Source organism: Acomys minous (assembly GCF_964271855.1).
Source record: "Acomys minous genome assembly, chromosome: 4".
In the NCBI taxonomy this organism is placed as follows: Eukaryota; Metazoa; Chordata; class Mammalia; order Rodentia; family Muridae; genus Acomys; species Acomys minous.
This window is the reverse complement of record NC_140486.1, coordinates 112177350-112414028: the sequence shown is the minus strand read 5'-3', so window position 1 is coordinate 112414028 and position 236679 is coordinate 112177350. Positions and strand designations below refer to the sequence as shown.

General features: G+C 44.5%; 6 protein-coding genes, 1 long non-coding RNA gene and 1 pseudogene across 27 annotated transcripts in view; 4 read left to right on the top strand and 4 right to left on the bottom strand.

Moving 5' to 3' along the window:
- Positions 1–2718: 2718 nt before the first annotated feature.
- On the bottom strand, positions 2719–36778 carry MROH2A (maestro heat like repeat family member 2A). 9 transcript variants are annotated; one of them, XM_084779679.1, is made up of 42 exons: positions 36595–36778; positions 35666–35758; positions 35405–35586; positions 33099–33230; positions 32784–32946; positions 30852–30950; positions 29567–29718; positions 28883–29026; positions 28071–28163; positions 27818–27896; positions 27612–27725; positions 26692–26768; positions 25789–25908; positions 25403–25513; positions 24234–24381; positions 23102–23142; positions 22447–22588; positions 22134–22186; positions 21585–21692; positions 20720–20839; positions 20451–20573; positions 19372–19524; positions 18321–18443; positions 17325–17404; positions 16514–16622; positions 15878–15973; positions 15009–15113; positions 13844–13967; positions 13280–13398; positions 12208–12360; positions 11283–11437; positions 8828–8987; positions 8560–8753; positions 8142–8279; positions 7623–7737; positions 6821–6919; positions 6475–6657; positions 5497–5652; positions 4696–4827; positions 3792–3894; positions 3407–3472; positions 2719–3020 (listed from the first exon to the last, which is right to left on the bottom strand). In XM_084779679.1, exons 2-42 carry the CDS (start codon positions 35742–35744, stop codon positions 2899–2901), a joined length of 4965 nt encoding a protein of 1654 aa, XP_084635805.1. In that variant the 5' UTR covers positions 35745–35758; positions 36595–36778; the 3' UTR covers positions 2719–2898. The 9 variants fall into 9 exon arrangements, with proteins under 9 accessions (XP_084635805.1, XP_084635803.1, XP_084635806.1 ...); XM_084779677.1 differs by having other exon boundaries at positions 6770–6919; positions 8560–8720; XM_084779680.1 differs by having other exon boundaries at positions 6770–6919; positions 8560–8657.
- Positions 36779–43839: 7061 nt separating this feature from the next.
- On the bottom strand, positions 43840–154896 carry LOC311596360 (UDP-glucuronosyltransferase 1A6). Of its 8 annotated transcripts, none has more exons than XM_084779693.1 (6): positions 108090–108244; positions 103367–104225; positions 48749–48880; positions 48051–48138; positions 47586–47805; positions 43840–44311 (listed from the first exon to the last, which is right to left on the bottom strand). In XM_084779693.1, exons 2-6 carry the CDS (start codon positions 104222–104224, stop codon positions 44014–44016), a joined length of 1596 nt encoding a protein of 531 aa, XP_084635819.1. In that variant the 5' UTR covers position 104225; positions 108090–108244; the 3' UTR covers positions 43840–44013. The 8 variants fall into 8 exon arrangements, with proteins under 8 accessions (XP_084635819.1, XP_084635817.1, XP_084635821.1 ...); XM_084779691.1 differs by lacking the exons at positions 103367–104225; positions 108090–108244 and adding exons at positions 80796–81580; positions 88477–88564; XM_084779695.1 differs by lacking the exons at positions 103367–104225; positions 108090–108244 and adding an exon at positions 153954–154896.
- LOC311595656 (dnaJ homolog subfamily B member 3) lies at positions 57833–58872 on the top strand. The gene has a single exon (XM_084778584.1). It carries the CDS (start codon positions 57917–57919, stop codon positions 58640–58642), a length of 726 nt encoding a protein of 241 aa, XP_084634710.1. The 5' UTR covers positions 57833–57916; the 3' UTR covers positions 58643–58872.
- Positions 62163–66352, top strand: LOC311595655 (uncharacterized protein). 3 transcript variants are annotated; one of them, XR_014778524.1, is made up of 2 exons: positions 62163–64533; positions 64985–66352. XR_014778524.1 is itself a non-coding variant. In XM_084778583.1 (2 exons), the coding sequence occupies exons 1-2, from the start codon at positions 63355–63357 to the stop codon at positions 64177–64179; spliced, it is 576 nt and encodes a 191-aa protein (XP_084634709.1). In that variant the 5' UTR covers positions 62163–63354; the 3' UTR covers positions 64180–64492. The 3 variants fall into 3 exon arrangements, 1 of the variants encoding a protein (XP_084634709.1); XR_014778525.1 differs by having other exon boundaries at positions 62163–64676; XM_084778583.1 differs by lacking the exon at positions 64985–66352 and having other exon boundaries at positions 62163–63756; positions 64006–64492.
- A 4574-nt stretch (positions 154897–159470) lies between the features above and the next one.
- On the bottom strand, positions 159471–159708 carry LOC311596364. Its single transcript, XR_014778807.1, has 2 exons — positions 159553–159708; positions 159471–159520 (listed from the first exon to the last, which is right to left on the bottom strand). It is a non-coding gene; the product is annotated as an uncharacterized lncRNA (long non-coding RNA).
- A 39-nt stretch (positions 159709–159747) lies between these two features.
- Positions 159748–160768, bottom strand: LOC311596361 (UDP-glucuronosyltransferase 1A9-like). Its single transcript, XM_084779697.1, has one exon. The coding sequence runs from the start codon at positions 160666–160668 to the stop codon at positions 159763–159765; it is 906 nt and encodes a 301-aa protein (XP_084635823.1). The 5' UTR covers positions 160669–160768; the 3' UTR covers positions 159748–159762.
- Positions 160769–163461: 2693 nt separating this feature from the next.
- The window catches only part of USP40 (ubiquitin specific peptidase 40), an 83855-nt gene continuing 10637 nt past the window's right edge, over positions 163462–236679 (top strand). Inside the window, exons 1-26 of one of the 3 annotated variants that reach the window (XM_084780460.1) lie at positions 163462–163563; positions 164512–164729; positions 167908–167975; positions 169468–169581; positions 172217–172381; positions 175186–175332; positions 178341–178484; positions 185174–185302; positions 193817–193912; positions 195022–195129; positions 199797–200097; positions 203497–203578; positions 205360–205531; positions 206429–206513; positions 207956–208026; positions 209478–209800; positions 212961–213084; positions 214640–214697; positions 220609–220662; positions 221332–221420; positions 222935–223021; positions 224933–224969; positions 227581–227645; positions 229722–229796; positions 232646–232769; positions 235157–235251. In XM_084780460.1, the coding sequence (XP_084636586.1) occupies positions 164531–164729; positions 167908–167975; positions 169468–169581; positions 172217–172381; positions 175186–175332; positions 178341–178484; positions 185174–185302; positions 193817–193912; positions 195022–195129; positions 199797–200097; positions 203497–203578; positions 205360–205531; positions 206429–206513; positions 207956–208026; positions 209478–209800; positions 212961–213084; positions 214640–214697; positions 220609–220662; positions 221332–221420; positions 222935–223021; positions 224933–224969; positions 227581–227645; positions 229722–229796; positions 232646–232769; positions 235157–235251 (3012 nt within the window). In that variant the 5' untranslated portion in view covers positions 163462–163563; positions 164512–164530. Of the gene's footprint in view, positions 163564–164511; positions 164730–167907; positions 167976–169467; positions 169582–172216; positions 172382–175185; positions 175333–178340; positions 178485–185173; positions 185303–193816; positions 193913–195021; positions 195130–199796; positions 200098–203496; positions 203579–205359; positions 205532–206428; positions 206514–207955; positions 208027–209477; positions 209801–212960; positions 213085–214639; positions 214698–220608; positions 220663–221331; positions 221421–222934; positions 223022–224932; positions 224970–227580; positions 227646–229721; positions 229797–232645; positions 232770–235156; positions 235252–236679 lie in introns of those variants that run through there. The other 2 variants (XR_014778948.1, XM_084780461.1) reach the window with 2 other exon arrangements.
- On the top strand, positions 186654–188168 carry LOC311595771 (small ribosomal subunit protein uS10-like; annotated as a pseudogene). The gene is made up of 2 exons: positions 186654–186669; positions 186947–188168. The product of its transcript is annotated as a small ribosomal subunit protein uS10-like (transcript).

Sequence of the window (236679 nt, the reverse complement as noted above, 5' to 3'; positions counted from 1 at the left end):
CCTTAAATTAAATAGGACTGTTCATTCTTTAAAAGAGACAGCCAGCTAAAACTATCTGAGATTCACCCACAGGAAGTAATTCCAAGGTCTTGGTGTTTTTAGAATAAACATTTGAAACAATTCTGAATTATTTCCAAATGCTCTTGCAGCCATGCAGCATCCATGAGGTGGTTTCCAGTTGCCTGTAGCTGTTAGGAATGAACAGTTTCAAATAATCCACGTATGGTCAGAGAACCCATGTGCCAACCATCTAGTGACAGTGGTTGGTACACTGCCATCTTGTGATGTTTTTCTATGTAAGATTGAAGGACATGCTATCTTTCTGTCCTTTCCTTAGACTGTTTTCCTGCTGTCTCCCTTTCTTGTGTCCCCTGCTGGAGCCACATGCACAGCCCCTGTGAGTCACCCCTAACACGACCATGGACTGTGGCTTCAACAGCCTGAGGTAAAGTGCATGCTTGGCCAGTTCTGCTGAGGTCTTTCTTCCTGGCTGTGGACAGACCTGGAGATGGAGCAAGATCCCATGAGGACACAGTTCCTGCCGGATGTGCTGGCTCAGAAAGCTAGCACTAGAGAGGCTAAAGCAAGAGGATCGCTAAGTTAAAGGCTAGCCTGGGCTACAGGGTAAAAGCCTGTCTCAAAAGAGGGAGCCATCATGTAACCTTCTGCCCTACATCCCCCACCCCCAGATAGCATTACACTGGGCTCAAGACTTCATCTGGATTTGAAGGATTCAAGTTGGTATAGCAATAAACCAGCTGAGGTCATGGCAGCTTGTGGGAGGTCTGTTACTCCCTCAGCATTTCAGCAATGTGTTCAGACATAGGCACTTACAGGACAGGCAGGCCTCCTAGCCTCTGGACTCTTGTTTGGGCCTGATGTTTCCTGGGCACTCAGGGGTCTGGTGTCACCTAGTGGAAGAAGGTGAGCTGGAACTGGACAAGGGTGGAGGTCCAATGTATAAAATCTGCTAAAGGAGCAGTGCCCTAGTAACTTCTCTGGTTTAAACTCATAAACGGTACTGTATATTTTGCAGTTTTGCTTCAAGGGGGTTCACGCTTGACAGGAGCTTGCATATGTGAGTGCTGTGGTTTAAGTGTCTCCCAAAGGTTCATATGTTGGAAGTGTGTCCCCAGATGGTAACACTAGTGGGGTGCACCTGTGGGGTGGTGGGATGAGTTTCTCAAACTCATTAGGGACTTTTCTCCTGGAACCTCGTAAGTGGAGCCTGCTCCTCCCCCATGTGTTCTCATATCTGCCACCAGAGTGAGTTAAACCTTTATATATAGAGTGTCCAGCCTCAAGTATTTTGTGATAGTAGTAGGAAACTGACTGGTGTAGTTTGTACTCACATCTGGGGTAGCTTGTTCCATTGTCCTGGTTGGGGTGCACATGGGCTGTAAGTGATCCTTGCATGTGCACAACACTGTGGCACACTCTTAGAAACCTTCCAGGTAGTGGATACAGTCTGCCTTCAAATTGCCAAATAGCCTTCCCAAATGGCTACCCAGCCCAGCAATGTAAGACCTACCACTCACACCCACTGGCACTCTCTGCTGATGGTGACAAACATCTTCATTGGTGACTTTTTTCGAGGCACTAAGGACAAAACCCAAGCTTCATGCTTGCTTGCACTCACACAGACCCACACCCCAGTCTGCTCTCTGACTTGAGGTCCGGCATGCTGTCCTGGGTACCCTGCCTTTCATGGGGCTCCCGGGTCACTTGCTGTTCTGTTCACTTGTGTTAGAGCTGGGTTTGCTCTGGATCCACATGAACGCTTCTAGTGTTAGACAAATCACAAATAACCTCTGGTTAGTTTCCTGCAGAGTTACACTTTAAGGAAGTTAGAGTGCTTAAACCCTTCACTCCTTCTGAATTCTGTTCCTTTTAAAAAGAAAATCCACACCAGGAACAGGACATTGCCCTCAGCTCTGCTGCTCACCTCTCAGCCTGTAAGTGTTCTGCACAGCTGGGAGGGGAGCCCCAAGCACAGATGTGTGCGGATCTGTTACATGACACGTCTTGGGCCCGTGTGTAAGAGCATCTAGAGTAGTTAATCTCAGCACTTCATGTTTACTCTATGGGAGCCAAAAAACAAACAAAAAAACAAAACAAAACAAAACCCTGCTAAACCACCCTTGGTGAGAGGCCTCAGCAAGCACATTGCTTCTGACTGGGTGAACGTCTCTTGGAGGTGCTGCCTTCAGTATGTTTGCCTGCCCTGGCCTCAGCCTAGGCCATTCTGTTGTCAGCCCAAGAATGAGAAAGTCTGTCTTTGCTCTCTCCTCCCCTTCTAGACTTCTAGACATGGCGCTAGTTACCCTTTTGTCGTCCCCCCCGCCCACACACACACACACACACAAAGTGGTGTTCTAGACCCCACTGGACTCCTGTTCCAGCAGCCCAAATGTTCTTTGGTAACCTCAGGTCTCTGCAATGGGTGAGCGTAGGCTTGCATGAACACGGCCTCCCAGGTGAAGCTCCCCAGGGTGCTGTGATCAGCTAAGGCTGCATCTGCCTTTTGCTTTAAGAATGAGGTCCCTGGGGACAGGCTGGACAGCAGTGTCCCTTCCCCTTGCTGCCTGGCACCAATTCCTCTCTGTAGGTGCACATCAGCACACGTGGGGGAGCACTGCGTGTCCACACCCACAAAGGCTCAGCTGAGGATGAAGAGGCCTTGAAAACCTGCCCATCACCCCATGGCCGCCTCTGGGATGTGGTGTCCCTATAGCCAGGAGCCTGCAGTCCGGAGAGCAATGGAGTTATATTTCAGTGGGAGAGGAGGGATGGATACTCATTCTTTTAAAACAGTTTTTCTACAAATGAAAAATGATCTGCCTTGCTATGGGCAGGTGTGGCACAGTTGAAGCCGTTGACATCTCACATCGGGGCCACTTAGGGAAGTCCTCTAGGGGAAGCCAAGAGCCAATGCTGATTGCAGCTGTCCAGGACTTTGAGGGTCTCCAGGGCCGCCCTCCTGACTGCAGCATCCGGGTCTAGCTGTAGGTCCTGGAGAGCTGAGTGGGGACAGAAGGGACAGGCCTTTTAGTCAGGACTACATGCGCTCAGCCCACTGCAGACTGAGGCCGGCTGACTTGTGTCCCCACACTCTCCATAGACCTGTCAGGCCTCCCAACACCACCAGCAGGGATAGGCCTTAGCTGTGGAACTGGGCCAGACGGAACTGAGGTAGCTGAGAATCGTGTCCATGTGGACTCCACCTACCAAACGGTCTTCCTGGAAACCCTCCCTACCTTCAGCCGTCCCTCTAGGTCCAGCTTGCCCCCTCTTCCCCGAGTAGCTCACAGCCAAAGGTCACCAGCCAGCCCCTCCATCCCTCAGCGGGGTATCAAAGCGGCAGTGAGCCGTAGACTGCGCTACAGCTGAGTCTGCACTACTTAACAATTCCTCAGTCCCACAAGGTCCATCTTCTTCAGATAATGGGCAGATAGCTGCTTCATGATGACCCCTGAAACGACAGTTGTGCAGTGACCTCTTATACCCGGCTCAGTCGGCAGGCCCACAGTGCTGCCCCCCTGCAAGAGGCGCAAGGTTGACTATGCAGCTATCAGTCAGGTGTTTTCTTCAGGCTCAAGTTGGTAGTGAGCCCCCCCCTCATTCAAGATCAGGCAGGCAAGAAACCCCCATGGGCTAGCAGGCCTGGGGTTGCCAGGGAGACCAGAGCTCTTCTCCCAGCTCAGCCACTTGTCTCCCCATCCAGACCTAGGGGTTGACTAAGCAAGTGGCTTCCAGGTCCACTCTAAATCTGAACACCTCTGTCCACTCACCTGCCAAGCCGCAGGCAGCGATTCTGATCTTTGACAAGCTACTTTTCATGTACGTCGTTGTTTCCAACAGGAAGCCGCAGAGAACAGCAGGCTTTTTCTGGGCCTGCAGAGACAAGTGCCACATGGGTATGGAGGATCACATGGTTGCGGAGGATGAGATGGGGACCCGCTGATCACAGAAAGCATTCCCATCGCGCCTGGGAGGCTTGGCCAGAGAGAGCAAGGCCCCTGCCAGCGCCACACAGCAGATTAGCTGGGCCCACTAATGTTTCACTATCTGACTCTAGAGCAGCCATTAAATGTGTTTCTGAACCCGTGCTGTCCGAAACACTAGCCACTGGCCATACATGGCCCCTGAGCAGAGGAGCATGGCTAATAGCAGTGTCAGGAACCTTCCTGGACTCTGAAGATTGTACCAAACAAATGCAAAGATACCACATAACAGTTTTTGTTGTTGTTGTTTGGTTGGTTGGGTTTTTGTTTGGTTTGGTTTGTTTGGTGGTGGTGGTGGTGGTGGTGGTGTTTTCGAGACAGGGTTCCTCTGTGTAGTGTTGACTGCCCTTTGTAACTCAGGCTGGCCTCCAACCCACAGAGATCTGCCTGCCTCTGCCTCCCTGAGTGCTGGGATTACAGGCGCCACCACACCCTGCTCACATAACAATTTTTACCTTGATCACATATTGAAATAGTCATAATCTGGTTACCTGGAGCTAAGTAACTTCTATTGTCAAAATTGACTTATGTCTCTTTTGTCTCTGATTGTGGCAGCTAGAAAAGTTAACGTGGGTACCCTTGCATTGTCCCGTTGGGTGTTTCATGGTAAAAGGTGAACATGGGGTCATAAGCCCAACCGTGCCGGTCCTCTACCCTCCCAAGACACACACCCCCCCCCCAGCCTCCTCACCAGGATGGAGCACATGTTTGTCTGAAGCACTATCATCTGCTCATTGATGCTGTCATTGCTGTGACCAAAGGAAATCTCCAGGGACTTCCAGCCCCAGAAATATACACACTGAAACATGGTAGCCACGCATGCCTGAAGGGATGCAGGGCACAAGACAGCAGGAGAAACATCAGCAAAGAGAGCCGCTGGGTGGCATCTCACCTGAGGAGTGAGAAGGCAGCCCCAGAAAAGGCTCCAGAGAGCTCACTCATGCATCTGTGATAAGCCCCTGGGGGACAGGTGCCCTCACATGCCCCTTCAGCCAACACCTTTGCCCGTGTAGCAACCCTGTAGGAAATCGAGCCAGGAGCCTTGTTGGGATGGGCAGGTCCACTCTACCTTCTCCCTCCCTGTTCCTCCCACTTTCAGGATTTGGAGCCTTAAAGAGCTGTGACAAACCAAGCCTGATCCTCTCCGTGACTGCTAGCTGTGAGGGGGAGGTTTAAGACCAATCTTAAATGGGACTATGTCCAGGTACCTCAAATTGGTAATATTCTAGAAGGAAAAGGAAATAGACAGACACTAACTGTAGGCAGTGACTAGAGCAAAAGGGAGCCGTGGCATGCTTCCTCACAGAGCTGGCTCTCCTAAGCCAGCTTTAGGAGTCAGTGGGATGGTCCCTGTCCCAGCCTGCATAAGGGTGGGGCAGGTGCAGTGAGAGTAGAAAAGCCAGTAACTCACTGAGCCAGCAAAACCAAGGCAACCTTTTCCCTTTGGCACTGCAGCCCCAGATCACAGGACACAGGTGAGGGTGTGCGTTACCTGGGCTGCGCTGGAGCAGGGGTCCTGGCAGTGCAGCAGAAGGGAGACCCAGCTTCTCTTCACCTCCCCTTTGAAGAAATGCTTCTTGGAAATCCCAACCACCTTTGCGAGCTTCCCGAAGAGGATGAAGGCCTTTAAACGCAATAGCTCACTCTCCTGATACCAAGAGATACAAGTGGGCTGACATCAGGAAGCCCATCAAAACCCCAGCCTTTCTCCAAGGACCATTCTAATGCCTTGGTTTTCACAGAACTTCCTGGATCCTTCCATCAGGACAGTCTTTCCTTCCTTAGGGTTCATGCCACACTCAAGAAACCGGGCATGACTCTAGCTTGGCGGGGCGTAGCATCCCACCCCAAAAGCATGCATAAAGGTTTGTGTGGAATCTGAACACACCCCATTGCCTGGCCAGCTCCACAGATGCAAAGAGAGTGGGTGTCAGCTGCAAAAAGACACTGGGAACTCTTCCCTCCTTGCGGGGACATGGTGTGGGGAAGACCTTAAGCCCTCAAATTATAAGGTGCTGGTTCTATGGCTCTTAGCACAGTACAGGGTTATTACAGGGTACCGCGATTGGCTGAAGAGCATTACCACACCAAGTAGGACCAGCCCGTTCTGCTCTGGGATACATCTTTCCTTCATGCTCTGAGCAACCTAGATTCCATGCCAAATCATATATATGTATATATGAGGAGGTAATCATTATTATATATGGCTCTGAGGATGGCATTCTCACAGCGCCCTTGGTGTCTTTATAATAAGAAAAGGATCCAAGGTAGCTCACTCACTTCATCTCGCCTCACTGTCCCCTGCTGCAGAAGGCCCTCACCAAAAGCAAGCACCAGGCTCTCGGATATCACAGGCTCCGGAACCAGAAGCTAAGCCAAATCGCCAAGCTTCCTAAATCACCCAGTCTCGGATGTTTTCTTAAAGCGACATGACACACGGATATGAAGGAAAGCTCTCATCTGGACTCACGTTGTCGAAGAAAGCCCTGCACTGCTCAGATATGGCTTCAAAAGAAGATCCTATGTCGCCCTCGCGGAGCTCAGCCAGGACCTTGGTCAGGGCTTCCATGCCTTCGGCCACCACGCTGCTGTTCACCTGTCCCCGCAGGGAGTCCAGGCACTTCTCCAGCAGGAGTTTGCGATACTGCTTCACCTAGAGGAATTCAGGCCATTCAGCTTTCACCCCCCCAAGCTTCCCTGAGGAGTACACCTGCCTGCATAGCACTCAACCCCCGGGGGACCTTAGACCTAGCCCGGTTTGGTACCTTCCGGGGAGCACCGAGAGCCATGTTGCCCAAGGCACGCAGGGAGAGCACCTGCAGGGTCTCATCCTTGTCCTGTCCTGCGCCCTTCTCTAGCATCAGCACCACGGGCCTCAGCAGCTTCTCCTGGTGCAGAACCGGGTCACTCATGAACTAGAAAAGGGAGCGAGGCAGTCACCCACAGCAGAGGCTCGCACCTCAGCAGCGAGGCCAAGGAAACAAGTGTGTGACATGCAAGTGCTGCCTGTGATGGAGACGCACATACATTATAACTCGTTTCTTCAGGACAACAGGGCAGCGGCCGGGCGTCAAAAAGCCTCGCCTACCAGTGTCTGAACAGAAGTATGCAAGAAGCATGCATTAAAGTCGGACGACAGAATCTTTCTTTACTGGGCTCGCACTCAAGAGTGTCAAGACTTCAGGCCAGTGGGGAACCTGTGGGATGTGTGTGTATGCACATCCTCAAGGACACCTGAGTGTGTATGTGGGTGGGGCATGTGTATGTACATGCTCAAGAACACCTGGGTGGTTTTTTTTAATTATGTGTGTGCACCGGTAGAGGCCAGAGGCTAAAGCTATTCTCATCTTACTTTTCTGTTCTGTTTTGAAACAGGCTTTCACTATGAAGACCAGGTCAGCCTCCAACACAGAGATTATAGAGATTAACACCTGCCTCTGACTCCCTGAGTGCTGGGATTGATTAAAAGCATAAGCCATCACACCTGACTCTCAGTGCCTCTTCACTGAACCTGGAGGGACCCAGTATGTCCCCTGGAGACGTGCCAGCCAAGGGATCTCATAAACAACTGCCCACTGCCCACTCTCGTCCCCTCCCTCCCAGGGCTGGGTGCCTCACTTCCACACAGATGGCCGTGCTGCTGATGCAGCAGCTCAGGACCTCAGAGCCCATGCCGGTGAGCACCAGCTCTGCCAGCCTCTGCATGTAGCTCTCCATGTACTGCATGCACAGCCTGAGGGGGGAAAGAAAGACAGCACGGAGGGGGGGGGGGCTACTGTTGTTGCTCCTGCCTTCTGCTCTCGAGCCCAAGGTCAGCCTGAAGGGGGACTGAGGACAGACTTCTTAGACTCTCTGGGCCTCTCCCTGATCCCTGGGTGGTTGATGGTAGGAGCAGGAATACCAGTTGACGGGTCAGGGCTGTGACGATCAGGACCAGAATGCTCAGAGACCTCCCGTGGCCTTTGGGGGCCCCTCCTCTCTCTGGCCTCTCATTTCCCAGTTCCCTCTGACATTCTAGAGTCCAGGATGCCCACCAGCGTGTAAGTGACCCCAGAAATGAGACATCATCTAGCTGTGACATTCACAGGGGTAAGCCTCTGCGGAGCCCCCTTGAACCCCTGTGAGACCTGGCCCCACCTGGCCATCAGGCTCACTCCCTCGAGAAAGGTGCCTCCGTTATCCAGCAGGGACCACACAGACTGTTCCTCCAGGGCCTGCTCCAGGGGCTCTCTGTTGATCCTCTTGATCAAAAGCTGCATGGACTTGATTGTGACCCTGGAGAGAGGCGAGCAAAGACGAGGCTACTGAGAAGGACTCGGGGGGGGGGGCGTGGGGGGATGGTCACAGGAGACAGAGCTCTCCACACTCTGAAACCTACACCATGCTGGATGCTCGTGGGGAAGGGTTGCGAGTAAAATCACTTGCACCCACTCACAGGAGGACTTCCGGAGCCCAGTAGCTTCTAAGGAAAAGCTGGAGGTCAGCTCCAGCCCAAGCGTGTTGCCTAGCACCTTGTCCCACACCCACCTCCTCCTGCCCCTCTGCCCTTGAGCACCTCTGCAAGGTCATCTCCTGGGGCAGTGGTCCTGTGTGGACCAGCCTCCAGGTTTTCAAGACAGGAGAGGCGGCCTCTGGCCCATGGCTGCTGCCAAGCTGCAGCAGGAAGGTGTACAGCAGGTCAGGGAACAGGTCTGGGAATTTGTCATCCTGGTCCATCTTTTCCATGAGGAGTTGGATGGTGCACAGCGTCTGCAGGGAGAAGGGCTGGTGGATTCCACCCTGACTCCCCCCCAGGGAGTCCAGCACCTGCCTCTGCCACTCACCATCAGTGGGTCCACAGCTGCCAGGCGCCAGATGTCAGCCTTGGAGGTGGCGTTTATCCTGGCAGTGAACCTTGACTGCAGCCGGCCCAGCAAGCCATGGAGCATGGTCCGTGCAAAGGGCACATTCTCAGCCACAGCCAGCCACACCTCTGTCAGGTGGCTAGCCAAAGAAGGGACAAGGATAGTGGGCTTCTAGCAGCCTGCTCTGGCTGGTTAGCATCCCCTCACGACGCCCCGTTAGGGACCACCCCCCCCATAAGGAAAGAGTTGAATTCCAGGAGGTCACTAGAGCCACACTTAAGGTTATGTAATCAGGCCAGGTCCCTTCACCAGGCCTCCCATTTGATGAGTTCCTGGGAACAGCCAATGATGCATCTGAGAGCCTAGAGAAGCTTGATCATCTTGCAGTGACTTTTTTTTTTTTAAATCAGATAATCCTCCCAAAATATCTTCCAAGAATTTGGGACAGAGAACAGTCACAGGAGACAGGTGTAGTGGAACGGAGAATGAACATTCACACAGGGGTCCCAGTTAAATACTCAGGGCTGAGATTCCAGGAAGACACTTTTTTCTCTCCATATGCCACAGGAGAGGAGACTAAGGCCCCAAAGGACAAGAGGCCTGCCAAACGACCTTTGAACATGGTCTCCTTGACATAGGCACGGTGGCGTAGACCCAAAATCCCTCACCTGGGAAGTAGAGGTAAGGAGGATCAGGAGTTCAAGGCCAGCTTCAGCTATACAAGGAGTTTGGGGCCAGGCTGGGCTACATATCTCAAGTCAAAACAAAAACAAAGACAACAATAATATGAAATTAGAAAAAAATAGCCTCCTTGGCCCCAAAGCCAAGGCCATGGACCTGGTGGAAGGGGAAGTGGTGGTAGACTGAGACGTAGCATGCTGGGTACCGAGAAGTGCAGAGATCTAGGAATCTGGAAAAGTCTAAAGAGCTAAAGCAAGCATGTCTAGCAGGCTAATAGACAAGGAAACAAGGAAACTGTGTGCTCAAACCCACAAAGCCAGTGCAGGAGAATTCAGGGTGGGGAGAGATGTAGATAGACACTAGCGATAGGATGCTGATGAAGAGGTGGGTGCACACTGCCCCTTAACACCAAATCCAAAGGAGCGAGCTAAGGTGTCCAAAGCAAAATCTTATAGCACCAATCTGAGCTCTACCAACACTATGTGCCCCCCTGGCAAGACCTAGGGCTCTGAAACCCAGCCAGGTGTCACGTCAGTGGCAGTCTGTCTGGTGTGACCCTGAATGAAGGTACCGGCTAAATCACTTCCAGGCTTCTGATGCATGGAAAGGGTGCTAACGGCCCCATTCTTCCAAAGTTTCAGCATCACTGTCTTTCAGCATTGACAGCCAGCCAAGACAGATTTGAGGGAAGTGAAAGCTAGCATGTGGCGTTGTCATCAGGAAAGCCATGAAGGCCTGTGTATCACAGGCTGGTAGGTGTGCACCATATGTGACCCTGACCACCCAGCTCTGATCCTTCAACCGCCACCTTCAGGAGGTCTCCAAATATGAACAGCCTCACACCTTGCATCCTTCAGGCCCCCCCTAGCAGACATCACTCCTCAGTGGTACCACACCTGGCCTTCATACATGCCAGCCCCTTTGTCTATAGGCCTGTCAGAAAATGTTCTCTCTCTTTTTTTTTTCTACTCAAGTTGGCCTCATCTCACTGACCAACCCAGGCTCAGCTGCTCTGAGATTATGACTGTGGCCCAAGTGAGTTCTGGTGTCTTCCCAAACTTGCTTCCTGTATTTGGCATGATCCTGCCTATGCCTTGGAGTTGGCAGTGTTTTTTAAAGATACGGTGGGAGAGAGGGAAGTTGGCACTGGAGAGATGGTTCAGCACTCAAGAGCTGGTACTGCTCTCGCAGAGGACCTGGGCCAGTTTGCAATGCCCACAGTCATCTGTAACTTGCTCCAGAGAGTCTGACACTCTCTTCTGGCCTCTGCGGGTGCAGGCACACACATGGCATATATATGTACCCAGATACAAGGATACAAACGACTACAAAAAGTGAGAAAGAGGAGGCTGCTTTCCTTTGGACACATAGACTAGTCTCTTTTGGGACATGTTCTGAAAGGCACAGTGAGGTTTAAATGTAGTCTCAGAGGCTCAGAGGCACAGGCCCCAGGAGCCATGCCTGTTTTGTCCATGCCCGTGTTCCCCGCAGGTGAAAGGCTGTCATGAGAGAATGTCCTGGGCTCTTTGGATGTTGTTGCAGAAGGGACAACCAGGACATGAAACGAGCTGTGAGAATCAGATTCAAGCTCAACCTGATGAAATGGTAAGTCTGGGATCTGAGTCAGTGGCTAGGCAGACACAGGTGTATCCTATGTAAGACACAAGTCTGGGGCCTTGCCTGGCCTTGGGTGCAAGGCACTGCCCCAGAGCTTAGGTTCTTCCTAGCCTTGTCTGCTTCCCATGGCACTCACCTCTCCATGGGCAATGGCTGCCTCAAGAGCGATGTGAGGACCGTCTCCTGGTGGTAGTGCGCCAGCAGGAGGATGCCCTCGATGAGGTGTCGCCTCACCTCTGGGTGGTCCACTACTGGCAGGTGGACCAGGATGGCACCCAGTATCTCAGCCACCTGAGGAAGAGGATGGGCATCTTTTCAGGGGGGTGTCATTTGGGACTGGTGCTGCCTATTTTTAACTGTCAACCCAACTTAGAATCACCTAGAGAGAGGATCTTAATAAGGAATTGTGTTGGCCCATTCTCAGGTCTGTTAGGGGTTGTTTTCATTGATAATTGAGGCTGGGAAGACTCAGCCCACCACGAGCAGCAGCTTTCCCTAAACTATGGAAGGAAGCTGGAAGCAAACAAGCAAGGATGCATGTGCTGCTTTCTGCTCTTCACTGTGGATATAATGTCACTAGCTGCTTGACGTTCTCTCAGTGATGGAATGTACACTGGTTCGACCACTGTCTTTCCTAAGTTGTGTTTGGTCAGTGTGTTTTTTATCACAGCAACAGTGATAAAACTAGTTCAGGGCTCCTGTTGGACATCTCTCCTTCAGGGAGCATGGTGGATGAGTTAGACTGTCCCATCCCCCCCCACCCCCACCCCTCCCTGCCCAATGCCTTCCCCAGGAGCCTTATGGGTCTTTTCCTCCTACACTTCCACTGTGTCTTCAGTGGGGGCAGTGTGTGCCCCACTGAAAAGAGCCTGATTCCTTTGGCCAACCTTATCTACTCACCAGCCAATTACAATTCAGCAGCTTTCTCATTCTAGAACTCTATTTTATCTCCATGGTTTGGGTGGAAGTGGTCAATCTCAGTGTGTGCTACACAGCCCATACTTGTGTACACCAGTCAGTCCCAGCACCAACCCCAAGTGGCCCCTGGTGGCTACGGCTACCTTGTCCTCCAGCTCCTTGACTCGCATCTGGAGGAAGATGCCAATCCAGGTGACAGCGGCCCTGTCATGCTGCAGGTCCATGGCCCCGATGTTCTCACAGAGCTTCTGGATTAGGGAGACAACCTCATCACAGTTAAACTCCGGGCAGACCACCTAGGACCGGGACAAGACGGAATTCCAGGCTCCCTCCACTCCCTGCCGCAGCGGCTGACTGACCCCTGCAGGTGTAGCTGGCTTCCCAAGGCCTCCTGAGTATACCCGGCCTCTCCCACTCCTCACCACTGCCTCTCCCTCTGCCTGTATCTCACACAAGACATGTCCTTCTTCACAGCAAAGACACCCTCTGACCTCAGCCTGCAGCTCTACAATCCCCGGCGGGCACCAGGAAGGCAGAAATGACTTTATGCCCCGCCCCTTTGAAAGTCAAGGCCTGTTTTCATGGTTATATACATCAATGTGCCACTAGATCAGGAACTAGTGCCAGTGTCGTGGCTCTGCATAAGAATGGCCCCACAGGCTCATATATTTGAATTCTTAGTTGCCAAGTAGTGGATTAGAAGGATTAGGGGGCATGGCCTTATTGGAGGGAGTGTATCATTGGCGTGGGCTTTAGTGTTTCAAAAGCCCATGCCAGGTCCAGTCTCTTTCTCTGCATGTGGATCAGCATTTAGCTCTGGCCTACTTCTCCAGCACCACACTTGCCTGTCGCTGTGCTCCCACCATGCTGATGAAGGACTAAGCCTCTAAAGCTGTAATCAAGCTCCCAATTAAATGTTTCCTTTCATAAGAGTTGCCTTAGCCATGGTGTCTCTTCACAGCACTAGGAAACTGACTAAGGCAGCCAGTGCACAGTATGGTCCCTTCCCATGGCCCTCCACATTCCCTAGGGGCTTGGAGGGGTCAGCCAGGAGATGTCAGAGTTCTTCCCTTTATGTCCCAACTGCTACAAGTCATATCAATACAGATGCATCGGGTGTACCAAAGGCTGCCGAGAAGTGATCCCCAGGGTGGCAACACTGGCTATCCAGCCAGCAGAGCAAAGTGAGGCACCCCAGGCACAGCCCAGTGTCACCTTGGCGATTCTGGAGGAAGCACTGGAAATTTTGTCCATGTCTGTGTCCTGGAGGTCCTCCTTACATTTCTCCAGTTCCTGCTCCTTGGAAGCTCCCCATAGCGAGCATGTCTGGCTTACTGTTAGGAGTATAGTCAGACACGGTCAGTAGGAGAGAGTGGGTGGCCTGACCTGCCCCCGCACCCCCCCACCATCTGCCTGTCCCTTCCCTGCTAGCCTCCATTCACTGTTCCTTCAACATGATGATTTTCTGCACACACCACCCCCACACACAGCTCACGTATCTCCTTTTCCTGCAGCTCAGTTCTAGCTTGCTCTGCTGCCCCCCTTGGTATCTTCAAGCTGGGTAAGTCCAACACTGTGCCCTCAGTGAGCCTACTTCATCCAATGAGCCTCTTCTGGAAGCTTCCGTGACCCTCTTGGTTAACTCTCTCCCCTCTGTTATGTTGGCCACCTGCTTGTCTTCTTGCCTGCCTGCACACGGGCCATACTTCCCTCTGGGGCAGGCTGTACCAGTACCCTAAGACTAGCTAGCCCTCATCCCAACTCGTATCTCCTCCCTACCGTGAAGATCTAGCAGGCTGGACAGGACATTAGTCGAGGCCAAGCGAGTTTTTCTGTGGACATCACAGGTGCATGGAGCAATGAGTCCAACCAGTATGCCAAACTGTCCCAGCTTCAGGGGGATCTGCGAGACAAAGACATCCAGGCTCAGACCTCCACACGCAAATGCACAGCCAGGGCTGCCTAGGGACAGCATACAGAGCAACTACAATGTATGAGCCCTGGCTACTGCGTGCCTTCCACACATGCTCGTATCTCCTCAGCCACATAGCTGGGCTCTTAGAAGTCAATCAACTAGTATCAGAGAAATCCTGGCTCAGGACTCACCCTGCCCCTGCCCCCGCCCCCACCCCCACCCCACCCTGTCAGCTCTGTTCTGCATCACTTTTGACTTCCAGGCATCTGCCACATTCCTCCAACTAAATTCCAGGTTCCAACATGAAACCCACTCACCGGATGAGTGACCCCGGCAGGGGCTTCAGCAGTCCCTCATGTTCCCTGACTGTATGGTTGAGTTAATAACTCCAGCTCCCCTACCAGAGAATGTGACCAAACCTGGCAACACACTGTGTGTACCATCTGAACTTGAACATCCTTTAGCATAGGGCTTAACTCTTTTTTAGGCCAAGACTTCCTCCCACTTCCATTCAGGCATTTTTGTGGCTTACCACACACCACCTCAAAACCTGAGGCCATCCTCACCCTGTAGCCCTGGCAAACCACTACCCTGTCCACAGCCATGTCTAAAAATAAGATGGGCAGAGCGCAGAGCCAACACAGCTGTGGGTGCTGATTGATCAATAAAACACCGCTTTGTTTTCGGCTTCCCGGTGCTGGTGATACCTGCTAAGCCTGCTTTATGACTGCAGTGACTTATTTTACTATTCTGGGGAACTGCCGCCTTTCCTGCATGGTATTCAGGGTTGTATATGCTACTGCGTGAGCCTCAGGCACCACACAGCCTGGATCCATGTCAAGCCATGGTCCCATCCTCTCCTCCCTTACCCACCCCAAAGCCTAGGCTTGCGCACTGCTGCTTCTTCCCAAGGGACTCCTAGAATGGGGCTTGATCTGAGAGGCACCCCCTCCTCTGGACAGAATGAGAAAAATTTCTGTGGCTGCATCCCAGAGTGGCCGGCAGTGGGATGGGTGTACCCAGACTCACGCAGACACCAATGCTTTGAACGTAGATATGCATGAGATGGAGATGGAGGGTCATGGCTTTCTCTCGTTCCCACTCTTTCTCTGACAGGATCCACTTCTCCAGGAGCTATGTAGAGGGCCCAGAAGCAGTGTTAGCATCCTGGGGACAGCCAGCTCCACCCTGGCCGGATTTCTCCTCATGGTCCCTCCCACTCAAGAATTTGAATTTCAGTGCTTCTGGCATGCTTCAAGACACCTTCTTCCCAGACCCTAGTGTGAAGGGAACTTGGCCAGTGGGAGGTCTCCAGCATCCTCACAGGAATAGAACTTGAAAGTTGTGCTTGTTCCCCAAACATAGACCAACTCTCAGCGCAGGTGTTGCCAAAGGACATTCTAGCATCAAAGATTTTTTCTTTTTCTATGACGGTGGCTTATAATGAAATCCCTCTCTCTCTCTCTCTCTCTCTCTCTCTCTCTCTCTCTCTCTCTCACACACACACACACACACACACACACACACACACACACGCTATGGGTTAAAGCCTGGCCACCAGCCTGTGGTACTTCTGGGAGGTGATGGGATCTTTAGGAAATGGGTTTCGTGAAGGGAAGTGAGGTCATCGGACGTGTCCTTGCAGGGGATATTGCCATCCTGCCCTCCCTTTTCATCTCAGTAAAGCCATGAGGTGAACAGACTTCTTCTACCGTGCCCTTTGCTCATGATGCCTTATCTTGCCACAAACCCAGAGCAATGAAACTAGACAACCACAGCCTAAGATTTCTGAAAGCAGAGGCCACAATAAGCCACTCCGCACAGCCTGGCTCTCAGGTCACTCTCCAGGAAGGGTGGTGGCCAGCTTTGGCTCTGGACTCCTCTGCCAGCTGACTCACATGCACAGTCTCCTGCAACCCCTTGGGGTCCAGCTGCCTCTGCAGGAGACTCTCCATCAGCTGCTTCAGGGAACTCAGGGCATTTCCATAGAGGGTCTGAGAGAAAAAGAGGGAGGGAGAAAAGAGAGAGAGAGAGAGAGGACATTGTGGAATGAAAGGCACACTAAGCCACTTACTAGGACTCTGTGGCTGTCCCTGTGCTTGGATCGGGAGATAAGATGCATCAAAATGGGACTGTGGGAATGCATCATTGCTCATGAGGGGAAGGCAAAGTGGTTCGTGAATATTCTTCACATGTTCTTATCCCTCATATCCAGGGACTTTTGAAACCATTTGCTGATGATACTGAGGCCTCTATCAGACTGGATTCCTGACAGCCCCAGGATCTATCTTCATGCATACACACCCCACTCACCACGTGGGCTCACCACTGATGAGAAATAAACTTGAATCTAGTTAAACTCCTGAGGTTCCAGGGTTTCCCTGTTATAGCAGCTAGCATTAGCTCATACTTGCTGAAAGAGCTGCTCCAAACTGCTGCGCTGTAGGTGGTTTGGGAAAGTGGGGCCTGGCCGTGCCAATGTAAACTTTCAGGTTCTGACCCAGAAGACAAGGAGGCCTCCGTGAGGAACCTACCTTAACAGACTCATTGTCTTCCCCTGGGGGTTGGAGAGAAATAACAGTGTGAATACTGATATCCATCAGCTCGATGCTTTCCTCTGAAGAGTAGAAAGGCTTCAGTGTGCTGAGGAAAAAAGTGTTAGCAGCAGCAGGAGTGGTCACTAGGAGCTAAGCCCATTCTGCCCACTACCTACTCTGGGAGAGGTCACAGAATGAGAAAAGGACACAGGACCTTGGCTGGGGACTCAGGCATGCTTCCCGGACTAGGAACCCTGGTCTGCCTGACCACCAGCATTCAGTACTGTCTGTATCTGTGATGGAAGCAGGATTTGAGAGTGCAGGAGGGCTCACTCTTTCACTTCTGGTTGTCTGCTCTGAGCCTAGGCAGATCACTTCCTCCCAGATCACTACCACAACATTGGCCCTCCCTGCACCTGGTCCAGGTGCAGGGTTTTCAGTATCTTGACTGGAGCAGCAGCAGCAGCAGCAGCAGCAGCAGGAAGAGCAAAGGCCTGGAGTTGATTATCAATGTAAACTCTAAGATCCTCACATGGAGAGAGGCTACTGAATCAAAGCCCACACAGCTGCCAATCACCTCCTCAGCCCAGGAGAAGCACCCAACTTGAAAAACTGCTGAGGAGTCTGGAGAGGGATGGACCCCACCTACTGGGCTAGTCCACTGCCTCAAGGAGTTACTGCCCAACACCACTGCCACTGAGATGGAAAGAGGAGGCAGAAGGCCTGAAGGAACACTGAGGGGTGATCACAGGCTTTGTCTCATCATCAGGAGACAGTAGGAGCTCTGACAGGCCCTGGCCCAGCTCACCTCAGCTGTGAGAGAGCATTCATCGCCATCGACCTCACTGGAGAAACCAGGTGGTCAGGTGGTTCTGCTTTGATGATCGCCTGTGCGGCACAAAAAAAAGTTTGTCAATCGTTGGTCACCCAGGGCTGAGTAAGACAAGGGGAAGTCACATGATCTGGGTGCCAGGAGAAGGAGGGTCTGGGCCTTTGTTAAGAGTGCTAAGGTTCATATCCCCACATTCTTCAAGGCTCATTTGGCTGCAAAACACAAGGGGAGGAGGAACACACACAATGGGCCTCAACCTCTATCCCGGGGCCACAATGACTTGCTATGTATCCTTGGTCATACACTGCACTTTCCCAAGCAGATCCCTTGCCCCACAAGCCTTGATGCTTAAACAGCTTGTGCCAGGCTTTTGTAAAGTGACTTGGGAAAGGAGCCAATGAGCGCCCATTTCCCTGTTCCTTCTGCATCTCACTTTCCCCAAGGACTGCTTCTGGTACAGTACAGGTGGTCTTCAAGGACCCCATCCTCTGTCAGCCATGAGAGAGTGGAGACATTTGGGGACCAGGGGTTGGATGGTGCCCGCATTCCATCAGCCTGTAGAGAGTTGAATCTTTTTAAACTTCACTCTAAGTCCTGCTTCTAAATGGCCTCGGTCTGCAAAGTCTCTTCCTGTGGAAAAGCACTGGGGTAATGTCTCTCACCATCTCATGCCTACCCATCCCCAGTGGGCCTGTCTGCCGGTCTCTGAACCATCTTCTCCTGGGCACCATTGTTCCAAGTCAAACAAAGTCCTGTCCTGGTTTTCACACTCTTTTGTGACAGGAAACCCATTGTGTTATACCAAAGTTGTTCTCTGAGCCTATAGCTCGGCAGATCAGAGCAAGAGTAGGGCAGGAAGGGTTTACAGGCCCCATATGTATCTCGCAGATACCCACAAGGAACTTCAACCAGGGAAAAATCAGAAAGCTAGATCCCAGGCCACCCAGGACTGGGAGGCCCTCTCCCACTCACAACTATGAGGCCAGTAAGAGCAGACTTGTGGACAAAATGGAAGTCCTCCAGATCTTTGATGCTTTTGATGGCGTTGGCAACCTCCACAACACTCTTCATGAAGGCCATTTTGAGGCTGATGTCCTATGCCCAGAGGAAGGTTGTGATGGAGAAACTGTTTGTAAAGGACTCACAAGGGCCCCAAGCCATGTCCCTCACCCCTGAATCCTTCCCTTTCTCTGAAGAAGGTTCCACATCAGGGAGTCACAGCCCCCTCACCTGTCTGTTCGTCAACCACAGAGAACTGGGTTTTGGAAATGGCCACCGTGGTCGTTTTTATGTTCTGTGTATCCCTTCATGGTGCATGTTCATGCGCATGTGCATGTGTGGTACATGTGTATGTGTGTGTAGTTTGTGCATGTGGAAGCCAGAGGTCAATGTTGAGTACCCTCCCCAATCCCTCTATATTCTTTGAGGCAGGAGCTGACAATTGGGCCAGACAGGATGGATCCTCCTATCTCCACCCACCCAGTACTAAGATTACACGTGTTTGCCGCTATGGTTAGCTTTTATATGGTTGCTGGGGATTCGAACTTAGGCCCTTACACTTGTGCAGCAAGCACTCTTAGTGATGGAGTCATTTTCCCACCTCCCACTATATGTATTTTACCACAGTTAAAAAAATATATAAGTTCCTTCACTTTCATCTACCTTGCCATTCCAAGAAAGTGCCCCAAGCCTTTGTGTCTTTTTGAAGACAACCCACTTTCCTCCTATATGTAAATGAGTAGGCCAGAGGTGAAGGTGAAAGAGTCGGAGAGGATGCGAAGACTTGGGGCTCACTTTGTACTTCTGGGGGACCACGGTCACCTGCAACACTCGAGGAGGAGTGCTCCATCCTCCCAAGCATGACCCCAAAGCTCAGGTGTGAGCAGTGGATTTCCCCCAGAGGATCATCAGGCAGGAAGCCCCCCCCCCATGTCTCCTGAGTGGAGTGTCCAGTGCACAATGCAGGCTGACTTCCCCACCACAGATGGTTTAAGAGGGAAGCCCAGGACCACACGTGGGCTACCTGGCAGCTGCTGGAGTAATGGTGGATGATCTTAGCGGTGATGGGGCTGTCCACGTGGGTGAGGAGCAACTGGGGGTGGCAGTAAGAAGACACGCAGCTGTACATCACCATCAGGGCGCTCTTCACAGTCTCCCGCCTCCAGGGGTGGTCCTTCTGCACGAGAGAGAGAAAGGATAAGGGGACCACCGGGGAGATGGCTCAGTGATTAGAACTCTCGTCACACAAGTGTGAGGACGGGCGTTCAGATTCTCAGGACTCATATATATATACATTGGGTCAGTATGACTGCCCAATTGCAATTCTGTCCACAGAAGGTAGGGGCTAGGGGATTCCCCAGAGCAAGCTGCCCATGTCGGGGCGTCGAATCAGTCTCTGATTGAAGAAGCTGTTATGTCAGTATAACGGGGCTTCAGTGGACTGTTCTTTGGGTGTTAAAGCTCACATTTGTTTCCTCAGGCACTTATACATTAACAGTCTTCTCGGGCACCAGATGCCTACTGCACATACCAGATGCTGGGCAGCAAGGAATGAACCAGACAGACCAGGATGTACCCACCCTGGGAAGCTTCAGCCTGGTGATACATGAAGGACCCACCCATTAGCTGTGAGAGGAGGCTGGTATGGACATCGCTAAACAGAGACTATCTGCGCACGCCATACTTAGGTAGGAGAGCAGGAACCATCTCACCCTGGAGGGCAGGCTAAGCGTTACATAAGCAGTATTAAGATCAGTTAAAACCACCATTGCGACAATGATGAGTTCATTAGGCTCTTGTGGTACATGCTCCTCCTGATGTCCATAAAGAAAGGACGACTCAGGGATGGGCAATTTAACTCCCTAGCTGGCAGCTGTTGGACTCAACCTTGGTCCTTTGGCTGCCCTGAGCAATAGGGCTGCCAGCCGTGACTGACCATTGTGGGTGCCCTGGGAAAGCTGCACGACCACCACACGTGCTTCTGCCCCCACAGCTGTGGCCCCAGCCATGAATGACTCAGGCAGGCAGCTTGCTCCAGGTGTTCCCGCAAGACCTTCGCTGCCTTCGAGGCCTGAGACCAAGCCGTGCAGTGCGGAGCCTTACCCTCCAGGCACCGATCTGCCAGGACTGCTCTGACTCCTGGATCCTCTCCTCAAAGTCATGAAGCACACTCAGCACTGTCTTCACCTGGCCCCGGGCACACAGGCCAAAGCACAGGATGACGCCCTGTAGGGGAGCCCAGCGAGGGTGAGGGCAGGGCCACAGAGAGATGTGTAAGCACACACACGTGAGAACATAGACCCAAATGCCCCACCTCTCTGCCCCCCAGATCACAGAAGATCATAGAGAAGAGGGGCCCAGGGTACCCTCACCTCGCGGTCAAAGTCGTTGCTATAGTCCGTCTTGTACAGCAACTCTAGCAACAGCACCTCCACCCTGTCGGCCTCCAGGCCCATGCCTAAGGTGAAACCCAGGGCCCTGTACAGAAAGCCCTGGAGGGGAGGAGGGAGAAGGACCTCAGGCCTTTCTACTCCCAGACCCCAGGTGGCACTTTTGGGGAGCACTTGAAACATAGTCTGATTTTTAAAAACACACACACAAACAAGGATTTATATGCATTTTCAACATCCTTTAAAATAAGCATTCAGTTTGTCCTGGGAAGTCAGATTGCATAAGGGCAGGCGTATTATGCATTTTACCAGAGGAGGCAAAATCCTTTCCTATACGAATATGTTCAATCAAATATGTTGCCACCCACAAACCTAGGAGCATCTTTCCCCAGCTACTTCCTGACCTAGGATAAAACCAGCAAGAGGAGGAACATCCTTGTGATGCGTCACTATGAGGGGATGAGAGCTTGGGGTTGTGGAGGAGGTGATGCTGAGTCTGCAGGGGAAATCGCCATCCTAACTCTATCCACGGGCACGGGATGCTGTGCAATTACAGAGATCCTCTCTGGTTTCTTTCAATCATTCTTATGGTTTTACAATGAAAGAATAAGAAAAAAATATTTTACAAAAAAATATGTATGTGTGACCATGGACTAGAGTGTGGAAGAGAAACAAAAGAGCATTTTTAAGGGCTTAAAAATCCCCAGGCTAGACTAAATTATTTCCTTTCCTTCTAGGATATTAAGTAACCATGAGGCCACCTGCTCTGATGGAAATACATCATTAGCTTCTCCCATCCCTGGAGGCCCCTCCCTGCCTCAATGATGAAGTCCCTGTGAGGACAAACCTTTTCCAAAGAGGGGCTATCGAAAGTCTCGATCTGGTTGTTCAGCTCTTTGCTGAGGCGCAGGCTCCAGCTGGTGCCCCGGGTCTTCTTGAGGGAGTTTCTCAGAAACTGGGAAATCAGAAGACTAGTGGGCAGAGGCAAGCAAGCCCAGGGGATGCAACGTGGCCCTGAATGTGGGCTTGTTCTTCCGAAGCCACCTTCTCTAAATCTCTTGAAACATGGAGTCGATGGATCGCCAACCGAGGGCTAACATTCTGTGGGTCTCTGGAGAGCGGCTGTGACTTTAGGGGCTGCTGGAAGGTCGGGCCTATCCTGGAAAAGCAGGCTGTCCCTGCTGCTGCTTTTCCAGGTACTTGGCTCGCTCAGTTCTCCCTTACTGATACACAGAGACATAGGCCCCATCCTTGCTAAGTCTGCTCTGACAGATGAAGACGTGCCCTTCACACGACCCTAATCTTGTCCACATGGCAACCCCATCAAATGCCCTCCCATATGTTCCTTCTCTTCTCCTTTACTGCGGGCTCAGGAGACTGTTCGCCCCTCTTCTACCTGAATCAGCTTATCCTCCCAGGCCTTCTGGTTCCAGGTAAACTCAGTGTGCTCTGCAGAAGAACATGCATAGTCTCATGGGCTGCCCTCTTCCTCTGCTCCCCCTGGGTGAGCCTCCTCCGCCCAGCACCAGAGGCCCTCTGTGAGCGAGCTCATGACACTTATTATTTCCCCTCTGGCCTCCCCAAGATATGCATCCAGCTTTTAAGACCAAAGGAGGTCTGTTCAGGCCCACCAGACCCGAGGTTCCTGTTATTCAATCCACGTGACTAGTGAGTGTTCCTGGCATGCACACAGCGTGGGCCCCTCTCACCTTCCAGGTACTGGACCAGCAGTGGGATCTCCTGCTCCCACATGTCAGCCATGGAAGGTGCAATGCTCTGGCTTAGGGTCCTCAGGAGGTTGAGCATGGCAATCCCACGACCTTCTCCTTTGTAAGGTGATGACATCAGCACCTGGAGGGCCCCAGCGAGTCAGTGGAGCAGGGCTCGGGCATCTACTCCCTACCTTGGAGTTCATCGTCTTTAGAAAGTCGGAATTGAGCAGGGTCTATGGATTTCAAACAGAGCCCAAGGATTTCCAGCATAGAAAGGCCCCTGGAGAGGACACTGCAGGAAGGAAGGGGATGAGAGGCCGGACCTGGGTTCCTTCCTGACTCTGAGACTCAACGGAGCACTGATTAGTGTCCACATAACTGGACCTACCTGTGGGCACACAGGCCATGGGTGGCACTCTGGTGATGTTTTGGCATAAGAATCTGAGAGCAGATCCCAGCCAGGCTCCCAGACATCTGAGCACAATGCCTGTGGTATATCTTCCCAAGGAGGACAACATAGACCCTGGGACACCGTTCTACCCAATGTACAGCTTCCTCGTTGTACCCCAGATCCCCCTCCTCCCTCGGGAGCACTTTGAGTGAGGAGTCACTGCAGATGGATGCACCAGGCCAGAGCATGTCAGCCACTCACCAGGAGACGGGCCAGCAGCTTCTGGGGTGCAGGCAGGTCCACTGAGGAAGGGAAAGAAAGCCCAGATGAGGATGCCTGGCCCAGAGCAAGATGTATCCTATAACCACGTCCCCCAAAGGAGGTGCTGTTGAAGGTAATTTCCCAGGATTATTACTATTACCCTCACCCCAGATGAAAACTGAGTGTCCCCAGGGACTTTTCTCATGAACATCACCGGCTCCTTCCAGAAAGAAGGTAGAGTTTTGCTCATGGGCAGGGCCTAGATGATAGGTTTTCAGGTTGTGGGTGTTTATTTTTGAATGGGCCTGCCAAGGCGAAGTCCTGCCTCCTGCTAGTAATCTCATCCTTTCTTCAACTAGCAGTAATTTGATTCACCACCTTGACTCGCTCCTGTCCAGTCTCTATAAGCTTAGGGAACTGGTCAGCCATGAAAGGCAACTGCGCAACTGCACTCAGCTGGGTGGGCAAGGGAGGGGACCATGGCTGCTGAGGTGCTCTGGGAGACTCAGGAGAGGACTTAACCTTACACCCAGGGTTGAAAGGTCACAGTGAAGTAGCTCACTTAAGCTTCTTAGCTTGAAGTCAGACAGCAGGGCCTGCCCTTTGACATCCATGAATAGGAACGACCCTTCTATTCTAAATCACCCTACCCCCTGGTCATGCCTGACGCTTGAACTCAGTCCCGCGAGCTGCCCCTTTGGGACCAGAGAAGAGCAGTGACAACGATGTGGACAGACTTGGTCACTTGAGAGCTCGTGTCGACAGTGCCTGCCCCGAGTGAGCCACAGTAGGGTCAGTTGACAGAAGAATTGATTGGGATGCTACAGGTCCTCTAGATGACGCAGAGAAGCTGGGTAGGGCGAAGACCCATAACGGCCACAACTAGAGCTAGGTTCCACCCCCTCCATGCCCCCTCCCACGGTGAGAGCTGGGGAGATGGGGATGTGATGAATAAACTACCAGGAGGGAGTCTGCCGGGTTTGAACCCCTCTCCAGCCATGGCAGACAAGGGGAGGATTCTAGACGTTTCCTGGAGAAGGGGAAATTTGGCTGGTCAGGATGCTGTGAGAAAGGTGACAAGGAGCCATTCCAGCTGCCCATTTTCACCAGGGGACACAGGGACGACACCTACCATGCTTGCTCTTTCCAGCTATTCCAGCCTCAGTGTCTTTGCCGTGGATTTGGTTCTCTGCCAGGTTCGTGAGGCTGATACAGATGGGGGTCAGTGCTTCTGTGTAGTCTGTCTCCATGATGTAGCACAGGAGCCTCACCCAGAACTCCTGGGGCAGGCACAGAGGGGGGGGGCAGGGAGGAGGGCCCAGGGTTAGCCAGGAGTATCCTATTGCCCATGCCCAAGTATTGGCCAGGCTCCACCCACAGCGTAGACTCTGCCTGCCATCCGAAAAGCCGTCCCAAAGACTCACAAGACTCAGCCCTCAGCTAACTCTTCTGCCCACCCTGGATTTTTTTTCCACACAGCCTCATATCCACTCTACAGCCAGTGCATCCTTTAACCAGGGCCTTCCTCTGTGTCCCAGATATCTTTGAGTTACAAACTAGTCCAGGAAGCTAGCAGTGCTTGCCAGATGTGATACTCAGGTAGTTTTGTCCATGTGGCTGGGCAGGTGTACCCACTTATTAAGCCAAATGCTAGTCTAGTCCCGCATTACTGTGCACATAGCTCACAATCCACAGAGAAGACTGCCCTTGAATGCAGGCAGTTGAAAGGCCCAGAGAGGAGAATACTTCAGAAGAAGAAATTTTGCCACAAAAATGGCAGCTTTCTCTACTGCTTACAACTTAGGCTTGCACCCTCCAGCCTGCAGCCTGCAGCCTGTAGCCTGTAGCCTCCAGCCTACTCCCTCCAGCCTGTAGCCTCCCACCTGTAGCCTCCCACCTGTAGCCTCCCACCTGTAGCCTCCCACCTGCAGCCTCCCACCTGTAGCCTCCCACCTGCAACCTCCCACCTGTAGCCTCCCACCTGCACCCTCTAGCCCTCATCTCCAGGTGCCACTAGATAGGAAACACCCAACCTATGGCTTTGCTTCATGGACAATCAATCATTCCTTCCTCGATGTTGTCAAGATGTATTTCCCCCCACCTTTGTCGCTGTTGTCTCACCTGTTGCAGTTAAAATCTGGGACACTTATTTCTCTTATAACCTGAGATCTGGCTGCTACATAGTGAGACCTACTGGTGGTTCTGAGATGGAGAGTGTCTAGATTCCTCTGCCCCCTTCAAAATGCAGCCAGGAGCCATCACCGTGGCTATGGTGGCCCACTGGATGGGGAGTGAACTCACGTTGGTCATGCCACTGATAGAAGAAGTTATGATCTTCACGGTATCCATTGTCACTTTGTGGACCATCTTCTCTTCCAGATCCCTCTGATAAAAGCATTCCCGGCGATTTGTCTAGAAGAGAGATCCAAAGTGTTCCTGTAGACCGAGGCTTGCCCTGGCCTCAGGAGTGGTCTCCTTCCTCCCCAGGGGGCTCCTAGCCCAGATACTGTGTCCTAAGGATGCTGCAGGATGTTCCTGAGCCTCATGCCTGGTAGACTGCGCAAGTCTGCTCCATAGCTGCAGGGTAACCATGAGCCTATACAGGTCCAAACAGGTATTCAGTGAGGCATTCTTTGCCCAGCACTAAAGTGCGGCCATCCCAAGGGGTGAGTGTTGGGGTCACTCACCAGCTTGTAGGTAGACAAGGTAAGCTGGACAGACACATATTTCAGACCCCAGCCTTTGATCTTTTCCTGGAAGCCTGACAGAACCAGCTGGCCAATGATTCGTAGAATTGCCATCCGTACCTGTGGGGACCGGATAAGGGACAGCTGGGGAGAGCCAGGCTCCAGCACGGATATCTACATCTAACAATCTTGTGACATGAGACACCTGGCACCTGTGGGTGCTCTTGGCTAGAAGGGATTTCAGGGGATACCTGGCTACTGGCCATTCTGTCCATCACCCCTTTTCTCTGTTGGGCCCTTCATAGTCCTCTTGATCCCACTCTAACATTGGTTACATGTTCTTAGAAGCCTTGGTGGGGAAACCCGTATTTAAAAAAAAAAACTCTGATCTCCCTTAGGTACACAGTAAAACACACTATGGTGGGGGTAGGGCACAAAACTAGTAACTTTTCTTGTGCCTATGTGGCTTCCAGATTTTGAAGACAACTCTATCCAAATCTCTAGTCCTAACACACATGTCCTGCCCCGTGTTCCTCAGAGCTTCCCTGACCATCCCTCCCTGACCCTGCTTTCCCAGCTAGAGCAGCTTCCCAAGCTAGCTGTGGCTGCTATGTAGCCAAGGACTGTGCTATTAGCTAGCCAAGGGTATATTGGGGAGTGTGTCCCCCCAGTTACTTTTCTCACTGTGTGGCCAGTGATCTTTCCTCTCTGTAAGGTTGAGTCCAGGCGTGCTGCTTTGAAAATCCCTGGTCGTAGACAAGGAGTGTCTCAATGACAGACCTGCAGCTCTCACTGGCTCGACTTTGCCCTGTCCCCACCCAAGACTAGGCTAAGGTCAGCTGTTCCATCTGAGGCCTCCACGCCTCAGCTCTATTTACCCTGGCAAGATCTCTTTCCTGTTACCTTGGACCGAGTGTCAGACAGAGTGTTCTTGACGACCCGGATGGCCAGATAGATGGTCTTGATATTCATTTTTGGGTCTGAAAGAGAAAGACCAGCCTGGGGAACTATAGCTCAAGAAGACACTGGGTGGCTTGTCCCTGACACACTCCATTCCGTTCCCTTCCACGGATCACAGGTTCAAAGCCACTTCCTTGGGACCCTCACTGGTAGGCTCCCCCTGGGCACAAAAGCCTCTTCCCAGAGCCACAGTCACACCCATGCATGGGCCTGTGGAGGCCATGGGCGTCTTAACACAGGTGGTCATGCCCAGATGGCAAGCACTTTATCCATTCCGTCAACTCCCGCGCCTCCACCCAGACTAGTCTAATGTTTTGTTCCTATCCAACTAACCACCCAGGACTGTTTAGCAATTTGAACCCATCAGTGATGTGTGAGAAACTGATTTCTTGTGACCCCTGGCTAGGAATAAGCCAGAAAATAGCTCATAGGCTAAATCCAAACAATTTGTGCAATAATTAATGGTTTGTTTGGTTATTTATTTATTATTTTTATTTTCTGTGCATGAGTGGTTTGCCTGAATGGATGTCTGTACAAGGCATGGACCTGATGCCTGCAGAGGTTGGAAGAGGGTGTTGAGGGTAAATGTTTAGTCTGTTGACTTAGGGCTGTATGTCTGCAAGGCTGTGGCTAGCCTCACAACCAGCCTTCGACAGAGTCAGAGGTCAGCAGCCAGACTCAGTAGCCTGTGAAAGTCAATCCCAGAGGGCAGAGGTGTGGAGGGGGCCACAGTGCTGGTTCACCTCATGGCTGAGAAATATGAAGCAATCAAAAGACTCAGCCCACTCAACAGTGACCACAAAAACAGGACAGGAGCCAGATGGGAATGACACCACAGTGCCTGTCCACTCCAGCTGGCTCACCGTCTGCGCTCACCACTGCCCTGATCAGGGCCAGAGTCCCCACACGGATAGCCTCCTTGCTCATCTCCACCTGGCTGAAGAAGAACTTCATCAGTTCCTTGGGGTAGGAGCGGGCTGCAGGGCAGAAGAAACAAGGTTGACAAGCTCTGCCTCAATCTCTGCGTTCAGCATGGGGCTGGGCCTCCCCGGGTCCCTGCAGACCTCACCCAGGGCTATGAAGCAGTGCACAATCTCCATCAGGTTCTGACTGCTGAACTGGTGCTGGGCTGGGGCCTTGGTGCACACCTAGGGAGCAGTGTGCAGGGAGGGTGAGGAGCTCCCTGTGAGGGTGCTGGCCATGTGGGCAGTCCAGCCCTATGTGCCTGCATGCCGGCGGGATGCAGAAGGGAGGGGGTGGGGATACCATGTCCAGTGGCAGTTTCCTGCTCATTGCCTTGGGGATGCCCTCCCTGGCCTTACCTGGACGTGCAGCTCTGTAAAAATGGGGTGTAGTAGCATTGGGGGGATGGGGGTGTTGGTGACAACAGATGCTTCCAGAATCTGCCTCAAGACCTGCAAAAGGGATGGGCAGAGGCTGCAGGTGACTGATCCACTCTGGTTTCTTGTTATTCAGTAGGCCACTGGGTTACAGTACAGGCTCCCTGCCCCTACCCTCAACCCTACACCAGCTGGCTGGATATAGAGGCTCAGTTTCCCACAAGATGGCCTGGATCTGACCCTACATCCCCTGCATGGTTCTGATGCCCAAGAAACTCGGAGCATGCACTCTGAGCCGCTGAGAAGTCATTCAAGCCCCTTTCACCTCTCTTGTTCACTGGGGTTGGAGGTGAATCTAAGCTTTTCTTCCCCTATATTGATAGTTACAGGGGGTCCCCCTATGTCTGTCCTGTTCATTTCTGCTCCTTGCTTTTACAGTAAAGACACCCATGTCCTGCACGTTTGTTCCATGGCAGTGTGCATCAGCCCAGGCCAGGCCTCCACTCAGAACCTGCAACACCTCCACCTCACACCTTAGAGGGTAGGGAGGCCCCAAAACCCATTCCACTGGGAGCTCCAGACTGTGTCCTTTCAGTTAAAAGTAAAAGTCTCTTTGGGTGTAACTGCTTAAGGGTCTAAAGCCCAAGGTTCCTAGCTATAGTAATTCTAAAAATATAAAGCAAAGCTTATTTCCCATAATGCCCAGGCTCCCCAGGGCCACGTAGGGTACAGATGTTGGGCCTGATGGACCTGTTGGGTCTTGAGGATCAGGGTTTCTTGAATCTGGCCCTCACCTGTGTGACGAAAAGGGCCTCCAGGCCCCCCTGGAACTCGGCCAGCAGCAAGGGGATGTAGTCGTAGACCTGTTCCCTCAGGTCGTCATTGGGCAGGAGAAGGCTCAGCATGGGCCTGAGAGACTTGATGACCCCCAGTTTCACCTGTGTGGGGAGTGAGGTTCCCAGAGGCCCAGCAAAGCCAGGATCTTAGCCACCCAAACGCTCTCCAGCCTGCTACAGATGGGGTATGACAGGCAGTCTCTAGGCCTCGACCTAAAGCCCCCACCACGGTTAGTGCAGTGGGGCCAGACAGTCTGATGTGATTTCTGCCTGTAAGCCAAGAGACACTGGGCAAGTGCTAAACCCTTCTGTGCCTCAGTTTCCTTGTTTCTAGAGTGGTCCTGCCTCATAGAGTTGGCATGAAGACAGTGTTCATAGGCAAAATATCCAGAGGTTACCTAGAGTGGAGAAAGTGCCTTTAAGTCTCAAGACCTCATCTGAAAGCTCCCTGTGGGCCTTTGCCAAGCTCTAGCCCTTGAGGCAAGCCTCCCGGGCCCACTCCATCTTGCATTCACAGAGACCGGGGTCTCTGGGGGCTCCAGGAATGATGCTAAAACCAGAAGCCCTGCAGTATCTTCTGGGGGGTATAATCCAGGGAACGCAGTGGGGGTGGGGTGGGCCTCTGAGCACAGCAAGGCTCACCTCGAGGTCCTGGTGGCGCAGCCACACTGTCACGAAGTATCGGTACATCGGGAAGAGCTTCACAGCAAACTGGTCCTCGGTCATCACGGGGTACAGGCTGTCCTCCAGGTGCCTCAGGTAGAACTGCACTGTCTCACAGAATGTCTCCATGGCTGTCAGCGGCAGGAAGGCAGGTGGGGCCAGAGGAGGCAGGGTTGGCGCCACCTCTTCCGTGTATTCTTTGAGTTACTGGGTCCCCTTCCCTCTGCTCTGCTGGCCCTTCACAGGCCCCTGATTCTGTATGTCATGGTGAGCGTTGAGCACACAGGTATTGTCTAACCCCTCCTCCTGGGAATTCCGGATCCCAAAGTGGGGCCACAACCTGGGGATTCCAGAAAGGACAGTAGCAAGCACAAAGGACCCTTTTTCTTGGGCATCAGGGTTGTTATTGTTTTTTGTTTGTTTGTTTGTTTGCCCAAATTAGTATGAAATAGCCAAATCACAGGGCCAGATGATCAGATGTAAATAGCTACCAAGGACATCCTCTGAGTCAAGCCCAACAGGGAGTATACTCCCTGCCTTTCCCTTCCTACAACCATCTGTTACCCTTCTCTGAAATGCTTAACCACAGAGCAAGCTACAAAGAGTCACAGATATGACCACAGCCTCTTAAAATGTACCTATGTGCCTCCAAGAGAGCAGATCACAGGCTTTACTGGTTAGTTCTTAAACATAAGCTAGAGTCTTCTGGGAAGAGGGAACCTCAATTAATAAACCACCGCCATCAGGTTGGCCTGTAGGCAAGTGTGTGAGGGACTTTCCTCAATTAACAACTGACTTGGGAGGACACAGCCCACTGTGGAAGGTGTCACCCCCGGGGTAGATGGTCCTCAGTTGTGTTAGAAAGTAGGCTGAACAATTCATGAGGAACAGTAAGCAGCCTTCCTCCACCGCCTCTACTTTAATCCTGCCCTGACTTCCCTTCACGGCCTATGGACAAGCAGTAAGCTGAAATAAACCCTTTCCTTCCCAGGGTGCTTTCAGCCACAATGCTTATGACAGCAATGGAAACCCTTACTAGGGTGTGAACCAAACAAAGTAAGAGAATGAGCCACTGCTGGGGCGGAAAGCAATGAACCACTCATTCAACAAATCTTTACCTTACTCCTTACCCCCTCCCTCCCTCTGGCACCTCCCTCTGGTTAAAGCCTCACCTCATAGGCCCAACCCTCTGGTTAAAGCCTCACCCCACAGGCCCAACCCTCTGGTTAAAGCCTCACCCCACAGGCCCAAGTGAGACACGCACCACTACAGATCACCTGGCGCATCTTGGCTTCGTTGGCAAGTCTCAGCATCGTGAATATGGTAGCCAGGGTGATGCCCATGTATGGCATGAACTCAAACACTGTAGGACATTGAGAGGCCACAAGAAATAAGGGAAGGGGTGAAAGGGAAGAAAACAGAGAGGGTGACTCTACCACATACCACCTTAAGGCTCGACAGTTCACCAGAAAACCCTCTGCCATAGCTGATATGTCAGGAAATGGGGTAATATCAGACATACTTAGAAAGTGTGAGTAAAACCAAGAGAAGGGGAAAGGCATGAGGAAGGGAAAGAGGAATCAGAGATGTTACAGAGAAGCAGTGGATACAGAGAGCCACAGGACAAGGAGAAAACAGATGTGGAAAGAAAGGGATGGTCCTGGGTAGGGAGCATGTCTGTCTCAAGGACGTATGTCTGACACTTGAAGAAGTCCCAGTGTTTTCTCTTCCTGGATGGATGGTGGCAGATGTGGTGAAGTCTCACAGAGAAAGATAGCAGACAGGACTCACAGACACGGAGAGAATCCATGGCAGACTCCAGAATCCAGGCCCATCCTTCCCTCCAAACCTGGCCCCTCCCTCAAGCTGAGAGCACCTGTCCTCACTTGCTCAGATTCTATACTAAAATTCTGTTTCTCCACTCACCTCCCTAGCAGGGCCCCTCTTTCAGGTCTTTGGTATTAGTATCTGTAGGCCTAGGGCCCTCCTGTGCCCTAGGCCATCCAATTGCTACCTCCTTTTCTCCTCAGCGCCCAGCCAGGTTTCAGTCCCCATGCCAGGCAATGCTCCCCCCTCCCCTCCAACTGTCCCTTCTACAGAAATGAACATGGAAGTGTGCCTTGGTCTTCTCTGGATTTCAGGTGGCTCTAGCTTGTCAGTGATTCAAGAGCTATCTGCTCTCTATAGAGGCCCTGCTCCCAGCTTTAAGGTTGGACCTTTTTCTATGGGATGCAAACACTCATCTTTCACAGCTCCAAGCAGCCCACCCCTACAGACAAAGACTAATCTCAGTCAACTATGTGGCTAAGCCAGGATAGTGACTCATCAAATGGGCTCAGTGCATCTTACCTAAGGATATTTTAATTTTCTATGGATCCATCCGAATGCAGTCCCGTTGTAAATTAAGCAGAACCTGTACTGTCCTTCTTCCTGGGCCCTGATACCACCCTGCTGTGCTCTTGGGATGCCTCCTGCTATATTGGGGTTTCTCCAGACTGGGTCCCTCTTATTCCCTGAGTGACAATAACTTTGCACATGGTGTTCTCACAGTTGGGGTATTTTCATCCATCATGTTTTACACATGCACGCATGCGCACACACACACACACACACATACACACACACACACACACACACACACACACACACACCTTTCTCCTGTCCTTCAGTCTCAGCTGGACTATGGCTGTCTCACTAAGAGCCCTCCCCTCAGCTGGTTTCAAACAGCCATCTTGGCTGGCATCTTCAGAACTGTCATCTCATAAGCATTTGTGGTCCTGTTTTCTTGTTTATGGTCCCTTTCTGAAGCCAGGAAACACATGTGTTTTCCTCATCACTGGAACCCAGCACCCACTACAGGCTCATCAGAGGCAGGAGCTGAGCTATTTTTGTAGGTGGAAAGGAGGAGGGGGAAACAAACAGAGAAATGGAGGTGGAGAGATGAAACAGGGTATGGTTGTGGGGGGACATAAAGAGGGAGAGAGAGAAGATAGAGAAAGAAGGAGGGGGAGGAGGGGAGGGAGAGGGGGATGGCGAGGGGGAGGGAGATGGAAATGGAGAGACAGGCAGACACAGAAATGGAATCTTAGTGGTGAGGACTAGGCATAGAGAGGATGCCACAGAGAAAGAAAGAGACACAGAAGGGGCGGAGCCAACCCACACCAGCCAGGAACTTGGGTAGGTTATCAGATCTTACCATTGCCATTGGCCAGCTTGGCCAAGGTGACAATGACAAACTCATCAGTGAGGTTGAGGGGCTTGAGATGATGCTGCAGTTCATACATGACCAAGCTGAAGTGGTTGCGGGATAAAGCTACCAGTGTCTCACTGGCCACCTCAGCTGTCTCGAAGCCCTCCATCTGCAGGGGACAAGAGAGGCACCGCTACCACCCTCCTGGCTCCATTGGGCTCAGTCTGCCTCCATTCCATGAGACAGCCTGGGCCAGGCTCAGCTACAGTCCAGCTCCCGGGCCTGCAGAAGAAAGGCATGGTAGTATCCAGGGCCCGCTACCTCTGTGATATCCCTCATCTGCTTGGAGGCGATGGCTACCAGCTTTTGTATGCAGTGCTCCTCCATCTCCCCTTCCTGCTGGATGATCTCCTGCAGGATGTTGTAGATGTTCATCTTGCGCTGGGTAGAAATCTGGGGACAAGTATGGCGGACGGCAGTAGGGGCAGGCTGGGCTTTCTCCCAGCACCACCAGCCACCTCCGTTCCCAGACTATCCTCCCTTCTTCACCTGGAAAAGGGAACTGCCACTCTTGTGCCATCCTGCCTCAGATCTTCACTTCTCCATCACCAGGCCCTCCCAGTTCTGTCCACTCACCCAACACTCCCTGTCCCTAGGACATGCAAGTCATTTCTCTTGGCTCAGTCAGTATTAAGGCAGGAAGGTGTCTTATGGTCAACACACAAGGACCTTCACATACTAAATACTATTAGGCTTGAGAGCCCAAGAGGCAGACTCACCCTGCCCTTTGCCCTGTGGCCAAGGACTCTCTCCTGCAGCCTCTATGTGGGCAGCACTTAGCACCAAATAAGGTGTCCTGATTTAGGATGGAGTTGGGCAGATGCCTTGTGTACCCAAACCTGTATCTGGATAGCTACTATTGAGAATGACTCGGTATGTGCATGTAGGGGAAAACCATGTGTACATATGTGCATATGTGTGTGCATGCAAATGGAGGCCAGAGGACAGCCTTAGGTGGTGTTCCTAAAATGCTTTTCACCTTGGGTTTGTTTGTTTGATTTTTTGTTATTTTAAACATGGTCTCTCACTGGTCTGGAGCTTGCCTGGGAGGCTAGGCTGGCTCGGCCATCCAGAGGCAGGCATCTTCCTCTCTCTGCCTCCTGGTCGCTGGAATTATAACTGCATACCACCATGGCCAACTTTTTTATGTAGGTTCTGAGGATTAAACTTGAGTCCTTGTGTTTGCAAGGCAAGCGCATCACTGACTGAGCTATCTGTCCAGCCTGATGGCTCATATTTAATCAAGTATGGCGAGCCACTCCTTAGCAGTGAGGGTGATTTAACATGGAGCACCATGAGTCTAGGAACTGAAATCTGAACATAAAGCAAGGGCAAGACCATAGTAACTGCTCAGCAAGTACTTCATGGCTCTTGACCAAGTTCTTAGACTTTATTATCATTGCCCCTGAAGCAGCCTTTTCAGGCATTTTCCTAAGTGTCCCTGCCCCATGAATCTTTGTTAAGCCAGGTATAATGGGTATGCGCCATATGCAATCTGCGCTTTGCACAGAAAGAACAATTAGAGACCAGTAATTAATCAAGTTATTTTTTTCTGTGTTTTCTGATGCCTCAAGGTCTGGGTGTGAGTGATGCTGTACAGCCTGTCCCTCCCAGCAGTAGCCAGCTCCTAGAGATAGTTCACCAGTTAGTTGCCTGTGTGCATGCCTTTTGAGGTAGAAAACGAACTCTATTATAGAAGGACTTGGATTTCCTCAAAGTCTATAAGTTGATGCAATACCCCTAAGTTAAATGGCATTTGGAGGGGGAGCCTTTGGGAACTAATTGGGACTTAATGAGGTCAGGAGAGTGAGGCCCTAATTCAAAGGGACTGACGTCTGTTTGGAGAAACTGGAGCTCCCTACCCTCTCACCCCCACCTCCATAGAACAGTGGTTCTCAACCTTTCTAATGCTGCAGCCCTTTAATATAGTTCCTCATGTTGTGGTGACCCCAGCCATAAAATTATTTCTTTGCTACCTCATAACTGTAGTCTTGCTACTGCTATGAATTGTAATATAAATATCTGGTATGCAGGATAGTTGATACACAAGCCCCCAAAGGGTCACAGCCCACAGGTTGAAAACCATTCCCACAGAAGAAAAGCCATGAAGATGGTGTCAGGGTGGCTGTCAGTAAGCCAGGAAGAACTTCAGCAGAAATCTAATCTGTGGGCATCCTGACTATGGCCTTCTAGGATGCAGACCTGAGAGGAAATATATAGCTGCTGGTGTTTCAGCCACACAGTTTATGGTCCTTTGTTAAGACAACCTGAGCAGACCTCAACATCAGTCAATCCAGAGACTAGTCCCCACCAGCCTGGTGGCTCCCAATTCTGCTACATCAGACTCTGAGATGCCTCCCAAACAGGAAATCCCTTTCCAACTAGCCCTAAGGCATAAATGCTTCTGGTGTCACCTATCTCTGCACCACAACCTGTAACACTATGCCTGTGGGGATTGATAACTCTGTGTCCATGGCAATTGAAAAGGTGTGCAGACAGGTAGGTAAACTCCAGGCATCTACATGTATTTGATCACAGAGGAGGTGTAGAGGGTAGGGTGTCCCTACCTCTGGCTCCTGCAGGCAGCGGATGAGAGCGTTCATTACCACACAGGGATCAGTGGTAGCCTTCTCTGTGATTATTACCGAAGCCAGGGTCTTCCGCATGTCCAGGCCTGGCCCTGTGGTGTCTGTCTTTGCTGACTCACTGTCCATGATGTTCAGAAGGTTGGTGACTTGAAGGAATGTACCTGATACAAAGATGGTGTAGGTGCGGCGTTGAGTGGCCAAGAGGGGCCAGTGAGATGGTGTCATGGTTGACTTTCTTACCATCATCCTCTGGCTCTAGAGGTCCCAGATGCTCTATTTCTTCCATGTCTTCATTCAACTCAGTGGCATCTTTTTCCATGTCTCCTCGAGCTCCTTCAAGATGGATGAGATTACTTAATACTTGTCATGGCAACACTCCCTAAGATGACCTCCCAGGAGTTCCGAGGCCTTTTGAAACTCTCCCTTCTGTGTGGGCGGTGCCTGAGGCACCATTTGAACTAGTAGAACCAGGCAAAGGGAACAACAAGCTGCCCCATCTTGACTGGGCTATGTTAGAAGACTTCCTACTTGCTTGTAGGAAGTCCCTCCCTTGAGTTGGTTGTGCGGTTGGCAAAAGTGATGGGAATTGACTTCCAGAGTCACATTATTCACAAGAGACTCTTCATAGACTAGAAAAAGACACTGCCATCATTGAAAGGACAGAGCTGTGATGTCTGCATCCTATGGAGGGACCACGTATGTTTCTGAGGCTCTCAATCGTACAACTACAGGAACTGAATTCTGCCAACAACTCCATGCACTGGGAAGAGGCTGTTGAGCTCCAAAGGAAAGAGGAAAGCATCACTGACAACAGCTTGGCTGCAACCTCTAAGACCATGAGCAGTGGACCCAGACGAGCCACACCCAGATTCCTACCCACATAGACAGAGAGAGTATTTGTTTAATCCACTAGTTATACTTTGTTACACAACAATAAATTAACCTATATCCTTGGTAGAGAAGGTCCCTACCTTTGGGGGCTATGGAATTAAGTAGGTTCACTAACTTCAAGGGTTATTCAACACCCACAGTTTCTTAATGAGTGACAAGCCAGCACAAATGTCCACAAAGAGGACTAAAGTTCTCAGATCCTTCCTCCTCCAGGCCCAGTTCCTCAACCCTCAACCCAGAATATCTCTTTAGAGGATTCCTGGGACCTAAACACTGGCCTTGTCTCGAAGTCCTCTTCTGGGTAGAACGAAAATGTTGGCTGAGGAAGAACTCCACTCTTGGCTAATATGCACCAATGAAAATATGAACAATGGCAGGATCTGATGTCCACCACAGACAGTCAGGCTCCTCCATGGCAGTCCTCAGGGGGAACAGGACTCCTGGCAGGGCTGGAGGTTTCATTAGAACCATCACCGTTATATCCCAGACCCTTGGAACTTTGAGATCCAACTGCCTCCCTGAGGCACTATCAACCAGAGCTTTGAGTACACTGGGAGCAAATGAAAGATCCACATCAAGTTTCCACTAAATGTTTCTGTAGCTAGAGGTGTGTGCTGGTATATGGTGATCTGCTTGGAAAAGGAAAATTAACAGTGAGGGTTACAAGTGAGTATCAAAGGGGTGGAGGTGGAGCCCACAATATAGAAAGGTGCAGTCAAGGCAGCTGGAAGGGAGAGAAAAGGATGATGGTGTATGGCTGCAGGGAAAGAACTCCTCCTTCATCACTAGGACAGCCAGGTGAGGAGGTGTGTTCTCATGACTGGACCAGATGCCAGGTGAGGAGGTGTGTTCTCATGACTGGACCAGATGCCAGGTGAGGAGGTGTGTTCTCACCAGGAGAATCTCGGAAAACAAGAAACTCTAAAGACAGAGCAGAATAACTATTTTTTCTTAAACCAAAAGTGGACCTCAAAATAGTTCCCTGTCACCTGTTGCTGAGAGCTGGTCAAGCAGTGGTTTGTACAGTGAGAAGCATTGGTTTGGGGACATCCTTTATGTTTTACAGGTCAACAGAATAAGTCTCAGAGACATACTGACGCAAGGTTCCTTCATTATAAATCCATTTTTAGTCTGCCCATCTTGCCAGGTGGGAGTTTGTACTGGTTAGAGATTAGAGGTTTTTTTTCTGTTTGTTTTTGTCAATTTGACACAAGCTAGCATCATCGAGGAAATGAGAACCTCAGTTGAGAAAATGCCTTCTTCAGTTAGCCCTATAGGTAAGTCTATAGGACATTATCTTTTTTCAATGTTTAAAATTTGTCTTATGTTTATGGGTTTTTTTTTACCTGCATATAATATCTGTGCAATATATGAGAGCCTAGTACCCATGGAGCTCAGAAGAGGGCAATGGATGACCTGGAACTGTAGTTAAAGATGTTTGTGAGCCACCATGTGGGTACTGCAAATTGAACCCGGGTACACTGTAAGAGCCACCAGCACTCTTAACATTCAAGCTGTCTCCCCAGCACTGGGATAATTTCTTGATTAATGAATGATGATAGAGGGTCTAGGCCACTGTGGGCAGTGCCGCTCCTAGAAAGGTGGTTCTGGGCTATATTTTTTAAAAAAGTGTATTGAGAAAGGCATGAGAACAAGTCTGTGAGCAGCATTCCTCCGTGGCCTCTGCTTTAGCTCCTGTGTCAGCGTTCCTCCTGCCTTGCCTTCCTTTAATTGACTGTGATTGGGATGTACAAGCAAAATAAAGTCTTTTCTCCCCAAGTTGCTTTTGTTCATGGTGATCATCACAACATTAGAAAGCAAACCAGGACAGAGTTCCTCCTGCCCTGCTTGCTCACTTCTGACGTCAGGAAGCACCATCCCATTTCTACTCCATGGTATTCAGAGGGTTAAAAAAAAAAAACCAAACGAGTTCCAGGCTGGAGATATGGCTCTGTGAGTAGCAGTACACACTGCATAAGGACAAGAGCCCTTGTTTGAATCCCTAGCACCCACATAAAATGCCAGTTGTGACTGTATGCATGTTTGTAACTTCAGCTTTGGGGAGGGGAGATGGTGACTCTGGGGAGATCAGTGGCTGGCCAGCTCGCCAAAACAGGAAACTTCAGGTTCAGTGAAAGACTCTGCCTTGAGGAAAGAAGATAAAAAGTGTCATAGCAGGATACCCAGCATCCTTTTATGGCCTCCTCACACATGTGCACAGTCATGTACACCTGCTCACACATGTACACACACACACACACACACACACACACACACACACACATTGAATGAATTCCCTGCACTCCACAACAAACACATCTTTCCCATAAAAGCCCTGCACTGTTCTTCATCCTGGCCTTTGGAGACATATTAGTCAACATAAAACAAATAGAAAGACAGCTGTTCCATACCTCCTCCATCTCCCCACTGGGCCTTCTCATCACCTCCAGTGATCTCTCAAGTCACATGTTTCAGGCCCCTCAAAAAATCATATATGTTGCCTACATGCCTACCAGGTTCAGCTAAGCGTGTTTTCTATCGCCCATGTTGGATGCATCACTAGAGCATGCCTTTGCCCTCTGGGATCTTCAGACACGATACACAAACAAGTCATGGATTAGAACTAGAAGTATATGTGTCCGCAATTGCTGTGTAACAAATATTTTCAAAATTCAATGTCTGTAACAACAAACTATTGCCATCTACAGGTCACCTAGCTGGGTTGGGTCACGTCTAGCTATGTACAAGTGGAGTCATTTACGCTAAGGGCGTTGTCAGTGAAGACGCAGGTGGTGAGGGGCCATGCAGCAGGGCTCACACAGGCAGTGCTCATGGCAATGCAGCAGGATCCAAGAGAATGAGGAGAAATGAGAGGGTCTGGGGGGCTCAACTGGGAACTGGCACCGATTCCTTCTGTCCGTGGAGGCAAGTCAGGGCTCCAAGGACAAGCATATGCCTTGCCTTAAAGGGAAGGAAGCATTTGAAAGTCATACTGAAAGGACATAACTATCAGGTGGATGGAGATCAGGGCTTTTAAAATGACGTACAGCATGGGTGTGCAAAACATGGCAAGAAGTGAAAGGCCTAAGCTGGAGAGGTGGCTCAGCGGTTAAAAGCACTTACTGCTTTTGCAGCGGACCTGAGTTTGATTCTCAGTACCTTCATGAAGGCTCACAAGCAGTTGAGCTCCTGTTCTAGAGGATCTGACGCCCTCTTCTGGCCTCCACAGGCACCTGCACACACATGGTGCACACACATGTGCTGGTACTCACACACATAAAAATACTTTCTAAAAGCAAAACGTCCTTTAATCAATTTTCTATAAAAAACACTAGGACAATTAGGCTGGTGAGGAATTAGTAGGATATGTTGGTTTTCCAAGCCCCCCCCAAAATCCTTTTTTCCTTTTTTTAATTATGGTAATGATTTTAGATTCACATGTAATCCATTCTTTTGTGTTGCTACTCCATTAAGCTTTCCACCTTTGCCTTTTTGGGTAGTAAATTAGGAGCTAAGAAATGAACCTAAATGTATAGGTCATATAAATCTCCTACTTATCAGTTAATTGCTTCCTCTACTTCCTTACAGTAACATGAGGATAATGTAGAGCGAAAACTGGCACCAAGAGTGAAATCATTACTCTCCAAAGGCTGGAAGAACTGTTGGAATTGATTAATGGGAAAAGTTGGAAAAGAATGCTAGAGGAAGCTTACAATGCTGTAAGATTGAGCATTATGGGTAATCTGGAGGAAGACTCAGAAGAATTTGGTTATTCTATGATTATGAACTGAGCCCTTGAAGAAAGATGGCCTTAGAGATACCAGGCTAATAAGGCCTTATGTTGATCCATCTGGAGATGAATTTTGTGCTGGGTGGGACATAAAGATCCAGTTTCACTCTTCTACCTACAGGTGTCCAGTTTTACCAGCATCATTTGTAGACAGTGCTGTCTTTCCTCCAATATGTATTGTTGGTTTCTTTTCGTGTGGATGTACATCTGTCCCATCGTTCAAGGTGTCATAATGCCAGGACCACGCTGCTCTTGTTTCTATAGCTCTGTACTATTAACTAAATCTGGAAGGGTTATTCTTTCCACAGTATGTTTATTGTTCAAGTTGTTTCAGCTATCCTGGATCTTTGGGTTTCCCTATAAAATTTAAGATTAGTTTTTTTAATTTCTGTAAAGAACTGCATTGGAAATTTGATGGATTGCAACAAATCTGTAGATGGCTTTTAGTGAAATGGCTATGTTCTCAATATTAATCCTGCCAATCTGTAACCATAAGGAGTCCTCCCATCTCCCATTCTCTTTTCAGGATATTAAGTGTTCGTTATATGAGTCTTATGCTCCCTTGGTTAGATTTATTCCAAGATATTTTTGAGACTATTGTGAACGGAACTATTTTCCTGATTTCGTTCTTCCTTGGTATGTTTTTCACTTGTATATTTGGAGCTGTTGGCCACTGAGATTCTTCTGGACCCCCAAATATTACTGGCTGTTGCCAATGCTCTTAATTATGTTCCAGAACTTGATGGTAAGGCACTATTGTTGACAGCACCACATACTTGAGTCACAGAACACAAAGAACTCAGGCTGGAACTCTTCCAGGAGCTTCATTCCTTCTGGCTAGTTTTCATAGTGATGGAAGGTTCTATCCACATCACCAGAGCAAATGATTACCAATTCTACCTGAATTATGGACACTGTGAACTACAGTGATGACTGGTCAGGCAAAGCATGCTCACTGGCACAATAGTGGCATGTGTGTTATGGGAGTAACCCAGCACTCTCTGAATGAAATTAAGGCCTACTCCATAAGCCGAAACTTATACCTGGCATTAATTCTGGGTCCAAGATCCTGTGTCCAGACAGGTCACAGTTCTAAGAAAAAACCTGCTACTGTTGTTCCGGTAAATGGGCACAGCATTAAACTTGTTCCTAACGATGTACTGCTCTGCTCTGCTCATAGATTAGTGGATCTCTCAACCCTCACCAGAGAAGCTTCCTTTCGTGGTAGATGATAATAACACAATGACACACAGCTGGTCAAGATGCAGTGACTAAGAGACTTTAGAAGGCTCAGCCACACAGAGGACATCTATATCGTACAGCCTCCTTCCAGGGCTTGGGGGCTACTTTAGAAGGGGGTAACAAAGATTGTAGGAGTCAGAGGTGATGGCTGACTACAAGAAAACGGTGTTTCCTGGACACAGCAGGACAGTTTCACACTCGAGTTCAAAGCAGTCAAGAGAGCATGCACGAGACCTGTGCAAGCTCAAGCCAGACAAGGTCTGTTTCGAAGCTTTTCTAGCACAGAATGGTTCCAGGAAAGAGATCCAGGGTACTTTATGTTCCCATAGTTACTCAGGTTTCATTTCTCTGCATGCTGCCACCAGCCTTCATTCCATATTTGCTGGCAAAAGACTGAAATGCCATCCATGGGATGCTGTTTTTGCAGTTATGCAGATTGCAAGTTATGGGGGTCATGGAGACTCCCACCAGATCTCAAAACTTGGGGAACCAGGCAGAGCTGTCCAGCCAGATCTGAACACCCAGTGCAGTGATAAGTAATGGAGCTGAGGGAGAGAAGCCAAAGCCATAATGAAGACCCAAGGAAGGAAGAGATGCCACCAACCTGCCACAGCTGTAAGGGAAAGATCCAGGAAGTGTGAAAAACCGTTTGATATGGAAGACACAGGGGATGCAACCTCTGGAAATGACCATGCCCTTTGGGAGGCTACATGCCATCACAGTGTTCCCCCGATACCAGACAAAGATCTTTGGTGTTAGATGCTTCCCCTTTTCTTGTTTTGGGGATGTGCTTTTTTTTATTTCTCCATGACTCCATTTCCAAATAGGGAATATTTACTTTATGCCTGACTTTCACTGATTTTGTATGTGATTTGATTTTTGTTTTGTTTTAGGTTTTGTTTGGTTTTGTCTTGATGAGAATGTGGACTTGGGCTTCCTATGCTACAACAGCAGACTTTGGTACTGATTAGACATAGAAGTAATCCATTATTCTCACTATTATTTTGTTTGTTTTGTTTTTTTCAAAATCGGGTTTCTCTGTGTAGCCCTGGCTGTCTTGGAACTTCCTCTGTGGACCAGGCTGGCCTCCAACTCAGAGACCTGCCTGACTCTGCCTCTTGGTATTGAGGCCTGACATTAACCCGTATTTTAACTGTGAAGTGGACATGAACTTTTGGGGTCAGGTAGGGCCTATTGGGGAGACCTTAGGTAACTGGGGATTTTCCTCAAAGAATATTGTGATGCTGCAGACTCCACCCTCTGTTCCTGGTTCAAGAAATAATTCCTGGTTTGCTCATGCATGTACTCCTGCTATGACATGCCACGTCCGGCTACATTCACAGAGCCGAGGCAGGATAACCTTTAAACCGCTATGCTTATAAGCTAAACAACCCTTTTCTCTCTGTAAGTTACTTTCCTCGGGTATTTCATTACACCACTGCACAACTGACCAGTGCAGAATGCCACAAAACCCTCAGGCATATCTGGCATATCTACAATGCTTTAGGTATATTTTTCAAAACAATAGCCATGTTGCTAAGCTTTCTGTTACTGTAACAAGTACCTGAGATGTAGCAACTCATGAGCAAAGGCTTATTTTGGGCTAGCTATAGAAGTTCCCATCCCTGTTCATGTGGCCATGTTGCCTTGGGACCTGTGCGAGATAGAAGAACACTCAGGGAGAGTGTCCCTGTAGCTTCCTGTTTTGTGATATCAAAGGGACAAAAAGAAAGTGTCTGCAACCCAACATCCCCTTCAAAGAAACTCCTGCGCCCAAGACCTAACTTCTTCCCCCTGGAACCCCCTCTTAATGGTTGCACAACATCAGCAAATGCACTTTTGGAAGATTCAAAAGCAAAACTGTGGAAACAACTGTAGTTATTAACGAGCAATGTAGTTACAGGTGATTCTTTTCTTGAGCATGTATGTACACGCGTGTAACTCTCTTCTGGTTTTCGAGCTCTGTGTCATGGTCATGTACTACATTTACAATGAAAGGATACACTTTGACAACAAATAAATATAACATCAATGAAGAGGAAAACAACAAATACAATTTATATGAATTTATTAAGATCTTTGTTTGGGAAACATTACAGAAGTCATACTTGCCTAAGAATATGCTTTGGTTTTCATCAAATTCAGACTTGCTTCACATGAGCAACAATTATCATCCCAAACAGAGCACCAGCAGTGTCATAGCCTCACCTTCCCCCCACTCCCCATGGCTACAAAGGCCGTGCCACCCACAATGCTTGTTGAGAATGACAAAGAATGCCAGGGAGTCGGGAAAGCCATGGCAGTCTGAGAACCCAGGTGAGCAAGCCATCAGCCAGAGTGAGAGTGGAAAGTGTGGGGCTGTCGATGAAGGCAGAGTGCCAAACTTTCGGTAAGTTACCAACAGACAGCAAGCCTTGTCCACACTGAAGATACTGGAGAAGCAGGTCACATATTCCAGTACCTTCCCTGACTGGTGTGGCCAGCAGTTAGATTGTTTTTGGTTTTTTTTTTTTAATGGTTTGGGTGTGTAACGTACGCCAAATTATTTCCCTAATAAAAACAAAATGAACTTAACACTGATTCTGTTTTCAAGTTTCAAACTGATTGGATAATGGACCAATACTTTCCACCCACTTATCAATGAATGGGTCTTAGCACCCATTTATCAATGGGTCTTAGATTTGTGTGATTTCCTAACTTGCTTCTTCCCCCCAAAGCATTTCCGGCAGCCATAGGCACAACATTTAAAGACAATGAAGACCACTGTCAACACGATGGCCAGGAGGAAGCCAATCACATCCAAGGAGTGGTACTGGTACCAGGTAAGGTCATGGGCAGCAGGACGCAGGTGTGGAGCCCCCTTGTGCCTCATCACGAACTCCACCCAGAACACAGCCAGATCCAGAGGCTCTATAGGACGGTCCTTGTGAAGGCTGGAGAGGCGCATGATGTTCTCCTTATAGCTGGACACAAAGCAGGTGTTAGTGCCTGGGAACACCCATGTCACAGACAGCATCCCCCTTAGCCTTGACTCCAGTTAAGCAGAGAAGCATGTTTCCATTGTAGCCAGAAAAGAACACCACACACACACACACACACACACACACACACACACACACACACACACACACACACATTCAATATTCTTTACCTCTAAAGAGGAGGAGAGAGAGATGGTGGAAGGAAGGAAGAGGGGGAGGAAAAGAAAGGAAAGCAAAACTGGGGGGGAAACCCCATTATTTTGTAAATATTTAAACATCATTCCTGCTTTTTGCCTTTTAATGATTTCTTTATATTCTACTTTCTTAATGGTGAAAAGAAGTTGAAGAATAACCAACTACAGATGAAAGAGTAGTGTGGTTTGAATGTCATGCCCACAAGCTCGTGTGTGTGTGTGTGTGTGTGTGTGTGTGTGTGTGTGTGTGTGTGTGTGAACTTTGATCCTCAATGTGAAGGTACAGAGAGGTGGTGGAAACTTGAGGAGGTAAATAGCCACTGAGAGGGATGGTGGCCTTTGTCCCCGAGCTGGAATCTGTCACTGTGAGAACAGGCTGTGATCAAGCAGTGATGTCACTTGGGTTCTGTCTCTTGCACACACACACATCCTTTGAACCTCCAGGTTTCTACCATGTGGAGAGGCAGCAGGTGAACATTAACAGATGCAGCTGCCCCCTGTAGGGTTCCCAACAACTTCTAGAACTGTGAGCCAAATAAACTTTAGCCCTTCATAAATCATGCAATTCTGGGTATTCTGTTATTGCAACAGAAAACAGACTAAGGCAATGTGCCTAAAACTTTTTCTTTGTCGCTGCTTTTTATTTATTTTTATTAGCTCTCTGAGAATTTCATTCAGTGCGTTTTGATCGTCTTCACACTCCTTCCCCCAGTTCCTACCAGATAAATCTCCCCTATCCACTCAACTTTGTATCTCGTTTTATTGTTTTTAGTTTTTTAAAAATGAGTTGGTATGTTTTTACTTTAATGGTTGCAATTTCGAGATCACAAACTTTTAGCTCCATATCCCTTCCCAGATCGACTTCTTAAACCACGGGCTACAGCAGTGGTTCTCAAGCTGTGGGTCACAACCTCCTTGGGGGTTGAATAACCATTTTATAGGAGTCACTTAAGACCAATGGGAAACACAGATATCTATATTACAATTCATAACATTAGCAAAATGACAGTTATGAAGAAACAACAAAAACAATTTTATGGTTGGAAGTCGCTACAACAGGAGGAGCTGCCTTAAAGGGTCGCAGCATTAGGAGGGTTGAGAGCCACTGGCCTACAGGGACACAGGCAAAAGCCACATCTGGAGAGTGATGGAAGAGACTACCCTGTCCTGAGGAGGACCTGAGTGTTATTGATTCAAGAGTGCTGTGTACAAAATCAGCAGGCTGGCTGAGAACAAATAAGTGCTGTTGCCCCAGTTCTAAAAACTAGGACTTGATGGAATTGCCAAGCTGTAATCGCAGCGTAAAAGTAGAGTACATCAAGCAGTTTGCTCTTTCTTGACAACTGACCAAAACATAAACACAGCTTTGAGATGCCAAGTAGCTTTTAGATGTTTCAGAAAACAAGCAAAGGCCCACAGCAGTTCCCAGCACAAAGCCAAGGCCAAGCAGGATGCCCTCAAGAAGCAGATTAACAGGAACACCCACTTGTGTCCCACAGCCTGTCCCCTACAGCTCACATCAGACTGTTCTTGGCAGTCTTTGGAGTCTGTTATAAAAAAAATCACAGCTGCCCAGTGAAGGTTGGTTCATGCACCTAACGTACCCTAAGGGCTGCTGTTTCTGTCTTTGCGGTGACCCCTGAGAGTGAGGGATTCTCCCAACAGTCAACAGTTCCACAGTGCCTAAAACTTTTTTATGTTCATAAGTATGCCACACTCTATTGTTGGGTTAAATCTACCACTGGCCATCTTTTCTTCTTATAAAATTTTGTGGTATTGCCTTTAAGGTTTTTTTGTTTTTGTTTTTGTTTTTGTTTTTCCCTTAGTTTTTTGAGACAAGGTCTCTCTGCGTAGCCTTGGCTGTCCTAGACTCGCTCTGTAGACCAGGCTGGCCTCGAACTCACAGCAATCTGCCTGCCTCTGCCTCCCAAGTGCTGGGATTAAAGGCGCGTGCCACCACGCCCGGCTCTTATTTTTATTTTTTATTGTGTTAGTGTGTGTGTGTGTGTTAGTGTGTGTGTGTGTGTGTGTGTGTGTGTGTGTACACATGAGTTCAGTGCCCATGGAGGCCAGAAGGGAGCATTGGATTCCCCCAGAGCTGGGAAACAAACTAAAGTTCTATGGAACAGCACCAAGTGCTCTTAACTGCTGAGCCCCAGCTCCACCTCCCCACCTTATAAATTGTTGTCTGGGGGTTTTTATTGGTTTTTTTTTGTTTGTGTGTGTTTGGTTGGTTTTGTCTTAAGACAGATTCTTGCTATGTAGCTCCCACTAGCCTGGATATAGCTTTGAACCCTTCTTGAACTTGGAGCAATCCACTTGTCTGTTACCAAAGTGCTGGGATTACAAGTATCTGTCACAGTACTGGTCTTTCGCATAGTTTTTGAGCAAAATAGTTCCAGTAACCTTGACAACAATGCACTAAATTTCAAGTAGAGACAAAGTGATCTCATAGGGAGTGTGTGTGTGTGCGTGTGTGTGTGTGTGTGTGTGTGTGTGTGTGTGTGTGTGTGTACATTTATACATTCATTCAAAGGCCACAAGACAATGTTTTGCCCTGTCACTCTACATGTTTTTTCTTTGAGACAGTCTCTCACTGGATCCGGATCTAGGCTGGTAGCTAGCAAGTCCCATGGATTCTCCTGCCTCTACCTTCCACTGTGCTACAGCCTGGCTTTTCACATAAGCCCTGGGGGGCTGAACTCAGTCCTCAGGCTTTCTTGCACAGCAAGTGCTCTTACCCACAAAGCCATCTCTCCAGCACCGCCTCCACACATCTCTCCTTTCAGGCTCTTAGAGGTGAGGTGCCTACTATGGCGACATTATTTTTATTTGAAGATATAAAATCTAAGGAAGCTAAACATTTTAACGAATTCTACGACAAACTATAAAGCCATTTTGCAAGTAGTAATAACCCCCACATTATCTTGTGTACAAATCTAGATTTTCATAAATTTGTTGTTGTGCTGTTGTGTTGGTTGTAAATTCTGTAGACACAAATACAAGTAATTTTTTGTTGGTTTTTTGTTTGTTTGTTTTTGTTTTCCTCTTCTGTCACTTACCTCTTGTCATTGATGACAGTTTTCAGGGCATTTTCTAAATCATCAGCAGTCATTTCAAGGACATTCAGGGTCACCCCGGCTCCTCGAGTCTCCATGCGCTTGGCATTGTCCATCTGATCACCAAACAAGGGCATCATCACCATTGGGACTCCATTGCATATTCCTTCATAAATACCATGGGAGCCGGAGTGTGTGATGAACGCGCGAGTCTTTGGGTGACCTGCGAAGGACAACAGAGAGGGACACTGGGTTCTCCAGCCTGACAACGTCTGGATTCTGAAAATACCCCAAGGACTTTTATCTACATGTGACCATTGTAGAAGGCTCAGACCTTCTGTGTGTGTGTGTGTGTGTGTGTGTGTGTGTGTGTGTGTGTGTGTGTGTGTGAGATATGCATGTTATGTGTCTGTTGTTTCCTTCATTTAACCCTGGCTTGACTCTACATACCAGATGCTGCCAACCTACCAAGCAGATCATTCTGGGGTAGCCACTTGACAAGGATCGTGTTCTTCGCAAGATTCGATGGTCTAGTTCCAGTGTAGCGCCACAGGACCTTGCAGGGACAAAAAGCACACCATTTAATACAAGAACACAATGTGATTTTTTTTTTAAATCGCTATACTGAAAAGGCCAGTCCTTTGGGTGAGAACAACTATTGCCTCTGCATGGTGAGAGGTTTGGTGCATAGTCGGTCCCTGGAGCTCAGGTGCAATATTGTATCTTGATGCTGACTTGAGTGTGAAAATCCACCAAGCCAGGCACTCACGATTTCTTCCCTTTTCTGAACTACAAAGGGAAACTTTCTTACCAAGGCAAGTGGATGCAGAACTATCCAAGCTGGAACAAACAAAACAAAATTCTTTTGGAGAAACAGTCTTCATTGATACGGAAAAAAAAAAAAACAATAATATGCTTATTTTTAACCAAATTCTCCCTAACACTTTGGAGTTTCCTAGAGAAAATGAGAAATCTGAATGAGGCAGCCCATGGTGTGGGAATACCTGAATGAAATTGCAAATATCATCATCATCATAATAATGAATAACAACCTTGTGGAATGGCAGAGGATTTCCAGGCCCCAGATTTCTACATTTAGACCCCTATGTCTGGAGTTAGAGCTCTCATGAAAACAGATACGAAGGAGTCGTACAGAACCATCTTACCGTCTGAGGAATTCTGCCCAAAGCCTCAGCGATTTCCATGGCTTTCTTCTCTGGAATCTCGGAGACCATGGAGCCCAAAGAGAAAACCACGATGCCATGCTCTCCAGAGGCATTGACATAGGCTTCAAACTCCTAGAGCAAGGAGAAGAAATTTCCAAGTCATCTCTTGCTTCTCGCAGTTAGTGGTAACTGAACACAATAGGTTACAAAGTTAGATACTTTCCTCCTGTGGAAGTCAGTGAAGCCGTGTGCGCAATAGACAAAAGTCACCACGGCAACTCTGTCTCCACCTCCCCTGTCAATTCAGGAGGATGTCTTGCTTACAGATTTATCTGTAGGGTTCCCTGGAGATGCAGAATCCAGGCAATGTGCTGATTTCCCATAATAGCAGAGGCACATACATGAGTGTTCATACACATGAACATGCACCCATGAACACAACACACATCTGTATATGTATTCCCACCTGGAGCTCCATACAGGAAACAGACACTAAGTGGCATGGCAGTCCTCTCCACACTGAACATTATTAATAAGCTAAACAACCTCCACGAGTCTCTCAGATGGATTCAGATGTTTCCAAAAAACACGGAAGCATTAACATGATGGTGTGATGTAACAGGTCAAGGAACACAAAGAGTATTAATGTGATGTGTAATGTGACAGGTTGCCCACAGTACTTTAATTACCAAAATCTAAATATCCTTGGGCAAACCACGCCCTGATCCCCCTACATGTAAGATAGAGAGAGACTTCTACCAAGCTCTGTCCTGAACACATCAGGATCCTGTACCTTGGGCAGCCTTCCCGGAGGAACACACCTCTCCAAGCCACCTGAGGGCCAGGCTCCGGCAGTTCCCTGCATCATCAGAGCAGCACCACCTTGATCTCACACACTGGGCTCATCTAAAGAGTCAGAGAGGCCAGAGCAGGCTTGTCTGCCACTGCCCAAGAGCATCCTGGAGTTGGTTGCTCTGAAGCCTTTCTTCCCTAGGATCACATCGCAGTTTTCTTCCCTCCCCATGACCTTCTTTCTTGGTGACAGCTCACATCCTAGCATCCTTTGCTTTCCTTCTGCCTCCAGTTAGCACATAGCCCACCTACATTCTAGAACCTTTGCTCCTTCAAGATGCACGGAATCCTAATGGAAAGAGTATCATCTGTTTTCCCCTTCTGCATGCCCTCCCACGCCTACACTGCAGCAGGTAGTATTTGATTAGTACAAAATCAGATCCGTAGGGTAATAAACATCCACTGTCAGATAGCAGAATTTAACTAAGGCTTAACTGACATGCAAGTTTGTGTACAGAGGCCAAGAGAGTAAGCAAGCCACAGAGGCAGGAAGGACAATGACTCTGTATCAACTTTTGTGGATTCAACAAAGGCCAATGCTCTCTACTTGGCACAGTATGCCCTAAACTTTGCCACAACACCACAGTCCTCGGGGCAGCCAAACAGTGAGGCAACATGTTAACTGCAAATAACCTTTGATCACTGACTTATTTCTTTATAAACATGATAAATACTTCAAAAGAAAGGTCTTCTCTCTGGGACACACTTCCCCTTCTCCGCCCCCACCCCCCAGCTGATGAGACCTTTAGATATCTCCTATATTCTACCGAAAGCTGCGTGGTGAGTTCGATGCTCCGAACAAAACATCTTTTGCTTTCCCAGAATCGATTTGTCGGAAGCCTTTCACTTGAGCCAGGCACAAGTACTTGGAGCCCGTCTTCCTCTATGCTCGGTCTCCCCCCTCAGTGTCTTTATATAGCTGGCCTCCCTGATCTTCTATCGGCTATTTCCTTTAGACCCAATCTCTGAATTGTTCTCTTTCACCAAGATTGTCTTGTTCAGAGAGATGACACCTTGCTGTACTGGAAGCAGGATCGTGGGATCGACCTTCCTGTTAAGAGTATCTAGACATTAGAACTTTACCCAGGACCATCAAGGCAGTGTCTCCTGTCAGGATCTATAAAAAACCAATTGCATCAGACTGGAGCTACCAACGCCTAAATCAAGAGCACTAGTTCCAATTGAGGGCAAGCTTCATAGCACACAGCTCCCTTTCTCTGAGAAGTATCCCAAACATGGCAGGTCTTCTGACAGTTAATGTTGGTTGCATTAAATTGAATTCCACAGGGGAAAAATGCCCAAGATATGTTCTCCCAGAATACTGTACACAAAGAGGTAAGTCAGAGAGGATGCCAAAGACAGACAAATTCAAGACTGGGAGACACAGGGGTTAGAAGTAAACAGAGAGCACTTGAAATAATCCCAGCATGCTCACTGGGCTCAGCATGTTACCTATGGGAAGCTTCTTTACCCCCAAATAACACAGGCATGGAAAGACTCCCCTCAAATACACACCTGGGATATGGGCTTTTTAGGAAGGCAGTTTATCCCACCAATAAAAACCATATTGGGCATGATGGGCCTGGGGTATTCTTTCACAAAGTCATTTCTCATCAGCCAGATAGATGCAGGGCTCAGAAGATCCTTGACAGTCACCTCTTTCTGCAAGATTTGTGAGGCAAGTGACGCATAGGGCAAATAAACCACGTTGCACAGAGAGTTCTGTGACAATGCAATGAGCATGTTTTTCACTCGCTCCAGGAAATTCATGTGGTCCGAGTTTAAAGACATACTCAAGGGCACATAGGATAGTGGAACAGGGCATTGGGTAGCTGCCAAATCCAGGCCGCATGGCAATCCATTTAAGAAGTATACAGCAGGCAGAGCCAGGTACTGGGCCACAATGGAGCCACAAGGAAGGAAAGGGTCAGTCAGCAGAGCATCAAAGTGGCTTTCCTCCAGAGAGGCCATGAACTCAGCATTGTGCAGTAGGTGGGAACAGCCGGACAGGAGCATAGCGGAGTCTCTTTTTACTTTCTTGTATGTTTTGACCACACGCAGCAGAAAAGGATCTTGCTCAAAGACATTCCGCCCAAGTTCCACAAAAGAAGTTTCCATGTCTTCCTTTTGGAATGGCACTGGGTACTTCTTCAAAGTGTAAAACGCTTCTTCTTTTATAAGTATCGAGGCTTCGGGCGCTATGACCACTATCTCGTGCCCCTTCTGCTGGAGCTGCTGAGTAACCCCAAGCATGCTCAGCCAGTGGCTGCCATCCATCGGAAACACTAACAGCTTCCCAGCGTGGGACACAGAGGGACCGAACACACACAACAGAAGGCACGGGAGGAGCAGAAGGCAACAGGAGCTCCAGCACAGTACAGTCATGGCACCTCTCCCACTGCTGCTGCCAGATCTACTCAAGCCAGCTGCTCATGGCTCAGGTTAATGTTTGATTTGGGCCCCGTGACTAAAGCTGTAAGTCAACTGACAGAGACCACAGAACATTTGCCTTCCAGGACAAGGAGGGCGGAGCTTTACTGAGTTCCTTAATAAGTTAACTGCAAGTTGAACTGCCGTTGAGCTGACTGCAAGTCCTTCCTTGAATCACATTTTTTTTTGAGTGAATATATTGAGCCAACAATCTCTGGACATTTTGGACTCATTAAGTTAGCATTTGTATGGGTTCCAAAAGGATTTGCAGAGAGGAAAAAGGGCTACGACATGCCAAAGAATAACATCTTTCCAAGAAAAAGTTCCAATTAACTGAAAGTTACTCAGGAAGTCTTTTAGGAAAAAAAAAGAGGATTGTGCTGAAATCCACTTTTGTCCATGGGAGTGCCCCCTCCATTCACTCAAGGTTCCTCTTAACCACTTCCATTGTTTTAAAAAGTGTGTGTGTGTGTGTGTGTGTGTGTGTGGTATAGGCCAGAAGGTAACCTTGGGTGTTGTTTCTTAGAGGCTATATATGTGGTGTTTGAGGCAGGCTCTTTCATTGGAGTGGAGCCCACAGTTAAGCTTAACAAGGAGGCCACCGAGCTAAGAAATGTCCCTTTCTCTAGTTCCCCAGTGTTGGGATTACAAGCATGCCCAACTGTTTCCAGCATTTTCATGTGGCTTCTGGGGCTTGAACTCAGGTCCTTATGCTTGGTGAGCACTTTAATAACTGAGCTGTCTTCTCATCCCCTGTCACTGTTTTTCACTTCATCTCTAGTGAATCTAATATGGTGTTGGGTCTCAAGACTACAGCTAAGACAAGCATAGAAGAATGTCCTGCCTTTCCAGGACTTAAGCTTTATCAAGAGGGACAGACCCATGGCTCAAGCTGATAAATCAAGCCTTTTGAGAGTACTAATGAATGAAACCAGCCTGGTTTAGAGAAAGATTAAAAAGGCAATTTCACATGAGTCTGTGGGCAAAAGTCCTCTCCAAGAGTTCCCTCAGAAAGACAGTGAGAAAAAAATATATTTCCATTGGGGTTTGGCTGGTGCTATGTATTCTAATGCTAATTATAGACCCCCATGATCTGGTTGCCGCCCAGCCTGGCACAGTCTCATTCTACACTTGTCCTTCTTGTGTAAACCTTGCTCCACCTAATTTAAAGTGACTGGTTAATACAAAATGATCAATCTTGGGGTTTGGTAGAAGAAAAGGAGGTGGAGTTTGGGGTTTGAAGGGTGGGATTGAGGGACCAGAAGGTGAGGGAGATGGAGGGAAGGAAGCAAGATAGGATTGGAGGAAAAAGAAAAAAAAGATAAGCACCTTGGGTTAGCATGGGAAGAGAACACATGGCTGCATCAGTGTGGACGGAGGAGATGGAAACCTTTAGCAAGTATGTATGGGTTACGGTTGGGTGGTGGCCCAAGTAGAAATTATTAGAAGCAGATGGCATGGGATGGGGGCTGGTAGGTATGGAAGGTAGTTTAAGAAATTAATATCTGCCCTGGTCCCGGTGAATCAAGGCTATTCTAAAATACAATAGGTGTCTGTGTCTTTATTGATTAATTGTGGATTAGAAAATACCCCCGTAATTACTATAGCCTAATAATAAATACTTATCAGGCCATATTTTTAAATTAATCACAACATATTCCAAACAGAAAATCAAAATAGATAAGCACCAGCTAGTATAATTGTGCTCATCACACTGTCCTGAGATAAAGGGGAAATTCTGATGATTAAATTGAAGGTAACAACGTCAGATGTGTACTATGTGCCAAGTGTTGTCACTCTGAACACTCAGCAACACATCATATCCCATAGAACTGTCCCATAAAAGCAGATGGCATTTCCCTCATTTTACAAACATACTGAGGCTGACAGAAGCAAAGTCATTTGCCAGCATCCTTGGCAGAGCTAAGATACAGGCCCTGGATGTTGGTACCCAAAGCTTGCACTCTTAACAACTTTCATTCTCCAGTTGTACCCAGGCATATCCCCAGCAGAAATTTCCACCTAGTTAGAAGTTGAACGGGAAGTTGTGATCCTCAGGTTATGACCCCACCATGATAAATGACGAAAAGACAGAAAGGAGGGCTTTGAGTCTAAGGAGGTGTTCAAACAGCACTGTCTAGGGCCCTTGGAAACTAAGGGAAGAACTGTTGAACAGAAATGCCTCCCAAAGTGGGCAACCAGAGGCTGGCAGAACTCAGCCTTGGATTCTTTCTGGGGATCCACTGATGTCTTATACAGTCCCAGGAAGAAAGCCCCGATCCCAGTATTTGGCCACGGTACTGGTCCTGCCTGCATGGACTACGCTGGGAAGACCAAAGAGCAACTTCACTTTAAAGCTTTGGTGCTCTAGGGAGCACTGTTCCTGTTCTGGCACTTAAAGTCCCTTTTTCCTGTGCCTTCACTTTTTCTCAACAGAATTCCAGTTTTGCTTGCGTTTTTGCAAGAATGCCTCTCTCTCTCTCTCTCTCTCTCTCTCTCTCTCTCTCTCTCTCTCTCTCTCTCTCTCTCACACACACACACACACACACACACACACACACACACGCACATATGCACACACACCATGCATACATGCACTCTGAACTAGCTTTGTAGACCAGGCTGGCCTCAAACTCACAGCAATCTGCCTGCCTCTGCCTCCCAAGGGCTAGGATTAAAGGCATGTGCCATCACTGCCCGGTGCACTCTGAACTCTGAAGTCCTCCCCCACACTCAATCACCCTTAAGTCTCCATAAGCAGTAAAGGTGTAGCAATGCCTTTGTTTTTGCTGTGCTTTTTACTGCAATTCCAAAGCTCACAGTCCAAGTTAAACTTTAGGATCAGTAATCCTTAGTAGAACCCTTTGTAAGAACTCACCTGCCGCTTATATGGAGCAGAGATCCTATAAACACTATAATAATTTTATGACTCTGTGTTCCTGTCATCACTCAGAACCTTGAGTTTTGCTTTTATTTATTTATTTATTTTTTTGTTTTCAATTTTCATGGTGCTGGAGATAGAACCCGGGGCCATATGTAAAGCAGGCAGTGTGCTGAGTCATGGCCAGCGAACACTGCTCACTGATCTAAATGCAAGGAAACCTATATTTTCTTATGGCCAATGAGGAGAACAATTTCAAAGATATGACAGGCCTGCCCTGGGGCAAGGCTAATCCCTTCCTTCACCAGTATGAATGGAACATGTGGATTCTGCTGTGTTGGGTGCTATGTTAAATGCTGGAGCCAAAACCCAAATGACCAATGGCCACTGCCAAACAATTACAGAGCACATCAAGATGTGCCCTGATGGCTGAGAAAACACAGGGCAGAGCAGTAATGAGGTCTTGCTGTGGAGTCCCTTGAAGAATGCAGTGTCTTTGAAAAGTCCCATGGAGCCGAGCGGTGGTAGTGCATGCCTTTAATTCTAGCACTCAGGAAGCAGAGGCAGTGGATCCCTGTGAGTTCAAGGCCAGCCTGGTCTACAATTTGAGTCCAGGACAGCCAAGGCAACACAGAGAAACTCTGTCTCAAAAAACCAAGAGAGAGAGGCGGGGGGGGGGGGGAGGGAGAGAGAGAGAGAAAGAGAGAAAGTCCCATGGGAGGGGTTTCTTTTTAAGTTGGAGCTAAAAGTTAATATACCCCTCTATGGGACCCCTAGCCCCTTTGGTAAGGATGGAGGTTGATACTAAACAAAGTACATTAGCTCACCATCCTCCTGTGGATCAGGCCTCTAGAGGAAAAAGCAGTTTTCTGTAAATATGTGCGGCCTTTTTCTCTGACCTGCCTTTCAGCATATAGAAGTTCACACACACAGATGTCCATGTGCTAGACCAATCATAAACAGATGGATTCCTCATGGCAGGCTTTCAGTTTTAGAAGCACCATCTCAAGCCGGGGACCAGTGCATAGTTATACATTCCCTAACCGGCTTTCTACAAATGCCATCTACTTTTACTATGAGCCCAAATACTTAAGCCAAGTGCTCAGCCTCTCAGACCCAGTTCCCACGGTCCTATTTCAGAACTGCAGCCCCTATGCTGTCCCTCCATCTCATTATATCAGTTTGCCCATTGTATTATCCCACACCATCACTGCCTCTGGTGCTTTGGTCAACAGCTCCATAGGACCTACAAGAAAACCTCAAATCCTTTAGCTTTGCTCCTTCTTAGACCCTGGGTCATGTTTTGAATATTATTCTTTCTTTCTAGTTCCTCTGATTAGACAAATCCATCTGCCTTTCATCCTAATCAGGATTTTATTACTGCTTACTTCATGTTTACTAAGTGCCAGGCCTATAGAGGTTCAAGTTCAGTCACTGGGTGTAACATAAACTCATATGACTGTTCTGGGCACTAGTACTTCTGGTTAGACCTAGTATCCTTCATGATAGAGTCCTTCAAAGTTCACTGGTTAACCATTTCCCTTTGGAACTAAGTAACCTTGATAGATGCATGTTGCCTCACAACTGATAAAATAAGGTAACACCATGTTTTTTTAAAGGGGGGGGGCAAGGGAAAGGAGATAATACACGTATCAAGGTTACCATGTATCAAGGTTAGAAGGAAAGCCTTAGTCATGATACAACAGTATTAGTGGAAACAAGATCATTTCGCCTGCAGTACTACCAAAACCAGCCCAAAGTTCCAATTATTTTTGTTCAGAACAACGATGGCTCTCCAACTGTTGCCTAAGGAGCCCTGAGGATCTGCCAGGGGAATTTTACAAAGTTAAAAATCATTCTATCAACAGGGATACTGACTCTTTAAGATCTCACTTTCTCATAAGCATACGGTGGAGTTTTTCTGGAATCACAGTAGATGGGATGCAGAAGACGCCAGCTCACTTAAGTCCAATGCTAGAGTGGTTTGAAGGATATAAATATTCACCACCTTTCTGAGTTTTTGCTTTGAAAAAGTTTTCTCATAAGAACACAACATATGGCCGGGAGTAGTGGCGCTCGCCTTTAATCCCAGCACTCGGGAGGCAGAGGCAGACGGATCGCTGTGAGTTTGAGGCCTGGCTAGTCTACAAAGAGAGTCTAGGACAGCCAAGGCTACACAAAGAAACCCTGTCTCGGGGGGAAAAAAAACCACGATGTACGTTAATGTGCAGCTAAGAGATATGCTTTTTTTTTCATTGCTCTGCTTTCTCGTGTGACCTGAATGGAACGCAGGACCCAATATAAATGAAAACAAAGGGGCCTGCAGCCAGAATGTTTAAGAAAGTCAGTCCTTCACAAACCACTGTCCTTCAGATCAGGGTCGGATAAAACCCACTCCCGTCAACCTTCTGTCTTCTTGCCTGGCTGATGGGAAGCTGATTTGGGACAGGGCACAGAAACTCATTTTTAAAAGCCAGCTATGTGAAGCACACTTGTAAACCCGCAATGGGCATCACTGCAAGTTCAAGGCCAGCCTGAACTGCGAAGAGAAGGGCAGGCAGCAGCGGGAGCAAGGGAGAGGAGAGAAAGGAAAGGTAGGGAGGAAGAAGAAGAGAGGGAGAAAATAAGAGAAGAGAGGATGGAAAGGAAGAGTAAGGGGAAAGGAATGGGAAAAGAAGGAAAGGAGAGAAGTTTTGGGGGAGAGAAGAAGAAAGGATGTAGTACTTTTCTATGGCGGCCATAGTCACCGCCCTTTCTCCCCTAAATTGTGCTCTGATCTTCAGACCAGACCGATAAACCAATCACCAAGGTAAGGCTGCATCACTAAGCACCATTGGGAGTAGAACCAACAGCTGGTGCCCTCCATTCTGATAGGCTGAGGCGTCTGCCGCCTCCACCAATGAGAGGCGCCTTCGTCACAAGAGCTTGCGGCGCCGGCTGGTTAGCGGGCATTCAGCAGCTGCCAGCCGCGCTGCAGCGCCGAGGCCGCGGGCCGGCCAGCCGCCATGGTGGACTACTACGAGGTGCTGGGCGTGCCACGGCAGGCCTCGGCTGAGGCCATCCGCAAGGCGTACCGCAAGCTGGCGCTCAAGTGGCACCCGGACAAGAACCCCGAGCACAAGGAGGAGGCCGAGAGGCGCTTCAAGCAGGTGGCGCAAGCCTACGAGGTCCTATCGGACGCCCGCAGGCGCGATGTGTACGACCGCTGCGGCGAAGCAGGCGAGGTGGGCGGCGGCGGCGCGGCCGGCAGCCCGTTCCAGGACGCCTTCCAGTACGTCTTCTCCTTCCGAGACCCAGCCGAGGTCTTCAGGGAGTTCTTCGGGGGGCGCGACCCCTTCTCCTTCAGCTTCTTCGGAGACCCTCTTGAGAACTTCTTTGAGGATCGGCGGAGCTCCCGGGGAAACAGAAACCGAGGGGCAGTCCCCTTCTCTGCCTCCTTCACAGACTTCCCAGGGTTTGGGGGTAGCTTCGCTTCCTTAGATACGGGATTCACATCCTTCGGTTCTCCTGGAAACTCGGGCCTTTCTTCTTTCTCCATGTCCTGTGGCGGTGGGGCGGCAGGCAACTACAAGTCGGTGTCAACCTCCACCGAAATAATCAATGGCAAAAAGATCACCACCAAAAGAATCGTCGAGAATGGCCAAGAAAGGGTGGAAGTGGAAGAAGATGGAGAGTTAAAGTCCTTGATAATTAATGGCAAAGAACAGTTGCTTCGCATCGATACTCAGTAAAGACATAAAGTGTGTTTTAAGGACTATCAGGACTTTTTTTTTTTTTTCTCTAAAACCGTTTTCAAGGGAACTCTACTTTCAGAACAGCTGTATTTAAGACACTATATGCAATTCGTGCTGTTGCCTCTTCTTATTGTTGGGACCACAGGGATAGGAGCTCTCTTGGTCTTTATGCCTGTTGTAAATATCTGTATGCTGTAGGCACTTATTAAACTTAATCCTGAGGCAGACGGCTGTTATCTCCTAGTGCTAGGAAATACTGTTCACAGCATCTAAAACCACACAATGTCCATTTTGTTGAAAGTTCAGCCTGGAGAGCTATCTGTGAGACATTTAGCTCCACTTCCCCATGTGGACACTGCGGTGAAAGATACACGAATATTGAATCTTTCGTTCAAATTGGGGGGGGAAAAAGGCTTTCAGTTTACCTAAAATCATGTGGTATAGGAACTGTAAGACCCCCTCCCCTGTGCACCCGACATAGCAAGCATAGCAGCAGTAACGCTATCTTGCAAGGCAAGACTAGAATAATAGGTTCCCGGGGTAAGATAAGGCCTGGGGCTCAGATGAAAGCGTGCTTGTCCTTGTCAAACAAGATATTTATAGTCGGCCATCTGGCCCAGGGAGTGGGCAAACTCCCCTGTTCCCATCCGATGACCGGGCTATAACCTCGCCTCATTTAAATTTACCAATCAGAGCCCTGTAACTATGCTTTTTCGCTTCTGTAACCGAGCTTCCCGCCAAAATCCCTATAAAAGGACCCCCTAAAAACTCGCTGGGCGCGCCAGCCTCTCCGGAGACTGAAACGCCCGGGTACCCGTCCCCTTAATAATAAAGCCTCTTGCTTGTTGCAGCCGAAGCCTTGGTCTCGTTGGTTCTTGGTGGGGGTCTCCACGTTAAGACCGCCGTGTCGGGGGTCTTACATTTGGAGGTTCCACCGAGATCGAGACCCCCGCCCGGGGACCATCGACCCAAATTCGGGAGGTAAGCCTTTGTCTTTGTGCCGGCCGGCTTTGTCGTTGTTGTCTTGTTGTCATTTCGTCTTTGTTCATCGTTACGTGTCTCGGTGTTTGCGCAGACTCTCTGAATCTGGCAAGGAGAGGAGGAGCTGACGGGCTCTCAGACTCCTCCCTTGTGCCCGTGGGAGACGGTCCCATCGGGATTCCGTAGGGACTTTCCGTCCCATCCGAATCTGGGGCCCCCGGCCCATCTGAGAGGCTATTCGCCTCATCTGGGAGACAGGGAAAAGTCCGGACCCCCTGCGTCTCCAACCTCCGTTTTGGCGCAAGCGTCCCGCGCAAGCTGTTTTTTGGTCTTTTGCGTCTAGATTTCCTCTGTTGTGTTTCGTTTTGTGTTTTTGGTACCATGGGTCAGACTCTTGTCACCCCGCTAACCCTTACTTTGCAGCATTTCAAAGAAGTCCGTGCCATTGCGCACAAAGTGTCAGTAGAAGTCCGCAAGGGCAGATGGAAAAGTCTTTGTTCTGCTAAATGGCCTACGCTTTATACCGGGTGGCCACAAGATGGCACTTTTAACCTTTCTCTCATTCTACAGATCAAGTCCAAAATTATAGATCCTGGACCACACGGTCATCCGGACCAGGTCCCCTACATAATGACTTGGGAATCTCTCGTTCGTGACCCTCCTCCATGGGTCAGACCTTTCCTCGTTCAGCCCTCTCCTTTTCCCCACCTCTCTTACCACGCCCGCCTTAGAACAGCTCAACCCTGGGCGCATGCTCCTCTCGCCGCGGCGGGGCGGGCACCGCCAATCCGGGCTTTTAGGGAGGTGCGAGAATTTAGCGACGGTCCCTGGGATTTCCCCGAGGCTAAGGCGAGCCCTCCTTTTGTATGAATTACTCTCTGCTCCGGCCCGGGGGTGGGGCGGCGAGGAGCTGGCCAGGAGGGCGTCCGAAATCTATCCTTTTCCTTCCTGACTCCGCTGCCAAGACTGTATCGAGATCCGGGTGTCCCTTCCCACGGAGGCTACCTCCCGACGTCAGTCCCACTATCCCCCTGCTCGCCTCCCGCCTCCCTTGCTCCTCTAACCGGGAGGAGCACAATGCTGGGGACCCTTCACGGCCTCAGAACCCAAGGGCTCTGCAGCGGCTTCCCCTGGGGCTGGTCTCTATATTGCGCCGCCGCCACCTGATTGCTCCAGACCTGCGCCCACCCTGACGCTCCCGCCGCAGCGACCGAGGCCTCACCAATGGCCGGCCGACTCCGCAGCCGGCGCGAGGTTCCACCCCAGACCTCTCAGGCCTTCCCCCTTCGGGCTGGCACGGGTGGCCAGGTACAATATTGGCCGTTTTCCGCCTCAGATCTTTATAACTGGAAAAATAATAACCCTTCTTTTTCTAAGGACCCCTCCCGGCTAACCTCCCTTATTGAGTCCATTCTAGTCACCCATCAACCCACTTGGGATGATTGTCAACAGCTTCTACAGACGCTCCTTACCTCTGAGAAAAAGCAGCGCGTCCTTCTGGAGGCACGCAAAAGCGTCCCAGGAGCTAATGGGCGGCCTACCCAGCTGCCAAATGAGATAGCCAGTGCCTTCCCCTTGGAACGACCCGACTGGGACTTCAATACTGAGGAAGGTAGGGCCCACCTACGCCTTTATCGTCAGCTGCTTATAGCGGGTCTCCAAAAAGCCGCCAGGCGGCCCACCAATTTGGCCCAGGTTAAGATGGTTACTCAAAAAGCAGATGAGACGCCGTCAGCTTTCCTTGAGCGTCTAAAAGAAGCTTATAGGGTCTATACTCCATATGACCCTGAAGACCCTCTCCAGGCCACCACCCTAGCCATGTCCTTGTCTGACAATCTGCCCCAGATATCAGATGCAAATTAGAGAGATTGAAAAAAGAAGCGGAAGAGAGGGAAAATGCTAGAGATAAAAAGAGACATAGAGAAATGAGTAGACTTTTGGCCACCGTAGTTTCAGGACGCCAGGATAGTCAGGGCCAGGGAGAACGGAGAAAAACCCCTGTGGATAAGGACCAATGTGCCTATTGTAAGGAGAGAGGTCACTGGGTACGGGACTGTCCCAGGCGTCCCAAAGGGCCCCGTAGAACCCCCCCCTCCGCGGCTCTCCTCAACCTGGAAGACTGAAGAAGTCAGGGTCAGGAGCCTCCCCCTGAACCCCGGCTAACTCTAAATGTGGGGGGGCAACCCGTCACCTTCTTGGTGGATACGGGAGCTCAGCACTCCGTCCTTACCACCGCACCGGGGCCCCTGACAACAAAGACTGCCTGGGTGCAAGGAGCGACTGGCGGGAAGCCTTACCGCTGGACCACCGAGAGAAAAGTACATCTTGCCACCGGTAAGGTCTCACATTCCTTTCTTCACGTCCCGGACTGCCCATATCCCCTCCTGGGAAGAGACTTATTAACCAAACTCAAGGCCCAAATTCACTTCGAAGAAGGGCACACTCGTGTGACAGGACCACAAGGGCGGCCTATTCAGACTTTGGTATTAAATTTAGAGGATAAATACAGATTGTATGAGACTGACCCCCCCCTGGGAGCGATACCCCTAGCCCAGACTGACAAGCCCTGTATCCATCATCATGGGCCGAAACTGGGAAAATGGGCCTAGCTCACCAACAGCCCCCCATATTAGTACACCTTAAGGCTTCTGCCACCCCAGTCTCTATCCGGCAGTACCCTATGTCACAGGCAGCCTACCTGGGAATACGGCCTCATATTCGGAGACTCCTGGACCAAGGCATACTGACTCCTTGTCAGTCTCCCTGGAACACCCCCTTGCTTCCTGTTAAAAAGCCCGGAACGGGAGATTATCGGCCGGTCCAAGACTTAAGAGAAGTCAACAAACGAGTTGAGGACATACATCCTACTGTCCCCAACCCTTACAACCTATTGACAGGGCTATCCCCAGACCATGTCTGGTACACTGTGCTGGACTTAAAGGATGCTTTCTTCTGCCTAAGACTGCATCCCTCCAGCCAGCCTCTCTTTGCATTCGAATAAAGGGACCCCGACTTGGGGATTTCGGGGCAACTAACATGGACACGGCTGCCCCAGGGATTTAAAAATAGTCCCACCCTGTTCGATGGGGCCTTACACCGTGATTTGGCCGACTTCAGGGTACGATACCCAGACCTCATATTGCTCCAATATGTGGACGATCTCCTCCTGGCAGCCCCCTCTAAGGAGAGCTGCCAACGGGAAACCCACGCCCTCCTACAAGTCCTAGGACGGCTGGGGTATCGAGCCTCTTTCAAGAAGGCACAAATTTGCCAGACTGAAGTAACCTACCTAGGTTACTCCATCAAGGATGGACAGAGGTGGCTCACTCCGGCTAAGAAACAAACTGTCCTCCAAATCCCGCCACTGCGGTCCCCCGTCAGCTCAGAGAATTTTTAAGAACAGCGGGCTTTTGCCGCCTCTGGATCCCTGGGTTCGCGGAACTGGCAGCTCCCCTGTACCCCCTTACCAAGCCAGGAACAATGTTTGCCTGGGGGCCCACCCATCAACAGGCCTTCGAGGCTATTAAGACTGCCTTAATCTCAGCCCCTGCACTGGGGCTGCCCGATTTAACCAAGCCCTTTGAGCTGTTCATTGACGAGAAACAAGGCTACGCCAAGGAAATTCTAATCCAGAGACTGGGGCCCTGAAAAAGGCCTATAGCCTACCTCTCTAAAAAAAAAAAAAAAAACTGGACTCCGTGGCAGCAGGCTGGCCCCCTTGCCTACGGATGGTTACTACAGCCGCCTTACTCCTTAAAGACTCTAATAAACTCACCATGGGGCAGCCAATTACTATCTTAGTCCCCCATGCCATGGAATCCCTGGTCCGGCAGCCCCCAGACAGATGGCTCTCCAACGCCCGGGTTACCCATTACCAGGCCATGCTTTTAGACTCGGACAGAGTCACCTTTGGGCCAATAACCAATCTCAACCCTGCCACGCTGCTCCCTCTCCCAGACGGGCCCGAGGATCATGACTGTCAGCAAGTCCTGGCGGAAATCCACGGAACCCGCCCTGACCTCACTGACCAGCCCCTCCCTCACCCAGACTTCGTTTGGTATACGGATGGGAGCAGCTTCCTGGATAACGGGACACGACGGGCCGGAGCGGCTATCACCACCACCGACCAGGTAATATGGGCCAGCCCTCTGCCCCCAGGGACCTCCGCCCAGCGTGCTGAACTGATCGCCCTGACCAAGGCCCTGAAACTGGCAAAAGAAAAAAGGCTAACAGTCTATACAGACAGCCGGTATGCCTTCGCCACAGCCCACGTACATGGAAAAATTTATCGGCGCCGAGGACTCCTCACCTCAGAAGGTAAAAAAATTAAAAATAAGACTGAAATCCTGGCCCTCCTGAAGGCCCTCTTTTTACCCCAGCAGCTCAGCATCATCCATTGCCCGGGCCACCAGAAAGGGGACTCTCCGGAGGCTCGAGGTAATCGGCTGGCTGACGAGACAGCCCGCCAAGCCGCTACAAGACCCCTCGACACTCTCGAGGCGCTCTCCTTACAAGGAGACACCGGAGCGCCAAGACAGCAGGACCGGAATTAAAAATTCACCGACGACGACATACAAAGACTTCAAAAGATGGGCGCGCTTCCTGAAGGCCCTGACCATTGGCGATACCAGGACAAGGTAGTCGTCCCCTCAAAAAAACTGACTATTTGATTGACTACTTCCACAAGCTCACTCATTTAAGCGCCCAGAAGATGAAGACCCTCCTTGAAAAAGAAAAAACGGACTTTTACCTATTGGAAAAAAAGGAGGCCCTCCAGAAAGCCATTGACAATTGCCGGCCCTGCACGCTGGTCAATACCAACAAGTCCTTAAATTTGTCAGGAACTAGGGTCCGAGGACACCGGCCAGGGACCCATTGGAAAATTGACTTCACGGAGATCAAACCAGGTATATACGGATACCGGTACCTGCTGGTCTTCGTAGATACTTTTTCAGGATAGACTGAAGCCTTCCCCACCAAACATGAGACGGCCAAGGTGGTTTCCAAAAAGCTTTTAGATGATATTTTCCCTCGCTACGGGATGCCACAGGTAATTGGGTCCGACAACGGACCAGCCTTCGTCTCCCAGGTAAGCCAGCAGGTGGCCAAACTACTGGGGATTAATTGGAAATTACATTGTTCTTATAGACCCCAGAGTTCAGGACAGGTAGAGCGCATAAATAGATCTATTAAGAAGACTTTGACTAAATTAACGCTTGCAGCTGGCACTAAGGACTGGGTGGCCCTGCTACCCCTGGCCCTAATACAGGGTTAAGAACACCCCTGGCCCACATGGGCTTACTCCCTTTAAGATTGTCTATGGTTCACATGTTCCTATTGTTTACTTCCCTGACCCAGATATCGGCTCCTTTGCTACCAGGCCTTCCCTCCAGGCACACCTAAGAGCCCTCCAAGAGGTGCAAAATAAGGTTGGAGACTACGTCTGGGTCCAACGTCACCGGACCAAGAACCTCGAACCCCGCTAAAAAGGACCTTACGCCGTTCTCCTGACTACCCCGACGGCTCTCAAGGTAGACAGAATTGCCACCTGGATTCATGCTGCTCACGTCAAGGCGGCCAAGGACACAGACGGGAACACATAAAAAGCACATCAGACCGACAACCCTTTAAAGATAAGACTTTCCCGAACCTAATTCGCCCCATGACCCCTCCGACCTATACCACCACTTTAAGGGGATCAATCACTACCCCCGAGAGCCAATATCCATCACTCTGACACTGCTATTAAAAAGATTAACAGTCGGGGGGGGGGGTGTTTGTGGCAGGGATCGGAACCGGGACTACTGCTCTCACTCAGGTTGCTCATTTTCAGCAGTTACAGCAGGCCATGAGAACAGTCCCTGACCTCCCTTTCCGAGGTAGTGCTCCAAAATCGTAAAGGGTTAGATATCTTGTTCCTGAAAGAGGGTGGGCTCTGTGCAGCCCTCAAGAAAAAATGTTGTTTTTATGCTGACCATACAGGAGTAGTCAGAGATAGTATGTCTAAGCTGCGAAAAAGACTAAAACAGCGACAGTTACAATTTAAATCAGGACGAACTTGGTATAAAAACTGGTTTAATAAGGCTCCTTGGTTCATCACTTTAATATCTACCATTACGGGCCCTTTGTTATTTATTGTCCTGCTCCTACTTTTTGGGCCCTGCGTTCTTAACAGACTGATGCAATTCATCCGAAACCGAGACCACCTATCGGTTGTACAGGCCTTGGTTCTAACCCAACAATACCAACAGCTCCAACAGGCACAACCAGAGGTCATTGAATGAAAGATTTCATTCAGTTTACAACAAGAGGGGGGAATGTAAGACCCCCTCCCCTGTGCACCCGACATAGCAAGCATAGCAGCAGTAACGCTATCTTGCAAGGCAAGACTAGAATAATAGGTTCCCGGGGTAAGATAAGGCCTGGGGCTCAGATGAAAGCGTGCTTGTCCTTGTCAAACAAGATATTTATAGTCGGCCATCTGGCCCAGGGAGTGGGCAAACTCCCCTGTTCCCATCCGATGACCGGGCTATAACCTCGCCTCATTTAAATTTACCAATCAGAGCCCTGTAACTATGCTTTTTCGCTTCTGTAACCGAGCTTCCCGCCAAAATCCCTATAAAAGGACCCCCTAAAAACTCGCTGGGCGCGCCAGCCTCTCCGGAGACTGAAACGCCCGGGTACCCGTCCCCTTAATAATAAAGCCTCTTGCTTGTTGCAGCCGAAGCCTTGGTCTCGTTGGTTCTTGGTGGGGGTCTCCACGTTAAGACCGCCGTGTCGGGGGTCTTACAGAACAATTGACCACTGTTTAAATGAAAGCTTTTAAAAGCAGTTAAGTTGAATAGACTAAGTAGATTCTGGTTACTGCTGCAACGAATTGCCGTGAACGTAGTGGTATCTATCACGTTCTTCCAAAGTTTTGTAGGCTAAAAATACGAAACCCGTTTCAATTGGGGGGGAAAAAAGGAGGGTTGCCAAGAATCGTGCTCTCTGAAGGTTCAGGGTTGCATTTATCAGTCAAGGTCTCAGCATGTGGCTGGTTAGTGCTTTACAATAGCAGAAGATGCTGGAAGTGAAAAGTGCTCTTTAAGGATATACCAGCTTCCTGGTTGCCCTATATACTATATATGGAAATATGTATATAAGCAGTAGAGTCCCTTCTCTGAGTACAGTTGATTGTTTCATAACGGCCTTACAGAAGACGATTCCCTTTAGAGAGTACAGTATAGAATATTTTACCTCACTCCAGCATCATCTGTGAAGACCTCATAAGACATAGAAGCAAAAGGGGTCTGAATAGGTTTAAGATGCCACACTTTGTAATTCTCTGTCAAGAGGTCAAGGGGCCTAAGCATATTACCATAAACTAAGACTATGTGAAAATATGTTGGATACTCTTATTACCTCGAAAGCATAACCTCATATGCACAGGGACATATGTATACCACACAGCAGAAACACAAGGTTAAATACTGTCCTCCAGGGCACACAGGGTCTTTAGAAATCATGGCAATAAAATAGTCGCTGCAGTACTGGGGTAGCTGCTTTCTAGACAATAACAAGTTCCCAAATCAGACCAACTACCAGAAACTTTGAAACAAGAAATGTTTTCTCCAGCCTAGAGAGATAATGAAGACAGTCACTGAGGGCTGGAGACATGGCCCTGGAGGTTCAGCGCTTACTAATTAGCAAGCATCCCCAGAAACCCACACAAAGGTCTGGTGTGTGTGACAGTCCTCAGAAGGCAGAGATATGGGATCCCCAGATCAAGCTGGCTAGCAAGATCCATATTGGCAAACTCTGGGTTTTTCTGTTTTCTGAGAGACCCTGGATAAGGTGGAAGAGTAATTGATGATTCCTCACATCAGCCCTGGACCTCCATGTGTATATGCACATGCATATGCATGGACACAAAAACATGCACACATGCACATGTATGTGAACACACAAAATAAAAATGGAAAAGTCACTGAGTAGCTTGTTGACGTCCATTTGTAGCTGAACTGGTAGAAGGAATCAATGATTTGGGGATAACAAGGAACATGCACAGTTCTGTGATAGTTACATGTGGAAGTCATCATGCTGGGTGGGACAGAATGAGTGGTCTGAAACCACCCAGTGGATAAAAGATCATCAGCAGAGAGTCCATGGTAGGCAAAGCACCTGGCAGGGCAAGGTCACTCAGAAGTCATGGATCGTCGTCTCGGGCTACTTGTAACATATGAGAGCAAACAGAAGAGTTAACGTTCATCTATCCTGGATTAGTGCTGCTGTAAACGGAAAGTTCTTGAACTCACTGTGTAAGCCAGGCTGGCTTTGAACTAATAGAATTCTACTGTTTCCCAAGTGTAGCGATTCATGGCATGTGCCACTAGGCCCAACTATAAAAAGCCTTTTTTAAAAAAATGAATTGTCAAGCTTGAAAATCTCTTTAAAGTTGCTCTGTCTCAAAATACTTCTGAAGATACACCTGTGGAAGATCATCTTATAGAGAAAGTTTGTCATAGTGGTCAAAAGGCATTTCCTGTGCCAAGAGGAGCCTCTTGACTTCACCAGTGGATCTGTACATAAGAGCACATTTCTGCACAAGCCTTACAACTTGACCTTGATCCCTGGAACCTATGGTGAGAGAATTAGCATCCAGAAGTTAAAGTTGTTCTTGACTTCCACATGAGCACCTTTACACACACACACACACACACACACACACACACACACACACACACACACACACACACACACTCAAATCCACTGCAGGGGATTCCTCTCATGGAGTCACTGGGAGCATTTTCCAGAATGCTCCAGGCAAAGAAGAGCAACACACTGTAAGACCCAGAAGACTAGAAGGCCCTGTTCCATCTAAAAAAAAGATCAAGAATTCAAAAAGACAGTCATACTGGTGAGGGGCTCACGCACAGCTATTTTGGGTTTAGCTTAGTCAACATGGCTGAAAGCATTTGGAAGAAACTACACTGTTGTCAAGTAAACCCCCATCCTTTGATTTTATGAGACAGCCTCTAAACTGGAAGAAACGTACCTTCTCCATTCTAGAAAGCTGTTCATTCATCTGGGTCAGCTTCTGTTTCTAGAATTTTACATTCCACATTCTCATCAGTTCCCTCTCCTCTCTCCCCAACTCACCCTCCTCTTCCTCATCCCTTCTTTCTCCTATGCTCTCTCCTCTGTCCCTCCCTCTTCTTCCCTCTTCCCTCTTCCCCTCTCGTGGTCTCACTGTGTACCCCAGCACCGGCACTCATTATGCAGCCAAGGATGGCCTTGGACTCACAATCCTGCCTCATCTTTTGAAGTGCTAGAGTTATTGACCTGTATCCCGAAACCCAGTTTTCTCCAGATTCACTCAACTTCCTTAGCTCTTCATTAAACCATTTTAGTGCAGTTTCAATTACTACCTGACATGCTGACTGGACGGGGAAGTAGCCAGTGGCCCTGGACTAAATGTACAACTTATTCTCCACCTCCACCTTATGACCGAGTAAAAGGGTTTGTTAGGGTAGGTTTCACGAGACTATTTTTCTTTTAGTTTTCTACAGACAAAATTTAAAATACACAATTCTGTTATATCATGAAAGATCTACGATTCTACAGTAGCTGCTGGGTTACACATTGACTAGGGAGCATTTGATATGTGGCTGGCCCAATAGATCCTATAAACTACTCATTAGCTTGCTTCCAGATCTGTTGAGTGCTTGTGTCCTGTGAATACACGCTTATTTCACCCCCTGAGAACAATAGTAAAAACTACTGCATCAACAACTGCAATTTGCTAATTCTTTAAACCTTCAAAACAAAGTCTGAAAGCAACACACCCTTTTGTCGGTCAGGCCACAGCTCAATTTCTCAGCTCCTGCACAGAATTAGGATACACACCAATAGAAAAATCATGTCTGGATACACTGGCAGTTCCAACAGAGTCCCACTACAGCTCCTAAGTCTTGTTCCCCTCCCCTTAGCCTTTAGTCCTGACAGTGGCCTCTGAAAACCAGAGTATAGCACCGTGGACACCTTAATAGGTCAATTTAACCAAAGCCTCTTTGGACAAATAAGTAGATAAGAATTTGAAAATTTAAAAAAATTTCCTGGAAAATTATTGAAATAAAGGCATAATACAGACCTGAGAGAGGGGCTTCCTGTTGACACAGTTTATGCCCCCAATGAAGATCATGTTGGGCATGATGGGCCTTGGGTAGTCGAGCACAAAGTCCCCTCGGAACAGCCACACAGATGCATAGCTGAGAACCTCCACCAAGGATACATCTTTCTGAAAAAGCTCCGAGGCAAAGGTTTTATAGGGACTGAGTGAGATATGACAAATGTACTTCAAGGTCAGAGGGTACAGCATGTTCTTGACCCTTTGCAGGAAGCTCATATGATCAGAGTGCCCTGTGAGTAGCCTCGGAATATACGAGGAAGGGTTTGGACACTGTGTGGCCTCGTAGTCTATGTCACAGGGAATGGAGCGCAGAAAAAACACAGCAGGAATCTGTAGGTACTTGGCCAGCACTGCCCCACAGGGAAAAACTGGATCTGTTAAGACCACATCAAAGGAACTGGAGTTCAGTTGCTGGATCAGGGTCTTATTGTACAATAGAGCTGCACAAGAATTTGCGTAGAGTTCGGAAAACTTTTTTATACCTTCTAGAGTTTGAAAAAAAAACTTCACAAAGTGCTGTGTTTCAAAGGCCTTCTTAATGTTCCGCCGTAGGTTTTGCTGATAGTCTTCCTTATTGCGTGGAAAAGGATAGGTTTTGAAGGTGAAGAAGTCTTCTCCTTTGATGTGCATAGTCACTTCTGGAGCCAGAACCACAGTCTGGTGGCCTCGGGCATGAAGCTCCCTAGTGACATCCCTCATGCTCAGCCAGTGGCTGCCCTCCATGGGAAATACCAGCACCTTCTCACCTTCAGCCCAGGGAAGGGCACACAGCAGGAGCAACAGCCCTGAGAGTCCTCGAAGGGGCACACATAGCCCTGCGTCCATCTCTCCAGAAGCCTACAGCAGTGGACTGTCCAGACACTGTGCCTCCTACGTAAATCTATTCATTTTCTATCACCAGGCCACCTGTCACTGCATGCATGCCATTGGGTGATACAGCACCCTTAAGTTAATCATTATAAATCTCCTCCTGCCTTTTACTAATGCCCTACCCTTTTGCCTGTCTTCGCCCACAGAAACTTGAGCTTTGCTTTTCTTGCCTAATAAAAACTCCCATGACATGCTTCTCCTTCCCTATGCATACTAGTTCACCTCTTGTTTGCCTACAATTCCCCAAACAAGGTGCTGGACACCCATTTTTTTTTCACCACATAGACTGTCAGTTGGTTGCCATTGAGTGCTGAGCGGGGGAGCCTTATGCCCTGGTCTCCCGCATAACCTGTGCCATCTAAGGTCTTATTCAGTAGCTCACCAAAGTCTCTCCTCCAATTCACAAGTAGCAACCGATGCATCACAGTACAGAGAGCAATGCAAAGCAAGCTTGACCAAACCAAAAAAGAATATCCTCTTGCCATGACTCATGGTGCCGGGAATATAAGAATCGAGGAATACTATTTGAAGTAGCTGATTGTTGACAGTGAAGGGAAAGCTGGAAAGATCTAAATCAAGATCTGAGGGTCTGATTCTGCTGTAAGGTCTCTTGAGAATCTTGTGAGCACCTGGCAGAAGGAGGTTGATGCTCCATGAAGCACCTTGGGACAGCACCATCCTAGGCACCGACATGGAGTGGGTTCTGAAAGCATCCCATTCTCCCCCGTAAGCTGGCCTCCTTAAAAGGGACCAATGACTGCTCAGGAATGTGGCTCCATCTCAATGTCTGTTCTCCTGAATGCTGAGGACTGCAGGGCCCTGCACTCTGTTAAGGGACCTAAGTGAGCACTAATTTGGGTCGTCACTGCATTCCAAGGTTTGTGATCAGGTCTCCTACAATCCATGCCAGACCAGAATCCTGTTACAGATGGAACTCCCCAATAAAACATGGACTACAGATTTCTGGGGGCACTGTGCTCAAATTCAAGAAAAAGTGAACTTGAGGCCCAGGTAAGGGCAGGATACCATCTGTAGGCACTATAGACATGATCATGAGTCTGGCCCTGCCAGAATTCCTCCCACATGAGATGAACGATTGCTGCCACCTCCTTCCTTTACATGTCCTGGGACTCCACTCAGTACTGGGCCAGCCCTTCGGGGTGTCCTACATTCTATCTCTGTATCTGTGTCATTCTGCCATGCTGGCCAGGCTGAGGCTTCCCTCTGGAAAGAAGTCACCCTCTTAGGATCTGGACTGGGAACAGACTCAACAGATATTTATCTGCAAAACTCCTCTCATGTGCCACCGCTGCACTGTCCAGTCAGCCTTTGCATTTCACCCTTTCATGGAGGGTGGGAATTCAGAAAAACGTTCTGCTGCTTCTCTTCCAAAGGCAACTTTTCTGGGTTGTTTTTTTTTTTGTTTTGGTTTTGTTTGGTTTTGGTTTTGTTTGCCCTGCACCTGCTACTTCTCTGCATGTTTTCTCTCAAGTAAAACTCCACCATTCCCCGCTCTACGGCTGCCTATGTAGAATTACCCAAGTGTAGGCTGTAGCCACACCTGTCCATGCCATGCCCATAAAAGGAAAGGAATAGATGAAGCAAGTGGTTGAGAAGTCAGAACCTGAAAATGTATGGTTGCTGCTTTTAGCTGTGACTGTCAGCCTGAACAGGGACACTCCCAACACCACACCTAGTAGAGGAGGCAGCCAGTTCCTGGAGGCAGGACCCACTTCTGTCCAGACTCAGCATGCAGCTCTTGTGCACCTGTGCTGCTGAAAAGCAAACCAAGGGCAACACTGATTGTTCCCCTCAACGTGAAGGTCTGCAGTGGGCTCACATATCTAAACCATATAAGACCCAGATACCAGGTCTGAACAAAGGGTCTGTGTATAAACTAGATTAAAGGGAGACTGTTAGTCCTGCTCACTAAGGGCCATGAATGGGGACTAGATTCACAAAGTGGCATGTGGCAAAGACGGGCCTTCACAACTTTTGTATTCCCTTTTTTAATTTTAAAATGTGAATATGTGTGTGCTGTTTTGAGCATTTATTATAATTAATTGCCTAGGCAAACCGTATTATTTCTTGAAGCTGGGAAATGATGTTTAGCACAGCACTTTGATCCTTGCATTTGCCCTGGGCTGGAAATGTGCAGATCCAGGTAGTTGGCTTTGGATATTTCATCCATCCTGGTGAAACACATAAGTATTTTAATATCATTCTTAAGGAATTTTGAGGTAATTCCATTGTACATGGATGCTGCCAATAGTTGACCATCACTGGGCTAAAAGTAAATCTTGCCTTTTTAAAAGTAGCAAAGCCCGACAATATGGGGTTGTTTGTTTGTTTGTTTGTTTGTTTTTAGCACTCTTGCGTCAAATCATCACATGCTGTATGGCTTAAATTCCCATGTAACCTCTGCATGGTTTGGAGGCCACACGGCTGTGTTACCTGGACACAGCCCCTCTGAAGGCCAAGGGCAAAGTATGTAAGTTCACATCCTGAGCTTTCCAGGTTGGTTGGTGGGATGTCAGGAGTGGTTACTTCCATATTTATGGCAGGATGGTTTCACTAAGGCTATGTAAACCTCTCTCACTTCCACAATGGGGTAACCAAGTAAAGCCTGACAAAAGGCAGCTTTCACCCTAAAACAAGCCGATTTAGTAGCACAGTTCATGCCCCATATAAAGGGCTTTTATGACATGATGGCCTTGGAGAACCCAGCACAAAACACTGCTCCTCCATGGTTATTTTTATGGGCTGAGTAAGACGTGATTGTAGCCAGGCAGATGGAATGGGCCAAAACACAGGAACCCTAATACCTTGGCAGAGAATTCACAAACTGGGTTATAAAAATGGGTTTGGACACTGTTCAGTGCCCTTAAAGTTTGAAATAAATGCAATTACTAACACACACACACACACACACACACACACACACACACACACACACACACACCCTTTGCATTTCACCCTTCAGTGGAGGATAGGTGTCCTGATAAATGCTCTGCAACTTCTCCTCCAAAATTAGTTCCCTGCTTTCTTTCTCTGCACTTGTACGGTTTACCTCATGTCAGATTCACTGTTTCCCTTCTATGGCTATCTGTGCAGAATTATCTGAGTCTAGGCAGTGGCCACTCCGGTCCATGCCATGCCCATAAAAGGAAGGGAATGGATGGGGCAGGTCTGCCGAGAGGTCAGCACATGAAATCTGTGCTTGCTGCTTCAGATGCTGCTCTCAGCATTAGCAAGAACACTCCCAACAGCACAGGGAGTGGAAGAGGAGGCCAGTTCCTGGAGGGGGGACCCTACTCTCCTGCCCAGGCTCCGGATGTAGCTCCAGAGCACATGTGACTGTGGAGGATGCCTATGGAAGAGCACAGCAGGGCAGTGTGGATGGCTCCCCTCACTGTGAGGGTCTGCCCTATGCTCAAAACCCTAAGGCACACACGAGTCACATGCCAAGTTTTAAGAAAGTGTTTATATGCAAACTCGCTCTAGTGGGTACCCTCACCTCTGCTCACCAGAGACACAGAAGTATCCAGAATCACAAAGAAACATGCAGCACAGAGTGGACTTAGAAATACTCTTTAAAACAGCACCTCTTCTTGCTGAGCCATCTCACTGGCCCAGATTTAACATTCCTCTTGATTGCACTAGTGCTTGAAGATGGTTTTGAAGATGCATAAGCTCTTCGTGTCTGTGAAAACCAGCAGCCACTCGAGGCCTACATGGGCATCCAGTGTTCTGGAACTCTCTCTCCAGAAGTCCATAGTAGTGGACCTACCTTACCAGGCTCTAACCCCTGCACTAGATTAATCATCTCCTTATCTCCACGCTAACATTCAGCATGTCATTGTGTGGCACAGTGCCCTCCTCCAGTTAATCATTACACAATAAATCCATGCTGGGCATCAACTATGGTTCTACCTTTCTGTCTCTTTGTAATCAGAAATCGCTCTTATCATCTCTCCAGGGACCTGTCAGTGTTCTCTAGTGAGTATCAGAGGTCACCTCACTTGCTCTCTCACATTCAAAACAAGGTTCTGCGCACTCACTTGATTTTAACCATTTCTTTCTTTGTCTGCTATTGAGCTTTGAGAAGAACCTGACGGCTGGTGCCGTGGTCTAAATGAGATTGGCCCTTGTAGGGTCATATATTTGAATGTTTGGTCCCTAGTTGCTAGAACTGTTTTTTGGGGAAGGATTAGTGAGTAGCCTTGTTGGAGGAAGTGTATCACTGGGAGGGAGATTTGGGGTTTCAAAAGCCCATGCCAATCTCTCTCTCACTCTGTGTCTCTGTGTCTCTGGGTCTCTGTCTCTGTCTCTGTCTCTGTCTCTGTCTCTGTCTCTGTCTCTGTCTCTGTCTCTGTGTCTCTGTGTCTCTGTGTCTGTCTCTGTCTCTCTGTCTCTCTGTCTGTCTCTGTCTGTCTCTGTCTCTCTCTCTGTCTCTGTCTCTCTGTCTCTGTCTCTCTCTGTCTCTCTCTCTCTGTCTCTCTGTCTCTCTCTCTCTCTGTCTCTCTCTCTGTCTCTCTCTCTCTCTCTCTCTCTCTCTCTCTCTCTCTCTCTCTCTGTGTCGCTCTCTCTGTCTCCTCTGTCTCCCTCCCTCTGCCTCCAACTTTTGGCTAAGATATAAGCTTTCAGCTACTGCCCCAGCACCATGCCTGCCTGCCTGCTGCCATGCCCCGTGCCATGATGGTCATGTTTTCACATTTTGAACTGTAAGCAAGCCCACACCTGAGTGCTTTTTAAAAAATAAGTTGCCTTGGTCATGATGTCTCTTCACAGAAACAGAAAAGGAACTAAAGCAGTCGGTGCCTGTGGTACACTCTTGTTAGACGCGATGTACTCAGAAACGCTTTGGGGAGTCTTCTCACTGCAAGTAGCTTCAGTACATTGCAGACCACTAAGTCAGCTTTGAAAGACAAGGGGGTTGCTGGAGTTCCAGATTGGTGCACTTCCTGTAGTGGAATGATCAGGGATAGTGTGCTGCAAATGTCTGGCCGATGTCAAATTTCTGTTCTCCTAGATGCTGAGGGCTGCATGTGTCTGCTCTCCATTAAAGGCCCTGGGTGGACACTAATCTGGGTCTTCATTGCTTCCTGTGCTTTGTCATTAAGCTCCCTTCTATGGTTCTTGCCAGCCCAAAGTTCTTACAAGGCTGGATTCTCCAGACTACCGTGGGTCATGATCCTGAGGGACACTGTGCTCAAATAGTAATATGGCAAAGCAAATTTGAGATGCAGCTGAGGGCAAGACTCCAGCTGTGGGGACTGTGCACATGACCAGGAATCTGACCCCGCCTCAAGGGAACTGCTCTCACCTACTGCTAGACAGCTGCTACCACTTCCTTCATCTACATGCCCTAGGGCTCCACTCTCCACCAAGGGTGGCCTGCACACCACCTCATTGCCTGTTTGTCTTTCTGCGAGTGCTTGTCCAAGGTGAGAGTTCTTTGTGCACCAAAGCCAAGTCCTTAGTACCTAACTGGCAGCAGCCGCAGCCGCAGCTGCTGGGCTGATGTGTACATGAAAACACCTCCCATGGGAAGCCACCACCACACTGTACAAGAAGTCTGCGCATTTCGCCCTTCGTGGACAGTAGGAGTCTAGATAAATTGTTCTGCAATTTCTCCTCCAAAGTTAGTTCCTTGCTTTCTATGCTTGCCACTTCTCTGTGTGGTTTATCTCGTGCCAGATTCATTGTTTCCCTTCTACGGCTATCTATGCCATGGACTCATGATTACCTGAGTCTAGGCAGTGGCCACTCCGGTCCATGCCATGCCCATAAAAGGAAGGGAATGGATGGGGCAGGTCTGCCGAGAGGTCAGCACATGAAATCTGTGCTTGCTGCTTCAGATGCTGCTCTCAGCATTAGCAAGAACACTCCCAACAGCACAGGGAGTGGAAGAGGAGGCCAGTTCCTGGAGGGGGGACCCCACTTTCCTGCCCAGGCTCCGGATACAGCTCCAGAGCACATGTGATTGTGGAGGACACCTATGGAAGAGCACGGCGGGGCAGTGTTGATGGCTCCCCTCACTGTGAGGGTCTGGCCTGTGATCAGAACCCCAAGCCGCAGGTGAGCCAGATCCTATGCATGAACAAATAGTCTAGGTGGCAACTACACCATGGGTAAAATGTTGAATCTGCATGGTCAGAAACCTACATCTCAACTAGACTCATGAAGAGACCTACCTATAACATGGACTGGACTTGATAACAGTCTTGACTTTGTCTTTTTAAATTTTTGTGACTACCTGCATGCTCTTTGTTATTAAACTATTTTGAGACAAACTATATTATTTCCTGGGACACTGATTATCCCTTAAGACTGGGTTTCCCCAGTTTGTTTGTTTGTTTTTGAAATCTGTGCCAGGCATCTTCCTTGGAAGAAGCTATAGTTTATTCTTTAACATTGCAGTAAAAAGGAAAAGGAAACTGAAATGGCCTCCTAATTTCAGCAGTACTTATAATAAAGTAAATTAAAAGCGGCTCTCATTTAATACATAATTATTAAATATATTATTTCAATAAATATAGTTTTAGTGGGACATGGTGGTACCTGCTTGTAATTCCAGGAGGCAGGAGCGTATAGAACAGAATTATCAGTTGCATAGCCTGTTCCAAGTCAACCCAAACTGTAATAAGACTGACTTAAACACATAACCATAAACCACATTTATTTTCTCCAATAAAAGAATATTAATGCCACCAAGACTATCTTCTATCTGAAAGTTTGGGTCCAATATATAAGTGAATACCTCAAATTTTCAGGATTAGCTAGCCCCACGTTAGGTCTGTATTCAGCCTTAACTTGGTTTCACAATTAACACATGGGGCTAGAATGGTCAAAAGGATTTATTTAATGGTACACCAGCTCATTGTAGGGACACAGATCAAAGCAACCTGACAAAAACACTGGCTTTCCCTTGAGTGATGAGGCACCCTACACACATCAGATAAAGTCCATTTGCCGTCAGGCTGTGACCATACAATGGGGGGAGGAGGTCGCCCTCAGTCACAGATGTAGGGGAGAGGAATAGGGTGAAAGTAGGAGAGAGGAATGGGAGGATACAAGAGATGGGATAACAATTTAAATGTAATATGAATAAATTAATTTTAAAAAATAAGAAAAAAAAAGAAATCAAGAGGGGTGAGTTTTAGAGCACTATTTAAACATTTAGCCAAAATTTTAATGAAAATATTTAATTAGGAGTAAAGGTAAAGGTATATGAAAATAACATGTCAGTGATATTGGGACCTGATAGGTGGGATATAAGAGAACAAAATTATATCACCGTGACACAATTGCCTTCAGGTACCAATCAAGTTTCCAGAGCTAGCTCCAGGGTGACAATATTAAAACATCAGTAAAACTTCTGCAAATTTTGGTGAGTATAAGGTGAGAAATGGAGAGTCGAAGACACTTCCTTGGGAACTGAGGAATCTCAGGGAATTCCCTAGGCATACAAAACATAAAAACCTGACAATTTGGATACATCCACAGAACTTTTAAAAACATTGATCATGCAGCAATCACATGACTCTGGAACCCCTGAAAGGTGGCTAGTTAAAAACTAAGACAAGATGTAAACAAAGCTACATGCTCCACGGCTTCCATTTCCACTCTCAGGTCCCATGGAAATACACACCCAGTACCTCCTAGAGAGGATCGTTAAGGACTATTGGGTAAAAAGTTCCTGTATCTTGCCACTGAAAATATGAAAGCAATATTTGTCTACTTGAGTCAAGACACAGCTGATATCGTACGACATTCCATACACCAAGGAATAAGACAGATATCACGTCTAGGTTAATTGCTGTCTTTCTTTGAAATGCAGTTTTTCTGTGAGGATGCCTTTAAAAGTAGTGACAAGTATGAAACAGTGTATCAACACTCTCTGTGAGAGAGTGTATGGGGTCGGCTGCACAAGGAGACTCTGCTCCCAGCCTGAACTACAGCTCTTTTGATTTGATGTAAACAAACCCTGGTCGATTTTGTTTGTTTGTTTGTTTTTCTGTCAATGTAAACATATACAATACTAGACTATTCTCTGCCATTATTCCTCTCAAAATTAAGTTTGGCCAAGATAGAAGTCATGAAAGTAGCCTCCTCCTTTTGTTTAGAGGGTAGAATAATAGCCCATGGAAAAAACGAGAATATTTACACAAAGCCTGAGCTGGTGTGTCATTCGAAGTGTTCAATGTATATAACTCAGAAGAATTCATGACCTTGGAATCTACTAAAGCAAAATGGCTTACTGAGAATGACGGCAGTTGTGACCAGACTAAAGGAGACAAGGGAGCAAAGAATCTACGAAATTCACTTTCAAAACCAATCTGGAAAACTGACCATGGAGAATACAGACTTAGTAGCTAAAACATGCTCTTTCAGGTCTGCTTTTCTGAGGACACAGCACAAAACAGAGGTGATATGGGGAAAGAGAGGTGACTGAAATTGAAGAACAGAAAACCAGGGAGGGCGGGTGATCTTTAGAAATCGTGGGTGCCAACTGCTTGGTGCCTTTGTAGAAAACCCCCTAGCATTGTGTAGGATCTGGATTGTGAACCTGCTGTATGAAAAGCAAGAGTCTCAAGCACGCGCGCACGCACACACACACACACACACACACACACACACACACACAGACTCACACACAATCATCACCCCAACTCTGTGGAACTTAGACCCACGTTATTTACATTGGGAGGTCAATGCTGATGAAACATGTACAGGTGATAGGGAGACGGCTCCTTGCACTTGCAGAACCCAAAGTCATCAAAGGGTTCTCAGTAGTTAGAGAAACATGAGAGTCAGAGCTTTGAACTTAACACGCTGCATCTCCACGGAAGTCACCGAATTCCACAATTAAAACGAAAAGAGAAAATGATCAAGGAAGTAGCAATGTAAAAACCTGAGGTTGAATAAAGTAGGAGAAAGAAAGTAAGAAACAAAGTAACATATACTACCAGATTGAAGGTTTTTTTTTAATTGAAAAATTTTTTTTCAAGACAGGGTTTCTATTTGTAGCCCTGGATGTCTGCAACTTGTTTTGTAGACCAGGCTGTGCTTGAACCCACAGAGATTCCTCTGCTTGTGTCTCCCAAGTTCTGGGATTAAAGGCATGCTCCACTAGCTCCCAGTGGCTTCTTTTATTTTTCTATTGGTGTTTTTGTTTCTTTTTAAAATCATGATTTTTTCCTTTCATATTCTAACAAAATATTTAATTAGAGGCAAAGGGTTGAATAATATAATAACAAAAGATAACAGTATTGGTTCAAGTAGGAAGGTAATAAGCATGTCATTTAATGATAAGATAAAAGTTATATTATCAAAATACTGTTAGCCTTCGCCCACTGATCTAACTGCCACATGTACAGGGCAAAATCATGAAAATGCAAATACATCTTAAATATAACTTAAGCAAATACCCATACTAGACATTTACTTGGGAACTGGGCCGATTCAGACACGAGCTTTCATACAAAACAAAACACAAAAACATGACAATGTGCAATTTGAGTGTGTCCCGGATCATTCACAAACAGTGATCATGCAACAATCACAAGACAACGGAGTGCTTGAAACATGGCTTGTCCAAAGGGAGACATGCTAGAAAAGGAAAAGGACCCTGAGGTTGCTTCCACTTTGAGTGACAAGTCTCCTGTGAGCACACACACCCCCTTCCCACAATGCACCACTTAAGATCATTCCGTCAACAACTGCAAATGGCCAGGTCCTCTGTCCTGCTACGGACAGTCTTGTGATAGGTCAGCTCACAGCTCGGCTTCTCTGGTCCTCCCCAAATTCAGGAAGTCTCATCTCTAGGGCGATACCATCCTAGCTAGTGGGCAGACTCAGTGGACTCCCACCATCCTTCTAAGTCCTATTAGACACCTTGAGCATTGCTTCCCGGTTCTCAATGACCACTAAACGCCTGAAGCAGCAACTCTGAACGCCTTAGGGATGTGAGTCATCAAAGACAATGAGAAGAATTACCAAGAGAGAAAGCCCTATAAAAAGTGAGTAGGTAACCGAGCAACCCAGAGTGACTTTAGTTCGGTTTGGTTTTGTTTATAACACACTCTTGCTGGAAACTCGTTTGAACAAAAGCTGAGTACAGACCTGAGAGAGGGGCTTCCTGTTGGCACAGTTTATGCCCCCAATGAAGACCATGTTAGGCATGATGGGCCTGGGGTAGTAGAGCACAAAGTCCTTTCTCAATAGCCACACAGACGCATAGCTGAGAACCTCCACCAAGGACACCTCCCTCTGCAAAACCTCGGTTGCAAGTCTCTCCAAAGGACTATAAAGAACATGGCAAAGAGGCTTCAACGGCAAAGGGTACAGCATGTTCTTCAGTCTTTCTAGGAAGCTCATGTGGTCAGAATTCATTGTGAGTAGCCTGGGAACGTAGGAAGAAGGGCTTGGACAGTGTGTTGCCTCAACATCTAGATCGCAGAGAATGGATTGCAGGAAAAACACAGCAGGAACACGCAGGTGCGCGGCCAGCACTGCCCCGCAAGGGTAAAAGGGATCTGTTAAAACCACATCGAAGGAACTGGAGTTCAGATGCTGGATCAGGGCCTCATCATGCAGCAGACCCCGGCAAGACCTCAGGAAGAACGTCGACATGTTTTTGGCACCTTCCACATTCTGCAACAATAACCTCAGAGAAAATTCCGTCTCAAAAAAATTCTGAAGGTGGGCCAGCAAATGGTGTTTGTACTCTTCCTTGGTGTATGGAACGGCATACGTTTTGCGGGTGAAGAAGTCTTCTTCTTTGATGTGCACAGTCACCTCTGGAGCCAGAACCACAGTCTGGTGGCCCCGGGCCTGAAGCTCCCTCACAACATTCCTCATGCTCAGCCAGTGGCTGCCCTCCACGGGAAATACCAGCACCTTCCCACCTTGAGTCAAGGGCAGAGCACACAGCAGGAGCAGCAGTCCTGAGAGTTTTTGCAGGCACACCTGACTTCCCATAGCTAACGCCAGAGAAGTCCACAGTGGTTGAACTTGCTTACAATGCCTATGCCGCTTATAATATTTCTTCATTTTCTTATTACCACGTCCATATGTAAGAAGTCATTGGGTGGCGCAGTACCCTCCTTAAGTTAATCATTGCAGAATAAACTCACCCCGTTTTATTACTGTCCTTACCTTTCGCCTTGTTATCAAGGTACAATTTCTCTAATCACCTCTCTACCAACGAAACCTCAGTGATCTGCTACTGCTCCCTGGGGACCATCAGAGTTCATTTCATAGGGCAAACAAAGACAAGATGTAAAGATAGAGATTAATCCCAGCACAAGAGTGGGTGACTTCAGTAGCCCACACTCACCAACACACCAGGTCATCCTAGCCAGGTGAAAATACAGGGAGCTATCACCTAAACAGCATCACAGGTCAAATGGATGAAATAGACATTTACAAGACATTGTAGCCAGACACTGCACAGCACACAATGTTCTCAGCAGCCCCTGGAACCTCCTCTAAAATAAATCACAGGACACCAAGCAAGTGCTAATTCATGCAGGAAAGCTAAAGTAATCTTCGGTATTCTACCTGACCACAATGAATAAAGCTGGACATCAACAGCAAGAGACATAACAGAACACACGCAGAATCGTCAGGACCAAACAACACACCAGTAAGTGATGACTAGGTTACTGAAAAAAAATCAATAAAAAAAAATTTAAACTTGCAGAATTTAAGAAAAAGAAAACACACTTGACCAAAAACCCATGGGATACATGAAAGCAGTCCTAAAACTGGTGACTTATACCTACAAGTTTATAGTTACCTTTAAAAAAATTTTTTTAATTCTCAATTAAATAACTGTACACCTTGTTTCCTAGAAAACAGAAACAAGCCGGAACCCAAATTAGTGCATGGTAAGAAATAATTAAGAGTGGAGTAGAAATAGCCTGGTGTTGGTGGCGCATGCCTTTAATCCCAGCATGTGGGAGACAGAGGCAGGCGGATCGCTGTGAGTTCGAGGCCAGCCTGGTCTATAAAGCAAGTCCAGGACAGCCAAGGCTACATAGAGAAACCCTGTCTTAGAAAAAAAAAAAAAACAAAGAGTGGAGCAGAAATAAATAAAATATAATTTAAAAAACTATCAATGAAACAAAAAAACTTGGTTCTTTGGAAAGCCATGACAGCTTGTAACAAATTCAGAAAATTATCAGGGGTCAACTGAGAAGCTTAGGCTGTACTAAGTTGGGAAATGTAAAGAAATGGAAGAATCTCTGGAGGCTGATGACCCATCAGTATTAACCCAAGATGACACAAACAACTCAAAGAGATCTACAATAAACAACAAGACTGAAGTGGAATTTAAAAAAATCTTCCAACAAGAAATAAAACAGGACTCAGCTGATTTCTACCAGCCTTTCAAAGAAAAAGGAACACCACGCAGAAGGGGGGTTGTGCTACCAAAGTCTTCTCACCAAATCAATGTTACACTGATACAAAAGCCAGATAAAGATATAATGACAGCAACAACAAGGACAAACTCCCCTGTTAACGTTGATGCGAATGTTTTCTATAAAACACTTGCAACATGAAGTCAAGAATACATCAAAAAGATCATTTACCATCTTCAAGTCAGCTTCAGTCCAGTGTGCAAATTTGGTTCAACCTAGGGCAATTGATAAAATCAATACAATACATCATATAAATGAACCCAAGGCCCGGAAAAAAAAATCACACACACACACACACACACACACACACACACACACACACACACACAAACGCCTCAACAGATGCTGGAAATGGCTGGGGCAACTGTAGCATCCTTTCACAGCAATGTCCCCAAAGAAACTAGCAATGGAAGGAACCAATCTCAACACAATAAAGGCTGTGTACCACAAAACTATAGTTAACATTTTACCAAATGGGGGGGGGGTGGGAAGCTCAAAGCACTTCCAGTAAAACCAGGAACAAAACAAAGATGCCCTCTTTTTCCATTCCCATTCAATATAGTATTCAAAGTCTAGCTAGAGCATCAAGACAGGAGAAAAGAATAGAATAAATGCAACAGGGAAAGGAAGAAGCCAACATATCATTTATTTGTACATGATATTGTTCTATATATGAATGAGGAACAATAAAGGCTCCCCCAGAAAACTGTTAAACAGAATAAATACTTCCATGAAAATGGTAGGATAGAAAATTAACATACAAAATCAGGGTTTTTTTTCATATATGTCAATAACAAACATTCTGAGAAAGAAATAAAGGAAACAATCCCATTAACAATTACCCCCCCCCAAAAAATCTCAGTTAAACTTAATGCAGGCGAAGGCCCCACAAAGAACATCTTAAAGTATTGAGAGAAAGTTAAAAAAAAAAAAAGACAGTAGGAAATGGAAAGATCTCTCATGCTCATAAATTAAAGAAGTTAATATTGTTAAAATGGCTATTTCAACAAAAGCTATATTCGATACAAATCCCATCAATTTTACAGTGTCTTTATTTTTTTTTTAACAAAAATGGAAAAAATTCTCAAAACTCACATAGAAGTGCAAAGGATTTTGAAGAGTTAAAGCTATTCTGAGTGAAGTAACAATGCTGGTTTTAAATTATACTAAAGGACCACAGTAATAAAAACAACTTGGCACCAGCACAAAGTCAGATGCACAGATTAATGAAACAGATCAGAGGACCCAGAATGAACACACACATATCTACAGATACCTACATCTTAACAAAGTTGTCTCCAGCAAACACTGGAGAAAATAGGGCCTTTTTTTTTTTAACCTAATAAGTCTGGGGAAAAAAAAAAAAACCTATTTGGACACCTAGAAAAATGAAGCTAGATCCATATCTCTCACCCTGCACAAAAATAAATTCAAATGGATCAAAGCTCTTAACATTACCAAGAACTTTGAAATCGCTACAGGGTTCCAAGATGCCAAGAAATAACCCCAAGAACTGACAAATGGGATCTTATGGAACTAAAGCTTCTGAACAGAAATAGAAATAATCAGCAGAGAAAGAGACAGCCAAAAAAAAAAAAAGAAAAATAGTCTGAGCCAATGGCGCATTGGTCAGGAGATGGTATCCAGGATATATAAAGGACTGCACAGAGTAAACACCAGAAAATGTAAATCAGTCAATCAATAGGTTGATGAACTGAATGAAAAGTTCCTCATAGCATCTCAATCAGAAGGGCGACCATCAAGAAAACAAAAGACAAAGAAAATGCCAGAGAGGATGTAGGGACCAAGGAAGTCTGTTTGCTGCTGATGGGGTGTAGCCATTTCAGAAACCAGGATGAAGGTTCCTCAAAAATGTGGAAATTGGCCAGGTGTACGCCTGAAGCAGCAGCACTCAAGCTGCAAAGACAAGGGCTTCCTCTGTAAGTTCAAAGCCAACGGGTCTGCATATTAGAATGCTGTCTAAAAGCAAAGCAAAACAAAGCAACAGAAATAGAGTTACCATATGGCCCACCTACATTGCTCTGACTATGCAGCCAAAGGGCTCTAAGGCAACTCATCACAGGTGACCTTGCAGGTATATGCTTACTGCTTCTGCAGTTACCCTTGAAAGGAGTCTGACAGCATGCCTATCAACACATAAAGAGCTGAAGTAGAATGTGTGACATACACACAAAGGACTTTTATGCATATATTTTTTTAAAAAAAGGTGAATCGTGCCATTTGCAGGAAAATTGATGCCATCATAAATCAGTATGCTAAGGAAGATAAGCCAAACTCAGCACAGAAATACCTGTTTTTATGCTGGTAATGGGAAAACTACTTGATTTTAGAACCTCCCCCCCCCCTGTGTGTGTGTGTGTGTGTGTGTGTGTGTGTGTGTGTGTTTAAGATAAAAAACCAGACTGGGGATTATGAGACAGGAAAGAGAGCTCTTAAAGCAGGTGGAAGATGGAGTGAGTAATCAAATGTGTCCAATACAACAGCAGAAACGAAGAACTAACTTGGGGCAGAAAGAAGACCAGCCGGAGCCGGGAGGCGGCACGTAGGAAGGATTTGGGGAAGGGAAACAAGAAAGAACAAAATGTAACGTATATTAGAAGATGCCAGCTGTGGGGGTTTGAATGAGAATGATCCCATAGCCTCACATGTTTGAATACTTGGTCCCTACTTGGTGGAACTGTTTGAAAGGATTAGGAGGCGTGGCCTTATTAGAGGGGGAGTATCACTAGGAGTGGATTTCAAAAGTCCAGACCACTCCCAGGCTCTCTTTCTGCCTCATGGTTGCTGTCTCATGTAAGCAGCTCTCAACTATGGCTTCAGCACCAGGCCTGCCTACCTGCTAGCATGCACCGTATCAGCACGCTTGTAACTCAAATCCTCTGGACTCTCACTCAGATTAACTGCTTTCTCTTTATAAGCTTCCTTGGTCATGGTGTTTTGTCATGGCAATGAGATGGTAACTAAGACACACGGTGAAAGAGATTTGTGTGTTGATCTAAAAATTAATTTCAATATATAAACAGAAATTAGAAATGAAAAGATAAATTCTTGAGAATTATGCAGGTTTATAACTCTGTTTTTATTTACTAAGAATGTTCAAAAAGAACTATATGGTTCTGTCCACGGAACATTTACACACATGAACCCGGAAGTGACCACTTGACTAGGAAGCATGTTCCATGCAGCTGATATGACTTGAGACACGCTGGAAAATGGAGATGCTCTCCTTGCATTCCCTTCATTTCCCTTGAGTGTTCAGGTCTCCTGTGAGCTGACAGCGCTTTCCCAAACAGTACCATATATACACACACACACACACACATCAACAACAACTGCAATTGGTCAGATACTTCATCCTACTCCTGAAAGGCTAAAAAAAAAAAAAAAAACAAAACACCACTCCTTGTAATGGGTCTGCTCACAGCTCAGTGACTCTCACCCTCAGGAAGACATGTCACTCTTCTGTCCTCAAACTTGCAATCACCTTCCACATCTGAGTTGACAATCAATGTATCTAACTCTGCTTAGTTTTCTAGGAATTTGTAATTCCACTTTCTTCCCAAATGCTCTCAATACACGCAGGTCCATTTTCCCTCTTCTCTCATCTCCCTTAAAAACACTTGTGGTGTGTCATCAATCTCCACCAGTTTGTATGACCATGTACCAGGAAGTTGTTGAAGTCAATGTGACCAAATACAGGAGCCCTATCCTGTGCCTGTGTTCCTTTACTTAGGAAAAGAGATGGTTTACATAAAGCTTGGGAGATTATTTCATGAGAAGGGTTATATATATATATATAAATTATATGTGATATATATAATTTAGGGAAGTTGATTACTTTGGGAATCTATGGAACCAAAATACTTAAGGAGAGTGGTGGTTTAAGAGTGAATGAAGAAAATAAATAAATAAATAAATAAAAAAGAGTGAATAAAGAAGGAAGACATGAGCTACCCGTTCAAACAAACACTGCAGCATGATGCGGAGGAACATGAGATGAACAAAGGAAACCTGCCTTATGTCGCTTCTTTTCCCAGACACAAGGCAGAGTGGAGGAGATGGGAATTGGTGAAGAGCTGGTAACACAGACTTGAGAAAAGGAATCCAGGGAAGACACGTGCCCTTAAGGGCCATAAGATCAAACTGCTTGGAACCTTAGCAGAAAATCATCCCAACTTTGTATGAGATCCTGGTTCACTTCCGGCTTACTGCCTGATGTAGACAAAGGAACAGCTCCACACTGGAGTCCCAGAACCTACTACCAAACGTCTGAGAGCAAGCTCAGCTTCTCTGGTCCTCCCAGGGCTCAAGAAAGCTATAACCAGAAGACACTGTCTGGCTGGTGGACACAGTCAATAGAGTCCCCACCTCTTCTCCTCAGTTCTCTCAGAACCTCACTACTGCCTCCCAGTCACTAACATCTTGGTATACCAACTGTTGATGCCTTAAGGATTTAAATCAGCAGAGTTCCTTAAAAAAAAAAAAAATAGCAGGCAAGTGAGCAACTCAGAATGAGGGTACTTAGAAACCAATATTGGTGGGACAGTCTTTGGATGGAGGCACAATACAGACCTGAGAGAGTGGTTTCCTGCTGACACAGTTCATTCCCCCAACAAAAAACGTATTGGGCATGATGGGCCTGGGGAAATCAAACACAAAGTCAAACCTGAAGAGCCATATGGATGCGTGGCTGAGGATCTCCAGGAAGGACACCTCTCGCTGGAACAGCTCAGAGGCCAGGCTCTCATAAGGAGCGGAAGCAAAGTGGCAAATAAACTGGAATGGCAGAGGGTAGAGAATGTTCTTGACTCTCTCCAGAAAGCTCATGTGGTCTGAATTCCTTGTGAGTGTCTTTGGAACATATGAAGGAGGGCTTGGACACTGGGCAGCTTCAAAGTCAACACCACAAGGAAGGAATCTCAGAAGAAACACCTCGGGAATGTGCAAATACTTGGCCAGCAGTGCCCCACAGGGATACATAGGGTCTGTTAATATCACATCAAAGGTACTGGAGTTCAGGTGCTGGATAAGGCCTTCGTTGTGCAGGAGACTCATGCAAGAGCTCACGTAGAACGTCAGTAGGTTCTTCATAAGTTCCATGTTGCTTAAAATCATTGTCAGAGAATATTCGGTTTCAAGGAACATTTGAAAGGAGCTCAGCAAGTTATGTTCATATTCTTCTTTGGAGTATGGGACAGCATAGGTTTTCAGAGTGAAGAAGTCCTCTTCTTTGACGTACACGGACACATCTGGAGCCACAACCACCGTCTCGTGGCCTCGGGCACGGAGCTCCCTCACCATGGTCCTCATGCTCAGCCAGTGGCTGCCCTCTGTGGGAACCACCAGTACCTTCCCACCCTGAGCCCAGGGCAGGGCATGGAGCAAGAGCAGCAGCCCTGAGAGTCCTCCCAGAGACACCTGGATCCCCATGGCCATGGGCAGGGAAACTTATAGAGGTGAACCTTCCTTACCTATCTGTGGCCCAAACATGAGGTTCTTCATCTTATATTCCTCAAGTCACGTTATACAGTGGCATGTCATTGGCAGGCACAATACCCACCTTCAGTTAATCATTACATAATAAATCCATGCCTGGCCTTCACTACTGTCCTAACCTTCTGCCTCGACACAGAGAAAAACACAAAGTGACCTTATCTTCTCTTAACTGGGAAGATTTCTGTCATCTGTGGCTGTTCTTGAACCATCAGAGTTCACCTCTCCCTGTGGCCCCCAATTGTACAACAATGTTGAGTTCTCTCGTTTCATCATTTCCTTCTCTGTTAGCCATCGAGCTCTGAGCAGTGGCTGAAGGCTGGATACCCAACACTGCCTCAGAGAATTACTCTGATAATGACAATATCCCATTTCTGGGTAGATGTGTGTTTGTAAAATGCTTCCTGTTAACCGCCAGGTGTCGCTGTGCAGCAATCCTTGGTACCTCTTCAGGAGGATGAGTCCAGAGTCTCACTTCCTTTCTAAAAGAGATTTCTTTGCTCTTTTTTCGTGGCTGCCCTCCACCAGCCCCTCCCCTTCTCGTCCCTTCTACACATACATCAAATCCATTCATTTTCCTCCTCCCAACAACCATGCAAAATGCCCTGGGACTAGGCTGAGGCCCTTTCTGTTTGTTGAGATGGTCAAAGAAACTCCCGAGTGGATGGTGCTGGTGACTGATCAGTCTTTGGTCTTTGCTTTAGCTACCGCCGCCATTGTTTGCTGAAAAGCCACCTACTCCACATCTGATGGGAGAGACAGCCAGTTCCTGGAGGTAGCACCCGCCAAAATGCAACTGAATAAAACCCGGAGAGTTGGAAAAGAGCTATCAGAAGCATTTGGTGATGTTCTTTCCTCCATGAGAGGGATGCTGGGAGTTATGGCTCAAGGCAAAGTGACTGAGAAAGTCTGTGTTGCACTTCCAATGTCAGAAGTTTGAAATAGCAAGAAAGAAGAGAGGAGAGAGACAAATAGAAAGAAGGGATTCCTGCAAAAAGCCCTCTCTAGATGGACTAGAAAAGTATGAAGTAATGGTTGTTGAAAGGACCCCTGATGAGTGGGCAGCTTGGCCATCATAGACCTTTCATTTAACATACATTCTAGAACAAGTATTGTGAATGGGAATTCCTGGGGGAGCTGTGTCTGCAAAGGCTAATTGATGGATTAGAACTTGTGACATGGAGAGAGAAGTTTATAGGCCCAAAACCTACTTACAATTTATCTTGGACAATCTTCAACCTACTAAATAGCCATTTTTTTGCCTCCTCCTGTGTCAAACCCATAGCATAGGACCTATTGGACAAACATCCTAACAAACAGATTACAAAAAAAATCTTTTGGAATATTTTAATAAGACCTTAGTTTCACACCAATCAAAAGGCTAAGAAGAGTATTGTCTGGTAGCATCTAAGGCCTATAGCAGAGCTCTCCCAATCTTACTGTAACCTGCCTACCTGATGTGCCCCACCAATATGTTTGAAAACTGTCTTGACTTGTGGCTTTTTGTTATGTTTTGTTTCTATAAAATTTTTATAAGAAGCCGGGCACAATGGCTCACATGTATAATCCCAGCACTCAGAGGCAAAGGCAGGTAGATCTCTGTGAGTTTGAGGCCAGTCTCGTCTACAAAGTGAGTCCAGGACAGGCAACAGTACATACAGAAACCCTATCTCAAAAAGTTTTTTTCATGAAAGTGCTACCTCATTGGAACATGGTATTTGAGGTGACCTAAATCTGTATTTTCAGGCCATGGACACTCATACTTGACACTAGAATAAACCACACCTCTTATTCCATAGAGGTGAGAACTGTTTCTTTCGCCAACAGTATCTCAAGACTAATATACTGAAGCTTAGCCCACAAAACAGCTCTAGATATAAGGAATTAAATTTCGAATCAGAGCCATGAAATATTCAGCTAGGTTGAAAACTACTCAGGACCAGGATGTGTAGTGGACCTCTGACACAGATTCCAAAAGAATGCTGGGTACCAGTAAGAACTGCCTAGGGCTGTCGTGCATTTATAATCAGACCCGTGAGTGGCCTTTCCCTGACAGGTTCAGCATCTGTAGCCCAACCTTACAAAGGACTGCCTAGAGGTGTAACCAGCATCCTTAAACGGACCAGTGAAAGATGACCTAGAAACAGGAACCGCATCTAAGACCTGACCTGTGAAAGACTGCCCAGGGTGTGACCTGAGTCAGGGAGCCTAGAAAGAGATGTCTAGTGCAGACCAGAATCAGCAGAACCCAGGTCAGACACCAAGTTCAGTCGTTTGCTCCCACTCTTTCTTTACTTTTAGTTGCTTGGTGCCTCATGTCAATTTAACAATTCTAGTCCTGTTCTGTTTGTTCTCGTTGTTTTTCTTCTCATTTCCTTTGTCCTTTCTTCATTCTAGTCTTTTTAACTTGTCTCAGTCTCTGTCTCAGTCTTCCCTGAGTTAGGATTGTTTGGGGGTGTTTGATTGTATTTCTTTACCCATTCCTCTTTTCATTCTACATTTCTAGAGCTGCCTCCCTCTCCTATACATCCCCGTTGTTCCCCTCTTCTATTTATTTTCCCTCTATGTATCTTTATCATCACAATACTAATCACTAGTCTTATTGGACTTTTAAATTTTAAATTTTCGATTCACACATTAAGTGACTAAATATCGTAGGGCATTTACTGTTATTACTGCTGTTCAGTTACTTCAAGTATTGGAGTTCAAGGATCGATTGCATTTTAATCGACTGTTAGTGTATTTCTGTGGCAGAACTACCATTTAGATATAGGTGTGAGAGTGTACTATTAGAATCAAGGCCTCTGCTTAGGCCTCCTCTCACAAGTACTGACACGTGTCCTCTGGGTCCCTGTTTGTGAGCACTGAGCTGGCACATTTACTAGAGCCACGGTGTCTCACCCAGCATGCTAGTTTATACCAAGAGGACTTCTCCATTCTCAAAAAGCTATAATAAAAGTCAGGCATGATGGCACACACCTTTAATTCCAGCACTTAGGGAGGCAGAGGCAAGAAGATCTCTGTGAGTTCAAGGGCAGCCTGGTCTACAAAGCGACCCCAGGACAGCCAAGGCTACACAGAGAAACCCTGTCTTGAAAAACCAAAGCAAAACAAACAAATGACAACAACAAAAAGACAAGGGAGGGAATTAGGACATAAAAAGAAAAGGAAGATATCAAAGCATTGGTGTCCTCATTTGAATATAAGATGTGACCCTCAAGACTTTGCATGGAATTATTAGAGATGAGAAACACTTTCTTTAGAGTGGTAGAATATGAAGTGAACAGTTGTCTGCCTAATCACCAATGGCGAACACATTGTGAACGTTATCAAGAACACAACCCCAGTAACAATTGCCTCAAAAAGAAATACCTTAGAATAAAGAGAACTGAGGCAGTAGAAGAACTCTACGATGAAGACTTTCATTTGGTTGGTTTGGTTTGTTTTTCAAGACAGAGTTTCTCTGTGTAGCCTTGGCTGTCCTGGACTCTCTCTGTAGAGCAGACGGGCCTCAAATTCACAGAGATATGCCTGCCTCTGCATGCCCAAGTTCTGGGATTACAGGTGTATGCCACCTTGCCCAGCTCAATGAAGACTGTTTTAAGACCGATAAAGACATTGGAGGTGACACTAGGAAATGTACTCATAGAACCTCATGTACTCATAGAACCAACAACTACAATTTGATATTCCTTTTCTCTCTCCTAGAAATATACAAGTAGCACTCCTCATAATAGGTCAGGTCACAGCTCAGTGTCTCTGTTCCCGCCCCAGAATCAGGAAATCTCATTCTCAGGAAAGCAGTGTACAGACACATGGACATCTCAGTAGGAAGATTAGCATCAGAAAATATCTCTGCACAGAATACTGATTGGTTAATGGCTTCAATACAGACCTGAGAGAGGGGCTTCCTGTTGGCACAGTTTATGCCCCCAATGAAGATCATGTTGGGCATGATGGGCCTGGGGTAGTTGAACACAAAGTCGTCCCGGAACAGCCACACAGATGCATAGCTGAGAACTTCCAGAAAGGACACGTCTCTCTGCAAAAGCTCAGAGGCAAGGCTCCCATAGTGTCTGAAAGTTACATGACACATGTACTTCAAGGCCATACAGTACAGCATGTTCTTGACCCTTTGCAGGAAGCTCATGTGATCAGAGTGCCTTGTGAGTAGCCTCGGAATATACGAGGAAGGGTTTGGACACTTTGTGGCCTCGTAGTCTATGTCACCGGGAAGGAAGTGCAGAAAAAACACAGCAGGAATCTGTAGGTACTTGGCCAGCACTGCCCCACAGGGGAAAACTGGATCTGTTAAGACCACATCAAAGGAACTGGAGTTCAGTTGCTGAATCAGGGTCTTATTGTGCAACAGATTTGTGCAAGACTTTACAAAACTTGTTGATATGTTTTTTATAAGCTCAGATAGTTCAAATAATGCCTTCACATAGTTTTCTGTTTCCAGAACCAGTTCAACGCCTCGCATCACTTGTTGCTTATATTCCTTATTTGTGAACGGAATGGCATAGGTTTTTAGGGTGAAGATCTCCTCTTCTTTGATGTGCACAGTCACCTCTGGAGCCAGGACCACAAGCTGGTGGCCGCGGGCATGAAGCTCCATCACAACGTCCCTCATGCTCAGCCAGTGGCTGCCATCCAAGGGAAACACCAGCACCTTCGCTCCTTCAGCCCAGGGAAGGGCACACAGCAGGAGCAGCCCCATTAATCCTCTCAGGGGCACATGGAACTCCATAACCATCTCAAAAGAAGCCCAGGAGGGCAGATCGTCCTCACTATGCTAGGGCCCTTGCATCTCCTCCTTTATCTTCTTATATCCCGCCCAACTTTGCCATGTCATTGGGTGACACTGGTTCCCAGACATTAATTATTGCAGGATAAATATATCCTTGGCACCTGCTCAGTCCTGTTTCTAAGCAACACAATATTGATCTTGTCATTTCTTCCTTAGAAAACTACAACGACAGGATACTCCGTCTCGAGAGAGAGAGAGAGAGAGAGCATCCTAGTTCATATCTTTTTTTTCCCCTCCAATTTTAAAAAACAAGGCTGTGTATTCCCATTTCATTTCACCACCTCATTTTTCACTGGCCACATTTTAATAGACTGGCCCTGAGCTAGGGAGGAGTGCCTTGTGTTTTGATCTACGATGTAGCATTTCTTTTCTTTCTTTCTTTTTCTTTTTCTTTTTGTTTTGTTTTGTTTTTTTGTTTTTCAAGACAGGGTTTCTCTGTGTAGTCTTGACTGTCCTGGACTAACTTTGTAGACCAGGCTGGCCTCGAACTCACATTGATCCACCTGCCTCTGCCTCCCAAGTGCTGGGATTAAAGGTGTGTGCCACCACCACCCGGCCTATGATGTAGCATTTCTGGCTGTAACCCTATTAGCTAACTCTTTGAAGTCTCCTTTTCTACTCAAAAAGGAGCACTCAGTACACTATAAGAAACACTGATAAATTAGCTTGCCCAGATAAAGAGGAAGTGGCTCTCTGCTGGGTTATTTACCTAAATATCTCTGTAAATGATCTAGAACCAGTTTTTGAAGCTGCTGGTTGTTGTTAAGTGTGGGAACAGAGGAAGGTATTCCACATTCAAAATTAGATGACTCAATTGAAAGCAAGGTCAGTTGTACATTCTGTGTACACCCACGGTTAAGAGTCAACAAAACCTGATTATGCTTAGGCCAGGCCAGTGGAAGCAATGACATAAAGTGGGCTTAATGAGCTCTGTTTCCCATGAGTTCCTCCCTTTGTACTGGCTCTGGAGATGGCTCAGGCTAAAAGCCTATTCTCCTGAAGGCTGGGAGTTTCGGGTCTCTGTCTTCCCAGTGGGCACTGCAGACCCAAAACATGCAGCTACAGACACCTCAATACTTTAACTCACTAAAGACTATTAGAAGAAAGAGAAAGCAATGAACTTACACATTTTGCAGCTGCGATGAGTGCCTAAGAGAACTAGGTTAAAGCGGGAAAGGCTTATTTTGACTTGTGGTTTCAGAAGTAGCAGCTCACAATAGGCTGGTTCTGTGCTCTTTAGGCCTTCGGCAAGGCAGAAACATCATGACAGGCTGCCAGAGAGCAGATGTTCCTTAAAGAACATCTGGGCCGAGCACACAGCAAGAACAGAGCCTTATGAGGCCTCACATGGGGACCTGGAGTCCTATGGCCATCTCTCCAGAAGCCCCAGCAGGTTGTATGCCTCCTACATTAGTTACTTCACCATCTTCTCACCAGGGCACCTGACAAAGTGGGTTGACACAGGACAGCATGTCATTGCCCTGAAGTTAATCATTACAGAATAAATCCATCCTGCCCTTCACCCCTGCCCTATCTTACAGCCTCTTCTCCAAAGACTCTGACCACCTCAATTCCTTTCTAGAACAACTTCTAGGACCCACCGCTCCCACTAAGGGCACCCCAGTTCACCTCTTTTCTTCCAGCTCCTGAGATAGGCTACGGGAAGCCATTTCATTTCATTCCATTGCTTTTACCCTATTAGCCATATCTAAGTTGCAGCTGAACTCCGAATGGGGTCCGATGCCTTGGCTTCCAGTGTAATCACTGGGTGTAACTCTAGAGTTTTGATTCGAAGTGTCTCACAAAAAAAAAAAAAAAAAAAAATTCTCATGGTTAAAAGCTTGGGCCCCGCCTGGTAGCACTATTGAGTCAGAAGATGATGAGAGTGCTGGCTCTCTATATGCACATTTATACTTGGCTGTCCTTTAAGGTACATCTGCTCCCTGGCAGCCTCTCTGTCTTGATGTTTCTGCCTTGACGAAGGCCCAAAGAGCACGGAACCAGCCTACTGTGAGCTGCTGCTTCTGAAACCACAAGTCAAAATAAACCTTTCCTGCTTTAACCTATTTCTCTTAGGCACTTTTTGCAGCTGCGAAACGTCTATTTGATGACTTTTAGGTCTCTCCTCCCATTCTCAAGAGGCACCTGGTTGCACTATAAAGCATAGACGTTGGCCAAAGACAACTTAAACAAAACAAAGAGGCACCATTGGTTTTCTGGCTTGGTCCATACGCTGTACCAAGAGATAGATCTGTAAATGACTGGAAACACTATTGGCAGGAGCTAACTGCTGTCACAGATGAGGTCAGCTAGAAGGGACACAAACTCAAGATCCCATGATATGAATCCACTGAGGGGACCTCTCAGAATTCTATATCTACATAGTGAAATAAGAGCCGTGGCTATCTAAAGCACCCTTGGGCAAGACCAGCCCAGGCAGTTACACACTGTGGGTTGACACAGCATACTACTAGCATGGTTCACCTTGGGACCAAAGGGAGACAAACAAGTGCCTGAGGTGGTGGTGGTGGTGGTGTCTCCCTAAATGTTCAGTCTGTCTTCCTAAATGCTGAGGGCTGTGCTCTATTTATTATTAACTAGGTTCACTGGGTGGACATTAATCAGGGTCCCTACTGGGGTTTGTATTTAAGCTTCTATAAGATTACTGCCAGCCCCACGTGCTAATAGGATGGAGTCTCCAAGAACAACATGGACCATATAATTTGTGAGCTCTTTGTTCAAATTCCAAGATGAAGAAAGCCGCTGTGTGACCAGGTAGGTCAAAGCCCCGGAGGCTGGTCCTGCCCCCACAGTGTTACCCTCACAAGTGCCAAGTAGATTATTGTCACCCAGTATTGTGTGACCAGGCTCCCTGACTTGTCTATCTTCCCACTGCACTACAGCTCGGCCTTTCTGCCTAACCTGGTCGTGAGAAATTGCCTAACAGACATTTACACTGAAAACAGAGTTGACCACTGAGCAAACATGCATACAGATCACTTCCAACTCACACAGTGCAAAAGCTCCTCTGTGCGTTATACTTTCCAGAAGCCTAGGGTCTTAGTTCTCCTGCTTTTCCTTTTCCAAAAGCAACTTTAGTGCTCTCTGTAGCTCGTCCCTCTGCCCCAACCACTTCCGCACATGTTGTCCAAAAGGCTCCATTTTTGCCCTTCAACACACAAGTCAGATCGCATCAAGTGCCTTCTAATGAGGCTGGCCTAATTCTAGGTTGTCACCACTCGTGTCCTTTGCAATGGCCACAATAGCAAGAAAGGGGATGAGGCGGTTAACTGGGAAATCAGACCTTAGCACCTATGCTCTCTTCTCTAGAGTGCTACTGTTGGCATTAAAAAGATGCTGCCCCCACTCCCATCCCCCAAGCCCCCCCCCCTCGCAACATTCACTATGCGAGGTAGCCACTTCCTGGAGGTGGGATGCGACTCCTCTACCTAGATTTGGGTGACAATCTCACAACTGCACTGAACACCTGTGAGAGAGCATACCAGGACAGGGCTGGCGATCTCCTTTGTCCCTCTGTGGGTCTGTCGTGAATTCACTTTCACGTGCCAAAAAAGCAGTGTTACAGGCAGTGCGCTCTCTCTGAGGGCTGAAATCAAACTATTTAAGTCGATGCTTGAGGTTCCGTGGTTGGTTAGTGGCTCCTTAGGACTGAACTCAGCCTAAGCTTTTCCCCAAATCCACACAAACCAGCCCATTGCCGTGCAGGGGGCGTAACAGAAGGAACTTGACAAAAGTCAGCTTTCAACCTGAGGTCTGACTGGGTGAGGCAATTGTACACATCCAGTGCTGTTCGGACCAGAGGATTTGCTTCTGGAAGCGTTATTGAACTCCAAATCACCGAGCAATAGTTCAACTCAGGGCACCTGGCTAGCACTTCCCTTGGTCTGGAGGAGGAGCTGCTGTGACTGATGCTAAACAAGGTTATGATTGGTCTGTAGAACAGCTGAAGAGGTGAGGCGGGCTAAGATTGGTCCAAACACCTTTCGGGGGAGCTGCTCAGGCCCGCTTAGGGGAGTTGTCCCAGCAACACCCTCCTGTGAATGTCTTTTCTATATGTGGCCTTTTCTGCCCCCCCCCTTTCAATAATATAGGCCGAGAGGGGAATCCAACGCCTTCTTCTGGCCTCTGAGGGCATCTTCACCATTGTCTCACTGTCTATCTCTGTCTCTCTGTCTGTCTCTGTCTCTCTCTCTGTCTCTCTCTCTGTCTCTCTCTCTGTCTCTGTCTCTGTCTCTCTCTCTGTCTCTCTCTCTGTCTCTCTCTGTCTCTCTCTCTCTCTCTCTCTCTCTCTCTGTCTCTCTCTCTTTCTCTCTCTCTGTCACTGAAACATTTTCCCCTAGAAAATTCTCATTTCTAAAAGTGGGTGAGGGGCCCCCTAAGAAAATGGCAACATGTATCTGGCAAAAGATAGTATTTAAAATATACAAAGAGACTTCACAATTTAAAAATAAGTTAAACAATAAAAGTGAACTGAGATTTGATAAGGCACCCATCTGAATATGTGCTCGGTAACACCCAGAGAGCTGTGCAAGGAGCACACCGTTGCCAGTTATGAAAAAGAGGCAAACAATAACTGGGGTGAGTGTCTAGCACACAAATTCAAATGGCTAATACAGACAAGGCTGCTAATAACATACATTAGCAAGGACCAGAGCAACTGAAACTCAGATAAACTACTGTGAGGTATATAAAATAATGCAACTGTTTTGAAAAGTAGCTTGGTAATTTATTATGGAAAGTTGGGATTTAATAGTCCCACTTATAAGTATTTACCCAGGAAAATGGATATTGTATGGTCTGTGGAAAACCAAAAAGAGGTATTAGGACAAAGCAACCACAACTTGCTTGGGACCAGTAGTGGGGGGGAGGGGCCTATGACAACAGAGCATAGTGAGGGGTGGCAGTAAATATGAGCAAAGTCCAGGGAGCATGCGCATGGCACATTGTTTGCTACCATGAACATATGTTCACCTTCAGTAGCCAAAAAACAACCACAAATGCTGAATTAGTGATTTTTTAAAAATGTACCACAAAGGAGTCCAGGGCCAAGTGGCTTCTTCATACAGAAATCAAAAGTCCTACATCTGTACACGGTCAGCTCCAATCCTTCACAGCAGTGGGGGAGGAGAAAACATTTCCAACTCATCCCACAAAGCCAGTGATATCCTTACATCTTATAAAGATCAGATTGTTTTATTGGGATAAAACTCAGCATAAAAGTGCTTGCCATCAAGACTGACTGCTGCAGTTCAGTCATGGACCAGGCATGATGACAGAGAGAATTAACTCCTGCAAGTTGTCCTCTGGTGTCCACACGCACGTCCATAGTATGTGCACCCTTACCCTACACTAAACAAATAATTTTAAAATGTATAAACCTTTCAGCATCTTTCATGAATATGTACACAGAAATCCTCACCAAAATGATGTCAAACCAAGCCTAGTAACACATAAGAAAGAGTTACGATAGGGTAAGTGGTAGTCTCCCTGAAAGACAGAGTTGACTTAAGATTAACTGCTGTACTCCACTTTGTCATGGAATAAAGAAGAAGCCACACATTGATCTTAACAGACATAAGAAATCCATTTGACGAAATGCACCAGACCCTGTATAGTAAGAATACAAAACAAACTAGTGGCAGTTGGAAACTGTCTCAATGTTTTAATCTGAGAATCTACCCAAATATCTCTAGTTATTAGCAATTAATAAGGAAAGGCTTAATGCTTTCCTTCTAAGATTGGGACCAAAAAAAAAAAAATGTCTTCCTTTCTCACACATTCTAGCAAGGCAACTAAGCAGTAAATATAGATAGATAATAGATAATTTATAGTTAGATGATAATTAGATAGATAAGTAGATGATTGATAGATAGATAGACAGACAGACAGACAGATGATAAGTAGATGACAGACAGACAGACGGACAGGCTTCCTAGGATGGAAAGGAAGAAATGGAGCTCTCTTCTTGTAGTTACAGGATACATAATCACTATTTAAAAATTGATCATATTGCTAATAATATAAAATTCAAAATTAAACTGAAACAATCCCATTTAAAATTACACCAAAAACTAAAATGTGCCAGAGAGACAGTACAACAGTTAAGAGCACTTATTATTCTTCCAGATGACCAGATTTTGGGATCCTGCAACTATATTAGGTGGCTAAAAATTGCCTGTTACTTCAGCTCCAACTTCTGTCCTCTGCTGGCACCCACACATGCATACATAAACCTCCACACCGACAAATGTACAAATGCTCATAAAAATATTTTAGTAATAGGTTTAAAGTGTAAGCCTCAAATAAGAAGTAGAAAACAGGGTTGGAAAAAAATACTAAAGAGGACCACAACACAGAGAAGAGTACCCCACAATCACGGCACAGAGCTTTTAGTGTTGTTAGGATGGCAAGGATGGCATGGAGGAAGTAAAAGAAAGCAAGGGGGAAATGTCCCACTGGGCGGGGTGCTTACAGGAGCAAGCCTGAGGACTGGAGTTCAGATCCTTAGAATGCGTATGGAAACAGATGTGGGTGCGTGCCTCTGTAACCCTGGCAACACCCTCAGGACCAGAGAATCCACAGAGCTTGGGCCATCCAGCCTGACTCCACAGCCCTGAACAACAGTAGACCCTGCCTCAAACAAGGTAGAAAGGTTCTCCTCTGACCACCACAGGTATACCATTGTACCTGCACAAACACATATGCACAGACAGACAGACAGACAGATACACACACACACACACACACACACACACACACACACACACACACACACACACACCTTTTACACACATACAAAGAAAAATAATCTGGTGAGAGATTGATATGTAGGTGTACACATTCTACATTCATTACAATTCAACCACAAGTACAGAAACAGTTTAGAGACATGCATTGGGCTTCATGTTTTCCTCCCCCAAAAAGACACGGAAATGGCTAATAAGCAGTTGAAAAGATGCTGACTATCAAGCCATTATAGAAATGAAAATTAAAACTGTGAGATAGCATTCATACCTACTAGGATGGCCACAGTTTTTAATGGAAAATAACAAGTTTTGGTAAAGATGTTGAGATACTGGAACCTTCCATTTATTACTAACGGGAGTGTAAAACGGTGAAGCAACTGTGAAAAAAAACCCTCAGGTTCTCAATAATTTAAACATAAAATTGTAATATGGTCACACAAATACACATCTGAACATATATTTAAAAGAACCAAAAATGTGTTCAAAGACTTGTTCCAAAATGGTCATAATAGGACTTTGTTGTTGTTGTTGTTGTTGTTTTTGTTTTTTTTGTTTTTTGAGACAGGGCTTCTCTGTGTAGCCTTGGCTGTCCTGACTTGCTTTGTAGACTAGGCTGGCCTCGAACTCACAGCGATCTACCTGCCTCTGCCTCCTGAGTGCTGGGATTAAAGGAGTGTGCCACCACCACCCTATGCAGGACTTTTCTTAATAATGGAAGCTATTCAAATTGTAGAAGCTCAAATGTCAATAAACTGATAAAATGTGAGCTATTCCTACCCATAATATTATTCAGATACAAAAGTGAAGTACATCATGATACATACTACAACACAGACTAAAAAAGCTGACAGCTGACACAAATGATCATCAATTTTATTTGAAATTTCCAGAATAGACAAGTCCATGGGGACAGGAGGGTAAAGGTTGTCTAAGGTTAGAGCTAAGGGATGTTTTTTTGGGATGACTGGAAATGGTATTAAATGACTTTTGTGATTGTTGAAAAATCTGAACGATATATATATATATATATATCCTAGTTTGCTTTAACTATCAACTTGACACAACCTAAAGTCACCTGAGAAGGGAATCTCAGCTGAGGGACTGCCCTGGTCAGACTTGTCTGTGGAGTTGTCTACAGAACATTAGTTGATTAGGAGTGCCTAGCTCACTGTGAGCAGCAGTGTGCCCTGAACAGGTGGCACATGAGGTAACAGGTGAGTTACGCAAAAAGCTGAGCGAGGCGGCAAGCCGCCTCTTCCTTGGAAGGTTTCTGCCTTTAGGTTCCGGCTTAAGTTCTTGCCCTGACTTCCCTCAAGGATGGGCTGTACCCTATAAGTGTAAGCCAAAGAAATCCTCTCCCCAATACTGCTTTTGGTCAGTGTGGTTTATCACAGCAACAGAGGAAACTAGGACACACACACACACACACACACACACACACACACACACACACACACACAAAATCATTGAACTGAACAAACTACATCTAAGGTTTGTTTTTAAAATTCACTTATAAGAGAAAGATAAAAAGATACGCAAAACATTTTTTTTATTTCAAGTCATTCATCTGATCCAATATTACCAAAATTATTAGCTAAATCTCTAGCTGTTTAGACACTAATGTGGAATACCACGTGGGAGCCTGGACTCATCCCAGCCTTTATAACTGGTTGACAGAAACTGGTAGCCAAAATGTTTTGCAATCTCCAAGGAAAAAAGCCAAACACTGAAGGTAGCCACACATCACAGGCCCTGTGTGCACTGGATTAAATAACGTGCATTAAAAAGAGCATGCTAAGGATGAATCAGCATTGGAGGGCGGTGGGGAGAAGGGCACAATGAACAGTGTGTTTTTATGCTAAAACCCAAGGTTTTGTTTTATTCTCTGATATAGCCTCTCTCTCTCTCTCTCTCTCTCTCTCTCTCTCTCTCTCTCTCTCTCTCTCTCTCTCCTTTCCCTATTTCTTTATCATTTCTCCTTCTCCCTCTCTCTTTCCTTTCTTCCCTTCTTTCCTTCAGTCCTTCACCCTCTTCCTCATTCTCCCAATTTCTTTTTTTTTTTTTTCCTCCCTCTCAGGCTGTCTTTGAATTCATCATCCACCCACCGAAGCTTTCCAGAGTGTCCTGCTCACGCAGATTACAGTTTTGTGCCCCTATGCTAGACCTGTGTCTTCTTTTAACCAAACAAACTCACGGAGCTAACCTACCTTTTCTTCCATCTTCCTTCCTTCCTTCCTTCCTTCCTTCCTTCCTTCCTTTGCGTTTCTCTCCCTATATCTTTTTTCCTTTTTTGGGGGGGGGGGCAATTGAGCTCAGAACCTGACACGTGCTAGGCGAACACAAGTGTGTCCCCATTTAGCTACATCCCAAAACCCAGGTCAGCCATTCAGAACGTTTACAGCACTGCGCAAACCACTAGTCCACCTGGCCCCATGCGTTCCCACCACAGCAGCTGTGAAGGTATCAGGGAGCCTCTTGGGGTCTGCTTGAGGCTTTCCTTTCAAATGGAAATCCTGTATAAAAGGCAGGAGTGGCCTGAAGCTCTTGAGCTGTTTTGAATTAAAAACTCACATTATTATTTTCCAAAGTAACTATATATCCTAATTCATAAAGACTTGCTTGTTTCTTTCTTTCTGATAAAGGCCGGAGAGCACATGGAAGCCACATACATTCTGCCGCATATATTCTTCCACTGTTGTCGTCAACGTCCCCTTTAAAACTATACTGTCTGTGCTTTATTAGCTGTGGAGCATGAGAAAGCCACGACTCGGGGAGCTAGGACCCCTGACTTCCATTGGCTGACCCTCTGGCTTAGGGCCCAAGGACGACGTATGTGACAGAACTGGTTGAGAGGTTTTAGATTGGGACCCGTCCCCTGACTCGAACCTTCACCTCTGTGGACTAAACATTTCTAACGCTCCGTCAAGGGCTCTGTGACTGTCACCGAACCAAGCACACTTTCTCCTGAAGCCGGGCGAGAATCTGTATTCATCCAGCTTCAAGGACCCACCCCTTGCTACTCTGAGCCTGACACCCCTTTGCCTACCACCGTGTCATGTGACCATCTTTTCCCAGGAAGAGGCCCAAACACAGGAGAGGGAGCAGCCAGCCAGCCGACAAGAGGCATGCGCACCTGCTGGGGAAGAGACACGGAAGAGGAAGACTCGAGTCACCCACCTGAGACAGCTTCCTTTCCTTCTTGCAGTTAGTCCCTCCAATGAAAATCATGTTGGGCATGACTGGCCGGGGGTGCTCGAACACAAAGTCATACCGTAACAGCCACACCGAGTTCTGGTGTAAGGCGGATAGGGACACGTCTCTCTCGAGGAGCTCGGAGGCAAGGACTTCGTACTTTGAATACAGACAATAAAATAGGTAGTTCTCTAAGATGTTAACGATGAAGTTGGCCACCCGTTGGGGAAATGTCATGCGGTCTGAGAATTTGGTGTAGAATCTGGGGACGTAGGACACGGGGCTTGGACTTTGACCGTGCATGTGCTCCAGAGAGCATGGAAAACCTCTGAAGAGATAGACGGAGGGCAGCCTGAGATACTCAGCCAGGATCACACCGCAGGGCATGGCGGGATCTGTGAACAGAGCATCGAACTTGCTCTCCCTGAGGAAGCTGAGGGTGGCAGTGTCCTTCAGGAGGCTCCGGCAGCTGAAAAAGCACAAGTCGATGACAATCATGTTGTTCCTGTACTCTTTTAGAGGAGCCATCAGCTGTGACCTGGGAGCAAAGTGGTTGTTTCCAAAGGAGCGGAAACGGGTCTGCAGCTCTTCTAGGTCATAGGGCACCGGGAAGGTTTTCCTTATGTAGTATTTGGATTCTCCCAAAAGCAAGTTGACTTCCGGCACAAGCACCACAATGTCATGCCCTCTTTGACTGAGATTCTCCACTATATCCTTCATGCTAAGCCAGTGGCTTCCATCCTGGGGGACCACCAACAGCTTGTCACCTAGAGCTGAGCCCCAAAGCACTAAGAAGAGAAACCCTGCTGCAACTCTCTGACCGGCGGGAAGGAGGCAAGCCATCCTAGGAGAAGTTAAAGCAACAACAGTGAATACTCCTGAAGCCACAGGGCCCTGAGCTGCTCCCTCTAACACACCCAGTGATTAATACTCCCCGCCTTCCTATCCTTTGCTCTAAATGCCCTCAAATCGAAGAAAGATAAATTAATATTTAACACACACCCAGTGGTTTTAATACTGCCCGCCTTCCTATCTTTTGTTCTAAATGCCCTGAAATTGAAGAGAGCTAAATAAATATTTAACCACATTTAAGCACACAGTTGCCTTCAGTCAGCTTCATCTCCACTAATGGGTCTCTCTTTCTCCAGGGGGCAACCTGGAGGGAGCTCGGGGGACTCCAGCTGTGCCTTGTGAGGTTAGTAGAATAGCTCTTTCTCAATGTTTTGACACTTTCTTGCCAACTTTGTTCCCAACAAGGGAAATACTAACATGACAGAGGACATATTTGACAGTCAAAGCAACACACAGCCCTGCCTGTCTCCCTCACAATTCTTTTTTTTTTTTTTTAATTTATTAAGTATACAGTGCTCTGCGTGCATGTTCACCTGCAGGCCAGAAGAGGGCATTAGATCACATTATAGATGGTTGTGAACCACCATGTGGTTGTCGAGATTTGAACTCTGGACCTCTGGAAGAACAGTCAGTGCTCTTAACCTCTGAGCCATCTCTCCAGCCCTCCCTCACAATTCCTAAGCATCAACTTCTTCTATGTGCCTCTTTGGGTCTATGTGACCCTATCTTTATGGGGATGCCAGTCTTATAGGGTGGGACCCATCCTAAGGACCTCATCTTCACTAACTCCATCTGCAATGACTGTGCATCCAAGGTCAACTTCAAAGATGCTGGGCACTGACTTCAGTGTGTTCTCTTCGGAGACACAAGTAGGACTTAACCTGTCCCATCTTCTTACATCGTACAAAGCCCAGAATGCAGTTATGTGCAGCCTTCTCTGTGCAGGAAACTGAGGCTGCTACCTAAGCAAAGGACATTGTTACCCTTGTAGCTTTGGAAAGAAACCTAGAGTTAGCTACTGCTGGCTCAACTATTCACACACTCTTGGACTTAGAATTCCTTCACAGTCATCAGTTGGTGGAAAATGATGACAAGTTTAGTTCTAAAACTTAATTGAGGGCTAGGGATGAAATTCCGTTGGTAGAATGTTTGCCAGCCAGTAATCTCTTTATCAGGGAGTAGAGGCAGAAGGGTCAGAAGTTCAAGGTCATCCTAGCTCCATAGTGAGTTTGAGGACAGCCTGGAGTACATGAGCATTTGCCTAAAACACAGGAGGGTGCCTGAAGATATGGCTCAGCAGTTAAGAGTACTGGCTGCTCTTCCAGAGGACCCAAGTTCGATTCCCAGCACCCACACAGCAGCTAACAACCATCTGTAAACCAGTGCAAGCTCATGGTGCACAAATTTACATATAGGCATACACATATATTTAAAGTAAATGAAATCTCAAAATGAATTTTTAAAAAATAAACTTAAGTGGCTTTTATTTGCAGTTCTAGAATCAGGCAGTGCCTCAAATGGAGTGAGTGCTGTAGTGAGCCAGCCTGGGTCTGCCATAAGTGGCCCTCAGAACCTTCTACGTCACACTTTTCACAATGTTCCCATGGACTAAAGTAGCCGAAGATGTCATATACACACAAACACCTCCTGGTTAACATACACAAACAAGAATAAACCCATTTTTGTTAACACACCTTGGGATGGGAGGATAGAAAACTGTCAAAGGGTGGCTTTGTTTGATGTTTTCTCAAGTCCATTTCATGTCTGACCTCCTAGGTCACAGGTGCAACCTGTAATTTCCTTCTTCATTTGTCTGTTGCAATGTCACATGCCCTGAAGCTTCCAGAAAATTTCACAGTGCCCTTAGAAGAAGATGCACTTGGGAAAAGCAAACAGCCATTTTGGTACTGCTATGAGAACAGCGTAGATTTCATGGGTCCTAAAATGGGCTCAAAAAGCAACAGGGCTCCTAAAATGTATTTTGAAACCCCTTGTTTGATATTAGAGGTAGGTAACATTCCCACCTGTGGCCCAAGCCCTTCTTATTGATTGGTGCCATTGATGACTGTGAAAGGACATTGAATAAATATGATGAGCTTGTTTCTGTAACAGCAGAGCTCTGGGCAGATGTGACCAGAGGGCTGTAGCTTTCTAGCCCTCCCTTTGGTGGGCTAGAAAATGTCCTCAGAAGGCTCATAGGGAGTGGCATTCCTTAAAAGGATTAGGAGATACAGCCTTGTTGGAGGAAGCAGTGTCACTGGGGGTGGGCTTTGAGGTTTCAGATGTTCAAGCCAGGCCCAGTGTCTCTTTCTCCCTGCTGCCTGCCAACCCAGATGTAGAATTCTTGGCTTATTTTCTAGCACCGTGTCTACCTGCATGTCGCCATGGTCCCTGCCATGACGATAAGGCACCAAACCTCCGAAAGTGTAAGCCAGCCCCAATTACATGTTTTCCTTTGTAAGAGTTGCTGCGGCAGGGCTGGAGAGATGGCTCAGAGGTTAAGAGCACTGCCTGCTGATGTCAATCTCCAGCAACCACACACGGTGGCTCACAACCATCTACAATGTGATCTAATGCCCTCTTCTGGCATGCAGGTGTACATGCAGGCAGAGCACTGTATATGTAATAAATAAATAAATCTTTTTTTTTTTTTTTTAAAGAGTTGCTGTGGTCATGGTGTCTCTTCACAGCAATAAAACCCTGAGACACTCCTCCTGGATGATAGGCATGATGATCAAGAGGTCAGCTCTGGTCACTCCCTTCCTTTGAGGTTCTGCGACACCTTCCCCAGTAAACCCGTGGACAAACAGCCCAGCCTGTCACTCTGGAACGCCTCCCCTTCTTTGCCATCTTTATCTCGCCTATTATGTGTTTACTGCCTCTCTCCCAACTACCAGTAGTACAGGCAGGGCAGGGTCAATCAACGTCCCCTTTACTCTCTATTTTATCTGCATGCAGACCAGCGGTTGGCATACAGGAGGCCCTCAGCGCGAGTTTGTGGGTGAGAGGACTAGCTTTAGGGCTGCCTATCCATTTTATCCTGGGGCTTCATTTTCATCCAAGTAGTAAAGGTCCACTCAAGGAAATGGCAATCACTGACTCTTTAACATGTTTATAAGGACAAAAAAAAAAAAAAAAACCCACAACTTTTTTCTGATGCATTACTTTCACTCACACAGTATTTGTGTTACCAGGCTGAGGGATGGGGTCCTCTCCCACCCAGCTGGCATGTCACGTGAAGGGCTCAGTTCTACAAGACTGCCTCCATTTCAGACCCCCACAGCCCCTGTACAGCTTGGCTGCAAACCAGAGTCTCCTTCACTGGGCTTTGTACGCCCTGTTAGAACGGCTCACGGAACGAAATTACTCAAGGGTTCACTGCAGTAGATATTACCAACAGTGCGGTAAGACACAGGTGGAGAAGTGCAAAGGGCGTTGGGGCAGGGGCATGAAAGTCCCCTGTGCTCCGAAACATCATCTCCACACCTGCAGTAGCCTGGCACCTCCCCAACCCCACTCCCTCTGCGCTTTCACACTGGCCTTGTTATGCAATATAGGGCATTGATTAAGTTATTGCCGATCAGTAATCACCCCCCTCTGCCCCTTCCCTCTAATCTCAAACTTGGTCTCCCAGTCCCCATCCTTACAAACTTTCCAAAAAGTCACCCCTTTAAGCATAAGCTTTTAAAAAGGTAAAGCGGCTTGTCACAATGAGCAAAGCGGTACCGGGTTTGCAGTCCCAGCCCTCAGAAAAGCACAGGCATTCGTGAAGGTCTGGGCAGGAAGTGAGGACAAAGATCCAACTATGTCAAATCCTGAACTGTACTCTCGAGACACTTAATCTGTTGTTACTTGCCTTTAAATTAGTAAGATTAGAAAACCGTGCGTCTGAGTAGCACGTGATGAGGACTCTTGAGGAGGATTTAGAAATCTGGACGTCTGCTTTCAGTCAGCCACCATCAGCCAGTGAAGCGATTTCTCCCCCCAAATTCCTGGTTTCCCAACCACCACCAAGGAGGGAGGGTCATGTTTGTTCTGTTTCTTAATCACTCTTTTGAGGGCGGGGCAGGGAGTGATGGATGTGGAAATCAGGCTGCCCAGGGAGAGGGTGGGTTTTTTTTTTTTTTTTTTTGCATCCAAAAACTGGCTCGCCCAGACCTTGTCACGCACATGCATATTCCAAGCAGCATGCCAGAGCTTGCCTTAACCTTGGCACCCTAGAGTTCTGGGCTCAGAAAATCAGCATTGAAAGGCCATGCCAAGGGCAAACCCGGCCCCAGGAACACAGCCAAGATGACAGTGCAGAGGTGTTGAAGGCCATGCAGGGACTCCACTCAGTCCAAGCTGGGTAGACGTATCATCAGGGTGAGGTGTTGTTTGTTTGTTTTTCGGTTGGTTGGTTTTGGTTTGTTTGTTTGTTTGTTTGTTTACTTTTAATTGATTATTTGTGAATTTCACATCATGCACCCCAGTCCCTGCTCACGCCCCATCCCCTCATATCTGCCCTTCGCCTTTGCAACATCCTCCCCCACGCACACACATTTAAAAAAAAAAAAAACCACACACACACACAAACAAGCAAACCCAACAACAACAAAAAACAAAGCATAGAAACCATCTCATCGTGGAGCTGTAGTATGTCACAGTATGTCCCACTGCATGTCCCTCCAGCCACACATGTTCACTTGCAAATGTTCACTGTAATAAGTCAGTGGTCTGCTTTCAGATCTCTGGCTTCTGTTACATTATCAGGGGTTTTTTGTTTGTTTGTTTGTTTGTTTGTTTGTTTTAACTCAGAATGAAGAGACACAGGAGGATGCTAGCAAACATCCTCGCTCAGAGCGATGAGAAATTCCTCCCTCCCTAGAGACTCACAAAGGAAGTGCATTGCAGTCCTGCCCTTCCTGAGCAGCGGAGAAAGGTTCTTTCCACAACAGCAAGCACTCTGGAGAAAGAAGGGCTTTAAGCAAGCTGGCATGGACTCAGGGAAGCAAGAGGAACTGTAGGTTCAGATTCTTTATGAGGGGCACACATCTTACTGAGGCTCTCAGCCTAGACCCTTCCTAGCAGGGTCTGGGTAGGAAAATCATCAGGCCCATCTGGGTATTGGATGGGGAAGTCTTCTTATTCTCAGCAGGCCCAAAGGGTCATAGGTTGAAGGCAGGAGAACAGGAAAGGAAGGCAAGTGTGTGTGTGTGTGTGTGTGTGTGTGTGTGTGAGAGAGAGAGAGAGAGAGAGAGAGAGACAGACAGACAGACAGACAGAGAGACAGAGAGAGACAGAGACAGAGACTGAGAGAGAGAGACAGAGACTGAGAGACAGAGAGAGAGAGAGAGAGAGAGAGAGAGAGAATGCACACACAAAGGCACAGGGGTGTGCAGATGTGGAGAGTGTTTCTGTACTGAGCACCAGAAAAGGGAATTTGATTTCTAGAGAATCGCATTGCTGGCCTAGAGGCTTCGTCATGCTGTGGGAGATGTTACAGATTCACGCACGCTGCCTTGCATCACCACCATTTCTCCTGAGTGTACAGGGAAAAGGTAGCTTTCACCCAGGGATTTCTGAAGAGCCACTTAGGCCTGGGCACACATCAGTGGGAACGAAGCGATAAATCCGGGGATGGAACCACTCTGTGTGGGTAATAAGTGGATGCCCCCCCCTCCAAGTAAGTGAGGTACACCTTGCATTTGGAGTAGAGAGGAGGGCTAAAGATTTTCCCGAGACAGTTTCATGCCAGGAGCTGTGAGGGCTGTAGAAGAATTTCCTTCTCGGGTACTCACCCTTCTAAATCCTTTAGATACCTACAGCTCATGGATAAGGGGCCCAGGATGTCAGAGGACCTACAGAACAGTTTAAGACTTGAAAAATCTGACTCCAGAACACACACACACACACACACACACACACACACACACATACAAAAATCAAATGGATGAATAACCCTTGTTTTATTTCTACCGCTGTGATAAAGACCCCAACAAAAAGGAGCATAGGAGAGAAAGGCTTCTTTTCCCTTGCAAGTCCAGGCCATCATTCCTGAGAAGTTAAGATGGCTGGAACTTGAAGCAGCCAGGCACGGCAGGCAGATCCACAATCGAGGGCAGAGGCCAATGAACACACACACACACACACACACACACACACACACACACACACACACACATGCTTAGGACTCAGCCAGCTTCTCCCTGCTTCTACACAGTCCAGGGCCCCAAACCAGGGAATAGAGATTCTCGATTTCAGGTTAGATCTCCCCACATCCGTTCTGGCAATCAAAACAATAAGCTATAAACATGCCCCACAGGCCAACCCAATCAAGTGACCCTGGGTTGTTATCAAATTGGTGATTAAACTAACAGTCATGTTAATGTTCCAGCACATAATATCTCTATCGCTATTGCCACATAACAATCTACTCAATCCACCAAGTTACATAAACAGTCCATGCAATGTTAGAACCTGAGTTCGGGCCCCCAACAGCTACATAAAAAACTCAGATGGAGGGAGTAGAGGAAACCGTGAGTGAGTGTAGTCTCTGGCGAATGTGGATTTCGACAGGAGCATGGCCTGTTAAGGACTCGGAGAGCAACTGGCCCATAATGAATTGGCAAAGCCATTATTCACATGGGCCAGCTAAGAAGCAGAGAAACCTCACGTAATCCCAGCTTTGTTGTATGTGTGTCTGCCCGGTTTTCATTCTCTCACTGCCACCTCTAGGTAAAGGTTCTGGTACCCAAGCCTTTCAGGAAGCAGCATCCAAGCACCATGGCATGTCCGTGTAATCCCAGTGCTGGGGAGGCAGAGACAGGAGGAGTCCTGGCACTTGTTGGCACTCAGCCAGTCTAGCTGAGTCAGTGAGGCACGGAGTTCAGTGAGAGGCAGTAATTCCAGAAAATAGAGGAAGGCATTTGCTGTTGACTTCCACTCTTTACACACACACACACACACACACACACACACACGAGAGAGAGAGAGAGAGAGAGAGAGAGAGAGAGAGAGAGAGAGAGAGAGAGAAGGAAGAGATGTTAACTAGAACTCTGCCCCACCCCCATCCGCCTGTTACTGGAACTTGAGACAGGAGATGCACTTGCCACCATCTTGTGGCTCCTCTACTAAGGCCCCTTGCTATTGGTTCTCTCTGTGCCTCACACTTCTGTTTCTTCATTAGTCAGCACATTTCTGTCGGGCTAAGGCTACCTCCATTTGTTGATGGCCACATCCTCAGCGCTGAGCCAGGAACACAAGGAGAGGCTTTCACTAGATGGTGGCCAACGGTTAGGCTCTCTGAAAAAGGAACCCGGTGTCCTGTCATTCTGCAACATCATCAAACCTGATTCACAACAGCCGAGGGATCACACTCGGAGGAGCTAGGTCAAAATGTTTCCCATGCTGGGAAAATTTCACTGTGGGGAACGCTCCACAAAGGTCAGAGGCAAGATGCTTTCTCCAGTGTGCTTCCTGGATTTTAGCTTTTCTGTTGCTGTGCCTGTAACCACTGGCCTCACAACCCCAGAGCCACTAAGGCCCCAAGTTGCCCACAGTAACCTGAATTACCGCCTGCTGGGCTGAGTAATAAATTCTACTAAAACTCACTAAAAAAAAAAAAAAAGAAAGAAAGAAAGAAAGAAAAACATTGGGAGTGGCTCTTTCCTACTAAATCTATCTTAATATATTTTATTAATATCCTGCTATCCTTTTACTAAAGTATATAATTATATCTGTGGATACAATTAGCTTGCATATACTCACGAGGGTTTTGTTAAAGGAGGTGCTCAGGAAAATTATCTTCAAAAAGGGCCAGAGATACAACACTCCACGCACACGCGCGCACGCGCACACACACACAAGTGTGCACACACACACATGACCATACACATACTCTCTCCCCGGGCAGTGTTTCCTTCTTAACAGACACAAGATCCAAGCTAGAACTCCTGTTCTCCAACACCACAGCGCCTCTGTGGTTCTACAAGCAATAGCCCTTCTCACCTAAAACAGGCATGAAGGAATACATAGACCTAGTGGACACACTTGCTGAAAGTTTACCTTAGTACAGATTACTATGCCCGTGGTACAAGTCAAAGGGCTGCCTCTCTCTCTCTGAGATCTGAATATCTCTTTGTGAAATTGCCTGGCTTCATATTTATCTACACATAACCTTCCACATACAGAAGACTTTTCCCACACATAAATCCCTTAGCAGATACATAAAACCATATATACATATAAAACCATACTAATCTATGAAACTATGGCTCAATAATTCATATTTTATAGGTACACAGGAATAAAATCCATATACAGCATTTATATCTGCAAGCCCTGGAGTGGTGCAATAAGCCACTCTAATATTACTATTGTTGGGAGAGTTTCAGGTCCCACCCTGGGAAGGAGGGCAAGGGTGCAGGCATGGCCTGGGTAGTGCTTGGCACTTTATCGATGGGGAGTAAAGGGGAGAGAAAAAAAAATATTTTAGCTGATTCATTCTCCTAAGGTCTTGCCACCTGCAACTCCCTTGCCTGACCTTCCCAGGGTCAGAAAGCCTCGCTCCATGGTTTAAATTTTTACTTATGTGTGTGGGCGTCTGCCTCCCTCTACCTCTGTGCACTCCTTGTGTGTCTATTGCCCTTAGAGGCTGGGAGAGGGGCGCCGGATCCCCTAGGACTGGAGTTGCAGAAGGGGAGCAGCTTTGTGGGTGCTGCAGGGAATTGTAGCAGGCCCTCTAGAACAGCACTCAACCCCTGAGCCATCCCACCCGCCCGGACTCCTCATTTGAATGCATCTAAATCTGTAGTCCTCTCACCCTGTAGAAGGAACATGAGGGAACAAAGCACAACCCGTCCCTAACCAAACTACACTGAGCTAAGACACCGGAGATTAGGTCCGGTGTACTAGCCAAGAATGTTAAGCTCATATTTATCAAGACGTTTTTTACTCGCAAGTGATTGGACCACAATTTAAACGATCCTGAACCAACAGTATTATTTCACCATGGTTTAGAGGTCTGTATTCTAGCAAGAGGAAATCAGTGGTATAGATTTCAGGAGAGGAAACTGTGCATACGTCACTGTATACCCAATACCTTTCTAAAACTAATCAGAGATCAGGAACGTGGCTATCTAGAAGATACACATGCAAAAAGCAAAGCTGTACTTTGTTAATGGCCACCTCAAAATAGAAAAGAAAAACTACCCATTTGTATCACAGTTTCTACCAGGCAAATAAAATACCTAGGAACAAATTATGATAAAAAGATAAGACATATAACACAAATTGTTATGAACAGCTATAAAATAATATCTGCAGCAGGAAAAAAAAAAAACCACCAGGCTAATTCTAAATAGGAAGATACCAAGGAAAATCCCTGTTAATGTTTCTCAAATTAGACAAAAACACATTTAATATGATATTAACAAGGCCTTAGTGGTGTGCTGGTTTGTCTGGTTGGTTGGTTGGTTGGTTGTTTTTTAGAATCAAACAAGACCGTTTTAAATTTTAGGAAGGAAAATGCATGCTGGAGCTCAACAAGGAAACTCAGAGGAAAAAAAAAAATAGAAGCTTGGCCACGGAGTGCCTCTCCCAGACACTAACTCACTATAGAGCTGCTTAGTCAGGAGAGGGTCTGAGCCCAGGTGGGTAAGTCAGTCAGTGAGACAAGAGTGAGAACTGAGCAGCAGACACAAGGAATTCAGAAAATTAAATATGACAAATAAGCATTTTAGGTTAGTGGCCGAATAATGGAAGTAACAGTAAGGGACATTGAGGCTGTCCTTTGAGGAGTCTCATACAATGTATCCTTTATGGTACATCCTTTAAAAACCTCTTACCAAACAAGGTGTGGTGGCTCACGACTGTAGTTTCAGCACTTAGGGAGGCAGAGGCAAGCGCATCTCTGTGAGTTCGAGGCCAGCCTGGTCTACAAAGAGAGTCCAGGACAGCCAAGGCTACACAGAGAAATCCTGTATCAAAAAACCAAAAAGAAAAGAAAAGGAAAAAAAAATCTTACCAAAAAGTAAAATAAAGTTGGTTAACAGTGGAAGAATTGAGTACTTTAACCTTAGCCTGGAGAAGATATGCGTGTGTGTTTATCTGATTTTTAAAAATTAACAAGTTGAAGTATATTAGCAAAGATAAATTTAAATAATTCCCACAAAGCGAAAATTCCAAATGGGGAGAGATGAAGAGCCAGCCGGCAGCAGAGACATACCTGCAGCGTATCCAAAACAACGCCAAGCGTTGGTGTGCCTGGTCCTCAAGGAGCTTAAGGGAGCTCATCACTCACTACCCCTGTCTTGCCGTAGAACGTGAGTACGAGACTGACTAAAGAAGACATGACAATGACCTACGTTGCCCATGAAAACAGACAATGCAAACTGAAGCCACTGCGCAGAATGTTTTCCAGAAAAAAAAAAAAATCAAAAGGCTACCGGGCATGGTGGCGCACGCCTTTAATCCCAGCACTCGGGAGGCAGGGGCAGGCGGGTCGCTGTGAGTTCGAGGCCAGCCTAATCTACAAAGTGAGTCTAGGATGGCCAAGGCTACACAGAGAAACCCTGTCTCGAAAAAAACCAAAAAGCAAACAAACAAACAAAAGGCTTTAAAAGATGGACAATACCCAAGATTTGGCAAAGCTATGACAAGACCCAAACTCCCATGCTCTACTTTTGTGTAAAGATTTGAAATTAATTTCTCAAACACTTTAAAATAGAAGAGGTTCGTAAACCACTTAACCCGCCCACCTTACTGGCTTATGGGGCTTAGGCGAGTGTGTGGAGACACTGAATGTAAGGAGAGCGTCTAAGAGTACTTAGGAGAGTGTGGCTCCTATCTACCCACACGTGCTGGTTAAACAGAACTGTAATGTCACAAAAATAGAAATGCTTACGCAACCATTTAAATGGGAAGTGTCAGGAAGTGCCTGGATATCTAGGGCTTACTGGAAAATCAAAAAGGAAAAACAAAGAACATTATGCCAGGCCTGACACTGGATCCTATGTTACTTTCAGGTGCAGTGACTGACATTAGAATGTGCATGCATGCGACACTGCTAAAACTGTGCTCCCACATGGAATAACTTGGATTTGCAGCAAGGTAATTTTCATCGCTCATTGTGGTTTTTCACTGTTATTTTTTTTTCCTTCAGAACAGTAATAAGAAAGGCAGCTAAGAAAGGATAGAGGACTGTGCATTATCATCAGTAAGGGCAGATTTATAAAAAATGTCCAGCCCCACAATAAAAGAATTCGCACAAAGTAATTCAGTGAACCAGAAATCCTAATGGCAATGAAGGTAAATAAGAAGAGCAGTTGAACACAAAATTTCTTCCTTCCAAATGTCCAGAGCCTGATTCATGGGTGTCTTAATTTTCTACTGCTGTATGAAAACACTATGACAAAAACGCAACTTTGAGAGGAAAGGGTTCGTTTTGTCTGGCAGCTTATAGTCCCTTACCTAGGGAAGCCGGATCAGGAACGTGAAGTCAGGAACTGAAGCAGAGGCCATGGAGGAATGTTGCTTACTGTTGCTCCTCACGCCTTGCTCAGCCTGATTCTTATACACACCAGGACCACCCATCCAGAGATGGCACCCACAAGGAACTGAGCCCTCCTCAATCAATGACTAATTAAGAAAACGCACCACAGATTGCCTGCAAACAAATCTTACAAAGGAATTTTCTCAAATGACAACCCCTTTTCCTAACTGATCTTAGCTTATATCAGCTTGACATGAAACCAGCCAGCACGGGTCTAGAGAGATGGCTCAGAGGTGAAGAGCACTGGCTGTTCTTCCAGAGATCCCGAGTTCAAGTCTCAGCAAACACATGGCGGCTCATAACCATCTATAATGAAATCTGGTGTCCTCTTCTGGTGTGCGGGCACACATGTAGTCAGAATACTGTGTACAGAGTAAGTAAATAAGGCTTTAAAAAGACAGCATAGTAACTGGAGATTAAACACACATACTAGGCAAGTACCGTATTTTTCGGACTGTAAGATGCACTTTTTGTCCCCAAAAGGGGGGGGGGGGGAAACTAGGTGTGACTTATGGTCCAATTGCTGTTTTTACTGTTTTTCTTGTTTAGCTGCTCTAAAAACTGGGTGCATCTTATGGTCTGGTGCGCCTTATAGTCCAAAAAATACAGTAGTCATGATGGAGCCCCATGCACCCAGCTCACTCCTCTGTGAGAAGAGACAATATAGCTTGGGCAGTGGTTTTCCCTGTTGGCAGTTGACAGCCACCAGTGAAGACTAAGCTGAGCATCACAGGTCTGGGGGAACTGCAACACTAAACCAGTGTGTGACAAATGAACGGGCACTTGGCTGGAGAGGTCATGCACTGTGTGACAGGTATCTGAGACCTCAGAGGCAATTTCTAGGACAGTTTTGAAAAACCAAAGCCACACTACATGCTCCCCCATGTAGTAAAAATGGCTTCCCCACTCATTGTTGATAGTCAGGGTGTCTGTGAATCTCAAAAGAGCTCTGTGAATGCAACAAACAGGACTGGGTCACTGGGCACTCACTTTAAGATGGTGGCAAAACAGTCCCCTGTTGGAGACTGTGGGAGATCAGGGTAAAGCCACACATATCAAAAGGAACCAGAAACACAGCAGCAAATAAACTCTGTTTTAAGTACTCACAAAAACTTTTGTCATTTAAACAGATTCCTTCAGTGTGGGGGGAAAAAATCAAAACCACCATTCAATGGACTCATTAATAGAGAAACTGTACCATCTTCTTGTGTCTTTACTCATTGATAAAAATTTTGAATTTGTGGTCCAGATCCTTCAGAGTGTGAGAAGTTGAATAAGACTTTATCATAAAATTCAGCGATTGTGAGGTCTCCAACTCACCTCTGGCACCACTGCCACCACCTCATGCCCTCTGTGGAGGAATCTCTCCACAACCATCTGGGTGGTAAACCAGTGGCTCCCATCCACGGGCACCACCAGCAGCCTGCCTGCCTGGGCAAAGCCAGAGTTCAGCAGCAGACACACACACAGAGAGAGGAAGGGAGGCTGGAGACACTGCAGGAGCCATGGGAGAAGCACAGCCCAGGGCAGTCCAGCTTCTGGGTCTTTCCTGCTCTGATTCATCAGGGATAAAGTACAGGATCAAAGTTCCCTTGTGGAAGCATGCACGCACACGTCCATCACGGCACTCTCTTTGCTCTGAAAAGACATGCTGCTTCTGCTTCCAAGGCATGAGGGGAGGCTCATTAGCACCCCACCCACACCTTCACCCCCCAACCGCACCTTTACCTGCACACCCAAGCCACAGACAGCGAAAAAAAACTCTCCCCCAAATCTACATCACAGCTCCCTGCACACTGTGAAGGAGGGGCCACAAAGACTGTTAAAAAGAGTCAGAAAACCAGGAAGTCTGCCTTGAAACGGTCTGCAGAAATGAAACAGGAACAATAGCAATATCAGTGCACATGCTAATGTGGGAAGGGGCAATTTCACAGGGTCCCACCCCTCGGAAAAGAACTACAGGCTCCTAGAAGAGGGAGAGTTAGCCCCTGCCGGGCATGAGTCCTTTATTGGTTGTCCACTACAAAGTGGTCACCCCATACCATAAACGCACACGCATACACACACACACACACACACACACACACACACACACACACACACATGCACACACACACACACACACACACACACACACACACACACACGTAACATTAACGATCAAAGAAGAAGAAGCTATCAATTTTAGAGTGGGGAAGTACAGGTGGAGTTGGAGGAAGGAAATGATATAATTCTATTTTGTTTTAAAATGTTTTTTAAAAGTTGATTAAAAAAATATTATCACTGCTATAGAGATTTTTTAAAAATATATATAAGTGGTGAAAACATTCAGATATTTGATATTCAGGAAAAAAAAACATGTGGATATCTAGAAAATTTTGAGGAAAAAAATTATCATTTAAAGCTGAGTGTTAATACTCCTGAACTGGAGCCAGGGTAATTGATAACTTTGGTTAAAGATGTGAGTGCGTACTTCACTGAGGAGGAAGTGGGACTAGCCCAGCTTGCCCACGGAAACAGGTGTCCATGCCCAAGGTGGAAATAACTACACTGAAATTTTCACATTCAAGATAATGGATGGGCTCCTGAGGCTCTGTGCTCCCGGGGAAGAGCACAATTAGGAAATGCTCTGTGACAAAGAGACCCCAACTTATGTCCAGACCGATTCTAGATCTTATGTTAAGAAAGCAGTTCTAAATTTTTACAACTACACATACTATTTGTGAATTCCTCAAAACTGAGAAGCACACCAAATTCTTAGGAGGATTTTTTTTAAAAAAGAGGTTCAGTACAGGAATGAACAAGATGAAGTTTCATTTCTTATGATTCGCACTCTGTTGTCAAAAACAATGCAGGGATTACATATAAGAATGTTTGTCAGCTGGGCAGTGGTACTGCACGCCTTGAATCCCACCCCTTGGGAGGCAGAGGCAGGCAGATCTCAGTGAATTCAAGGCCAACCCAGTCTACAACACTAGTTCAGGACAGCCAGGGCTACACAGAGAAACTCTGTCTCAAAAAACTAAAAAAAAAAAAAAAAAGTTTGTGGTGCACACACATCAACAAGCAAGATTTACAAGTTCCACTACTGCACAATTATCTGTAAATGGTCAAAAGTATTAATTAGAACAAAAAACTAAAATGACAGCCCTGTTATGGAATAACTGCATTGCCCAAAGCCAGGGCTCTCTTCATTGCTAAAGGAGAGATAGCATACCTTGGAAAGCGGCTTTCCCTGGTGGCAGTTGATGCCGCCAACAAAGATCACGTTGGGCATCATAGGTCTGGGGAACTCCAGAACAAAGTCAGTTCGTAAGAGCCAGATGGACACGGGGCTGAAGAGGTCAGACATAGTCACTGGGGTCTGGAGAACTTCAGAGGCAATTTCTGAAGCAGTTTTGAAGAAATTATGACAAAATGCATACTCCGACATGTAGGAGAGATGGTTCCACACTCTCTCCTTGAAAGTCATGGTGTCTGTGAATTTTGAGAGAACTCTGGGAACATACGAAGGAGGACTGGGGCACTGGGCGCCCTCTTCGAGATAGTGGCAAAATATACCTCTTGCAAAGACCACTGATGGAAGTGACAAATATTTGGCAACAGTTAAGCCGCACACATCGAAAGGATCCAGCAACACAGCATCAAAAGCGCTCTGCTTCAAGTACTCCACTAACATCTTGTCGTTAAACAAACTCCTACAGTGTGAAAACAGCAAATCAAAGAAACCTTTGGCTGGAGTTGTTAGTAGAGGGAGCAGCCCATCTTCTTGAGCTTTCCACTGAGCGTCAATAAAAAACTTGAACTCGCGGTTGAAATCCTCCAGAGTGTGAGAAATTGAATACGTTTTCACGGTTAGGTTCAGAGACTTTCCCAGTTGCCAACTCACCTCTGGAACAACTACCACCACCTCATGCCCTCTGTGCAGGAGTTCCTCCACAACCGTCTGCATGGTGAACCAGTGGCTCCCATCCATGGGCACCACCAGCAGCCTGCCTGCCTGGGCAAGGCCAGAGGCCAGCAGCAGACACACGCACAGAGGAAGGGAGGCTGGAGACGCTGCAGGAGCCATGGCAGAAGCACAGCCTGAGGCAATCCAGCTGCTGAGAATCTGAGCTCTTCTAGCACAGCAAGGGGAAGTGTGAGTGAGAGAGCAATCTACCCTCGCAGGAGGGTGTGTTCTTACACAATAATCCCGGAAAATGAATGATTTACTTAGAGAACAGTAATAAATGAGCAAGCGTTATTAAGAGACATATGTGTTTGTTTTCCTAGGAGAAAGGGCTTGCGATCTTTCTCTTGGGCAGAATCACGCAAGATGAGTTTAGAAATAGTTATGAAGAAATTTACTTGACCCTAAGGACTCCAAAGGTGCAAAAGGAAGCAACAGTTAAAGAATTTTAACATTTCTAGAACTGGTCTCAAAGCAAAACCTGGACACTTTCTTTCAGGCACTAGACTGTGTCCCAAAAATATTTACTGTCTCTTTTTCCAAAGCAGAGGGTGGCAGGGGGACCAGAGTCTGGGCCCACTGACAGAGTAGAACAGTTCTGCCAGATGAGCAGTGCTGCTGGTCTTGGTGCCCCTGCTGTAGGAATCTTGTTCCACTTCCAAACACTGTGTGCCCTCTGCATTGCTGACATAAGATTGGCAAGCATCTGCACAGACCCCTCCAGGGACTTAAAGGAAGATGACTGTCACCACTCTTACAACCTCCCCCTTGATGTGCCCAAGGCCATAGACAGTCATGTATTCTATGTGCAGAGAGCTCAGTTACCCAGAAACCTTCTCCACAGATCTTTGGATTTGTCTCTCCTGTCATTGCTGCATCTGTGGGGTTGTTTCCACCTTGTGGCTACTGTGAATAGTGCTGCTACAGCACCACACACAGGTTCTTCTTAGGAACTGATTCCAAGCCCTCCACATAGGATTAAGGCTGCTACCTCATTAGGAAATTCTATCACTGACTGCTGAGAATCATCAGACTGCTCTTCACAGGCCTTTATCATTTTAATTTCCCATCAGGCCTGCATTATTATTATCTGGTCTGCAAGTACACTCTAAAGCTTTTTTTTTTTTTTTAAAGAACTCTTCATGGTCTTGTGGATGGCATCTTATAGTTTCTGGTTACATTTTTATGATCACTCCCATATCCTGCACACGGCCCTAATGTTTGCCTTGACTTGTGGGGCTCAACAAAACAATCTTTGAGGATTTCTTTCTGTGTGTTTGTATGGGTGTGTGTGCAGGTGTGTGAGGTATGGGGATCAGGAACCAGGAGGAAGAGGGGGTGAATAGAGACAGAACCCACACAGAATCCCGGGAACCAGACTCCAGAGACCAGACTCAAAGGTGCAGAGCTAACTTTATTGTCTAGTGTAAAGGCCTTTAAAAGGCTGAAGGGCCAATCAGTCCATCCCATACTGGCCTCAAGTACCAATAGCAATCGGTCAGGTTGCTGTAGCTTTGATGAAATGTGGGGGATTGGGGGTGCAGCAAGGTCACCTCAGGAGACTTCTGTAAAGAAGGGGCCAGCAGTCCCCGCCCTAGCCTCAGGTCCATTTGGAGACTTCACTGGTGTGCTAGGAGTCCTAGTGGATCAACACTGTGAGCTGCGCATCAGGACCATTCCAGGAGTCTTAGGGGCCACTGAGGCATCACTTGCCATTCTCTGTGAGCCTCCAAAAGCCTTATCTCGACACTCCCCACTCTGAGGCTTCCCACAGAGGCCAGAATCAGATGTTAGAAGCCAGGAGCTGAAGTTAGAGGTGGTTGTGAGTAGCCTGACATGGGAGCTGGGAGCCAAACCTGAGCCCTCTGCAAAGGCAGCAACACCTCCCAGCTGCTGAGCGAGCTCTCTCTCTCCAGCCTCAACAAAACCATTTTTAAACTTTAAGGGAGATTATATTATGGGATTCACCAACACACTTTGGAAATCAGTAAGCGTGGGTCTCCTACTACTAAAACATACTTAAAAACCTACCACAGAAGCAATAGTTGAAAATATGGTGCTGCATATGGGTGTGGCCAAACTGAGAGGCTGGAAGCAGACAGAAGTAAATGTGGAAAATTAGGGCCTGATAAAGACGCACTGCAAGTCCATCAGAGAAGTGTGAGCTGCTCCTCAAATGACGTTTGTGAACTGTAGCTGTCACACTGCAACCCCAAAAAGAGACCACCAGGACTTGATACTGAGGCAATATACATGAGGACCTTTAATCGACTCGAATCTGGCTCTGACCGATCACCAACACAGATCTCTGGGCTGAGAGTAAATTTATAGGTTCCTATCCCTCCCTGTGCCCCAAAGCAGGGAAGTTCCAACCTGGCAAGCATCTATTGCTTGAGTAACATAAAGAGGTCTAATGTCTATAAAAGTGACAAGCTACAGAAAAAGGCTCCAAGGCCGCCCATAGCTTAGTTTTCTTTGTTCACCACCTGGTTTCTTATTAACCCTATGTCCGGTGGGCAGGAAGGAATGTGGCCATTAAATTGGGTCTCTTATCAACTCTATCTCAGGTGACCCTTCAGGTCAGTCCCTAGGCAGTGCTATCTCTAATGGGGCTGCACTTTGCTTCTGGCCAGATTATCTCCTGTAGGCCTATTTCTTAACCTTTACGCCAGTAACCCTGAAATCCAATTTTAGTTCTTCTGGTATCTCACATTTAGACACCTACTCTGAGTAGGGTCAAATTCCCAGAAAAATATTGTCAGCCTGAAAAGGCATTAAAGCCACTCACATATGAAATGGCATAAATATTTCTATGATCTGCTTTTGGAAACAATAGTATATGTCGATGTTTACAAAGTTGTAAGAAAAAGTTAACATGTAAAACACAGGAAAAGTTAACCAATTTGGATGACCCAAAATAAAAACCAAGTCAATTAAAATATGAAAAGCTACAGAGGCACCGAGGTGGCTCGGGGGTTAAGAGAAATGGCGGCTTTTCCAGAGGACCCAGGTTCAATGCACAGCACCCACATGGGGGCTCATAGCCATCCGCAACTACGGTTCCAGCAGATCCAGTGTTTTCTTCTGGCTTCTCTGTGTACTATATGCATGCGCTATGCATATATACATGAAGGCAAAACACTTTACATATAAAAATAAATTAAAATTGAAAGACAAAAGATAAGGAAGAGTTCAACACTCAGTTGAAGGGCCAAATGTTAATATTCCTGAACCTGAGAGGCTGCTATCAATTGTGGACATTGGTAAAAGGATGTCACTGTGTAATTTGCCAAAGCGGAAAGATGCAAACAGCCGAACTCTTTACTGAAACAGCTAGTGAACACTGAAGCATCTACACAGAATTTTTCATCACCAAAGTCAACAAAACTTTAAAATGTGGGCAATATCCAGAGTAGAAGAGGCCACAGAAAATGAGAACTCTCACAAATGGTGAAGCTGCTCAGAGTTTTGAGAGCAGTTAACCAATGCCGGGAAATGTGGTGTGTGCATACTAGACCCAGCCACTCTGCTCCCTGGGCTCTGTGCTGCTGAGACAATAGCAGGCTCAGGAAATACTCTGTTTGAGAAAGAACTAAGGAGCCAGGCAGTGGTGGTACACACCTTTAGTTCCAGCACTCAGGAGACAGAGGCAGGAGGATTTCTGAGTTTGAAGCCAGCCTGGTCTACAGAGTGAGTCCAAGGACAGTCAGGGCTGCACAGAGAAACCCTGTATGAGAGTGTATGAGAGAGAGAGAGAGAGAGAGAGAGAGAGAGAGAGAGAGAAGTCTAAGGATGAATAGTCTAGTTTGGAATTAAATATCTATCAATATTTGTGGGTTAGAAAGACAAAGCCACATTTAAAACAATGCACTTTTCATGCTAGGATACGGGAAGAATTTGAGCGGATGTAATAGAGCAGATTTGGTAAAAACAAATTGTTTACAAGTATGAGATTCAAATAAAAAATGGAACACTAATTTTGAAAGGACTAGGATGTGATGCCTACCACTTTCTAGAAGGTGAAAACTGAAGGTGAAGAAGCTTGTGTTTGGGGCTGGAGAGATGGCTCAGTGGTTAAGAGCGCTGACTGCTCTTTCAGAGTCATAAGTTCCAATCCCAGCAACCACATGGTGGTTTACAACCATCTATAATGTGATCTGATGCCCTCTGCTGGCCTGCAGGTGTACATGCAGGCAGAGCACTGTATACATAATCAGTCAATAAATATTTTTTAAAAAAAGAAACATGTCTAGGCTGCCGCTAGAGCTTACCTTAAGAAAATACTTCTGAATGTTTATAACTACACATACCATTTGTGAAGGAATTCCCTGAAACTGGGAAGCACACCAAACTCCTCAGGGCTTTTTTTTTTTTTTTAGAAGGACTAGAGTACAGGAATGAGCAAAATGAAGTTTCATTTCTGTGTTTCTCAATCTCTTTTTTAAAAAAATAATACATGCATACTGGTGACTATAAGAATGTAAGTGGTACACACACATATTAGCAAGCAAGATTTACAAGTTGCACTACTGCACAATTATCTGTAAATGGTCAAAAGAATTAGTTAGGGCAAAAGAACTGAAAATGACAAACCATAGACCTCTCCCTTCTGCCCTCTGCCTCTGAGCTCTAGGCTCTGGGCTCTGGGCTCTGGGCTCTGGGCTCTGGGCTCTGGGCTCTGGGCTCTGGGCTCTGCCTCTGCCTCTGCCTCTGCCTCTGCCTCTGCCTCTGCCTCTGCCTCTGCATCCTGAGTACTGAGATGAAAGGCATGTACCACCCTGCTAGGCTCGGATTTGTTCATTTAACATAGTAAAAATGGTCATCTTACCAGAAGCAATCAACAGATACAATGTAATCCCCATCAAAATTCCAACCCAATTCTTCACAGACCTTAACAGGACACACACAAATACATACACACACACACACACACACACACACACACACACACACACACACACACACCAAAAACACCAAACAAACCAAAGGTAGCTAAAACAATCTTGAACAAAACTAGAACCTCAGGAAGTTTCACCATTCCTGATCACAAGTTATATTACAGGGCTATAGTCACAAAAGCAGCATGTTACTGACAGAAAAACAGACACATTGGTCAATGGGATCAAATTGAAGACCAAGGCATAAACTCACAAACCTATAGATATCTGATTTTTTATCAGGAAGTCAAAATTTCACACTGATAAAAAAACAAAACAAAACAAAACAAAAAGCAGCACTTCCAACAAATAGTGTTGGTAAAAGTGGATGGCTGTATGCAGAAGAATGCAAATAGATCAATATCTAGTACCCTGCACTAAACTCCACCCCAAATGGATCAAAGACCTCAACATAAAACCACATATACTGAACCTGGTAGGAGAGAAAGTGGGAACTAGCCTTGAGCACGTTGGCCCAGGACACAACTTCTTGAAGAGAACAGAGACAGCTCAGACACTAAGATCAACAACTAACAAATGGGACCTCACAACACGGTGAAGCTTCTGGAAGGCAAAGGATACCATCAATCTAACCTACAGAATGGGAAAAGATTTTTACCAATTCCTCATTCAAAAGAGGACTAAAATACAAAATAAAGAACTTGGGAATATATAAAACAAGTAATCCAAGGGGTACAGTAGGCCACTGCAGAACAGAGGTCCTGAGGGCACTCCTCTCCAGAAATCTGGTTTACCTGGACACAGAGAAGGGAAATGACTCCCTGCTGTTCCCATTGAGCTGCAAAAGATCATTTGGTGAAAAGTTTCACAGACCTGGGTCCACTTCCAAAAGACACTTCTAAAGAGACCATGGAAATGAAGACATTGGAGAGCCAATGTATCAAAACTGTGAAAACTTTGTAGAAGAGTTTGTCAACAAAATACTCCAGCTGATTTCCGTCCCTCTGGAAGTCACTTGGGCTTCTCCTGCTAGAACTCCTCCTGTCAGACCTGCATGCAGGTGTTCTGTCACTGAGGCAAGCACTGCCTTTGTTTGCTCACTTTTCTCCTGCTCTTAAAGTGGGAAAGGGTCTGCTATTTCACCTGAAATCTTTTATTTGTGTGCCTACCACTGAGGTTAGGAACGTGATCTCTTCTTTCAGATGTTGCCTTTTCATTTCTAAGACTTTATTAGATAACTTCTATTTCTCTGCCTAAACCCTCTTTAGTAATAAAACCTCAAATTTCAACAGGCCAAAGAGATGATACTTTCTTACCCCCATTCACACTATTAGTAGCTTGATGAGGACTGCTTGGATTCAGGAAAGATGCTCACGGCTTGTGCCATCTCCTAGTTATGTCCTTGACAGGCCGTGATTGTGTCCTTCTGTTTTCATTCTCTCCCACTGAAATGAGCAACTTGAATTAAAGACAATGTCCTTCTAGGTGGAGAAAAGGTGAAAGGTAAAAGCCAAGTGGGTCTGAACCACAGAAGAATTGATGTGAAGACTGAAGTCACTGAGAAAAAAACAGGTAGAGAAAAAAACACCTGAGTTACCACCAGGCAGAACGTTGTTAGAAAACCTAAGCAGAGTTATAACTAGAAACACCCCATCACACTCTCTGGCAACTTGTGTCACTCTAGTTTGCTTTATTATCCTTAGAGCACCAATAACATATTTCCCTACTACTTAGTTTCTTATGTAAGACCTTGATTTTCCCAAGAGTGTATTTATGAGTTACTTTAAACTATTAGGGGGGACAATAAAAAAGAAAGACACTTCTAAGCTTCTAAGCTGCCCCTGAATTAACAAGGGCCCTGTTCCTGAGACAGGCTCTCAGGAAGTTACTGCAAACTAAAGTGACACCCTGGGATCTTTCTTCCATTTTACAATCTTTTTGTCTTTTTCTTTTGTCCTCTAGGCCCCTTCCTCTTGTCCTTTCTTCCCTTCTCCCCTTCCCTGTTGGTCCCTTTCATCTTTTGCCTTAGCTCTGACTCTATTCTACATTGAATGTATGGAACTTAGGATGCACATTAAAGCTTAGGGTTTTTTATGGGGGGTCCTCCTTTGGGCTCATGATTTAGGCCACCCCTGCATTCTCCTTCAGGGCTTCCTCCTGAGCTTGAGAGGCACAAGAACCTGGATTCTCTCTGCCCAAGAGTGCAAGGATCTGCATGTTCCCTCTCCAGGGAGCAGCCTCTGCAGATGCTTGATGAGAGCTTTGAGGCATAAAGGCATCCTGCTCCTCCCTGCAGCACACCCCATCCTGCTAGCTTCCCCAGGACCTCAGAGCGTCCAAGAAAAAAGACACTATCTGACAGGGTACAGCTTTAAGCGGAGAATTCTCAGTAAAGGAATCTCAAATGGCAGAGAAAACCCTTAAAGAAACGTTGAACATTCTTAACCATCAGGGAAATGCAAATCCAAACTACTTTGAGACTCCGTCTTGCACCAGACAGAATAACTAAGATCAATAGCACAAGACATAGCTCATTTTGGAGAGGATGTGGAGTAAGAGGAACGCTTTGTCCATTGCTGATGAGAGTGCACACTTGTACAGCGACTATGGAAATCAGGATGGTATCGCCTCAGAAAGGTGGGACTAGATCTACCACCTGTAAAGATCCATTTAGACCATTCTTTCTTTTAAGATTTATTTAGCAGGTACACCGTGTTCTACCTGCATGTATATGTGCATGCCAGAAGAAGGCACCAGATCTCAATTTAGATGGTCATGAGCCACTATGTGGTTGCTAGGAATTAAACTCTGGAAGAACAACTAGTGCTCTAAACCCCTGAGTCATCTCTCCTGCCCTGCATTTAGACCACTCTTGGGCATATAACCAAAGGATGCCTCCTCCTTCCACAGGGACACTTACTTGCATGTTAATTACTGCTCTATTTATAACAACCTAGATGTCTCTCAACAGAATGAATTTTTATTTTTTTATTTTTTATTTTATTTTTTATTGTTTTGGCTTTTCGAGACAGGGTCTCTCTGTGTTAGCCTTGGCTGTCCTGGACTCACTTTGTAGACCAGGCTGGCCTCGAACTCACAGCGATCCGCCCACCTCTGCCTCCCGAGTGCTGGGATTAAAGGCATGGGCCACCACGTCCGGCTTCAGAATGAATTTTTAAAATGTGACACATTTACAGAATAGAGTATTAGCGCCTCTCTCTCTCTCTCTCTCTCTCTCTCTCTCTCTCTCTCTCTCTCTCTCTCTCTCTTCCTCCCTTGCTCCCTCCCTCCCTCTCTTGGTCAGTATGAAATCTGTAGGCAAATCTGTGGCACTAGGAAAAATCATCCTGGGTGAGGTAACACAAATCCAGAAAGATAAATATTGCATATATTTGCTTATATTTGGATAGTAGCCATTAAACAAATGATAGCCAAGCTAGAATCCATAGACCCAGTGAGGTTAGGCATAGAGAAAGGGACCAGGACAGGATACAAGAGTTTCCCTGGGAGGAGGAAACTGAATGGATGTTACGGGTGGACTGGAGCTGGAAGAGAAAACAAGAAGAGGAGAATCAGATGGGAGGGAAGAGGGGAAATGGGAGTGAGGAGAAATTGAGGGGAGAGAAGCTGGAATGGAAGAGCACTGAGTGGCAGTGTGGACACCCAGCACAGTGGCAACTTCCCATACCATATGGAAGCATTCCTAGCGAAGTCTCCACAGACTGAGGAAGACAGGACCCCTACTGGCTGTATCTTGCCGCCAAAGTTTCCAGTGCTGAGACTTGATTTCTTCCAACTGACTTACTGGTCAAAAGCGAACCATTGGAAATACCCAAACAACCCCTGATGTTGACAAGGCAACAGACTGCTCTCCACATACTGACATCAAGGCCCCATTGCTGAAGACAGCACCCACACAACTCACTGAACATGGAGAGGGTGAGCTGGTACCTACAGAGAGCCTTCAACCCCATGTTCTAGTGTCCAGGACATAGAAAGGGGTGCAGCTGACTGCCAAAAGAGAAGAGTGAACACCAAGCCAGTCACAACGCCTTTGAGCAACAATCTGTCTTGCCTGTAATATAGCAATGGAGCAATGGAGGCACAGACCTTGTAGGAGTAACTACCCAATGTCTGATTTGACCTAAGGCCCACTCCATGAGATCGAACTCACACCTGACACTGCTTGGGTGTCCAAGAAGGCAACTCTAGATAACTCAGAGAGCCAGGGTAAAGCAGAATATGAAAATTAACAACAAATGACTCCTAATGGTGATCGGTGTCTTACTCAGCCATCGTTGGAGCCATTTCTGCCAACATGGGTCAACACGGGTCTGTACCAGGTCCTCTGCTGGAGAGATGGCTCCGTAGTTTAGAACAGTGGTTGCTCTTCTGGGGACCCTTGTTTAATTCCCAGCACCCACATGGCAGCTCACAACTGTAGGTAACTGGTGTTCCAAGGGATCCGATACCCTCATAGAGACATATATTCAGGCAAAACACCAAGGTATATTAAAAAAATTAATTAATTAATTTAAAAAACAACAGATGCACCTACCTCCCCTCCTATATATTACATCAATAACTTCTGAAATATGGAGAAACTGCATGTGTACTCCTAAATAATACAGCCTAAAATTAATGAGAGCTGCTCTATGGCTTAATGTGTTTTTCTTTTTTTTTAATTTAATTTAAAATTTTTTTAATTTTTTATTAATTTATTCTTGTTACATCTCAATGGTTATCCCATCCCTTGTATCCTCCCATTCTTCCCTCCCTCCCATTTCCCCCTTATTCCCCTCCCCTATGACTGTTCCTGAGGGGGATTTCCTCCCCTCCTTTTTTTTTTTTTAATTTATTTACTGTATATGAGGGCTTTATCTGCAGAAGAGGGCATCAGATCACATTATAGATGGTTGTGAGCCACCATGTGGCTGCTGGGAATTGAACTCAGGACCTCTGGAAGAGCAGGCAGATCTCTTAACCACTGAGCCATCTCTCCAGCCCCTCCTCCCCCTTTATATGCTCATAGGGTATCAAGTCTCTTCTTGGTATTAATGTGTTTTTCACTGTCTCCAGAAACATTAAAATTTATCTTAATAGGGTTTATTTTTGTCTTTTTAAATTATTTTTCTAGTTTTCTTTGTTCCCTCCTCTTTCTAATTTCATGACCTACACACACACACACACACACACACACACACACACACACACGAAGGCATACATTTATATTTAAAATTAGATTGTAGTTTGTAATTTACATTCACTGATGCCACAGGTGTTCACGTCCATAAGCCACCTATATAGAATTTTTTTTTTCCTAACTGGTGAATTGGCACAAAAGAATTCTCTAACCCAGGAAGATAAATAATAAATCACAATTCAGTAAAGACTTTCTTTTTCACTGTCCAAAGCCAGAGCTCTCTTCACTGCTAAAGGAGAGATAGCATACCTTGGAAAGCGGCTTTCCCTGGTGGCAGTTGATGCCACCAACGAAGATCATGTTGGGCATCACAGGTCTGGGGAAGTCCAGGACAAAGTCAGTGCTTAACAGCCAAATGGACACGGGGCTAAAGAGGTCAGACACAGTCACTGTGGTCTGCAGAACTTCAGAGGCAATTTCTACAGCAGTTTTGTAAAAATAGGGGCAAAATGCGCGTTCTTCTATGTAGGAGAGATGGTTCCACGCTCTCTCCTTGAAAGTCATGGTGTCAGTCAATTGTGAGAAAAGTTGAGGAACATAAGAGAGAGGACTGGGGCACTGGGCACCCTCTTCAAGATAGTGGCAAAATATAACTTTTGTAAAGACCACTGATGGAAGCGACAGGTATTTGGCAACAGTTAAGCCGCACACATCGAAAGGATCCAGAAACACAGCATCAAAAGCGCTCTGCTTCAAGTACTCCACTAACTTCTTGTCGTTAAACAAACTCCTACAGCGTGAAAAAATTAATTCAAAGTAACCTTTGGCTGAGCCTGTTGTTAAAAAACGCGTACTTTGTTCTGGAGTTTTCAACTGAGTGTCCAAGAAAAACGTAAACTCACGGTCCAGATCCTCCAGAGTGTGAGAAGTTGAGTATGTCTTCACTGTAAAGTTCAGGGATCCTCCGGGTTGCCAAACTACCTCTGGCGTGACTACCACCACCTCATGCCCTCTGTGCAGGAGTTCCTCCACAACCGTCTGCATGGTGAACCAGTGGCTCCCATCCATGGGCACCACCAGCAGCCTGCCTGCCTGGGCAAAGCCAGAGGCCAGCAGCAGACACACGCACAGAGGAAGGGAGGCTGGAGACGCTGCAGGCGCCATGGGAGAGGGCAGTCTGGGGCAGCTGCAGAGAATCTGAGCTCTTCTAACACAGGAAGAGGAAGTGTGAGTGAGAGAACAATCTACCCTCTCAGGGGGCGTGTACTTACACCGCGATCGCGGAAAATGAACGATTAACTTGGAGAACAGTAATAGATGGACAAGCGTTATTAAGAGACATAGGTGTTTGTTTTCCTAGGAAGAAGGCTGCAAGCCTTTGTCTGTAGGTGGAGGAGACGCCCCCCTCCCAGGAGGCTTTGTGTTCGGAAATGCGCGGGTGTTCCCCCTGCTGGCAACAGTCCCTAAGACCAAAGCGCGCTAAATGGCTAGTTCCTTGCAGGGACACTTCCCAAGCAAACTGCACAGACTTTAGGTCAAAAGCTGGGTCTTTGAAGAAACACTAATCAAAGCTGCCCTGGAGACAAGCCCCAGGAGGTGTCCTGGATGTGGCTCCTGCAATTTCAGATAGCCTTGGTTTAAAAACCCAGAGGTCTGGGGTGGGGATGCTCACTATCCAATTTCTCCCTCCTTATCTCCCTATCTTTGCCTTTCTTTTATCAGTAAGCTTAGTGAATTAAAATCTAGCTCTTTGGCTCTCGGACTGTCTTTATTTTAACCAAGCATGCTCCCTTATCTGGCCTTTTTACAAGTCTGAGGCTCCCTTCCCCCATTGGAAGGGTCACTGGACTAACTGCACAGCCACCCAGTGCTCCCTTGAGCTAGGAGATCTGACTGGAAAGTTCCTTCACTGCCTAGGAGGCTTTCCTAGTGACCAGTTTTCAGGACAGAGTCTTCCTCAGCTAGCCTCCAGAAGGCTAAAGAAAACTCTGTGACCAGATTCTCAGCCCAGCCTCCTGAAGAAAGGAACCCACAGAAGGGCTTGTGATCTTTCTCTTGGGCAGAATCACTCAAGATGAGTTTAGAAATAGTTATGAAGAAATTTACTTGACCCTAAGGACTCCAAAGGTATTTACAAAAGGAAGCAACGATTAAAGAATTTTAACATTTCTAGAACTGGTCTCAAAGCAAAATCTGGACACTTTTTTCAGGCACTAGACTGTGTCCCAAAAATATTCACTGTCTCTGTTTCCAAAGCAGAGGGTGGCAGGGGGACCAGAGTCTGGGCCCACTGACAGAGTAGAACAGTTCTGCCAGATGAGCAGTGCTGCTGGTCTTGGTGCCCCTGCTGTAGGAATCTTGTTCCACTTCCAAACACCGTGTGCCCTCTGCATTGCTGACATAAGATTGGCAAGCATCTGCACAGACCGCTCCAGGGACTTAAAGGAAGATGACTGTCACCACTCTTACAACCTCCCCCTTGATGTGCCCAAGGCCATAGACAGTCATGTATTCTATGTGCAGAGAGCTCAGTTACCCAGAAACCTTCTCCACAGATCTTTGGATTTGTCTCTCCTGTCATTGCTGCATCTATGGGGTTGTTTCCACCTTGTGGCTACTGTGAATAGTGCTGCTACAGCACCACACACAGGTTCTTCTTAGGAGCTGATTCCAAGCCTTCCACATAGGATTAAGGCTGCTACCTCATTAGGAAATTCTATCACTGACTGCTGAGACTCATCAGAGAGCTCTACACAGACCTGTATCGTTTTAATTTCCCATCAGGCCTGCAATTTTATTGTCTGGTCTCCAAGTTGTTGCTGCTGTTGTTGTTGTTGTTTTTAAGAACTCTTCATGGTGTTGTGGATGGCATCTTGTAGTTTCTGCTTACATTTTTATGACCACTCCCATATCCTGCCTGATCTTGCCAGGATAAGAAAGCAACACTTAATTTTGAAAGTCCTTGCACTGGAGCCTCTAATCTTCGGAAACAACATCATCTCCCTTTCCCATGAATTAGTTGAAAGTCTCTCATTCACTAAATATAGCCAGTATGTGAGAACAATACTAACCCATTCTCAAGCCTTTGACTTTCTGCATGGCATCTACACAAGTTCCTTGAGCTGTATAGACTTTGAGTTTGGTTAATTTAGGTATGTGATATTTCTATTTATTTGCATGAGTTTGTGGTTGTTTTTGGTTTTGTTTCCGTTTTGTTCCATTTTTTGAGACAGGGTTTCTCTGGCTTTCTGGAACTCGAACTACAGACCAGGTTGGCCTTAAACTCATAGAGATCTGCCTGCCTCTCCTTCCTGAGTGCTTGGATTAAAGGCATGTGCCATCACTGCCTGGCATATTTGCAAGTATTTTTAAATAATAAAATCTATTTAAATTTTTTAAATAGATCTCTATTTAAGGCAGGCAGATCTCTATGAGTTTAAGGCCAACCTGGTCTGTAGTTCGAGTTCCAGAAAGCCAGAGAAACCCTGTCTCAAAAAAATTTTTTAAACTCTAGTATATCACAGACTATGTTGTGTATTTTTTGTAAACTATTATTTATTATTTATGTGTATGTATATTTTGCCTCCATGTATGTATGTGCACCACCACATGTGTGCTGTGCCCATGGAGATCAGAAAACTCTGTGGGCCTGGAGTTACTTTATAAGCTTTGATGTGGCTGCTGGGAATTAAACCTGGGTCTTCTGAAAAGCAGGTGATATTCCCAACTTCTGAGTCATATCTTCAGCGCCATGAATTATGTAAAATGATCTTGAGGATGAGAAAGTTTGTTATTATTTTGATTATTTTTATGTTAAGCATATTTTAAATCCTGACGACAATTTGAGAACTATGTTGCTTAATGCATGTGTGTATTTTACTTGATAAAGTGCTATATACATTTTGCACAGATAAATTGAAGTGTACATCTTTATATTCTGTCCTGTTATCATTTTAAAGATAAGCAAATGAGTCTTTTGAAAGGCTGAATAAGCTAGAATAAGAATTCAAACACACAGGTCTCGAGATATATATATATATATATATATATATATATATATAGAGAGAGAGAGAGAGAGAGAGAGAGAGAGAGAGAGAGAGAGAGAAATAGAGGGTTCAACCTGAATTCACTTGAATCCTAAATTAAACAGTTTAGAACAATAGCACATTCCAAAGTCTTAATGGCTGTCCTTCTTAGGGTCTCTGTTGCCATGATAAAAGGCCATGAGGAAAACCAACGTGGGAAGGAAAGGGTTGATGTCATCTTTCCACTCTACCTCTCTGAGAGAAGGCAGGATAGCAACTCCAGGCAAGAACCTGGATGCAGGAGCTAATGCAGAGGCTATGCATGAGTGCTGCTCACTGGATTGTTCCTCTTGGCTTTCTCAGCCTGCTTTATACAACCCAGAACCACCTACCCAGGGATGGCACCACCTCCCATGGCCTGAGCCCTCCCAGATTCATTAATAATTAAGAAAATGCAGCACAGGCTTGCCAACAGGCCAGTCTTTGGGAAGTAGTTTCTCAATTGTGGGTCCCTTTTCTCAAATAACTCCAACTGGTCTCAAGTTCATACAACCAACAAGGACAGGGGTACATAATCTGAAAAAATGGTATAATACTAGCAGGATCTTTTGCATGTTATATGTGTACCTGATAAATCTAATAAATTAAAAAGAAATGTAATGTCATGGTCAGTTAGAACATAAAAGAACTAAGGTGTTGGGTAGGGTTGGGGGTCGGTTATTCAACATGGCTGCACCGAACACATGGTATCTGATCAGCAGGACAGCAGTGACTGCACTGCGACCTAAGGACCAAACTAAGAACTACCAAACACCATTGCTGGTGATTCTCAGATGAGAGAGGTCCACACTGTGTGGAGCACAGGTGGTGGGTCTGAGCTTGAGCCATCCAGATAATCCACAGAAAAGTCCCTGGTTCCCTGCAGGGACGGGCATGGGCTCCAAGGACTAGCCGCAGGCCTGGCGGGGTGCCCAGCATCTGAGCTCTATGTCTCAGATGGAGCTGTGAACTACAAAAACATCAACAACTGGGTCTTCTAGCCCAGAGGAGACCCCACAGTCTAGAACACAAGTAGATCTGACCTCAAATCACCCAGAAAATCCACAGAAAGTCCCTGGGTCCACACAGGCAGGGGTGCTGGCTCCAGGAACTCGCCACACACCTGGCAGAGCACACAGCAGCTGCGCTCTGTGTCTCAGAAGGAACTATGGGCTACAAAACACCAGTCTAAGTCTCCCTGCCAAGAAGAGATACCACAGTGCGGAACATGTTGCATCTGACCTCAGTACACCCAGGTGGTACATGGAAAGTTCCCGTCTCTGATCTCAGATCACCTGCCTGATCCACCTGAAGAGTTCTCTGATCCCAGCAGGTGAGGGGTCTCAACCTATAGCCACTCACTTATGAGCTGCTCTCAATGGCCATGAAGGAGACCAGAAACTGCCACCCAATGCCAGAAACAGAAGGATGGCTAAAGTCCAGCATAAAAACAAAAACAACAAAAGCCAAAATATTATGGCATCTCCAGAACCCAGTTATCCCAAGGCAATCAGCCCTGTAAAATCTAACATATCTGAAACACAGGAAAATGACCTCAAATCTTTCCTAGTGAGGATGATAATGGAAGAAATTAATAAAATCCATTTAAAAAATATAGGAAGATATAGCCAAACAGATAGATGCCCTTAGAGAGGCCATGACAGAGGCCTATAGAGAGGAAATGAAGAAATCATTGGAAGAAACTCAGGAAAATGCGAATAATCAGGTGAAGGAAATCAAAACACTTCAAGATCTGCAGATGAAAATGGAAACAATAATAAAAGCACAGATAGAGGAAAGCCTAGAAAGAGAGAACCTACAGAAGAAAACAGGAATTGGATAGGTAAGCATCATCAATAGAACACAAGAGATGGAGGAAAGAATCTCAGGTGTAAAAGATACAATAGAAGAAATTGATGCAACTATCAAAGTAAGGGTTAAATCTAAAAATTTCCTGACACAAAACATCCAAGAAATAAAGGGCACCATGAAAATATAAAAATCTAAGGTTTAATAGGAATTGTGGAAGGAAAAGATGCCTGCCTCCAAGGCCCAGAAAATCTTTTCAACAAAATCCTAGAAGTAAATTTCCCCAATTTAAAGAAAGAAAAGCCTGTAAAGGCCTACAGAACACCAAATAAAGTAGACCAGAAAGGGAAAACGTCCTGCCACATAGTAATTAAAACACTAAATGCACAGAACAAAAAATTTATGTGTGTGTGTGTGTGTGTGTGTGTGTGTATACGTTAGCAAGGGGAAAAGGGCCAAGTAACATACAATGGCAAACCTATAAGAATCACACTTGACTTTTCAGTAGAGACTATAAAAGCCAGAGAGCCTGGGAAGGTGTCTTGCAAACCCTAAGAGACCACAGATGCCAGTCCAGACTACCATACCCAGCAAAAATTTCAATAACCATAGATATAGTAAACAAGATATGTCACAACAAAAACAAATTTAAGCAGTACCTATCACAAATGCAGCCCTACAGAAGATAATAGAAGGAAAACCCCAACCCAAGGAGGCTAACTACACCCAGGAAAACACAGGAAATTGACAACTTCACTTTAGCAAAACAAAAATTAGACAAGCACATAAACACACTAACATAACCCACATCAAAGTAAAAGGGCCTTACACTCACTGGTCACTAATCTCCCTGAACACCAATGGTTGCAACTCTCCAATAAAGAGACAGACTAACAGAATAGATGCATAAACAGGACTCAACATTCTGCTATATAAAGAAAACACACCTCAGCCATAAACATTGACATTACCTGAGAGTAAAGGACTAGAGGTCATCCAAGCAAATGGACATAAGAAACAAGCTGGAGTAGCCAGTCTAATATCTATAAAATAGAATTTCAACTAGAATTAATCAAAAGAGATGAGGAAGGATACTTCATACTTATCAAAGGAAAACGCAATCAAGATGACATCACAATTCCAAACACATATGCCCCAAATACAAGGGCACCCACATTTGTAAAGGAAACATTAATAAAGCTTAAATCATGCATTTATCCCACACACATAAATAGTGGGAGACTTCAACATACCCCTCTCACCAAAAGATAGGTCAATGAATCAGAAGCTAAGCTGAGAAATAATGACACTAACAGATGTGCTGAATCAAACGGACCTAGCAGATATCTACTGAACTTTTCACTCAAACACAAAAGTTTATACTTTCTCAGCACCTCACTGAACCTTCTCCAAAACTGACCATATAGTAGGTCACAAAGCAAGCCTCAACAGATACAAGAAGATGGAAATAACACCTCTTATCCTATCAGACCACCATGGACTAAAGCTGGCCTTCAGTCACAACAGAAACAATTAAAAAGCCTACACACACTTGGAAACTGAACAGCTCTCTACTCAGTGACAACTGGGTCAGAGAAGAAATAAAGAAAGAAATAAGAGACTTCCTAAAATTCAATGAAAGGGAAGGTACAACATACCCAAATTTATGGGACACAATGAAAGCAAAGTTAAGAGGAAAGTTCATAGCCCCAAGTGCCCTCATGAAGAGGTTGGAAATATCTCATAGAAGCAATTTAATGGCACATCTGGAAGCCCTAGGGAAAAAAAGAAGCAGACACATACAAGAGGAGTAGATGGCTGAAAATCATCAAACCCAAGGCTGAAATCAATAAATTAGAAACCAAAAGAACAATTCAAAGATTCAATGAAACCAAAAGCTGGTTCTTTGAGAAAAATCAACAAGATAGAATTCCTTAGCCAAACTAACTAAAAGGCAGAGAGATAATTTCCAAATCAATAAAATCAGAAATGAAAAGAGACATGTTGAATCAAGATCAGATAAACAAATTAAATAGTCCCGTTTCTGCTACAGAAACAGAAGCTGTCATTGAAAGTCTCCCAACCAAAAGAAGCCCAGAGGCAGATGGTTTCAGCACACAGCTCTTTCAGACCTTCAAAGAAGAGCTAAAACTGATATTTTTCCAATCTACTCCACAAAATAGAAATGGATGGACCATTACCAAACTCTTTCTATGAGGCCACAGTCACCTTGACACCTAAATCTCACAAAGACCCAACAAAGAAAGGGAATTTCAGACCAATTTCTCTTATGAGCATTGATGCAAAAATACTCAACAAAATACTTGCAAACCGAATCTAAGAGTACATCGAAGATATCATTCACCATGAACAAGTAGGCTTCATTCCAGGCATGCAGGGATGGTTCAATATATCAAAATCCATCAATGTAATCCACCATATAAACAAACTGGGGGGAAAAGCCCCACATGATCATCTCCCTAGATGCCAAAAAAGCATTTGACAAAATCCAACACCCATTCATGTTTAAAGTTTTGGAGAGATCAGGCATACAAGGCACGTACCTGCCACGGACCACCCCAGCCAGGTGTGAGGGTCCCTGGAATCAGGGTCCTGAAGTTTAGGTGGGAAAGAATTCAGCAATGACAAACAGAAAGCAAACACAGAGGCAATCTGAATCTGAGTGTATTTTGCAGCTCTCAAGCAAGGATTTTTATACACAATAAAACAAGTATTACAACTCTTGGAAGATGTGTTCAGTGAGGCAATCACAAATAGAATACAGAAGATGTGTGTAGTGAAGCAGTCACGGATAGGACAGATAACATCATTGTTATTTGGCACAGGAAAGTACAAAATTATCCAAGGCGAATGGCATAATTCCAATAGCAGGTTAAAAATTCTTATGGTTTGTAGTATCTAACCTATATTTCTGTGAATCTTCGAGGTGTAATTTTAAACTATTTTAATTTTTTATTTAAGGCTCTCTTAACTGTATACCAAAGCCCACTTCTGACAACACATGTATAACCATATGATATTTTGTTGTTGGGAAAGTTTTTATCAATCATAATACTATTTTGTAATTTTATAAATGATTTATAAAGTGAAGCGCTGGTTCTCCTGGAGATAAGGTCATGCATGGCTAGTGACTCCATCTCAAGGGATGGTCTCTTATCCAATTTCTCACTAAAAAGCTCAGCCTAGGCTATAAGGAATATCTCATAGATGAGAAGAGAAATAGAATAGATTAATTGCCATGAGAATTATGGCTCAATATTTTTTTTCTCCAGCCAAGAGTTCCACAACCGGTTGCAGGAGACCTCCTTCCTTTGAAGTTAATGCCTCAGTCTGTGGAATTTGTCACACAGAATCTACTAGAGTTAATGTGGCACATACCTAAACATAATAAAGGCTATATACAGCAAGCCAATAGTCAACATCAAATAAAATGGGAAGAAACTCAAAGAAATTCCTCTAAAATCAGGGGCCAGACAAGGCTGCCCACTTCCTCCATATCTCTTCAATATAGTTCTTGAAGTTCTAGCCAGAGCAATAAGACAACAAAAAGAGATCAAGGGAAACCAAATGGGAAAGGAGGAAGTCAAATTATCCTTATTCACAGATGATATGATAGTGTACATAAGCAACCCCCAAAATTCCACCAGAGAACTCCCACAGCCGATAAACACCTTCAGCAAAATGATTGGATACAAAATTAATTTAAGAAAAACAATAGCCCTCCTGTATACAAATGAGAAACGAGCTGAGAAAGAAATTAGGGGACTGTCTTTGTCATCTTTTCATTGGGAAAGCTACTAACCTGCACTCCCAGCATATTCAGATAATCAAGTTTACTCCTTCTCAAGTCTCTGAGGGAGTTGAAGACCGGGTAGCTTAGTTTTACAATGAGGCTTAATTCTTTAGGAGTTAAGATGTTTTTTGGGTCTAGATAGGTGTTCCAAGTTGATAATGACAATATGTGATGGAGATTGATTTACATTCAGAAATTTAGATGCACCAAGACAGGAAAGATATCCTCTTCAAGGCTGTCAAATACAAATAGCCAAAACACTAAGAATGTAACATTTATATAATTCCTGATTGTGTCATGGTTCTTCTTGCCATAGGTAATCTATTGTATATATGTGTAATAATATAAATGTATATGTACAAAAATAAAATAATTAAGAATAAAAAGAAATTAGGGAAACTACACCCTTCACAATAGCCACAGATAATATAACCAAGCAAGTGAAAGATTTGTATGAAAAAAAATTCCAGTCTCTGAAGAAAGAAATTGAAGAAGATATCAGAAGATGGAAAGAGCTCCCATGCTCATAGATCAAGAGGATCAACACAGTAAAAATGGCCATCTTACCAAAAAAAAAATCTGAGATTCAATGTAATCTCTATCAAAATACTTATAAAATTCATTACAGACCTTGAAAATTCAATTCTCAACTTCATGTAGAAAAACAAAAACCCTAGAAAAGCTAAGACAATCCTGTACAATAAAAGATCTTCTGGAGGACTCTCCGTCCTTGATCTCAAGCTGTACTATAGAGCAACAGTAATAAAAAATGGCATGATACTGGCATAGAAATAGGCTATTTGATCAATGGAATCAAATCAAAGACCCAGAAATAAATCCACACACATAGGGACACTTGATTTTTTACAAAGAAGCCAAATACATACAATCGAAAAACGATAGCATCTTCAACTAATGGTGCTGGTCTAACTAGATGTCTACATGTAGAAAAATTAAAATAGATCCATATTTATAACCCTGCCCAACACTAAAGTCCAAGTGGACTAAAGACCTTGACATAAAACCAGACACACTAAATCTGTTAGAAGAAAAAGTGAGGAAGAGCCTTGAACTCATTAATACAAGAGACAACTTCCTGAACCAATACCAATAACTCAGGCTCTAAGATCAGCAATTAATAAATGGGACCTCATGAAACTAAAAAGCTTCTGTGAGGCAAAGGACACTGTCAACAGAACAAAATGACAGCCTACAGACTGGGAGACAATCATCACCAACCCTACATCCGACAAAGGGCTAATGTCCAAAATATATAAAGAACTCAAGAAATTAAATACCAAACCAAATAATCCAATTAAAAAATAGGGTACAGAGCTAAACAGAGAATTCTCAACCGAGGAACATCAAATGGCCAGGAAACACCTAAAATGCTGAACATCCTTAGTCATCAGGGAAATGCAAATTGAAATGACTCTGAGATTCCATCTTACACCTCCCAGAATGGCAAAAATAAAAAATTCAAATGACAGCATATGCTGGCTAGGATGTGGAGAAAGGGGAACACTCCTCCATTGCTGGTGGGAACGCAAACTTGTAAAACCACTTTGGAAATCAACCTGTCACTTTCTCAGAAAATTGGCAATAGTTTTTCTGCAAAACCCAGCCATACTACTCCTGAGCACATACTGGAGAGATGCCCCACCATTCAACAAGGATTTTTACTCAACTATGTTCATAGAAACTGTATTCATAATAGACAATCTGAAAACAACCTAGATGTCCCTCAACCAGAGAATAGATAAAGAAACTGTGTGTGGTACATTTACACAATGGAATATTACTTAGCTTAAAAAAAAAAAGGAGATCTTGAAATTTGCAGGCAAATGGATGAAGCTAGAAACAATCATCCTGAGTGTGATAACCCTGACCCTCAAAGCCATGCATGGTATATACTCACTGATAAGTGGATATTTGCCCAACATAGAGGGCCTCTGAGAGACTCCACCAGTGTGGGATTGGGATAGACTCTGGGACTCTCTGCTGGACTCCTAGTAGAGCACTGAGAGTGGAATGGAAGAATGGTGGGATAGAAGGACCCAGAGGGTTCAGGAGACCCACAAAGAGACCATCAAAGCTAGCATATCTGGACCCAGGGGGACCAGCACAACTTGTTATACCAACCAAGGACAATATATGCAGTAAACCTAGGCCCCCTGTTTAGATCTAGCCAATCAACTGTCCAGTGTAAAGGCCTTTAAAAGGCTGAAGGGCCAATCAGTCCATCCCATACTGGCCTCAAGTACAATAGCAATTAGTCAGGTTGCTGTAGCTTTGATGAAATGTGGGGGATTGGGGGTGCAGCAAGGTCACCTTAGGAGATTTCTGTAAAGAAGGGGCAAGCAATCCCCGCCCTAGCCTCAGATCCATTTGGAGACTTCACTGGTGTGCTAGGAGTCCTAGTGGATCAACACTGTGAGCTGCGCATCAGGACCATTCCAGGAGTCTTAGGGGCCGCTGAGGCATCACTTGCCATTCTCTGTGAGCCTCCAAAAGGCTTTTCTCGACACTCCCCACAACGAGGCTTCCCACAGAGACCAGAATCAGATGTTAGAAGCCAGGAGCTGAAGTTAGAGGTGGTTGTGAGCAGCCTGACATGGGAGCTGGGAGCCAAACCTGAGTCCTCTGCAAAGGCAGCAACACCTCCCAGCTGCTGAGCTCTCTCTCTCTCCAGCCTCAACAAAACCATTTTTAAACTTTAAGGGAGATTATATTATGGGATTCACCAACACACTTTGGAAATCAGTAAGCATGGGTCTCCTACTACTAAAACATACTAAAACCTACCACAGAAGCAATCAATGAAAATATGGTGCTGCATATGAGTATGGCCAAACTGAGAGATGAATTGATGTTGTTATAGTGTCCATAATACTCAAGTAGTCTATAGATTCTGTGTTGCCTTTATATTCAGGCTTTCTTCACAGAAACGAACAATAATCCATATATTTGTTTTAGCCACAAAAGAACCCATTGGTCCAAAGTAACCATGGACAAGATGAGCAATAACAAAGATGGATGCCCCATACTAGACAACTTCAAACTACTCAACAATGAGTTGTAATTTGAGATCATTTATTCCATTTTATTATATGCATTGTTCTCAGCCAATAAATATTATATTTTGTTATATCTAATTTGGAAGTTCTCCACAAGGGAACAACTCCCCCATCTGAATACAATTGTTCATGGGAAGCACACTATATGAGACATGTGACATCTGCTCAGACTATGCTTAGGAGGCCTGGATGAGTGGTTATTCCCATTAAGACCGTGGAGGTGGGAAACAGCTGTGTTAGACCGTGCACATTGACCACTCCATCAGGGCTACTGGGGATTTGTTGCTTTGTGGCAGTTTTCGTGTACAATAGAATTTCATCTGGATATCAGATGTTTCTACTGGAAACTTCTTACAGATGTGCACATTTCAAAGACAAGTGATGTAGGGAGTCAGTACAGGATGACTCCAGAAGCCATGTCCTCAAACCCTGTATTTAACTACCTTCAAACATACCTCAAGTCACTCTACTTGCTCTTTCAAACCTGACTTAATCATCCTACACACTGTGGGAACCCCAGTGCTCCTAAGTGACCCTGAGAGCCCATGGGAATAGAACTGAATAACCAAAAGGCAATAACAATTGAGGCTTCTGTCCACATTTCCACACATCTGGTCCTGCAAGTCCCTCTGCATTCATCGCAGGAATACTGAGTCTGGTGGCCCCAGAACCCAATTTAGACAAGAGCCTTTTGAGAACAAATCCTTAGGCACAGCCCTATGCCAACCATTCACATATTCACCCAGCAAATGTCTTCTATGTTCCAGGAAGGTTCTGGAGTTGTGGCAGTGTGAAACCAACTGTGGTTCCTGCACTAGGAGTTAAAGGAGATATAGATAGACACTGGTGGGAGATAGGTGGATGGATTCATTAGCTAGGATTATGACATGAATGTTGACATATGTCTCTGGGCACCACAAGATCTCTGGGGTCGTCTTTTTAGGTGGTCATGAAAAGCTTCCCAAGATACATCATTAGAACCAGAATGAAAATAATAAGTGTTTCTTTGGGCGGGGGGGGGGGATGTTTGTGGGAGAAAGAGGATTTCAGAGAGAAAGCAGGAGTCAGAAAGATCCCAAGGAAGAATGGAATGTGGTGGCTTGTGAGACCGGAAATAAGCAGCATGACTGGAGTGCAGAGGTACAGGGAATGCAGGAGAGAGGCAGCATCTGGAAGACCAGACAAGGCATCAAGGATGTCTAGATTCCCCCTTACCATGCTGAGAGTTCAGAGGCTAAAACTTGCCCAATCTGATCCATGCCCAGCACTCTGCATCCTTGTTCCTTGAGGACTAGTAAGAAGGGGGCGAAAAACCACCTGGTGATGTTTTTCATTATCAAATCAATCTTAATATCACTGAAAACAGAACACCTGCATCGAGGCATCTTCTGATGAGACTGATCTTATCCTAAGCATATAATGTCACATATGACATGTCTACTCCAGTGCACACTCACTTCCGGTGTAGAGGAACAGGCTCCACACCACCATGGTACAGTAGTATAATAAACTAGAATATGACAGCTCTGCAAGATGCCAGCCCAGTTATTGCAAAACTTGGCAGCAATTTTGGAAGTTTGGAAGGGGGAATTGACCGGAAGGCAACTATGATGGTTCTTACAGAAGCCAACAGGAAGTTCTGAATGAAGGGAAGAGATTGGACTCAACTCTTAAAGTATTTTGTTTAAAGAAGAAGGAGGAGGAGGAGGAAGAAGAGGAGGAGGAGGAGGAGGAGGAGGAGGAGGAGGAGGAGGAGAAGAAGAAGAAGAAGAAGAAGAAGAAGAAGAAGAAGAAGAAGAAGAAGAAGAAGAAGAAGAAGCTTGTCTATAATAAGGACCTAGACCCCATTACTCTTCTCCCAAATCTCCGTGCTGCTGAGATAATAGCAGGATCAGAAAATGCTCTGTGTTTAAAGGACTTGGATAATTATTCAAGTCTAGAACTAAAAGTATATCAATATTGGTTGGTTAAAAAGACAAAAGCAAATCTAAAACAACACCTTGGTGGTGCAATAGCTTGAAGAGTTGGGGAGGATGGAGTGGAGAGGGGTGGGTTTGGCCAAAGTAAATGATATGCATGTGTAAGTTTCTCAAACACAAAATAAAAATTCTACAGGTGCACTCCTCTAATCCAAGCACTTGGGGAGGCAGAGGCAGGCACATCTCTATTAGTTTGAGATCACCTGGTCTACAGCATGAGTTCAGGACTGCCATGGTTACACAGAAAAACTCTGTCTCAAAAAAACAACAACTATTATTATTATTATTTGCTGCATGTAATTCCCTTGCATTTCCCAGAATTCCAGAGTCCTCCATGGGAAATAAAGTGACATGTGTCAGGAGACCCAAGGAGGAGCTGGTGAGGTGTCCTGAGGCCAATATTGATGCATAATCTCCTTAGGAAGAAGGCACAGGTCATTTAAGGAACCTAAGGATGATGATCAGACATTTTCCTAATCACCATTTAGCTCATGACTGTGACACTTTCTGATCATTGTCTTTGGTAAACAAAACTGAGGACAGTGACTCCGCAGTTGGTACAATCAGAATCCTTGCAGTCCTCCCAGCCATGCCCATTAACATTTACACGTAGACCAGGACACCTTTGGCCCTTGAACACTTGGACAGAAGCCTCAGCTAGCTTCCTGGTCCACAGACCTGAATGAAGTCCACTGAGAACCATAAGAAGACCGTCTCAGTCAGGAAAAATCTAATCTTTTCCCCAGAGCTGTGCGTGAGTAATGGGGAGCGTTCTCTGGATGGAGGTTATCTCTCCCAACATTCTGAGATGATTCCAGAAAGAGTATCTCTCTTGTCACTGCACAAGAAACACTAGTTTAAACACCATAGTTATGCCTCTATAGAAAGAAGAAAAGGAACAGAGTTCACAGTGAGCAGAATTTACATCTGAGCAGTACATCAATGGTCCTGTCAGTGAGGACCTGTTGAGATGTCTGTCAACTTCAAAAAATCACAAGTGGAAGGTCAACCTAGCTTTCATCCTCCTGTGGTTATTCTCCCCACCAAACCGCAGACCACATGAAAGTAAGTCTCTCAAAGCTAAAAGAAAGACGAAACACATCGTACACACACACGCACACACACACACATAGCCCCAATGACTTAAAACAGATTTTTGAGCCTTATGTCATGAAACCTATGAAATGTTAATAAACATAACACATGATACCCTACAATCACCTAGACCCTTGGTGCACCAGACATTGCCTGGTCACCCAAGCACATCACCAATGCCTTGCATTGTGTTGTGTTTACCACCTTCTATGATCTTAAATACCATTCACAAAAATCATGAGCCTCTAATAAATTGGGTGAATTCTTGTTTATCCTTAATGTCAGACAGTTCAAAAAGCACAGTGTGCTAGGGAAACACAACGGTTGTGTCTTGTTGGGATTGTGCATCTGCATATGTCTACCCATCCCTGTCCCACCCTGAGGTACAGAGACTCACACACCTGACAGAGACTACACTCAATGCACACTGCATCTGTTTTTAAAAAGATAGAGGAAAGGATGTAAGAAAAGTATTCATTACTTCATAGAATGCCCCTTGTATAAATCAGAAGATTTTGATGTAAAACTGAGATAGGTAATCTTCAGGGATGATCTTGGGCTCATATCCTAATACTGCATTGGGCCTGCCTGGGCTACAGAGTAAGTTGAAGGCTAGCCTGGTCAACTTATTCAGACCTGTATCAAAATAAAAGGTACCAGGAGGGAAGAGGCTATGCCTCAGTAGCAGCATGTGTGTCTAGCACATATAAGAACCTGGGTTCAATTTCCTGTACTGTCAAGGAGGAAAAAGTGCTACACAGAATATTTTTGCTCAGAAAAGTCAATACAACTTTGCTAATAGTACAACATCTAAAGAGGGGGGGGGGACATGGGAAAGTAACCACCATCATTCAGCATTGACCTTACTGTCGCATTATTTATAGTTTTAATCAATTTCTCAAACGTATAAAGTGCAATATGTGTATAATAACATACATTAGACCTGGCCACTCTGTATCTAGAACATCAGGCTGAGATAAGAACAAAAAAAGAAAAAAGAAAGAAAAGAAAACAGTTAAACAGGATTTCAGGATGTTTGCCACATGTCCTTCCACAAAGAGAAATGAAGCAAAAGCTAAACTGTCTACCATGACTGGTTGAAAACTTGAAGATTTTTAAGGGAGTTGTTGAAGAGCACGGCAGATCTGTCAGCTCCACCTATGACAACATCAGTGATGTACTATCTAGCAAAGCTACTAGATAGTATTTTAACAAAATAAATAGAGAATGATGCATTACAAAATATTTCAAAATATGTCTTAAAGAGCAGCATGTTCATCTCCTAATTATTTTTGTAAGTGAAGAGTCTAGAGATAGAGTGAAAGAGTGATATGAAGGGATTGAGATGAAACCAGGATGTTTAAATAACCTGAAAATTCTAAATAATTAATCCAGCTGTAGCTGAATGAACACCAGTGACTGCAGATTCATTAAGTTTCCTAACTAAAATTAAGTAAATTGGCAGAAAGTAATTCATTGAGCCAGAAACTGTAAATGTGACAAACATTAATGACAAACCACAGTTTAATAAACAATCTTTTACCAAGAACGGCTTGATACCCTATGAGCATATACAGGGGGAGGAGGTCCCCCTCAATCACAGTCACAGGGGAGGGGAGTAAGGGGAAAATGGGAGGGAGGGAGGAATGGGAGGATACAAGGGATGGGATAACAATTGAGATGTAATATGAATAAATTAATAAACTATATTAAAAATAAAATAAGCTATCTTTTTCTCTCTAACATCCAAAGCCAGGCCACCTGTCCTGCGCTAAAGGGCAGAAAACATACTTGGGACAGTAACTCTCTCTGGTAGCGGTTGATCCTACCAGCAAAGACCATGTTGAGCAGCACTGGCCTGGAATAGTCAAAAGGAAAGTCAGTACACAGCAACCAAATAGACCCTTGGCTGTAGAGATCTCAGGGACTTGAAGAATTTCAGAGGTGATATCCGTGACAAATCACTATTCAAGAGAAATAATCCCACACTCTCCCTTTAGAGAGCAGAGGTCATGGTATCTGGGAGGCAGGAGAGAAACTCAGAGACCCGGGGAAGGGATGGTACACTGAGGTACCCTGAGCACTTCCTTCAGCATTAGAGAAAAACGTTGAGGTGGAAGGAAAGCTATTTGGCAACCACTAAGCTGCACACATCACTGGTGTCCAGGAACATATCAAAAAAAGCTCTGCTGCCTGGCAGTGGTGGTGCACGCCTTTAATCCCAGCACTTGGGAAGCAGAGGCAGGCGGATCGCTGTGAGTTCGAGGCCAGCCTGGTCTACAGTGCAAGTCCAGGATAGTCAAGGCTACACAGAGAAACCCTGTCTCAAATAACAAAAACAAACAAACAAACAACCACAAAAAACCCTCTGCTGTGGGTAACTTACTCATTCATTTTTGTTAACCGATTCCTACATAGTGAAAAGATGATATCAAAAGAGCCTTTGCTGAGCCCATTGTTAGAGAAAACGTATAGAACCCTGGAGTTTTCCATTCAGTGACAGCAAAAAAGTAATCCTCTGTAGTTTGAGAAGCCAAGTAAGTCTTCCCCATTGAATTCAGTGGTCTCCTCAATTGCCAGCTCCTGGAACCATCACTAGTTCATGGTCTTTGTGGGCCAGTTTATCCAAAAGAGATTTCATGGTAACCTGTGGCCATCCACAGGCAACAGCAGCAGCCTGCCTGCCTGGGCAAAGCCAGAGGCAAGTGTGTGCACACATAGACACACACACACACACACACACACACACACACACACACACACACACACACTGGGTGGGGGGTTGAGGGAGAAAGGGAGGAAGGAAGGGAGGATGGAAAAGCTGCAGGAGCCATGCCAGAGGCCAGCCAGCCAGTCAGATGATACATCTCTAGTACAGTGACAGAAAATAATATGTGTACCAAACCTCCCTCAATGACAACAGGTACTCACATATTGGTAGGTGAAGTTACACTCACTGCCAATGACTCATCCAGCAGAGTAACTAATGAGTGCTGGTTTTGCTGACTACCTATTTGTGTGGTTTCCAGAAAAGAAAAGCGTGTGACCTTTGCCCTGGAAAGATCATGCCCTCTATGGCAATGCCAGTTTTCAAACACCGTTATGAAAGAATGACTTGGGATTCTGAGAATTCAGAAAAATGATGACCTGTCCACTCAGAGCCTCTGCATCTCTAATGTGCTTGCTTGGCTGAACATCAGAAGGGTGCCAAGAAGTGTGGAAGGCAAGAACTGAAGTTGAGTTGGCAGGAAGAAGGAAAGAATGCTAGAGAAGGCCACAGGAAATGTGTCCCACTCCCTTGTATAGGAAAGGACTGGTATAGAGCCAAACCAAGTCTTTGGTGCTCTTGTGGGTATGGCAACCCCATGGAGTCACAACTGCTGTGAGATTTAATGACACCTCTGTAAGAAACTCTCCAGAGAGACCTGTGGGGGTTATGTTATAAAACCATCATCAAATCCCCACGGTAGGACATAGCACGCTGCACAGAAAGACATGCCTAGGCACATGCAGCCACATACAGTCTATCACGGATGTTTCCTTGACAACACACAGGAATAACTCCACACACAACTTCTGTTCCCCCGCAGTACAAACACTGGATGTGAGACCTGGCTGCCGTATAAAATGATAAAAGAGACACATACATGGTCCCAGGGTGGCTTTTTATTTTAGATTTGTTGCTGTGCTGTATGCAAGCTCTTTATCAAGAGCCTCTACATACACATATATGTGTAATTGTATGTGGCTGATCATGGTGTGTGTGAATCAGTGCATGGAGTGTGAGACTGAGGGAGATGGTGGGGGGGTGCCTAAGTGTGTGTGGGGGTGTGACACATGCCCAGCTGTATGACCCAACAACCCTACTTCTTGCCTGATGAGATAACAGAACATAATACAGAAACGTGTTAACGTGGAGAAAGTCTTAAAGAGCAGTTAGCACAGACTTGTCCACAGAAGCAAAAGATAGAGAGCTAGTACATATCACTTCTAAAACATGAAGTCACTCAGTGAAAAGATCGGAAGTGATCACTAAAGGAAGGGATCCAAGTCTCTCGGCTTTTGGCTGGTGACCGTCTCTCTAGGGCAAGTGAAATGCAAGAAAGAAGAGATCATGCGTCCTTATGACTTCGTTGAGGTGTGCCGCTCCTCCAACACCTATTCAATGTAGTTCTTCAAGCCTTGGATAGAGCAATAAGGCAACTGAAGGGGACCAAGTAGGTACAAACTGGAAAGAAAAAAGTCAAAGAATCTTTATTTGCAGATGATAAGATAGTGCACATAAGTGATCCTAAAAATTCTACCAGGGGACCCTTACAGCTGATAAGCACTTTCAGCAAAGTAGCTGGATACAAAATCAACTCAGAAAACCAGTAGCCCTCCTATATACAAATGACAGACTGAGAAAGAAATCAGGGAAACAAAACCTTTCCCAATAGCCTCAAAGAATAGAAAATATTTTGAGGTAACTCTAGCCAAGTCTTTGAAGAAGTAAATGGAAGAATAAAAGGGAGATAAACCTGTTTTGTTGTTGTTGTTGTTGTTGTTGTTGTTGTTTTTGTTTTTTTTTTGTTTTTTTGAGACAAGGTCTCTCTGTGTCGCCTTGGCTGTCCTAGAATCACTTTGTAGACCAGGCTGGCCTCGAGCTCAAAGCGATCTGCCTGCCTCTGCCTCCCAAGTGCTGGGATTACAGGCGTGCAGCACTACATCCGGCTCTGTTTTTGTTTTGATCCCAAGTGTGGGATGGAGAAGAGGGCAGGATGTTTACCACTTAGATGTGAGAGAACAGGATGTTTTCCCACTTAAAAGTCAAACTTCGTGGGCTGGGCGTGGTGGCGCACATCTTTAATCCCAGCACTCGGGAGGCAGAGGCAGGTGGATCTCTGTGAGTTTGAGGCCAGCCTGGACTACAAAGTGAGTCCAAGACAGGCAAGGCTACACAGAGAAACCCTGTCTCAAAAAAAAAAAAAGTTAAACTTCACGGGGGAGCTTGGTGAAAAACATCCTTGAACAGACTGAGAGGATATGTATGTATGTATAGATAGATAGATAGATAGATAGATAGATAGATAGATAGATAGAGATATACATAAATATATAGATATATCTATATCCAAAACAGGAAAGGAGGCTTTTTGGTTGGGACTTGGTTTTTGGCTGTTCATCCCTGCACTTCAAGAGGCTCCTAAAGAGAACTGTTCCAGGGAGAGTTTCCAAAGCTTTAGACTCCAGCTGAGGCTTGAGGTTCCAGCTGCTGCTCCCGGTTCCAAACAGCTTTAGTGGAATTGCTGGTCTACTGAAATCCTGCTAACTACGCCAAGAACGGATATCCTTAAGGTTTCATTGTAGTGTTCTTTAATGTCCTTTTCTGATAGTTTGGATTAGTCTGGTTGTTAGGGAGGTAGGCTTGTTTAATAAGTTCATAATAAAATATAATTGATAAAAAAATTGAGCCTACAGAGGAAGATATCAAAAGACAGATCTCCCACGCTCATGGCCTGTAGGATTCACATGGTAAAAATGGCCACCCTCTCACAAGCTATCTATGGGTTCAAAGCAATTCTCACCAAAATCCCAACACAGTGCTTCACAGACCTAAAAGGAACAATTCTCAACTGCATACGGAAACCCGAAAAAACCCAGGCTAGCTGAAATAACCCTGAGCAATAACAGAACTGGATCTCTGTGGGTGGCAAGGGGTTAAGTCAGGTGAATGTGGAGGCAGAGGCAGGCAGATCTCTGAATGCGAGGTCATCCTGGTCTACATAGTAAGTTGCAGGACAGTCAGAGCTACACAGAGAAGCCCTGTCTTGAGGGGAAAAAAATGGCATCATGAAATTTGTAGACAAATGTAAAGAATGAGGGAAAAATACAACCTGGACCCAGAAAAATAAATATTACATGTTTTGTTTATATTATCTACTAAACATACGATAACCAAGCCACAATTCATGGACCCAGAGATGTTAAGTATAGAGGAAGGGATGAGAGGGGTCCCATAAATCTCTATGGCAGGGGGAAATAGAATAGAGTTTATGGGTGGACTGCAGTCAAGAGAGGAGACAGGAACAGGTGGGAAGGGAGAGAGGAAATGAGATTCAGGGAGAAAACGAGGGGAGAGGAGCTAGCACTGAAGAGCATTTGAGTGGCAGTGTGGACACCCAGTGCAGTGGCAACTTCCCATACCATATGGAAGCATTCCTGGCAAAGTCTCCACGGAATGAGGAAGACAGGACCCCTACTGGCTGTATCTTGCCACCAAAGTTTCCAGTGCTGGGACTGGGTTTCATCCAACTGACTTGTTGGTCAAATGTGGCCCATTGGAAATACCTAAACAACCCCAGATGTTGACAAGGCAACAGGTTGCTCTCCACATACTGACATCAAGGCCCCATTGCTGAAGACAGCACCCACACAACTCACTGAACATGGAGAGGGTGAGCTGGTGCCTACAGAGAGCCTTCAACCCCATGTTCTAGTGTCCAGGACATAGAAAGGGGTGCAGCTGACTGCCAAAAGAGAAGAATGAACACCAAGCCAGTCACGACGCCTTTGAGCAACAATCTGTCTTGCCTGTAATATAGCAACGGAGCAATGGAGGCACAGACCTTGTAGGAGTAACCACCCAATGTCTGATTTGACCTAAGGCCCACTCCATGAGATCGAACTCACACCTGACACTGCTTGGGTCCAGAGTCTACAAGGAACCAGTCTCTAGATATACCCAATAGGTAAAACCAAATACTTCTGGCAAAAAAAGAAGAAAACAATAAAATGACTCCTAATGGTATTCTGCTATACTTGTAGATCGGTGCCTTATTTAGTCGTCATCATAGTTGCTTCCACTTACAGCATACAGGAACAAAGACAGAGACCCACAGCAAGACATTACACACACACACACACACACACACACACGCACACACACACACACACACACACACAGAGAGAGAGAGAGAGAGAGAGAGACAGAGACAGAGACAGAGACAGAGACAGAGACAGACAGACAGACAGACCTTGGAACACACAACTCTAAAGAAGTTGTCTGTCTCCATGAGATCTTTCCCCCTCAGAAGTCAAAGAATCCCAAGGAAGAGGTGGCACACGGAGTGGGGGAGACAAAAGGGACGGAGGAAAACAGAACAAGGCCCTCTAAAACAACTCAACACAGCTCATACGGACTCACAAGGACTGTAGCAGTACGCACACGACCAGCATGGGTCAGTACTGGGACCTCTGCATATATACTGCTTTTGGGTTTAGTACTTTTACGGAACTCCTGAATGCATAGCCAAGTATGTCTCTGATTCTTGTGCCTTCTCTTGGGGCTCTTCCGTTTTTCTGTTGGCTCATCTTGCCCAACGTTGATATGACGGCTTCTATTTTATCTTTTTATTTTATTTTATTTTATTTTATTTTTTAAAGATATATTTATTTATTTATTATGGATACAATGCCCTGCCTGCATTAGGCCTGCAGGCCAGAAGAGGGCACCAGATCTCATTACAGATGGCTGTGAGCCGCCATGTCTTTGCTGGGAATTGAACTCAGAACCTCAGACAGTGCCCTTAACCAATGAGCCATCTTTCTAGACCTATTTTATTTTCTTAAAAACAACAAACGCACCTACATTCCATCCTACATATCGTATCACTAACTTTCGAAATTTGGAAAAACTATGTGTGTACTCCTATAGAGTACACCCTACAAATAATGAGAGCTGCCTCATGGCTTCGTGTGCACTCACAATGTCTCCAAAAACATTAAAATGTGGCTTGAATGGGGTTTTCTGTTTTTGTTTTCTGTTCTGATTTGTCTTTTTAAATTACTTTTCCAGGATAGCATATAAATTATTTGGGGGTAATATGGCATTTTTCAGTCATGTCCTTCTTTTCTCCTTGTTTATTCCACTCCCCCACTCCCCAGCCTTACCCACCATATGTTCTCTTCCTAACCCCTGAATAGTCTCCCTTTCTGCTTTCATGTAACACGTCTAGCGTTGCTGTCTTTTTCTCTCCTCATGAAAGCTTTCTTTGTTCCCTTCCCTTTCTAATTTCATGACCTACACACACACACACACACACACACACACACACACACACACACACACACATGAAGGCATACATTTATATTTAAAATCAGATTGTAGTTTGTAATTTATATTCACTTATGCCACAGGTGTTCACGTCCATACTGATAAGGCACCTATATAGAATTTTTTTTCCTAACTGGTGAATTGGCACAAAACAATTCTCTAACCCAGGAAGATAAATAATAAATCACAGCTAAGTAAAGAGTTTCTTTTTCACTGTCCAAAGTCAGGGCTCTCTTCGCTGCTAAAGGAGAGATAGCATACCTTGGAAAGCGGCTTTCCCTGGTGGCAGTTGATGCCACCAATGTAGATCATGTTGGGCATCACAGGTCTGGGGAAGTCCAGGACAAAGTCAGTGCGTAACAGCCAAATGGACACGGGGCTGAAGAGGTCAGGCATAGTCACTGGGGTCTGCAGAATTTCAGAGGCAATTTCTACAGCAGTTTTGAAAAAATAGGGGCAAAATGCACGTTCTTCGATGTAGAAGAGATAGTTCCACACTCTCTCCATGAAAGTCATGGTGTCTGTTAATTGTGAGAAAAGTTTAGGAACATAAGAGAGGGGACCAGGGCACTGGGCACCCTCTTCAAGATAGTAGCAAAATGTAACTTTTGTAAAGACCACTGATGGAAGTGACAAATATTTGGCAACAGTTAAGCCGCACACATCAAAAGGATCCAGAAACACGGCATCAAAAGCGCTCTGCTTCAAGTACTCCACTAACTTCTTGTCGTTAAACACACTTCTGCAGAGTGAAAAAATTAACTTGAAGAAACCTTTGGCTGAGCCTGTTGTTAAAGAACGCATACTTTGTTCTGGAGTTTTCAACTGAGTGTCCGAGAAAAACTTAAACTCACGGTCCAGATCCTCCAGAGTGTGAGAAGTTGAGTATGTCTTCACTGTAACATTCATGGATCGTCCCAGTTGCCAACTCACCTCTGGCGTGACTACCACCACCTCATGCCCTCTGTGCAGGAGTTCCTCCACAACCGTCTGCATGGTGAACCAGTGGCTCCCATCCATGGGCACCACCAGCAGCCTGCCTGCCTGGGCAAGGCCACAGGCCAGCAGCAGACACACACACAGAGGAAGGGAGGCTGGAGACGCTGCAGGGGCCATGGCAGAAGCGCAGGCTAGGGCAGTCCAGTTGCTCTCACTCTATGCTTTTCTGATAGAGCTGGTTGAAAAAGCCGAGGCACAAGACCTACCACAGTGGACACAGGTATTTGTATGTTTGCAAGAAGTGTTAATAGTTTACTCAAAAAGAACAATAATTAAACTCATTGGCTTCAATAGCTATTTGGGTGCTCTCCAGATAAGCACTTTATGATCTTTGCCTAGGAAAGAGCATGACATCAATTGCAGAAGCAGTTTTGAAAGAGCGATGAAGCAATGTGTTTGCATTTGGACAACTCAGAAGAATTAAGAAGCTGTCTATAAAGGAGCCTCTGCAACCATCATATGCTCATTTATACATTACAAGAAGCTAAGAAGGAAGGACAGTGAGAGTCACCAAGAGGTAGAGAATTCTAGAGGACTCTCTCTGAAGGACACATTATGTTGGAAAGGTCTTGTCAGGTCTCTTGAGACCATGGATCTTAGATTTTAGGAGCCTTGGCTGACCAGCACTGAGCTTTGGACTCTGCCCTGCCTGGACTCCAGCAAACTAATAACCCAGCCACTGTCACTGTCAACTAGGAAACAGTGGTTCTGTTAGATATATGTTAGAGAATTCCTGCTCTTTCTAGCTACAATGCTAAGGCAGGATGACTCTTTTTCCTGAGCCTGGCTTATAGACAGACATCCGGACAGAGACAGAAGATGAAGATCATCCAAAGCTAGGAAAGCTGTTGATTCCAATGGCGAGAGTCAGATTTCAGTTACTCCTGTCACCATGGCCGGGGCTTCTGCTTTTCTAGGAACAAATGGGTGTGGATCTCAGGACCCATACCTTTCACCACAGTTCCAGGTGAGGCTGATGATGTTGGACATGGACCTGGGAGTGAATAACGAGTCAGGACATAATGACAGTGTACGAAGTGTGCTCTTTTTTTTTTTTTTCAAGACAAGGTCTCTCTGTGTAGCCTTTACTGTCCTGGACTCTCTTTTTAGACCAGGCTGGCGTCGAACTCACAGCGATCCGCCTGCCTCTGCCTCCCAAGGGTTGGGATTAAAGGTGTGCGTCACCCCCACCTGGCCAGCAGTTTGCTCTTAAAAGAGACTCAAATTGCTATTTGTTTCTGACGAACAGTTGGCTAAAACAGTGATGCTCACCACAGATAGTGAAGGCACAGTGCTCCTCCCACCACACAGGCGCCAGGGCAGTGACACCTCTGTGGAGAGACTCTCAGAGCAAGGTTATGGCTATTTCACCAAAGAGTGCAAGAGTTTCATATGGTCGACTTTCGATACTGTCATGCATCATTTTAAACTAATTTTCGTGTGGAAAACATAATCCCATGTCTTCTCACGTGTACATGCAGGTGTTGCCACGACGTCTGTCCAAGAATCTACTGTCTCCAAGTTGAGGGGCTCAACAGTGGCAGAAGAAAAACAAATTATCAAGTTTTGAGTGGACTTAACTTGAGACCTCTGGTACTATTCCACTGATTACACGAGAGAGATACTTGGATGTTAGAGGTTGGTCTAAGTGCTATGCATTTGGATGCTAATTACTGTCTCCCAGGATCTAGTTGCTGCCCTGAACCTAGCCTCTCTGATGGGCTGAATAAAAGGCCTGCAATGGGTGCTGGGCAATAAAGGGGCGGAGTGAAAGTTCTCAGGCTTGGAGGACAGAGAGCATCTTTGGAAGAGTAGCAGAGGGACCTTAGGAAGAGAAATAAGAGGACCGCAGTGGTGAATCAGGTGGAAAGAGCACATGGCCCGATCGGCATGCACAGAGGCGACAGACAACACGAACAAGTGTTTTGGCATTACAGATGGAAGGTAGCTACGAAGAAATTATTAGAAGCAGATGGCATGGGATGGGGTCTGGGAGACACAGAAGGTAGTTGTTCAGGGGATTAATATCTGCCCTGCCACAGATGACTAAAGGCTATTGTAAATACAATAGGCATCAGCCTGGAGAGATGGCTCAGAGGTTAGGAGCTCCGCCTGCTCTTCCAAAGGTCCTGAGTTCAATTCCCAGCAACCACATGGTGGCTCACAACCATCTATAATGTGATCCGATGTCCTCTTCTAGTGTGCAGGTGTACATGGAGGCAGAACACTGTATAATAATAATAATAATAAATAAATAAATCTTAAACAAAATACAATAGGTGTCTATGTATTTTATTGATTGATGGTGGGTTAGAAAATACTGCTGTCATAACTTAGCCTAATAACAAATACATAATTAAAGCCAAACCATTAAACTAACAGCAACCCTTAGAGAAACTTAGTTACACACTCTGTTCCAGTTTCCTTCCTTGTTACTATGGTAAAGTCCTCAGACAAAATCAACTTAATGGAGAAAGAGTTTACTTTAGCTCACAATTCTAGGTCACAGTCCAACACTGCAGAGAGGCAGAGGTAACAGAACTTTTTTCCATTAATTTGTTCATTCATTTTATTGTTTATTTATTAATTGTTATAATTTATTCTTATCCTGATTGCAGCCCTCTTCCTCTTTTTCACCCATTCCCCCTTCCTCTTCTCCTCAGAAGGTACCCGTGGCTATGAACCCACCCTGGCACATCAAGTCACAGCAGGACCAGGTGCATCCTCTCCCACTGAGGCCAGACAAGGCAGCCCAGCTGTAGGGAGGGGATCCAAAGGCAGACAACAGAGTCAGAGAACAGCCCTCACTCCAATTGTTAGGGGACCCACATGGTGACCAAGGTGCATATCTGCTACGTATGTGTAGGGGTCCACGCATGCTCTTTGGTTGGTGGTTCAGTCTCTATGAGCCCTAATGGAAGAAGATATCAGCCCTCACGGAAGCCCTCATGGAAGAAGATGGAAGGATGTCTCACACTCGTGGGTTTGTACCTTTTTGTACTTTATTTTTCCAAACAGGGTTTCTCGGTGTAATAAATAGCCCTGCTGTTGTGGAACTCTCTTTGTAGACCAGGCTAGCCTTGAACTCACAGTGATCTGCCTGCCTCTGCCTCTGCCTCTGCCTCTGCCTCTGCATCCTGAGTCCAGGGATGAAAGGCATGTGCCACCCTGCCAGGCTCGGATTTGTACATTTAACATAGTAAAAATGGTCATCCTATTAGAAGTAATCAATAGAGTCAATGTAATCCCCATCAAAATTCCAACACAATACTTCACAGACCTTCATAAGACAATCTGCAACTTCATATAAACACACACATGCACTCGCAAACACACACACACACACACACACACACACACACACACACACACATACACACACACACACCACCACCACCACCACCACCACACAAACAAACCAAGGGTAGCTAGAACAATTCTGAACAATACTACAACCTCGGGAAGTTTCACCATTCCTGATCACAAATTATATTACAGCGCTATAGTCACAAAAGCAGCATGTTATTGGCATAAAAACAGACACATTGATCAATGGGATCAAATTGAAGACCAAGGCATAAACTCACACACCTATAGACAACTGATTTTTGATCAGGAAGTCAGAAATTCACACTGATAAAAAACAAAACACAAAAACAGCACTTTCAACAAATAGTGTTGGTAAAAGTGGATGGCTCTATGCAGAAGAATGCAAATAGATCGATATCTAGTACCCTGCACTAAACTCCACCCCAAATGGACCAAAGACCTCAACATAAAACCACATATACTGAACCTGGTAGGAGAGAAAGTGGGAGCTAGCCTTGAGCACGTTGGCCCAGGACACAACTTCCTGAACAGAACAGAGACAGCTCAGACACTAAGATCAACAACTAACAAATGGGACCTCACAACACGGAGAAGCTTCTGGAAGGCAAAGGACACCATCAATCTAACAAAGTGGCAACCTACAGGATGGGAAAAGATTTTTACCAACTCCTCATTCAAAAGAGGACTAAAATACAAAATAAAGAACTCAGGAATATATAAAACAAGTAATCCAAGGGGTACAGTAGGCCACTGCTGAACAGAGGTCCTGAGGGCACTCCTCTCCAGAAATATGGTTTACCTGGACACAGAGAAGGGAAGTGACTCCCCCCTGTTCCCATTGGGCTGCAAAAGACCATTTGGTGAAAAGTTTCACAGACCTGGGTCCACTTCCATAAGACACTTCTAAGCTGCCCCTGAATTAACAAGGGCCCTGTTCCCGAGACAGGCTCTCAGGAAGTTGCTGCAAACTAAAGTGACACCCTGGGATCTTTCTTCCATTTTACAATCCAAGGCTTAAAATCCGGGGCCCACAGAGTAGGGATGTGCTTTTTTGTCTTTTTCTTTTGTCCTCTAGGCCCCTTCCTCTTGTCCTTTCTTCCCTTCTCCCCTTCCCTGTTGGTCCCTTTCATCTTTTGCCTTAGCTCTGACTCTATTCAACACTGAATGTATGGAACTTTGGATGCACATTAAAGCTTAGGGTTTTTTATGGGGGGGTCCTCCTTTTGGCTCATGATTTAGGCCACCCCTGCATTCTCCTTCAGGGCTTCCTCCTGAGCTTGAGAGGCACAAGAACCTGGATTCTCTCTGCCCAAGAGTTCAAGGATCTGCATTCTCCCTCTCCAGGGAGCAGCCTCTGCAGATGCTTTGTGAGAACTTTGAGACATAAAGGCATCCTGCTCCTCCTTGCAGCACCCTTAAAAGTAATGAGAGCTGCTTCATGGCTTAATGAAATTATTTTTCTAGTTTTCTTTGTTCCCTCCCCTTTCTAATTTCATGACCTACACACACACACACACACACACACACACACACACACACACACACACAAATGAAGGCATACATTTATATTTAAAATTAGATTGTAGTGTGTAATTTATATTCACTTATGCCACAGGTGTTCACATCCATACTGATAAGGCACCTATATAGAATTTTTTTTCTAACTGGTGAATTGGCACAAAACAATTCTCTAACCCAGGAAGATAAATAATAAATCACAGCTAAGTAAAGAGTTTCTTTTTCACTGTCCAAAGTCAGGGCTCTCTTCGCTGCTAAAGGAGAGATAGCATACCTTGGAAAGCGGCTTTCCCTGGTGGCAGTTGATGCCACCAATGTAGATCATGTTGGGCATCACAGGTCTGGGGAAGTCCAGGACAAAGTCAGTGCGTAACAGCCAAATGGACACGGGGCTGAAGAGGTCAGGCATAGTCACTGGGGTCTGCAGAACTTCAGAGGCAATTTCTGAAGCAGTTTTGAAAAAATAGGGGCAAAATGCACGTTCTTCGATGTAGAAGAGATAGTTCCACACTCTCTCCATGAAAGTCATGGTGTCTGTTAATTGTGAGAAAAGTTTAGGAACATAAGAGAGGGGACCAGGGCACTGGGCACCCTCTTCAAGATAGTAGCAAAATGTAACTTTTGTAAAGACCACTGATGGAAGTGACAAATATTTGGCAACAGTTAAGCCGCACACATCAAAAGGATCCAGAAACACGGCATCAAAAGCGCTCTGCTTCAAGTACTCCACTAACTTCTTGTCGTTAAACACACTTCTGCAGAGTGAAAAAATTAACTTGAAGAAACCTTTGGCTGAGCCTGTTGTTAAAGAACGCATACTTTGTTCTGGAGTTTTCAACTGAGTGTCCGAGAAAAACTTAAACTCACGGTCCAGATCCTCCAGAGTGTGAGAAGTTGAGTATGTCTTCACTGTAACATTCATGGATCGTCCCAGTTGCCAACTCACCTCTGGCGTGACTACCACCACCTCATGCCCTCTGTGCAGGAGTTCCTCCACAACCGTCTGCATGGTGAACCAGTGGCTCCCATCCATGGGCACCACCAGCAGCCTGCCTGCCTGGGCAAGGCCACAGGCCAGCAGCAGACACACACACAGAGGAAGGGAGGCTGGAGACGCTGCAGGGGCCATGGCAGAAGCGCAGGCTAGGGCAGTCCAGTTGCTCTCACTCTATGCTTTTCTGATAGAGCTGGTTGAAAAAGCCAAGGCACAAGACCTACCACAGTGGACACAGGTATTTGTATGTTTGCAAGAAGTGTTAATAGTTTACTCAAAAAGAACAATAATTAAACTCATTGGCTTCAATAGCTATTTGGGTGCTCTCCAGATAAGCACTTTATGATCTTTGCCTAGGAAAGAGCATGACATTAATTGCAGAAGCAGGTTTGAAAGAGTGATGAAGCAGTGTGTTAGGATTTTGACAACTCAGAAGAATTAAGAAGCTGCCTCTCTTGAAGCTGTCTGGGGCATCCTAGTTTGCTTTCTATTGCTGTTGTAAACACTACAACTAAAAGCAAATTGTGGAGGTAAGGGTTTACTTCATACAGCTTACAGTTCACCATGAAGGGAAGTCAAGGCAGGGATTCAGGGTCAGGACCTAGAGATAGGCCTTGCAATGAAGCCATGGAGAAACTCTTCTTACTGTCTTTGAGATACCAGAAGAACTAAAATTGGATTTCAGAGTTACTGGGGCAAAGGTTAAGAAATAGGCCTACAGGAGATAGTCTGGACAGCTGCAAAGAGCAGCCCTACTAGAGAAAGTGTTGCCTAGTGACTGACCCAATGGGCCCCACTGGAAATAGAGTTGATAAAAGACCCACTTTTTTGTTTTTTGTTGTTGTTTGTTTTTTTTGTTTTGTTCTGTTTTATTTTTTGAGACAGGGTCTCTCTGTGTAGCCTTGGCTGTCCTGGACTCAGTAAGTAGATCAGGCTGGCCTTGAACTCACAGCAATCCACCTGCCTCTGCCTCCTGAGTGCTGGGATTAAAGGTGTGCGCCACCATGCCCAGCAAGAAACCCACTTTTATAGCCACATTCCTTCCTGCCCACCGGTGAAAAGGTTAATAAGATACCAGATAACTTCCCTGGACAAAGTACTGAATAAAGAGAACAAAGAAAACTCAGCCATGGGTGATCTTGGCACCTTTTTCTGTAGCCTGTCACTTTAGACATTAGACCTCTTTATGTTACTCAACCAATAGATGATTGCCAGGCTAGGACCTCCTTGTTTTGGAGTGCTGAGAAGGGTAGGAGCCTATAAATTTGCCCTCAGCTCAGAGATCAAGGCTCTTTCTGGCTATCACTGTGTTGGTGACTGGTCAGAGCCCAGCTCAAGTCAATTAAAGGTCCTCATGTATATTGCATTGGTATCGAGTCCTGGTGTTCTTTCTTGGAGGTCTTGTGATCTGGGTACAGCAGCTTGTTCTCTCTGGCTCACTCGGTTTGTTGTTTGTTTTGGTTAGTTGATTTTTTTTTTTTTTTGAGACAGGGTTTCTCTTGTAGTCCTGTCTGTCTTGGAACCACTTTGTAGACCAGGCTGGCCTCGAACTGACAAAGATCTGCCTGCCTCTGCCGCCCGAGTGCTGGGATTAAAGATGTGTGCCACCATACCCGGCATGCTCAGTTTGTTTTTTATACAACCCAGGACCACTTTCCCAAGAGTGTCACAGTCCACAATGGACTGAGTCCTCCCACACTAATCATTTATCAAGAAAATGCCCACACACTTGCCTCCAGAGCAGTCTTATAGAGGCATTTTCTCGATTCTGGTTCGCTTTTTCCACATGACCCTGGCTTGTGTCAAATTTACAAACAAAACAAAATAAAACACAAAACTCACCACCAAGAATGACAGCAACAACAACAACAACAAAAACAAAACCTAACTAACCAGCACATGGGGATATAGAAGGCAAGGCCTCCCCAATGTCTGTGGAAATCACCATATAATGGCCAGGCTCTGGTCAGGGAATAAAATTTGAATTATATCTGCAAATTTAACTAGGGGGATGAACTGTCTTCAGGAGAGGTGGAGCAGTCAATAGGCAAGAGGACAGAAAGTGATGCGGCCAGGAAAGCAAAGTAGAGAGGAGGTGGCTAAAAGCAAAGCAGAGCTCAGACTGCAGTACTGAGAGCTGTGTAGTCTCCCTGTCCATTTCCTGGCCCAGCCCTCCTGTTGCCAGCCCATTTTTGTCTCCAGCCCTTTCCGCACGACAGTTCCCGAGCTTTCTAGCCACAGCAGTCTCCCTCAACACTCCAAATGCAAATCTCTTCGCTTTGACTCTCCCACGCCCACCCCACAGGTCCCTCTAGCCTTATTCCTGTCCTCCATCTCTCAAACTCTCAGCTGAAATAAAACTTAGTTTTTACCTATTTCCTTCATTCAGGTCCTGTTAGAGGTTGGATGAGAGAATGTGGAGGCCATATACAGAGAATGGGAAGCACCCCAACAGGATTTTTTTTTTTAAGTTAATATGTATGTACATATGCTTGCAATGTGTGTGTGTGTGTGTGTGTGTGTGTGTGTGTATGATTGTTGGAGATTAAATAAAGGTTGAGAACGAAATAAGGTTCACAGAACATAGAAGATCTTCACAAGTTTTGTGATATAATTAAGGGGAAACCATTTTAAGGTTCCTTTGTGTATCCTAGAGCAGAGAGTATATAAACACATATTTCATTTAATTGGTGAAAGCTCCAGGAGCATGTGGCTCCAATGCTTTAGTCTTTATTTTATTTCATTTTTTTCAGGTAGCAATAAATACATACTTTAACATGCAAGCTCACTGGAAAATGAGCACAGCCTCTCTGCTCCACTCACAAGGGCAAGCGCTTCAGCAATGGAACTACGTTGCCCATAAACCTCCGCGTGGCGCGATGCATCCTGGGAAATGTAGTTCTCATATAAACCGGGGGGGGGCGCGAAATCACTTTCCAGAGACCCGCCCTCGCCAGCATGGCGGTACCTGCTCGGATCGAGTTCGTTTACTCTATGCTGTGGCTGGGGCGGGGGTCTGGGCTATAGGCAGTAAGTGGGGCTGGGGAACGGGGCGCTGGGAGGGACAAGGGCAGCGTAGGGACGCTGGCGGCCTGAGGCCAGGCGCGTCACAGGGGTCGGGACGCGGGGACGCGCGCCTGGTCGCGCTCCTGGGTCCTAGGCGGCTTGGTGGGCGGGAAGGCCTCTGAAATGGCATGACGGGAATCCAGCCCGCGAGCTCGAGGCCTGACTTGTGAGTTCCATTTCTTGGGCTGTTCTTCCGAGAATTGTGTTGAAAAGGAAAAGAACTGCGTTTTGGCCGTGCCTGTCACTTAGAAAGTGTCCTCACCGTTTTATCTCCGATGCTCCCCCCCCCCCACGAGATCCTGTCGGTCCCCAGTACTAGAGTTGGATCCCTGGATATGTGTTGGAAGGCCATTAGACTCCGTAGCTCTAGTGGCCAGAGGTTTTTCTTCCACAAAGTGCTTACTGCAGGCTCTCTAGTTTGGGGCGAAAGTGCTGAAACTGTAATCAAGAAGATTAATGTGATAGGTTTAAAAATTGACGGAAACACTGTGATCTGGTAAAGTATATGAAGGGATGGGAGAAGCTGAGATTTCAGTAATTGATGAAGGGTGCTATCAACTGTCTTTTTTTCTCATTTAGTGATGTGGAATCCATGAATAGTTTTTGGTTATTGTACTCAGTACCTTTCTTTTTGTCATGTGACTTGTTAAATCATTCTATAAAAGGGGGAAGCCACATTTTACATAGAAGTAAGTGCTAGCTAAATAACTTGTTTCGGGGGTCACACACGTTAATTAGGACCTCTGTAGGTATAAAAGAAAAGTCAGATCTTCCTATCTCTAAAACGCAAACTACTATATTTTCTAAAGAACAGTTTAACAAAACAACTACCCTCAAAATATAAGGAAGATCTGGGGTGGAGGTACATTTTAAGAATAAAAGCATTTATGTAACATGTTGTTTTCTTTAAAGGTTAGTGTTTAGCTCCACAATGTTTGGGAACCTATTTGAAGAAGATTATTCCACTGTGTCAAATAGTCAGTTTGGAAAAGGGAAGAAATTAAAGACTAAAGGTTTGGAGCCGCCTGCCCCTAGAGAAGTCACCAATTTAAGTGGAATCAGAAATCAGGGTGGAACCTGTTACCTCAATTCCCTTCTTCAGACTCTTCATTTCACACCTGAATTCAGAGGTATGCTATGTTACATGCATTTGAATAATAATATGTACCATGGAATTTATGCATAATTAATTATGCAAAAATCATAACGTGAACAACTCGTAAGGTGGATTCAACAATAACTGTTCACTGTCACAAAGTCAGACATGTATTGGCAGTTCTCTGAAGAAACTTGTGAAGTTTAAATTCTAAAAACCTATGCAGTGTTATAGTGTTTCGTAATAATAATAAAAAAATCATGCAAGATATTTCTAGTTCCCATAATTTAAAATACAATATAAAAACATATCTCTCCTCCTTCTCCAAAGTAACAAACACTTAAGTCAGGGTTACACGGACAGCCTTGACTTCTGTAGTAGGAAAGGGTTGTTACATTATTTATTTATTTATTTATTTATTTATTTTTTGGTTTTTCGAAACAGAGTCTCTCTGTGTAGCCTTGACTGTCCTGGACTCACTTTGTAGACCAGGCTGGCCTTGAACTCACAGCGATCCGCCTGCCTCTGCCTCCCAAGTGCTGGGATTAAAGGCGTGCGCCACCACGCCCGGCTGTTACATTATTTATATACACCTGTAGTTACTTATTCTGAAATTCAGAGAACCTGGATTCCGAATCTATCTGTTCTGAACTTGTTTGACCTCAGAACCTGACCTAGATGAAGCTTCTTAGGAGTCTTGGCTCTCTCAGGAGGGTGAATATCCATAACGGGACTGTTAATCTAATTAACATTCCCAACTGTGGGAGGAATGAAAAATATTGTACAGATACCCTCCTTCATCATTCTAAAGTCTGAAAATTATGAATTTCAAAGACCCAAAGGAGTTGAAGTAAGGAGTTTTGTAAAGGAAACAAAAACCCACCCGATTAGCTATTTTTGATGGGTGTGGGGAGTTACTGGGATTTCTCCAGAAACCAAATACTGGGAGCCAGCAGTCTTCAGTAGAGCCTTTATTTCTTGCCCCCGTTTCTCAACATATTTGTCCCATTCCCATCTCTGCACTCTAGCTCCCTTCATTGGGGCCTGGGTATTTGTTCTTCGATCCCACCATGAGCCTTGTTTGGCCTGTGCATGGTCCTGATAGGGGGCCCAGTGGACATGAACGTGTAGCTCAGGTCTCCTCAGGGTTCTTTCTATTCTGAGGGCAGTCTGGTTTGTCCTGTACTTGAATGCCAAGTTCTCACTACCACCCAGTTTATCAGATCTCTGGAATATTCTTCTGTTGCTCAATGCTGAGAAAGACTTCTTCCCACTTCCAGTGTGCCGTTCTAAAGGGGTGGACCAACAAATTTCAGAGTGACCTCTTGTGTCCTTGACTTCAACCTTTACATAGTTACCTCTCGGTAGTCAGGATTCCTATCCTGAGACGTTGTCAGCATGACTAAGCAGATAACTAAAAGAGATAGAGATCTTCCAGGTCTTCATACGGTTGGATTTAAACAGCAGCTTGAGGTAGAAAATAGCCTTAAGATCAGACTTAAGAGCACTTGGGAGGTGGAGGCAAGAAGAGGATCAGAAGTTCAAGGCCACATGAGACCCTCTCTCAAAACAAAATGAGGAAAAGAAAGAAAGAGACTACAAGCTATATGGCACATACCTACAGTCCCTTACTCAGGGGGTTAAGGCAGGAAGATTAAAAGTTCAAGGCTGGCCTGGCCTATATAGTGAGACTTCTTCAAAAACCCAAAAAAGAAGATGAGGGACAAGGCAGATCATGGAGAATACCAGGAGCTTGAGAGCTTAGGCAGCTTCCTCCTGTCTGATCAAGCCTGTAGTTTGACATTGTAGTGCACACTGCACTCTGCATGGTTTAGCACGGGCCTGCTGTTCATGCTGTTCAGGGGGAGGTCCAATTTGGAAAGGGTGAGGACTAATAGTACAAAAGGAAGAAAACAGACTTTTTTGTATATGTCCTTTGTGGGGAGTAATGTTTTAAAGTAAGGCTGAATTGAATTTCACTATATTGTCAGTACATTGCAGTGAAAAATAATCAAAGTTTATTCTAAAAAGCCCTTGAGTGGCGACTTTGTCCTTTAACCTGTTTATTTTTACCCAGCCCAGCACTTAGTAAGAAACAGAACATTCTTTGGTTTTGTTTTGTTTGTTTGTTTGTTGTTGTTGTTTTGGGTTTTCTGCCTCCCTAGTGCTAGAATTAAAGGCATATGCCACCATACCTGGCCCAGAACATTCTTAAAAGTAATCACTATAGCCGGGCAGTGGTGGTGCACACCTTTAATCCTAGCACTTGGGAGGCAGAGGCAGGTGGATCCCTGTGAGTTTGAGGCCAGCCTGGTCTATAAAACGAGTCCAGGACAGCCAAGGCTATACAGAAAAACCCTGTCTCCAAAAGCAAAACAAAAACAAACAAACAAATAAACAAAAGTAATCACTGGGGCATCAGTGGTTTTCAACGAAGAGATAAATTCACCCCATCCCTCACTTACCTCAGTAGAATGTTTCTTAAAAAGAAAACTCTGAAAGCTAGTGTAGGAGGCTGACAACTTCCTTTTTCAATTAAGATCATCACCATGTCTTTTTACTTGCATTGTAGAAAAGACATTCACACACCAAAAACAAAGGACAGGATCTCAAGGTAAATGACATCCAGTCTGATCCTTGACTTGAAAGATTGGTTAGGAGTCTCACATGTGTGACATTTTCTGTTTTCTGAGACTCTTTATAGCTTTTGATTCCCATTGCCAAAGGTAATGAAAACCAATCATTTGTTATAGGGGTTTTGTTTGTGGGGAGGGCAGTGCCAGGTCTTAGCACATGTTAGATAGGCTCTCTACCCGTGAGCTAATCCTTAGACTTTGGACTTCAGAGACAAGGTCTTGCTATATAGACCAAGTTGACCTTTAACTCCTGATTCTCTTGCCTCTGCCTCAGGAAGGCTGGGATTAAAGAATGCCCCGTAGTGCTCTGCCTGCTTGTATTTTTATCTTCTATGGATCTGTCATCCTGAGGTGTCAGTTGAGGTGTCACACACTGGTACCTCACTTGATGTTTATTCTTAGATCCAGTAGACAAAAATGTTAGAAGAATGCAAAATGTGTAGGTAAAGGGGATAAATATTGCCTTAGTCATTTCTAAATCTTTGCTGATAATGCTTTATGGGGGTCTTGGCTTCCTAAACAGTTCTAAGATGAGGTCTTATTATTTACATTATCTATCTCTCCTTTTTTGTTTAGAAGCTTTATTTTCTCTTGGTCCAGAAGAGCTTGGTTCTTTAGAGGATAAGGATAAGCCTGATGCAAAGGTACTTCATTTATAACTTATTGGTGTGTGGGTGTGTGTGTGTGTGTATGTGTGTGTGTGTGTGTGTGTGTTTGTCTGTGATTATGCCTGTGCATATGCATGTTTGCCTCTAGGAGAGTGCGCATGTATATGCATGTGAGTATACAGGTGTGTGTATGTGCATGTGGAGGCCAGAGGTTGATAACCTCCACCACTCTCCATCTTATTCTCTGAGGCAGGGTCTCTCCTTGTACTGTTCTAGCTAACCTACCTAACCTGATTGTCCTGGTGACGCTGCCTCCGCCTCCTGAGAGCTGAGGTTAAAGCAGGCCATCACACTCACCCTACATCTAATAGGTGCATGCTAGGGATTTAAGCTCCAGAGCTCATTCTTGTGTGGCAAGCACATTACCCACTGCAGCTCCTCCCTAGCCTAGGAAATGTGTTGTAAGGAAAGAACTAAGTGCCTTATTCATAGAAAACAAATTAATTTATTACAAAGGGGCGTCTTTATTAACAGACATTGATTTGCCTCATAATTAACAATGACATTTTTCTCCAAAAAAGAATGGCTTTTCCAAATGCCAGGCTACTGTTGCTGCTATTATAAATATGCCTTGATTTGCTCGGCTTATTCTGAAGGCAAAGGAGAGCCTTGGAAACTATCCGTGCTAGCCTGCCAGAACATCCATTCAGTACACTTGTTTGCTATGCCCTGAATACAAGGGGGAAACCCTGGAGACCAGTATTTTCTCAACTTAGTATTCTCCAAATACACTGAGGGAAAACTCTACATTGTTCTGTACATTACTGTGGGGAAGTGGTCTAAAGCACAGTCTTGCTCTTCCTGCTGGACTCTCACTCAGAAGCCTCTCATCACACTCAGCCTCATGTCTGTGGAACAGTGGTGGTTTGTGATGTGGACCCATGCTTTCTACAGCTTTGAGGCAAGAAGTGACATTAGCAGGTATCAGTTTCTTTCTAGTCTGTTGCAGATCAGTGCTTTTGTAGTACGCATTTTAATATAGGATTGTCACGGGTGTTCCTGACTGCTTATTCTCCCTCTGAATCTTGCACACTGGACTGAGAGGCCCTGCTCTCTGGTCTGGAGCTAGCAGAAAGGGTGGTAGGGTGTAGGCTAGTTTCTGAAGCTTCAGAGCTCCAGACTAAGGTTTGAAATAAGCTTGTATTCACCTGGAATGTGTGTATGGAGATAATTTAGAGGAAACAAGGAACTCTAGGAATTGTATGCCTGTGATCATTTGGTTGGTTTCTTAGGACCCTTTTGAATGTTTAATATTGATCTCAACTTTGTCAAGGGAGAAAATTTCAGATCACTAAAACCTGAATTAGAATTTTCCAATAACTGAATCTTAATTAGTTCTCCCTTTATAATGAGGGATCTGTGCCCTTTCTACTGAGTGAGCCAGAAAACAGGAGAAAACCAGTCTAGAGCCTTTGAAATCCTCACTCTGCTCATGAACATTTTTCTGGAAATTCCCCTCTCTTCCTAGGTTCGGATCATACCTTTGCAGTTGCAGCGCTTGTTTGCTCAGCTTCTGCTCTTGGACCAGGAGGCTGCATCCACCGTAGACCTCACTGAGAGCTTTGGGTGGAGCGGCGATGAGGTAAAGGAAGGTGCCAGCAGGGAGTCAAGAGTCAGCTGGCTTCATATTTTGTTTGATACACATTAAATTTTGTCCTAAAGCACATGTATATATTTAGATGCTCACTGAATGTAGCTGTTACAACTAGCTATGACTTGGGGTTGGGAAAAATGCCGTTTATAGAGGGAGGCATACAGGGGCTGATTTTGAGATTTGTACTCAACAATTGTTACGTACTTTAGTTGAGCTTTAACACGTGTTACACAGATGTTATTTACTGTTTAGGTGTCAAACTGTTCATCAACTTTTCAGCCTTCAGCAGTAATTGATAAGCTTTTTAGAATGCTGCCACCTTTGTGGTGTGCTTCTTGTTTGGCTCTGGGCACTCTGGTGAGAACGCGCTGCAGTCTGATCAGTGTTTTGCTAGATCTTCTCATTTCCCTGTCCTGACCCTAACTTGTCATTTCTTCCTGTATGCTGTAGGGCCTGACTCACTTTCCTGTTTGTATTTCTACATACAAACAAACATCTGTGCTGATGAGTTTTCAGTATATCAGTTCAGACATTTCAAGGTCTTACTGTTTGTGGTACATTCCTGCAAAAGTTCCCAACTGTGGCCTTTCTAACCAGGAGCACCCTTAATCCAATGGTACTGCCCTGTGTCATTAAAGAGGTAGGGCTTGGGCTTGGAAGCAGGTGTAGCACATTCCCTAAGCAAACATGAGACGTTCCAGGTATAGGACTGATGCTAGGGTGTATTCTTTTATCCTTCCTTATAAATCATAACCACTTCATTGAGGTTTGCATGCCATAAGATTCACTCTTTCACCAGATGTGGTGGCGCATACCTCTAATCCCAGCACTCAGGAGGCAGAGGCAGGTGGATCGCTGTGAGTTCGAGGCCAGCCTGATCTACAAAGCGAGTACAGGACAGCCAAGGCTACACAGAGAGACCCTGTCTCAAAACTACCAAACAAACAAACAAACCCCAAAAACAAAAGAAACAAACAAAAAAAGATTCACTCTTTCAAAAGGTGCAATACAGTGGTTTTTAGTATTTTTAATAGAATTAGGCAGCCATCACCACAGTCAATTTTAGATTGTATTCAGTACTCAAAAAGCATCCCCATGCATTGGCTCTTCGTCCACCTCTTCCTTCAGCTCTTGATTAGTCCATAACCTACTTCCCTTTTGTAGATCTGCCTGTTTCTGCACATTTCATAGGAATAGAGTTATATTCTGCATGATTGTCTGTAACTGGTATGTTTCAGTTAAGATGATGTCAAGGCTCATTCCTTCTACTGTCAAGGGAGCCTCTGCTGTGTGGATATGCCACACCTCATGGAGGCTTCTCTTTGTGTTGGAGCTTCCACTAAGTTGCTGGCGTCATAATTCTTAAAGGCCTGGGACACTTTTCTTAATTCTTTTATTTAGTGTGAGTAAAGGACCTGAATGGTAGAAGGTCTTAGAGGTGCCTTGGCCAAATAAGCAAGTGCTCAGAAACAGACCTTGAAAGGTTTCCCTTTCAAACCAGTGCTGCACAGCCAAGGCTACACAGAGAAACCCTGTCTCGGAAGAACACAAAAATCAAAAACAACAAAAAACAAACAAGCATAAAACAAACCAGTGCTATAGGACAGATTTATATCTCTTGGTATCTTATTGCTAAAAGGCAAGAAAAAGATCAACAGCCTTACACATTGCTTCAGCGTTCATTCCATTTACCTGCCACATAAACTTCGGTCACATACGCTTATTTTTATATTGTTCCCCCTGGCTGCCTCTCTTTCTACACCCTGAATTGTTTTTCTGCCTCCTTTTGGCTTTCCTTGGTGAAGGCTGGAAGACACTTTGTTGTGTCTGTAACACCATTATGTAGGGGGATGGAGGGGGTTCATGGCCCTAGCTCCTCCTGGTCCCCAGGACTTGGCTCCTGGTTCTCCCTTTCTCTGCCCTTTTCGGCTTCCCGTGATGGAGTACACCTTGGAGGTACAGATTATTCTGAAAGACTAGTTCATAACCTGGCCAATGACTCAGAATGATTAAAGCAATAGCCAGCTTGAATTTTTCTCAGCAACAGTACATTACTCTTATTTGTATTGATTTATACTTCAAAGTAGTCCATTCTGATTTCTGCTGTGCCCAGCTGTGGTGATCTAAGTGGAGTTTACCTGTGTACACACTGCTGGCTTATACACTAGTCTGAACCTGTCCTGTTCTTTCCTTCTCTCCTCCTTGTGACATGCACAGGTGGGTGTTTTCTCATAATACAGAGTGCACTTCACAGTCACTGACTGAGTTGAATTGTGTGTACACACTAAATACTGCCTAGTTGTTGGGGATTTTTGTTTCATTTTTTGTGTTTGCCTAGTTGTTTTTTTTTATTTTGTAGTGTAAATTTTAAAAAGTGGTGATGTTTTAACCTGTTTAGTCATCCATTCAAAGCTTTTCTTATGTATTTCTATTACATGATAGTATTCTTTAAAATATGTTCTTAAAGTTTTTGAAGCAAAAGTTATATTTAAAGTTAGCTGTTTTAGCTGAGCATTGTTTCTGTAATGCCAGTACTCAGACTTGGCAGGAAGATTAGAAGTTCAGGGCCAGTTTGGCTACCCAAAGACCTGTTGCCAAACAAAAACTATTTCCTGTTTTATAGGAAATGAAACAACATGATGTGCAGGAACTGAACCGAATTCTCTTCAGTGCTTTGGAAACTTCATTATTTGGAACCTCTGGCCATGACCTCATTAATCGTCTATACCATGGCACCATTGTGAACCAGATTGTTTGCAAAGAGTGTAAGAACATCAGTGAGAGGCAGGTGAGCAAACAGGAGTTCTGCGTGTAACCAACCATTGTAAATTATAATTCACACAGTGAAATCTGTTGTGTTCTCCTTCCAGCACATGGGTCCTTGGGATTGAACTCAGGTTGTCAGGCTTGATGGTGGGGACCTTTACCTACTGAGCCATGTCACCAGCTTGCAAGTTCTTAAAGCAACTTTTATTCAGTACTCTGATACTTGTTTTTAAAAAAGGTTTGGGGAGATATTTACACATAGACATCTCATGAAAGAAGCCAGTGTAAAGGTTCACAAGGGGGCTCAAGAGATGGCTCAGCGATTGAGAGCACTTGCTGCTGCTCTTCCAAAGAACTGTTGTTCTAGTCCAAGCACCTACACATACACACATACACACATACACACATACACACATACACACATACACACATACACACACACACTATATAAGAAATTTTAAAAGAGAGATAATAAAGACAAGATATCAAAGAATATTTAACAAATCTCCAATTAAATATTAGGTTTAGTTTGTTACTATCCTTTAGGAAGCATATTTTCAGTGTGTGCTTATATTTATATAATATATAAACTATCCTGTAAAGCTGGTGCAGTTCTGTTTGAGTTATGTTTTTTACTACTTTGTGATAATACATATTACCTATTCAGTTTGATTGGGAATTTGACTGTGTCAGTGTAATCATCTCTGTTGTTGGATTTTGTTGTTGTTGTTTGGTTTTGTTTTTTTAAGATGGGGTTTCCTTGTGGCCTTGAACTCACAAAGATCTGACTGCCTTTGCCTCCCTAAGTGCTGGGGTTAAAGGCATGCCTCAGTGCATCCAGCTGCTTTTCTTTTCTTTTCTTTTCTTTCTTTCTTTTTTTTTTTTTTTTTTTTTTTTTAAGTTTTTCGAGACAGGGTTTCTCTTTGTAGCCTTGGCTGTCCTACACTTGCTTTGTAGACCAGGCTGGCCTCCAACTCACAGCAATCTACCTGCCTCTGCCTCCCGAGTGCTGGGATTAAAGGTGTGTGCTGCCCCCACCCTCCTCATCCAGCTGCTTTTCAAAGTCCTACTTAGCAAATGGTTTCATTACTGAACATTAAATGAAAATCTCCTTTTGCTGTGGCAAGAGTTGTAGGGAGTTTCTATGTCTGACTGCTTAAATAGAAAACTTAATACCATTTTCCAAATGTTTTTGCTGCTATTTTAGAAATGGATGCAAATATATAATATTTAATAATAAATATATATGTTGAATATATCTATGTCCTTTTTTCATTTGTTTCTTTGTTTATTTATTTGGTCCTTGAGTTTGTGCTCAGGGCCTTACACATTTCAAATGCTGGGCAAAGGTACTACGTTGAGCTACAACTCCATCCCTCTTTTTTATTTTTTAAGGATGAGTTGAGGATAAAAAATGATACATTTGTCCCTTCTTGATCAGCCTAGTTTGAAAATAACTAAGATGTCCTGTGTGTCTTTGATATACTGAGCTCGAATGTAGTGATTAACAAAGCAGTAATAAATCGTGATGTACAAAAACCACATAAAAATATAGTCACTTTCTATGTACATACTGTTAACTTAAGAATTTTGCCATGAATTAAACTAGTGCTGTGCTATTTTTCAGTCTTCATAATCCCTTAAAAGGCTACTACTACATAAATGAAGTGAATTACAAATAAATTTGCCAAATTATATAATTTATTGCTGGAAATACAATTTAAATGTAGTTTCAGTGGTAGCGCATACCTTTAATCACAGCACTTGGGAGGCAAAGGCAGGCGGATTGCCATGAGTTCGAGGCCAGCCTGGTCTACAAAGCGAATCTAGGACAGCCAAGGCTACACAGAGAAACCCTGTCTTGAAAAACCAAAAAGAAAAAAAACCTGTAGTTTCAGTAGATTTAAGAGATAAACTTGTTATAAAATGTCATAGAAATACTGCTTAATGAGGATCAAAGTATATTTCTTGTCACTTTCTCAGCATATCTTCAACCAGCTTTATCAAAAGAAAATGAGGAAATTTACATTAGAAAGTTCAAGTCTGTGTATGGGTTGCTATTATCATTTTAAAGCAGTGTTAATAAATTGTGTGTGTGAGATACTTAAACTCAAGTATGTATTTTCTGGTAGTTTATTTCCTGAGGAATCATGAGGTCTTAATGCATCTACATTTGAACTCATAATCTTTTCTCTTTTAAACTGTTTTTGTTTGTTTGTTTGCAGTTTTGGAGATGAAATTTTATTTTAGGGAAATTAAGCAAATCCATATCAGAAAACTCTTGATTGTCCTCATAAAACTTTTCATACTAATGACTTAAACCATTTATTTTATATAAAACCAAAAGCAACAACTAATCGGAAATTCAGAATCATTCTAGAATATATACTGCTGTAATGTGTTAAACTGTTTTTTTAATCTTTTTTAAATATTTATTTTTTTTATTTTATATAGATGAGTGCTTTATCTGCATGTACACCTGCAGGCCAGAAGAGGGCACCAGATCTCATTATAGATGGCTGTGAGCCACCGTGTGGTTGCTGGGAATTGAACTCAGGACCTCTGGAAGCGCAGACAGTGCTTTAAACTGCTGAGCCATTTCTCCAGCCCATTAAACTGTTTTCTTAATGTACTTTAAACCAATGTATAGTTTGACTTAGAAAGAAGAATAATTTAGTGATAAGAGTTTACAACATGTAATCATGGTATATAAATCTTCTTGTGTGCAATATTTCAGAAATATTTATGTGTGTGTATATTTACATATATGGGGTGTGTGTGTGTGTGTGTGTTGTTCTCTCAGTATATGATTCTTCCATATTTCAGGAAGACTTCTTGGATCTAACAGTAGCAGTGAAAAACGTATCAGGTTTAGAAGATGCACTGTGGAACATGTATGTGGAAGAGGAAGTTTTTGACTATGACAACTTGTACCACTGTGGGACCTGTGATCGGCTGGTTAAAGCAGCAAAGGTAGCCATGCCTTCTATCTTAGTTAGGGTTTCTATTGCTGTGGTGAAACACCATGACCAAGAAGCAAGTTGGGGATGATAGGGTTTATCTGGCTTACACTTCCACGGGCTGTTCATCACCAAAGGAAGCCAGATCAGGAGCTCAAACAAGGCAGAAACCTGGAGGCAGGAGCTGATACAGAGGCCATGGAGGGTGCTGCTTACTGGCTTGCTTCTCCTGCTTTCTTATAGAACCCAGGATGGCACCACCCACCATTGGCTGGGCCCCAATGATCTCTAATTGAGAAAATGCCTCACAGCTGGATTTCATGGAGGCATGTTGTTATCTGAGGCTCCTTGCTCTGTGATGACTCTAGCTTGTGTCAAGTTGACACAGAACCAGCCAGTAGACCTTCCTTCCCTTAGATGTTTAGAGAAAGGAAGCTATGCCTGCTGAATTCATCCATATAAAGTCAGGAAGACACACTTTACTGCTTTGAACACTATGGATTGAGAAGATGTTTGTTTTAATGCCTGTGATTTACTTTTTACAACAGAGCAAAGTTAAGCTTTGTTAACCTAACAACTGCTTTTCATGGAAAATGTGTTTGAGCCTCAGTGTTTCTTCAGTATGCCTATTAGTAAGCACCAGGAATGGTTACCTTTCTAAATGTGTCCTCACTAGGGTCCTCCCTCTCCTTGTGAACAGCAAGGCAAGGGAGATAGGATGAGAGTGGCTGATTTCTTCTCTGTTTGAGCTGGGGCAGAAGATGGCCTTCACGGACTCCTGTTGGCTTCAGGTCTATTCATTGCAGTCCTGGGTACCGTTATTTCTGTGGGCTTCATTACTCTGTATTCTAGGCAGGCAGAGTAACTCAAATAAGAAAATGGAGAGAGGGTTACCTCTTAGATGAGTGCACTGCTCTCTGTTATTTCCGTACATTGTGTATTTTGCTCATTGCTCCATTATGATGCGACCCTGCTGTGAGACGGCAACACCTTAGCACTGCTGAAAACTGGCCACACACTAGTGTGCTCTTCCAGCCGGAGGAGGGGTTCTGTGCTCTCCTACCTGAGTTTATGTACTGGTTCTCCAGGAGTCTGACCTGTGAGTGGCTATCTTCAGAAGACAGATTTTGGAAAAACTTTTGAGTTATTTTTTTTCCTCTTTTATCTCCTACAGCAACCAACTGTATTTCCTTTTCAACATCCTTTCACAGCTATATGTGATTTCTGTGTGAAATTGGTTTTTAATGTATTTTTACATAAAAATTTTCAAAAAAAAGTCAGCAGATTTGCTATTAGTAATTCTTTAATGTTAATATAAAATTATTACTAGAGGAGGTGGTCTGTGTGTGTTCACGCTATTGTTTTTTGCTTTTGTTTTGTTTTTTGAGACAGAGTTTCTCTGTATTAGCCATGCTGTCCTGGACTTGCCTTGTAGACAAGGCTGGCTTGAACTCACAGCGATCCACCTGCCTCTACCTCCCTAGTGCTGGGGTTAAAGATGTGCACCACCATGCCTCGCCTTGTGTGTGTGCACTCCCATTGTGTGTGGGAATGCAGTTCCCGTTCCTCTGGTTTGGATGTGCCATCTGCTACACCTCCCTTGCCTTCCTCTCAGCTCCTTCTCTCCCTGTGACCAATGTGGCACTTTTATTTTATACTTATTAGATTTGAATTTCTCTGAGTATTTTAAGTGCATCTTTGAAATGATTTGGAAATCTTTCATGGTATAATGCATACTTTTTTTATTGTTGTCATTTTGAGACAGTCTTGCTGTGTAGCCCAGGCTGGCCAGGAACTTGCTATATAGCCCAGGTTAGCCTCAAACTCGTTTCTTCTTTTTAATCCTGCTGAGATTATAAGTGTGCACCATCATTCCTAGCCTTGTTTTACCTTTTTTTTTGTTATTTTTCTTTTTTTGTTTTTCAGGGTAGGGTTTCTCTGTGTAGCCTTGGCTGTCCTGGACTCACTTTGTAGACCAGGCTGGCCTAGAACTCACAGTGATCCACCTGCCTCTGCCTCCTGAGTGCTGGGATTAAAGGCGTGGGCCACCATGCCAGGCTGTTTTACCTTTTTTTTTAACCAATAGAATATATTGTAACTTTAAATATGTGTTCAGTAATGTTAAACATATATAATTATTGATTGTCTTCTACAGAGGAGCATTTTTCTTCCCTAAGGCCACCAGTGTAAGAGCACTGGGGACAGCCAATGACTCTTAAAAAGCAATTAGATTAGTGTTTTGTTTTAAAGCAAGGAATTAAAACAGCAACAAAATATCTGTTTTTGAACTTAAAAAACACAGAGGGACTGGAGAGATGGCTCAGTGGTTAAGAGCACTAGCTATTCTTCCATCAACTGGAATAGATTCCTAGCACCCACACAGTGGCTCGTAACTGTAACTCCAGTCCTAGGGAATCTGACTATGTTTTCTGCCTCCTTGTACATTATGCATGTATGTAGTACAGAGACACATACACAGGCAAAACACCCACACAAAATAAAAATAAATCTTAAAGAAACAGAGAAACAAGAAATAAAACTTCATCAGTACATCTTGAACTCTGGGGAGTCAAAAGTCCCTTTTTGTAATCTAATGATAAATCTTCTCTTCGGAAAAAAAAATGAATACACAATACAATTTTGAGTCATTCAGAGTTCTACTGTGTTAACTGAATAAGGTCTATGTGCTGGCTAGGAGAAGTAGAGACCCAAGAAGCAAGGTGAAAGGCCAAGGGTTAGCAGGAAATGAACAATAACTCGGACCGCCCAGTTAGGATACACCCATCTAATGGCAATTTTGGATAACAACCCTGAAAGCATAAAACTGAGTTGTAAATTTTTTGTTGTAAGCGGAACCACTCAGAACTACTCTTGGTTCCATAAAGCAAATGAATTTATATTGAATTCAGAATGTGTTTGTGTGATTTAAGGACATATTTATAACTGTCATGTGTCATTTTTTACCACCTTATATAGTATTATGTATCTTTTATATAACTTTGTCTGTTTTTCTCTTTACAGTCTGCCAAGTTGCGTAAGCTGCCTCCTTTTCTTACTATTTCACTACTAAGATTTAATTTTGATTTTGTGAAATGTGAGCGCTACAAGGAGACTAGCTGTTATACATTCCCCCTCCGGATCAATCTCAAGCCTTTTTGTGAACAGGTTTGAACCTTTTATTTTTTAATTCTTTCTCTTTCCCTCCCAAGATGAAAATACTCAGTTTATTATAGGATTTCTCAACCTTGGCCCTATTTTGAGTTAAATTGTATAATGTGTATGCATCCCTACTCAACTAACAAGCTAGAACATCTTCAGACGTGGCCAAAACTCCAAGTCTCCTAGGAAGAGAAAGTGGTCCAAACTGGTTTTTTATATTCTTTGTGAATTTCTTCTTTTGTTGTTGTTTCTTCTTTGAAACAGGATTTCTTATATCCCAAATTGGCCTTGAACTCAACTTCTATCTCTGCCTCTTGGCTGCTCAGATTACAGGCCTGTGGTACCATGTCTGACAGCCCTTTTGGTGGTAGATAAGCTCATAAAAATATATCTAATAGTGAAAGTGTAAAATCCAATATGAAGTTCTTCCTCATCCTCTTATACTTAGCCTTTCTTGTTTCCTTTTCCACATGTTATACTGTACCCACATGTACTTATTGTTGACTAGGCACATATCCACAGATGAAGGGTATCGTGTTTTTTTCTTGCTAAAATTATATTGTCTTGCTTAATATTACACATTCTAAGTCCATCCGTTTTCCTGCAGATTTTGTGATTACATTCTCTTTAGAGCTGCTGAATAATATTCCATCACATACATACATACATACATACATACATACATACATGCCAATTTTCCATTGTCTACTTATCTGTTGATGGGCATATAGGTTGATAGATTCCAATTCTTTGTTATAGTGAATGAAGCAGTGATAAACATGTGGGTGCAAATGTCTTGATAGTGTGTCCTGGCTAGTTTTTATGTCACCTTGACACAAGCTAATATCATCTGGGAGAAAGGAACCTCAACTGAGAAAATGCCTCCATAAGATCTGACTTCAGGCAAGCCTGTAAGGTATTTTCTTAATTAGTGATTGATGCAGGAGGACCCACCCCATTGTGGGTGGTGCCACCCATGGGTCCTGGGTTCTATAAGAAAGCAGGCTGAGCAACCGATGCGGAACAAGCAAGTAAGTACCGCTTCTTCTGGCCTCTGCATCAGCTCCTGTCTCCAGGTTCCCACCAGGTTCAAGATCCTGCCTTGGCTTTTCTCAGTGGACCATGACTCCAGATATGTAATCCAAATAAGCCCTTTTCTCCCCAACTTGCTTTTGGTTGTGGTGTTTCATCACAGTAATAGTAATTCTAAGATAGGTAGAAATTGGTGCCAGGATTATAGGGTATTGCTGTGACAGACCTGGCCATGTTGATTTGGGGAGGATTATGTAAGGATTTGGAACTTTGGGTTAGAGAAGCCTTTGAATGTTCAGATCTCTGTGGACTGTTTTGTTGGAGCTTAGAAGATAAGGCTGAGGCAGTACAGAGCAGATGGAGGCCTGGCCTGTGAAGTTCAAAGGGAAGTTTAAAGACTCACTCTATCATGGCTGTATGCTATTTTGACTTACAAGTCTGTGGTTCTAGTTAGCTGGGGCTGAAAAGTCGCGATTAACAAGAGACCAGCAGCCCTGAAGCGAAACCTTTGCTTTACTGGAACAGTCAGTGCAGCTCAGCTGGAGCTGAGTAATTGGTAGTGATTAAGATGAGAATAGCAGCCTGGCATGGAATGCCTCTACTCCCAACACTAAGGGAGGCAGATGCAGGCAGAGCTCTGAGAGTTCAAGGCCAGCCTAGTCTACAAGGTGAGTCCATGACAGTCAAGGCTACACAGAGAAACCCTGTCTTGAAAAACCAAAAAGAAGAAGAGGAGGAGGAGGGAGGAGGAGGAGGAGGAGGAGGAGGAGGAGGAGGAGGAGGAGGAGGAGGAGGAGGAGAAGAAGAAGAAGAAGAAGAAGAAGAAGAAGAAGAAGAAGAAAAGAGAGTAGCACCATTGAGGTGAAATCTTCTGGAAAGTGTTTCACTAGGATCAGCACACAGAAGCTGTGATCCAGAGGTGGCCAAGGTTGCACCTTCAGCTGGCATTGACCTTGGTAATATGTAAGCCTCTCACAGAAGATACTTGTTTTGAAAGTATGAAGGGGTCATAGTACTTTGAGAGGTTAAGAAAGGTCATTGGTGAAAGTGCAGCCTCTGGAACTGCATTAGGAGTTGAAGCCCCAGGATTGAAACGGTCATAGAGGGAATTTGAGGCACTGTACCGTGAAGAGAGCCCAGAGGAAGCTATTGGAGAAAGTGCAGCTCAGTTGCAGCCAGAGATTACAGCATTTTGGAGATACCAAGTACCTATAGAAAAGGAATTTTTATTCACCTGCTTCAGTTGTCTCCAGGGATTACTGCCTCATTCTGCTAACCTAGGCCTAGTCCTGGAAGCTTCTAACCACTGTACTATCTAACCTAGGCCTAGAATGTTTTCAGCCTCTGAGACTTACTGCTGAATAAGCTCACCCTTACTTGTTTTTACTGAGCTCTGGGCTGCCTGGTTCAACTCAGCTGTTTTGGCTTAAAAACTCTCAGGTGATTTATTCAATCTGGCTTCCTCTCAGCTCCTAAATTGCTCTGCTTGGCCTCAAACTACCTCCAGCAACCTTTTCTAAACTGGCTTCTTCTCATTCAGTCTTCCCCTGAGTTCTGTCTCTGCAACCTATTATTGTCCTGGTAAAACTGCTTCTTCTGCCTCATGTTCTGAGTTGCTCCCTTAAGTAGTTTTGCTTTCCTAGCTTTTCTTGTTGGGCGTATCCTGTCAAATCTTTCTCTGATTCATCACTTTCTTTTTCTGTGAAACATGGGTGCTTTCTTCTACAAACTAACTTTACGTTCACTGTTTGGGCTTAAAGGCCTCTACCACCTCACTTAGTCCTAAGTTTCTCTTTACCTGAAACTTGTTCTATATCAGGCTGGCCTTAAACTCATATCTATCTGCCTGTCTCCTGGATTAAAGGCCTGTTTGTATTCCACCCAGATCACAGAGACCTAAAAGGTCTTTGGGTGTGATTTCTTGTCAGAACAGCCATGTTCTGAATTAAAGTTCCTCTACAAGTACAAAATCACCAAGGACAGCAGCAGCCATGGTGGGTCTGGCCTGAGCCCAGAAGACAGGCTGTGTGGGCTGAAGAGGTTAGGACTAGAGAAGTGACCAGGTCCTTTGGGGAGCTCAAATCATGAGTGAATCCCATACATTGAGCACTGAATTATTTACACTGTTTGGGTTCATTTTGCTTGGTTCAAATTGTGACTGTGCCCTGGGTCTTCCCTCTTGAAGTAAGAAAATATTTAACTTAATTTTCGTTTTACAGGAGCCTACAGTTAAGAGACTTTGAACTTTTAAAAATACCTTGGACTTTTAAAGAATTTGAATATTTTAAAAGAGACTTTGGACTTTGAAGTGTTTGAATTTTTAAAGACTGTAGGGCTTTTAAAAGTTGGAATGTTTTCTAGTGTGACATTTATTAATGTGTGACTTGGGAGATGAACAAGAAAGGAAAGATTATGGCTAAATAGTGTGGAACTGGTATGTCAAGTTGACAAGGAGTCAATTTTCCTGGCTAGTTTTTATGTCAACTTGATGCAAGCTAATATCATCTGAGAGGAAGCAACCTCAATTGAGAAAATGCCTCCATAAGATCTGACTACAGGCAAGCCCGTAGGGCATTTTCCTAACTAGTGACTGACTTGGAAGGACCAAGTCAATTGTGGGTAGTGCTACCCATGGGCTGGTGGTCCTGAATTCTATAAGAAAGCAGGCTGTGCAAGCCATGAGGAGCAAGCCAGTAAGCAGCACTCCTCTGTGGCCTTTGGTGATGCAGAGGCCCTTAGAGTCCCTCACTGTTTGAGTTCCTGCCCTGACTTCCCTCAATGGATTGTGACTCAAATAAATAAAACTTTCTCTTCCCAGGTTGTTTTTGGTTATGGTGTTTTATCACACCAGTAGGCACTCTAACTAAAAAATAAGGTTTAGAGTATTCCAGGTATTTTATATTACTGAGGAGTGGAGTAACAGGGTTGTATGTTAGTTATATTTTTAATTTTTTATGCGAAATCTCCAAACTGATTTCCACAATGACTTATTAATTTGTACCTCCAACAACAGTGAATAAGGTTTCATTTCTCTCCACATCCTTTTCAACATTTGTTGTCACATTTGTTGATGACAGTCTTTCTGAGTGTAGTCAAGTGTTATTTCTAAGTAGTTTTAGTTTGCATTTCCGTGATGCTTGGGCTATTGAGCACTTTTAAAAATAGTCATTGGCCATTTGTGGTTTCTTTTTTAACTATTAAACTTGTTTGCACTTGTGTTGACTGGCAGTTTTATTTTCTTGATGTTGAATTTCTGCATTTCTATGTAAAGTCTAGATATTAGCCCTTTACAGGAAGTGTAGCTGTGAAAGCTTTTCTCCCGTCCTGTGGGCTGTATGCTAATTCTGCTGATTGTTTGTTTGTTTGCTTTACAGAAACTTTTTATTTTTATGTAATCTCATGTTTTGATACTGGGGTTAGTTCCTGTATTAGTTAGTGTTCTATTAAAAAAGTTTTTCCCTTCCCCGGTATCTTGAAGGGTGTTTCCTTTGTTTTCTTCTAGAAATTTCAGTGTTGTAGGCTTTAAATTAAGGTCTATGATTCGTTTTGAATTAATTTTTGTACAAGGTAAAAGATAGAAATCTAACATCATCTTCTACAAGTAGAAACCCAGTTCTGCCAGCACCATTGTGGAGTAGACTGTGTTTCATCCAGTGTATGCTTGTCAGAAATTAGGTGGGCATAAGTGTCTTTACAGCTAGGTTGTCTAGTCTGTTATATCATCCTATCGATTTCTTATGCTAAGTCATTGTTTTGTTTAACAACAGTCAGCTATTGAATTTTTGTTTTAAAATATGTGTGTGTGTATGTATATTTAATACACACACTGGGCCTCCCTCTACTTTATGCCTCACCACTGAGCTTTGTACTATTTGTTTTGTGACCTGCATTACCATCCTTGGGATCTAGTAGTGCCTGCTGGCTCTGAGCCTGTTACTCACATACTCAGGAAAAAAAAAAAAAGATTTTCCAAGAGTTCCTAATATACTTGCTTCTCCTTTTATAAGAGATAGACTGTGACATGATTCTGACAAACTTTGATATATCAAAACAACAAACAAACCTGCTCACTTATCTAGGGAATTCCCTTTTTTTTTTTTTTTCTTTTCAGTTTTTTGAGACAGGGTTTCTCTGCTTAATAGTCCTGGTTGTCCTGCATTCACCTTTGTAGACCAGGCTGTCCTCAGACTCACAGAGATCCACCTGCCTCTGCCTCCCAGTGCTGGGATTACACTTGACTCTCCACATTAAGTTTACTTTTAAATTTTTATCTTGACTAAAAAATGTCATCTTTTGGGGCTGGAGAGATGGCTCAGTGGTTGGGAGCATTAACTGCTCTTCCGGAGAATCCAGGTTCAATTCCCAGCTTCCATATGGCCGCTCACAACTGTCTATGACTCCAGTTCCAGGGTATCTGACACCCTCATACCAATGCACATAAAGTAAGTAAATTATTTTCTAAATGTCATCTTTTATCTTTGTGTGTCTTGTCTTTTGCCTGAATAAGACATTTTAAAATGGTATGCAGTTAAAAGCTATAGTTAAGGAAATAAATTCTTCAGGCAACTTGTATCTCCCAGGTAACATTTTACCTCTCCTGTGCACATTTTACAGTGCGCATGACACTGAGTATAAAGCCATGTGGTTCCCACTCCTAGAATGTAAAGACTAAGACTTCTTTGTCTTCCTGTCTTCATTCCTCCTTCCCTTCCTCTCTCCTCCTTCCTTTCTTTTCTTTCCCTTTCTTTTCTGCCTTCCTTTTTGTTGTTGTTTTTTATAGACAGGGTCTTGTGTAGCCCAGGGTAACATCAAACCCATTGTGTAGCTAAGGATAGCCACTTAAGTGCTAGAATTACAGAGATGTGCCACCACAGCTGGCATTTCCTTTTCCTTCTGCATCCAGAATTTAAAGCATCTCTTAAATCTAATGTAATTTTTTCCATTGTTATTATAGAAATTTACCTGTTGGTCTGCTTCTGATTAATTGCACAATATACTAATTATAGAAGAGGTGGATCGTAAAATTAGCAAAGCAAGAAAGAACCTGCTCATCCCATTAAACTAACCACTTCTGAGCAAGACCAGGTGGTATTCACAGTTGCTGAGTTCTTGTTCTGTGCAGGGAACTAAAATGCCAGGATGGCCTTGACTTTGAGGCACACAGCAACCTCCTTGGGTATCAGACAGTTTTGGTAGGAAAAGAACATATGTGCTAAACAACATGGGCATGAATCAAAGATGGATTTCTCTACTAACAGTCTCTAGCACATACTCATTCTCTGAGTTAAAGCTGGTAAAAATAGCACCTTAAGATATATGTGCTCAGTATGATATCATTGCCAATAAATTAAGACTTAAAATTCAGCTGTGCATAGTGGCTCATGCCTATAATCTAACACTCAAGAAGCTGAGGCAAGAGGATCTCCACGAATTTGAGGCTATCCTCAACAAAATGAAAAATAAATTTAAGCCCAATTATTTAAATTTATCCTTAAATATAGTAATAGCATTTTAAGTATCGGAAGACTCAGCAGCAAAGGGACCTTACTGTGAAGTGTGAATTCTCCATGGATGTTTCTTACTAGTTTCAGGGGTCGAGTTCTTTTCCCTTTGATTACATATCTCACCTTATTAAATTGTATCAATGTTTGTTTTTCTTTTAGAGTGAACTGGATGACATGGAATATATGTATGACCTCTTTTCCATCATTATCCACAAAGGTGGCTGCTATGGAGGTCATTACCATGTTTACATTAAAGATGTCGATCATCTAGGAAACTGGCAATGTCAGGTAAGCTTACAGATTTGTTTAGAAATAACTTTGTAATTTCTCTGCATTTCCGTTCCTGTTCGAGTACTCTGCTGATCATTCTACCTTTGGTATACACCCTTCTTTAGAAAACTCTGATAGTCCTGAAGGTTCATTTTACATGTACAGCTCCCACGTGTCTTCCACCTAGAATCTCCAGTTGGCTAACCTTTGTCATGTTTATATGGGTGGCATAGACTCTTATACTTCAGTGACCTCACTGTAGTGAACAATTTAAAATAAAGTTTAGAGTGCCCGGCCCCTATGCTTGTAAATGCTTCATGTGTGCCTACTCTAAGCACAAAGATCTTCTTTTCCCTGGCCATCCATCAAAATTGCAGACCTTTAACATTGTCTGTTACAGCTTTTTTCAGGAGCACAAGGCTCTCTTAGCTTGTAAAAGGTATATCTGCCTCTGAGCAATCCAGCTGAGGGAGCCTGCCTTAGCTTTACTCCTACCTCCTGCAGTTTTGCTCAGTTGCTTTTAGAATTGCAGCATTTCCCAGCTGGCAGCCTGTTAACTGATAAAATACTAATGTTCAATTTCATTTTCAGGGTTAATGATTCTTCTGTCTTCCTCTGGGGCTGTGCGTTCTAGAACATTTTGTGTTCATCTCCAGACTTGCTCTTCTGTAGGAGTGTTAGAATCTTCCGCTGTTAACATGATTTGAAGGAAGAGGCTCTGTGCTCTCTTCATTGTTTATGTGGTGGCTTTAATTTGTATTTTCTTTTATCTGCCAGTCTGACACTGTCTTACTTTGTAGTCCATGCTGGTTTGTAGCTGACATTCATCCTGCCTGTCTCTCAAGTGCTGGGTCTCGAGGCATAGGTGTAGACTATCACATAAGTTGCTTATCAAAGTTCTGTCTCCTTACAAAATTAAGAGTAGTCAGAAGAATGTGGGCATGGTTACATACATCTATAAGTCTAGTACTTAAAAGGCCGAGGCAGGAGAATCACCATGAGTTTGAGGCCAGCATGATCTACAGACTAAGATCCTGTCTCAATACAAACAGAAGAGAATAAGCAGAATATAGATTTTTGTATGTGCTTGGTATATTTTCTATGGACATTTGTGTGTACTTTCAATGGATTTTTGTGAGCTTGGTATATTTTCTATGGATTTGCATGTGCTTGATATATTTTCTTATCCATGGGGTAGTATTTGGGGTTTTCTTATGGAAGTATATTTTGCTATTTATAATGAGGCCCTTTACCCCTTACCTAGGTGATACTAATGAGGCCATTCTTAGATACTTCAATGTGGGACATTTTTGCTAAAGAAAGCAATATGTACTTAGAGAGTTAAAATTGGCAACCCCACCTTCTGACCATGGGGAGGGAAAAGGGTCAGGAAACTGAGTTTAGTCACCTCTTGCCAGTGATGTCATTAATCCTGCTTCTATTAGTCAGGGTTCTTTAGAGAGACAGGACTTATAGAATGAAAATATATCTGTATTTTTACATAGCAGCAGAAGGCCCAAGAATCCAGCAGTTGTTGAGTCCACAAAGCTGGGTGGCTCAGTGTATACCAGAATGCTAAGGAAGTGGCCTCTGGTGCTGTGTGCACTGGGGCTCTGTTCGCTCTTCTCCCATCCTGACTCACCGCTGTTCACTCCTGCTGAGGGACAAGTTGGTCAGGAAGCCGCGTTGCAGTCGTGCCTTTTAAAGATACCAGAAAGACTCATGTGGAACCCGAGATGGTGATTCACCAAATTTGAATCACACTCACCAGCAGCTATGTGAAGTCGCTGGAGAAGGTGTGTGACAACTTGATCAGAAGTGCAAAGGAAAAGAATCTGCAAGTGAAAGGGCCTGCTGCACATGCCTACCAAGACACTGAGAATCACTGCAAGAAAAACCACCTTGTGGTGAAGGTTCCAAGACTTGGGATCATTTCCAGATGAGAATCCACAAGCAACTCATTGACTTACATAGTCCTTCTGAGATTATTAAGCAGATTACTTCCATCCGTACTGAGCTAGGAGTGGAGGTTGAAATCACCATTGCAGATGCCTAAGTCAACTATTTTAATAAATTGACTTAATCAGGAAGAAAAAAAAAAAGAAGTAGGCTGTAATGGTAGTGAAGAAATGGTCTTGCCATTGAGAGCAAGAGCTAGCAGGCAAAGAGTGAACTCTTCCTTCTTCTGCATCTCTTAAATAGGCTGCAGAAGATGTGGTCCAGATTAAAGGTGGATCTTCTCTCCTTAAAAGATCTGGATTAGGCTGTTTCCATGTTCTGGCTATTATGAATAAGACCTCTATGGAATACTACCCAGCTATTAAAATCAAGGAATTGCCGAAATTTGTGGACAAATGGATTGAACTTGAAATGATCATAATGAGTGAGTTAACCCAGAAGCAGAAAGACTGAAATGGTATATACTCACTTATAACTAGACACTAGCCCAAGGGACATGTCCCATGAAATTCTTCACCTACCAGGAAAGTAGGATAGATGTGAGGACATCTTTTTGGGACTCTAGGTGAGAGAAGTATGGGAGAATGGGGAAATAGAAGGATCCAGAGGGTCCTAGAAACCTACAAGTAGGTTATGACGAACAGATGTGGGCCCAGGAGTTCTGCTCAAACTATGGCACCAACCAAGGACAATACGTGTAGTAAACATCAAACCCCTATCCATATCTAGCCAATGGACAGGACATTCTTCAGAGATGAGTGAAGAGTGGGGACTGACTTTCACATGAACTCTGGTGCCCCATATTTGACCATGTCCCCTTCATGGGGAGGCCTGGTGGCACTCAGGGGAAGGATAGCAAGTTACCAAGAAGAGACTTTATACCCTATAATTATATACAGGGGAAGGAGGTCCCCCTCATTCACAGTCATAGGGGAGGGGAATAGGATGAAAGTGGGAGGGAGGGAGGAATGGGAGGATAGAAGGGATGGGATAACAATTGAGAAGTAATAGGAATGAATTAATAAATAAATAACTTTTTTAAAAAGATCTGGATTAAAAGTGGGTCTTCTCACTTCAAAAGATTTAATTAAGAAAAATTTCTCACAGGTATACTCAGCCACTTGGGCTTTAGTTAATGCTAAATGTAGTCAAGTTGACAACCAAGAACAGGCATCACAGTGCTATGTAGTAAACTTCAGTGGCAAATTCTTGAGAAACAAGTTTGGAGATTTCATGTGCCTGGAATGTAGGAACAGAGGTTTGGTACCTACTCTATGGGCACAGAGGCTCCTACACTCGGCTGTCTAAGTCTCACCCAACAATTCTTTTCATTTGGTCTCTACATTGATGTCTTTTGTGATAAGCTGTACTGAGTTCTGCACATTGTTCCAGAAAATTGTAATTGGTGTTTGAAGAGAGGAAAGACCAATCTTTTGAGACTGACACCTCAACAGGTGGAATCTGACTATGTCCTTAATGCTAATGTCAGAATTGATGGAAATGTAGGCCATTCAGTTGATGCCAAAGAACTGGAGAATTGGTTGTTTGAAAAAATCAGTCCCTTTCCTCTCTGCTTTGAGTCAGCCATAGGCTTTCTTCCCTGAATCTGTTCTGTATGAGCATTGAAATGAAAGCTCTCTGTCAGGAAGGCTAGGCTTAGTTACTGTTCTGTGCTGTGATAAAACGTCTGACCAAAGTAACCTAAGGGAGGAACTCTTTATTTTGGCTCACGGTAAAGCATGAAAGGGAAGTCATAGACTCAAGAGTTTGAGGATGCAGTTGGTCAGTCTAGGATCCCATCCCAGGGAATGGTGCCACCCACAGTGAGTGGGTTATCCCACCTCAGTTAATCTAATCAAGATAATTCCTTTGGTGGTTTGAATAGGTATGGCCCTCATAGATGCCTGTGTTTGAATGCTTGTCCAAAGAGAGTGGCACTATTAGGAGTTATAGCCTTGTTGGAGTAGGTGTGGCCTTGTAGGAGGAAGTGTGTCATTGTAGGAATGAGCTTTGAGATCACCTATGCTCATGCTACACCCGGTGTGTCACATAGTCCCCTTCCTACAGATCAAAATGTAGAACTCTCAGCTTCTCCGGCACCATATGTATCGACATGTTGCCTGCTTCCCACCATGATGATCATGGACTAAACTCTGAAACTATAAACCAGCCCCATCCTTAGCTGGGTGTGGTGGCACACACCTTTAATCCCAGCACTTTGGAGTCAGAGGCAGGTACATCTCTGAGTTCCAGGCCAGCCTGGTCTACAGAGTGAGTTCCAGAACAGTCAGGACTACATAGAGAATCCCTGTCTCAAAAAACTAAAAATGGATGGATGGATAGATGTTGTCCTTTTTAAGAGTTGCCATAGTCATAATATCTCTTCAGAGCGATCAAACTCTAAAACAGAAGTTGGTACCAGAAACTGCTGATAGGCCTGACCATGCTTTTGTTTCGAGAAATGTGGATTTGGGGATTTAGGATTAGGAAAGCATTGGAATGCTTTAAACGGAGCTTAGTGAGCCAACCTAGCAGGAACATGGAAGACAATGGTCCTGAGGATGATCTGAACTGTAGAGGCCTGGCGAAAGAGGTTTCAGAGGGGAAGAATTTTAGTATTTTGCCTAGAGATTGTTTTTGTGATATTTTGATGAGGAATGTCGCTGCTTTTTGTCCTTATCTAAATAGTCTGCCTGCGGCTAAGGTGAAGAGATTTAAACTAATTGCATTGGCAAAGGAAATCTCAAAACAGCCTAGCATAGACTGTGCTGTGGTTCACTCTCATGAAGATGTTTTGATCAAACACAGCAAGCTGAGAAAGGAAAAATACAAAGTATAGTTCAAGGGTTAAAAGGGCTCCAGGAAGTGGAATGTAGTTAAATCCTGTGTTCAAGGAGATAAAGAGATTAAAGTTATTAAATGGAATTAAGGGAGTGGTAATCTCAGGGCAAGATTCTACCCAGCTAAGCTTCCATCTTGTGAAAAAGATGTTCCCCAAGGGACATTGCCATCTATTCTAAATTTACAGTTTGATGTGTTTGCCGTTGTAGGAGGGATAGTTATGTGTTATTATGGCCTGGTTATTGTTTATTCATTTCTGATTTTACCAGGGATAGTTGTATCATGTTAGGTGTTATTATGACCTGGTTATTATTTGGACATAAAGGGATATGATGTCAAATTAACAAAAGGTAAAATTGTTGCCATTCTAGGTCTGCTTTTCCCCTTAGGGTATCCAGGCATATTGCACACCTGGCTAGACTGAAGGGAGTGAATCTTAGCCTGGCTGATGGGGTCCAGCAGGATCTCAGTCATGTGGAGGATAAAGTCTTCTCCAGAGACAGTTTTAAGTGCAACAGCTCTCCTTATTGGGGGCAAGGGCTATATAAACCTTGGGGAGTGGATAGGGGTTTTGGGGATGAGTGTACCTCCTTGGCTGGGGCCAAGATATTGGGAATGCTTCATTTGCATAAAGGAATTCCAGGTGCTTGCTGGACTCATCTTTATAAGGAGAGAGGAAGTTTAACCTGAAACCTGGCCACCAGGCTATATGACCTCAGGGGTGGCAGGGGTAGGGGTCATAAGGTTATGTATGCCAGGACCTGCAGGCCCAGAGCAGGGAGGGAACAGTCCTACTTCTGCTGGTTTCAAGATGAGATTTTTGGGGGGAGTTGGACACACATCTCAGATGTCACTCTTGCTGCTCTAGCCAGCTCCCCTGCCCCCCACGGTGCCACAGTGGTCACATGGCTCACTGGCCCCACCAACTGTGATGGCTATTCTCAATTGTCAATTTGAGTATATCTGGATTGAACTACAAATCTAGAAATGGAAAGCACACCTGATCTGGATCTGAGGTGGGATGACACATGCTTAAGATCTGGATTGACAGACACCTTTAATTCAGGATCTTGAGGCATAATGACCATGCTTATGGAGTTTTCCTCTGCCACTAAGGAAAGTCGCTGAGGCTAGGAATGTGTCAGGGGTATCCTTGCACAGTGGCCCAGAGAGGCCATTAAAGAAAAACTTAGGTTCAGGTTTGCTGGTATATGCCTTTAATCCCAGCACTCAGGAGACAGAGGCAAGCAGATCTGCGTTCAAGGTCAGCCTGTCTACAGTGCAAGTTTCAGAACAGACAAACTTAGGCAGTGAAAGAAACCATTGAAAGCAGAAAGCTGGTGAAGATGTAATCCAACAAGAGGGCTGTATTCCTGCCCTAACAAGCAGCAGAACTTGGCAGCTTCAGCCACGTGGTAAAGTTGAAGCCTGGATTCTAACCCAAGAGGTTAGAGATGCCAGAGCCATGGGATTCCTGCCCAGGAGAGCTGCTAACGGAGTGGAACCAGCCCACGAGAAAGAAGTGTGTCGCAGTCAACAAAGCTGAATGGAGCTGGAGATCTCAAGTGATGCAGAATTGGAGTTTGCCCAGCTGGCTTTTGGTCTTGCTTTGGTCCAGTATTTCCTCACTGTGCTTTCTCTCCTACATTTTGGAATAGTAATGTATATCCTGTGCCATAATATATTAGAAGTGTGTGGTCTGCTTTTTTATTTTGATTTTATAGGGGGTTACAGTTAAGAAATTGCATAAGCTGGGCGGTGGTGGTGCACACCTTTAATCCCGGCACTAGAGAGGCAGAGGTAGGTGGATCGCTGTGAGTTCGTGGCCAACCTGGTCTACAAAGTTAGTCCAGGACATCCAAGGCTACACAGAGAAACCCTGTCTCCAAAACAAAATAAAACAAAACAAAAGAAATTGCATAGCTCTCAGAAGAAACTTTGAACTTTGAAACTTTTAAACATTGTTGAGACTGTGGTGGACTATAGGGGCTTTTGAAGTTGGATTAAATACATTTTGCGTTATGTTTTGGCTATAAGCCTACAGCAGGCAGGGAATAAAATGTGGTGCCCATAGACTTATGTGTTTGAATGCTTGTCCATAGGAAGTGGCACTATTAAGAGGTGTGGCCTTGTTTGAGGAAATGTGTCACTGTAGGCTACACCGTGGCCTTGGAAGTTGTGGTTTTAGCGGACTGGAGGAATGGCTCAGCTTGTGCTCTTCAGGCCTCTGAGGGCACCAAGCACACATGCAGTACACTGATAAACGCTCAGACATAAAATTAAATAAATCTTACAAAACTTACAACACACACACACACAAACAGGAGGGGGCTACAATAGGAATATGAAGTGAATAAATAAACTAAAAAAAAAAAACCTTGGAGAGCTGATGCCTTTAATCCCAGTAGTCTGAAGGCAGAGGCAGTTGGATCTTGTTGAGTTAGTTTGAGGCCAACTAGGGCTATATGGTGAGACCCTGTCTCAAAACCAAAATAAACAAAATGCTTTTGCAAGGTGGCGTATATATGTTCTTTAAAGTCAACAAAATTGCCTACCAAGGGACATGTGCCACAATGCTCAACCTGGGCTGTTAACTTTTTGAATGATAAAGAAATAGAAGTTGAAGCCAGACAAGGTAGTGCACGCCTGTAATACCAGCACTTGGGGAGGCAGAGGCAGATGGATCTCTGAATTTGAAGTTGGCCTGGTCTACAAAGTGAGTCCAGAACAGTCAAGGCTACACAGACAAGCCCTCTCTTGAAAAACCAAAAAAGAAAAAAGAAATGAAATAGAAGTCAGGCTGGAGAGATGGCTCAGAGGTTAAGAGTACTGCCTGCTCTTCCAAAGGTCCTGAGTTCAATTCTCTGCAAGTACTTGGTGGCTCACAACCCTCTATAATGAGATCTGATGCCCTCTTCTGGTGTGCAGGTGTACATGCAAGCACAATACTATATACTTAATAATAAATAAATAAATCTTTTTTAAAAATTAGAAGTCAATGTTTAAGCAGAGCTTACAAAAATGGGTACAATTTCCTTAAGCCAAAACAAAGAGTATAAACATAACAGTGAAGACCAAAAAATATTTTGGAATGATGATGAACAACAATTTCCATGCTTCTTAGCTGGGAAATGTTGGAACCCTCTGTGTATTGTGTTATGTCTGACCATGGCAACACTTATAAAACATTTAATGGGGGCTTGCTTACAGCTCAGAGGTTTAGTCCGTCTTCATCATGGCAGAGAGCATGGAGGTATGCAGGTAGGCACGGTGCTGAAGAGATAGTTGAGAGCCTTTTTCTGCTGTACAAGCAGAGAGAGAAAGCCATGCTGGGCCTGGTGCAAGCGTTGTGAAACCCTTACCTTCCACTCCGGTGATATACTTTCTCCTACGCGGCCATACCTACTCCAACAACCAACAACGAAGCACATCAACCCTAACAAGGCTATAACTACTAGTCCTTCTCAAATAGTGCCACTCCTTGGAGGCTAAGCATTTAAATATATAAGTCTATGGGCGCTGTTTTTATTCCTACAACCACAGACTAGAATCTGTTTCATAACCCTAATTTGTACATAAAGTCTGACACTCAAAGCTACATCAGCCTGGTTCTCCAACTTGTATAGATTATAATGATATTTTTACCTTTCTTCCTCCAGTGATTTAAACATTCTTATTTGGTTAATTCCTTTGAACTGACATCTGTGAAAGAAACACTGTTTTCCTTCTTAGGAGGAGATAAGTGATATAGATGTGAATTTGGAAGCTCTTCCGAATGAAGAAGAGGCTGATGATCCACTGGTGATTCTACAGACGATCTTATTGCAGGTAGATACATCAGTATATATGTAAGTATTGTAGGTATGGGTGTATATTATGTGCATTTGTGTATGTGGAAGATTTATATGAGACTACCAGATAAGATTGCTTTAGGGCTACCTCTAAAATGGTTTCAGTTTAACTTTTTTTTTCCTTTTTCTTTTTTCCTTTCTCCTTTTTTTCCCCCCAGAGTCTCACTGTGTAGACCTGGCTGGCCTGGAACTTGCTTTTAGATCAGACTGGCCTTGAATTCACAGATAACTGCCTGCCTTTGCCTCCTCAGTGCTGGGATTAAAGGTCCATGCCATCATACAGTGACTCATTTTAACTCAATCACTAGGTGTGGTGGCTCTTTCTTGTAGTCTCTCATCTTGAGAGACTGAAGCAGAAGAAATACCTTGAGTTTGGAGCCAGCCTGTGCTACAGAATGAGAGCCTGTTTCAAAGAAAAATCCCTTTGTCCTGATACTGGAACCACTTGCCAAAAAAAAAAAAAAAAAAAAAAAGAGAGAGAGAGATAGGAACCAGGAATGTGGCCCAGTGGGTTAAGTGCTTGTCTAGCATATACACAGCCCTGGGTTCCATCTTCAGTGCCACATGAAGTGGTGTATGAAGTGCCGTATAATCCCAGCCCTTGGGGGATAAAGGCAAAAGAATCAGAAGTTCAAAGTCATTCTCAGTCACAAAACTAGGCTGGGCAACGTGAGACCTTGACTCAAAATAAACAAAAGAGCATCTTAACCTGTGGTGTTTGAAGTCCTTATCTCCAAAGTACAGTTGTAAAAGTTCAACCTATGAATGTTAGGAAGACATAAAGCCTATGTTAGCCACATATTCTTTCTTCCTTGTTTGTTCTTCTAAAATCATAATGTCAGGAATGCAACAAACCTCAGGGCTCCCTCTGGGTGGTGCTCTTTGAATTTCTGTCTGTGTCCCTTGGCAAATGGGTTTTCAAATTCAAAGTCTTCTAAACTGGTGCTTAAGGTTACTTAAAGACATGTAGTTCTGATCGATCCCATTGTAAGTCTGTGCCCTGAGTGGGTGCTCCTGTTGATCCCTCTGAATTTTTGGTGTAATTATTTCTTAGCAGATGTTAATTGACTGTATTTCTTTCATAAGGAGGAGACCAATCAAATTCCTGTTGATCAGCTGGGCCAGAAACTCTTCAAAAACACAGGAATATCTTGGAACAAGAAGTACAGAAAGCAGCATGGACCACTGCGAAAGGTAGAGCTGGCACTGACTGACATGGGCTCCAAGAAGCCATATCACAATCCCAGCAAGACAAGTTCCTATGTAGAAGGAGCTTTAAAACAGATTAAAATAAGCAGCATTTTTGTTTAGCCGTTAGTATTCTGCTGGTATGTAATAGGTTGTAATGTATTTATGTTATTTATGAAGAGGCTGTTAAGTACATTAGAACTTACTCAAAAGCTCAAGGAGTAGTTAAACCTGGCTCCTTAGGTTTAAATCAGACTAAAAAACTAGTATAACTAGAAAGGAAGCAATTTCACAGAGAGCGAAGCATTTTCCTACTTTACTGAGAATTGAATGAGTAATTAAACCACCAGAAAAGCTCCCTTTTCCACTACTTGAATTTGTTTGGTAATGATGTTTTAGAGAATTTATCTATAGTCTCTAATTTCCAGACATAAACATGTTCAACTGCCCCTGTTTTGTCCTTTTAGTGTCTTTAGAACTTGAAGTTGTGGTTTCTTTTTCATTTCTCATTAATAAGAGGTGTGTGTCTTCTTGCTTCTTTGTCCCATCAGTGTTCATGGGGCTGTGATGCTATCCATGTTCTCTACTGCTTATCTAGCTCCATTTTGTTCCTGTTCTTGTTTTTAATTGTTTCTACTTCAAGATACTAAATTTAACACCATTTTTGTAGTCTTAACTCTTCTAATACATGCTTTTAAAGTTAGACTTCTTGCTAAGCACTGACTTAGCTGTACCTTCTCATTATCACTCAGTTCAAATTTTGTAATTTCCCAGATGTGAAAGTATGTTGTTTAATTTCCAAATAATTGAGAATATCTAAAGCTTTTAATTGTATATTCAAACCATCCTAGGATGGTAATAACCATCCTAGCTGTGACTTCAGTTCTCCTGAACTTATGAGACGTGTTCCATGACTCAGAGAATAGTCCTTTCTCTGGAGACATTGTTTTCTGCAGTTGGTGGGGTTGGGCTTCATAAATATTCTTGCTATTCTTGCTTTGTACATCTTGAGGCTGTGTTATTAAGAATGTGCACATTTAATACTGTTACAGCTTCCTGACATCAAATGTCCTCCTTAGTATCTGCTAAAACCTTTCCTGCAAAGTGTACTTGATGTGTGTGAGTATAGCTACTCAGGATTCTTATGCATGTCTCAGTTTCTTTTTGTGGGGTGCAGTAAGGTTTTCAGTTAACTTGTCATTAACTTTATATTTTTGTTGTCATAATGCTGTTTGAAAAATTAACATGTTATCCTTTTAAGTTTTGAAGGCCCGAACTTACATCTGCTTTCCATTTATGATATTCATAATATGTGCTGTTCAGCTCTTTTATATTGATCTTGCTAGAAGTTTACTAAGCTTTTAAGCTTTTCAAGAAAACAGTTTTCTTGATTCTCACCACTCTGTTCTTTTTTCTGTCAGATGAGAGTTTGTCAATCTCTTCCTTTTTATTAGTGTTTATTCATTTACATTTAATGCAATGTTTGATGGATTGTCCTTGAATCTTCCAGATAGCTATTTTTTCTGTTTTCCTTCTATCTTGTTTTTCCATCCTAGCTTTCTTTTGTAGTAAGCAAGTGATTTTAATCTACTATTTTAATTTTTTACCTTCTGTTTAACTTTTAGTAACTGACATCTAGATTATATTGTAATTTTATTAACTATAGATGAACAGGCAGTATCTGTCCAATGAAAGATGCTAATAATATAGTTCCATCCTTTTCTGTTGCTACCATCTATGTCTTCACTACTGCATGTGATGTCTGTCCTGCTGCACAAATTAACTTTGCTTTTCACATTTAGGTGACTTTTAAGGAAGTTGGGGGGAGGAAGTATTTTATATGTTCATCTTGTTACTCAATGCTTTTCAGTTTGTCCAGGTTTACTTTTAGATCCCTTCCCTGCAGCATTTCTTACTGTCAGACTGTAGTGGAAAACGTACTTAGCCTTTAGCAGAAAATTTTCTATTCTGCCTTCAGTTTTTGATGATTTGTTTTGTTTTGTTTTGGTTTTGGTTTTTGGTTTTTTGAGACAAGGTCTCTCTGTGTAGCCTTGACTATCCTGGACTCGCTTTGTAGATCAGGCTGGCCTCGAACTCACAGCGATCTGCCTGCCTCTGACTCCTGAGTGCTGGGATTAAAGGCGTGCGCCACTACGCCCGGCTTGTGCTTTTTCTTTAACCTTTAAAAATGTCATTTCATTGTTGTCTTGGTTGATTGATAGGGGTCAGCATGGACAGGATATCCAGTGCCACACAGGAGAGGGAAATAGACTTGAGAGAGAAGGGAGCAGGAAGGAGGAGTAGACAGTAGGGGGCCAGATTTCTTTCTCTTATCCCTTTGCAAGAATTTAAATAGTCTTTGAGATTGTGATTGAGCCCTGTGCTCATAGACTGCCTGAGCTTCCAGATTAACTTCCACAGTAGAGAAAATTAGTTTGGTTAAAAGGAAACTTAGTCATATGACTGCTTCTGTTTCCTAACACTGGATCTATAGTAAGCCACTATCAAAAGTAATTTTTTATGTTGTGATTGCTTTGTTTACGTTAGTTTTTTTATTTTAGATTAGCATACTAAGTAACAGGTTTTATCTTAAAATTATAATGACCTGTTTGTCCTTATACTTTGTTCTTATTAATTTTCCTCCTACACTACTGTTGAATTATGGTATTAATAGGAGCCTTTTCTAATTCCTGCCCTAGATCCCATATAGTTGGCACAGAGACCTATTAGACTTCTTCAACAAGCCTTAAGCACTATAACTTGGGCAGATAGTCATCTTTTCTAACCCAGTTATGCTAGTCCAGCTACTTCTTAGCCATGTGCCCATTACTTGCCATCTAGTCTCTCCCTGGCCACTCCTGCTCCATCTTTATCTTCATGGGAAACTCCTGCTGCGTTCTCTCACTCTCTTCCTCTTTCTCTGTCCTCCTCTCTTTCTCTACTCCTCTTTCTCTTCACCCCTCACTAGGATCAGAAGTCCAGTGCTCCTATCTCCTCTGCCCAGTCATTGTCTGTTCAGCTTTTTATTAACCAATCAGAGATAATTGGGGAGCATTCTTTACAAAACATTGATAAAAGAGATTCTTCAATAATCATGGCAGTGCCCATATCCAGGCAGCAACCTGATGGGAAAGGGGGTGTCACAGAAATCAGCATCTGAATACATAGTGCAGAAGACCATCCTCCAACATACTGTCCTCCCCATGATTCCCTCCCCCTCCAGATAAGGTTTCCTTCCTTCCTCCAGTTAGTCCCAGCTTCCATTTCTTACTACATATATCCTTTGCCATCTCTGTTTCCCACTGCCTTTAAGGTCTCTTACTCCTTGCTCACAGTCACATATAAATACATACCTGTATTAGTACTTGGACATCTAGATCCCACATACTAGGGGAAGCATATAACTGTCTTCCTAAGACTGCCATATTTTGCATAATGTAATGATTTCCAGTTATATTCATTTTCCTACAATGTCACGATTCCAATTTTCCATATGACTAAATAAAGTGTTATTGTATTCATGGGCCACATTTTCTCTTCATCTGTGCTGGTTCCCTTGGCTACTGTGAATAGTGCAACAGTAAACATGGATGTGCAGGTCACTGTAGTATGTTAGAGTCCTTCCAGTATATACTCAAAGTTGGCACAGCTGAGTTGTACAGTAGTTCTGGTTTTAGTTTTTTGAGGTACATTCATACTGATTTCCATAGTGGCTGCACATAGTCATTTTCCCTGGATCCTCTCCAGCATTTGTTTACATTTTTTTTCTTGATGATAGCCATTCTGACTGGGGTAAGATAGAATGGAAGTGGTTTTCATTTGCATTTCCCTAATTACTAAGGATGTTGGTTACTTTTTAAAGCTTTTATTGGTCATTTGTGGTTTTTTTCTAGATCCTTTATTGACTGGGTGATTTTGTGTGTGTGTGTGTGTGTGTGTGTGTGTGTGTGTGTTGTTTAATTTTTGCTATTTCTGCATGCCCAATATTAGTCACTCATGTGTAGTTGCCAAAGACTTTCTCTTTAGTTTTTTTTTGTTTGTTTTGTTTTGTTTTTCCCCACTTTGGTAGTTACTCCATTGTTTTGTGGAAGCTTTTTCATTTAAAAGAATTTAAGATACCAGTGTGAGTAAGAGTTTTCTGAGAACTCCAGAAATTGGCAAATGTGAATTTGTACAATTAGGGGGCTTCTAAATAGTTCAGAAATATTTTTTCTTCCCACTCTTCTTTATGTAAGCACTTCTTCAAACAGCAGTAGTGTATTATTTAAATGTTTTCCATATTGTAGCTTGTCACCTTTCTCTCCTGACAGAACATATTTAACAGACTGCATATTTAATAGTTAGCATATTTAACAGAGTGCTCCAATGCTAGCAAAAAAAGAAGGTAATGTTGAAAACATCTAATCTCACACACACACTCAATTTGTCTTAAGTAAAACACTTTTTATGAGCTAGGCACGGTGGTGCATACCTGTAATCCCAACACTCACAGAGGCAGAGGCACGGGGATGGATCTCTGTGAGTTTAAGGCCAGCCTGGTCTACAGAGGGAGTCTAGGACAGCCAAGACTACACACAGAGAAACCCTGTCTCAAACAATACAAACAAACAAACATTTATTTTAAAAAAATTTTTTTGAGAAACCTAATTTTTGTTTTTGTTTGTTTTGAATAGTTCTTACAGCTCCATCCTCATGTGTTTCTGCTCAGCACAGATGAAAGTACAGTCAGTCTCCTGAGGAACCGTTTAACCCCGGCCCCGTCTGATCTCCTTGGGAACCGTGAACAGATTCTACATCCACTTGCTTCAGAACCCCAAAGCTCAAATGATAACACCAGTTGTCCCCACTGGTTTGATATCAATGATTCTAAAGTCCAGCCAATCAAGGAGAAAGATATTGTACAGCAGTTCCAGGGTAAAGAAAGTGCCTATATGTTGTTTTATCGGAAAGCTAAGTTGCAGAGACCTCCTGAAGGTATGGAAAGAGAAGTGTTGTGATTTGTCTTGTTAATAGCTTCAGCGGATAAGTGTCAAATGCTCATGTGGCTTTGCCTGCGTAGGAAGTATATTGTACCACATGACATCTAAAAGCTTGTCATTTTAAGTTTTCCTTGCTTATGTGTTTCTTTATTTCATCAGGCTCTCATACTTTATTTTTCAGTTTGTCATTTTATGAGGAAATGATTGACATTTTTCTTCCCTTGCTCATAGTTACATTTTCCAAAATTGAACTTTCTTGGACAATGCATGTGTTATTATGGTAGCAAACTTGAGTGCAGCTGCCCAATTAAGCTGGGCTTTGTCACTCACCCATGTGTTGTCTTTGAGCTGTGAGTGGTCTTGGTCTTGTTACCTTAACTTTGTTTTTATAGTGTCATCTCTTCTTTTTCATCAAAGTATATTCTTGAGCAATTAAAATATATTTGAAACACTTTGTTGAACCGTCCAAGAGAGCTTGTAAGTTAGCCATCCCAACCTGATCATACTAAAGAGCATTTATAATAGAATTATTATGAAGAGTAAATTAGTAAGATTGTTTGATCCCTTGCCAAAGTTCTCTCAAAAGCAAAAAGCTGCTGAGTATAGTGGTTTGCACTTTTAATCCCAGGACTTGGGAGACAGAAACAGGCAAATCTCCTTGTAAATCCAAGACTAACCTGATTTCATAGCAAATTTCAGGCCAGCCAGGGTTATGTAGTGAGACCCTGTTTCAAAAACCAGGAAAAAACTTCTTAGAATAGCAGATAAGTAAGATAATATTCTTAGAAAATAAGAATAGTGATCATTTTCATAAAGAATAAAACAGTTATTAATTTGCATGAGAATTAAAGACAATTTAACTTTCTAGATCTTGAATACACTTGACAACTATTAACTGTCTTTGGAAGGAGGAAAAAGAGACCCCAGCCTAGTGGCAGAGACCTGTAATCCCACCTACTCAGGAGCTGAGGCAGGAAGATTACCGTTCAAGATCTGATTGGGCTATAGAGTGATTTCAAAGCCAGCCTGGGCAGCTTAGTGACTCTGCAGCCTAATGGGCTGCAAATCAAAGTGGGGCAAGAGCAAAGGAAGTCAGAGAAGTGGGTGAATGCTTAATGCTTAATTGTTGCCATAATGATTTTTATAATCGTGACTAGTTGGAAATCACCTTCTATCTGTCTTAGTTAGGGTTTTATTACTGTGAAGAGATACCATGACCACATCAACTCTTATAAAGGAAAACATTTAATTGGGACTAGCTTAAAGGTCAGAGGTTTATTAGTCCATTATTGTTATAGTGGGAGACATGGTGGATGCAGGCAGACATGTTGCTGGAGAAGGAGCTGAGAGAGTTCTACATCTTGATTGCAGGTAACAGGAAGAAAGTGACACTGGATCTGGCTTGAATATTTGAAACCTCCAAGCCCACCTCCAGTGAGTGGCACATTTCCTCTAACAAAGCCACACCTACTGCAATAAGGCCATGCCTCCTAATAGTGTCATTCCTTGGTGACCAAGCATTCAAATCGATGAGTCTACTGAGGCCATTCTTGTTCAAACCACCGTAATACCTAACAGAAAAGGCTTAGTTAAGGGCTGGAGAGATGGCACAGTGACTAAGAAAACTGGCTCCTCTTCAGAGGATCTGGGTTTGATTCCTAGCACCACACAATGACTCTCAACTGTCTGCAACTCCAGTTCCAGGGAATTTAATACCTTCTTCTGGCCTCCAAGGGTACTAGGCACACAGGTATTACAGAGACATGCATGCGGGCAAAAAACCCATACACATTAAGTAAATAACTTTTTTCAAAGTGTATACTGTACAATCAACATATTTAAAGCCTGTGGGAATATGAAGTGAAAAATTAAGCTACCAGTTTGTTGACTACATCTCAGCTGTTTTTATAAAAAGATTGTGTGTGGGGGTGATGTCTTGGGAGTGAAACATATACCTTATATACCTAATATACTTTGAAAATAATTTTCAAACTAGTTGTGGTGATTCATACATATAACCCACTTGGGAGACTGAGGCAAGAAGATTGAGTTCAAGACCAACCCAAGTTACATAGTCAGTTTCAGCCCAAGCTATAGTGAGACCCTGTCTCAAAAAATTGAAATGAGTTAGTGTGGTTTCTGGAATTTAGAAGGATTTATGTATTTTATTTTAAGTGTATGAGTGTTTTGTCTTGTATGTGTATGCACCATTGTTGGTCTAAGGGACATGCAAGTAAAAGGAGAGAACCACCAAAGTATTCTAAGTTTACCAAAATCAACTTTATTTACATGGAGGAATGACTAGCAAGGTAGGACTGCAACAAGTTCAGAAAACAAAACAAAACAAAACAAAAAACGGCAACGAGGTGTTCAGGGGATGATTCAAGTGAAGGAGCAGGAATGTCTCTTCCTATAGCCTGCTGAGGGCGTTTGATCTTAGAGGGAATCTAAAGACATGGGTGGTAAGGGCACCCAGCAGATGTCCCATTCTAGGGCGCCAGTCCAGGTGAGGGTCCTTTAAGGGGAAGCTGAAGGGAGAGTTTTTGTGCTAAGCCTTTTCTGTTTCATTTTTGGGGTGAGCAGAGAATTTCTACCAAGATAACCTAGCCATATGTGTGCCTGGTACCGTGAAAGGCCAGAAGAGGAGACTGGATCCCCTAGAACTTGAGTTACAGGGGGTTGTTGACCACTATGTGGGTGTTGAAAACCAAACCTGTGTCCTCTGGAAGAGCAGCCATTTAAGAGTAGGTCTTAACTGCTGAACCACCTTCAGCCCTAATTTCTGCATTTTTACAGTAACCAACTGTTAAGCTTATAATCAGGATAAAACTAGTGGGTGTTCTTTTTTATAAAATGCTTAAAGAGTTGAAACAATAGGATTCGTCTAGATCAGTTTTTTAAAAAACACCTATTTCTCATATAGCTTCTTTTTTTTTTCATTGCTCATCTGGCAAAACCTAGATTGAGAGAAAAATCTGTTTTCAGTTAGCTAGTCGGTTATAATGCTCTTGGCTTTCAGCATGGTTGTATATGCATGTGTGTGTTTATGTACACCATGTGTATGGAGGTGTCTGAGGGCATCAGATACCCTAGAACTGGAATTACAGACAGTTGTAAGCTTCCTGGTATAACAGCAAACAAACTCCATTCTTGTGCAAAAGCATCAAGCACACCTACCCTCTGAGCACATTTCATCCCTTCCTCATATTTGTCTGAAAGAGTGTCTTCCAGTATAGCCCAGGCTGGTCTCCAACTCGAGAGCCTTGTGCCTCAGCCTTCCCAGTGCTGGGATTGTAGGTGTGTATTACCACACCTGAATTCAGGTTTTCATCCTGCCTCTTTAGCAGCACAATTTTTTTAGTCAAAACCAATTAATGGACACTTTTGTTCACAGCTCGAGCCAATCCAAGATACAGGGTTCCATGTCATTTGCTGAAGGAAATGGATGCAGCCAATATTCAACTGCAAATGCAAAGGTAGTTTGTGTTACATTGGTGTTTGGGAAGTGTTTCTGGAAAATACTGATCAGTTTGGGGTAAAAGCATTCAATATGAAAGTTTACCAGTGTATCCCTAGTTATAGTGAAGATGTCATTCATCCATACATAAGAGTAAGTAATAGCATACAGTAACCACTAAGTAGGGATCAGAGCCTAGGAAATCTAGAGAAATTGGCAAGTATGCAATTGTGCTCTGGCTTGGCCAAATTATGCCCTTGAGTTTATAGAGAACTTGTTGATAAAACTGCCCCTCAGTTTTAAGTAGTTGTAAGAACTGACATATAAGCCGGGCATGGTGGCGCACACCTTTAATCCCAGCACTCGGGAGGCGGATCACTGTGAGTTCGAGGCCAGCCTGGTCTACAAAGTGAATCTAGGACAGCCAAGGCTACACAGAGAAACCCTGTCTCAAAAAAAACAAGAAACAAAAAACAAAAAAAAAAACCAAAAAAACAACAAAAAAAAAGAACTGACGCAGAGTGACAGAAAACTAAGGTGGTTTGATTCCAAAGGTGCTTTGAGTCAGTCGGGGATGAGGGTTGGGAGGGGTGGTAATGGCTGGGCTGGAGAGGTGGCTCAGTGGTTAAGAGCACTGGTTGCTATTCCAGAGGACCCAGGTTTAGTTTCTAACACCCACATCACAGTTCACAACTGTCTGTAACTCCAGTTCCAGGGGATCCTGTGTTCTCATCTGGCCTTTGCAGGTACTGCATACACATGGCTGTACACACACACACACACACACACACACACACATACACACACACACACACACACACACACACACACACACGCAAGCACGCATGCACGCACACCATGCACACATGGGTGCATTTGTATACATCTAGGCAACATACCCAAAACAAAAGTAAAGGTTTACAGTAACTGAAGGCATGATTTAAGAACAAGGCTAACCTTGTTAGGGCTCTAGAGATTGTTCTGCTGCTGTATTTGCTGTCCAGTGGTGTCAGCAGAGCGTTGGGGGAGGAAACAGGGGCAGATAATATAGCAGGGTGTGTTTAGAAATTTTATCCTGGACTTGAAACTGGGCGTGGAAATAGCAGACCCAGTGAATGACACACTGAGATCAATTGAACGCTAAATTTAAAACTAAAACATTGATATATTTAAATGCAGAAAGCAGCCTGCATGAGTAACCTAGATTAACAGTTGCAACTTAAGAATTAAAAACAAAACAGCAAAAACCAAAACTAAAGTCCTTAGTATGGCCATTGAAAAATCTAATGTTCCTGTTGATCAGCTTTGAATGCATCTGAAGTACTGAGTCTCAGAGGCAGCCTCGTTCTAGCCCAGCACTGGTCATTCTGCCCAGGAGAACAAGTTTGGTACCAGGCTTTGAGTCAACTAAGTACACTAAAGAGGCCTAGGGATCAGGATTTTAGCCTGGAAAACAAACACTGGGAAGGATCTTAACAGCTGTCAGTATCTTCTGGAGCCAAGTGGACATCAGGAGGGTGTAGATGGGGGCGGGCATCCAGAATTCTGAACATAGCTGTGACAGGACTGGAGATGGTTAATGGTGCAGTCTCCATGGAAACAATTTTCTCTTATAATTCATGGTGCAGTTCCAACTGAATGTGTGCTGTGTATTGAAAAGCCAAAATCAGTCATTTTGGCAAGCAGAAGAAAAAGGTGTTAGTGAGGCAGAACAGAGAACTTGCAGTGTGGTAAGGCAGATATTTGGATCAAGATAAAGAGTGCTGCAAACGCATAGTGTGTGTGTTTATGTCTCTAAAGGGCAGAATGTGGCTCTGAAGACAGTAACTTTGAATTGCATCTCCACCTGGGCCCTCACTACCGTTTCTTCAATGGGGCTCTTCACCCTGCAGTCTCTCAGACAGAGAGCGTGTGGGATTTAACCTTTGATAAAAGAAAAACTTTAGGAGATCTCCGTCAGTCAATATTTCAGGTAATACCTATTTTTCTCTTAGCAGAAACTTTAGGGTCCATTTTAGTATGACTTTTTCCCTTTCTTTCTTTCTTTCTTTCTTTCTTTCTGTTTTGTTTGTTTGTTTGTTTGTTTTAAGGTTTTTCGAGACAGGGTTTCTCTATGTGACAGTCCTGGCTGTCCTGGGCTCACTTTTGTAGACCAGGCTGGCCTCAAACTCAGAGACCTGCCTGTCTCTGCCTCCCAAGTGCTGGAATTAAAGGCATGTACCACCACCGCCCAACACCTTTTCCATTTCATCTTATTCAAGTTACAACTTTTCCAAAGCTCCATGGGAAAATCCTACATCTGCCAGCCCATACCAGGATGAACCAAACCTTTTCTTACTTGGAAGCCTGGCTGTTATTGTTGTGTTCTGTTTGATTGGTTGGGTGGTTGATTTGATTTGTTTTTAGATACTGTCTCACTATATAGCCCAGGCTAGACTTAAAAGCACAGTCCTCCCACATCAGCCCCCTAAGTATTGGGATCACAGGTTTGTGCTACTGCTCCTGGGATTCGGAAGTCCTCAGAAATGCTTTTCTGTGTATTTTCTCATCATTTTTTGAAGTGACTAATTGAGCCTGGTATATTTTAATTGGAGACAGGAGATGTCTCTATTTTTGGAAAACAAATGAAAGAATTGCTTTTAAAAGGAAATGATAGCTTTGGGGGACTTTCCTTAGGCATGCAAAATTTTCAGTCAGTAATGCATGTAGTCAACATCTTTGGGTTTGAGTAATTTATCAAATAATGTTTATTTCTAAAATATTGGTGTTGGTTGGGGAAGGGAATGTTCGTTTGCTATTCTTACCGAGTCAGAAGATTTGTTACTCATGTATTGTGGCTCATTGTTTTCTCATTCTTACTGTTCTTTAGCTATTAGAGTTTTGGGAAGGAGATATGGTTCTCAGTGTGGCAAAGCGTGTGCCAGCAGGACTTCACGTGTACCATACCCTCGATGGTAAGATCAGTAAGGAACACAGCAGCTCATTGTATGTGTATATCTTGGGGAACTTGTCCTGTCAGTCCTTCTCTGCCTCCTACCTTCTTCTTTTTTAAATTACATTTATCTCAGGGGTGGGAAGTGGTATACATGAGCGCACATGTGTGCTCATAGAAGCATAGGAGCCTTTGGAAGTCAGAGTACAACTTGCAGGAGCGGATACTTTGTTTCGATTGTATTGGTCCCAGTCTGGATGGAACTCAGATCATCAAACTACAGCAAGTGTCTTCCCACTTAGTAATCTCACCAGCCTTCTCTGTTTTGACTGCATAGATGACGGTTACAATGTCTGGTGGTCTGTTTTGTTTGATATGGTTTTGGGTTTTGGTTTGGCTTGCTTTTTGGTTTTTGAGACAGGACTTCTCTTTGTAGCCTTGGCTGTCCTGGAACTCGATCTGTAGACCAGGCTGGCCACGAATTCACAGACATCTGCCTACTTTTGCCTCCCCAAGTGCTGGAATTCAAGGTGTGCGCTGCCATCACCACTGCCAGCACTACCGCCTGGCTTACATTGTCAATTTTAAAGAAGCATCTATCTATATGCAAAATCTTCTCAATATGGAATGTTTTATACTTTTTATAACTTTCTCCCTTCTTTTTTTCTTTTTAAGAATTATTTATTATGTTTACATTGTTCTGCCTGCACTCCAGAAGAGAGTACCAGCTCTCATAACAGGTGGTTGGGAGGGGCTGGAGAGATGGCTCAGTGGTTAAGAGCACTGCCTGCTCTTCCAAAGGACCTGGGTTCGATTCCTAGCACCCACGTGGCAGCTCACAACTGTTTGTAACTCCAAGATCTGACACCCCCACACCAACATACACAAATTAAAATTAAATATTTAAAAAAAAAAAAAAAAACAGGTGGTTGGGAGCTATCATGTGGTTGCTGGGAATTGAACTCAGGACCTCTGGAAGTGTAGTCAGTGCTCTTAACCTCTGAGCCTTCTCTCTAGCCTGATTTTTTTTTTTTAACTAAGGCAACCATCCTACCAAAACTCTAAATGCTTTAGGTTTAAATATATATATATATATAAAAGCTGGGGGTGGTGGCACATGCCTTTAATCCCAGTATGTGGGAGGCAGAGGCAGGCGGGTCAATGTGAGTTCGAGGCTAGCCTGGTCTACATCTTTGGAGTCTATGTCTAATCTCAGGTGACCTGGACCTGACTATTGACCTCTGTGTGCCCTTCTGTCTTGCTGCTATGCTCACAAAGCTGTATAATCATCCAGATATGTAAAAAATACAAAATACTATAAATAATAAGATAATTACTGCTTTTTTATGATTTTCCTTAATAAGTGCCTTTTCAAATACATACTAGGGAGCTGTGGCTCTCCTTAGCTTAGCTGCATTTGGTGGTCCTGGGGGAATGAACTGAATGAATATCTCATGTTTCTAGGAGATGAACTGACACTGTGTGAAGCTGAAATTGCTGATGAGGAAGACATCTTTGTATGGAATGGGATAGAGGTAAGAAAAATGGCTGAAGAGATACTCATGATAATTAAGATGTTTTACAATTCTGTTGGTAGAATGCTGCTTGCCAACATACACAAAGCCCTAGGCCCAGCCCAGTCCCCAGCACTCATAAAACTAAGCATGATAGTGGTGCAGACTTGTAACCTCAGCACTCAGGACGTAGAGGCAAGAAGATCAAAGTTCATGGTCATCCTCAGCTACATAGCAACTTCAGGGCCAACCTGGGCAACATTAGACTATGTCTCATTACAAAACAACAACAAAGTTATTGTAATGAAATTTTATTATGCAGTTAGCCACTAGAAAATTACTGGAATGAACTGGATATGGTGGTAGAAATGTGATGCGGGGAAGCTGAGCTAAAAGGACTATTCATGGTGGGCAACCTAGACTACATAGTGAGTTCCAGGCTAGTCTAAGATGTGCAGTGAAGCCCTGACTCAGAAACTGAAAGGAGGTGCAAGGAGAGAAGGGGGAAGGGGAAACGGAGGAAAGGAACCTGCTGGAATGTTCAGTACTTTTGAGGTCCAGTCAGTGATAGTTGTTAGATAGATTTGAGAAATATTTTGATGTCAATGGAGATTGCTCCATAAGTAAAGTGCTTGAGGACCTGAGTTAGATCAGCTGAACCCATGTTAAAAAAAAAATCACATATGGTGACATGCTCTTGTAATCTCACCACTGGGGAGGCAGAGGTGGGCATATTACTGGGGCTATTGGCCAGCCAGCCTAGCCTAATTGGTGAGCTCTAGATCAATGAGAGTACCTGTCCCCCCACCAAAAAAAAAAAAAAAAAAAAAAAAGAAAAGAAAAGAAAAGAAAAAAGGGAAAAAAACAAAAAAGAACACACAAGATTGTCATCTTGGCTTCACACACACATATGCATTCATGCACACCTGTATGCACAAATGCACATACACAAAAGTAATTTATTAAGCACTTCCATTTTACCAGACTGTATGTCACATGCTTGATGCTGAGGAAGGTAAGTCATCAGTAAACTTCTTGTGTAAATGACTGCACCATAGGCTATAGAGGGTGATGTGTGTGACAGCTGCGGGTTTGGGGAAGGCCATGGCCAGGACAGCTGAGGTAGGGATGACTGGAGAGAATGCTTCTCAGTAAGGAGGGATCAGCATCTCAACTGCCCTGTGGCCTGTTTTGTTTCTCAGGGTTTCCAGGGACTCATCATCACTATCTGACACCCATAAATAACTGCCTTCAAGTCATAAAAGATGGATAAGAAAAAATTTCAGCATAAAACCCAAATTTGCTCTTTCAGGACTTAAAGGGCAGTATGAAAAAGCTATTCACTTGGAAAAAATGTGGGTTGTGCCACGAGAATAGGCTTTTGCTGTGATAGTCTTTTTGGTTTTTGGTTTTGTTTTGTTTTAATTTGGCAAATACAAACTTCACTAGTGGTTGTATTGGTATTGCTGCAGGTTGGTGGAGTCCAGATTCAGACTGGTTCTGACTGTGAGCCTGTGCTGATACACATTCTTCATCTAGAGATGAGTGGTGAAGGCTCAAAGAGTGAGCAGTTGGTGGAGTCGCCACATGTCTTTCCAGCTAATGCAGAAGTGGGCACTGTGTTCACAGCCTTGGCCATCCCAGTAGGCGTCATCCTCATGAGCAGTGTGGAGTCTGCAGGTGAAGAGTGCTGGACCGCTGTTCCCCAGGAGGACATGAAGAAGACATTCAGAGAACAAGGTCTCAGAAATGGAAGCTTAATTTTGGTTCAGGATTCAGACAGTAATGATAACAGGTAACTCTTTGAAGAGAGAAATGGGGAGAAATTTCAAAGTAATTAAACTGCAGCACTGCCCAGTAAAACTCAGGAGCTTAATTTTATTGATACTAACTAAATGTTCCTTTATATGTAGCCATTGATCTTTAAAGACTGTATTTGTTGTTGTTTATTCTTTAAAAAAAAAAGTGTGTGTGCACGCCTGCACATTTAGAAGCCAAAGGACGATGTTGTGGAGTTGGTCTCTCCTTCCACCTTTTACAGAGTTTCCAGGGATCAAACTCAGATTGTCAGGCTTGTGTCACAAACACCCTGACCCATACCTGCTGTACCATCTCCTGCTGTTTACTTTTGAGATAAGATCTCATCTACTCCAGACTGGCCTGGGACTCCATTTAGCTGCAGCTGGCTTTGAATTCCTGATCCACCTGCCTCCACATCAAAAGCGCTAGTTGCACCAGGCCTAGCTCCCAAATACTGTACAGAGGAATGTTTGGGTTGTATAACTTAGAGAAAAAACTGTTATTAATATGCCCTTGACTAGTAGATATAGTCTTAACTTGTCTATAAAGCAAAATCCTATCAGGTGAGTTCTGATTAAGTGATAAAACTAAAATCCCATTCTCATAAGGAAAAAAAGATTGATAGGACAATTCAGCCTTTCCTTGCAGTCTTCACCATGACTTTGGGTGAAGGGACAATTGCCCAGAAAAATGCCCCTGCCTCCTGTAGCCATATTCATAACTCTGAAGCACTGTACCTCCTTGCATGCCTGTATGAGTGCATTTTTGTAGCCTGTGTGAGATTCTGAGACACAGATCCCTGTGGGCTTTTGTGGTCCATTTATCTCTGTTACCTCTTATGAGAGGTATTCTGCAGGTGTGCTTCTCTGCCTTGTGTACAGGAGTGTGAATCATGTGATCTCTATTGTAAAGACAGTCTGCATTTTGTAGGACTTGGAAATTTAAGCAAGAACAGTGGAGATCCTGGCCCTGTTGGGATGCAGTTTTGGTCACTGTTAGTGTCTGGTGGCTTTTCTTCTAAATTGAAATCATTGTTTGGAAGGTTTTTTATTTTTTAAAGCATACTAATGATTATCATTTTGATAAATAGCTGTGTCTTGCTTTCCCTACATGTGTTTGTAGACTCTATAAGTCTCCTTTAAAGATTTCCATGTTGTTTTAAATACAAAATCCCAATCATTTGATTTTGCCAATGAAGACTCAGGAGCGAGGTGCTGGGGTAAAAACATACTAGCTCAGAGAGGCAGAGATAGCATCTAGCTGATGTTCCAGAAGGAAAAAGCCCTTCCTACTCAGCTCACATCCCAGAAGGAAAAAAGCCCCTTCTCCATACCATCTTAAATTCCCTTCAACTCAATGTCCCTCCTTCCTGTATTTTCTTAAGTCAACTGGTTGCTTGTTCCACTGCTTGACCTATGGTTGACTTTATTTAGCTGTCAGATTAAAGATGTGTGCTAGGGCTGAGCCACCCCATAAGTACTTGTTTACAGTAAACAGAAAGCTCTAGACTAAGCCATACCACAACTAGAAACATGTTTTTACAATTCACAATCTCAGAGTTCACAATGTAATCAAATATCTTGCAATATTTCCACCTGATGGATGTGGGCATCACTGTTTGTCCAGCTGCTCCTGAGTGAGGCAGTGTAGCCCAGTGGTAAGGCTAAGGACTCCAGGTGGCTACCTGACTTGTTTCCTAGTCTGCTGTGTAACGAACAGTAAGGACTTAGACAAGTTACCTCACTCTCGGTTCAGTTTCTCCCAGAAGATGAGGTGACAGCAAGTACCCGATTTATAGAGTGTAAGGACTGGAAGAGTTAAGTGGTCACACAAAGCAGTGCTGAATATGTTGCCATCTTTGCCATTGTCATCGTCTTCTAGTTGTCCACTGCAGTAGTTAGTCTCTGTGAACATCTTACACTGAAAACTTTGTCACGCCTTCTGAGGTGGGGTATCAGCGTGCAATACTGCAGTAAAGAGTAGGCTTGTGTTTGGGGGTGATAAGATAGAATGGCCAAGGCAGCTTATAAAAAGTGTTTACTCTGAGCCTCCTAGTTCCAGAGAGTTAGAGCCCATGACCATCGTGGCAGGGAACATGGCAGCAGGCAGGCATGGCACTAGACCACCAGCTGAGAGCTTACAGCCTTACCCATAAGTAGGAGGTAGAGACAGAAGAGAGAGGAGAACGAGCCTGGGAGTGCTGTGGGCTTTTACAATCTCAGACCTGTCCCTAGTGACACTCGCCTTCTAACAAGGCCACGCTTCCTAATCCTTCTTAAACAGTCTACCAGTTTGACACCAGGTAGTCGAACCTCTGCACTCCCGAAAACGGCTTTTGATAGCCCATATTTTGCTTCAGTCCATATGAAGTTTTTGTTAGGGTAAGATACTTTGCTGCCAGTTGCTAACATAAAAAAAGAAAAGTTCCATGAGATGCAAACAGATGATGTGTATGACTACATATGTATGGCACTTTTGTGTACTGTCAAACTGTATATGTGTATACAGTTACCCTGCTTTTAAAATACATCCAGATCCCAGGGGGCAGGTTTTGATAGTCTTCTAAAGCTACCCTAGGGATTCCGGTGCAGGCAGACAACAGTTGACCATTCCTTCAGAGAAGTGACTCTTAAAGCTGGGTGTAGTGGTATATGTCTGTCTTCCAACCACTTGGGAGTTTTAGGCCACTGTTGGCTACATGGTGAGTTGAAAGCCAGCCGGAACTACATGAGACCATATCGAGAGAGGAGGGGGGGCAGGGAGAGAGAGAGGGAGAGAGAAAAGAAGAGGAGGAAGGAGGAGGAGGAAGGAGGGAGGCAGGGGAGGGGGGAGGAAGGAGGGAGGAGGAAAAAGGAGGGAGGAAGAGGATGAGGGAGGTGGAGGGAGGAGGAAGAAGAAAGGAAGAAAAGAAAAGAAAGAAAAGAAAAGAAAGAAATCCCCTTGAAAACAGACACAAATCATTTAACTTGGGATCTAGAGCCATGAAAACTGGCTTCATGCACTACTGCCTCATATTACTCTAAAAAAGTAACTGGTGCTGTGGCAGCAAGTCAGTAGAGTGGGCTCCCCTTAGTCACTTTAAGGGAAAGCAATACCCAAGGAAAAGTGTCTTGTAAGCACTCATTCTTTTCAATGTCTGTCTTCTTTACTTACAGTCTGTTGCCCAAACAAGGGAGCTGGACCAACATTGTGAATGAACTCAACTGGCTCCAGGTGAAAAATTTCTGCCAGTTAGAATCTGAGGAGAAGCAGGTTCAGATAGCCGTGACTGTGCACACAGTGAGTAAATGGCTATTAGCCTGGCTGTCAGTGTCTGCAACAGAATTTTTATTTATAAAACAGTCTGTCTTTTAGAACAACTGTGCCAATAGATGTCTAAAGTCTTATTACCTTTAGTCCTGTTTATTTACTCACATCAGCCAGTGGCCTGTTTCAAAACAGTTGTGCTCTCTTCTTCTAAACCTCTAAGCCTAGAATGTGGGACTCACCTAGGTGGCTCCTGGATTCCTCTGCATTTGATAAGCATGAAAGGCTGTTGTCAAGGATCTTCTCTGCATTGTTAAAAGCGCATGTGTTTCTTTGTTATTTTGCTTTTTGTGTTGACAAGTTTTTGTTTTTATCTTAAATTACTCCCTTTGTAAAACGAATTGCCCTTAAACGATATTCCTTCAACTGTTTGAGGACTATGATTCTGATTTTGTTAAAAAAATAATAATAATAATCACAGGTAACTTTGTTTTAGAGGTGTTTGAGAAAGCGTCTCTCTATGTAGTCCTAACTATCCTAGAATTCCTTATATAAACCAGGCTGGGCTCAAACTCAGAGATTCACCTGCCTTTGTCTCCTGAGTTCTGGGATTAAAGACATGCACCACCACATCCAGCTAGGAAACATCTTCTTATATTTACTTGTTACTAACATATGCATGATTTTTTTTATAGTGAAGTAAAAGAAACTTACCAAAATGTTTTCTTTTATATCATTTTATAGTTTCTTTAAAAATTTTATTCTTAACATTTTTTATTTGTGAGTCTGGCATGCATGTGAAGGTCAGAGAACAACCTGGAAGTTGGTTCTCTTCCTCCACTATACAGGTTTCAAGGATCAAACTTAAGTCATTAGACTTGGCAGCAGATGCTATCCCCCGGAGACATCTTGCCAATTCTTGGCCTTATGATATCTTAAGGAGCATCATGTTTGTTGGTATTCTTAGAAAGATAGTCTAGGATCAGTGCATCCTAGCACCTGATCCTGAGTGAAAGTGCCCTTTGTCACTGGATTCTGCTTCTGCTTGGCACCATGTGGGTTCTGGTAGAGGATCAAGTACGTGATTTCTGACCTCACTTTTACCTCAAGTTTTACCAGCATTTGATGCCCTAGAGGGTATTGGCCTACAGTGGGCTAAAAGAAAACTGTCAAAGTCATTTAAGAGGAAGCTATAGTCGTCTTTGATTGTTGTTATGAAATCTTGTACTCTGTCTCAGGGGCCCAGATCCATTGTCCCCTTGTGAGAAATGGGCCTGTTCTCTTTCCTTGACTTTTATCAGGTGAGTGATTGTCAGTTTATTGCTTTCTAGTGAGAGCTATTTCTTCATTTTCCATGGTACCTTTTTGTCCCAGTTAACATGTTTTGTAAAAACTTAACTTGGGCTCTATTCTGAGCCTTTTGCTCTAAATCTTAATGGAATAGTGTCAGGGATGGCTAAAAAACTCTGAGGCAAAACAGATGTCAGGTAATAATCTCAAATGATCTCTGTTTACACACTGATAATCTTCGTTTTCATCTTCATCCATTCAACCGATACACAATCATTAGTTTATTTCTCTATTTTAGGTGGTGTTTGATATTCGAATTAAAGCCATAAAGGAATTAAAATTAATGAAGGAACTAGGTAATCATTTCCATTTGCTTTTTGGTTTTTGGTTTAATTTTTTATTGAAAAAAATATGGATGAATACAAAAAACGATTTAAGGAAATTTCTCATACCTACCACCCAAAATGGACAAATGTTAATAGTTTTTCATGTGTGTGTTTTTATTTGAAACCTATAAAGAGTTCTCTGTGCCCTCCTCAGACTCACCCTCCTTTCTCCCAAGAGAATGAGATATCTGACTCGAATACTCACAATGTACTATATGTTATGTGCTTAGGTCTACTTATATGTTTCTATAAATCTTACAGTGGGAAGTCTACAAATTCACTCCTCATTCAGAGTTAGATTTTAATGGCTCCATTGAGATATAATCTAGGTATCATAAAATCCACTCATCTTGAGTGTGTAGTTTAGTGACGGTTAGGAATGTATGGCTGTAGGACATCACAGTCCAGTTTTAGAACACCCCCATCACTCCAGAAACACTCATGGGCCTTCTGTCAGCTCATTTTCTGGACACTTCATATAAATGGAGGTTCATAAACTTGTGTCTGGCTTCTTCTTGCTTTTAGCACACTAGTCTTTAAAGTCTGTGTATTATTTAGAACTTCCAATGGTTTATTCCCTTTAGTGCTGACTGCCATTCAGTTGTAAGGATGCTCACACTCATTGGTCTTCTGGAGTAGTGCTGCTGTACACACTTGGACATGAAGCCTCATGTGGACATGTGCTTTCAGGGCTTCCAGCTAGCCTTACAACATTACAGTACTGTGTCATCTGGCAAATTTATGTTTAGTTTTATTAAAAATTGCCATATGGGAGGCAGGCGTGGTGGTGCACACCTTTAATCCCAGCACTCGGGCGGCAGAGGCAGGCAGATCACTGTGAGTTCGAGCCCAGCCTGATCTACAAAGTGAGTCAGGACAGCCAAGATAACATGAAGAAACCCTGTCTCGAAAAACAAAACAAAACAACAACAACAAAAACCTGCCATACAGTTTCCAAGGTGGCTGAAGCATTTACCATCTCAGTAGCAGTTGTACACTGGTTGCAGTTTCTCGAAGTCCTTGCTAATGTTTGTGATTGTCCCTTTTCATTGTCATTTTAGTGAATATAAATGGGTATCATTAAATGCAAGAGTTTAACATTAATATGCAGGCATCCGTTGAACTTTTATCTGTCTACAGCAGAAACAAAATAGACATCAAAATGGAGAGAACTGTTTATTTATTTGGGTTTTTGTTTTGTTTTGTTTCGTTTTGAATAGGCTCTCACCATGTAGCTCAGGCCAGCCTGGAACTCAGAATCCTCCAGCTTCAGCCTCCTTTGTGTTTACCCTGATTCATTTACCAGAAAACAATAATAATGTCATTAAGTATCAAAGATATATTTGGGAAAATGTATGTGGGATGTGTACATTGGAAACTAGAAAACATGCAGAAAGAAACTAAAGAACAAACACATAATTTTTCAATACAAATTTCTCTGTATAATATCACTTGCTGTCCTGGACTCACTCTGTAGACCAGGCTGGCAACCAGAAAAAAAGAAAAAAGAAAAAAAAGAACAACACATGAATAAAGGGAACAGTATGCCGTGTTCACAGATCAGAAAGCACAATATTGTTAGGAGTTTATCTTGCAACGAGGCATAGTGAGTGGCACATGCCTTAATCCCAGCACTTGGGAGGCAGAGGTAGGTGGATATCTATGTGAGGTCAAGGCTAGCCTGGTCTACAAAGTGAGTCCAGGTCAGCTAGGGCTGTTACACAGAGAAACCCTGTCTCAAAAAACAAAACAAAAACAAAAACAAAAAAAAAGAGTTTATCTCCCTAGATTCAGTATATTCTCAGTCAAAATCATCAGCAGTTTTATTTTTTGGAAGATGATACCATTCTAAAATTTGTATGGAAATACAACGAATTCACAGTAACCAGGTGTGCTTAGTTTTGGCGCTCTGGAGGCAGAGGCAGGTGGATCTCTGAGTATGATCAGTCTGGTCTACATAAAGTAAGTTACAAGCCAGCCAGGGCTACATAGTGAGACCTTCCCTCAAAAACAACAGCAACAACAAAAGCCCTGACTGTAGCCATGACAGCTCTTGAGGAAGTGCTACAGTGTGTGGCTTCAAGACCTACTCTTGGCCATGTTATTGGCATCTGAGAAGATGCACAGAGCGTATAGATGTGTGAAACCCACCTCTGTGTACAGTGGACAAAGAATAATTTTTACCTCTTTAAGGCAGTGTTTCAAGAAGAAGCCAGTGTGCTATAAACAGTTCTGAATAATTTGGCTTCCATATGTGCAGAAATGAGCTTCACCATTACCCTCCATCTTACAAAATACTAACTTAAAGTCAATATAGAACTAAATGCCAAAACTAAAGAGAATAAAAGTGTTTGAAGAAAGCATATAAGAAAATCTTGATGACTTTACTATATGGAAAAGATTTTTTTAAGCACACTCAAACCATGAAGTATTATGAATATAAAGAAAAAATATAAATTACCCAAAGTAGCTATGGCAAGTTGTCTTCAAAGGACATTAGAAAAAGCTAGCTGTGAACTAGGACAAAAACTTAGAAAACACACATTTAAACTTGGATACAGAATTTATAAAAAGCACTTGTAACACAATCAGAAGACATCTCAGCCAAAAGTGGGAGACCTGCCTGTGAGGGAAGGACAGTGTCAGTAGCCACCAGAGGGAAGTCACAGCACCTCTGTCACATAGGTAACACCAATCCTAGTAAAACCAAGTGTGGTGCCCCTGTTTTCAGGGAGTGTCAAAAGTGCTGTATTCTCTTTGTAACTTTTAGGTATTGTTTGCTTGTTTTTGTTTAGAAACCCAACTGTTTGTTTGTTTGTTTGTTTGTTTTTGAGACAGGGTCTCTCTATGTTAGCCTTGGCTGTCCTGGACTCACTTTGTAGATCAGGCTGGCCTTGAACTCAGTGATTGCCTTCCTCTGCCTCCCCAGTGCTGGGATTAAAGGCATGAGCCACCACACCCAGCCCACAAACATTTTCTTACCAATTCTATTCCTAGATGTTTACTGGAGAAAAGGTAAAACATACAACCTTATAAAAACATAAATATTCATAACCTAGAACTGGAAACAGTCTGCATTTCTGTGAACAAGTGAGTGGATAAGCATGCTACTGCGGCCATTCGGTGGTACTGTTGTCTGCAGAGCAGCACTCACCACACAGCATTACTGTCTCAGAAGTCATATGCCAACTGAAAGGAAGTAGATACAACCTGTATGAACCGGATGTTCCTGCATAGGAAGTGTTTCAGAAAACTAAGGTTTAAGCTACAGGCACAGAAACCAGGTGAAGGTCAGGGTGCAGTGGGTGGACTGCAGAGAAGCATGGTGAGAGTTTGAGGGTGATACACTTGTATGTGTGTATGTGTGCTTATATGTTTACACTTGTATGTATGTATGTGTGCTTATATGTTTACCAAGCTCTTGAGTTGTACTCTTAGCCTGGATGATATTACTCTAAGTAAAAATACATGGTAAACTTTATCAAACGCATATGGCTTATTAAAGAGTACTGGCTCAATACTGTGCCCAGTAACTGATTTCCTCAACCTGACGTTTTTTTCTCCCTCCACCCATATCTCATGCAGCAAGGAATCCTCTCCACTTTGAGAGCTGGGTTCTGCCCTCTACCAAAGCTCTTTTTGCTTTTCCACTGCCCCTACACTAACTCCTAAGCCTAGACTGTGGGACCTTTATCAGGACCTGCCTGTCTGACTTCATTGCTACCAATCTGCTTACTCAACAGCAACTGTGTGCAGGCTGTCTTTGGGAGTCTCTTGCACAGCTCTACCTGGAGACCCCGTGCTCTGACCTGGACTTTCTTGTCTTTGCACTTTTATGTCCTAACTTGAGCTGTTTATGTGCTCTTCACCTAAGTGTGTCCTCTTTTATTTCTGACTGCGCAGTCTCAGTCTTTCGGCTTCACTCATAACACCTTGTACTTTTGCTTCACAGCATTTATAACTGCAACCGCTTTTTTTTATTTGTGCCACTACTATTCACTTCTGCCATTAGACAAGGCTGTGTGAGGCCAGAGTCCATGGCGGTCATGCTTACCTCTGTATCATAGCTTCTAGACCAGTGCCCTGGCACAGAGTATGCAGAAAATGTTTGCTGAGTAAAAATGAAAGTTGCTTTTTGCTTGTTTATGACTGATGAGTTGTCTTGCTATGTTACCTTGCCTCGGCCTTGAATTTCTTGGCTTAAGAAACCCTCTTGCACTAGGCCAAGTAGCTTGGACTATAGGCATGTACTACCATACCCAGCTGGGACTGAAAAAAAAAAAAGATTTTTAAGCACTATATTTAAAACATACTTTTTAAAATAGAGAAGTGCTTTATCTGCTTTTTTGTTTGTTGGTTTTGAGGTTTGTTTTGTTTGGGGGCGGGGGACAGGGTCTCTCTATGCAGCCTTGGCTGTCCTGAACTGGCTGTGTACACCAGGCTGGCCCCAAACTCACAGTCATCTGCCTGCCTCTGTCTCCTGAGTGCTGGGATCAAAGGCGCACTCCACCACCGCCCAGCAACATTGTAAGACTTTTATTTGGACTGAAAACTTGGTGTGCTTCTTCCCCAGGATCAGGAGTCTGCAGCCACAGCAGTGCATGCTGGCCTCACCCATTTGCTCACTGTGCTTGAGATGCAGGAAGTCTCCTGTGCACACTTGCACTTTGATTGAATTTCAGTTAAACAGTTGAGGTTTCAGTGAGGATTCCATAGTCACTAGCTCTGCAGTCATAGAGCAGACAAGTCACTTCACTTCTTCTAGTCCAGTGAGGACTGGCTAGTGCATGTCTCATAAACTTCTATATGCAGAGAATAAAGTGCTACCTCTTCTACCAGCCATAAGCCTACCTGACATCATATATGAATGGGTCATCAAAGAAAGTGGCCAAAGAAACGCAAGTCACACTATAGACACAACCACTGTACACAGGAATGTTGACATGGCTGTCACTCAAGAGGCTTCAGACTTTCAGCTGAGGGACTTGCTGAAGGCAACCTTAGTGACCTAAGTGAAGGTTGTAGTTGTGACAAAAAGTGCAGAAATATCTCAGGGGAAATGATGCTGGAGAAAGACTTCTCATTGAAGGAGCTCTTGAAGATATGTCCCATCATTAAACACAAAAATAGTCTTGGGAGCTGAGCTCAACTAGGAAGTGTGAGCATGTGCCAAGGGCAGAAAGGTTCCTCATGCCACACCACAAGCTGTCTCACAGGGGAAGACAGCCCTGTCCGCACTCAATCTGTTTTCTAGTTCTTGTTTTGGAGACAAGGTCTCACTGTGTAGCCCTAGCTGGCCTGGAATTCAAAAAAGGCTGGCTGCAGATTTTCAGCAACGCTCCTGTCTCTTTCTCCCAAATGCTTGTAGTAGGGGTACATGCCACCACACCGCTTTTGATCAGTGTTCTACAAGACACAAATGTTCATCTGTTTCTAGTGTTTTAAATGCATGTATTCATTTTATTTTTTTCCTCCTGATACCTATGTAACCTTAAAATTTTTAATGTTTTGAAGAAAAATATGCTGAAGTCATTGGCTAGTGATTTTCCCACTGCACCATTACAGCTATTTGTAATTTATATAACTGCAAAGTGACGGTTATCCACATTTGAGGGTTTGTTTGTTTTTGTTTGTTGGAGTGTTCTGTTTGGTTTTGGGTTTGAGACAGTATCTCATTGTGTAACTGAAGCTAGCTTTGAATCCATGACTATTTCCTTGGCCTCCTGAGTGAGCATTGAGATTGCAGACAACACAGACCCACTGTGTGCATCTGGAGTGTGCTTTTGGGGGAATGCGGGTTAGACTGTTGTGTAATTAACATAGTAGAACATTACTTTCGAGTTCTTTGTCTAGTAGTTAACCGCCTTCTTTTCATTCACAGCTGAGAACAGCTGTTTGAGACCCATTGATAGAAACGGGAAGCTTCTTTGTCCAGGTAAAACTTGGCAGTTTTAAAAAACTAGCAGGTTTTCATTAAGAACACCTGTGAAATATCAAAACTGTTATTCACTGTACATTACTAAGTTACCTTTGGGAAACTGACTTCTAGACATATTTCCATCCAGGTATCTGATTGGTTACTGAAAGCCTTACACCATTTCTGGTTTTTTGGTTTTTGTTTTGTTTGTTTGTTTTTTAAAGTAAAAACTTTCTAATGCCCTAGTCCTTGCTGTAGTCATGGTGTAGTCTAAGGGTCTTTGTAGCTTGACTTCTAAGTCTTTCTGTTTGTTCATTCCATTGTGTTGCCAGTTATGAGTAGAGTCTTTGCTTCTCACTTTTCTGACACCTCTTGTCACCAGACCTGATTCAGCTCTAGCCGAGTCTAATGACCGATGTTACTCACTGCCATAGCTTTAAATGTGGGTGAAGTGAGCCCATTGTGCAGATTTTCTAATGCATATAAACATGTCTTTGGCTAAGTAATGTTGATTAAGTATCAATCATGTTTCTTTACATTGTGGTATAAAATAATGAGACTGCATAGGAATGTGGAAATTAAACATGACTGTAGTCCATGTGCTACTTTAACGTGAAGTACAACTGTCATTTTGCTAAGAGAGGTAGGAATTCAAAACATTCACTTGGTTTTCAAATTTCCTCATAGTACCAGACACTAGCACTTTGGAGGAAGCAGGAGTGAAAATGGGGAGTTCCTTGGGACTGTGTCTGGGGAAAGCACCGACTTCCTCTCAGGTATAGTAAGGCCCAACAGAACGTGATTGGCCCTTCCTAACTAAAACATCTATATATTTTGTAACATACATTTGATGCTCCAGGAATGCTATTTTTTTCTGTTAAAAGTTTGTTTAAAGTTCCTTAAGATTTTTAAATTATTTGACTGTTATACCATTCCAAAGCATATTTCTGATGTTTATTTGTGGTGAGGGGACTGTGTGAGGTTGAGTGGCCACCTGTTTTAACTAGTACATGTTATAAACTCAAAACACTGACTAGGCTTAAGTGAGTCTTGCAAGGCTATGATAGCTGTTGTAGGATATTTGATTCCATTGCAAACCCCGAGATTGTGAACTGTAAAAACTTGTTTATAGTTGTGGAGTGGCTCAGCCCTAACACACACCTTTAATCCAAGAACTTTCTATATACAGGATTAAAATTAAGTTAACCCTGCATCAAGAGGTGGAGTAAGAAACCAGCTGACAGGGAGTAAACAAAAAGGAGGGTCATTAGGAGAAGAGGATTTAAGACAGTGTAGAGAAGAAGAAAAAGCCTTTGGCTTTTTCTTTCTGGGATGTGAGCTGAATAGAAAGTTTTTTTTTTCCTTCTGAGACATTGGCCGAGTAGGAAGATAAGCTGGGTGCTTTCTCTGCCTCGCTGAGCTAGTAGGTTTTCACTCCCAATAGCTGGCTTCTGAGTCTTTATTGTTAAAACTGAATGGTTGGGATTTTGTATACCAGTTTCCCTTACCCTCATCCTCCTCAGCATCCCCTTCAGTATAAAATAATACCGTGAAGTGGACCCCTTGCCAGACTCTGCCTAGATAATGAGCTGTTATTACCATAGCTCTGTTACTACTTGAATCAAGGCAGTCTGGCCATTGATCCTGTTCCCCGTGGCTCCTGGGTACAGATTATTTTTTCCCCAACCACTGCCCTTCAGTCTGCTTTCCTTGGAATGCTAGCAAGTAGCAAGCATGACAAGCTGTAAAAAGAATTAGAAAGGCAGGGAAAGCTGCTCTCTAAGGAGCTCAGCTGATGAGAGAGATCTCTGCTTTCTTCCTAAGGGGCCTTGGGGATTGCAATGTGTGGCCTAAAGCTAAATGGCTCTGAGAAGAACCACACAGATCAGGCTTACTGGGTGTAGTGACTACAGATTCCTGTAGAGTGACTGAGTCATAGGTGGGAGCACTGTTAAAATGGAGGGATGTTTGTTAGGAGTCCAGTGCTCATGACTAGCGTTTTACTACACTTTTGCTCTCAGGAAAATGAGATTGCTCTTTAAATGATAATGTGAAATTAGTCAATATCATCTTGCTTTAACAAAATTTGGTGCTTGTTTTGTCTGCCTGCCTGCATCCTTTTTCAGCTCTGGGTTAAACCCAGAGCCTTGAGAATGCTGGGTAAGCACTGTGCTGCCAGCCACTGAGCTTTTTATTAATGCTCTATGGACCTTTGATTCTACTTTTTTAATAGGTTTGTAGGGTATTTCAATTCAGGAGAAATATTTTCATACTTCTGTCTTTCTCATAGCTGTTCCTGTTTTTTGCTCTGGGGACTGACATACATCCTGGGGCAGAGATGGAAGTCATAGTAGAAGAAACACTCTCAGTGAGAGATGTAAGTAATTACTTTTGGTTTGGGGGCCATGGTATACTGAGGGCTTAAACAGTATACTTCCATAAATTGTTTGTACTCATTAGAAGGTAATTCAAAACACTGGTGGGCCGGGCAAGACTTTTAAATAAGATCCTTATTGTTACTTTCTACTTTTCTACTTTTCTTATCAATAATACTTTAGAAATTTGAGCTACGCAGACAAGGTGGCACACACCTGTAATCCAGCACTTGAAAGGTGGAAGCAGAAACATCAGCAGTTCAAGGTCATCATCATCTAGATAGGAGTTCAAGGCCAGCCTGAGTGACAGAAAACCCTGTTTCAAAACAAGAAATAGGTTTAAAATAAAAATATTAAAATCCTTCATTATCTCTTATCCCACTACTATTAACATTTGATATATTTTCTACTTAATATACATACAAAATCACACAGCAGAGTTGAATGTTTTTGTATGTTTATATGTATTGAGAAAACAAATGAATAATTGTGTTGGTGTCATTAAGAACTGGGCTTTTAGTCGGTATGTTGCCGCACGCCTTTAACCCCAGCATGCAGGAGGCAGAGGCAGATGGATCATAGCTGTGAGTTCAAGTCCAGGACAGCCAAGGATACACAGAGAGACCTTGTCTCTAAAAACAAACAAACAAACAAACAAACAAAACAAAACAAAAAAAATAACAACAACAAAAAAAACCCTGGGCTTTTCAGTAAGCCTGCACTCCAGTATATGAATTAGAAAAGTCTGAATGATCTACATTTATTTTCTCTTTAAAAATGTGTTTTCTTTCCTTGCTTTGTCCCCTGCCATAATTTACAATCCCTGAGCAACTTGTTAACAAGCAGCCCTAGCACCCACGGCATCCTGGAGTAAGTGCTGGTTTTCTGTCTAGGTCAGAAAACTGTGTGTGACAAGCTACAGCATGTCATCACAGAAGACAGTGAAGCTGCCTGTAGAGACCGAGGTCCACTTATCAACACAGAACCATTGAACGTCAGGGAGAATAACTGAAATCCTGTGTAAAGAAAAAATGAAAAAAATCAGAAAGGGATTTGAAGCAGGAGTATTACAAGTTTGAGGCAGCCTGAGCTACACAGTGAGGGCCAGGCAGGATTACATAGCAAGAACTTGTTACCTACATAAATATGTGGAGTCCACATATGTGCCCTCATCTACACACTCAAATATTGCAAACCCTACTAGAAAATACTGGTTACCTGGCCTGTAGTAGATGCTGGGGACCAAAACACTCAGACATCTGTCCTGCTTTCCTAGCCCTCAAGTCTCTAATGGACAGTGAGAAGCTGGTGCTTGCCTCTCTCTGCTCTTAGTATCGCTCCAACTTTGTTCTTTTGGATGAATTTGATTTAGGAATGTTTTTTCTCAGGAAATGGGTGTTGTTAATTATGCTTTTGTTTTCTTAATCTTTGGCAAGTGTTGTCTAATGTTTTATATTGTGTTGTGAGGTCAGGGCTTCCACACTCCTTCCCTGTGAGTTCGTTTCCTGGGTGTTAGCTCAGGCTGGCTTCTCTTTGTAGGATTCCTAAATGGTGTGTATCCAAAGCCAGGTCCTGTGCACTCTCTCTGTCCTCTTAAGTCAGTGACTTAAATGTGTCTGGCTTCCTCTGCAGTGCTGGGTATTTAACCCTTAAATGGTTGGAATTACAAGCGTGTGCCACCCACCAGGCCTAGTATTGTGAACAGGACTTTAAGTCCTGGTTGAAAGTGGCAGAAACTATTTCCCCATCTGGGTTGGCCTGTTTAGCTCCTACAGGAGAGCTAGCTTGTGTTTTTATCCAAGAACACTGAAGTTGAATCAGACTTCAGTTAGTTCTGGGTTCAAAATTCCAGTTTCTCCACCTACTATGTAGATCAGAAGCAGAAAACTAACACTGAGCATAATTTTTTACAGTGTTTGAAGATAATGCTGCAGAAATCAGGTCAGCAAGGTAAGTTATTTACCATGATAATATAATCTTATTCACATCTTTTTAAACAGTTCTGAAACCCCCATGAAGAATTCTCAAGCTTCTTTCTGTGAGAGTTGTGGGAAACATTTTACAGAGCATGAGGAAAAAATAGCTTAAATTTTGTGCATAGAAATTTTTCTCCTGGTTCTTATTTGCATACTAAAAGTAGTGGCAGATTAGTGCTAGGTAGAGATAAGTAATGTTGGATCCAGCAAAAGTGTGACAGGAAAAAAGTTAACAGACCACCTGGGACTGTTAGGTCTTCTACTGATTTCCAAAAAGTCATATTAATCCAAAATTTAATTATACCCGTTTGTTTCTATATCTTGTGTTGTAGATTAGAAAATATAATACAAATTAAGAAAATAAGTTGAGGATAATTGAAAATGCTTCCTACGCAGACCTGCATCAGTAAGCACGGTGAAGGTCATGGTGCCCTGCTACAGTGCTCTGCTCTTCTCAAGCTTCTCTGTAGGCAGGAGCCCTGGCTCTGTCATGGTAGCAAAGTTAGGATCCTCTCCATGCCAGGCATTCCTGCAGGGCATGTGCAGTACTTTGTTTATCCTGTAGCAGCCCTACAGCCCTACAGGGATCTTCACCTAGACCCAGTTTGTAAGGAGGAAGCTGAGGCTTCAAAACTCCAGAAAATATTCCCAGATTTCCAAGGCAGAGCAATTCTCTCCTTTCAACACCCAGCTTCTTGTCTGTGCAATGCAGCGAGAGATGGTGTTAGCTTGTGATTCATTAATGATTTGTTGAAGATACTTAGATTAAAGGGCCCAGTGTGCTGCCCCATACCTATAATCCCAGCATTTCGAGGCAGAGGCAGGAAAATCAAAAGTTATATGCCCCTGGGCATGAAGGTACACACCTGTAACCCCAGCACTTTACCAGCGTGTCTTAACATTTCTATTAAGGCAAAGAAACAGGATAACCAAAAAGCAAGTTGTAGCTGTTCATCACCAAAGGAAGTCAGGACAGGAATCCAAACAGGGCAGGAACCTGGAGGCAGGAGATGATGCAGAAGCCATCCAGGGGCTTACGGGCTTGCTCAGCTGGTTTCTTACAGAGCCCATGACCTCCAGCCCAGGGATGGCACCAGAGAAGCAGAGCCAGGTGGATCTCTCTAAGTTCCAGGCCAACTTGGTCTACGTAATGAGTTCCAGGACAGTTAGAGCTGTGTAGAGAGACCCTGCCTCTGACTCCGCGTGCTAGGACTACAGCCGTGTCCCTAGGTTCTTAGAAAGAAACGTACTGTGCAGAGTCAAAGTTGGGGCTTTCTTTACCTGAAGGTAAATATAAGAAATCAGTATTCCTTTGCCTGTTAGGTATATTTATCAACATTGCTATTCTCTTAATAACCTAGTTGGGTGGGTTTTTCTTGTTGTTTTGGGGGATTGGTTGGTTGGTTTTTCGAGACAGGGTCTCTCTGTGTAGCCTTAGCTGTCCTGGACTCACTTTGTAGACCAGGCTGGCCTCAAACTCACAGAGATCTGCCTGCCTCTGCCTCCATGAGTGCTGGGATTATAGGTGTGCACCACCATGCCTGGGTAATAACCAAGATTTTATTTTATTTTATTTTATTATATTTTATTTATTTATTTATTTTGTGATGTAAGCCTCTGGCTTCCTTTATCTTTACAGTAGTCAAAGTAGTAAGAGAAAATGCTGTACCAAATCGGGAAATAAGCTTAAACAAACAGCCAAAGAGCTCTGATTTTAATCACCGAATTACTTAATTCGGTGATTAAAATAACCAAGATTTTAAACTTTTCCCATTCAACATTTTCCCCACAGTGGGAAAAAAAATTTTTTTTAAAGAACCTGTCACTTCCCCAATGTAACTAGTCTACTGAAAAAAATGACCTCTAATCAAAATGTATTTAACATTCGTAAATACACCCACTTTGTGAACATACCTTTCCTCCACTTTTGTTAGGTTAACTGCTGTAGACAGGGAGAGTTTTCTTCTATACCCTAGAACATTTTTAGGTGTGACGATCAAACTCAACTTCCTGTGGCTTTCAGAAGATATTTTATACTTGAGAGAAAGAGGGAGAGAAAGTGTATTACACATGTTATAAAGATACAAAGTAAACACTGTAGCATAGCAGCAAGTACACCATGTAAGTGAACCCAGGAGCTTGCATATGGCAAGTGTTTCTTTTGGGCTACATCCCCAGTCAGTATGTGGTTTTGATTCACAAGTTCTTATTGGGAGAAAAACAAGCTAAACAGTTGAAGGAACAACTTTTTATTTTTAATTTAAGTAATTTATTCAGATTACATCTCAATTGTTACCTCTCACTGTCTTTCCATTCCCTCCCTCTCTCATCCTATTCCCCTCCCCTGGTTCTGTGACAGAAGGGGACCTCGTCCCCCACTATAAGATCACAGCCTATCCGGTCTCTTCCTGGTAGCCTGCTTACTCTTGAAGGAACAACTTAATAATTTTCATATTGTGGAAGATGTAACTTTCAGACAAAAAATTACTATCTACTACTGGATGGAGTTTGTAGAAGGTTGTCCCTGGAAAACTCTTAAAGTGTCTTTGCTGTTGCTCTTCATCTTGGTGCTAATTCCCTCCTAGGAGAGATGTGGCATTTACGGAAAATGGATTGGTGCTATGAAGCTGGCGAGCCTTTGTGTGAAGAAGTAAGATCCTTTCTCTATGTGTTATAAACACTTTATTAATGTTTTGTGTGGGTGATTGGGAGCAGGGAGCATGCCACATGTGCCACAGCAGACATGTAGAATCCAAAGGACAATTTCATGCAGTCAGTTCTCCCATTCCACCTTATGTGGGTTTCAAGTTCACCTAGCTTGGGTGGCAAGCTCCCTTACCCACAGAGCCATCCCGCCATCCTATCTATTTCTACATTTGCCCTTAAAAATGGTTAAACTTACTTCATATTTTCATAAACAATTCCATCTTCCTGTTATAGGAAGCAATTCTAAAGAAAGCTTTTATTCTTTCTTAGAATAAAAAAAAATCTATGCCTGTGTCTACTTATGTTTACTCTTTCCATCTGGGTTTCTGCTAAATGGCAAGTGTGGGGTAGGTAGGAGCATTTCTGACATGGGTGGTGAGCCCCTTTGATAAGCAGGCATGCTTGGGAAGTACTTCACCAGCAAGGAGAGAATTTCCGATAACAAATAGCATGAAGATGGCAGGCTTTTAAGACACTCAAATGCCAGCCCCCAAATACTTTAATCTCAAGTTTTTCCTGTAAGTAAACGTCCCTGTCAACTAGTCACAGTGGTTCAGTAGCAGGAAAAGTTCTGTCTAGGTAGCTGGAATCCAATTAGTCTGGTAGTTGATCTTAAATTGTATCTTCATTCATACTCCTTCTTAGCACATGGCCAACTGAAGCTCTGACATTGTAGATAGTGTGGTCAGTACTCCCCCCTGCCTGCCTTCCTGCTGTCCTGTGGTCAGCGCAGTCCTCCTATGTCCCTTTCTGCAGTCTGTCTAGGACTTAGTAGTGATTTACAGTAGAATGTTTTGTTTTGTTTTGTGAATTTTGATTTTTGATTTGTTTTTCTCTTTTGGTTTTGGTTTGGTTTGGTTTTTTGAGACAGGTTTTATCTGTGTAGCACTGGCTGTCCTGCACTCACTTTATAGACCAGGCTGGCCCTGAACTCACAGAGCTCCACCTGCCTCTGCACCCCCATCCCCACCCTCTCCTCCTCCCCTGAGTGCTGGGATTAAAGACATGTGCCCCTACCCGGCAAGCAGAACATTTAAAACAGGGCTTCCACTGGGACACCCTTTATCAGTCAGTAAAGTCCACTGAGCCCCTCTTGAGTCTTGGTGGGGTTGGGTGACAGAGTAAGAAGCAGGCCTCAGAGAATCCTGAAATCTTAAAATTAGGTAGCCTTTTCACTCTATTGTTTTTCCTGGGTATTACTACATACCCAGATGGCCTCAGACTTCCTCCTGTCTGCTTCCCAAGTGCTGGGGTTACAGCCATCCACCCCCATGCCTTGTATTTTCTTCATAATTTGTCCTCAAATCAGCATCAAACAGTTCATCTCTAAGCAAATTGATTGCTTTCAAAGCTGTGGACTCTTTCAGGCTCTGCAGTCTGTTTCCCATCCTAGACTTCTGTGAGTTTCTCTTTCCTAGATTTAGTCCTAGCCTCCAAGAGCCTACTGGCCTCTCTACTCGCTCCTTGCCCCTTTCTACTTACTTTCAGACTGCAACTTGAAGCTTTTGTTTCCTCTTAATTAAATTACTTCAACAGCTCCGCTGCCTGGCAGGCATTTCCTACTGCAGCACATCATACATTACTGCCAAACCATCCTCAGTGGCTGTTCCTGTCCCACATGTCAGGCCAGTGTCCACTCCTCTGCTTGCACCTGCTGCTGTCTGCTCTGATCCTTCTGTCTCAGCTCGTAACTGAACTAGGCTGAGGTCAACCCTGATTTTGCCTTGGTTCTTTCTTTTTTTCTCTCATCAAAAATTCCTTATTTCTTCTAGTTTTCCAAATCCAACCTTTTTTCCTAGCATCACTTAAATTTCACATTCCACAAATCCCCATGCCTCTTTCCTCAGAGTGTTAGTAGTACTCAGAGCTTAGTACCTAATACTCCTGCTTCATAGTTCTAGTGTCTGCTTCGCTGTTTATCTCTAGAGAAGATAAGAGAAGTAGAAGACTTTAAAAGAGCCAATGTTCTCTTTATTCCTTTCAGAAGTCATAAGTGACAAAAATATTTATGTTTTCCCAGGGCGCAACCCTGAAAGAGCTTATGATATGTTCTGGGGATACTTTGCTTTTAACCGAAGGAAGACTTCCTCCTCTGGTAAGATGCTGTTTCTAAATGGCCATTTTGTAAGTAAGTTACTGTTTTATGATAACGATGATGATGGGGAATGAGAAAATGTAAGCAGTCATAAAATAGCTTTGCGAGAATCTTACCAGTCAGGCAGATTTTCTTCCTAACTTCTAAATAAATTAAAATAGCTATATGTAAAATTAAATTAAAATAATATATGAAAGTATATATGATTAAGTTAAAATTATATATAAAATCAATTATATAGAAATGTTATTTCTTCCTTTTTTATATTTTATATATATATTTTTTAATTTCTTTTTTTTTTTTTTCAAGACAGTGTTTCTCTGTGTTGCCTGGCTGTCCTGGACTCACTTTGTAGACTAGACTGGCCTCGAACTCAAAGTGACCTGCCTGCCTCTGCCTCCCGAGTGCTGGGATTAAAGGTGTGTGCCACCATGCCCAGCAATGTTTTATATTTTATATAGTAGACCAGGCTGGCCTTGAACCCAGAGACCCAGCAGGTTCTGACACCTGAGTAGTGGGATTAAAAACACATGTCCACCACACCAGGCCTTATAGTTAATATTTTTACCTTATCAAAAGTCCAGAGATTACCATTACATTCAATGTAATGTTCAATGTAATGTTAAACTGTTGTTTAACTTCTTATATTTCCAGTATTACAAATTCAGCTTATTTTTAAATTTTGCTCTTTTAAAGATTATTTATTTTATGTGTATGGGTATTTGCCTATATGTATGCCTGTGCACCATGTGTGTGCTTGGTGCCCACAGAGGCCAGAAGAGGCCAGATCCCCTGGAACTGGAGGTACAGTTGTGAGCTGCTGTGTGGGTGCTAACACTGGTTCCTGAAAGAGCACTGAGCCATTTCTCCAGCCCTTTATTTTTGTTCTTACAATTAGTACTTAAATTCTCTAAGGTAGAATGGTTAAATCAGAAGGCATGCATGGTTTTTAAGACTTTTTTGGTCTGTATTGCCAAATTGTTTTCCTGACACATTATATGAATGACAGTCCTCTTAGAAAGTGAGAAGGACTCACTTTACTGAGCATTGAGGTGTGTGTATGTGTTGTGTGTGTAGGTGTGTAGTGCACATGTGCAGAGTGTTTGTGTGTTTGTGGGCACATGTGGGGGATGTGTGTGTCCATGTGCATATTGAAGCTAGCAGTTAACATCAATTATTTATCCTTTTCACCTTGTATACCGAAGTATAGTCTTGCACTGAATTTGAAGCTGGGCAATTCAGCTAGTCTAGCCAGGCAGCATGTCATGCGCAGGGACACTTGCTTGTCTTTTTGCATGGGTGCTGCAGGCCAAACTCCAGTTTTACTTTCCCCAAGCATTTTAACCTGAGCCTTCTGCCCAGCCTGTTGTGATGGTTTGTTTTCTGTTTTGTTTTTGCAAGCATTACATATCATTGCTTTTCTTTTGTTGTTGTTGGGAGTTTTTTGTTTTGTTTTGTTTTTTTCAAGACAGGGTTTCTCTGTGTAGCCTTGGCTGTCGTGGACTTGCTTTGTAGACCTGGCTGGCCTTGAACTTACAGAAATCAACCTGCGCCTGCCTCCCAAGTGCTGGGATTAAAGGTGTGCACTACCATGCACATCACTGCTTTTAAGACCAGCATTTATTCATTTATAATGCAAGAAGGCAAGAAGATAAAATGTTTCCAAATTCCAATATTCCGATATATGACATTCACTTATTAGAAATGCGTAAGATAGCATAAGAAAGCTTACTGTCAAATGATAAAGCTCTAAAATGAAAGGCAGGAATCACATCCATGTCGTCCCCTTCACTTGCCTTGTGCATCCTCTAAGAAAAGTGTTCCATAGCCAAGCCTGACAATTCAGCGAAGTTGAGACAGGAGGATAGTGAGGACCTGTCTCAAATACAAAGACAAAAGGAAGGAGGGGAAGTGGGTTCAAAGCGCGCATATTTGGAACCAGTGAGTTAGTGAGGACACTCCTTCTTTATGCTCTCCACTGAAGGGCCGCAGCGCTTCCTTGTCTTAGACTCTTGTTCTGTATTTGGATTCACTTACCATATCTTGAGGATCACGTATCCAATCTACTTTTTTCATAATTTCATAGATTCTTATTGGACTCTGAACAATGGTCTTTAAAGTTAATGTTTGAATGGGTAATATACATAATAGAAAATTTCAAATACCTAAAATTTGGGGCCAGGAAAAGGTGGAATATCTCCTCTCCCCAGCCCTCACCACGTCAGTCCTCCATATGAGCATCCAGTTTTTCCTGTAGCCTCCTAAGGTTTACATTTTGCTGTGCATACACTCAGGTATGCTTCTTATATGTACATGTATATGCATGTGCTTTTTTACATTTGCACAAATGATTATATGCTATATACTATAGTTTGTGCATAGCCCAGGCTAACTGAATTAATGGCAGTTCTCCTGCCTCAGCTTCCCAGGTACTGGGACTACAGCCATGAGCCACCATGCCTAACTTTGACGTGTTTTTTATTCATATTTTATAAGTATGTGCTTTATCAGTACATGTGAAGTTACCTCATCCTATTAGCAATTGCATGGTAGTCCACTGTATGGAGGTACTTGGGTGTGCTGGGCATAGAAGTGAGAACCTTGCATGTGCTAATCTCTCTACCACTGAACTACATCTCCAGACTATAATTTATTTAGCCAGCAGTCTCTTCTCAAAGAGCACTGTAGAAAGTGTGCATATGAGGGCTGGAGAGATAGCTCAGCCAGCATGTACTGCTTTTACAGAGGACCCAAGTTCGGTTCCCAGTTCCAACAGCAGGCAGTTCACAACTATCTTTAACTCTAGATGAGAAAGTAAAGACTCAGTCTTTAAATGCTTTCTTCTCCAGGGCTTCCTGAAGGTGCCCATCTGGTGGTACCAGCCTGCAAGGCTGTCAGGACACTGTGAGAGTCGGGACCACTCCAACTATCCCTCTTCTCAACATAGCAGCTGGGGAGCTGCTCCCACCCAAGGTAAGGACAGTGCTCTGAGAGTCAGCTGCAGTGCTCACACCAGAAATGCCAGGTTGAGGCCGGGCGTGGTGGCACATACCTTTAATCAGGAGGCAGAGGCAGGAGGATTTGTATGAGTTCGAGGCCAGCCTGGTCTACAAAAGTGAGTCCTGGATAGCCAGGGCTACAGAGAAACCCTGTCTCGAAAAACAAAAATGCCAGCTTGAAGAGCTGGAGCAGTGCCTTAGCAGTTAAGAGCACTTGTTACTCCTCTAGAGAACCAGAGTTCAGTTCCCAGTACACACATGGTGGCTCACAACCATCTGTAACTCCTCTTCCAGAGTATCTGACATCTGTTTCTTGTCTCCTTGAACACTGCATATGTATGGTGCACAGACTACTTGCAGGCATGTACGTACATACATACATACATACATACATACAGTATATACACATATATAAATGTATATATATGTATGTATATGGCACATTGAAAATGAAAACCTAGTCATTCCTTTAACAAGCCATTCCATACTAATATCCATTCTTAAACAGTGCTTTGTAAGCTCTGTGAAATGCAGTGATCTTAACAATTGCCCTAATTATGATAAAATACTATGACCAAAAGTAATTTGGGGAGGAAGGATAAATAAGCCTCATATTTACATGACTGTCCCAGTCAGCTCACTTCTTACAGAACCATCTGCCCAGTGTTAGCACTACCCACAGTGGCCTGGGCTCTCCCACATCAATCAAGAAAGTGTCCCACAGGTTTGCCTACAGGCAGTCTGATGGAGACATTTTTCTCAGTTGAGTTTCCCTCTTCCCACACAAGGCCAAAGAAATGAACTAGCATGGAGATCTGGAGTATTCCTAATACCTGGTTCTTTTTCAAAGACCTTTTATATAGCAGCTCTCAACAACCCTGGGGCAGTGGCCCACTTACTCTCTTACCTCTGTCTGCCTCCCTCACCCCCATACCTCTCCCCCCTTTCCTCCTCTCCCCATACTCACTTAATAAACCTCATATAATCTTTTTTAAAAAATCCACGATAAAGTTAATGTAAATAAGTCAAATTCTTCTCTCCTGACTGTCAGCTGGAACATTTTCAGAGAATTATTCTGATTATATTAGTTCATTGTCATTAGTTCTAAAGATATTTAGATGATAGAAATCATGACATACAGAGAAGGGACAGGTTTAAAACGCATGTTTAACCTGTTTCTCCTCAAAAATAAGGAGAAGGCTCACCTTGAGTAGTGTACTTTAGATTTTCTGAAAGTGGTTTTTGGGGCCAGAAAAACCACTGGTAAACTGGAAATAATGCATTTGTACTCCCCATTCTCGGGACGGAAGCAGGAAGATTAAGAAGGCCAGCCAGGGGCTACAGAGAAAGACCTTGTCTCTAAAAACAAAAACTTAACAAAAAGCCATGCAGGCAAATAATTTCTTCATTTAATTATGTAGAATCAACCTATAATTTCTTACTATGTGTTAGCAGGGTGTTCCAAGTAATCAAAGTAGTATAATTAAAACAAAAATGAATGTGGATATCCTGAACTTAAATTTTAGTTGTGTTTATATTGTTTTCCATGAGATGACACTTGACATGTTCCCCCCTTTGTATTTTTTAATGTGTGCATGTGTGTGTGTGTGCGTGCGCGCGCGGGTCATATGTGGAAGTTGTAGGAGAGCTTAATGGAAGTGATTCCCTCTTTCTGCCTTTACATGGACTTGGAAATACCAGTCTTTTACAGAAAAGCAAATTTCTCTGCTGTCCCTCTTCACCAAGCCACCAAGCTTACCTTTCTTGAGACAGGATCTTGCTGTCTATCCTTGACTGACCCAGACTGTAGGTCAGAATGACCCAGATATCAGTGATCTTCCTGTGCCTGCCTCCAAGTCCTGGATTACAGGCATGTGCCACCATCAAGGTGGTGTCTTTTGTTCTGATTTTATTTTTAAGCATACATATATCCTCTTGTTAAAATTTGCTTCATTCCATGAATATGTACTGAGCCTTTACCATATAGAGTCCACCACAGCAGACACTTGTAGACAAACACCGTGAGTGCCTGCCTCATCTTGAAAAGCCTGCTCTAAAATATGTTGCAGACAACACACAGAAAACTGAAACGTGCAAGTAAGTATTCTGAGAAAGAACAACACAGAGAATCCTGTTAACAGTCTTCTGTGAGGCAGGGAGGAATAGGGAAGCAGCTGGCAAGGAGCTAGCATGAGTGAGCCATCACACCCCCTGGCTGTTGAGCAGATGCAAAGGACTCAGCCTAGAGGTTCAGACAGCAATTTACTGAACCTGTTCACAGGCTGAGAGTATGGCAGAGCACTTCAGAAACATGAAGTATGCTCAGATTCTTCCCAGACATGCATCTCTGTCCTTTTGAAGGTGCTCCTGGCCCTGAGCCTGCAGAAGTTTCTCTCATCTACTTGGGAGATGTGGAGATCTCAGAAGAGGCCACATTGGTGGAACTGAAGTCACAGGTCAGGCCCCTTCCTGCAGTATACATTGGTGTTTATATGGCTTCTTCCAGGGAGATATTAATATATTCTTCTATTTCCTCTTCCCCCAATTACAGTCTGTTCTGATATGGCATGTGTTATATGCCATGGTCAGGGGTAAGTACCAGCAGGCAGCCCACATTCAGCATAGGCACTGTGGAATCTGTTGCCCAGGTGGTTTCCACCCACCTGGTTCCCCAGGTGTGCTGTGCTTGTGTTTGAATCTGTCCTCAGGGGCTTGTGGCTTATGTTCGTTTTGACTTTTTAGGGAAACATGGCTTCTTGACCATCTGTAAAGCATTCCCGTTAGCTCTTCATTTATATTGTTATACATTGTGATCCACTTGCTAAATGTCATTAGTTCCAAGCTGTGTTGTATGGGCTTCCCTTGGTCAGCTGAGAGTTCTCTGTATTGGGATGCTCACCTAGACATTTTGTTGTCTTGTGTATCACGTTCTCACCATGCAAATGGGAAGGCTGAGTGATATACAGCACACAGTGATGAAATGGTATCTTGTACTGTTACTAAAGGGACCAGACACAAGACCTGCAGTGGCCATCTTTTGTGCCTTCAGTGAATGAAATAACCCTACTTGAGAAAGACACTGGCTCCCTTTCCATGAAAACAAATGGGAAGACCTTTTTATTCCTTGTACTCAGTTGAAAGATAAAAGATAGCCATTTTTTAGGTGAAAAATTGATGGACAAAAGCTGCTTCCCATGCTCCCTCCTCAGTATAAAACTTGCTTAAAGCTACCTGCCCCTATGGAATAGAGCAAGCATTTGGACCTTCCCTTTTGGGGCCAAAGTCTTTTAAATATTTCAAAACCAAAAATCCTGTCACTGGAGAGCAGATGTGTTTACAGACTTGTGTTCATAGATGCAAGGTGAAGATGAGCCCTTGCTTTATCCAAGCAGGCTCCGCATGTGTGAGTCATACCCACATAGAAATGGTGCTTAAGTAGCTTTGTAAAAAGATAATTAAAAAGGCCAGGCGTGGTGGCACACGCCTTTAATCCCAGCACTCTGGAGGCAGAGGCAGGTGGATCGCTGTGAGTTTGAGGTCAGCCTGGTCTACGAAGCGAGTCTAGGACAGCCAAGGCTACACAGAGAAACCCTGTCTCAAAAACCCCTCCTCCCACCCCCCAAAAAAAGATAAGAAAATTTTCAGTTGTGAGTGTAATGGTACATGCCTTTAATCCCGGTACTTGGGAGGCAGAGGCAGATGGATCTCTGTGAGTTCAAGGCCAGCCTGCTCTATATAGTGAGTGCCAGGGAAGCCAGAACTACATAAAGAGACCCTGTCTCAAAATACCAAACAAACAAAAAAAATTTTTCAGCCATGAGCTCTGGTACACACCTATAATTACAGTACCTAGGATGTTCAGCAGAAGGATTATCCAAAATGGA

Coding starts and splice junctions, on each gene's coding strand:
- LOC311596360 (XM_084779689.1), bottom strand. CDS start 51,985: ATGACTGTACTGTGCTGGAGCTCCTGTTGCCTTCTGCTCCTCCCGTGC. Junction 48,139..48,748: donor TGGGCAGAATTCCTCAGACG/GTAAGATGGTTC, acceptor TGTCCCTGCAAG/GTCCTGTGGCGCTACACTGG. Junction 47,806..48,050: donor ACCCCAGAATGATCTGCTTG/GTAGGTTGGCAG, acceptor TGTCCTTCGCAG/GTCACCCAAAGACTCGCGCG.
- LOC311595656 (XM_084778584.1), top strand. CDS start 57,917: ATGGTGGACTACTACGAGGTGCTGGGCGTGCCACGGCAGGCCTCGGCT.
- MROH2A (XM_084779676.1), bottom strand. CDS start 35,744: ATGGAAAAAGATGCCACTGAGTTGAATGAAGACATGGAAGAAATAGAG. Junction 22,589..23,101: donor AGCTGCTGGCCCGTCTCCTG/GTGAGTGGCTGA, acceptor GGGGCCCTCCAG/GTGCTGATGTCATCACCTTA. Junction 7,738..8,141: donor GGAGTGAGCCTGATGGCCAG/GTGGGGCCAGGT, acceptor TTCCCCCCTCAG/GCTGTGCATGCAGTACATGG.
- LOC311595655 (XM_084778583.1), top strand. CDS start 63,355: ATGGTTACTACAGCCGCCTTACTCCTTAAAGACTCTAATAAACTCACC. Junction 63,757..64,005: donor CTATCACCACCACCGACCAG/GTAATATGGGCC, acceptor TTTTTACCCCAG/CAGCTCAGCATCATCCATTG.
- LOC311596361 (XM_084779697.1), bottom strand. CDS start 160,668: ATGGCCCCTGCAGCGTCTCCAGCCTCCCTTCCTCTGTGTGTGTGTCTG.